General features: G+C 41.5%; 2 protein-coding genes across 9 annotated transcripts; one reads left to right on the top strand and one right to left on the bottom strand.

The window, feature by feature from the left end:
- The first annotated feature begins 7368 nt into the window (after positions 1–7368).
- Positions 7369–135923, top strand: CFAP44 (cilia and flagella associated protein 44). Its single transcript, XM_061167209.1, has 34 exons — positions 7369–7465; positions 10008–10163; positions 10608–10767; positions 17230–17392; positions 19653–19755; positions 23117–23333; positions 25146–25260; positions 31218–31382; positions 33716–33871; positions 34583–34630; positions 35241–35340; positions 36017–36111; positions 41188–41397; positions 41996–42106; positions 59180–59341; positions 62854–63093; positions 79623–79768; positions 80369–80639; positions 83451–83506; positions 83675–83837; positions 85354–85484; positions 88702–88898; positions 91677–91851; positions 92000–92177; positions 94917–95417; positions 100869–101072; positions 102013–102208; positions 117208–117318; positions 119080–119210; positions 120288–120404; positions 121236–121437; positions 125189–125349; positions 127267–127401; positions 135622–135923. Exons 1-34 carry the CDS (start codon positions 7369–7371, stop codon positions 135793–135795), a joined length of 5547 nt encoding a protein of 1848 aa, XP_061023192.1. The 3' UTR covers positions 135796–135923.
- A 3708-nt stretch (positions 135924–139631) lies between these two features.
- BOC (BOC cell adhesion associated, oncogene regulated) lies at positions 139632–222837 on the bottom strand. Of its 8 annotated transcripts, none has more exons than XM_061167212.1 (20): positions 222431–222836; positions 218202–218293; positions 177434–177611; positions 176502–176780; positions 158815–158961; positions 156924–157067; positions 155376–155669; positions 154755–155027; positions 152659–152966; positions 148288–148450; positions 147769–147879; positions 147175–147381; positions 146632–146813; positions 146101–146206; positions 145697–145819; positions 143370–143591; positions 142403–142638; positions 142156–142232; positions 141475–141668; positions 139633–140402 (listed from the first exon to the last, which is right to left on the bottom strand). In XM_061167212.1, exons 3-20 carry the CDS (start codon positions 177528–177530, stop codon positions 140215–140217), a joined length of 3351 nt encoding a protein of 1116 aa, XP_061023195.1. In that variant the 5' UTR covers positions 177531–177611; positions 218202–218293; positions 222431–222836; the 3' UTR covers positions 139633–140214. The 8 variants fall into 8 exon arrangements, with proteins under 8 accessions (XP_061023199.1, XP_061023195.1, XP_061023198.1 ...); XM_061167215.1 differs by having other exon boundaries at positions 148288–148447; positions 177434–177614; XM_061167210.1 differs by having other exon boundaries at positions 177434–177614.
- Between the last annotated feature and the right edge of the window lie 11002 nt (positions 222838–233839).

Here is a 233839-nt window from a genome sequence, read left to right on the forward strand (position 1 = left end):
TCGGACTGAGCAACTGAACTGAACTGAACTGACCTCAGCCCTATTGATCAGAAACTGATGTCTTTTTAAAAAAGCCTTTCATGTGGCTTGGTTCATGGTAAAACTTGGGAACCATGGATCTATAGCATTGCAGACCAGTGAACTCTGCTGTATTTGACTGTGACGTACTACTTGTATTTACTTTTAACAGTCCAAACTCAGATTACTTGTGTTTCTTGGGTTTAGATGCAAGTTTTTTGCTAACATGTCTTCTCCAATATGCCCCAGAAAGCCAGTGATCACTTGCTATATTTTAATAAAATTTGCAGTTCTCCAGATTACAGCTTGGGTGGAAAACTGTATGTGGATAGCTAAATCCACAGTTATGATATAATCATTCCTACACTATATAGCAAAACCATTTGGATTAGCAAAATTTAATAATAGTTTACTGTTTGCTAAGCACAGGCACTGTTTTAGCCACATGATTTCATGACACCGTAAGAACTGGACATGACTAAGTGACTGAACAACACCACCACTATTAATATTATCCTTATTTTGTAGATGAGGAAATCTGGCTCAAGGAGGTAAGCCCTCTGTCAAGGTCACATAACTTGGCAGTGGTGGCACTCGATGGGAACCCAGGCAGTCTTTCTTCAAAACCTATGCTGTGCTGCCCTCTTACTGTATGTATGGTATGGAAGCACCATAATGATAAGAGCTGTTCTTTATTGATCTATTCCTGTGACTGGTACTGTGCTAAGCTGCAGTAACCCCTTACCACATTTAACTCTCACAGTTAACCTATAAACTGAGTATATTTAAATACCATCCCACTCTTCTTTATAGATGAGGAAATTGAGCTCTAGAGGTTGGAATAAGCTACCCAATGTTAGAATGCTTATAAGAAGTAAAGCCAGGACTTGAAGCTCTTTTTTAAAACAATTATTGGACTTCTATTAACTTAAATAATATAACATGGTAGCTAAGGGTGCAAGTGTTGGCATCAGAAAACTTGTGTTCATGTGCTAACTTTGTTACTTTGGCTATGTCCTTTGGTCAAGTTAATTTCTCCCATAGAGGTATTACCTTTCTTATAGGGTTGTGAGGATTACGTGAGATAAATGGATGTAAATATGCTAAGAACAGGACCTGATTCACAAGCATTCCATAATGACTGCCAGTTTGGGGATGTTAAATGCACTAGTTCCTCTGTATTTCTCGATTTTTAAAGACATTCTATAGTACATTTATGTTTTTCTCAATATTTGGATCCAGTGTTTTAAATTTAAAGATATTTTAAGGCAGAAATAAAACATGTTGAGCATATTACTTGAAAACAACTAACATGCTGTTTAAAAATAAGTTTGTTATTTAGTCGCTAAGTTGTGTCCGACTCTTTGCGACCCCATGAACTGTAGCCTGCCAGGCTTCTCTGTCCGTGGGATTTCCCAGGCAAGAATACTAGAGTCGGTTGTCATTTCCTTCTCCAGGTGGTCTTCTTGACCCAGGGATCGAACCTAGGTCTCCTGCCTTAGCAGGCAGATTCTTTACCACTAGCACCATTGGGAAGCCCAATATTACCAATAAATGCATAATACACAGTTTTTGGAAAATCATTGTGTAACATGAAAGAAACCAATAGAATATTATATAGCTATTTTTCTTATTAACTTGAGAAATAATTTATATACAATAAAATACATCCATACATATGTTTAAAGACAACAATTCATTGGCTTTGGCAGTTGTATATGCACACAGAACTATCAGCACCATTAAGACCATTTCCTTCATCTCCAGAAGAGCCTTGTCTCTCTGCAGTGCATCTCTCCCTTTGTTCCAGCTTTAGGCAACCACTGATCTGCTTTTGATCATCATAGATCTGTTTGCATTTTATATAAATGAAATCACACACACTGTAACATTGCGTACCTGGTTTCTTTCACTCATCCTAATTGAGATTCATCCATGTTGTGTGTATCCGTTTCTTCCTTTTTACTTCTGAGTAGCATTCCTTTGTATATATATTTATCCATTCACCTGTCAGTAGCCATTTTGGTGGTTTCCAATTTTTTTGCTATTGTGAATATGGCTGCTATGAACATTCACATATAAGGCTTTGTATGAACAAATTTTTTATTCTCTTGGGAAAATACCTTAGACATGGAATGGCTTGGTAAATATTTAACTTAAACTACCAATTGGTGTGTCCAAAGTGGTTGTGTTACCTTTCATTTCAAAAGCAGCATTTGCTCCACATCCTTCCACATTTGTTACTGGCGATTTTTATAAACTTTTACCCATCCCAGTATGAAATGTGTGCATTGTGGTGTGCAACTCTCTAGAGCCTACTCTTATGCATCTTTCCATGTGTTTATTGACTGTTCATATATCTGATGTGAAGTATTTGAAGTCCTTTGCCATTTAAAATTTTAGGTTTTTTTCTTATTGAATTAGGAGGTTTTTTAAAAATTCTGGATGCGAAGTTCTTTGTCACATATTGCAAAATTGTAGCCATTTAAAAACAATGTTTTGTAACCAGTAACTTAGTTAGGTGCTTAAAAATAATGATGATCTCTGGTTGTGCCACGGAGCAGTTGGGAGAACAAACTGCTAAACTGAGAAATCTGTCAAGCCAAGTCTATATTTTGTGCACTTAGAGTCCTGCGACCAAAGAGCCCACAACATAAAATATTACTCCTAAAGACCAACAGAAATAACATAGTATAAAATAAATAAATAAAACAAAAATATCTCCATGACATATACCTTTGCTGATGATAGTCTGTGATCAGGGAAACTTTGAGCCATTTTGTATTATTGGGCATATCTTTCAAAGTGTTCAAGTTACTAATAAAGCATTCTTGAATAATAATCATGAGCTAGACATACATATTAATCTGGGATGATAAACTGGTTGGATGCTGGACTTTCTGTTTGGCTTTGATTCTGAATCCTGGGCCACAAAATGGGCGGGGCCGGAGGGCGAATGAGATTGAGCTGACCCAGAAAGTCACCTCGGGCAGCGCATGCGCCGGCAGTCCCCTCCCGTTTGGAAGGTGTATTGGCGTTGCTATGGTAACCGCTGTAAACGGAGAACTGGGACTGATGCTGTGACTGCGAAAGCCGAGCGCCCGCGGAGCACCTTCGGTAAGCCTGGCAGTTCCCACAACTTCCCCCTCAAATCTGTTAGTCAGGGAGCAGTGAGCTCTATTTGGACTTCTCTTAAACTGAGCTAGTGTTTTCCGGACTTCATTGAAACATATTCCTTATCCTGTCTATGGATCAGTTCGTTAAACATTTGAAGTGACAGCATTCTTAGGAATGGGGTTCCACACCGCAGATACAAAGTGGACACGGTTCCTGCCTGCAACGAGCTCGTAATCTAGCTAGGGAGGAAGACAGACAACTGGAGTCTGAGTTAGACCGGGCTGAGCCAAAAGCAGGGGAGGTGGGGTGGTTGGTGGGAAAGTGCCTGGGTTCTCAGTCAGCAAGACACCCCATCCCACACTAAGCGGTGTGACACTTGGCAGGTTGACCTTCTACACTTTAGTTTCCTCATGTAGGCAGGGAAGGTGGTGGGTGGTGGTGCTTACTTCATGGGTTTCCTGTTACAATTAAATAGGATAATACAGGTCAAGTATGTAGCACATGCAAGACACAGTAGGGTATAGTAGCATACAAGTAGGCAGCATGTCCAGGCAACCATTGAGTTGTCCCAGTTGGCTACTGACTAGAACTTTTGGGAAGGAGGAGGGGCTGAGGAGGATTCAGGAAGGGGGAAGGAGATGAATTGCAGACTTTACAGTGAAGACCTTTGTGCCACACCAAGGGATCCGAGTTCTTATTCTGTGGCAATGAGGAACCACGAAGTTTTAAACAAGAAGAGTGGCACACAAAAAGCTGAGTTTTAGAAATATAAGAGGCAGTGCAGAAATGGACCAGAGAAGGGAGAGAATGAGGCTGTGGTAGTGGTAGAGGTGAGACAGGATGGGGACCAGAACTAGGATGGTGATGGTAGGACTAGAAGGCAGAGAATGGATACAAAAGGCATAACTGGACACTGGGCAACAGGACTTGGAAGTCAATTGCATGAGCTGGGTGAGAGGAAAGGATTCAAAGAGTACCTGCTCTGCTTTCTCATCTGTAAAATGTACCTAACTCATGGAGTTTTGAGAAATACATGAAACAGTAAACAGTATGTGTAAAATCCTCAGACCTGTGCTTGACACATGGTAAACGTTAAAAAACAAAACAAAAACAAAACCACGAGCTACTGTTCTCTCCACAGTTGTATTTCACACTGTAAAGTAAAAACTGAGTGTCTGTTTTTATGCAGGAACCTATGACTCTCAACGTGAGCGGCTCTGGCACACTGAGCTTGTGAGAGTGGGGACTGACTCTGGAATCTCTAGGCAATGAATCTGAGTAATGTCACCTTGGGGAGCTCTCTGTCTGGCTTCCAGCCAACCTCCTTCTAGCAACACATACTCTGCATCACTGTGTACTGTAATTTTCTTTTTTCTTTATACTTCTTCAGGGTTGACCCAAAACGTCACAGTCTACCTAGTGAGTTGATTAACAGGGTTAGCCATAGGCTGGAACAGTGAGCGTGAGTCTAATGAAAATAGATGTAAGATAGTTTTACAAATAGACTCCCAAACCTAGCTGGTTTAGTTGTATAAGATAGGACATGGTTAGGAACACACAAATAAGGTTTAGTGATTCTAGTTGGCCACAAATGGATTATGAAGAGTCAGTATATAATGAGCCTGCTCACCCCACCCTGGCAATACAACGTAATATTAGGCTACCTTGAAAAAACACAATGTGCCTAACCAGTAAAGTGATGGTTCATATCTTCTGGAAAGTGTCCAGGTCCTTCAAAGTACTTATAAAATTGGGAGAGGTATATGATGCACTGGGAATTAATTTCTTGATCTGTCCAGATGCTGAAAAAAGTTGAAAGCATGTTAGTGAGGAATAGTTGAAAGAATTGAGATGCTTTAGCTGGGAAAAGAGGATCTGGGGAGGAAAAGCAAACCAGCTACAATTATTTGAATGGCTATAGTAAACAGAAAAACTTGTCCTATGTGTTCCCAAAAGAATAAGGGCCAAATAGATCCAAACTGCAGAAAGGAGGATTTCGTATAATATAAAATGAGCTTACTAAGAAATAGAAAGTACTCATTAACAGAATGTGCTCACTCTCTTGATATGTTTAAATTGAAGCTGATGTCTCTTGGTGTGTTCTTTCATTTGTTCCTTTATTCAGGAAGTGATACATTCATCCCTATTTTATATAGTGAGTGTGAGGCACTGTTCTTTGAAAACTTTAGTGTATTAACTCATTGAGCTCTGAGAACAACCTTGTGAAGTAGGTATTGCACTTTATAGATGAGAAGGCACAGAGAAGTTAAATGCTTATTCAACACCCCGAAACTAGTAACAGGAAGAGCCTAGACTGCTTTTCTAGTGGTGCTGGGTTTGAGCTGTAGATGTGTGACTTATATTGGGTGAGAGGTTGGACCAGATTAAACCTCTTTGAACTGTCAAGATTGTATGATCGTATTTATTGAGCCCTCGCTGTATTATTAAAGAGAATGTATAGTAATTATAGTAAAACCCCCATTTTCCAGTACCTAACAAAGAGTTTGCTCTAAACCGCTGATCTTTACCTCTGGTTCCTATTCTCTGGCTGCCCAAAAGAATTACACAGGGAGTGAGACCGTAAGAATAGTATGTTGTGAAACATTTTCCAAGTGATTCTAAAGTGCAGCCAGAGTTGAGAACTGTGGGTATAAAAGATCTCATTTAATATTTACAATGATTCTGCCAGAAAACCTTATCATCCCCATTTTACATATAAAAAGACTAACAGGTTAAGGGATGTTAGGAGCTTGGCCCTTGGCCAAGCTAATCTTTCTTTCTTGATCAAAGAAGAGACCAAACAAGTCTCTCTGGCATCAAAGCCTCACCAGGTTACAACTTCCCAATTCCTTCATTCTAAAAGAATTAAAATGAACAAAAAATCAAGAGAGGGTGTCATTGTTATGTCAGTGCAAGAAAACAGATGGATTAAAGTCTATGTTCAGAAGATGAAGATAGGTGATAATCATCGTACCCTCTCATGCACTGATCATATAGTGTAGATCATAGCTGCTTTGGGATGTATCTTTGTTTGGAGATCAGAATGGTATAATAATGCAGTAGTTCAGTTAATTTTCATACTAGTCTTATAAGAATTTTTCTCTACATTCCAATTTTACAACTGAGGAATTGATGTAAAGTTTTATTAGCTAGTTATGCGGCAAAACTGGGATTCAAACCTGAATCTAACCACAGATCTGATCCAAATAGAACTTCTACTCTACCTATCAGCCATACCATAGAAGAATGCTGAGGAAACAGGCAATGTTTAGTGCAGGGAAAGGAAGACTTAGAAGAAAGATGTAGTAGGTGTTCTCATCTACAAGAGCTGAAACAGAGAGAGAGGACAGAGAAAACTTCTCATGTCATTCCTCTCCTTAAAGACCTTCAGTGGCATTCAATTGCCGTAGAAATAAGTTCTAAACTCCTTAGCAAAACTTAGAGACAGTTATATAATCTGCGACCTGCCTCCTCTTCAGTGTCCATTTTACTCTCCTGATCTAGCCAGTAGCCTACTTTCAGCCCTTCACAGACGCAAGCATCTCTCTGAAGCTCCCTCACTTCCCACTTCATGCCTGGCCAACCTCTTCTAATCTCCCATCTCAGATGCCTCTTTGCTAACTCCAGACATGGTTTCATCTTCTTGCTATATGTGCCCACAGCACCCTAATTTTTGTAAAACTCATTACATTTTAATTGCTTGTTTAATACCTGTCTTTCTAAACAAGCTCCACTAAGTTAAGGGCTGTATCTTTCTAGTTCAGTACTGTAATTCAGTGTAATAAGACTTGATACAGAGAATATGTCAGCAAGTATTTAAATATTGAAGTTGATTAGCAACACCAGGGGAATTTGATGTTGGGAAGAGGAAGCAGAGGGGATGAACCCAAAGCAGGATGGCAGAGGGTTAATTTTAATGGTGGAGCATTTAGGGAATGATGATGGGCTTGGGTGGTGTTTCACTGTGGACCTCTGGAAAACCAGAGGGCACCATGGTAACAAGTTTGCTTGGAGGAAAGAAGTATCTGACTTTATTTTGCCACTCTGCAGAGGTCTCTCATGGTAGTTGTGGCCTCCCGCTGGTAAAATCATTTCTGATACTGTGTAAACATATGATTGTCAACATATATGGTGTTTGGTGCTTGTGGAATTTGATGAGGGGAAAAAAAAATTCTGATTTCTATTTTATAGCTCTCTCCCTTTCTCTGTGTCAATTTTATGCTTACAGAGAAAATGAAGGAACCAGATGATCAGGATACTGATGGGGGGAAATCAGATAGATCAAAGAGTGACAGAAGGCAGTCTCATTCCTCTAGATCTGCATCAAGAAGTAAGTAAAGATTATAGTATACACTAGGGTCTTTATTATTAAATTTAGATAAAATAATTTTTAAAGAATGCATATCTAAGTTTATATGACAGAAAAGTTTACTTGTTTAATTCCCTTACTAAACTCTTAAGTTGTTTAGGGGGCAGATTCTGTGTTTTAATCATTTTATCTCTCGCTTCTAAAGAACAGAGAAGGTACTGTCATCTCTATATTGATAATGACCCATCTTTGCATCTGGTCTGGCTCCTTCCTGTTGGGTCTACAAGGTCTTTAATGGGCCCCTCTGATACAGTGTAGTGGAAAGAGAATTAGACTTCAGTTTTGAGTCCTGGGTCTACTGTTTAGAGATGCTTGATCTTAGATAAATTATTTCAGCTTTCTGCGCCTCAATTTTCCTACCCACAAAATGACCATTGTAAGCTGTCTGAGAATTAAATTGGATACCATACGTGGAAGAATATCATCACATGTAGATAGAAGGGAAAGTGAAGAATTTTGTAATAGGATTTTTAAAAGACTGCTGGTTCTTTCTGACTGGGCATCATGGTGTGAGGTAGTTTAGTGGAATCTTGACTTTTTTTAGTTTCTAGTCCTAAGTCTAGCTTCAGAAATACAATTTTTACTGTTCACCTAGAGGAGATCAGGTCCTGGGGAAATCAATTTACTTATAAATTGTACATTAAGTTCTTTCAGTTTATCTGAGGCATTATCTGGCTAATCCATGATTTCTCCATATTATGTTTTATTTTAGGTGTTTATCTCCTCTTGCTTGGACTTTTGTAACAAGGATCTCTACTCAAGTCATCCTGTCCATACCTCCACTAGAGTTATCTTCCCCAAATATCACTCTCTTCAACAAACTTCAGTTTGCATCTCTTTTGTTTTTCCATTTACACTTTTCTCTGCTTCCTGCATTTATGACAGAGGATTGTCTACTTTATAGTTTCCAGTCCTTTGCAACATTTTCCTGGATGGGTGGATTTAATGATAATGACCCTTTGTCCAGCACTGCTTGTTAGTTTTTTCTTTCCAAGCTCCACTTTTCCTATCAGAGCCCTTCAACTAGGCTCAGAATATTCACTTTTAGAAAAATGATTTACTCCCCTTCACCTGTATTCACTCCCAATTCCATTATCCTAGCTGGCAGCCTTAATTCATTTCATGGCAGCTTGGGTATCAAGCTTTTAATATTGTAATCTAGAGACGGGAAATAATATTTGATTGTGATAGTCACATGAAAGAGCTAAGATATCTGTTCAGTGGTATTATTGGAGAATAATTACCCAAGGGTCCCTCTTGGGGCAATTCAAGAAATGGGGCCACATTTAGGTGTCCAGGATTATTTTCTTTCCATCCAAATGCATGAATCCTATAGAACCCTATCCTGTTGTCTTGTTAATTGGCTTGGCCCAACTTTCTTACCCCATTCATATTAGTCTTGGGCCTTGTTTCTCATCTTTTACCTTCATCTCAGCTAGATCTTAGCTCAGACAGTAAAGAATCTGCCTACGGGTTTGATCCCTGGGTTGGGAAGATCCCCTGGAGAAGGGAATGGCTACCCACTCCAGTATTCTTGCCTGGAGAATCTCATAGACAGAGGAGCCTGGCGAGCTACAGTCCATGGCGTCGCAAAGAGTCAGACACGACTGAGGACTAACACTTTCACTTTCACAGCTATATCTGCTAGGTGGTTCCACTTATTTCTAGCACACTTAACATTTCTGTCTTGTTATTCTGAAACTTTACCTGGCCCTTTCACCTGCTTGACATGGTATATTTGAATCACACTCATGTTTGGACTTGATCTGAACGTTAGCTTAGACCTGTTAGTAGGTCTGTTTTACTCCCATTCCAATTCTCTTTCTCTTCTACCTTGTTCTAAAGAGACTAGTCTGACTTATTCCTGGGGTATCATTCAGAGATAAATAGTCATACCCAGAGAAGTTTATTCTTGTCTGTGCTTAGTCGCTCAGTCAGCTTTATTTATCTTTGACATAACATAAAAGTGAAGTGAAAGTTGCTCAGTCATGTCTGACTCTTTGCAATCCCATGGACCATATAGAATTCTCCAGGCCAGAATAGTGGACTGGGTAGCCTTTCCCTACTCCAGGGAATCTTCCCAACCCAGGGATCGAACCCAGGTCTCCCACATTGGAGGCAGATTCTTTACCAGCTGAGCCACTAGGGAAACCCTTAAAAGGTCCTATATAAATAATAGGTTGGTCAAATCAAATTAAATTGAAAAAATGATAGCAGCATACCAGCCAATCTTTTTTTCTTTACCTTTTACTTTCTTTTAAGTCTGTTTTGGTAGGAAATAGACTAGCAATGAAGTGAAAATAGAGATTAACTCACAGGAAAAGCTTGAAACAATTTTTGTAAAGCTACAAGAGTGACCAAATAAAATGATTTTTGTAGTAATTTTTGAGTTTAAAATTCATTCAATTTAGAGTACAAATGAATTGGACATATTAGCTTCTTTGAAAATAAGAAAATATTTAATTCAAATTTAGAAATTATTAAAACAATTTATTTTTAACAGCTTCTATGAAAGAGGATCACAAGTCTATTGACGATACCACAGGTGAAGCATTTACTGAAGGGGAAGAATCATATATAGAGGATGATGAATCTTATGTGGAACATTTGGAAGGAAGTTCAAGTTCATTTCAAGATGATTATACAGAAAGCTTTGGAGGTAATTATTATTAGTTTTCTATCAGTGATTGTCCCTGTTTTAATTTAACAGTTGTAAATCCATAAAAAATGTTTGCAAGGTATGTGGGAGTGATAAAAGAAAGAACATAAAGCATATTCTAATAGGGTGGGTTAGCAGCCCTGGAGCTGTATATTTCATTTCTGAGAATCACATACTCATACTGGATTTTTCTGGGCAGTGGGATGGTATAAGGAGAGATCAACCCTACGTTAGTGAGAATAACTCTTCCTTGGAACTGATCATGTACTGTCTTTTGAGACTGCTGTAACCAGGTGCTCACTTGTGGTGCATCCAGTGTTCAGGCCAGAAGTAGTAGTAACTGCTAGAGTATTATGGGCTAGATACATTCTTCTCATCTTCATGAAATATGATATTAGGATTGATCAGACACTCTTCTTAGTTAAAATATTTTTAACTTTTTAGAATCTCGGTATATGGAAACTCCTGCCCCAGATGCAGAGGAGGCAGAGGAGGAAGTTAAGAAGAAAATATCAGAAAGCTTCTTCTACGATTATATGGAGCTTGTCTCAATGCCGTTTGTGACTCCAGATTCAAACATACCACTGGATCTTCTTACACTTGTGTATCCACTCCAGTCATGTATAATTTTGAAATTTCAGCTCTTTAGGTCAGGGGTTGGCAAACTATAGCCATGGTCTTAATTTAGACTAAGCTTTTGTTAGAAGCCAAATAACCATAAAAAGAAATAGTGCTTTTCTGGCTGTCATTTCAGGAGATCTGATGTGAAGGAAACCAGGAGGACTTTTATCCCCATTATCTCTACCAGCTTGGCACCCTTTCTCAGTGCCTGTCAAGTGAAAATCATTGATCTCCCTTCTTAAAACACTAACATGGCCTTTCTCAGGCCTTAGTGCTTTCACATTATTTATCAGATAAGTTACAGAGAAGATAACCCTGAGGAGGAAGCAGGGAACAAAAGTACAGGTTTTAATAGGAGAATAAGAGTCTACAGAGAAATGTCAAATAGGATAATTAACAAAGGGATTTGGGGTTTGCTATCACTTTGTGATGTAGGTTTGTAAGGCACTGGTTTGAAGACAATTTCCATTAAGGCTTTTGTTTAGCAGTTTAGTATGCTTACCTTCCAAAGGGCAGTGGTTGTGACCATATGGCCTAAACACTGAGGTTTAGGCCCTTTATAAAAGGGGTGCTTACAGAGGTAGGGCAGTGTACTTCCTGACTCAGTTTTTAAAAATTGAACAGATTGTTATTTTAGCTTCTAACTCTGTTTCTCTAATCCTAGGTATAACTAAAACTAATTCACCATGAAACTTATAACCTGGAGTTTTCTCTCTTGAGGGCCTTTTTAAAAAAAATCTGTAGCCCTTGGACAAGTTACCAATGAAAGATCTGTGGCCTTCTAGCCTATTTTTTCAAATGAGGTGGTTTATTAGTCATCTAGAAGCTTCTCCTGACATGCACATGCTCAAATAGCTTCCTGGACCTACTGGCGTTATTTCCATGAGGACAGGGCCTTGGGCATATGTACTCTGAAAAACTTCTCAGGTAATTTTCACTGTGCTGCCTTCTCCTGACTGTCAACACTAGGGACTTGCTGCTTCAGAATACAAGGATCTCTGTTTTAGAGAGAGATGCCGAGTTTATAAATCAGGGAGTCAGAGAGATCTTGACTTTTGACTCAGTGCATGAATCCTTTCTACTCATGCTGGATGAGTGAATGTATGAGCTTTGGGCTTGTCTTGATCACTTTCAAAACCAGCAGATCCCATTTTTTAATAGCTTCCATTATTAGAGAGCTCTTCCAGATCTTGAATCAAAATCTGCCTTTATGGATGTCCTGCATTAGACTTTGTCCTACTCTCTTGAGATGGAACAAATAATCTCTATTTCTTGTGAGAAGCTCCAAGAAGTCAGCTGTCATGTGTTCCCCAGATACTTTTAAAATTCTTTATATATATCAGACTCAACATTTGTGTCTTCTAAATATGTAATTTATAAAATATCACCTAAGCCACAGCATAATTTGTAAAAGACACTAAACAGAACTTAAGATAGTATTTAAACATCATTTTAAAGTGGAGGTCCTAGATGGCTATGGACGGACAGTGAAGTCCTTAGGCCTTTGGTAAGAAATTAAGAAAAGATGCCAGAAGAAAGGATGAAGTAAAACACAAGGGAGTTGGAGATGTATCAGAACACATTTTTACATTTTCAGAGCTCTGCTTATGGACTGCCTTGTCTTCTGGGTTTAAAAGGGGGAGTTCAGACTCTAGTTATGCATTCATTTATTTATTCATTTAGCCTAATAGGTTCAAGACTCTGGTGGGCATTCCAGGAAACAGATAAATGAGAAGCAATCTCTGCCCTCAAGCAGGTTGTGATTGATTTAGAAAGAGTGTCTGGGAAGATACAGTCTTACCCATTCTGCATTTGAAAGGGCTCTCAATCAATGCAGCTGCAAGGCAGAAAGAGTTTCCCCCTTGAAATCAAAGATGATAATATTAGATTAATGAGCATGTCTCTTGATTCTCTACTATCATCCAAATTAGTGAAGGGATTGTACCTCATTTCTCCTTTCATAGTTACAGATGTACCTCCAGCCCTCTAGAGTGTTACACTGGTATCTGGGAAAGGGGAAAAGAGAGGAAGAAGAAGGAAAGGTGACAGCAGTGACTAAGGAGAGGGAAAAGGAGGGTAGGCAGAACTTCCTGCCCCATACCAGGCTCTGTCAAGGCTGTATATTGTCACTCTGCTTATTTAACTTACATGCAGAGTGAGTGCAAGCGTGCTAAGTTGCTTCAGTCATGTCTGACTCTTTGTGACCCTATGGACTGTGGCCTGCCAGGCTCCTCTGTCCATGGGATTCTCCAGGCAAGAATACTGGAGTGGATTGCTGTGCCCTCCTCCAGGGGATCTTCCTGACCCAGGGATCAAACCAGCATCTCTTGTGTCTCCTGCATTGGCAAGTGGGTTCTTTACCACTAGCACTACCTGGAAAGCCCTATATGCAGAGTGAAAGTGAAAGTCACTGAGCCATGTCTGACTCTCTGCAACCCCATGGACTATACAGTCTATGGAATTCTCCAGGCCAGAATACTGGAGTGGGTAGCCTTTCCCTACTCCAGGGGATCTTCCCAACCCAGGGATCAAACCCAGGTCTCCCACACTGCAGGTGGATTCTTTACCAGCTGAGCCACAGGGGAAGCCCATGTGCAGAGTACATCATGCGAAATGCCGGCTGGATGAAGCACAAGCTGGAATCAAGATTGCTGGGAGAAATGTCAACATCCACAGATATACAGATGATACCATTCTAATGGCAGAAAGTGAAGAGGAACTAAAAAGCGTCTTGATGAGGGTGAAAAGAGAAGAGTGAAAAAGATGGCTTAAAGCTCAACATTCAGAAAACTAAATCATGGCATCCAGACCCATCACTTCATGGAAAATAGATGGGGGAAAACTGGATACAGTCACAGACTTTATTTTCTTGGGCTCCAAAATCACCACAGAAGGTGACTGCAGCTGTGAAATTAAAAGACACTTACTCCTTGGAAGAAAAGCTATGACAAACCTAGATAGCATGTTAAAAAGCAGAAACTTTTGTAACTTATCTGACAAAAGTCTGTATAGTCAGAGCTATGGTTTTTCCAGTAGTCATGTATGGATGTGAGAGTTGGACTATAAAGAAAGCTGAGTGCTGAAGAACTGATGCTTTTGAACTGTGGTGCTGGAGAAGGGTCTTGAGAATCCGTTAGGCTGCAAGGAGATGAAACTAGTCAATCTTGAAGGAAGTTAGTACTGAATATTCATTAGAAGGACTGATGCTGAAGTTGAAGCTCCAATACTTTGGCCACCTTATGTGAAGAATCGACTCACTTGAAAAGACCCTGATGCGGGAAGCCAAGCGGCTCCTGCCCAAGGGGGTCAGCGGGGAGCAGCAGGAGCCTCTGTCCTTCCTGCTGGACATGGTGCATCACCACAAAGCGGGCGCCGGCCCTCAGAAGCCGCGGCCGGGCAGCAAGGCCGCCGGCGAGCCCACCCGGAAGCCCGCGGAGCCCCCCCGGGCCCCAGAGGGCCTGGCCCGGCCCCGACCGCAGCCTGAGCCCAAGGCCAGAGTGCTGGACCTTCCGCCCCTGGTGGACCCCCGGAGGGAGGAGAGGAAGGCCAACAGCAGCAACAGGAAGCCGAGCCACGTCCGCGAGGAGAAGCCGGGCCCGGGCCCCGCGGAGCCCCCTGCGCCCGGCGAGGCCCTGCAGAGTGGCAAGCCGGCGCCCGCGGAGTCCCCGCAGCCCAAGGGCCGGAGCAGGAAGAGCAAGAAGAAGAAAGGGGAGCGCGCCAGCAGCTCCATCGATGATGTTTTTCTGCCTAAAGATATCGACCTAGACAGTGTGGATATGGATGAGACTGAGAGGGAAGTGGAATATTTCAAAAGGTTCTGTTTGGATTCTGCCAGGCAGACCCGACAGAGACTGTCCATCAACTGGTCCAATTTCAGCTTGAAAAAAGCCACCTTTGCTGCCCACTGAACGAGGATGCTGGAGGGGGCCGCGCGGTGGCCGGCCCGGCCCCTCCGACGAGAACCTGCTGCTCGGCCACGCTGTGAGCTCGCGTGCGTGTTGTCTGTGCGTGAGCCGGCCGGATGAGCCGCCCCTGCGCCGCCGGCCCTCTGCGTCTCGCCCCGTCCTGCCACCTGCCCCTGGGGGTCTCCGCTCAGCTCCGCCCGCGTCCGCCCGAGGGCCTGGGCGGGCGGGCCCGCCGTCCTCCACAGTCCACTGTCCAGAGTGTACACGTCGCGCGTCCGTGTCTGACCCCCGACTTGTAGCCAGCTTGTGTAAGACCCCCGCAGAACGAGACCGTTCCGAGCAAACACCCACCAGTACTCACACCATGAAGTCTGTAGAGTGTACAACTGTATTAACACGGAGCCTGCCTGGCTACTTTTTTAACATATTGTTAAGTAATATTAAAATCATGTCTTTCTTTTTGAAAAAAAAAAAAAGAAAAGACCCTGATGCTGGGAAAGATTGATGGCAGGAGGAGAAGGGGATGCCAGAGGATGAGATGGTTGGATGGCATCACTGACTCAATGGACATGAGTTTGAGCAATCTCTGGGAGTTGGTGAAGGACTGGGAAGTTGGGAAGCCTGTCATGCTGCAGTCCATGGGGTCAAAAAGAGTAGGACACGACTGAGTGACTGAACAATAACAAAAACCAGACTCTCTAAACATAAGGGGCTATAGATTCTATTCTTTATTTGTGAGGCAGTCCCAGGTATTCTCCATAAGGCAAGAATAGCTTCATCTAGATCTTAGGTCACATATTCATTTGCATTTCTACATAAGATTCAATTTTAGGCATTTGTGTCTTTAAATTTATAAAATTCTTTTTTCTTGTACAAATGCCCCTGAAATATTTTCTCTTTCTTTTTCAATTTAACTATTAGGCAATGAGATAGGTATAGTTACTTGTTGTTAGTTATAATTTATACTTCATAATTCAAATTACATTAGTTAAAATTTGATCATTTTTTAACATCCTACAGATCCTCTTGTTAAAATATGTAATTTTTTTTTCTGGAAGTATTTACTAACAAATAAGAGGAATCCTCTAAAATCAGATTAAAAAGAAAACCCTGGGCTCAAAAAATAGCTACTTGTCCTGTGAACCTTCAACTTTTGTGTTCAGCAATGAATTCTTGGAAAATAAGAATCTATCTACTTAAGTTACACTATGTAATATATTTCTTTGCAAACTATAATTTTTTAATAGATTGATCTCATTTAATTATTATAGTCATATTTTGGATTATATTAATTTGAGCTTGAGTATAGTAACAATGTACATTTGAAAATAGTTTACAGCTCAATTTTTTAAACCTATTTTGAATTAACGAAGTTACACTCTATAGCATAAATGCACACACATCCATCTATATACATGTGTATACTAGTGATCCCAGAAAGGAAATGTTAGCCTATTTATTTTATGTACTTATGTACTATATGTTATTTAGTCAATTTTCATTATTTTTCATATGATTAAATTTAAGTTATAGTCATGTGAATTTATTAGAGTAGTCACTATCACTGATGTGTCAGAATTTCACTAACATGTCAGAATTTTAAACATCTTGTCTTTTAGCATCAAGGAAGAGGCCTATGGCTTCCTGGTGGCTCAGTGGTAGAGAATCTGCCTGGCAATGTAGGAGAGGGGGATTTGACCCCTGGGTGAGGAAGATCCCCTGGAGGAGGGCATGGCCACCCACTCTGGTAGTCTTGTCTGGGAAATCCCATGGACAGAGAAGCCTGGCGGGCTAGAGTCAGTAGGGTCAAAAAAGAGTTGGACATGACGTAGTGACTAAACAACAACAGCAAGAGGCTATGTGATCCTTTTACCGTATTGAGACAACAAATTGAACAGGCTTTGGGAGTACAAAGATAACAGACAGACCTCCTTTCATATTATAATGTTGATTTAGTTTTAGCAGGAGAGAGGAAAGTGAAATTATTTAGGAAGCTCCTTTGCTCCTTGGTGGTGGTTTAGTCACTAAGTCTGTCTGACTGTTGTGACACCGTGGACTGTAGCCTGCCAGGCTCCTCTGTCCATAGGATTCTCTAGGCAAGAGTACTGGAGTGGGTTGCCATTTCCTTCGCCAGGGGATCTTCCTGATCCAGGAACTGAACCTGGGTCTCCTGCATTGCAGGCAGATTCTTTTTTTTTTTTTTTTTTTGCAGGCAGATTCTTTAATGACTGAGCTATGAGGGAAACCTATAGTACTGAAATTGAAAGTTCAACTTTATTTTTTATTGAAAACAAAATTAAATAAAATTAATGTGCTTTCAGGGTTTTCCTAGGAAAATTAAATTATTAGCTTGGAGTATGAGAATTTTCATGTAATTTAAAAATAAGGTTACATTAGTAATACATTAAAAAACTCTGTTTTGGCATAAAATTTAGCTACTAAGGGTATGGGTTTAAAAAATATATTCATTTCATTGCTTACCCACCCCCCCACCCATGGTTACTTTGTTTCACTTCTTTTCCTTAGCCACTTACCCACAGACATTCCTTTGGTTATGACTGCAGAAAGCGGGCCAACTTACAACTTCTGGAAAGCAATACCGTGATGTACATAGCTGGGAACCAGCTGATTTTTCTGAATTTGAAAACCAAAGAACAGACCTACTTGCGAAGTAGCAGTGGAATAGGAATTGGTGTCATTGGGGTATGTCTTTGGTAATTTAGGAAAAAAATCCAACTGTGTGTTCATTTGAAGTCTTATGGGATTGCATGAGGTACAAAGCAATCTTTATTCTAAGGCATTTTCAATTCGTGATTACAACCACTACATTCACTGACATTAGCTCCATGCAATATTATACTATTTGTGTTAATATTAATAATATTGTCATCTCATTTTGCAGATAAGGAAATGCGGCTAATAGAGGTTGAGTGACTTTCCTAGAGTCATGCAGGTTTTTTCCATTAAATGCTATGTTGCCATTCTGCAAAATTACTAAGATGAATAACATGAGTGGTAATTCATGTAATAATTAGAGCTAAATGCCAGATAAAATGCAAGTATGGAGTTGAACATTAGGAGATGAAATATTAATTGTCTATTCAGTAATTTCAAGTAGTCGACAAAAAATGTGTGATTTCAAGTCTGTCTCTTCCTTCCTCCCAGGTGTCTGTCTCCATTAGTCATTTTCTCTCTTGTATCTTCACCCTCTACTTCCTTGGGCATCCTCAGCATGAAAGCATACTATTAAATCAACTTGTTCTTATTTTAAAAGGCCCCTCTCTGGGACTTCACTGGGGGTCCACTGGTTACCCTCATTGTGGAATTAAGATCCTGAAAGCCTCAAGCCCTGATTTAAGAAAAAAAAAACAAACCTGTTCTAACCATGCATTCTCTTTACCTGCTGACTTTTAAAAATATATAATTAAAAAAATGTACTTTAGGCTCTGCTGGGTCTTTGTTGCTGCATGGGCTTTTCTGTAGTTGCAGAGAGCAGGGGCTACTCTCTAGTTGTGTTGTGTGGGCTTCTCATTGTGATGGCTTCTGCTGTTGCAGGGCACAGACTCTAAGGCACCTGGGCTTCAGTAGTTGTGGCTCCCTGGCTCTAGAGCACAGGCTCAAGAGTTGTGACACATGGATTTAGTTGCTCTGTGGCATGTGGGATCTTCCTGGATCAGAGGTTGAACTTGTTTCTTCCACATGGGCAGGCAGATTCTTTACCACTGAGCCACCAGAGAAGCCCTACCCCCTGATTTTTGATCTTTCCCTCAAAGCTGAACTTCTGCTGTCTTCTTCCTATCACCTCACTAAGATGGCCAATGATCCTATTAGTGGCCACATCAAAAGAATACCTTTCTAACTATCTTAACCTGACCTCTGAATAGCAATGGCTTTTCACTTGGTTGTTTCTCTACTCTGTGCTCCTTAAAATAGGCGTCCCAGATCTGTTCTTACCGGTAACAGGCAGCCTGAGGGGTCCTCTCAGCGTCACTGGTGTCAGGAGAAGGGCATCTGTTGATATTAATCTGTGAGAGACCTCACAGGGAAAGGGAAAGGAGGAGAAATGGACAGGATATGGGGCTTATACAAGCTGCAGTTCCCTATGAGATGCTCAAGAGGGTTTCTAGAGGGATCGTGATCCGAACATCTAATCCTTCCCTTGTGCTTCCTACTGGTTGTGAGCAGACCAGACAGAGCTAGTGCAGAGCCTGCTGTGCAGAAATGGATGTAAACTTACTGAAATTGTGAAAGATACAATATTTCTAAGTCAGATGCAAAGGAAATACAGTAAATATTCCCTGGATAAACTATTTGTGTCAATGAACAAAAATAACAGGAATGAACATACGATTCCATCCAATGTATATGGCTATCATTTGAAATATTGAGATATTTGTTGCTGGTTAGGTGAAATTTAAAAAATTGTGACACAGCTTACTCTGAGACATGAATTTTCTATTCAAGAAGGTAGGTTGATTTATATGCAAGGTAAACAGTCTGACTTAGTTGGTTTCAAACAGCAGTCCCCAGATTCAGCAGCACCAGCATCACCTGGGAAACTGATAGAAATGTAAATACACAATCTCAGATCTAAGCCCCAATTTACTGACTTAGACACTCCAGTGTTAAAGCTTGAAGTCTACGCTTTAATAAGCCCTTCTTGTGATTCTGATGCCTGCTAAAGATTGAGACCCACCGTTCTAGCTCTTCAGATGGCCATTTAAAAAATTGTAGTTAAACATGACTCTATTAATGAAAGTAAAACTTAAGTGTGTACCCTTCTAGTTCTCAGTTTAAATTATATCCACTATCAAGTATTTCGTAGATGTCCAGCTTTGAGTTTTCTGTTGGAGTGGATCCTAATAAACGAATTATAAAGTAACAGGTTCTAAATACTTATTAATGTAACTATTTATATGAATATCTCCCTTTTAATACTTTAGTGACCTTTTGTTTTTTATAGGTTCACCCTGATAAAACTTATTTCACAGTAGCAGAAAAAGGAGTTTTCCCAAAGATAATCATTTATGAATATCCTTCAATGAGGCCCTATAGAATCCTTCAAGGTGAGTCTTAGAATCTTTAAAATACCGCATGTTTAAGGTGAACAGAATTCTCAAGATGACCTCACATTACTGTAGCAGTCAGGGTCTGCCAGAGAAACAGAACCGGTCGGAGAGAGAAGAGAGATTATTAGAAGGAATTGGCTTATATAATTGGGGGCTGGCAGATCTGAAGTTTGTAGGGCACGCTCACAGTATGGAAATTCTTGGGCAGGAATTGATTCTATGTCTTCAGGCAGAATTTCTTCTTCCTGGGAAGAAGAACTGGGAAACCCCAGTTCTGCTTCTAGGTGCTTTCAGCGGATGGGATGAGGCCCACTCAGGTTACTAAGGATGATCCCCTTTTTGGTTCTTTCTTAGGATTTTCATCTCTTTGCAAACATTACTCTTAATGTTGGCTACTTTATCCATTAGAGCCCTTAGCATGTTAATTGTAGTTGTTTTAAATTCCAATCTGATAATTCCAGGATCTATGCCATGTGTGGTTGTGATGAATGCTTTATCTCTTCAAGTTGTCTTTTTTTTTTTTTTTTGCTTTTTGGTATGCCTTGACATTATTTCTGAATAGCGAGACATGATGTATTGGATAAAAAGAACTGTGGTAAACAGGTGTTTGGTAACCTGGTGGTAGGTTGCAGGGGAAGGAAAGAATTCTTTAGTACTATGATTAGGTCTCATTTTTTTTGGTGAGCCTATGCCTCTGAACTATGAACTTCACAAACATTTCTCAGCATTTTCTCCCAGCTTAGGTGGGAGAGGATGGCTAGAGTGGGCTGGGTTGGATATTTCCTTCTGCAGGGCAGTTCAGTTCAGTTCAGTTGCTCAGTCGTGTCTGACTCTTTGCGACCCCATGAATTGCAGAACGCCAGGCCTCCCTGTCCATCACCAACTCCTGGAGTTTACTCAAACTCATGCCCATTGAGTGGGTGATGCCATCCAGCCATCTCATCCTCTGTCGTCCCCTTCTCCTCCTGCCCCCAATCACCCCCAGCATCAGGATCTTTTCCAATGAATCAACTCTTCGCATGAGGTGGCCAAAGTATTGGAGTTTCAGCTTCAGCATCAGGCTTCCAATGAACACCCAGGACTGATCTCTTTTAGGATGGACTGATTGGATCTCCTTGTAGTCCAAGGGACTCTCAAGAGTCTTCTCAAGCACCACAGTTCAAAAGCATCCATTCTTTGGCGCTCAGCTTTCTTCACAGTCCAACTCTCACATGCATACATGACCACTGGAAAAACCATAGGCTTGACTAGATGGACCTTTGTTGGCAAAGTAATGTCTCTGCTTTTTAATATGCTATCCAGGTTGGTCATAACTTTCCTTCCAAGGAGTTAGTGTCTTTTAATTTCATGGCTGCAGTCACCATCTGCAGTGATTTTGGAGCCCCCAAAATAAAGTCTGACATTGTTTCCACTGTCTCCCCATCTATTTCCCACGAGGTGATGGGACCAGATGCCAAGATTTTAGTTTTCTGAATGTTAAGCTTTAAGCCAACTTTTTCACTCTCCTCTTTCACTTTCATCAAGAGGCTTTTTAGTTCCTCTTCACTCTCTGCCATAAGGGTGGTGTAATCTGCATATCTGAGGTTATTGATATTTCTCCTGGCAATCTTGATTCCAGCTTGTGCTTCTTCCAGCCCAGCGTTTCTCATGATGTACTCTGCATATAAGTTAAATAAGCAGGGTAACAATATACAGCCTTGTCATACTCCTTTTCCTATTTGGAACCAGTCTGTTGTTCCATGTCCAGTTCTAACTGTTGCTTCCTGACCTGCATACAGAAGCAGAAGATATTAAGAAGAGGTGGCAAGAATACACAGAAGAACTGTACAAAAAAGATCTTCACAACCCAGATAATCACAATGGTGTGATCACTCACCTACAGCCAGACATCCTGGAATGTGAAGTCAGGTGGGCCTTGGAAAGCATCACTACAAACAAAGCTAGTGGATGTGATGGAATTCCAGTTGAGCTATTTTAAATCCTGAAAGCTGATGCTGTGAAAGTGCTGCACTCAATATGCCAACAAATTTTGAAAACTCAGCAGTGGCCACAGGACTGGAAAAGGTCAGTTTTCATTCCAATCCCTAAGAAAGGGAACCCCAAAGAATGCTCAAACTACTGCGCAATTGCACTCATCTTACATGCTAGTAAAGTAATGCTCAAAATTCTCCAAGCCAGGCTTCAGCAATACGTGAACTTCCAGATGTTCAAGCTGGTTTTACAAAAGGCAGAGGAACCAAAGATCAAATTGCCAACATCTGCTGGATCATCAAAAAAGCAAGAGAGTTCCAGAAAAATATCTATTTCTGCTTTATTGACTACGAGAAAGCCTTCGACTGTGTGGATCACAGTAAACTGTGGAAAATTCTGAAAGAGATGGGAATACCAGACCACCTGACCTGCCTCTTGAGAAACCTGTATGCAGGGCAGTTAGGCTGCTGATAAACCCCAGCTATTCAGGCTCTGGTTAATTAGTTAATGAGTTTCCCCTGAGGGCAGAACTTATTAAGATCAGAGGACTCTGGGGTATTTCAAAATGGCTCCTTTCTCCCTCCCTCTGCTGGAAGCCCAGAGATTTTTTCTGGATATTTTTAGTTTAGAAATCTAGTCAAGCTCCTGGAGATAAATCTCACAATACTGTTGGGGCCACCTTGTGACTGGTTCCCCTGGAGTTTTTAATTCTCAGACCTGTCCACACTGAGCCTCCTGCAATCAGAGTTCAGGTTTTATTGTCCGGAGTGGTTCCTCAAGCTGTTTTGGCTGTTTCTGCTTGGAAGTCTCTGCTGTGGTGACTTGAGTATCTCTGTATTTTCCTGTCAGTCTCTCCGTTCTGAGAGGCAAGGCTTTGCCCCGGTTTCTTCCCTCTCTTACAGATTCAAGAAGAGCTGTTGATTTTTTCATCTTTTCAGCTTTTTACTTGTTGTTAGGATGGAATGGTAACTTCTTAGCTCCTCACATGCATAAGCAGAAACTGAGAGTCATCATTTTTATTTTGTGAAAAATTCAGTGGCAGATTTTAAATTGACTTCTCTCTGCTGTCTAACATGTTTTTGTTAGACATGTTGTCTAACATGCCTTTCCTGCTTCATAAAATAGAATATATTCTCAATGTATTTTTCTCAGGCAAAATGTGGTTAAGACTTCTTCACCCTTACCCCTTCCCTCCATATCATATAATACATTCTCCAGCCAGAAGTGATGAATGGTTTTGAAATTGTTTCTTTAGGGGATTCTTGACATTCTTCCACCAATGCACATCACTATGGGTGTTCTTCTTGCCTTTTTATTTTTGAAATAGTTTTGAAAATGAAATGCTGTCTCTGTTATTAGACTCCCATTCATCTCCTCATCCTTTCAGATGGAACTGATCTGGCCTATGCATACGTGGACTTTAACTTCGATGGTACCCTGCTGGCTTCTGTTGGTGGCAGCCCTGATCACACCCTGACCATCTGGAACTGGAAAGAAGAGAAGCCTCTACTGAGGACAAAAGCTTTCTCCCAGGAAGTTTTTAAGGTTACTTTCAATCCTGAAGATGACGAGCAGCTCACTACCTCAGGATCAGGCCACATCAAGTAGGTCGCACACATGATACAGATGCTAGTCTTTTATTGTTAGGATCTTTTCTAAGAGGTTTGATCATCTGGAAATGACGTTTGCTGATGTTAACATTAGGATACTTTTTAAATGCGTTATATTGAAAACTAACTATAGTGCAACTTTTCTAGTTGGTTATGGAGATTTTATTACTGAAAACAGCATAGATAAAAGAAGGGCTTTGAATTTAGCCTTCTGCCTTCTTATAGGCTTCACTTCCTGAGAGAGTTTGTGTAATATCTTACTAACATTGATTGGCGTGCTATGTCCAAGTCCATACTGTGCTTTCAGATCTACTATTCAGTGTGTTGAAGTGATTCTGTATGATGGACAAGTCATTTTGATGTTTCTGAACTCAGTCTTCACTTGTGAATTGAGAGTTATAACAGAGAGTTATATTCTTGACACCTGACTCTTAATACTAAATGGTAGCAGAGCCTATTCTTGACCTCTGATATCTGGGTATTTTCACTGTATCACACACTGTTCTTTGTTCAGGATGGAATGATTTTGTCTTTTATTTAACAACCTTCTGGCACTACTCTCAAGTTGCCCATAACTTGCTTCCAGTATCTCTTTATGAGAAATAATCTATCCTAAATTCTTTTTATTCCAACTTAAAACTGGTCTTTTTAAAATATAGAATAATTGAACAGATTTTTGAATCTTGAGAAGTCTCAGCTAGCTCTCTGCTAACTATAGGTTGAAAAATCTTAATTTTCCCATTGCTTACTAAAGTGTATATTTTCTGTGTACTATATCTTTGGAGAAAGGCTTTAAAGGATTTCATGTGTGATGTGGTATAAAAAGAAATGCAGAGGAAATGGAAACATATGATCAAGGACCTACCATAGCCTCCGAGAAGGATGTTGATTGTTTAGGCTCTTGGCTTCATATTATTAACTTGTTAATACTGTCCATTATCTATTTTACATCCAGTTAGTAGGTCAGATTCTTTTTTCAACATAATTTTCTTCATTCTGACTATTCATTTGTTTAGGTTATAAACAAGAAGATATTAGTAACTTAATATTTATTGATTTTATGTGCTAGACACTCTTCCAAGAGTTTTTTTTCAACAATTTCTTAAGGTTGGTGCAAGTAATATTCTCATTTTACACATAAGAGAATGAAGATACATATGTGATCAAGAAAATTACACAAAGTTACACAGCAAGTAAATTAGAAATTTTGGAAAATATTTACATCCTCTAAAGCAGTACTATGTAGTAGAACTTTCTTCCAGGGTGGGAGTGTCCTGTGCTGGTCAGTCTAGAGACACTGGCCATGTGCAGCTACTGAATTCTTGAAACTGGTTGGTCTGAATAAAACACTAATTTTTAAATTTTATTTTATATTAATTACTTTAAATCTAAATAAAAATAGTCAAACATATGGCTATTGCATAGGACAACACAACTCTAAAATGTAAGATTGACTCCAGTATCCTTGCCTGGGAAATCCCATGGACGGAGGAGCCTGGTGGGCCAGGAGGAGCCTGGTGGGCCACAGTCCACAGAGTTGCAAAGAGTCGGACATGACTGAGCGACTTTAAAAAAAAAAAAATGTAAGATTGACAAAGGCAGGAAATTTTTTCTTTTTGGACTACTTTGCTTGATGCCGAATTCATGTTGCCTAGAGCTTTGCCTGACAGGTAGTTGATGCTTAAAACAAATTAACTGAATGAATAGATAAATGAACTAATATGTGACTTTTAAATATGTAAATGATTGACATTAAAGTTAAAGTAAGATTTCTTTTAGGTACATTCAATCTCTCATTGTTTGCAGGTTCTGGGCAATGGCTCTAACATTCACTGGCCTCAAACTTCAGGGTTCACTGGGTCGATTTGGCAAAACAGCCACAACTGATATAGAAGGTTACATGGAGCTCCCGGATGGGAAGGTGAGTACAGTTGCTATTCTACAATAATGAAATTAATGAAATGAAGTGATGTACATGTATGAAAGTATGCTATACAGTCTAAAAAGCATTGCCAATATTGTCAATAACAGATACTATAATTGTAAATATAATGAGCCTTTAATTTTGCCTTTTCAGATTATCAGTTTTAATTCTGTGAAACTAGTCCACATGTACATATAATTTTTATTTACTAAATATTATTTGTACATAGAAAGTATGCAGGCATTTTCATATATTAATGTAGTGACATACTTGTCATTTTTAATTTTAATTATGTCATGGAGTTGCAATGTCTATAGTGTTTCTCTCCCTCCTGTCTTCTTCACCATTATGCTTCAAGAGGATTTACTGGGTCAAAGGTTATATACAGTCTTGCAGCTTTTGTTTTTATCACCAGATTATTGCAGAGTGTTAGACATGACTGAGTGACTATCACTTATTCACTCACTCACTATTATTCAGGAAGATTGAGACACTTTATAGTGATATCTGCAACATTGCAGTTGTTTTTTTAAAAAAGCTTTTAATTTTGTATTGGGGTATAGTCAGTTAACAATGTGAGTTTCAGGTGAACAGCGAAGGAACTCAGCCATACATATAAATGTATCCACTCTCCCCCAAACTACCCTTCTATCTAGGCTGCCATGTAACATTGAGCAGAATTCCATGTGCTATACAGAATTCCAACAAAGTAGGCTGTTGTTGGTTATCCATTTTAAAAATGGCAGTGCAACATTGCAATTTTAATCTTTTAGTTTAGTCTTTTCTTCTTATAAAACTTATAGACATTTTGCCTGTAGGATAAATTTTCCATTAATATTGTATTTGGCTTCTTAGCAGGTTGAGTTGTGGGCTTCCCAGGTGGTTCTAGTGGTAAAGTACCCACCTGCCAATGCAGGAGACATAAGAGATGTGGGTTATATTAGTATTTGTGATAATCTCAAGTATAAGAAAGTGCCAATATACAAATACTACTCTGAGAAACCAAATGGCCTAGTCATTGCCTAGTGGAAAATTATCAATTTGAAATAATGATGTATGGGAGGAAATAAAAAGCCTTGGATGCTGGCTAAATCATTAATTATATGTCTAAACCTATAAGATGATGATAAATCATTCCAGCTTCAAATTCTACTAAGAATTAGGCTAAGATCAGTTCAGTTCAGTCGCTCAGTCGTGTCTGACTCTTTGTGACCCCATGAATCGCAGCACGCCAGGCCTCCCTTTCCATCACCAACTCCCAGAGTTTACTCAAACTCACGTCCATCGAGTGGGTGATGCTATCCAGCCATCTCATCCTCTGTCGTCCCCTTCTCCTGCTCCCAACCACTCCCACCATAAGGGTCTTTTCCAACGAGTCAACTCTTTGCATGAGGTGGCCAAAGTATTGAAGTTTCAGCTTCAGCATCAGTCCTTCCAATGAACACCCAGGACTGATCTCCTTTAGGATGGACCGGTTGGATCTCCTTGCAGTCCAAGAGACTCTCAAGAGTCTTCTCCAACACCACAGTTCAAAAGCATCAATTCTTCAGTGCTCAGCTTTCTTCACAGTCCAACTCTCACATCCATACATGACCACTGGAAAAACCATAGCCTTGACTAGACGGACCTTTGTTGGCAAAGTAATGTCTCTGCTTTTTAATATGCTTTCTAGGTCGGTCATAATGTTCCTTCCAAGGAGTAAGCATCTGTTAATTTCATGGCTGCAATCACCATCTGCAGTGATTTTGGAGCCCCCCAAAAATAAAGTCTGATACTGCTTTCACTGTTTCCCCATCTATTTGCCATGAAGTGATGGGACCAGATGCCATGATATTAGTTTTCTGAATGTTAAGCTTTAAGCCAACTTTTTCACTCTCCTCTTTCACTTTCCTCAAGAGGCTTTTTAGTTCCTCTTCACTTTCTGCCATAAGGATGGTGTCATCTGCATATCTGAGGTTATTGATATTTCTCCCGGCAATCTTGATTCCAGCTTGTGCTTCTTCCAGCCCAGCGTTTCTTATGATGTACTCTGCATATAAGTTAAATAAGCAGGGTGACAATATACAGCCTTGACGTACTCCTTTTCCTATTAGGAACCAGTCTGTTGTTCCATGTCCAGTTCTAACTGTTGCTTCCTGACCTGCATATAGGTTTCTCAAGAGGTGGGTCAGGTGGTCTGGTATTCCCATCTCTTTCAGAATTTTCCACAGTTTATTGTGATCCACACAGTCAAAGGGTTTGGCATAGTCAATAAAGCAGAAATAGATGTTTTTCTAGAACTCTTTTGCTTTTTCGGTGATCCAGTGGATGTTGGCAATTTGGTCTCTGGTTTCTCTGCCTTTTGTAAAACCAGCTTGAACATCTGGAAGTTCACAGTTAACGTATTGCTGAGGGCTGACAGAATGTGGTCCACTGGAGAAGGGAATGGCAAACCACTTCAATATTCTTGCCTTGAGAACCCCATGAACAGTATGAAAAGGCAAAATGATAGGATACTGAAAGAGGAACTCCCCAGGTCGGTAGGTGCCCAATATGCTACTGGAGATCAGTGGAGAAATAACTCCAGAAAGAATGAAGGGATGGAGACAAAGCAAAAACCATACCCAGTTGTGGATGTGACTGGTGATAGAAGCAAGGTCCAATGCTGTAAAGAGCAATATTGCATAGGAACCTGGAACGTTAGGTCCATGAATCAAGCAAAATTGGAAGTGGTCAAACAGGAGATGGCAAGAGTGAATGTCGACATTCTAGGAATCAGCGAACTAAAATGGACTGGAATGGGTGAATTTAACTCAGATGACCATTATATCTACTACTGTGGGCAGGAATCCCTTAGAAGAAATGGAGAAGCCATCATGGTCAACAAGAGAGCCCAAAATGCAGTACTTGGATGCAATCTCAAAAATGACAGAATGATCTCTGTTCATTTCCAAGGCAAACCATTCAATATCACGGTAATCCAAGCCTATGCCCCAATCAGTAACGCTGAAGAAGCTGAAGTTGAATGGTTCTATGAAGACCTACAAGACCTTTTAGAACTAACACCCAAAAAAGATGTCCTTTTCATTCTAGGGGACTAGAATGCAAAAGTGGGAAGTCAAGACACACTTGGAGTAACAGGCAAATGTGGCCTTGGAGTATGGAATGAAGCAGGGCAAAGGCTGATAGAGTTTTGCCAAGAGAACACACTGGTCACAGCAAACACCCTCTTCCAACAACACAAGAGACGACTCTACACATGGACATCACCAGATGGTCAACACCAAAATCAGATTGATTATTTTCTTTGCAGCCAAAGATGGAGCAGCTCTATACAGTCAGCAAAAACAAGACCGGGAGCTGACTGTGGCTCAGATCATGAACTGCTTATTGCCAAATGCAGACTTAAATTGAAGAAAGTAGGGAAAACCACCAGACCATTCAGGTATGACCTAAATCCCTTATGACTATATAGTGGAAGTGAGAAATAGATTTAAGGGACTAGATCTGATAGACAGAGAGCCTGATGAACTATGGACGGAGGGAGGTTTGTGACATTGTGTTGGAGACAGGGATCAAGACCATCCCCAAGGAAAAGAAATGCAAAAAGGCATAATGGTTGTCTGAGGAGGCCTTACAAATAGCTGTGAAAAGAAGAGAAGCAAAAAGCAAAGGAGAAAGGGAAAGATGTTTCCATTTGAATGCAGAGTTCCAAAGAACAGCAAGGAGAGATAAGAAAGCCTTCCTCAGGGATCAGTGCAAAGAAATAGAGGAAAACAACAGAATGGGAAAGACTAGAGATCTCTTCAAGAAAATTAGAGATACCAAGGGAACATTTCATGCAAAGATGGGTTCGATAAAGGACAGATATGGTATGGACCTAACAGAAGCAGAAGATATTAAGAAGAGGTGGCAAGAATACACAGAAGAACTGTACAAAAAAGATCTTCATGACCCAGGTAATCACGATGGTGTGATCACTCACCTAGAGCCAGACATCCTGGAATGTGAAGTCAGGTGGGCCTTAGAAAGCATTACTATGAACAAAGCTAGTGGATGTGATGGAATTCCAGTTGAGCTATTTCAAATCCTGAAAGATGATGCTGTGAAAGTGCTGCACTCAATATGTCAGCAAATTTGGAAAACTCAGCAGTGGCCACAGGACTGGAAAAGGTCAGTTTTCATTCCAGTCCAAAGAAAGGCAATCCCAAAGAATGCTCAAACTACCACACAATTGCCCTCATCTCACATGCTAGGCTAAGATAAAGATCATTAAAAACTTGGGTTGAGATATATTTTAAAAAGGCTCAGTAGAGTTTGTGTAGATGTAGGGGAGAAAAGAAGTCATTTAAATGAGAGCCACAAAAGGAAATATTTAGAGTTAAGAGTAAATATTACATATTTATAGGATTAATTTGGAGCACTCATCTTGGGAAGGAGTGGGAAATTAGATTGAGAAGTATGGTGGGCTCCCAAGGTACAAGGACTTGAATAGTCAGGCAGAACTATTAAGCATTGGAAGAGTAGAGATACAAATGGAAAAAATTATTTATTAAGCTTGGTCACAAAATGCCAAGCAAGTTAGGAAAATGGAGTCATGGAGATGAGCTCAGAAGGAAGATACTGCTTTTATCCAAGAAGAGATGATGAGAATCTGGACTCTTCTCAGGACAAATGGAAAAGGAAAGCTTTTCCTTTTGTGACATTTCATGAAATGTGACATTTCAGAAAGGAATGAGTGATAGCCTTTATTGACTTTGGATGGCTTTAGTTACTGGACAGAAAAAAAAGCAAGTCTAAAGAAAGACAAGTGGGCTGAGGCTCAACAGACATAGAATAGATAATAGGCAGGCTGGAGAAATACAAATAAGACTGAGTAAGGTCATAAGTGACTCGGGGAGAAGGCTGCAGAGTCCTCGAGCAGGCAGGTAAGAATTGGATCAGAGTTCCCCAAAGGACATTTCATGCAGTATTCTTTTGCACAGAAGCTCTCTGAAAATAACACTTTCCTGGTCAAATTCCTTTGTACCTAAAAATTTCTTATGATGATTCCCAGTGAACACTTCTGTATTAAAGCTTCCAAGGGGTTCTAGAGAAAAGAAACTTGTTTGACTTTGTTTATCCTAGCATATGTTTACTGAGGGCAGCGTTAGTTGAGGGCCTGGTTTAGAACCTTGATTCCTGGGTAATTTGGGGCAAGGTAATTAATATGCTTCAGGCTTTTTTTTTTTTTCTATCTTGTAAGATGGGGGATAATAATAGGACTTCCATTGGCCCTATGGTTTCTTTGTGTCAATGAGAAAAACTGTGCCCAACCTGTACAACTGCACATGGTATCCTCGATAAATGTACCTAGTTAATATGGTTTTTAGGATTAAAGAATAATATGTGTTAAGTGCTCAAGTAGTGCTTGTCATGGAGTCAATATTCAATTAGTATTACTTACTATGTAATACTAGTTCGATATCTTAAGAGTTGGTGTTTGGTGCTATATATTTTGGGATGTGCTGGATTAAATGCATTAAGTGAGGTGGTTTCAGGTGATTGTCCTTGTTTGAAATTGAATATTGTTCTGCTATAATTTGCAGTAATGGCCTCACAATTTATCAAATATCTTATAACATTTGATTACTATCACTCTCATCTATCAAGAACTTTAAACATATCTCTAAATTTTGACCCAGTAGTTCCACTCCTGGGTTATGTCCTTAAGAGATGTACAAAGAAATCTGCAGAGGTGTTTGAAAATTTAACCACCAACATACTGCCTGACATCATTATGTAAAACTACATATTGTGATAAGTGGTTGTTTCTGGGCTAGTGAATTTTCATTGCTGTATTTTCTTATTTTAAAAGTGAAAAATTTATTTTCACAGCCAGGAAAAATCTTTAAACATTTCTCACCAGCTATTTGAGGCAAATATACATGTTTATCTGTCTCATGTACATTCTTTCCTTTCCTCACACCTGCCAGGTGCTCTCAGGGTCAGAATGGGGCAACATGCTGCTTTGGGAAGGAGGCCACATCAAAGTGGAGTTGAGTCGAGCTGCAGGCAAGCCTTGTCACCAGGGTCCCATTAACCAGATAATGCTGGACGAGGGTGAAGTCATCACCATTGGGTCAGATGGATGTGTTAGGGTAAGTTTTCTTTAAACTTGAACAGTAGCACCTGCATCAAAGTCTTGTAGGTGATCCTATGGGTTTTATCAGATTTTTATTTCTCACAAAGGTCACTTGAAGAAGATCAGTGGTCATTTACTCCCAGGGCCAACTCATTTTAAGTAATGCTTCTTTTGTGGTAGATTTATAGTCACTAATTCATGTCTGACTCTTTGTCACCCCCTTGGACTGTAGCATGCCAGGCTCCTCTGTCCTCCACTATTGCCTGGAGTTTGCTCAAACTCATGTCCATTGAGAAGGTGATGCTGTCTAACTATCTCATCCTCTGCCACCCTCTTCTCCCTTGGCCTTCAGTCTTTTCCCAGTATCAGGGTCTTTTCTAATGAGTCGGCTCTTCGCATCAGGTTAAGTAGTAGAGCTTCAGCATCAGTCCTTCCAGTGAATATTCAGGGTTGATTTTCTTTAGGACTGACTGGTTTGATCTCCTTGCAGTCCAAGGGACTCTAAAGAGTCTTCTCCAGGACCATAGTTCGAAAGCATCAATTCTTCGGTGCTCAGCCTTCTTTATGTCTTTGTAAATTCTAGTCAACATTCGTTAATATCTTGCCACTGAAATTTTCTGAGGGGATCTTTTGTTATTTTGATTCTGTTGTTGAAATAATAGCTTCAGAAAATGAATTAGCACCATATTAACAGTGGACTCCAATGTCCTTCCAAAATGCCTATTATAAATTGGTCATTTTCTAGGGACAACAAGGCCAAACATTTATTTATTTATTTATTTTTACTGATTTTACCAATTAGAAATACACAGGTGAGCTGATGGGGTTTTCTAATGGATGCTCCCCTCCCGTTACCCCCATACTAATGAACTTGCTTGTCCTCACCTGTGTACACCATCCTGCCCACAGGACTAATCTGGGACACTGCTTCTGCATCTTGGTCTATCTAGCTGTTGTCACACCTCTTCTCCCATCCCCCATGTGTAGTTACCCTGCTGTTGCTGGCCAACCTGCAGTCTTCTGGTTTACTTTGCGGTCCCCTCAGTATGTGTTTCTTCTGGGGCCTTTCATAAGAAAATATTCTTAAGGTAGTATTCTTGGGACATTCATTAGGAAGTGGTATTATCAGAAGTAAGACCATTTCCCCCCCACCCCCGCCCAACCATCTGGTTACTCTGACACTGAGCTTACTTATGGCTCAGACAATATATTAGAGCCATGTCTTCCAGTTTGTCCTCTTACCATTGGCTCTTTGAACCCTGTTAAGTTTAATTTTGTTCTGTTATATTAATTTCTCTGAGAATCTTTTATGTCCTTTATTATGTTACACAATACATTCACTATCCTTCCAAAACATATGTCACCCCCAAATACATCAAGATACCAAGGGGTGGAAAACTTCAAGAGAAGTTGGATACTTCATAGAGAATTCCTTCACGGCCATCACTAATGTCTAAGCTTGCTTCCCCTTTGCAAAGCCCACCCTCATCTCTTCAGTGTTTTATATTGTAAATCTCTACCTCTAGCCCTTTAGGAAAAACCCGCTCCAACTCCCAGGAGTTAGTCTGACCCTAGGACCTGGGACTCTCCTCCACGAGAGTACTCAATGGGACAACACCAGTCCTTCCCAAGTCTGAGTTGCTGAGTCTAGGATGATGTAGCAGGATGTGTCTGCAGAACCATCCAGCCTGGGCTTTGGCATCTCCCAGAGGAAGTCCCTCCGAGTTTCTCTACCACATTAAAAACTGCTCCCTCCTTCCCCAGTGCTCTTCTGGTCTCCTATCTTAAGAACAACAGTCATTACCTGAATAGTACAGTCTAAATCCAAGATAAGGAAGAGAAACATTATCTCATGAAGACATTACCTACATCTTTTTTTTTTCCCCTGCTTAATGAAGATTGTGCTTGAATCATTCAGCAAGAAGGTCTGTGTCTCCTTTCTAGGGTCCCATGGGTCTAATATAATACAAGGCTTGTCATAATGTTTCAGTGAATGACTGAACCATTTATTCCTTACAGTCACTTTATATGCAGAAATACCTGATACAAACTTTGAAATAAAGTTTACTTTGGGCAAACTAGAATTCTTATTCAGGACGGACTTTTTCTCACTAATCTCCATAAATAAAAGGAAATTATGATAATTCATTATTTCTCAGAGTAAAATCTCAGAGGTTAGGTTTTGTCTGGTGTTTTAATTATATCTACTCATCATTAATTTTCATGAAATAAGAAATGACTTGAAAAAATTGGGGTCTTTCCTGGCATAGAAAATATATATCCATTCTGACTTAGAAAATATATATTCAGAAACTGCTGATTCATTAAGGTATTTTCTTATTTTTTAAGATATGGGATTTTGAGACTATAGACACTGCTAATGTTATAGATGAGACTGGATTACTAGAGATAGAGCCCATTAATGAACTTCAAGTAGATAAGAACGTCAGACTCTTCTCTATGATAAAAATGAATGAAGTTGGAAATAACTTTTGGTTGGCTCAGGTAAGATACACCGTTTTCTCTTTGCTCTTTAAAGTTATCTGGATATAAAACTAACATAGTATTAAGCTTTACTGTTACTGTAAGTCCACAGAACTATCAAGACTGCTATTGATAGTATAATGAAGAGTTCCCTGAATTCTGATATTTAGAAGTGAAGTGAAGTAAAAGTCACTCAGTTGTGTCCAATTCTTTGCAACCCCATGGCCTATACAGTCTGTGGAATCCTCCAGGCCAGAATACTGGAGTGGATAGCCTTTCCCTTCTCCAGGGACTCTTCCCAGCCAAGGTATTGAACCCAGGTCTCCCACATTGCAGGTGGATTCTTTACCAGCTGAGCCACAAGCGAAGCCCAACAATACTGGAGTGGTAGCCTATCCCTTCTCCAGTGGATCTTCCCAAGCCAGGAATCGAACTAGGGTCTCCTGCACTGCAGTTGGATTCTTTACCAACTGAGCTATCAGGGAAGCCTAATATTTAATTGACCTATATTTTATACATAGAAAGCCAATTAGCATTTTTACTATGTTAAACTGACTACAAGGTTTATGAGATTGCTTTATTATGTGGTTGCTATTACTAAATTTCAATCACACTTTAAAATATATGTAAGTGTTGGTATTGTTGGTCCCTTAAATCATAAAAAGAAAATCCTTTAATGTGATAAAATTTTAAAATGATGAACAATATATTATTGAGTATTTAATTTTTTAGGATTCCAATGGAGCCATATGGAAGCTTGACCTTAGCTTTTCAAACATTGTAAGTTGCCTGTTTTTCTCATTTGTTTCAAACTCTCATAGTAAAATGTTCATTATTCTTTTTTAAAAGATACTTTATCTTTCTCCATATTTGATCATTGTTCCCATCAAAAACTTGCTCAACATATCCAAAGAATTTATGTTGTGTCTGTCTTTCTCTCGTTATGATTTTACATACAAAATTTTATATGAAAAAGATTCTAACTCATAAAAAAATTTACAAGAAAAGTGGCAAGAAATGGCCTAACATTTTATAGTGCTTTATAGTTTTCATAAACATTTAACATTTTAATGTATATTATCTCAAATAATCCTCTCAACTGCTGAATTTTGTCGGGAGGCAGTTGCCATCATCTCATTTTACTGATGTAGAAATAGAAATTGGCATTTGAAGTTACTTGCATCAAATCACACAGCTATCAAGTGCAAAGCCAGTATTCTCTTTCTCCTAATTCTGAACTTCAGCATTCTTGCTATCTTATAATGCCTTTTCTTATATCTATTCAGATGAAGTCATACATGATACAAAATTCTATTTGTATTTCTTTAAACTTGGCTTTAATTCTATGTTAACCTGTCTTTGAGCTCTAATAGAATCTCTCTGTCATCAGACCCAAGATCCAGAATGCCTGTTCTCCTTCCATTCTGGAGCCATTGAAGCTTTGGCTGTCTCTCCTGTCACTTATCTCATGGCCACTACCGGCTTGGACTGTAAGTAAGAACTCATATCTGGCCTTTTGTGTTTTATTTTCAGTACATTTTAAAATGTGTTTGATTAAGGCATATGAGAATTTTCCCAGAAGGGAAGCCTCCTGATAATAATGAGGTAAGTTTTTGCAGAGGGGAAGGGCCTAAAATATAGTAGCCTTGGTTATTGTGAGACATAAAAGATATATCAATAAATTACTCATGAAAATACCATTCATCTTGGTATTCTCTACAGTAGTGCTTTTCCTTTTCTTTCCATGTCCTTTTTTTCTTCTTGACTTTCAGTAAATCTGTGTGGACTGTGAAAGGTAAAGCTGACTCACTAGTCAATCAGCAGTTGTTTTCTTTAGTACAGTTGTCTCTCAGTATCTGTGGTGGTGGTGGGGTTGGTTCCAGGACTCCACTGATACCAAAATCCGTAGATGTTCAAGTCCCTTTTATAAAATGGCATAGCATGTATTCATGTTTATAAATTACCTGATTGAGGGTATACATGTAAAATTTTAACTAATGTAAAGAAAGACTATGTCAGTTGATTTTCTATGACATTTCTTGTTATAGTGCTTAGATATAAAGTGAACCATGGTTATTAAAGCTGTTAACATATATATATATATATATATATATATATATATATACTATATATATAACTTGTTTCTTTAAAACTGTCTTTCTATAGGCTCTATTAGATTCTATGACTTTGCTGGCAAAACTCCTTTGCTTCAGATGAAATTCAAGCAAGGAGGTACTGCCCTTGCTTGGGTACCACGGCTGGTAAGCTTATTATAATGAATTTTACTAAAAATCTATTTGTAAATATGATATATCAGTGCTATTTCTTAGAAATATAGATATTTTCTGACTCTGGATTTTAGAGAAGAATAAAAATTCGAACTTAGTTTGTCCATTCAGAATATGATAGAAATCATATCTTGACTTTGCTATTGTGTTTTTAATGAAAAGTCTATTCTTATGCCACCTATAGTTTAGAAATAATTTTGTGTTAAAAAGTAATCACCTGATAGAACTTTGTGTATCTGTCTTCTGTTTGACTCTGGTTCATTCTATGTACTTCTAGAATGTCTACAATGTGCTGGGCCTATTTCTAGATTCTGGGAATATAGCAGTGAACAAAAAGACAAAAATACTTGCCAGCATGAACCTTTACCCTGATAGGAGAATGTTATACCCCCATGGGAGATGGTGGGAAAGACAGACAGTAAACAAAATAAGTAAATTTATGTGATATGTTAAATAATGGGAAAAAAATTAGAGCTTTGTTCTAGTTGTCTGTTGCTGTGTAGTAAACCACTCCAAATGTAGTGGCATAAAAAACAATCATTTTTTTTGCTCATATACTCCGGTTTGGGAATTCAGACAGGTGACAGCAGGGATGGTTTATCCCTTCTTCACAGTATCATGGCTTCAGTTGGGGAGACTTGAATGGTTGGGGCCTGGAGTCATCTAAAGGCTTCTTTGTCCCAAATATGGCACCTGGGTTGAAGGCTGGGTTAAGCTGTGATGCTAATAGGAGTGCTTACCTGGAGCCCATGTCAGACAGAGAGGTCATTATCACAGCATGGTGGCCTCAGGGCAGTCGAACTTCTTCATGGCAGCTCAGGGCTCCAAGATCTTATGTTCCAACAAAGAAGGCAGACGCTGCTGTCATTTCATAACCTGGCCTTAGAAGTCACATATTATCACTTGTACTATACTCAGTTAGGGGGTGAAACAGCCACAAGCACCACACAGATTCACAGAGAGGAAGTTCAACTATTTTTCTATAGGAGGTATGTCCAAGAATTTGCAGCCATGTTTTTATAAAACGTCATGGGAATATTTGGGGAATGGTTTATCCTTAATCCTTTGAGTTGAAATCAAAGAGAAAATGTTCCATGTCCAAAGCAGACGTAGAGATGGCTGGAATGGAGGGGACTTTAATGATGGGATCAAGATCAGGAGAACTTAGGCCAGGAAATAGAAGCAGAAAGATGATGAGGCTAGATTAAGTAGAAACCATGGAGTATTTAGATGACCAAACCTGGATCATTCTTTATCTAATCTATTTACACTCTTATCTGAAGTCTTTAAAATACAGTTTATCAAATTGAATCATTTTTTTCAGAGTTTTGCGGAATGTTCATAGAGCATTTAATTTTTAGCCTTAAATCCAAGTAATGATCTTATAGATATTATGCTAGAATTTCCCCTTCTCCATACCCTCTTACCTTTCTGGAAAGCTGCATATCATTCTTCACAATTTAGCTCAGGTCAAATATCATTGCCTCTGCCCAGCCCTCTACGAACCCATCTTGAAGGGTACTTATTTCCTTCATGATCTAGTACTGTGTTTAAGGACTGTGTATATACCTCTTTTGTAGCACTTAATCACAGTGTACTAAGATGACTTGCTTCATTGTCTGTCTTTCTCACCAGACTGTGTTCTTCATGGCAATACCATATCTTATTCTTCTTTGTGTTAATACTTCCAGTACCTCTACACTTACTGGTACATATAGGCACTTAGTAAATTTGAATAAGCCACATTCAATTGGAATTGAATGTAGTTCTTATTCCCAAGACTTTCATAATTGCCTGGCCGTAAGTGATGATCACTCCATTCTAAAGAATACCAGGGCTCTTGCCCTCTTCCTAAATGCCTTCCAAGATGGCAGATTTAGTACATACAGACATTGCTAGATTTATATCTCCAGCCAAGATTTTTCTTCTAAGCTGCAGACTATTTGTCATCTTCATTTTGAGATCTCCAGGAGACCTCAAACTCAACATGTCCAAGATTAAGTTCATAATCTTCTGCTGGTCCCCACTCCCCCTCCCCCCACTTCAAAACAATAAATGCAACAACAGCCCCACACACTCACATACCTGGCTCCCTTCCAGGATCTCCTGTCTCAGTAAATATATGTCATTCTTGACACGTCCCTCTGCCTCATTCCCCATATCTAGTCACCACCAAATAGGACCATTATACCCATCTCTAAAATGTGTTCAGGTCTCTCAGCTCCACTATACCACCTCAGACCACATGACATTAATCAGTCTCCAGGAGTAAAACAGCCATCATTTTAAAAGTCTCCCTACACAAAAATAAACTCAAAATGGATTAAAGATCTAAATGTAAGACCAGAAACTATAAAACTCCTAGAGGAAAACATAGGCAAACACTCTCTGACATAAATCACAGCAGGATCCTCTATGACCCACCTCCCAGAGTAATGGAAATAAAAGCAAAAATAAACAAATGGAACCTAATTAAACTTAAAAGCTTTTGCACAACGAAGGAAACTATAAGCAGGGTGAAAAGACAGCCTTCAGAATGGGAGAAAATAATAGCAAACGAAGCAACTGACAAAGAATTAATCTCAAAAATATACAAGCAGCTCAATACCAGAATAATAAATGATCCAATCAAAAAGTGGGCCAAAGAACTAAACAGACATTTCTCCAAAGAAGACATACAGATGGATAACAAACACATGAAAAGATGCTCAACATCACTCATTATCAGAGAAATGCAAATCAAAACCACAGTGAAGTTCTATCTCACACCAGTCAGAATGGCTGCTATCAAAAAGTCTACAAACAATAAAAGCTAGAGAGGGTGTGGAGAAAAGAGAACCCTCTCACACTATTGATGGGAATACAAACTAGTACAGCCACCATGGAGAACAGTGTGGAGATTCCTTAAAAAACTGGAAATAAAACTGCCATACGACCCAGCAATCCCACTGCTGAGCATACACACTGAGGAAACCAGAATTGAAAGAGACACGTGTACGCCAATGTTCATTGCAGCACTATTTACAATAGCTAGGACATGGAAGCAACCTAGATGTCCATCGGCAGACAAATGGATAAGAAAGCTGTGGTACATATACACAATGGAATATTACTTAACTATTAAAAAGAGCACATTTGAATCAGTTCTAATGAAGTGAATGAAACTGGAGCCTATTATACAGAGTGAAGTAAGTCAGAAAGAAAAACACCAAATACAATGTATTAATGCATATATATGGAATTTAGAAAGATGGTAACGACAAACCCTATATGCAAGACAGCAAGAGACACAGATATAAAGAACAGACTTTTGGACTCTGTGGGAGAAGGCGAGGGTGGGATGGTTTGAGAAAATAGCACTGAAACATGTATATTACCATATGTGAAATAGATGACCAGTCCAAGTTCGATGCATGAAACAGGGCACTCAAAGCTGGTACACTGGGACAACCCTGACGGATGGGATAGGGAGGGAGGAGGGATGGGGAGGGAGCTAGGAGGGGGGTTCAGGATGGGGAATACATGTACACCCCTGACTGATTCATGTCAATGTATGGCAAAAATTGCCACAATATTGTAATTAGCTTCCAATTAAAATAAAATTAATTTAAAAAATAGTCTTCTTAAAGTCTCCTGTGCATCCTGTCTTGGCCACCTCAGATCCATTCTCTACATTGTACCTAGGATGATTTTCCTGAAATAGTAGATCTGATCACGTCACCTCCCCACTCTACATCCCCAAACTAAAAACTATTTGACTCCTTACCTCTCTGGGATGAAAACTATCTTTAATGTGGCATATAAGCCATTTTGTGACCTAATACTTGCTTGTGGAAGCACTGTTCCCTCACTCAGTCTGTTTTAGTCAAACTAACTTTTTCCTGGTGCATTATTTCCTGCCACATGACCTTTGCACAAGCTGTATGCTCTCCCAGAGGTATCTTTATGCTTAATTAACTCCTGAGCATCCCTCTGTTCTTAGCTTCACCATATCTTCCTTAAGGAAGCTCTCAGTCTAGGTTAGCTTTCTTTGCTATACATTCTCAGAGAATGTTTCTTTCCTTTAACACTTATTTAAGTTTATAATTCCACATTCCTTTGTCTGGTTGATTAATGAAGCTCCAATACTTTGGCCACCTGATGTGAAGAGCTGACTCATTGGGAAAGACCCTGATGCTGGGGAAAATTGAAGACAAAAGGAGAAGGGGATGGCAGAGGATGAAATGGTTAGATGGAATCACCAACTCAATGGACATGAATTTGAGCAAACTTCAGGAGATAATGGAGGACAGAGGAGCCTAGTGTGCTACAATCCATGGAGTCACAAAGAGTAGGACATGACTTAGTGACTGAACAACAACAACATGTCCTCCCACTCAACCATTAATTTGTGAAAATGGGTTGAGACTGTCTATGCTTACTCTTGGGTTGCTGCTGACGGGTCTTTGGTGCATAGTAGATAGATTGTCCTTGTTTACCTGTCTCATGGTCAGCAGTGATAATGGACTGTCCTAGAAGAGATGGAGTTTACCATAAAGTAGTATAAGGAATTATCAATGGACCCTTATTTTAGTTCATTATTTAGTTAAATTACTGAAGTCTAAATAAAATACAGAAAATTTTCCAGGAAAGAGTACTGAAGTGGGTTTCCATTTCCTTCTCCAGGGGATCTTCCTGATCCAGGGATCGAACCCTGGTCTCCTGCATTGCAGGCAGATTCTTTACCAAATGAGCTACTAGGGAAGCCATATTATTTAGTTAAATTACTTAAGTCTAAATAAAATACAGAAATATCTGTAATTCGCTCAGTCATGTCTGATTCTTTGTGATCCCATGGACTATTCTCTGTTCATGGCATTCTTCAGGCAAGAATACTGGAATGGTTGTCATTTCCTTCTCCAGGGGATCTTCCTGACCCAGGGATTGAACCCAGGTCTCCTTCATTGCAGGCAGATTCTTTACCATCTGAGCCACCAGGGAAGCCCATAATGCAGTGCAGCTCTCTTAATTAACTAATTTTGGAAACCTTGCATTTCTTTTTTGTCCAAGATAAGCTATGGTGGAGCACAGATCACTGCAGGATTTGAAGATGGCGTTGTTCGAATTCTTGAACTTTATGATCCAAAAGGGCTCACGGTTTTTGTGGGACGGAAGAAAGTTTCAGATGCAGATATTCGTTTGAAACAGGTTTTCAAACCTCATACTGCTGCTGTCACTGCTTTAGCTTATGATCGTGATGGAGAAGTTCTAGCCACAGGGGTAAGGAGTAAATTTCCTTTTGTTTCCTATTGAATTTTTGTGGTTAACCTTGCCTTATTAGTCTTCCTACTTAATGATGCCTTCTTTCCTTGTATTTCTTTCCAAGAACATATATCTATTTCTTGTTTTCACATTCTTTCAGTATAGTCTGTGCCTGATTATAAAATATTAAAAATATTCTTACAAATTGAGTTGTAATGCTTATTTTAAATGAATAGAAATTCTCAACTGGGAATAATGCAGCATGTTTTATGTATAGTCAGTGTTTTAAATGAAGAGAATAACCATGTAAATTCGTTATGCATAAACAGGTGAGCATATGCATTGTGGATTTTTTTGTGAATTAATCTTATACACAGGTATGGTGATCATTTTTTTTTTTAGAAACACAAGAAAACATTTGACAGGTCTGTCAAACATTGTCACAGGGAAAATGAAGCAAATATTTGAAATAAGAATGTTCCCAGAATAATTTGGGATATATGATCATTGTAGGTATAAGTATACAGTGGGTGTAATATAGCTGTTAAATATTTCTTTGTACTCTCTGGAATAGATTTAATAATAATATATATTTGGATATCTCTCTTTTAATTAGAGTAAAGATAAAACTGTCTTCTTTTTCGAAGTGGAAAGAGACTATAAGCCTATTGGTTATATTACTACTCCTGGACCTATTTGCCAGTTAACATGGTCTTCAAGCTCTCATGTAAGTAGTTATTTGTCTTCATGTTTAAATCTCAATTACTACATAGTGAAGTGATCTGTTAGAAAATAGTGGGTGGAATTACTGGCTCCGCTCTTGGGTCCTACAGCGAGGGGCCAAGGAAGCTGTTCAGCTTGACTAGTGGAACATCACTCAGGAGCTCCAAGCCACCACCCTCCATACTCCCACTACCTCCTCTCTCTTCCATAATGTAATCAGTCTATTATATCAGACTTTGCTTCAACACCTGCCTTGCCTCTTGAGAAACCTGTATGCAGGTCAGGAAGCAACAGTTAGAACTGGGCATGGAACAACAGACTGGTTCCAAATAGGAAAAGGAGTATGACAAGGCTGTATATTGTCACCCTGCTTATTTAACTTATATGCAGAGTACATCATGAGAAACGCTGGGCTGGAAGAAGCACAAGCTGGAATCAAGATTGCCGGGAGAAATATGGATAACCTCAGATATGCAGATGACACCACCCTTATGGCAGAAAGTGAAGAGGAACTAAAAAGCCTCTGGAGGAAAGTGAAAGAGGAGAGTGAAAAAGTTGGCTTTAAGCTTAAAGCTTAACATTCAGAAAACTAAGATCATGGCATCTGGTCCCATCACCTCATGGGAAATAGATGGGGAAACAGTGGAAACAGTGTCATACTTCATTTTTTTGGGCTCCAAAATCACAGCAGATGGTGATTGCAGCCATGAAATTAAAACATACTTACTCCTTGGAAGGAAAGTTATGACCAACCTAGAAAGCATATTAAAAAGCAGAGACATTACTTTGTCAACAAAGGTCCATCTGGTCAAGGCTATGGTTTTTCCAGGGGTCATGTATGGATGTGAGAGTTGGACTGTGAAGAAAGCTGAGCACTGAAGAATTGATGCTTTTGAACTGTGGTGTTGGAGAATACTCTTGAGAGTCTCTTGGACTGCAAGGAGATCCAACCAGTCCATCCTAAAGGAGATCAGTCCTGGGTGTTCACTGGAAGGACTGATGCTGAAACTGAAACTCCAATACTTTGGCCACCTCATGCGAAGAGTTGACTCCTTGGAAAAGACCCTGATGCTGGGAGGGATTTGGGGCAGGAGGAGAAGGGGACGACAGAGGATGAGATGGCTGGATGGCATCACTGACTCGATGGGCATGAGTTTGAGTAAACTTTGGGAGCTGGTGATGGAAAGGGAGGCCTGGCGTGCTGCGATTCATGGGGTCGCAAAGAGTCAGACACGACTGAGTGACTGAACTGAACTTGCTTCAACAACAGAGACTTTATCATAAAACACAACACGTCAGAATGTGTTGACTTGGGTCTGGCAGCCCTTCTGACATTAAGTTCATTTCTAAGGTCTGATTGTATTTGTCCTCATCTTTATCTCTTTCCTGCTCCTCTGTCTGAATTTCACCTCCATATTCTTTTCTAACTTCCATTGCCTGTTTCCTAATGACAATGGTGATTCAGCATTGATTACTAACCTTACTAAATGCCTCAAATTTCCCGAATTTTGAGCATAGTACAATTCAATCACCTGAATATTGATTGTCTAAGCCAGGTACTGTACTAGGGTCCTAGCAAAATAATAATACTGATGAACTACATAGATGTACTATCAGAATTTTGGGGATAGCATCTGTAATCTATTTTAAGAAGTTATATTGTTCTGTGATAGAATTATTTAAGGTTTCACAAGGGAATGGGTGACTAAAATATCAGTATCGGTGGTATAGATAGTATGTACTATGAATATGGGGCTTTTCTGGTGGCTCAACAGTAAAGAATCTGCCTTCAATGCAGGAGCCCCAGGGAGACACAGATTCAATTCCTGGGTCAGAAAGATCCCCTGGAGAAGGGCATGGCAACCCACTCCAGTAATCTTGCTTGGAGAATCCCATGGATAGAGGAGCCTGGCAGGCTACAGACCATGGGTTTGCAGAGTCAGACATGACTGGAGCGACTTAACAGGCACGTACGCACTATGAATATAGAGCAGGGGACTATCAAGAGAGGGAGAAGTTAACATGTTATGTTATATTATTCTACCTTTATCTTAAGGAATTGGCAGAATGTGAGTCAGAGGGGAGGTGAGTGCAAGTGGTATAGGTGAAGGGAATGAGAGCTGCAGAAGATGCTCTTTGTTAAAGCATGAGCAGTTATATCACAACGTATTTGTGCATCCTTCAATCATTTCTCTCGATATTAAAGTTACAAAAAAAAAAAAAAGCAGGGCAACATTTTTCAGGAGTTAGGAATGATGGGTGGGAAAGGGGTGGGTTTGACTCTATAAAGGCACAGCTTGAAGGAGATCTTTTTGGTGGTGGAGTAGTTTGTATTTTGCTTGCTGTGGATGATTACTTGAATCTGCACATGTGATAAAATGACATGGAACTATACACACATTCTATATTAATGTTGATTTCCTGCTTTTGATATTGGTGCATAAGAGGTAACCAGTGGGAGAAACTGGGTAAAGGGTACATGATACCTCTTTGTACTATCTTAGTAACTTCCTATGAATTAATATTTCAAAATAAGAAATGTTTAAAGAAGTAAGCAGAAAAGACCCCTCTCTCCCTCCACCAGGATGAGATGGTTGGATGGCATCACTGACTCAATGGACATGAGTTTGGGTAAACTCCAGGAGTTGGTGATGGACAAGTAGGCCTGGCGCGCTGTGGTTCATGGGGTCACAAAGAGTTGGACATGACTGAGCAACTGAACTGAACTGAACTGAACTCCCTCCACCAAAACAGATAAAAAGACATTTCAGGCAGTGGTACCAGTTAGCACCTGGTACCAAACATTGTTTGGGAGTTACTAACGTAAAAGTAAAATACTCTCATTTCACAATATATACATGTATCAAATCATCATGTTGTACATCTTAAACTTATACAATGTTATGTCAATTATATTACAGTGAAAGTGAAAGAAAAAATAAATTACCATTTGTAACTGCACACTTCAGTTGTCCAAATAGCAGTTAGCCCTGCCAGCTCAATGGTCAGTCCTGTAACCTTCCTGAATGTATTAAGCTTCTGTCCATTATTTTCTTTTCCAGTAAGAGTACATCACTCAAATAACTATTCTTCCTACAGTTGTCACTACTGTGATCACTTAGGCAGTAGTTACAAGGGAGAAGTTATAAGGGAGCCAGATGAGAGGCAGGTAGATCAATTAGGCAACTGTGTTCCAGAGAAGATGACACCAAGGTGTGGATAAAAGCTAGGTAGAACTGACAGAACTTGATGATCTTTTGAATTTCTGGGGATAATTTTGAGGTTTATAAATGAAATTCATTGGAGTTTCTCTAAATGTTATTTTTTTCCTCTCTTCTGCATTTTCTGAGAGCACCATTTTTCCTGTTTCCTAAACCAGGAAATCTTTGAGCCATCTCTTCCTGACCTCTGACCACCCTGCTTCACCAAGCCCTGCCGTTGGTGAAGATGCATCTTAAACATCTGTTAAATCTGTCTCTTCTGTGTCCTTTTTGCTCCTCTCTGTTTCAGCCATTAAGCTTTGAACTTGATCTTCTCTGCCTAAAATGACCTCCCTCTTATCATCCTGACACACATCAACTCACTATTTTTTAACACACATAATTTACTAATGGGGGCTTTTCTGGTGGCTCAGATGGTAAAGAATCTACCTGAAATGCAGGAGGACTGGATTTGATCCCTGGGTCATCAAGATCCCTTGGAGAAGGGAATGGCTACCCACCCCAGTATTCTTGCCTGGAGAATTCCATGAACAGAGGAACCTGATGGGATACAGTCCATGGGGTCTCAAAGAGTCAAACATGACTAAGTGACTAAGGCTAACTAGTTTACTAATATTCTAATAAAGATTTTTATATGTACATACGTAACAGTGATAATACCCCCGTTTTGTAATGTCCTTACCAACTTTGGAATTGAGGTATTACTGGCCTTATTTTTGAAAAAAAGTCTTTTCTATTCTCTTGACCTAAATTGTTTGTAGGAGGAATTTTAATAATTTCTTCAATAGATATAGAACTATAAACTGCTAAAAGAAGATAACTACCATCCCACAATTTTATACCCAGTTTTGCTGCTGCTAAGTCGCTTCAGTCGTGTCTGACTCTGTGTGACCCTATAGACGGCAGCCCACCAGGCTCCGCCGTCCCTGGGATTCTCCAGGCAAGAACTCTGGAGTGGGTTGCCATTTCCTTCTCCAAGGCATGAAAGTGAAAAGTGTAAGTGAAGTTGCTCAGTCGAGTCCGACTCTTCGCGACCCCATGGACTGCAGCCTACCAGGCTCCTCCGTCCATGGGATTTTCCAGGCAAGAGTACTGGAGTGGGTTGCCATTGCCTTCTCCAATACCCAGTGTTAGTATCATTCAAAAATAAAACTAAGTAAACAATAATGTGACTTTTTGGATGAAATGAGCAACTCCTGTTCCCATGCAGCTTTGAAAGTGAAGTCGCTCAGTCCTGTCCGACTCTTTTTGACCCGATGGACTGTAGCCTACCAGGCTTCTCTGTCCATGGGATTTTCCAGGCAAGAATACTGGGGTGGGTTGCCATTTCCTTCTCCAGGGGATCTTCCTGACCAAGGGATTGAACCCAGGTCTCCCGCATTGTAGGCAGACGCTTTACCCTGTGAGCCACCGGGGAAGTCCCTAGGGTTATGTAAATGTTCTAAAGGCAAATGCCCAGCAGAATGTCAGGCTCACATTTCTGCATTTCCTTTTTCTCTGGTATCCTGTGCCCTCAAGTTCTAACTTTCTCGTTGGTTGCTTTAAATTTCAACTTGTGTCTGTTTATGTCTGTTGTTTTTTTTCAGTCATTTAATCGTGCCCGACTCTTTGTGACCCCATGGACTGCAACATACCAGGTCTCCCTGTATCCTTCACCATCTCCCAGATCTTGCTTTAGCTCATGTCCATTGAGTCAGTGATGCCATCCAACCATCTCGTTCTCTGCCATCCTCTTTTCCTCCTGTCTTCAATCTTTTCTAACATCAGGGTCTTTTCCAATGAGTCAGCTCTTCTCATCAGGTGGCCAAAGTATTGGAGCTTCAGCTTCAGTCCTTCCAATGAATACTCAGGGTTGATTTCCTTTAGGATTGACTGATTTTATCTCTGTGCAGTAAGGAACTCTCAAGTCTTCTCCAGCACCACAGTTTGAAAGCATCTATTCTTTATGTCTGAGAGAATGCCTAAAGCTCTAGAACACTGCATTCTGTTTGGCTTCTAGGTCCCATTCTGTAAGTTGGCCAATGCCCTGAGAAGAAAAAGTGCAAAGAATATTCACCTCACCTCAACTAGCTTCCCTTTTCCTGCAATCTTGGCTTCAGAGCTATAGTGATACTGATTTCTCTGTGATGTCTTTAGCTGGTTTAGCAAACTTTTCTTGTTATTGAATTGTTAGCTAATATATAGCTAATATAGGGATTTTCATCTGTTTATAAATAAGGTTTGGCTAATATTTTCTTTCTTTGTAGTTCTTCAGTTTTGTTATTAAAATTTTTTAATCTCCTAAGATGAATTATAAAATATCCATCTTTTTCTATTCTCTTGAAGACTTTAAATTAGAACTTTAAATTTTTGGCAGGCTTGGTAATGTAGTCATCAGAGCATAGCGTCTAAGGTGATTTTTTAAAAATTAATTCAATGACTTTAATAATTGTGTGTGTGTGTATGTTCAGTCATGTCCGACTCTTTGTGACCCCATAGACTGAACCCGCCAGGCTCCTCTGTTCATGATATTTCCCAGGCAAGAATACTGGAGTGGGTTGACATTTCCTACTCCAGGGGATCTTCTCGGCCCAGGGATCAAAGCTGTGTGTCTTGTGTCTCCTGTATTGGCAGTCGAATTCTTTACCTCTGCGCCACCTGGGAAATCATAGTTCTTTAAAAATTTTTAAGGTCTGCTGCTGCTGCTGCTGCTAAGTCGCTTCAGTCATGTCTGATTCTGTGTGACCCCATAGACGGCAGCCTACGAGGCTCCTCTGTCCCTGGGATTCTCCAGGCAAAAACACTGGAGTGGGTTGCCATTTCCTTCTCCACTGCATGAAAGTGAAAAGTGAAAGTTAAGTCGCTTAGTCATGTCCTACTCTTCATGACCCCATGGACTGCAGCCTACCAGGCTCCTCCGTCCATGGAATTTTCCAGGCAAGAGTACTGGAGTGGGTTGCCATTGCCTTCTCCATTTTAAAGTATAATTGACATAAATTAGTTTTAAATAAACAACATGATTTGATACTCATATAATTTGCCACATACTGATTGCCACAATAAGTATAGTTAACATCTGTCACTGTACATGAGAACTTTTGAGATCTATTCTTTTTTTTTTTTTTAATTAGTTGGAGGCTAATTACTTTACAATATTGTAGTGGTTTTTGTCATACATTGACATGAGTCAGCCATGGATTTACATGTATTCCCCATCCCGATCCCCCCTCCCACCTCCCTCTCTACCCAATCCCTCTGGGTCTTCCCAGTGCACCAGGCCGGAGCACTTATCTCATGCATCCAACCTGGGCTGGTGATCTCTTTCACCCTAGATCTATTCTTGAGCAACATTCAAGTAAGCAAAGTATTATTGACTATAGTCATCATGCTGTACATTACATTCCCATGACTTAATTTATAATTGGAAATTTATACCTTTTGAACCCTTTGCTTTACCCATCCCCAAACTACTTTAGCAATCACCAGTGTGTTTTCTGCATCTATGTTTTTTTTCCCTTAAGATTCCACATACAAGTGAGATCATAGTATATTTATCTTTTTTTCTACTTATTTAACTTAATGCCTTCAAAGTCTATCCATATTGTTGCAGATTACAAGATTTCATTCTTTTATGACTGAATAATATTCCATTGTGTTATATAATCATAATGGAATATTTTCTTTTCTTTCTCCATTCATCCTTCAGTGTACCCTTAGACTGTTTTTACATCTTAGCTATTGTAAAGAATGTTGCGATAAACATGAGGCTGCACATATTTTTTCAAGTTAATGTTTTCATTATCTCAGATAAATACCTGGAAGTGAAGTTGCTGGATTGTATGTAGTTTCTTTTAATTTTTTGAGGAATCTCCACATTGTTTTCAATAGTGGCTGTACTGATTTATGTTACTACCAATAAGCATTCCCTTTTCTCCACCTTAGCCAGCATTTCTTGTCATTTTGATAATAGCTATTTTGGCAGAGGAGCCTGGTAGGCTATAGTTCACGGGATCACAAAGAATTGGACATGACTGAAGCGACTTATTCTGAGAGGTGTGAGGTGATATCTTGTGGTTTTGAGTTGTAATTTCCTGATGATTAGTGATGTTGAGCATCTTCTTATGTACTTGTCTGTCTCTGTCTTCTTTGGAAAAATATCTGTTCAGATCTTCTGCCCATTTTTTAATTAGATTGTTTGTTTGTACTGCTGCTCAGAGTGCATGCCTGGGAATTAGGGGCAAGCCCTTCAGTTACAAATGGGGTTAGCAGGCCTCCAGCCTCATTGCAGAGTGATGGATCAGGTTTCATGGGGGAAATGGTTTGACAGGACACCTGTCCTTGCATGTTGGCTGGTGTGTTTGAGAAATCCACTAGAGGAATGCTTTTGCAGCTTTAACCCTCTTACTTTCTCTCAGACCCCTCTTTTGCATCCTCTCTGTATGTATTCTTCCAGCTATTTTATAACTTGTCCACACTAAGCAAATGCCACTAGGTCCACTCTTGTTCCTCAGCTCTCAGCAGGTCAAAAACCCTGGTCTTTGGGGGCATCTCTGAGTTTACAGACCTTCTTTATTAGTCCCAGGACTTTGCTTTCTGAGAAAGTCCATAACACCTTAAGCTCCATACAGAACCCTGCCCAGTTCCCTGCTCTCAATTTCTTAATGGAACATGTATCTTCTGATAAATCACTTCCATAGGAGCTCTGGATTCACAGATGACAGGGATCTGTTCAGACACAATCATGTAACATGCTCTGAGCTTCTTCACACTCACAGGGTATATCATAATTTACCATATGTATGTAGATTTATTTTGGGGTTCTCTATTCTGTTCCATTGATCTTTATGACTGTTTTTATGACAATACTATATTTTGATTACTATAGCTTTACAGAATAGTTTGAAATCAGGTAGTTATGATGCCTCCAGCTTTTTCTTTCTCAAGATTGCTTTGGCTATTATGGTTCCAATCAGATGTGTTCTTGATTTAGTTTTGGTAAGCTCATTTCCCCCACTAGGGAACTTGTTTCTTGTTGTCTGTAATTTTCATAATATTCTTAATGTCACAAGATCTATAGAGATGTTTCCTTTTTATTTTTTTATATTGGTTATTTTTTCCTCTCCCTCTTGCTTAATCTTCCTAGAAGTTTGTCAGTATTTTCAAGGAACTTTTCACTATATTGACTTTATTTGTTTTTTGTTTCATTAAGTTATGTTCTTTTATTATGATCCTATACCTACTGTGGGCTTCCCTGGTAGCTCAGCTGATAAAGAATCTGCCCGCAATGTAGGAGACCCTGGTTTGATTCCTGGGCTGGGAAGATCTGCTGGAGACGGGATAGGCTACCCACTCCAGTATTCTTGGGCTTCCCTGGTGGCTCAGCTGGTGAAGAATCTGCCTGCAATGCAGGAGACATGGGTTTGATCCCCAAGTTGGGAAGATCCCCTGGAGAAAGGAATAGCTACCCACTCCAGTATTCTGGCCTGGAGAATTCCATGGACTATTCTATGGGGTTGGCAAGAGTCAGACACAGCTGAGCAACTTTCACTTTCATACCTACTGTATTAAGAGTTTATTTTCTAATTTCATGAGATGGATACTTACATTAGTTATTAATCTTAATATTCATCTTTATGTGCACCCTCACTTTGCAAGGATGATATCTGAGCTGTGAAATCCCCCTCCTCTTCGGTGTTCTCTCCTAGGGGCATGAGTCCTGACCTGATTGCTTCTCCTCCCTACCCAACTCCTTGTGGATCTCTTTTGTAGCTTTGGTTGCAGAAGACCTTTCTATTAGTTTCTAGTTTATTTTCAGTGAGAATTGATCCATATATAGGGATTTTTTTTGGTGTGTTTATAGCATGCGTTGAGCCCAGTGTTGTCCTACTCTGCATGTTGTTCTCTTTTAGAAATACTAATTTCTTAGGCAGTCAGTTCAGTGGCTCAGTCATGTCCAACTCTGAGACCCCATGGACTGTGGCATGCCAGGTTTCCCTGTCCATCACCAACTCCCAGAGCTTGCTCTTAATTTCTAAACACATGGAATTTTTACTTTTAAATTATTGATGAAGTGAATGAAGTGTTAGTCACTCAGTCGTGTCTGACTCTTTACAACCCCATGGACTGTAACTTACCAGGCTCCTTTGTCCATAGAATTCTCCAAGCAAGAATGCTGGAGTAGGTAGCCACTCCCTTCTCCAGGGGATCTTTCTCCAGGGATCGAACGTGGGTCTCCTGCATTGCAGGCAGATTCTTTGCCATCTGAGTTTAATTGCATTTTACTTTAGCTCTATTATTTTAATCTTTTGAATTGAGGCAAATTTTATAAATAGTCTTAATGTACTTGTAAATATTCTTCCTGTGCTTTATAAATATTCTTCATGTGATACTGTATGTAGCCTGTTCTCAAAGTTCTATGCAGTTTTTGCTTATGTCTATTAGCTCAGATTTTTAATTATATAGCTAAATTATCTATATCACTTTGATTTTTCTATTCGCTTGTTACTGAGAGACTTTTAAAAATCTTTATATTTTTCCCTTGTGGTTCTGTCCTTTGCTTTATATATTTTGAAGTCATGATATTAGTGAAAGTGAAAGTGTTAGTTGCTCAGTCCTGTCTGACTCTTTACAACTCCATGGATTGTAGCCTGCCAGGCTGCTCTGTCCATGGGATACTCCAGGCAAGAATACTGGACTGGGTTGTCATTCCTTTCTCCAGGGGATCTTCCCAACCCAGGGATTGAACCTGGGTCTTTGGTGTTGCAGGCAGATTCTTCACCATCTGAGCCAACAGGGAAGCCTATTAGGTATATAGAAATTTAACTCATCGATTTTCTAATAAATTAAACCTTTTATTATGAAGTAAATTTTTCATCTCTATTATTTGTTTTATGTGTGTCTTTTGTGAACAGCTGGATTTTAAAAATATCCAATCTGATCATCTTTGTCTTTTAGCTGAAGCACTTAATTAATTTATAAGCAATATAATTATATAATAGAAATTATATAATTTACTAAATTATATTACTTATAAATATATATAGTATAATTATTATATATTTTATATTATGATATTACATATTGATTATTATATTACAGATTATATTATTAATTATTGTATTATATATTATATTATTAAATTTATACATTATATAAATATTACATATGTATAATTATACAATTATATATCATATATATAATAGAAATATTATATATAATATTTAAATATATAGTATATATATATTATATATTATATTATATATTATAATAATATATAATATTATGTTATTTATATATTATATTTATTAAATATTTATATAGATATATTTATATATCATATAATATATGTAATATTTATATAATATTATATAATATATATGTGTTATCTACTATATATAAGATATATAATATAACATATAACACATATATATTATATATAAATTTTATATTATATATATTATATATATAATAATATATAAATATATAATAAGTGAAATATTATAGATAATATTATATTATGTTATAATTATATATTATGCATATTATATATTGTATATATTATAAATTATATTAATTTATATATAATTATACATATTATAAATAATATTTTATACATATTTATAATATTATAGTATAGTATACAATATATTATATATTTATAATGTAATGTATAATATATATTATATAATATATATAATATCTATACTTATATATAATTACATACATAATTATAATTATATATGTAATTATAACTCTAATTGTATGTAAATTATATAATTTTTTAATATAACTATATTACTTACCAATAAATATAATTATAATCATTATATATTATTATGTATATTATTATTTAATATATTATATATATTATACATGGTATATATTATTATTTTAATCATTATATAGAATATGTATTATTATATTGTATATATAATATTACAATATATATAATTTCATATATATAATATATAATAAATATATAATAACATGTAATAAATATAAAATACTATATATAATAATTATTATATTATATATATTATATGTATATATGTTATTGCACATATTATTATATATCATATATTATTATTATATATTATAAATTTTATTATAATATTTAATTTTATATATAATTATAATTCTATATAAATATATAGAATTTATATACTCTATATAATATAGAACATATAGAATATATAATATATATAGAATATTCTATATATAAAAATATATATAGAATATAATTTATATATAATATAAATATATAAAGTATATATACTATATATAATTAAATAATTATAATTATATATATTTATATAAATTTATATATTTACAATATACATTAAATATATAAAAATTATATATTATATATAATTATAATTATATGTAAATTATATTATTTCTATAAATTATCTAAATTTATAATTTGGATCAAATCTACCATCTTATTTTGTGCTTTATAACCCTTATTTTCTTGGTTTTTCTTTCCTTATTTGTCTTATTTTGGATTGTTTTTCCTTAAATAATCATTCTATTTTTCCTTTTACTTGTTTGGAAGTAATACATTTATATCTATTCTTTTAATGTATACTTTACACTTTAACATATGTCCCTAACTTATGAAAGTTTATTGTTGATTCTTTACCCAAGACAATGCAAACACCTTAGAAATCTTCTCTCTACCTTCCTTCTGGAATGGTATTCTATTGCTGTGTATTTTAAAAATAATCTTTTAAGATATATACATATATATGTATAAATTTTTTACAATTGATGTATTGTTGATTTTACAACATGAGTTTCTAGTGTACAGCACAGTGATTCAGTTATTTTTTTTCAGTTTCTTTTCCATTATAATTTACTGCAAGATAATACATTTTGTGGTGCCATAACAGTAGGACCTTGTTGTTTATCTATTTTATACACAGTAGTTTGTATCTGGTAATCCTAAACTCCTGATTTATTTCTCTCTTCCCCCTTTGGTAACCATAAGTTTGTTTTCTATGTCTGTGAGTCTGTTTCTGATTTGTAAATTAGTTCATTTGTATATATTTTTTTAGATTCTGCACATAAGCAGTATCATATGATATTTGTTTGACTTACTTCACTTATTATGATGATCTCTAGATCCATCTATGTTGCTGCAAGTGGCATTATTTCATTCTTTTTAATGGCTGAGTAATATTCCATTGTATATATATCACATCTTCTTTAGCCATCCCTCTGTTGATGGACATTTAGGTTGCTTCCATGTCTTGGCTATTGTAAATAGTGCTGCTATGACTATTAGGGTGCATGTATCTTTTTGAATTGGAATTTTCTCCAGATATATGCACAGGTGTGGAATTACTGGATCATACAGTAACTCTGTTTTTAATTTTTTAAGGAATACCTATATTATTCTCCATAGTGGCTGCACCAATCCACATCCCCAGCAATAGTGTATGAGGATTTGATTTTTAAGACTTGTATTTTTTAAATCTCACAAGATATATTCAGTTAACCGTTGCTAAGAATTACCCACGTATTGACCACTTTCTTTGCTATTTATTCCTTCTTGCATTTGGGAAATTTTCCTCTTATTTGCAGGTTTGCTGTTTGCAGGCTCTCTAACTTTTTCTGGAAGTTTTTCTTACAGTATTAAAGGGTATTTTTGTTGGCATTGAATCCTAGATAGCAGTAATTTTCTTTCAGCTCACTCAAGATGCCATTCCACTGCTTTCTAACTTCAGTTACTTCTACTACCTGTTGGTGTGATTGTCACTCTTTTGAAAGTAATTTGTCCTTTTTTGGCAGTATTTTGGATTTTCTGATTTTAGTGTTCTGCAATTTTGTTTTGATGTATATAGGTGCTTGAATCCATGGGTTTGTAACTTGTATCAATTCTGGGGGAAAAATTGAATCAATTTGTCTTGAAATAATTGCTTTTGTTTTTTTCCCTTTCAGATGTGATCAAGTATGTTAGAATTTCTCAATCTTATTCTCTAAATGTCTTGCCCTATCTTCTGTATCTTCTAACTTAAAAAAAACTAAGTTGTATTTCATAGATTTCTTCTCATCTGTTTTCTACTGACTAGTTATCTCTTCAGTTATTAGTGTTAAAGTCACCCTTCACCATACTAATTTCAACTTTTGTATTTTTAGCTCTTGAAGTTTTGATTATTTCTTTGTATCTGTTTTGTTAGTTTTAATAGATAAAACTGTTTCCTGCAGATATTTTAAGATTTTCTCTTGTAACTTTAAACATGGTAGGCATAATTATTTTTTGGGCTATGTCTGATCATTTCAACATCTGAAATCTTAATGGATTTTTAAAATTTTGTTGACTCTCTCTCCTGATGTTTTATTTCTAATATGTCTGGTTATTTTATTTTAATGAATATGGATTTACCATATCTTCACTGAAAGGATAAATGAATACCCTTTTCCTTTCTTGAAAAAATTCTATTCTGAGGAGAAAAGTGTGAAAGGATACACATCAACTTCTCAGCATTCATTATACCTGTTCGGGGTGAGGGAGAGAAGTGTAGTGGTTAACTTTGATTTCATTTGTGGCAATATATATATTACTATTCTGATTTGACTCATGAAACACAGCTGCTCTGAGGCTCACCTTCTCTCTTTTTATAGTGCTGTTATCTTCTGACCACCTGGTCACGTCTTCCCCTTTTAAAAATTTTAAGACTGTGGTTATCTTTCTCTTCATCCAAAGTATAAACAGTTATCCTGAATGATATTAACACCATGTGCCTAGTTGATCAAGTTGCTTCAGTCTCTTGACCTTTTCATTTCACATGACCCTTACAGTTTATCCACACACTCAGAGCCACCCACTGGGCACTATGACCACCTGTTGATTAATTTACTAGAGCTTTCATAACAAAATAGCCACAGTCTGTGTGGCTTAAAGAGCAGAAATTGATTTTCTCACAGTTGTTTAGGCTAGAAGTTTAAGATCAAGGTGCTAACAGTTTAGATTTCTTCTGAGGCCTCTCTCCTTGGCTTGCACATGGCCACCCTCTCATTGTGTCCTCACATGGTTGTCCCCCTGTATCCTAATCTCCCCTTCTTATAAGGACACTGGTCCTACTAGATTGGGGCCCTCTCTATAGACCCTGTCTCCAAATACAGTCACATTCTGTATATGAATTTGTGGGGACACAATTTCAACTACAAAATCTTATAAAAACTCAGCTTTAAAAGTCAACAGTTCAGATAAGATGGTTGGATGGCATCACCGGTACAGTGGACATGAGTTTGAGCAAGCTCTGGAAGATGGTGAAGAACAGGGAAACCCGGCATTCTGCAGTCCATGGCGTTGCAAAGAGTCAGACACAACTGAGTGACTGAACAGTGAACAATTCAGATAGCTCACATTCTGACCTCAGCCTCTCTCTTGTTCAACCTGTTCACTTGGCTACTTCTGCTCCACTTGTTCTCTGACGGCACCTCTTATTCCTTCACCATTTGTTTTCTCTCACCTATTAGTCCATTCTTATCTTAAAGTGAAGTCACTCAGTTGTGTCCGACTCTTTGCGACCCCATGGACTGTAGCTCACCAGGTTCCTCCATCCATGGGATTTTCCAGACAAGAGTACTGGAGTGGGTTGCCATTTCCTTCTCCAGAGGATCATCCCTACCCAGGGATCAAACCTGGGTCTCCCGCATTACAGGCAGATGCTTTACCGTCTGAGCCATCAGGGAAGTCTTTAGTTAAGACTCTTAAGTTCCTCCTATATCTGGCTTAAATGTCATGATTCTTTCTATCAATAAGGTTCAGTAACACTCTTCCAATGCCTTGAGCTCCTTTCTCTTTTTTTCATACATTTCTGGCAAAAACCCATCCCTGACTGTACCCAGTTGATCTATATTTGCCTACAGTGATTACCAAGGGCAGTTAGAGATAGTCATGCAATAGGAAAGATTAGCTTCTTCATGATTTACTGACTCAAATGGCCTCAACACAATTCATAGTAGGGCTTAGCGATTCTATGATGTTGTTCTTATCAACTCTCTTTCACCCACAATGATCATTTAAAAACCCCTCCTCTCCTCAAAGCTTCAAGTCTCCCACTTGCTCACTCACTCTCATTCTCAGCATCACTTATTTCACAGAACAAGTAGGCCACCTATGCCAGGAACTCCTTCACCTTCCCACTACCAAATGTAAAATCCTATTACTTCTGCAGGTACCTGTTCCTCTTCCCTTTTTATTTTTCTTACAGTAGAGGTGCTATGTGCCTTCCTGCTTGAGGTCAATTCCCCCTTGTGACCTTGGGAATCTACTCTCACTGTTTTCAACATTTCACACTGTTTTCTCTTTTCTGTCATATAAATTTAACCCCACCTGTTTAATGAATTATTTCCATTAATATTGAAATATATTCAAGCCCTCTTACTTATTCAGAAAAAATTCCTTGTCCTCATGTTCTCTTCTAGTCACTGCCCCATCCTTCTCCTTCCATTTTTCTCCTGGGGGTTGGTTATTCCCATGAACTGCATTTCCTTACATCCTAATTCGTCCTTCACATGCTCTTACAAGTTTGTTGTCTCATAATCCCACCTGGTTAACACTTTGCAGAGATACCAGTCGTATCCATTTAACAATTTTAGTTCTTATCTTTCTTGCCCTCTTAGCCTCAGTTGACCTTGTTGACCCTCATTTCCTCTTTGAAATACCATTTCCCTTCGACTTTTTGGGACATTATTCTCTCCTGGTTTCTTCTCCAATGTCATGTCACTCCTTCTCAGCCTTCTTCATTCAGGCATTGAGTGTTGCTTCTCCTAGGCTCTGTCCCAATCTCTCCTCTCACTTCTGTTCTCTTGACCTTAGTGATACCACCAAGGCCACAACTTTCTTAAAAGCCCATATGTGCCACAGGATATTTGCACATGGTGTATTCTTTACATAGCATATTCCCTCAAGCCCTCCCCCAAGTTATTATGGAAATAATCTTCTACTCATCCTTCACATCGACACTTAGGTACCACCTTCTTAGGAAACCTTTTACAACCTCCTTGTGGTACCTCTGCAACACTGGTTGCAGTTATAATTTACATTTATTTATATGATTTGTTAAATGACAAGCTTTCCCATTGGAGGTAAGCTCCATAATGGCAGAGACAATTCCTATTTTTCTTATTATAATTTTACCTCTAGCACTTTACAAAATTCTGAGTACATAGTAGGTACATAATAGAGAAGTATAGAATAAAATAACTGAATGAATAAACATTTTGAATAATGCATCTATGGAGTATCAAGATGGGAATTTCCCACAGTGGTTAAATACATGATTTTGAAACTCAGGAGAGAGGTCTGGACTAGAGTGATGAATTTGGAGTCTAATTGCTTGTGAGTGGTAATGAAGCCATGATGGCTACAAGATTTCTCAGGGAATGTTTATGGAGAGAAAGGGAAAAAGGGGAGAGAACAAGAATCTAGGGGCATTCACATTAAATGAATTCAAGCAGAGGATGATTCATCAAAGGAGGCAGAGGTTGTATATGCTGTCTACATACTGCAGATTTTCCTTGGAAGTACTAATTTTAATATTCTGCCCTTTCAGCTGACATATTTCACAACTTAATTTTTGGCTCAGAAAAGAGGGCATCTATAAAGGAAACAAATATAAATCTAATTTTAACACTTGGTTTATTAATTAATAATAATATAACTGTATTTATGTGTATAGTGATTGGTAAGATTGACTTAGTTCCTTACTGTGGTTATTGCTGGTAATAAGTATCTTTTTAAAATGGCTAGTATACATAGCAATTATAGGCTTTATAATTTTAAAATTATAGTTTAAAATATTTTCAAACTATGCTTCTAAAACCTTGCCTAAATGTAAATGATATGTTTAATCATTTTTTTTTAGCCTGAAAGTACTTTACTGATTATTTGTGAGGATGGCTATGTTCTTGAAGCTCCATTTCCAGCTATAAAGGAGGAAGAAGAGGACCATGATGTAGTTTCCTATGAAATCAAAGACATGTGTTTAAAATATTTCCATTTCACAAGTGTCAAATCTAAGATTCTGGTATGAAATATCCTTGAAGCATTGTCTTCTAATTATTTTCTTTCTTATGATATAAAACAGCTCATGTTAAGTGCTAGGAAAATATGAAGAAGAAGGTACAAACTTTTACTTTAAGGAGCTTATCTGGTAGAAAGCAGCTAACTGTATTAGAAGGAGGTAATGAATAGATATTAAAATCACAGTGCAAAGAAAAGAATTTTAGGGGCATGCAGAGGAAAGAATATATGGTTGTGATGGAAGGATGAGAGGAGGTCAAGGATGACTTCATTGAGCAGACATTTAGTATTTAAAGAAAGGGAAGGATTTTGAGAGGTTAAAAATGGGAAAGCAATAAAAACTTGGAGAACATCCTGAGGGAAGGCAGAATTGCAAGGGTTTTGTTGTTTCAAGAGATGAAGACTGGGCCATGAAACAGAGGGACGCAGTTTGTAGAGGAGTTTGATAGGAGTCTGTGATCACCACAAAGGACCCCCTAAATTCTAGCCAAGATGATTTATTCCTTAGGCCACTGGAATAAATTGTGACAGGTTTTTTATTGTATTTTTTAATTTAATTTTTAATTGGAGGATAATTACAATATTGTGATGGTTTCTCCTATATGTCAGCTATAGGTATGCATATGTCCCCTCCCTCTTGGACATCCCTCCCACCTCTCTCCCCATCCCACCTCTCTAGGTTGTCACAGAGCATGGGCACTGGCTGTCTATTTTACATAGATATAAAGGACAGACCAAGGGATACCAAGGGAACATTTCATGCAAAGATTGGCCCGATAAAGGACAGAAATGGTATGGAACTGACAGAGGCAGAAGATATTAAGAAGAGGTGGCAAGAATACACAGAAGAACTGTACAAAAAAGATCTTCATGACTCAGTTAATCACAATGGTGTGATAATTCACCTAGAGTCAAACATCCCGGAATGTGAAGTCAAGTGGGCCTTAGGAAGCATCACTACAAACAAAGCTGGTGGAGGTGATGGAATTCCAGTTGAGCTATTTCAAATCCTAGAAGATGATGCTGTCAAAGTGCTGCACTCAATATGTCAGCAAATTTGGAAAACTCAGCAATGGCCACGGGACTGGAAAAGGTCAGTTTTCATCCCAATCCCAAAGAAAGGCAATGTCAAAGAATATTCAAATGACCGCACAATTGCACTCATCTCACATGCTAGTAAAGTAATGCTCAAAATTCTACAAGCCAGGCTTTAACAATACATGAACCATGAATTTCCAGATGTTCAAACTGATTTTAGAAAAGGCAGAGGAACCAGATCAAATTGCCAACATCTGCTGGATCATCAAAAAAGCAAGAGAGTTCCAGAAAAACATCTATTTCTGCTTTATTGACAATGCCAAAGCCTTTGACTGTGGATCACAATAAATTGTGGAAAATTCTGAAAGAGATGGGAATACCAGACCACCTGACCTGCCTCTTGAGAAACCTGTCTGCAGGTCAGGAAGCAACAGTTAGAACTGGACATGGAACAATAGACTGGTTCCAAATAGGAAAAGGAGTACGTCAAGGCTGTATACTGTCACCCTGCTTATTTAACTTATATGCAGAGTATATTACGAGAAACGCTGGGCTGGAAGAGGCACAAGCTGGAATCAAGATTGCCGGGAGAAATATCAATAACCTCAGATATGCAGATGACAACACCCTTATGGCAGAAAATGAAGAAGAACTAAAGAGCCTCTTGATGAAAGTGAAAGAAGAGAGTGAAAAAGTTGGCTTAAAGCTCAACATTCAGGAAATGAAGATCATGGCATCCAGTCCCATCACTTCATGGCAAATAGATGGGGAAACAGTGGCTGACTTTGTTTTTCTGGGCTCCAAAATCACTGCAGATGGTGATTGCAGCCATGAAATTAACAGATGCTTACTCCTTGGAAGGAAAGTTGTGACCAACCTAGATAGCATATTAAAAAGCAGAGACATTACTTTGCCAACAAAAGTCCGTCTAGTCAAGGCTATGGTTTTTCCAGTGGTCATGTATGGATGTGAGAGTTGGACTATAAAGAAAGCTGAGTGCCGAAGAATTGATGCTTTTGAACTGTGGTGTTGGAGAAGACTCTTGAGAGTCCCTTGGACTGCAAGGATCCAAGAACCAGTCCATCCTAAAGGAGATCAGTCCTGGGTGTTCATTAGAAGGTCATTGAAGCTGAAACTCCAATACTTTGGCCACCTGATGTGAAGAGCTGACTCATTTGAAGAGACCCTGATGCTAGGAAAAATTGAGGGCAGGAGAAGAAGGGGACAACAGAGGATGAGATGGTTGGATGGCATCACCGACTCAATGGGCATGAGTTTAGGTAGGCTCCAGGAGTTGGTGTTGGACAGGGAGGCCTGGCATGCTACAGCTCATGGGGTTGCAAGACAGACACAACTGAGTGACTGAACTGAACTGAATTGAAAGGACAGACTTTTGGACACAGTGGGGAAAGGAGAGGGTGGGATGATTCGAGAGAGTAGCATTGAAACATATATATTGTCAGTTTTTGAGGAGGGGATTGATATGATGGGTCATATAAATTTGGAAGTTAATTCTACAGGGTAAACAATAAAAAGGTGAAAGATGGGCGGTCAGGATGCTAGTGTTAGGGGGCTTTTGCAATAGTTAGTTGATAGAGGCTAAGGATATAAATCACTTTACCACCAAAGATAAATCACCTTCTTTCATGGACTATTTCAATCCACAGAATTCATGGATTGACAATGATAGGCTCTGAGAAAAATTTTACTTAGCTTCTCTCTTAGGAAAAAAAAAGCAAAATAATTTCTATAAAACCGGGATCAAATTCATGTTGATGTATGACAGAAATCAAACCAATATTATAAACCAATTATCAATCAATCAAAAATAAATACTAAAAAGAAAACAAAAAACCAAGATCAGTGGGAGTTATGCAGAAAGTCATTCCAATGATTTGAAAATTTTAATGATAAAGATATATTCCCAAATTGATAATAATTAAAAATAAATTTTATCTTTAAATTATGAAAGTATGTAACACATTTGCAGGAGACTTGGAAAATACAAAACAAAGTTACATATAGTTCTACCATGTATTACAATTATTTTTTTAAATAAGAGTTTTAGTTGGAGTGTCAACATCAAACTCTCAAAAATTAATAGAATGAATATATAGAGAAGTAGAAGGATACAGTAGACCCGGAAAGCACTGTGAACTGATTCAACATAATTAAGATTTATACAATTTTCACAGAGTAGTAGGATACAAATTCTGTTCAAGTTCCCATAGACTATAAACTAGCAGACTCTGGAACATATCCAGGGACACAAAACAAGGTACAAAAATTTCATGGTCTAAAGGTATTGAAATCATACAAAGTCTGTTCTCTTACCAAATTGATAATAATTTTTAAATGACATTTGTTGTATTAGAGCTATGAATTTTCCTAGGGCTCTATCTTCTATTTTCTTTTATTATAGTGTGGATGAATGAATTACAGTTTTTTTCTTAAATCCCATCATATCTTTTGCTAAAGAGATTAATAGAAATTGAAAGGAGAAAGAAACAAAAGGAGCTGAAGGAGAAGGAAAAGCAAGAAAGAAGGAAAAGGCTAGAAACAGAGATGGGCGAAGATGTGGATAAGGAACTCCAGGGAGAAGAGGAGGAGGAGGAGGAGGAAGAAGAAGAGCCCTTACCTGAAATCTTTGTTCCTTCAACGGCCTGTCACATCCTCTGTGGATTTTACTCTGAGCCAGGAAAGTTCTGGATTTCTTTGGTGAGTAATAATGTAATAAATTTTTATCTCAGTCCTAATCCAATATATGTGTTATTTTCTATCACATTCTTAATTGCTAAGACTCTGTGCTAAGACTTCAGTTATTATCTACTATTGAAGGCTTGGATTTTGACAAATGAATGTGTTAGTTTTTATATCATCTTAAAATCTTTTATATGTCTGTCTACTATATCTTTTATCTATGACAATCACACATGTCTCAGAAGGTCAAAGGGAAGAAGAATCAAAGATAGAAGGGCAAAGGGCTAAGAGGTTTTCCAAGTGAGTCTGTCATTTTAAAATTTTGAGAATGATAGCAGCACAATCCACTGGACTTGCTTACCTTTCATTACCTACAACTATGCTATGTAGCCACATGGAAATCTGGGTAAATGGCTGTTTTTATTAATAGATGATCACAGTGCCACTGTCAAAGAAATTGGTACTTGGCTAATAAGGAAGCACAGAAAAATGGGAGACAGGTACCTGGGAATGTTACCATAGTGTGACAATTACATCTCCTAAATACATATTTTCTACTCTAATAAAATATTTTATTGATCTATTGCAAAGCAAGATTTCCTTCACTATATAATAAATTTGTCATAAATTCACATAGAAATATATGTGAAAGGGGGTGGTCCTAAGATGGTGGAGGAATAGGACGGGGAGATCACTTTCTCCCCCACAAATTCATCAAAAGAACCTTTGAACACTGAGCAAGTTCCACAAAACAACTTCTGAATGCTGGCAGAGGACATCAGGCACCCAGAAGGGCAGCCCATTGTCTTCAAAAGGAGGTAGGACAAAATATAAAAGATAAAAAGAGAGACAAAAGATGGGATGGAGATCCATCCCAGGAAGGGAGTCTTAAAAAAGAGAGAAGATTCCAAACACCAGGAAACGCTCTCACCGGTGGGTCTGTGGCAAGCCTTGGAATCTCAGAGGGCAACATAACCAGTAGTAAGAATAAATAAATAATTAAAACCCACAGATTATGTGCCTAATGGCAATTCCCAGCGGAGAAGCAGCACAGACGCTCACATCCACCACTAGCAAGCAGGGGCTGGACAGGGAGGCACGGGCTGCATTGCTTGGGGTAAGGACCGGGCCTGAATGGCCCGAGGGCAATCTGAGGGAACTAACTTAAGGTAGCAACCCAGACTGTGGGATGGCTATCCCGTGAAAAGCCCTAACCTAAGAAACTGCCAGGCCTGCTCACAGAACAAAGGACTGAGTAGAGTTAGCCAGCTGTGGACCAGCCCATCCCCTGCCGGAGACAGGCAGGCGAGGGCAGTTAGAGCTGGAAGGGGGCAATCGAGGCCCCAGAGAGGCATCCTCTACCAAACTGCAAGCAGGCTTTGTTGCTGACCAAGACTTTTTGGGATTTTGGGCAGTTGACATCTGCCGGGAGGGTCGCAGCCAGAGATCAGCTCCCCAGAAGAGACACATGGCACACCTGAGAAGGCACACCCATTGTACACCCAGAAAACCGAGCTGCTGGGATGGGGAGGCGATAAGATGCACCGCCCACCTGGGGGTGACTGTGCTTGCCAAGCACCTGGTCACCTGAGCTGCTCAGATCTGGGAAGGGCACAAAACGCAAGTCCAACCAAGTTTGTGCCTTTGTTGAGTACCTGAGAACCTGAACCTGAGTGGCTTAGAACTGGAAAGTGCACGCAATCCAGGGCCGCCTCAGACAATTCCCAGCAGAGCAACCTAGAGCCTGAGAAGTGTAGACCATGAAAGCACACACGCCGTGAGCAGGGGCAAACCCAGTGCAGCTGAAACACTGAGAGCACTCCCCACACACGCCAGTGATATTTGTTTGCAGTGCTCCTCCCTCTCCACAGCAGACTGAACAAGTGAGCCTAAAAAAGTGACTACCACTGTCCCCTTGTGTCAGGGTGGAAATTAGACACTGAAGAGACCAGCAAACAGAAGAAGCTAAAATAAACAGAACTGCTTTGGAAGTGACAGGTGCAATAGAGTAAAACCCTGTAGTTAGCTCCGACTACATAGGAAGGGCCTATAGATCTTGAGAAGTATAAGCTGGATCAAGGAACTATCTGAAAATGAACTGATCCCACACTGTCCACAACAGCTCCAGAGAAAGTCCTAGATATATTTTTATTATCACTTTTTAAATTAAAATTTTTTAAAAAAATTTTAAGTCCTCTGTTACTCCTTTAATTTTCATTTTTATAACCTATTGCTGCTGCTGCTGTTAAGTCGCTTCAGTCGTGTCCGACTCTTGTGTGACCCCAGAGATGGCAGCCCACCAGGCTCTGCCGTCCCTGGGATTCTCCAGGCAAGAATACTGGAGTGGGTTGCCATTTCCTTCTCCAATGCATGAAAGTGAAAAATGAAAGTGAAGTCGCTCAGTTATGTCCGACTCTTCGCAACCCCATGGATTGCAGCCTACCAGGCTCCTCCGTCCATGGGATTTTCCAGGCAAGAATACTGGAGTGGGGTGCCATTGCCTTCTCCTTATAACCTTCTATTACCTTGCAAAAAAAAAAAGAACCCATTTCTAAAGAAAACTTATATATATATATATATATATATATATATATATATATATATATATAAAATTTTTGTGAGTGTTTTGTTTTTTTAATATTGTATTTTTGAGAATCTAACCTCTACTCTAGATTTTTAGTCTTTGCTTTTTGGTATTTGTTACCAATTTAGTACCTTTAAGAACCCAATCTTCAGTACCTATTTTTACTTGGGAGCGAGATTCCTGGTTGATTTCTCTCTCCCCCTTTTGACTCTCCTTTTTCTCCACAAGGTCGCTTCTATCTCCTCCCTCCCCCTTCTCTTCTCTACCCAACTCTGTGAATCTCTTTGTGTGTTCTGGATTGTGGAGAACACTTAGGGAACTGATTACAGGCTGGATCTGTCTCTCTCCTTTTGATTCCCCTTCTTCTCCTCCTGGTCACCTCTATCTCCCTCCTCCCTCTTCTCTGTGTAACTATGTACCTCTCCAGGTGTCCCTCACTGTGGAGAAACTTTTCATCATTAACCTAGATGTTTTATCATCAGTGCTGTATAGATGGAGAAGTCTTGAGGCTACTCTAAGAATAAGACTGAAAACCAGAGGCAGGAGGCTTAAGTCCAAAACCTGAGAACACCAGAGAACTCCTGACTCCAGGGAACATTAATCAATAAGAGCTCATCAAAAGCCTCCATACCTACACTGAAACCAAACACCACCCAAGGGCCAATAAGTTCCAGAGCAGGATATACCATGCAAATTCTCCAACAACACAGGAACATAGCCCTGAGATTCAAAATACAGGCTGCCCAAAGTCACACCAAACCCACTGATATCTCAAAACTCACTACTGGACACTTCATTGCACTCCAGAGAGAAGAAATCCAGTTCCACCCCCAAGAACACCGACACAAGCTTCCCTAACCTGGAAACCTTGACAAGCCACCTGTCCAACCCCACCCACAGTGAGGAAGCTCCACAATAAAGAGGAACCACAAACTGCCAGAATACAGAAAGGCCACCCCAAACACAGCATTATAAACAAGATGAAAAGGCAGATAAATACCCAGCAGGTAAAGGAACAGGATAAATGCCCAGCAAACCAAACCAAAGAGGAAGAGATAGGGAATCTACCTGATAAAGAATTTAGAATAATGATAGTGAAAATGATCCAAAATCTTGAAAACAAAATGGAGTTACAGATAAATAGCCTGGAGACAAGGATTGAGAAGATGCAAGAAATGTTTAACAAGGACCTAGAAGAAATAAAAAAGAGTCAATATATAATGAATAATGCAATAAATGAGATAAAAGGCACTCAGGAGGGAACCAATAGTAGAATAATGGAGGCAAAAGATAGGATAAGTGAGGTAGAAGAGAGAATGGTAGAAATAAACGAAGCAGAGAGGAAAAAAGAATTAAAAGAAATGAGGACAACCTCAGAGACCTCTGGGACAACGTTAAACATCCCAACATTCGAATCATAGAGTCCCAGAAGAGGAAAACAAAAAGAAAGACCATGAGAAAATACTTGATGAGATAATAGTTGAAAACTTCCTTAAAATGGGGAAGGAAAAGTCACACAAGTCCAAGAAACCCAGAGAGTCCCAAACAGTATAAACCCAAGGCAAAACACCCCAAGACACATACTAATCAAATTAACAAAGATCAAACACAAAGAACAAATATTAAAAGCAGCAAGGGAGAAACAACAAATAACACACAAGGGGATTCCCATAAGGATAACAGCTGATCTTTCAATAGAAACTCTTCAGGCCAGAAGGGAATGGCAGGACATACTTAAAGTGATGAAAGAGAAAAACCTACAGCCCAGATTACTGTACCCAGCAAGGATCTCATTCAAATATGAAGGAGAAATCAAAAGCTTTACAGACAAGCAATAGCTGAGAGAATTCAGCACCACCAAATCAGCTCTCCAACAAATGCTAAAGGATCTTCTCTAGACAGGAAACACAGAAAGGGTGTATAAACTCAAACCCAAAACAACAAAGTAAATGGCAATGGGATCATACTTATCAATAATTACCTTAAGTGTAAATGGGTTGAATGCCCCAACCAAAAGACAAAGACTGGATGAATGGATACAAAAACAAGACCCCTATATATGTTGTCTACAAGAGACCCACCTCAAAACAAGGGGCACATACAGAATGAAAATGAAGGGCTGAAAACAGATATTCCTCACAAATAGAGACCAAAAGAAAGCAGGAGTAACAATACTCATATCAGATAAAATAGACTTTAAAATAAAGTCTGTGAACAGAGACAAAGAAGGATGCTACATAACGATCAAAGGATCAATCCAACAAGAAGATATAACAATTATAAATATATATGCACACAACATAGGAGCACCACAATATGTAAGGCAAATGCTAACAAGTATGGAAGGGAAAATTAACAATAGCACAATAAAGGGGGAGACTTTAATACCCAACTCACATCTACGGATAGATCAACTAAACAGAAAATTAACAAGGAAACACAAACTTTAAATGATACAATAGACCAGTTAGACCTAATTGATATCTATAGGACATTTCGCCCCAAAGCAATGGATTTCACCTTTTTTTTTTTTTTTTGGATTTCACCTTTTTCTCAAGTGCACATGGAACCTTCTCCAGGATAGATCACATCCTGGGCCATAAATCTAGTCTTGGTAAATTCAAAAAAATTGAAATCATTCCAAGCATCTTTTCTGACCACAATGCAGTAAGATTAGACATCAATTACAGGAGAAAAACTATTAAAAATTCAAACATATGGAGGCTGAACAACATGCTGCTGAATAACCAACAAATCACAGAAGAAATAAAAAAAAGAAATTAAAATATGCATAGAAATGAATGAAAATGAAAACAAAACAACCCGAAACCTATGGGACACTGTAAAAGAGTGCTACGGGGAAGGTTCACAGCAATACAGGCTTACCTCAAGAAACAAGAAAAAATTCAAATAAATAACCTAACTTTACACCTAAAGCAACTAGAAAAGGAAGAAATGAAGAAGCCCAGGGTTAGTAGAAGGAAGGAAATCTTAAAAATTAGGGCAGAAATAAATGCAAAAGAAACAAAATAGACCATAGCAAAAATCGACAAAGCCAAAAGCTGGTTCTTTGAGAAGATAAATAAAGTTGACAAACCATTAGCCAGACTCATCAAGAAACAAAGGGAGAAGAATCAAAACAACAAAATTAGAAATGAAAATGGAGAGATCACAACAGACAACACAGAAATACAAAGGGTCATAAGAGACTACTATTAGTAACTATATGCCATTAAAATGGACAATTTGGAAGAAATGGATAAATTCTTAGAAAAGTACAACTTTCCAAAACTGAACCATGAAGAAGTAGAAAATCTTAAAAGACCCACCACAAGCACAGAAACTGATACTGTAATCAGAAATCTTCCAGCAAACAAAAGCCCAGGACCGGATGGCTTCACAGATGAATTCTACCAAACATTTAGAGAAAAGCTAACACCTATCCTACTCAAACTCTTCCAGAATTGCAGAGGAAGGTAAACTTCCAAACTCATTCTACGAGGTCACCATCACCCTAATACCAAAATCAGACAAAGATGCCACACACACACAAAAAGAAAACTACAGGCCAATATCACTGATGAACATAGATGCAAAAATTCTTAACAAAATTCTAGCAAACAGAATCCAACAACATATTTAAAAGATCATACATCATGAACAACTGGGCTTTATCCCAGGGATGCAAGAATTCTTCAATATCTACAAATCAATCAATGTAATACACCACATTAACAAATTGAAAGATAAAAACCATATGATTATCTCAATAGATGCAGAGAAAGCCTTTAACAAAATTCAACATCCATTTGTGATAACCCTCCAGAAAGCAGGCATAGAAGGAACATACCTCAACATAATAAAAGCTATATATGACAAAGCCACAGCAAACATTATCCTCAATGGTGAAAAATTGAAAGCATTTTCCCTAAAGTCAGAAACAAGACAAGGGCGCCCACTCTCACCACTACTATTCAACATAGTTTTTGAAGTTTTGTCCATAGCAATCAGAGCAGAAAAAGAAATCAAAGGAATCCAGATTGGAAAAGAAGAAGTGAAACTCTCACTGTTTGCAGATAACATGATCCTCTACATAGAAAACCCTAAAGACTCCACCAGAAAATTACTAGAGCTAATCAATGAATATATTAAAGTTGCAGGATATAAAATTAACACACAGAAATCCCTTGCATTCCTATACACTAACAATGAGAAAACAGAGAAATTAAGGAAACAATTCCATTCACCATCGCAACGAAAAGAATAATGTACTTAGGAATACACCTCCCTAAAGAAACAAAAGACCAAATATAGAAAGATATAAAACACTGATGAAAGAAATCAAAGAGGACACAAATACATGGAGAAATATACCATGTTCATGGATTGGAAGAATCAATATAAAGAAAATGAGTATACTACCCAAAGCAATCTATAGATTCAATGCACTCCTTATTAAGCTACCAACGGTATTTTTCGCGGAACTAGAACAAATAATTTTACAATTTGTATGGAAATACAAAAAACCTCGAATAGCCAAAGCAATCTTCAAAAAGAGGAATGGAACTGGAGGAATCAACCTGTCTGACTTCAGGCTGTACTAAAAAGCCACAGTCATCAAGACAGTATGGTACTGGCATAAAGACAGAAATATAGATCAATGGAACAAAACAGAAAGCCCGGAGATAAATCCACTCACCTATGGATACCTTATCTTCGACAAACGAGGCAAGAATATACAATGGAGAAAAGACAGTCTCTTTAACAAGTGGTGCTGGGAAAACTGGTCAACCACTTGTAAAAGAATGAAACTAGAACACTTTCTAACACCATACACAAAAATAAACTCAACATGGATTAAAGATCTAAACGTAAGACCAGAAAATATAAAACTCCTAGAGGAAAACATAGGCAAAACACTCTGACATAAATGACAGCAGGATCCTCTATGACCCACCTCCCAGAGTATTTGAAATAAAGGCAAAAACAAGCAAACAAACAAACAAACAAACAAAACAAAAACAAATGGGACCTAGTTAAACTTAAAAGCTTTTGCACAATGATGGAAACTATAAGCAAGGTGAAAAGACAGCCTTCAGAATGGGAGAAAATAATAGCAAATGACAAAGAATTAATCTCAAAAATATACAAGCAACTCTTGCAGCTCAATTCCAGAAAAATAAATGACCCAATCAAAAAAATGGGCCAAAGATCTAAATAGACATTTCTCCAAAGAAGACATACAGATGGCTAACAAACACATGAAAAGATGCTCCACATCACTCATTATCAGAGAAATGCAAATCAAAACCACAATGAGGTACCATTACACGCCAGTCAGGATGGCTGCTATCCAAAAGTCTACAAGCAATAAATGCTGGAGAGGGTGTGGAGAAAAGGGAACCCTCTTACACTGTTGGTGGGAATGCAAACTAGTACAGCCACTATGGAGAACAGTGTGGAGATTCCTTAGAAAACTGGAAATAGAACTGCCATATGACCCAGCAATCCCACTTCTGGGCATACACACTGAGGAAATCAGATTTGAAAGAGACACGTATAACCCCACGTTCATCGCAGCACTGTTTATAATAGCCAGGACATGGAAATAACCTAGATGCCCATCAGCAGATGAATGGATAAGGAAGCTGTGGTACATATACACCATGGAATATTACTCAGCCATTAAAAAGAATACATTTGATTCAGTTCTATTGAGGTGGATGAAACTGGAGCCTATTATACAGAGTGAAGTAAGCAAGAAAGAAAAACACCAATACAGTATACCAACACATATATATGGAATTTAGAAAGATGGTAACGATAACCCTATATGCGAGATAGTGAAAGAGGCACAGATGTATAGAACAGTCTTTTGGACTCTGTGGGAGAGGGGGAGGGTGGGATGATTTGGGAGAACGGCATTGAAACATGTGTATTATCATATGTGAAACAAATCGCCAGTCCAGGTTCAATGCATGAGACAGGGTGCTCAGGGCTGGTGCACTGGGATGACTCAGAGGGATGGGATGGGGAGGGAGGTGGGAGGGAGGCTCAGGATGGGGAACACATGTAAATCCATGGCTGATTCATGTCAATGTATGGCAAAACCACTACAATATTGTAAAGTAATTAGCCTCCAATTAAAATAAATAAATTTATATTAAAAAAAAGAAATATATGTGAAAGATTACCACTAGTTCGTGAGTGGTCTCAAATCCTTGGCCAGGCCAGAGGACTGCCTAGCTAAGGCCTGTTGTTGTTAGGAGTGATGAGAGTTCATGCGACTCCTCACCAACATTTCTTAGAAATATATCTTTGATAGCAATTTCTAAGGAGGCAAGCAGCAATAAGGATGGAAAATAGGGATGAAGGCACCTTAGGATTCCATGTATTAGCACCTTGACCCTTTGTCTTCTGTGCTTTATAAAATAATTATTGATGGATTATGTTGTGTGGGGTTCAAGGGGTAAAGATAAATAGGACATGGTCCTGCCCTCGGGAAACTTCCTCATATCATGAGGGAGAGAGGTACACAAATAACTGTAGTAGAATAGAGTTCTAGTGTCTTGAAACATGCAAAAGTTACTAATTATCTAACAAACATATTTAATGCTTATTAGCTTTAGGGTTGCCAGATATTACATGGGACATGCTTGTACTAAAGATAAACTTGCTGATTATCTGAAATTCAAATTTAGCCATGCACCCTGGATTTAAAGTTTTTTTACCTAGTTTTACTGAGATATAGTTAACATGCAGCACTGTATAATTTAAGGTACATAGCATAGTGATTTGATTTGCATGTATCATAAAATGATTGCCATGATAAGTTCATTTAATATTCATTCTGTTTTTTATTTGAAAAATCTGGAAACTTGATTATTCCATACCAGGCACCATTCTAAGTGACCACCTTATAAAATAAGTGCTCTTAATAATTTGCATTTTACATTAAAAAAAAAAAATCCATGGCAGGGAGAGGTTAGGTAACTTATTTGCAGTCATATAATTAGAGGTGGAACAGGATCTGGACTCAGGCAGTTGGGTCCAAGCTCTTAACCATTAAACTACACCAGCAAACAAGGTTAAGGTATAGTTCAGAGACAGTGATACTAACCCTGTTTGATTCATTTGCCAGCTCTGTGCCTGTACCACACAGATGCTGTAGAAAACCAGCCTTGTTTTGAAACCACGACCATAGTTCTCATATCTCAGAGTGCTCACACTGTAGGCTGGTTCCACTTTCTCACTTTCCAAATGATCACTAATTCTTCTCCCATCAGTCATTTTCACTTTCCCTCAATTTCTAGTCATAACCTAACCTCACATTTTCTTTTCTTTTTGTTTCTGTTTTGTTGTTTTTGTTTGTGCTGTGTGGCTTTCGGGATCTTAGATCCCCTGTCAGGAATTTAACACAGGCCATCGTGGTGAAAGCACTGAGTCCTAACCACTGGACTGCCAGGTTATTCCCATCTCACATTTCCCTGAGGAAATAAAAACAATCAGATGGAATTTCCTTATCTTGTCTTAGATCTCATGTTCTGTGGGGATCCATACAAGTTTGTCTGCTACTGTTAACAATTGGTGAATCGTCTGTTACATCTTTCCAAGGACACTATTCCAAATGGCCTCTTGATCCCATCCCTTCTCACATTCTCAAAGGTTTACTTTGAGAAATTTACTTCTGAAATAAATGAGCTGGTCTCCTGTATCTTCATCCTCTCTCTGTTTACTCACTTCTTATCATCAGCACATAAACATGCTCCTAGTACTTATCAACTTTAAATTTTTTCTTTAACATCCTTTCTTCTCATCCATTGCTCCTTTATAGGAAAACTTCTTGAAAGAGTTGTGTGTAACCATTGGCTTCATTTCTTCATCTCCTATTTGGTCTTTAACTCATTCCAGTTGGGTTTTTATCTTCACTATTTCACATCATCAAAGATTTCCATACTGTAAAGCTCAGTGGCCACTTCTCTGTCCATTTGGCCTCTCAGAAGCATGTGATAGAGTTGACCTTCCATCTTTCTTAAAGCATTTTTTGGGGGGCCTGGCTTCCATGACACCACTTTCTGCTGGCCAGGTCACTCCTTTTTAGCTTCTCTTGCTGGCTTCTTATTTGTTGAACTAGCTTTTTACTTTGAAGAACTTGAAGATGTTCGAGTTCTTGGGCAGCCTCCTTCTTGCTAGATGCTTTCATCTAGTCCCATGGCTTTAAATATCAATTATATGTCAGCAAATCTCATGTTTATCTCTAGTCTTGACCTCTCCTCTCATATTCAGCCTTGAACATCCAACTTGACATCTCTACTTGTCACCTCAAAATGAATATGTCCAAAATAGAACTTTAAAAATCACACTTGCTCTATGCAAACTTGCTCCATCTCCATCTCAGTAAATGGAACAACCATCCACCCAGTTTCTAAGCCAAAACTCAGAGCTGTTGATGATTCTTCTTTTTCCTTTACATTTGATATTCTTATTTCAAAGTATATCTTTTGTAAGCAGCACAAAGTTAGGCTTTTTCTTTTTAATCCTGTAGTAAAATCTTTATTTTAATAGAATGCTGTGTCCATTTACATTTAATGTCGTGACTAATATATTTTAGATTAAATCTACTGTCCTGTTATTTCTATTTATCACACCAATTCCAGTTATATGTTCCCCTTTTTACCTTCTATCAGATGATTAGGTAGTCCCCCCTCAATTTTCCTCCTCTATTAAATTATTTTATATATATATAAATTATATTATATATTATATAAATATAATATATATTATGTATTATATGTGATTCTAAAGATCATAATATATACCCTTATTTTAATATGCATGCTCAGTTGCTTCAGTCCTGTCTGACTCTTTGTGGTCCTATGTACCATAGCCATGAAATCAAAAGACGCTTGCTCCTTGGAAGAAAAGCTATGACAAACCTAGACAGCATATTAAAAAGCAGAGACATTACTTTGCTGACAAAGGTCCATCTAGTCAAAGCTATGGTTTTTCCAGTAGTCATGTATGAATATGAGAGTTGGACTAGAAAGAAAGCTGAGCACTGAAGAATTGGTGCTTTTTGAACTGTAGTGTTAGAGAAGACTCTTGAGAGGCCCATAGGCTGCAAGGAGATGAAACTAGTCTATCCTGAAGGAAATCAGTCCTGAATATTCATTGGAAGGACTGATGCTGAAGCTGAAACTCTAATACTTTGGCCACCTGATGCAAAGAACTGACTCATTGGAAAAGACTCTAATGCTGGGAATGATTGAAGGTGGGAGGAGAAGGGGATGACAGAGGATGAGATGGTTGGATGGCATCACCGACTCGATGGACATGAGTTTGAGCAAGCTCCGGGAGTTGGTGATGGACAAGGAAGCCTGACATGCTACAGTCCATGGGTTGCAAAGAGTCAGACACGACTGAGCGACTGAATTGAACTGTACCATGGCCCTCCAGGTTCCTTTGGTCATGGAGTTCTCCAGGCAAGAATACCAGAGTGGGTTGCTATTCCCTTCTCCAGGGCACCTTCCCAAACCAGGGATTGAACCTGTGTCTCTTATGTCTCCTGCATTGGCAGGTGGGTTCTTTGCCACTAGCACCACCTTTGAAACCCATAATTTCACATAAATTTATTCTTTTACTAGCTCTAGAGAAAAAAGATCTTTGGGCATTTAATGCTGTGTATCCTCCCCCACACCTCATTTTAAAATTATTTATATACACACACATATATATATGTATATATGAGTTTGGGTTTTGTTTTTGCCTTATTGTGCCTATTTTGCCTTTAAGTTTTTTTATTTCTTCTGTATATTTTATTTTCAAAACTATATTTTTATCATCTTTTGTCTTCCATTCTACCATTTATATCTTTTTATTATTATTTCTTTGTAACCTTATGCATCTTTTTTTCTGATTGCTTTGAAGATTTTGTGTTAAAATGTGTAAATTCTTTATTTTTTTTTATTGATGTAAAGTTGATTTACAATATTGTGCCAATCTCTGGCTATACAGCAAAATGACTTGGTTATATACATATAGATATTCCTTTTTTTAAAAAATTATTTGCTATTATGGTTTATCACAGGATATTGAATATAGCTCCTTGTGCTATGAAGTAGGACCATGTTTGTTTATCCATCTATATATAATAGTTTACATTTACTAATCCTACACTCTCAGCCCTTCCCTCCCCCATCCTTTTGGCAACCACAAATATGTTCTCTATCTCTGTGAGTCTGTTTCTGTTTTGTAGATAGGTTCACTTGTGTCATATTTTAGATTCTGCATATTAGTGATATAGCATGGTATTTGTTTTTCTCTTTTTGACTTAATGTCACTTAGTATCATAAGCCCTAGTTGCATCCGTGTTGCTGCAGATGGCATTATTTCATTTTTTTTATGGCTGAGTAGCATTCTGTTGTACATATGTACTCCATCATCTTTATACATCCATCTGTCAATGGACATTTAGGTTGTTTCCATGTTTTGGCTATTGAATAGTGCTGCTATGAGCATAAGGTTGCATGTATCTTTTTGAATGATGGTTTTGTCTGGATATATGCCCAAGAGTGGGATTGTTGAATCATACAGCAGTTCTATTTTTAGTTTTCATTGTAGTTTTGATTTGCATTTCTCAGATGGTGATTGCAGCCATGAAATTAAAAGATGCTTACTCTTTGGAAGGAAAGTTGTGACCAACCTAGATAGCATATTAAAAAGCAGAGACATTACTTTGCCAACAAAAGTCCGTCTGGTCAAGGCTATGGTTTTTCCAGTGGTCATGCATGGATGTGAGAGTTGGACTGTGAGGAAAGCTGAGCGCCAAAAAATTGATGCTTTTGAACTATGGTGTTGGAGAGGACTCTTGAGAGTCCCTTGGAGTGCAAGGAGATCCAACCAGTCCATCCTAAAGGAGTTCAGTCCTGGGTGTTCATTGGAAGGACTGATGCTGAAGCTGAAACTCTAGTACTTTGGCCACCTCATGCGAAGAGTTGACTCATTGGAAAAGACCCTGATGCTGGGAGGGATTGGGGGCAGGAGAAGGGGACGACAGAGGATTAGATGGCTGGATGGCATCACTGACTCGATGGGCATGAGTTTGAGTAAACTCCGGGAGTTGGTGATGGACAGAGAGACCTGACGTGCTGCAATTCATGGGGTCACAAAGAGTCGGACATGACTGAACGACTGAACTGAACTGAACTGAACTGAATTAGTGATATTAAGCATCTTTTCATATGCCTGCTGGCCATCTATATATATGTCTTCTTTGCAGAAATGTCTATTAAAGTCTTCTGCCCATTTTTTGATTGGGTTGTTTGTTTTCCTGTGTGAAGTTGTATGAGCTATTTGTATATTTTGGAGAGTAAGCACCTGTCTGTCACATTGTTTGCAAATATTTTCTCCTATTCCATAGGCTGACTTTTTTTTTTTTTTTATTAGTTGGAGGCTAATTACTTTACAACATTTAAGTGGGTTTTGTCATACATTGATATGAATCAGCCATAGAGTTACACGTATTCCCCATCCCGACCCCCCCTCCCACCTCCCTCTCCACCCGATTCCTCTGGGTCTTCCCAGTGCACCAGGCCCGAGCACTTGTCTCATGCATCTCACCTGGGCTGGTGATCTGTTTAACCATAGATAACATACATGCTGTTCTTTCGAAACATCCCACCCTCACCTTCTCCCACAGAGTTCAAAAGTCTGTTCTGTACATCTGTGTCTCTTTTTCTGTTTTGCATATAGGGTTATCATTACCATCTTTCTAAATTCCACATATATGTGTTAGTATGCTGTAATGTTCTTTATCCTTCTGGCTTACTTCACTCTGTATAATGGGCTCCAGTTTCATCCATCTCATTAGAACTGATTCAAATGAATTCTTTTTAACAGCTGAGTAATATTCCATGGTGTATATGTACCACAGCTTCCTTATCCATTCGTCTGCTGATGGGCATCTAGGTTGCTTCCATGTCCTGGCTATTATAAACAGTGCTGCGATGAACATTGGGGTGCACGTGTCTCTTTCAGATCTGGTTTCCTCGGTGTGTATGCCCAGAAGTGGGATTGCTGGGTCATATGGCAGTTCTATTTCCAGTTTTTTAAGAAATCTCCACACTGTTTTCCATAGTGGCTGTACTAGTTTGCATTCCCACCAACAGTGTAAGAGGGTTCCCTTTTCTCCATACCCTCTCCAGCATTTATTGCTTGTAGACTTTTGGATAGCAGCCATCCTGACTGGCGTGTAATGGTACCTCATTGTGGTTTTGATTTGCATTTCTCTGATAATGAGTGATGTGGAGCATCTTTTCATGTGTTTGTTAGCCATCTGTATGTCTTCTTTGGAGAAATGTCTGTTTAGTTCTTTGGCCCATTTTTTGATTGGGTCATTTATTTTTCTGGAATTGAGCTTCAGGAGTTCATAGGCTGACTTGTTGTTGTTTTTTATATGGTTTCCTTTGCTGTGCAAAAGCTTGTGAGTTTGATTAGGTTCCATTTGTTTTCATTATTATTATTATTATTTTTACTTCTATTGTATTGGGAGACTGACCTAAGAAAACATTGGTATCATTTATGTCAACGAATGTTTTGCCTATGCTCTCTTCTAGGAGTTTTATGAAATTCATGTTAAAAGGTATAAATTCTTCATATATCTTGCTTGTGGGTAATTGGCATTTCTTGTACTTTAATGCATTTTATTCAGTTTTAGAAAAGTCTCAGACATTTATAAACCACAATACTGTTTCTAGTCCATATTATTGGTCTTGTGGAATTCCAATTTTGTATAAATTAATCCTTATCATTATGCCTCATACAGATCTTACACTCCTTTTTAAAAAAAATTTACATCTTTATCTTCTCTCTCCTGCCTTAGTCTATTTTTTCTGATTCTGTTTCAGTTTCATAACTCTAGCTTTGGCTGTGTCTAATTGTTTTTAAACCAATCTATTGAATTCTAATTTCTGTCATTTTATTTTTCAGTTCTAGAATTTTCATTTTTCCCACTATCTACTTTTTTATAGATCCTAGTTGACTTCTAAAATTTTCTGCCTTCAAAAGTCCTTAAATATATTAATCATAGTTGTTTTGGAGTCCATTTTGGAAACACCTCTATCAATATTTCTTATAATTTTATTTCTTGGATCTGTTTTTATCTCTTGATTTTCAGTCAAGACTTTGTTAATACACTTAGTTGCTTTTTTTCTTTCTCTTTAATTGAATGCTAGACTTTGTGAAAAAACTGTAGCGTCAACTTGAGTCTCTGTATATTGCTATTATTGCCTGGAAATTTATTTTCAGTTCTGGAAAGCAACTAGAAACCCTAGGTCAGTTTCATCCAATCAGTGACTGAGATGACTTGAAATTAGGTTTTCTTTCTGTGAGGACCGGTCTGTTTCTAGTTTATTCATACATGTGGGATTGCAATGGAAAGCCCAGTGGAAGGTGTGTTTACAATGGCTCCTTCTTCTTGGAGGACCCTGGGAATTCTTTGCCTTTTTCTAAGCCCATGAAACTACAGATTGCTCAGCTTCTTAATTTCTCAGCTGCCTTTTTCAAGATTAGCAATTGCCTTAGGGAGAAAAAAAAAAAAATGTCCTAGACTGGAAATCTCTGAAAACCATGATCTACAAAACTCTATTATTAAATACTACTTATACTGAATAATCCTTGAAATAAAATGGAATTCAGTATGTAGATAGAAGTGATATCTCTCTTGTGTTTTAAGTGGGAACAAATCATTGTAAGATATTTTATTTTTATAATTGTATGGCTGAATATAAATGAATAATAGACATGCTTCATAAAACTTATCTATAATCATAGAAATTATATAAAATACATGTTTTAAAGACATCTCTTGTATGTGTTAAAATTTGAAATTATCAAAAACTCCTCATGTGTTCATATGTGTCTTATGTTCAGGTACTATCTTCTATGTTGTTTCACTCTTTTTTAGGGTGGCTATGATTCTGGTTTTCTATATCACTGTGAATTCCCTCCAGATGACAAAAGCAGTGATAACACAGTAAGGAAAGATGAACCTTTTGATTTCCGTCTTCTTGAGGATACAGAGGATAATCCCATCACAACTATCACTTTCAGGTGACCAGAATTTCAGCATTCTTAAAAAAAAAAAAAAAAAACTGCATCCCATTATTGTCTGTTTTTTCCATCATGAGTATTACCATTTCTAAAGATCTGTCCAAATGGAGGAATACTCAATTTTTTAATTTTTAGTTAAATCAAATGACTAAAGTAGAGTCAAAGCTAATCCTGAAACTACTTCAACCCTTCTATCAAACATTCTGTCAGAACTTATTACACAACTGAATTGTATCAATTTTCTTTTTGTTACTTAGGAGGATGCTACTGCATGGTCAGATAACAAAAGTTCCATGTTACAATGGTTCTGGAGAAATCACAAATTGAATAATTGAGAATTAAGCATATATGCTGATCATTCTTTTAAAGACTAAATATAATAGCTCCAGATTTCAAATTGTCTTTTTGTCCTTCTACCCTTTTGTATTAGTTTACTAGAGCTGCCATAGTTTTTTAGGGCTTCAGCATCTGAATTTTGTGGGGACACAATTTACTCCATAACATCTTTGTTGTTAAAACTTTAGCTGTTTGTCGATTAATTTAAAATTAAACATTTTCAGATTAATATGAAGAACAATGTACTTTCCTTGTGTTTCATAGTATTAACCAAGAAATGATGTTTTGTGGAATGCAAAATGGAGCGATTCGAGTATATATCCTAAGTAAGAATGATCCTTCATTGACCAGCATGGAGGACTATTGGCACTTCAATATGCATGACAATAATTATGGACGTGTTAATGCCATCTCTACTAGCTTTGATGACCGCTTCTTGGTGACTGCTGGAGCAGATAGTAATATCTTTGTTTTCAACATTTTTTCTGAGTTTGAGTTAAAGAAAGTTGTGAAAGCCAGAGTGCCATCTCCCAGGGTATGTAACTGACTAATAACAGTAACAACAACTTTGCTTTAATGTTTTGGTGTTAAAATGTTCACATTCACTTAAAGATGAATTTGGATATAAATACCTTACAGTCTAATCTTCCTACCAGTATTATAATTTGGCCTTTCTGGTGTCTCTGTGATCAAATACTAAAGATACTGAATTCACCTTATTACTTTAGTCATTTGATTTATTATTTAAAGGTATAGAAGTCCCTCAAGTAAAAAGACTGTTAATTCTTCTGTCTCCATCACTTTGCAAAGTTTTGTTTTCAGGATGCACAGTTTTTTTTTCAGATATATTTTGCTTTCTATTTATTCATTCACTTATTGAAGAGGCACATGTGGGATGTATACCATAATTTGTACTTTTGAAAGGGATTGTAAAAGTATTATCGTCTTTACTATTAGAATGTGACAGTGTTATCAAAGACTCAGTCAAATTATTGTATTCTTAAAAAGAATACATTACTGACTTTGTAAAGAAGATTAAAGGTTTGGATCCCCAAATTATATCCCTTTACCCTATCACAAGACCTAAATTTTCTGTTATCAAAGTGATTCCTTTGGCTAAAATCACTAATAACTGTTACAATTGCTTGTAAAGAATGAATTGTATTCGACCAAAGGTAAAACTCCTGTGAACACATCAGCTTCCTATTTAACAGGTAACCCATTTCAAAAGAACATGCAGAGAAGGTAAGGGAAGATTTGAGCAGGTAAATTTTCATTTCTATTAACTGCAGCAAAATTTGGAAAATGAACTGTTGTCTAAAGAGATCCAGCTCAGAAAGAGAAAGTTTCCAGAAGACAAAATAGATGAGCAAGAAGAAAATCTTTATCCTTCTACTTAGTACCAACTCTCTATTGAAACCCATACTGAATAGAAAAAATCCATTGCACATTTTTATAATGATCTCCTTTTATTTGTGACTGCAATTAGTGTTTAAGTCGCTGAAGCAGCCTCTAAGAAGGCAAAATCAGACAGAATAGAATGTGCAAAGTACAAAAATTAAGCTCTGCACCAGTCTGAGGTTCTTAACATATTTTAGAATAACTGAGGGGCTCTTAAAAGCATTGACGCCTGAGCCCCACCCAAGAGCAATTAGGTCAGAATCTCAGAAAGTGAGTCCCAGGCATTAGTACAGATCTTCTTCAACCTATGATGCAATAGGGTTGTGTCCTGATAAGCCCATCATAAATTGAAAATATCTTAGGTTGAAAATGCATTTAATACATCTAAGCTACTTAATATCACAGCTTAGCCTAGCCTAACTTAAATGTGCTTAGAACACTTACATTGGTGTACAGTTGGGCAAAATCATCTACTGCAAAGCCTATTTTATAATAAAGTGTTGACTATATCATATAATTTGTTGAATACTGTACTGAAGTGAACATAATGGTTTTGTGGGTACAGCCAGTGGTGAGGGTACCAGTTCTTTACCCTTGTGGTTGTGTGGCTGCAGCAGCTGCCAGCATTTTGAGGGAGGATGTACTGCATGTCCTTTGCCAGGAAAAGGTCAAAATTCCAAACTTGAAGTATGCTTTCTACCAAATGCATATTGCTTTTGCACCATCATAAAGTCAAATAGTCATTAAGTTGACCATCGTAAGTCAGAGACCATCTGTATTTTTAAAAACTTGTCCCTTCCCCAGCCCCAACGGTTTTAGAGTGCAGTCAGAATTGAGAAAAATCGGTGTTTTGGAACTCTTTGGAAGCACATCTGTTTAACTTATTTGCTGTAAACAGCAGATGTCAGGAGATGGTTGGCTGTTATTAGTATCAAGTCTTGCAAATTGCAACTGATACGGGAGAAGCAAGGGGCTTAGCTCTGAGAAATAAAAAAACAAAGTTCAGTCAAGTTCTGTCCTAAGTGATTAATGGTAACTAAAATGTATTAGCTATCCCTTGTCTCTGACATTAGTCATGACTTATAACTTCACTTTATGAAAGTCATGGATCTTGTCTTATATAAATGTAATTTATATTTTATGTGTATCAAGACTAGCACTTAAAAAACCAACTTGATCAAAAGAGAATCATTATTTCTTTACAACAAATGACAGCAAAACAAAGACCTATGTGGTATGGAAGAGAATAGAAAATAAGTTCAATTTTACTTAAGAACTGGTTAGCTAGAAAACTAGGACTTTTTGTTTCATTCACTGGGTTGTAAATCCTCTTCAGCACCCTAAGACATTTTTAAGCACAGAACTTCTATTAAACAAAGTACTTTTAAGTGATTTACTTCATGGTACTTCTTAATTTAAGCTTCCTTTCTAAAGGAGAGTCATATTTCTGATTTCATATCCTTCTCAAGGAGAGGGATTATATTATTCTGTGTATTTCCCACTGAATGTTTTTGATAAGGTCAAGTGAAACACCTAAAATTTTTAAAATATATGTATTTGAAATTTTTCATTGCATATGCATGAGGTATTTTGAAGGAAATATATGAAAGGAATGCTTTTAAAAAAGTATTTGAAAATAAATGACCTTGAGGATTTCTTTTGCTGTATTTTTGTTAGTAACACATGAATATCAATAATTCCTATTTGGAAGTGGAATGTGATGATATTAACATTTTGCATACATGGGATTGGGTTTCTTTTTCTATTTACACCTTTAACTGAAGTAAAAACAAATATAAATTTTTTCCCTAGTTTATTTTTTTGTGAAAGTACTTTCCGGGCCTCCAATTGTTAGAAGAGAAAAACCCTCGATTTACTACTTACTGAGTCTTTTAAGGGAAATATACAATTTAAAGGGGCTAACCTTTCATTCCTTCTCCTACAGTTTGGAATGGAAACGGAGCCAATTCCAGAAGATATTGAAGATCCTAAAGCCTACAGGTATGGGGATTTTTGATCAATACCTACTAGGTCTGGGCTTTTGCAAAACACATCAACATTTTAACAAAGTTGGCCATGCTGAATGAGTTTCCAAATTATTAGATACTAGTTTTCTTTCTGCTATTTCTATATTAAAGATATGTTATCTTTTTAAATTTCTATTTTCAGTATTGAGAATGCCAGAAGAAAAAGAGAACATGACAAGTTAATGAAAGAAGTAGAAGAAATCAAGGCTGGAAAGAGAGAACAGATCAAAGCTTTAAGAAATCAATTGCAGAAACTACTACAGATGAATGAAGAATTACCCAAACATATGCAGTTTAAACGGACAGTAAGCCTCAAATAAATTTGATTTTAATTTTAACATATACTGTTTCTGAATCGAGACTGCTATTTGACCAACAAGTAGGAACACTTAAAGCCATCTTTAAATTTCCCTTGCCTGGATGGTCAGTGTTTTGGCAGCAGCTAAACTACTATAGAACTTGTCACACAAGTTGGTTTGGATGTAGATGAGTCTCTTTGTACAAAGTTTACTTTTGGATTTAGCTAATTCACGTGCTTTTGGTAATAAGATAAATATAAATTTGAATCTGGTTATCAAACCTTATCATACCTAACCAAGTTATCTGTTGGATAGGCACGTACTATATAATTTGATTCTCTCTGATTTCTTTTGTATAATTCACCAGCTCTGTTGAAAAGATAAAAGTTGGTTCATCCACAAAGTTACTAAAAAATAACAGTATATTTGTAGCTATGGGGACAGTCGCCAAATTAAGCTGATTTTTTATTAAATTTTTCTCTTGTGCTTTATTGACAACCCCTTCTGAGCCACCAGGGAAGCCCAAAAAAGCTTCTCGGTGTGACCCAAATGGGACAACCACTTCTACCTGTTAGTAATTATTTTTCCCCATTTTTGTTATCTTAAATGCAATTACTATCAAGAGCCTAATCAAATAAAAGCTCAGAATTTATTTTCTTGACTATACCCATGGATTACCCAGTCCTATAATTCTAGAAGCACTTAGCCAATTTCATTAAAAAAAAAAAATTTGGTGAAATCACATTGATAAACTCATATTGGTGAAAAGACCAACTTAATGGTTAAAAGATGTTTGTTATTATATTAATAAAAGGGTTGACACTTGCAGAATATGGGTGACTTAATCCAAAATAAAGAACAACTGGGGCAAGTTCTGTGGCTGATCATTTTACATACATCATTACTAGAAGCACCAACACATCTGGAAAAAATAATTACTTGCAATTTAGTGTGAATGAGGGCCCTGTTATTTTTCCAGTAGTGAAGTAAAGAAACATGAGGTCCCTAAGTATCCTCATGGGGAAAATGGCCCCTTTGGTGAAGAATATTCAAGCCAGACTTGGTTTTATCAGCAAGTCCCCAAAGACATTACAGCCTTTCCTAGGTGGGGTCACAAGGGAGGGGAGGTTCAGCTGATGAACATGTGCCATGAACTTCTACCCTGTGCACAGCTAGTTGTGTAATAGTAGTTGCTTTGGGGTAGAGAGAGTTCTTTTTTTTTTTTAAACTTGGTACACTCTGCAAATGTTCTGTTGACATTCATTGCTTTTTATTATGGGACAAATCTTTCAATATGTAACTCTGTTTCATCATTGTTAATTATTTCTAAGAACTTTTCTCCACATTTTGTGACAGTAAAATCAGTCTGTGGTGTCTAGAATGAGAGAGTGATATTTAGGAGAGAGTTATGATGTTGGAATGGAGGACAAACCTTAAATATCTATATTTATGTATGAAATAGGATTGCTAAAGTCCATTGATAAAAGTACCCATTTTGGTGAACAAGTCTACTTATCTGCAGGATTTTGATCTAGATTCCAAAATTCGTGCTGAGATTGGAAAGAAAACAGCTAACAAAATTCAACGAGTGGAAAAGGAATTGGCTTGGGAAAAGGAGAAACACCAGCTTGGCCTAAAGAAGCTACAGAATAGGTAGGACCCATATTTCCTGCAAGTCAAGATGTTTATGAACAGATATTTGAATAAAGTAGTTTCCAGTGGTTTTATGGAAGTGGTCAGATAGTCAGTCTCCTACAGTACCTACTAATTCCTAAAACTCAAGTAATCCTCTCGTCACTGCTGCTGTCTCCCTGAGTTCATTCCTTTCTCATTTAAATCTGCAAAATTTTTACAAACCAAATTATGTCATATGTATTTGTTTTCAGTTTGTGACAAATTATTTATCTTATATTTAATTAACACAGTATGTATGTGTGCATGCTCAGTCGAGTCCAACTCTTTGCAACCCCATGGACTATAGTCCGCTGGCCCAGGCAAGTATACTGGAAGGGGTTGCCATTCCCTTCTGCAGGGGATCTTCCCAACCTAGGGATCAAACTCACGTCTCCTACACTGAAGACAGATTCTTTACCACTAAATCACCCCAGAAGCATCAAAAACAAAGTAGAGGCAAAGGACTTGTAGTGAAAGATGACGACTTCCTATCTGATTCCTCTCATGCATTAATGTGACTTCCCAGAGACTGCTTTTACTTTCTGCCTTTTTTTAGATATAATTTACATACATAAATCTCAATACATTTTTGTAGATATATAAACACAAATATCCACTACCTAGATTAAGAACATTTGTAGCACCCCAGAAAGTTCCCTTGTGTCCTCCTCCCACTATTTACTCTCCAAAGATGAATGTTTATCACCATAGATTAGTCGTGTCTGTGAACTTTCATATATATGGAAAGCTTCAGTATGAACTCTCTTGTATCTGGCTTTTTTTATGCAGTATCATGCCTAAAATTATCCATGTTGATGCAGGTAGCAGTTTTCATTACTTTGTGGTATTCTATTCAATGGTTATACCACAGTTTATTCATCCATTTAACTACTGATGGATATTTGAGTTGTTTCTATTTTTGGCTACAGTGAATAATGCTGCTATGAACATTCTTGCGTATATGCCTTTTGGTTGACATAAGCACTTTTTTTCCCCCTAGACTTATTTATTTGTGGCTGTGCTGGATCTTTGTTACTGTGTGCAGGCTTTCTCCAGCTGCAGTGAGCAGGCTTCCCTGGTGGTAAAGAATCTGCCTGCCAATGCAGGGGACACAGGTTCAATTGCTGATCTGGGAAGATCCCACATGCTGGAGACAACTAAGCCCTGTGCCACTGTTACTGAATCAGCACTCTGGAGCCTGTGACCCACAACTACTGTACTTACATGCCACAGCTACTGAAGCCTCCATGCCTAGACCCATGCTCAGCACTTATTTCAGTTTGCTTGCTGATATAACATTCCAAACCTTCTGTCTTTATATGGAATTCTCTCTGTCTCTTTAGATAAATTCCCTCTGTGCTCATCCAAGTTCCCTCTTTTTATAAGGATACCAGTCATGTTGGATGAGGATCCACCCTAATGATCTCATTTTAACTTGATTACCTCTGTCAAGACTTTATTCAGATAAGGTCGTATTATCTGAGCCACCTGGGATGGCTAGGACTTCAACATATTCTTTTTAGGTGACACAATTCAACCTGTAACACTCATGCTTGCCATCACTGGGCAGTGTCAGATCTTTACATTTCAGTTATTCTGTAGTAGTGTGTCAATGTGATTTAAATTGACATTTCCTGGATGAGTGACAATTTTCACTCCCTTTTCCTATACTTATTGGTTATTTGTATATCCTCTTTCATTAGATGTTTGTTCAAGTCTTTTGCTCATTTAAAACTTGGGTTGTGGTAGTCATATTCTAGATGAGACTTTTGTCATATATGTGACACATGTATATAGTGACATATCCGTGCATGCATGTAAAATATCTTGCTCTACTCTGTAGCTTGTCTTTTCATCTTCATTATAGTGTCTTTTTGAACAGAAGTTTTTAATTTTGACAAAGTTCTGTTTACTGGTGTTTTTCTTTTCAGTTTATCAACAGTTTCACTAACTTAAAAAATAAATTTATTTGGCTGTGCCATGTCTTACTTGCAGCATGTAGGATCTAGTTCTCTGGCCAGAGTTCAAACCTGAGCCCCCTGCATTGGGAGTGTGGAGTCTTAGCCACTGGGCTACCAGAAAAGTCCCTATATTTTCCCTAACTTTTTATGGTTAGTGCTTTTACGGTAGTTAAAGATTCTTAGCCTATTTCCAGTTCATGAAATAATCCTCCATTTTCTTCTAGAAGCTCTACTATTTTGCTGTTTTCTGTCTTGGATAATTTTTGTGGGTGCTGTAAGAGAGATCAAGTGTCTTTTGTCTCTATAGTGATATCTGGTTGACCTACTTTCATTTGCTGATAGGTACATTCTTTCCTCACTAGATTGTAGTGATGCTTGTTTCAAAAGTCAGGTAACCATTATGTTGAATGTATAAATCAACTTAGATGCAACAGACATCGAAAGGAATGATTACATAAATAAATTAAATTAAATCCTAAAGTTAAAAGATGAGGAAATGTGAACTGCTGCCAAAAAATAGCAACAATGAAATTGATGAAGAACTTTTTAAAGATAAATCTCTGTAGGCTCTAAGAGGAAGGTGAACCAGAAAGTAGTATGAACTCCTGAGCTTAATGTTTTTATAGAGAAAATAGGGTAATATATGATATACATTTATCATCTCCCCATCTATTATCTATATGAAATATGGAGAAACTGTGTGAAATATGAAGAAAAGTGGAGAAATATGGAGAAAAATTGGAGAAGGAAATGGCAACCCACTCCAGTATTCTTGCCTGGAGAATCCCATGGATGGGGGAACCTGGTAGGCTACAGTCCACGGGGTCACAAAGAGTCAGACACGACTGAGCGACTTCACTTCACTTTATATGAAATATGTATTATTTTGTATATATACTATATGAGATAATAGGAAAATGAATTGCACTTCCTCAGAGTTTAATATGATCCACTTACCATAAACTGCAGCCTATTTGAAAATTTTGACTCTTCTACATACTGGCAAAACCATGGTATGCTGTTAATAATGAGATGTTTAGTATTTTCATTAGAAAATTCTACTTTAAGTGCTATTCAACTTCCACTACATCCTTGTTGGTATATACATGGTTGAATTTTGGACTCAACATGATATAATGGTATTGCTTATCAGCATAGTACATTGTGATCTTATTTTATTGTGTAATAATTGTGTAGCATGATTGAAATGGTGACAAGTCCTTATTTTCCCCCAGATTTCGTGATTCATTGGAAAGTGATACTATTGTAGTTCATGCCATTCAGAGTGATCACAAGATATCCTCCTATAGACTCATGAAGCCCTCTAAATACTCCAAAACCAAACGGGCAAGTCAATCGGAGAGAAGACCAAGCAAATTTGAGAGGTTTGAAAAAGAAGGAACTGGAAGAAAGGATAGTCAGAGAGATACAGGTAACCTAAATGACAAGAAGGCTTTTGAGTCCATATTTATCAAAATTTCAAAATTGAATTCTCTTTTTGTGAGCAGAACCTTTGATTCCCGGTCATGTGCCTAAGGGTGGATAAGAGCACCAAGTACTACTGATTTCTTGCTTCCCTTGTCCAACTGTTCTTAAATCTGGGATGTTCTTAAATCTAGGATGCTAGTTTTCCTAGGAACTGTTTGTTCCCAGACTCGTGGGCCCCACCCCAGAGTGTAGGGCTAGAACACAACTCACACTCTTTTCCAAGGACATGTATTAAACAGAATGATGAGCTGAGAATACAGGTGTGAAAATAAATCTCTAATCCCTGCCTCCTGTGACTGCCCACAGGGTGACTGGGGTGAGAAGGAGCAAGACAGGAATTCTGGGAACAGATGTGGAGAGCCTGGTCAAGGGTAAAGGGCACTGCAGCCTGGCCAGATGTAGGCTAGAGCATATGATTCAGTACTGACATTATTACTGTTTCACTCTCTTCATTGAGAAACCTTTAATGGCTTCTTTCTGCTTCTAGGATAACTTCTGAAACCCTTATCACATATTGAATCCTTCTGCAACATATCTCTATTTTATCCCCAATAAAATACTGCTTGACTGGCACAATTAGCTTATCGTCCTGCTTGCTGCTTTCTAATTATGTCTGAAACATCCACATGCAGGTTCCTAATGAAGTGACCAATTCACTCCTCTCCTTTCTGAATTCTACCATTTTGGGGGGATCTAGATCAAATTATACTTTTAATTTTTATTGAAGTATAGTTGATTTACAGTGTTGTGTTAGTTTCAGGTATACAGCAAAGTGATTGTTTACACACACACACACACACACACACACACACACACACACATATTCATTAATCAGATTCTTTTCCTTTGTAGGTTATTACAAAGGTTATGGATAGTACCCTGTGCTATGCAGTGGGTTTTTGTTGGTTATCTATTTTATATATATGAAATATACTTTAATTATCAAATCTTTCTGTGACCACCCAGGACATGTTTAACTTATTTTTCCGCAGTACCATATAATTGAAATACGAAATAAAATGGTAACCATCCATATTATTTAACATTTTTCATGTATATCTAAAGTATATCTCTATGTAGCTTGGACAAAAATTGAATAATTCCTCTAGTAGGTACTTATAATTGATAAAACCAATAGTTTTATTTTAATTAATTATTACTGAAGTATAATTGACCTTCAAAACTGTGTTAGTTCCAGGTTACAGTATAGTGATTCCATATTTCTATACATCATAAAATGATTACCATGATAGGTCTAGTTATTATCTGTTACCATACAAAGTTATTACTACACTATTGACTGTTTCCTGTGGTGTCCATTTCATCCCCCTGGCTCATTTATTTTGTAAGTGGAAGTTTGTACCTCTTAATCTCCGTCACTTATTTCATCCTCTGACCCCTTCCTCTCTGGCAACCAGCTATTTGTTTTCTGTATTATGAGTCTATTTCTGTTTTGTTATGTTTATTCATTTGTTTTGATTTTTTAGGTTCCATATATGAGAGAAATCATACAGTATTTGTTTTTCTCGTCTTATTTCAGTCAGCATAACACTCTTTAGGTCATCCACTTTGTCACAAATGGAAATATTTTATTCTTTTTTTATGACTGAGTAATGTTCTGTTGTGTGTGTGTATACCTCATATTCTTTATCCATTCACCTATCAATGAACACTTAGTTTGCTTCTATATCTTGGCTGTTGTAAATAATACTACAATAAGCATAGGGGTGCATATATCTTTTTGTGTTAGTGGCACTTTTTCCCTTGGAAAAATACCCAAAAGTGGAATCCTGCATCATCATATGGTAGTTCTATTTTTAATTCTTGAGGAATCTCCTGCACCAACTTACATTCCTACCAACAGTACACAAGTATTCCTTTTTCTCTATCTCCTCACCAACACTTGTTATTTGTCATCTTTTTGATAATAGCCATTCTGACAGGTGTAAGGGGATATCTCATTGTGTTTTTTATTTGCATTTCCCTGATGACTGGGCTTCCCTGGTGGCTCAGGCAGTAAAGAATCTGCCTGCAATGCAGGAGACCCGGGTTCAATACCTGGATTGAGAAGATCCGCTGGAGGAGGAAATGGCAACCCACTCCAGTATTATTGCCTGGAAAATCCCATGGACAGAGAAGCCTGACAGGCTTCTATAGTCCTACCTACAGTCCGTGGGCTTGCAAAGAGTTGGACAAAACTGAATGACTAACACCCTCCCTGATGACTAATAATGTTGAGCATCTTTTCACATGTCTGTGATAAAGCCATTAATTTTAAGTTCTAGATTTGTGTGTTTCTGACCAGTTTTAAATTGGCTGCAGACCACTACAGTTGGTAGATATCACCTCAAATTACACATCAAATAGGACTCACTTGCTTTTCTCTTCCCTCATCATCATGTTACAGAACTCTTTCCCAGCTTCCCAAAATCTGCCAGTAGACTGTTATTCATGATCATGTTCTTTACTTGTTTAATATATGTCTTATGTCACCAGTTTTTTTAAAAATAAATTTCTAAGAAGTAAAAATTGTGATTTAGATCTCTTTATTTTGGTATTCTAAAGTACTTTTTTGGTGGGGTTTAATTCATAGTAATATATACCATAACTATGGATTCAATATATTCTTGGATTTTTAAAAATGTGACAGATTGAAAATAATATTTGAGTTTTGTCTTGATATTCCAAAAAGATTGAAAAAAATTGTTGGCTGTCTGTATAGGTGGAAGTATTAGTGTGCCAGAAGAATCAGTCATAGAGAAAGGGAAGAAATTTCGGCCTAAAACCCTAAGTGAAATTATGGTGGAAAATCAAATTGAGAAAACAAGGAAACTTATATTAAAAGCTGAAAGAGCCCAAATGAAGATTCAGCAACGAAAAAAAGAATGGGAGGAACTGTAAGTTTTTTTTTTAATCTGAAATTGCACCACAGACTCAGAATTATGCTTTTGCTTTATGATTGAATTTGATTCTATACCTAGAATAAAATAGAAAATTTAGAGGTTATTTTTATGTTTATGGCTGTGTTTTCGGTTTTTCTGATAGGTACAAGAGTAAACCTGATGATGACTATGAAGATCCCAAAGATGTTCAGGCAATCAAAGAGGCCCAGTTATTTATGGGAGACTTTAATTTGAAGACAGCCTCAGACTACAAGATACCTGAACACATGAGAATAAATGCTGCCAAGAAGGAGGAGGAACTGGGATACCTAGACTCTATGGTACTTACCCATAGTTTTCATGACAATGAGACATTCCTTGTTGTTGTTTTTTTAAATTCTGCTAAGACCATCCATTTTGTTATCTGATCCATAAAGATATATAATCATAGAAGTTTAGAATTGGAAAAGGCCTTCATCATTTTCCTAGAGTAATGCCCATTTTTACATATGAGGAAATTGAGTCCCAAAGATAAGAGATTTATCCATGATTATTAACATTGCAGAACCAGTGTTCAAATTAGTTCTTTGGTTCAATACCAGTTTCATGGGTGAAAGCCTTATATTTTATGGACTTCTAACCTCTGAAATTCAAACACATCCTTGGATATTGTTTTTGGCTGCTGTGGACTACCAGAAACTTAGGGAAAGAGGCTACTGTGTTTAGCCTTTGTTTGAAGGACTTCCAGACTTTTGTAGATGTAGACTTTTTTTAGACTCAATACTAAACAACTAATATATTCCATTTTGATTCTCTCTGAATTCTTTCAAACTGCTTCTGGTCATCCTGATCTCTCATACCTATTTTCGTACTAAAGTTTCCTCTCCCCATCATAGTAATTACTTACTTTGAATTGACAAGTGACTTTTCACATTCAGAGGCTCAAAAGGCATCTGAGCTAATATTTTGAGGAGACTTTTGTATATGGTCACTTAGTATGACTCTGCACATTGCCCATTTCGAGGCATCACATTGCAAAGAGTGCCAAGTCATACCACAGGTATAGTACATTTGAATATTTTATAATTTTCTGAAAAATGGAAGTAAAGTATCTTGAGGAAGGAGTGTCTTTCAGTTTCACCGAAGATGCTGTACTTGCCAGCATCAAAGATTCCAGTATGGCAATTCATAGCCACAGGTAAATCTTCATAGATTTTTCTGATCAGATGGACATTTTGAATGTTTTATTAGTGACTGGATTGTTTTTCTAGCTGTTTGTCTAAGGAAATTTCTGTTTCAACTACCATGTGTCATCCTTTCTCATAGAGAAATGTTTTTTCAATCACAATTTGCCAGTCAGCCAACCTGAAATTTCATGGTCCAGCTAGAGGTGATGGACAGGTGTGATGTCTTGAGCTGAACTACACTATATTGAAATCTATTTTATTAAAGTAATAGCATTAAATAATGTAGAACACACTAGTCCACAGGTCAGAAGGTCAGAGTACTGTTCCACTTAATCTCTGCCACTTAATAGTTATATAAACTTGGCTAGTCATGTAAATCTCCCAAAGCCTCAGTTTTATTGTCTATTAAAAACAAATAGTATTTCTACCAATTAACAACAATAAGGCAAGACATGTCTAGTCTTCTTTAGAGAGTTAATAAGCAGTCATTCTGTTTTTAAAAAATTAATTTATTTTTTATTGAAGGATGATTGCTTTATGAGCAGTCATTCTTATCATGGTTAAATTCAAAGTCATTGAAAAGTATCAAGCATTTTATTTATTAAAAAAATTAAAAAAATTTTTTTTGTGGCACTGGACATATGCCATGCCATGCCATTCCATGCCATAGACATGGCATTTTGGATCTTAATTCTCCAACCAGGAATCTAACCCACACCCCCTGCCTTGGAAGCATAGAGTCTTAACCACTGGACCACCAAGGAAGTCCCTTCTCAAACATGTTAGAAATAGTATATTATACATCCCCCTCCCTGTGGCTAGTATTTAGTGTGTGAGATACTTGGAAAACTTGAAAAAGAAGCTTGGTATGTAAATAGGGCTCCTCAAAGACATAGGCCTTACAGGCATCAGGCTGGTTTGGGTTTGTTCTTCTCGGCTTAATTTTCAGTCCTCCAGGTACTTCAGATGTGGCCCCAACTCACCCAAGGGCTGGATTTTGACTTTAAATCTTTATGCTTTAAAGGTTTATTCTTAACTATGTAAAACATGTCCTCTATTTTGTTGCAGTAGCTTGTAAACACACTGTAAGTTTTATAAGACTACTCAAAGAAGTGCCTTTTGATCTTTAATTTTCATTAATCTGTATATTTATGCAAAGTTACTCTTAATAGCTCTTGGGCCATCTAATTGCCTAACTGCACACAGGAGTAGGGTTGCATGTGATTATAGGCTCTGGTAAACACATTTAAGAAAGAGACTGGGGAGAGGACTGGCAGTGAGGAAGCACCTGTGGCACCAGGGAGAAGCAGGGGTGTAGCTTGGCTTAGATAAATGAAGAAGGAATCAAGGAAGAATCCAGGAATCTCTTGGTGTGATGTGATACTGAAATTCAGAATCATGACCTTGCCTGCACAAGGAGTTACAGATATTACGTGACCAAAATACAGAGTTAAAACAGGTTAAACTGTAGTTTGATAGTAGTTGGATACCCCTGAGTCTAAGCCCATGGGATTTGAGTTTCCATCAGAGAAGGATGGTTACTTGTGTGTTCCTAACCAAAGGATGACCTTCCCCCTCCTGGGATCTGGCTGAGTACAGGGCTCACGAAGGACTTCTGTGAGTAGTGGGAGGATGACAGGGGAACTCAGCCAGATAAGCCAGTTGGGGGACACCAGAGGTCATATCTAGACTGTCTCCCTCTTATGGAGAGATGAAATAGGGAAAAGCCTAACCATCAGAGAAAATAACTTGGTAGTGAACAGGAATGATCAGAAAGATTTTTTTTCTTGAATTCTGCTAGGCATACCAGTCAAGGGACAAAATCGAGTCATATTTCAGACTGCCCTTGGTGGTTGGGTTGTCATTTCACTTCCCTCCTATTCCTTTTCTCAGGCCTACTCAAAGAAAATGCACATGAACAAGAGCATCATCTCTCTTCGAGACCTTAAGGTGGCTGTCATCGAGGAAATACAGTGTCTGGTGCAAGAACTGAAGAACATTCAGTCGACTCTTCCCATATCCAAGCACCTGCCCATTCCCCAGGTCCCTCAGATATACCCGGAAGAAGTTCCAGAAAAGAGATTTCAGTATGATGATGAAACTCTCCTAGCTTTTAAGCAACAGCAGGTGAAAAGACAGGATGAAAAGGCCCACCAGGTGGAACAGACAGCATTTGCAGGCTCAGCTGGAGGCTTCCTCAGACTCTCTTCTGGAAAGGAGGGAGATTTAACAACACGTGATTCATTGTCTAAAGCATCAAAAGCATCAGCATTCAGTTTGGACCTTCCAAAGTTCACAGAATTTGAAACAGCAGATCCAACTGACGTGGAGCTGGAGATTATGAAGAGGGAGGAGATCAAACACGTGTACATGCAACAGTATTTGATCAACCGGGTAAGAAATGTGATGGCTTATTTAAAGCTGAAAGACAGAAGAGCTAGATCTAGATTCTTACTTATTTTTAACTTCTCTACATTAACCTCCCCCTAAACTCTGACCAGTCCACAACTCACTGATAGCTTGGCTTCCCTCCCCATCCCTGGACTTCTGAAAATCATTCTGCTCTGCACAGAACTTTGGAACTTATCAATTTTTTTCTTTTTGAAAAGCTATGAATCAAGGGCAAATCCATGTTAATTGGTATCTAACTAAAGTCATGCTAAAGAAGTGATGGAGCAGCTTTCGGATGATGGATGGAACATGATTTAAAACCTTCCAGTGAAAGTGAGGCACCATCTGCTTTTCACCCCTGCTCTTTCTCTAATGTATGATTTGCCCTGTTAGTGCGAGTGTTCACGGTTAACAGCTAGCCTCAGAATCATGGAATAGCAAATATTTTTATTTCTAGGAAAATCAGGACCAGGTTGGGGCCAGTTGTTTGCAGGAGGTGCTCTGAATAGCGGAGGAAAAAGTCCTTTCTTGGATGGGAAGCTCCCTCCTGCCAGTCGTACGGAGTCCCCTTGCTCAGTGTATCTTTTTGGCCACACTCTGAAGGCACCCCCTGTTACCCTGCCCCCAACCTTATTCATCACCATTATGTCTACTTCTTCCAGTCCTGTTTTCTCAGTCTTCCTGTTTCTCCCCACTCACTTCCCTCCTTCTGAGTTTCATGTGTGCTTTTTTCTTTGCTATTTCCTTCTGTCTGCAATGACTTCCTTTCAAAGTTGCCATCATTTAGAAAGGTGATAACGATAACCCTATATGCAGAACAGAAAAAGAGACACAGAAATACAGAACAGACTTTTGAACTTTGTGGGAGAATGTGAGGGTGGGATATTTCAAAAGAACAGCATGTATACTATCTATGGTGAAACAGATCACCAGCCCAGGTGGGATGCACGAGACAAGTGCTCGGGCCTGGTGCACTGGGAAGACCCAGAGGAATCGGGTGGAGAGGGAGGTGGGAGGGGGGATCGGGATTGGGAATACATGTAAATCCATGGCTGATTCATATCAATGTATGACAAAACCCACTGGAAAAAAAAAAAAAGATAAAGTAAAAAAAACAAAAACAAAAACAAAAAAAACAAAGTTGCCATCATTTAAAACTCAGCTCACTTCCAGACTCTCTCCATAATCTTCTGCCCTCATTACATACTCTTGTTTCTTCTAAACTCCATTTGCACTTAAATCAGCACCTCATGCTTTATACTAATTTTTCCTGCTGTTTTGTATTGTTAGTGTTGTCTTATAGCTTAGATTATACACTTTTTAATTGAGGTATAGTTGATGTTATATGTTAAAGATGTATAATAAAATGATTCACAGTTTTTAAAGTTATACTCCATTTGTAGTTACTATAAAATTTGGTGCACAATAATCATTGTAGCTTATTTTACACCTGATAGTTTATACCTATTAATGTCGTACCCTTATATTGCCCCTCTCTTCTTTCCTCTCCCGACTTGTAACCACTACGTTGTTGTCTATATTTGTTTCCTTTTTGTTATATTCACTAGTTTGCTTTATTTTTTTTTATATTCCACATATTACTGCTAACATATAATATTTATCCTTCTCTGACTGACTCATTTCACTAATCATAATATTCCCCAGGTCCATCCATGTCATTGCAAATGGCAAAATTTCATTCTTTTATATGGCTGAGTAGTATTCCATTTCACATATGTATGTATTGCATTTTCTTTTTCTATTCATCTGTTTATGGACACTTTGGGTTGCCTCCTAAGTGTTGCTGCCTTAGGTTGCATTTTGAGAGACCTCCCTCTCCACATTCTCAACAATATTTGTTATTTGTATATGTGTGTGTGTGTGTTTGATGATAGCCATTCTATGAGGTGTGAGGTGATTATCTCACTGTGGTTTTGATTTGCAGTTTCCTAATGATTAGCAATATTGAGCATTTTTTCATGTGCCTATTGGCCACCTGCATTTCTTCTTTGGAAAAATGTCTATTCAGGTCTTCTGCCTATTTTTAAATCATTTTTTTGATGTTGAGTTGTATGAGTTGTTTATACAAGTTGGATATTAACCCCTTATCAGTCATATCATTTGCCAATATTTTCTCCCATGCAGTGGGTTGTATTTTCATCTTTTTTTTTGGTGATTTCCTTTGATATCTGAAAGCTTTTAAGCTTAATTAGATTTGTCTATTTTTGTTTTTGTTTGCTTTAACAGACAGAGCCAAAAAAAAATTGCTATGATTTATGTCAGAGAGTGTTCTACTTATGTTTTCCTCCAAGAATATTATGGTTTCCAGCCTTATGTTTAGGTCTTTAATCCATTTTGAGTTTATTTTTGTGTATGGTGTTATAGAATGTTCTAATTTTACTCTTTTATATATAACTGTCCCATTTTCCCAGCATCATTTATTGAAGGGACTATCTTTTCTTCATTGTATGTTCTTGTCTCCTTTGTCACTGATTAACTGACCATATGTGCCTGAGTTTATTTCTGGGCTCTCTGTTCCCTTTCATTGATTGATGTGTCTGTTTTTGTGCCAGTGTAATACTGTTTGATCATTACAACTTTGTAGTATGATCTTGAAGTCAGGGAGTATAATTCCTCCAGCTCTGTTTTTCTTTCTCAAGATTGTTTTGGGGTCTTTTGTATTTCCATACAAATTAAAAAAAAATTGTTCTGTTTCTGTGAAAAATGCCATTGGTATTTTGATAGGGATTGCATTGAATCTATAGGTTGCTTTGGATAGGATAGTAATTTTAACAATACTGATTCTTTCCATCCATAGTATATATCCATCCATAGCATAGTATATTTTTCCATCTGTTTCTGTGGTCTTCAGTTTCTTCCATCAGTTTCTTAGAATTTTCTGAGTATAGGTCTTTTACCTCCCTAGGTAGATTTATTTCTAGGTATTTTGTTCGTTTTGAGGTAATGGTAAATGAGATTGCTTCCTTAATTTCTCTTTCTGATAATTAATTTTTAGCATATAGAAATGCAATAGATTTCTATATAGTAACTTTGTATCCTGCAACTTTACTAAATTCATCGATGAGCTCCAGGAGTTGTCTGGTGGTGTCTTTAGGATTTTCTATGTATATGTCATCTGCAAACAGAAATAGTTTTGCTTCTTCTTTTTCAATTTGGATTCCTTTTATTTCTTGTATGATTGCTGTGACTAGCATTTCCAATATTATGTGGAATAAAAGAGGCAATATTGGGCATCCTTGTCTTGTTCCTGATCTTAGAGGAAATGCTTTCAGTTTTTCACGTTTGAGTATGATATTAGCTATGGATTTGTCATATTATGACTTTTATTATGTTGAACTATGTTCTCTCTCTGCCCCCTTTCTAAAAAGTTTTTATCATAAATAGATGTTAAATTTTGTCAAAAGTTTTTCTGCAGTGAGATAATCATGTGGCTTTTATTTTTCAATTTGTTAATGTGGTGCAACACACTGATTTGTGTCTATTGAATTATCCTTGCATCCTTGGAATAAATCTCATTGATCATAATGTATGATTATTTAAGGTACTATTGGGATCAGTTTGCTAATATTTTGTTAAGGACTTTTGCATCTACGTTCATCAGTGATATTGGGCTGTAATGCTCTTTTTTTGCATGATATATTTGTCTGGTTTTAGTATCAGGGTAATACTGGCCTTATAGAATGAGTTTGGAAGTGTTCCTTCCTTTGCAATTTTTTGGGGTAGTTTTAGGATGGCTGTTAACTCTTCTCTAAATGTTCGGTAGAATTCACCTGTGAAGCTATCCAGTCTGATTCAACTTCATTACTGTTCTGTTCATTGGTCTGTTCATTTCTGGGGTGTCAGTTGTACTCCTTTTTCATTTCTGATTTTATTGACTTAGGCCACCTCCCGTTTTTTCTTGTTGAGTTTGAATTAAGGTTTGTCAATTTTATCTTTTCAAAGACCAGCCTTTTTATCAATCAGTTTTATTGATTTTTTTTTCTTTAGTCTCCATTTCATTAGATCATACAGTTCTTGAGGGAAGGGCCACATATACTTCTGATTCCCCTGAAGTGTCTAGGACAATTTCAGACATATAGTAGATTTTCTGTAAAAAGTTTTGATTGATTTAATTTTAACTAGTTATTAATTTAACAAATATTTATTGGCCATTCTATGTGCAGAAACAGTGTAAGCTAGGTAGTAGGGATGCAACATTTCTCAAGCCAGACATGTACTCTATCTTCATAAAGCTTACAGATGTGAAGTGTAGTGAGAATAAAACAAGCATAACCCTTACAACTTGGACACCTATGTGGTATAGTTGCAGAATGGTGTTGCACTAAAGACAATATAGTCCTGTCTCCAAAGAAGCTTAAAAATAATTCAGATTTATTAAGCAAGCATTAAAAGGGGAACCCACTTAGTCTACAGTCAAACATTAAAAGTTAAATTTTTCTTTTCCTTGATTTGTTTTTGTTTCTGTTTTTCAGCTCTCTGAAATTCTCTAGCAGTTTCACTGCCCCAGACCCACAGATGTCTTCCTCTTTCTCAGCCTTAGGTTGAACCCTCACTCATTATAGGTGTTAGATAGTCAAGGCTTTGCATCATGTACAGCCTAATGAAAAACATGGAATGGTGTGTATTCTTCCTGTTGTACTAGTTTCTTTAAGAGAATCTGCCCTTGGGGCTGTCTTTTGCTTTCTTCATCTCCTTTGGGATGGGACAAGGGAGAAGCTATGTCAAAATCAAAGTAAAACAGGATTTAAGATCATTTGAAATGGCAGTGGAATAAACTCTAGACTAGGACCTGAGTTACATGAGTTCTTATCTATAACAAATTAGTTTTGGTCTCAAGGAAATCATTTTTAGTCTCAATTTCTTCATCTATAAATAAACTAAGTAAAGAAGATTGAATAAATTTCTTATGGTTCCACAATTATATTTATCTATTTAAAAATTTGCTGTTCCATAGGTTTGAAATTTTTCAAAATAAGGTGAGGAAAGTAAAAATTTTTTAGTGCTTACTGTGTGAAGGACAGTGTAGAGATACTGTGGGGATGGAATGGAGACAAATATAAACAATATCCATGAAGAGCTCATAGTCTCCAATTTAAACAAAGATTTAATCAAGATTTATTATAAAACTGATTTAAAGTAGGAAGGACATTCTTGATCAATGGGTTAATCAATTATGAAGAAATAGCTGAAAGGACTGCAACTTCCTCAAGAATTCCTACCACTTAATAAATTTAATTTATATTCTGAACTGATATATGTGACTACATACATACACATGTGCCTACTCACCCACCTTTATAATTTTCCATCCAAAATAAGGGCATAATAAACAAAATGCTTTTACCCAAACAAATCAATATTGTTGGATAGTTTTAAAGATGCACTTATCTGTTTTAAGCTTCTAACATACCCTCAAATCTTTTTCCACCTCAGATCAAAGAACTGATTGTCACTTTTGATGCAGAACTCCGTCTCCTGAGACATCAGAAACTGAAGTTAGATATTCAGATGAAATTATCTGACCTGCACCATGTCACATTATTTCAAGAAATGCTTCTCCTGAAGAACTTTGAAAAACAGGAGAACATACTTCAAGAGCGTGTTAATTCATTAGACAAAGAGGAACAGGACATGCAAGTATGAATGGTCAAAAGATTGCTAACTGGCTACAGCCTTAGTTATGGAGGGGACTCAATTCTTCTTTTCTCCTTAATTTCCCCCCTTGTTCTAGTCTACATCTTTTTCTTGTCTTCTCTTCATCCTCCTTTTTCCTGTTATTCCTGTTTGCTCTCTATTTTTGATAACCTTGCTCAGGGAACAGTGAATCATAATTTTAATGAATTTGATCTGATATCTTATAAAGTAGGAGAATAAAATTTTCAAAAGTGACCCTTATGTTTTGTTTACATATGTATTTAAAATTATTTTTGTTGTTAGTAGCTATCATGTGAAGTTGAGTTTTGATTATATATTATCATTATGAATGAACATACTTGGAAAAGGAGTTGGTAAATTTCTTAAATATGATAGCTACTTTCAGAGTAATACATAATTGACTAGCACAGGAAATTTTCTTTATTATATATATTAATATGTAAATTTAAGGAGATTAATTATACCACCTATCTTTGTCATAAACAAAGAAGGAGTCTATTAGATAATGTATACACAATAGTGATGTCAGTTTGTAGATGTATCAGCTTCACTAAGAACAAATTTGTCTTTTTGTTTTAGGTATCTTGTGTTGATATGAAAGAGAGTCTTTTTTGAGAGTACATACAGAAAAATATTAGCTGACATTCACATATAAGTAAAAATTTTAAATTAATTTAGTTTTTTGAGGAAGTTAAACATCAAAAAATCTATCTTATCTGATTCTGACCTTAATTGATTTTTACAAAAGAATTATAAGTTTTAAACAAATGAATGACTCTGCAAACATCAGAAATGTAAACTTATATTAAGATTTTAAAATGTTTGTAGACTGTAACCTTACACTGTAATGTACATTATTCTCTGAACCCAGTTTATCAGGAAATATTTTATTTATCATTTGTTGATATTCTTTTTCATTTAGTGGAAAATAAATGAAACTCTTAAAGAGATGGAAGAGAAAAAGAATGAAGTAGCCAAGCTACAGGACCAAGAAAAAGCCCTCTATGCTGGTTTCCAAACAGCGCTTGGAGAAAACAATAAATTTGCTAATTTCCTTATGAAGGTACTAAAGAAGAGGATTAAGCGGGTGAAGAAAAAAGAGGTCGAAGGAGATGTCGGTTTGTATTTCTTTCTTATATATGACTCTATTTTTTCTCATTAGCATGAAATAGAGAAATAACTAAGGGATATATTACACACATTTTTTTTTTTTTCACTACAACATAGACAGTGTAGAGGCACTGTGGGGTTACAGAGGAGAGGATATAAACTTTTAGGTCTCTAACCATCAAAAGTGTGTGTGCATATGGTATGAGATAGCATAGCATAGTTTCATTTAACAAGCACTTCTTTTCATGTTTACTTGACACCTGTGTATCTTTCATAAAATTTCTCGTCATGTCTTTTGCCCACATTTGAATACAGTGCTTGCTTTTATACTGTTGAGTTTTGAGAACTCTACATATTATATGCACTAGTCCTTTGTCAAATAATGTGGTTTGCAAATATTTTCTCCTAGTCTGTAGCTTGGTTTTTCATTCTCTGAATAGGATCATTTGCAGGGCAATAGTTTTGAATTTTTTCAGTGTTCAATTTGTCATTTTTTCCTCTCTTGGATTTTGTTTTGTTGTCAAGTCTAAGAATTCTTTGCCTAGCCCTGGGTCTCAAAGATTTTCTTTTATTTTTTTTCTAAAGATTTTATAGTTTTACATTGAAATCCATGATCCACTTGGAGTTAAGTTTTCTATAAGGTAGGAGACTTAAGTCAAGGTTTTTGTTTTCTCCTAGGAATGTCCAATTTTTCTAGTACCATTTGTTGAAAAGGCTGTCTATCTTCCGTTGGATTGCCTTTATCTTTGTCAAAAATCATTTGAGCCTATTTGTGTGGACCTATTTCTGTTTTTTTTTTTTTCTTTTTAATTCTGTTCTGTTGATCTATGTGTCTATCTCTTCCTCAGTCCTATGGTCTTGAGTATGGTAGGTATTGAGTTCTAAAATCAGGTAGACTAATTCCTCCCACTATTATTCTTTTTAAAAATTGCATTAGCTATTCTGGTTCAGAGGAGAAACATTTAAGGCTGAGAGTGAAACAGCTGATCTGTGGCAGCCTAAATGGAATGAGACTCAGACAGACCTTGCCACAGCCATACATACCCTGGACAGGAATGCTGGTCCCCTGGAAGGCACAGGGGCTGGGAGCTGGAGTTTGGGGAGTGTGGAGCAATCCCAGGATGAGGGCTGCTGTTGACTGTGGAGAGATGGATCCAGGGGGGTGAGGGAGGAGATTGTGATGAGAAATGCCTGTGAAGGAAAGCTGGGCAGCCACCTAAGCAAGGCGATACTGCTTAGTCATGTGTAGGGGGTGGAGCCATCACTATAGCCTCTTTCTCCACACAGGCCAACATCAGCAGTTGAACAATAGAGAGGCTGGCCCATCAAATGCCTGAGGCACTGAACTACAGAATAGGACCCTACCTAGGGTGCCCCTTTAAGTGCCTGATGTGCCAATCTACAGAGTTGGACCCCAGCCAGGGGGGCCCCTCTATGTGCCTGATGCTCCAAACAACAGAGAAGGACCCCAGGCAAGGGAGCCCTCTAAGCTCCTGAATGGGCAGAGCTAAGGAGAAAGACTGGCCAAAGAGACCTTCTGATCACTAGCTACAAGAGGCTCAAAAAAAGGCTCTGATAGGACCATAACTCCTGTGGCAGAGGCAGTCCATGTCCCTGCACACTTGGCGCCACCAGGGTCCCCACAAGCCAAGCAGCTGCACCACCTTCACGCTCAACTCTCACTGGGGCAGAGCTGCCACAGGCAAAAAAAATGTCCTGCATCTATGCGTACAAAGTTGCTTCGGTAGTGTCCGACTCTTTGCAACCCTGTAGACTGTGGCCTGCCAGGCCCCTCTGTCAGGAAGGGGGATTCTCCAGGCAAGAATACTGGAGTGTATTGACCAATACTGGTTGCCATACCCTACTAGAGCACTATATTTCCTGCTGCCCTGGCTGTCAACTCCCTTGAGTACCTGGTGCTACCAGAACCCCTGCAACCCAAGCAGCTGCACCACCTCCACACCTGGTCTTACGGAGGCAAACCTAAGTCCTCTAGGCCAGCCTCAGGAGCAAACCCCAGTGGATGAGCCACATGCAGAAGTGGAGATAAAACCACAGTTGAAACCAAGGGGCAGTGTGGCTAAGGAAGAAGGCCCAAAATCTATCTTTCCACCAGCTGTACAAGCTGCAGGTTAAATCCACATGATAAACTAGGCAGACTCTGTGTTGATGGACTATATAAAAGGTCATTGAGAGCTCCCACAAAAGAAAATGCACAAGTTCTGATAGCTGTGGACATTGGAAGCAAGAACACATAGGAGTAGGGCCAGATTAGAATCTGAGCTGCTCCCACAGCAGGTCCAGAAATCAGCATAGTGTTGGAGGGCATCCTAGGGAGGTGAAGTGGACTGTGACTCCCAGCAAGGGAAAGGACTCTAGTAGCAGTGATTCAAGAAAAACATTTATTACTCTTATGTTTTGACTTTCTCTGTAGATTCTTTTAGATTTTTTTTTCCTTTATTTTCTCCCCCCGTTGTAGTTGTTGATTTTATTGGCACTATGAACTCTAATTAAACTTTTGAGCTTGTTTTTTTCCTCAGTCACATTTTTTATTGCTGTTATAAACCTCTGCCTCTATGTTGGGCTTTTGCAGTTATGTGGAGTTTTCATTTTTTTCTCTTTTTTTCATTTTAATTTTTTAAGCCTATTATAGTTTTTTCTACATTTATTTCTTTGTTTGCCTTTCCTATTGTTCTTTTCTCCTTGCAGTTAATCTTTAATGTATATAAATCTTCTTCATCTACCTCTATTTAACTTTGCATATCTATTCTTTCTTTTCTTTTCTTTCTTTCCTTTCCTCTCAACATTTTGTCAGTTTTATTTTCATTGCTTTATTCCCCAATTGGCAGCTTGCTTTAGTTTTGTTTTCCAGTTTTTGCTTTCGTTAGTTTTGTCTTGGTAGATATAATTTTTGGTTTCCTTTGTTCGCCAGGTCAATCTACTGTACTTTATTTTTGTTGGACTGTTCTGATTTTGCTTATGGGTGTATATGTATGTGTGTATATTCACTCACACTTTTTATTGTTGCTATAAACCTCTGCCCCTACATTGGGCTTTTGCAGTACTGTGGAGTTTTCCATTTTTTTTCCCATTGTCTGTCTTCTTCCATTTTCTTTCTTTTCTCATAATTTAATTTTTAATTTTTTAAAAAACTTATTATATTTTTTCTACATTTATTCCTTTGTTTGTCTTTCCTACTGTTCTTTTCCTCTTGCAGTTTAATCTTTAATGTATACAAATCTTTGTCTACCTCTATTTAACTTTGCATATCTATTCTTTTTTTTTGTTTCTTTCCTTTCCTCTCAACGTATTTGTTAGTTTTGTTTTCAATGCTTTATTCCCCACTTGGCACCTTGCTTTAGTTTTGTTTTCCAGTTTGTGCTTTAGTTAGCTTTGTTCTTAACTGGTAAATATAAATTTTGATTTACTTTGTTTGCCGGACTAATCTACTGCACTTTATTTTTGTTGGACTGTTTTCACTTTGCTCATGGGTGTATATGTATATGTGTATATTCCATTATTTTAATTATTATCTGTCTGATTTTGTAATTGCCATTTGTCTGGGGTTCATCTTTGGTTTCTCATTTTTGGATATTTGTTTTAATCTCACTTAATGCCATAACAAACCACTTGTGGAAACTTTGTTCCTGACCAAAGATCAAGCCCTGAGCCTTTGGAGTGGGAGCACTGACTCCAAACACCTAGACCACCAGAGAACTAACCCTAAGGAGTATCAAATAGTGAGAACTCACAAAGGAAACCACTTGAATACAAGACCTGCCATCACCCAATCACCAGTAGCACCCTGTGTAGGACACCTCATCTAAACAACAACAACAACAACAATAAAATACAAACCAAATAATCAGTAGACAGGATTACTACCTCACTCAGCCTTGACCATCAGAGGAAAAACAAACAACCAAACAAAAAATCAGCACAAACTCACCCTATATGAAGCTCATGCAAACCACTGGACCAACCTTAGAGGGCAGAAACCAAAAGGAAGAAAGAATTCAACCTTGAAACCTGGCAAGAGGAGACCTCAAACACAATAAGTTAAAAAAAATAACAAAAAGTCATATAAATACTACACAAATGAAGGAAAAAGATAGAAACACTGAAGTCCAAATAAATGAAGAGGAAATAGGCCAACTACCTGAAAAAGAATTCAGAATAATGATAGTAAAGATGATCAAAACCTTGAAAACAAAATGGAGAAAATGCAAGAATCAATTAACAAAGACCTAAAAGAATTAAAGAATAAATATACAGAGACAAAGGACACAATTACTGAAATTAAAAATACTCTAGAAGGAATCAATAGCAGAATATCTGAAGCAAAAGAACGAATCAGTGAGCTGGGAGATAAAATGGTGGAAATAACTTCTGAAGAGCAGAATAAAGCAAAAAGAATGAACTGAGGATAGTCTCAGAGACCTCTGGGACAATATCAAATGCACCAACATTTTGAAGTATAGGGGTCCCAGAAGAAGAAGAAAAAAAGAAAGGGTATGAAATTTTTGAAAAGACTATAATTGAAAATTTCCCCAACATGGAAAAGGAAATAGTCAAGTCCAAGAGGCACAAAGAGTCCCATATAGGATAAACCCAAGGAGAAACACGCCAAGATACATACTAGTCAAACTAACAGTGACTAAACACAAAGAAAGAATATTAAAAGCATCAAGGCAGAAGCAACAATTAACATACAAGGGAAACCCCATACACTTAACAGCTGATCTTTAAGCAGAAGCTCTGCAGGCCAAAAGGGAATGGCAAGATATAAAGTACTGAAAGGGAAAAAACTGCAACCAAGATTACTGTACTCGACAAGGATCTCATTCAAAATTGATAGAGAAATAAAAAGCTTTTCAGACAAGCAAAAGTTAAGAGAATTCAGTACCACCAAACCAGCTTTACAACAAATGTTAAAGGGACTTATATAGTCAAGAAATACAAGAGAAGAAAATAGATCTACAAAATCAACTCCAAACATTTAAGAAAATGGCAATAGGAACATGTATATCAATAATTACTTAAGATGTAAATGGATTAAATGCTCCAGCCAAAAGACACAGACTGGCTGAATGGATACAAAAACAAGACCCATATAAATGCTGTCTAAAATAAAAACCCACTTCAGAGCTCAAGACACATAGAGACTGAAAGTGAGAGGATGGAAAAATATATTCCATGCAAATGGAAAGCAAAAGAAAGCTGGAGTAGCAATCCTCATATCGACAAAATAGACCTTAAAGATTACAAGAGATAAGAAAGGACACTCCATAATGATCAAGGATCAATTCAAGAGGAAGACATAAAAATTGTAAATATCTATGCACCCAACATAGGTGCACCTCAATACTAACAGACATAAAAGGAGAAATTGACAGTAACACAATAAGAGTAGGAGACTTCAACACCCCACTCACACCAATGGACAGATCATCAAAATAGAAAATTAATAAGGAAACACAAGTCTTAAATGATACATTAACTGAAATGGATCTCATTGATATCTTCAGGACATTCCATCCAAATGCAGAAGAATAGACCTTCTTCTCAAGTGCACATGGAACATTCTCCAGGACAGATCACATCTTGGGTAAAAAATCAAACCTCAGTGAAATTTAAGAAAATTGAAATCATATCAAGCATCTTCTCTGATCACAATGCTATGAGACTAGATTTGAATTACAAGAAAAAAACTGTAAGAAACACAAACACATGGATGTTAAACAACACATGTCTAAATAACCAATAGGTTACTGAAGAAATCAAAAGGGAAATGAAAAAAATTCTAGAAACAAATGACAATGATAAAATGACAGCTCAAAATCTATGGGAAGCAGCAAAAGCAGTTCTAAGAGGGAAGTTTATAGCAATACAATCCTACCTCAAGAAACAAGAAAAAAATCAAATAGACAACCTAACTTTACACCTAAAACAACTGGAAGGAAATAGAAGGACAACAACAACAAACCAAAAATTAGTAGAAGGAAAGAAATCATAAAGATCCAAGCAGAAATAAATGAAAAACAAATAAAAGAAACAATTGTAAAGATTAATAAAACTAAAAGCTGGTTCTTTGAGAAGATCAACAAAATGGACAAGCCTTTACTCAGACTCATCAAGAAAAAAAGAGAAGAATCAAGTCAATAAAATTAGAAATGAAAAAGGAGAGGTTACAACAGACAATGCAGAAATATAAAGGATTATGAGAGACTATTATGAACAACTGTATGGCAATAAAATGGGTAACCTGGAAGAAATGGACAGATTCTTAGAAAACGTCAGTCTTCTAAGACTGAACCAGGAAGAAATAGAAATTATGAACAACCCAATTGCAAGCACTAAAATTGAAGCTGTGATCAAAAATCTCCCCCAAAACAAAAGCCCGGGATCAGATAACCTCACAGGGAAATTCTATCAAACATTTATAGATGAGCTAATGCCTATCCTTCTAAAACTCTTTCAAAAAATTGCAGAGGAAGGAACACTTCCAAACTCATTCTATGAGGCCACCATCACCCTGATACCAAAACCAGACAAAGACAAGACAAAAAAAGAAAACCACAGGCCAATATCACTGATGAACATAGATGAAAACATCCTCAACAAAATTTTAGCAAAGAGAATTCAGCAGCACATCAGGAAGCTCATACACCATGATCAAGTTGGGTTTATTCCAGTAATGCAAGGACTCTTCAATATATGAAAATCAATATGATACCCCATATTAACAAATTGAAAGATGGAACCCATATGGTAACCTCAACAGATGCAGAGAAAACCTTTGACAAAATTCAGCACCCATTTGTGATTAAAACTCTTCAAAAAATGGTCATAGAAGGAACCAGTGTTCTTTACCTCAACATGATAAAGGCCATATATGATAAGCCTACAGCAAACATTATTCTCAATGGTGAAAAACTGAAACCGTTCCCCCTGAGGTCAGGAACAAGACAAGGGTGTCCACTCTCACCACTATTATTCAACATAATTCTGGAAACTCTAGCTATAGCAGTCAGAGAAGAAAAAGAAATAAAAGGAACCCAGGTTGGAAAAGAAGTAAAGTGCACACTGGTTGCAGATGACATAATACTATACATAGAAAACCCTAAAGATAGTATCAGAAAATTACTATAGCCAATCAGTGAATTTAGCAAAGTTGCAGGGTACAAAATCAATACACAGAAATCACTTGCATTTCTATATACTAACAATGAAAAACCTGAAAGAGAAATTAAGGAATCAATCCCATTCATCATTGCAACAAAAAGAATTAAATATCTAGGAATAAACTTACCTAAGGAGACAAAAGAACTGTACACAGAAAATTATAAGACACCAATGAAAGAAATCAAAGATGACACAAACAGATGGAGAGATATTCCATGTTCCTGGGTATGAAGAATCAATATTTTGAAATGACTATATTACCAAATGCAATCTACAAATTCAATGTGATCCCTATCAAATTACCAATGGCATTTTTCACAGAACTGGGACAAAAAATTTCACAATTCATACAGAAAAACAAAAGACCCTGAACAGCCAAAGCAGTCTTGAGAAAGAAGAATGGAGCTGGAGTAATCAACCTCCCTGTCTTCAGATTATACTACAAAGCTACAGTCATCAAGACAGTATGGTACTGGCAGAAAAACAGAAATATAGACAGTGGAACAAGATAGAAAGCCCAGAAATAAATGCTTGCACACCTTATTTTTGACAAAGGAGAAAAGAATATACAATGGGGCAAAGACAGCCTCTTCAATAAATGGTGCTGGGAAAACTGGACAGCTACATGTAAAACAATGAAATTAGAACACTTCCTAACACCATGTACAAAGATAAACTCAAAATGGATTAAAGACCTAAATGTAAGACTAGAAACTATAAAACTCTTAGAGGAAAGCATAGGCAGAACACTCGATGACATAAATCAAATCTATGACCCACATTCTAGAGTAATGGAAATAAAAACAAAAGTAAACAAGTGGGGCCTGATTAAACTTAAAAGCTTTTGCACAGCAAAGGAAACTATAATCAGGGTGAAAAGACAACCCTCAGAATGGGAGAAAATAATAGTAAATGAAACAACTGACAAAGAATTAATTTCCAAAATATACAAGCAGCTCATATAACTCAATGCCAGAAAAGCAAACAACCCAATCAAAAAGTGGGGAGAATACCTAAACAGACATTTCTCCAAAGAAGACATACAGATCACTAATAAACACATGAAAAGATGCTCAACATTGCTCATTATTAGGGAAATGCAAATCAAAACTACAATGAGATATCACCTCACATCAGTCAGAATGGCCATCATCAAAAAGTCTACAAATGGTAAATGCTGGAGAGGGTGTGGAGAAAAGGGACCACTCTTGAGCTGTTGGGAATGTAAATTGATACAGCCACTATGGAAGACAGTATGGAGATTCCTTAAAAACTAGGAATAAAACCACCATATGACCCAGCAATCCCACTCCTAGTCATATACTCTAAGGAAACCAAAACTGAAAAAGGCACATGTATCCCACTGCTCATTGCAACACTATTTACAATAGCTAGAACATGGAAGCAACCTAGATGTCCATCGACAGATGAATGGATAAAGAAGTCATGGTACATATACTTAATGGAATATTACTCAGCCATTAAAACGAACACATTTGAGTCCCTTCTGATGAGGTGGATGAACCTAGAACCTATTATACAGAGTGAAGTGAGTCAGAAAGAGAAAGATACATATTCTAATACACATATACGGAATCTAGAAAAACGGTACTGAAGAATTTATTTACAGGGCAACAGTGGAGAAACAGACTTATGGACATGGGGAGAGGGGAGGAGAGGGTGAGATGTATGGAAAGAGTAACATGGAAACTTACATTACCATATGTAAAATAGATAGCCAACGGGAATTTGCTGTATGACTCAGGAAACTCAAACAGGGGCTCTGTGTCAATCTAGAGGGGCGAGATGGGGAGGGAGATGGGAGGGAGTTTCAAAGGGGAGGGGATATATGTATACCTATTGCTGATTCATGTGGAGGTTTGACAGAAAACAGCAAAATCTATAAAGCAATTATCCTTCAATAAAATATAAATTTAAAAAATTTTATGTCTATATTCATGAGGATCACTGTACTGTCTTTATACTATATTTGATTTTGAGTATCAGGAGAATACTAGCTTCAAAATATGAATTGGGAAGTCTTCTCCCCTTTTTTGGTGAAGGAAATGGCAACCCACTCCAGCATTCTTAACTGGAGAATTCCATGGACAGAGGAGCCTGGCAGGCTATAGTCCATTGGGTCACAAAGGGTTGGGCATGACTTAGTGACTAAACAACTCCCTTTTCTGATTTTTCTGGAAGATACTGTATAGAATTTATGGCAATTCTTTAAATGTTTGGTAGAGTTCTCCAGTGAAACTATTTGGGCCAAGAGATTTCTTCAAGGTAGTTTTAAAATTAGAATTTCAAAGTTCTTAATAGTTACCGAACTATTCACATTATCTCCTTTATATTGGGTGGGTTGTGGTAATTTGTATTTCTTGTGGAATTGGTCTGTTTCATTTAAGTTGCCAAATTTATGTGCATAGAGATGCTCATTGTATTTCCTTGCTATCCTTTTAATACCTGCAGGGTCTTTAGTAATAGAATGCAATAGTCTGTTGCATTCTCGATATTGGTACCTTGTTTCTTATATTCCTTTTTTTTTTTTTTCAGTTTTACTAGAGGTTTGTCAATTCAACTGATTTTTTGAGAACAAGTCAGCTCTTTGTATAAGTGATTTTCTCTGTTTTCTGCTGTCAATTTTATTGCTTTCTGTTCTTATCTTTACTATTACATTCCTTCTGCTTGCTTTGGGTTTATTTTGTACTCCTGTTTTTTAGGTTTTCAGGTGTGAGCTTAAATCACTGACTTGAGAATTTATTCTCTTTTCTAATTTAGTACTATAAATTTCTCTCTCAGCACTGCTTTAGTTGTATTCTACAAAACTTGAAGTTCATTTTCATTTACATTCTGGACAGTGTAGTTTTAAAATTTACATTGTTACTTTTGGATTCCATGGATTATATAAAAGTGTGTTGTTTAGGTCCAAGTGTTTTGAGATTTTCCTTTTATCTTTCTGTTATTGATTTCTAGTTGATTCGATTGTGGTCAGAGAACACATTTTGTGTGATTTCAATTCTTTTTTAGTTGTTGAGATTTGTTTTATGGTCTGACATATCTATCTTGGTGTATGTTATGTGAGCATTTGCAAAGAATGTATTATATGTTGTACTGTTTTGTACGACATGTTCTATTACTGTCAGTTAGATTCTGTTGATTGATGGTTGATTTTCTGTATGGTTGTTGCATCAGATGTTGAGTTGGGGTGTGGAGGTCTCCAAATTCATTCATGGATTTATCTATTTCTCCTCTCATTTTTATCAGTTTTTACTTCCCATATTTCTGTTGTTTTAGGCACTTACTGTTAAGATTTCTATGTTTTCTTGGTAGATTGGCATATTTATCATTATTTAATATCTTTCTCTGTGTTAGGTAATTTTCCTTGCTCTGAAGTCCATTTTATCCTATATTATTATAGTCATTCCTGCTTTGCTTTTATTAATAGTTGTATGATATATTTTTTCCCTCCTTTTAATTTCGGCTTGACTATATAGTTGCATTAGAAGTGAATTTCTGGTACCATATGGCTGAATAATGTTTTTCATCCACTCTGTCTTTTAATTGGTGTATTGAATCACTTATATTTGATCTATTAGGGTTTAAGTCCACTATTTTATTTTTTATCTGTTTTGTCTTTTTTCTTTTTCCTATCTTCCTGTGGGTCAGTCAAACATTTTTTAGGATTCCATTTTAATTTTCTCTAGCACTTTTTACAGTAGTCATGTATAGACATGAGAGTTGGACTTATAAAGAAAGCTGAGTGCCAAAGAATTGATGCTTTTGAACTGTGGTGTTGGAGAAGATTCTTGAGAGTCCCTTGGACAGCAAGGAGATCCAACCAGTCCATCCTAAAGGAAATCAGTCCTGAATATTCATTGGAACGACTGATGTTGAAGCTGAAACTCCAATACTTTGGCCACTTGATGCGAGGAACTGACTCTTTTGCAAAGACCCTGATGCTGGGAAATATTGAAGGTGGGAGGAGAAGGGGACGACAGAGGATGAGATGGTTGGATGGCATCACCGACTCAATGGACATGAGCTTGAGTAAACTCCGGGGGTTGGTGATGGACAGGGAGGCCTGTTGTGCTGCAGTCCATGGGGTCACAAAGAGTCAGACACAACTGAGCGACTGAACTGAACTGAGCACTTTTGAATGTATCTCTTTGTATAACTTTTTTAGTGGTTGCTGTCTATATTATATATATATAAATATATATATAAAATTTATCCCAGTCCACCAGTGTCATCATTTTACCAATTTAAGTATAGAATCCTTACCTACCTTTATATCCCAATTTCTTCCTCATTTATCATTTGATTGTCTTAAATATTTCCTCTGCATACATCTGGAACCATATCAGACAATGTTATAATTTTTGCTTCAATTATCAAACACAATTTAAACACTTGGAGGAAAGCCTAACCATATAGGCTTTATCCATATTTTTATTCAATATTTCCTTTTTTAAAAGGAAAAAATTCCCTCTGTTTAAAGAATTTCCTTTATCCATTTTTTAGGGAGGGTATACTGGTGGCAATTTAAAATTTTTTTCCCATAATCTAAGTATGTCTTGATTTCCCCTCTTTTTCTGAAAGACATTTTCATTGGATGTAGTATTCTAGATTGATATTTCTTTTAAGATTTGAAAAATACTGTGCCACTTCCTTCTGGTCACCATGGTTTCTGGTGAGAAACCCTCTGATATTCAAATTGCTATCCTCTGTAGGTGAAGTATCACTTTTCTTTCTTTGCCTTCAGTATTCTTTAGTTTTCAGAAGTTTGACTGTTATGTGATTTAGTGTTGATTTTGGAATTCTCCTCTTTGGAATACATTCAAGTTCTTTAATCTGTAGGTTTATGTACTTTGCCCAATTTGGGAAGTTTTCAGTCATTATTTCTTCAAGTCTGTTTAAAGACCTCCTCTTTCCTGACTCCTTCATGGCACTCTGATGGCATAACTGTTAAACTTTTCATTATGATCCCATTGGCCCCTGAGGCTCTGGTGTTTGGGTTTTGTTCATTTCAGTTTGTTTTCCTTTTATGGTTCAGATTGACTAATTCCTATTTTTCTACCTTCAAGTTCATGGATTTATTTTTCTTCCCTTCTATTCTACTGTTGACCCCATCCCTTAGTTTTTGTCAATGTATTTTTCACTTCTAAAATTTCCATTTACTTTTTCCTTATATAAATAAATAAAAAGCCTGAGACTTTATATCTTTGAGGCATTCTGTTTTTTCATTGCTTCAAGTGTGTTCATAATTGCTCACTGAAGCATTTTTATCCTTCTTGTTTAAAATACTTTGTCAGATAATTCTGTTTCTGTCATCTTGGTGTTAACATTTATTGATTGTCTTTTCATTCAGTTAGAGATCTTTCTGGTTCTTGGTATGACTTTCAGCTAAAACCTAGAAACTTTCATATTATGTATTAGACTCTGTATCTTATTTAAATCTTCTGGTTTACTTGGCTTTCTCTAACACTGTTCTGTCAGAGGAAGGAATGGGTGCCTCCTCCTTATTGCCACGTGGAGGTACTCACATTTTATTGTCACCGAAGGGAAGGGAGATCTCCTTGTTACTTCCGTGTGCAGATGGGAGGTCTAGCTCCTCACAGAGTCTCTACTGACAACATGGTGGGGAAGGCCTTGGCACCTCTGGGCAATGGTAGAAGTCCTGACTCCCCACCAGGTCTCTTCTGACACCACCTCTGCAGGAAGGATGAAGAGAACCTTATTACTGCCATCTGAGAATGCAGGTCCAGACTGTGATTGCCACAGACATCTTGGTGGTTGGTGGGTAAGGGGACTGGTTACCCTCAGAAAGAATAAATATCTTGACTCCTTACTTGACCTTTTCTGACACCATCCTACCTAGAATGGTGGGATCCTCATTACAGCTTGGCAAGGGTATATTCTGTGAGCACTTGCAAATAATGTACATTGTACTGTTTTGTGTGAATTGTTTTGGCTTGTCTAGGCTCCATTAGGCCTTTGCCAACATGGGTGTGAGTGGGATCACAGTATTTTTTTTTCCATTTATTTTTATTGGTTGGAGGCTAATTACAATATTGTAGTGGTTTTTGCCATACATTGACATGAATCAGCCATGGATTTACATGTACTCCCCATCCCGATCCCCGCTCCCACCACCCTCTCCCCCCCAATCCTTCTTGGTCTTCCCAGTGCACCAGCCCTGAGCACTTGTCTCATGCATCCAACCTGGGCTGGTGGATCACAGTATTTTTGTGTGGTCTTTCTTCAAGTTTTCTGTGTAGCTAATCTGCCTCTTTCCTGGTCATTTGGCTAGAGAGAGCAAGTTCTGGTTGGGCCTTTCTGTGTCTCTACCTGTTGGTGTTTCAGGTTAGACTGACTTAGTCTTCTTCACCTCAGAGATATATGTGGCAAAAAGAAAATCCAAGGAAATCACCACAGTGTTGTCCCTCAGGATTCGAAGTGCATAGTAGATCTGCCTCCTCCTTTCCACTTCTCAGAGTTATCTTGTGTGCATTTTATATTTAATGTCCAGGGGTTTTAGCTGTATTTAGTGGGAAGAATAGGGGAAGTAGATCTACTTCATCTTCCTGAATGCAGACGTCTGTGTAAGAATTTTAAAGCCTATTTATAAACATTGTTGATTTATTTCATAAGGTGGTACAAATCACTAATAGTAATTTTAAGAGACATCTTAATTTAAGAAGTTTTCTAGTGAGTATGAGGTCCACTTCTTAACTTTATATATTTTGATGTTCCATAAAATAGAAACCGTTAATTGTTCATACATGGACTCAACGCGTTTTAAAAGAAAATGGAGTAGAGTTGAGTGGAAGAGGCATACAATCCTTATCTAAAATTCTTGGAAACAGATATATTTTAGTATTCAAAAAATTTATATTTTATAAAACATGTTAAACATGATATGATATTGTTAAAGAAATAATCATTCATGACACTTGTTAAAGAACAATAAGGCAGACTTTATTCAGGGGACCACTATCATGGGATTTTATAGTAAGAGAGAGATCAGCTCAACTCTGAATACAAGGCAAATGGAGACTTATAGCCAAGGAGTAAGATTGGGGTTAGTTGATGGAAAATTATTGAGAGGTAAGGTAATTCTTTGCTAAACTGACATAACAGGATTTTTGTTGAAGGCAAGCCAGAGTGATACGATATTAAGGCTAAGGAAAAAGGAATTTAACCAGATATTAAGGGTAGTGAATTTTACTAAATTGACTCAACAGGACTCTTGCTAAAACTCGACTAAATGGGCCAAGGACAGAGCATGGGTCAAGGACCAGACAGAGGACTCAGAGGAGCCTGACTCAAGTTTGGTTAAAGGAGAGTCTTTGTCAACTAACAATCCCAATACGGTTTGGGACAGAATCTCGAAATCAAACACTTAATATGAATACTTCCACAGTAAGACATGAATATTCACAAAAGTAGGTTAAGTTAAGATTATAACTAGTGTTACTTAGTTCAGAGAGTTATGAAAATCCTCTCTTTTCAGGGCACTATGCTGTATAACCAAGGGTGCATTAGGCAGGTCATGGCACAAGCAGCTTGGCAGCTTGGTCTCACCCCTCTCTGACTCGATGCACTGAAATTAATTGCATAACCTTCTGCAGGCATTTGAGTTTTCAGTCCCTGTGTCCTTAACTATCTTAAATTCTTCTAAAAATATTGAGTAATTTCCTTATTTACCCCTTGTTTTCCTAGTAACTAACTCATTGAAAATGATTTATTTTTAAAATCTGGGATTTATCTTAACACAGGAACTTCTCTGCATATTAACAGAGTTTTTCTCTCTCCTTAGATGAAGAGGAGGAAAGTGAAGAATCAAGTGAAGAAGAATCCAGCTTGGAGAGTGATGAGGATGAGTCTGGATCTGAAGATGAGGTTTTTGATGATTCTATCTGCCCAACAAGTAAGTTGGATAAAACTGTGCATTCTTTGTGATGTTTGACTATGGATGATAATACCAAAAAGATCCTCTTTTTTGGTTTCTCAATTGTCTCGTAATATTTAAGGAAAGGATATATATAGCCTATTATATCATGTATAATAAACATGAAGTATAGTCTAATGAATACTTTCGGGCACTCTCTAGACAATTTACTTCCTATTTCTTGAGGCTGCTATTTATGAGTACCAAATTAAATAATCTGCAGACAATCTATAGTTGATTCAGTCATAAATTGTGCAGAAAGTTTCATTTTACCAAGAAACAGAAAATTTATGTATGTGTATGTACATGTGTGTATGTAAAAATACACATGTGTATTTTTATAAAACTCTCCCTTTTTGCCAAACCATTAAATTTTCTTATTTCAAACCTGTTTTTTAAGGGAAATTTTTATGTCTCCTGGAGATTCTTGGCAATTTATATTCACTGTTTTCACTGGTGAAACCAGTCTGAAATATTCTTACAGTCTTAAGATTCTTATGTGAGTGAAAGTCACTCAGTCAGGTCCAACTCTTTGCACTCCCATGGACTATACAGTCCATGGAGTTCTACAGGCCTGAATACTGGAGTAGGTAGCCTTTCCCTTCTCCAGGGGATCTTCTCAACCCTGGGATCAAACCCAGGTCTCCTGCATTGCAGGTGGATTCTTTATCAGCTGAGCCACAAAGGAAGACCAAGAATACTGGAGTAGGTAGCCTATCCCTTCTCTGGGGATCTTCCCGACCAAGGAATTGAACTGGGATCTCCTGCATTGCAGGCAAATTCTTTACCAACTAAGCTATCAGGGAAGCCTTAAGATTCCTATAGTCCAGACCAATATTTTTACAGTCTCAACAGAGGAATGATTCATAGGAAAAAACTATTTCTTCTTGATCTGAAATTATTTTCCTAGATATTTCAATAAATTATAAATCAAATTTTAATTTCAAATAAAGTTGAAATCATGTTTTGATTTTGAAAATAATTCTAAAATCATATTTGTGAGTGAAAGAGAGCTAGAAAATATTGTAATACAGGATTAAGCTGCTTGAACAAAATCTCGTGGCTAGGTTAGTGGTAGCACTAGGGCTGGAACTAAGATTACTAGATTCCATTGTAGTGATCTATTATGTTTCCACATTCTTTATCCATGACTCCATGGATAAATGTGGCTGTTAGTGTGGTAGGGTGAAAAATAGTATAGAGATACTGTACTTGAATCCTGTTCTATCACATTTCAGCTATGGGACGTCTCTGAGACTTAATGATCGTCACCTGTAAAATGGGAACAATAGTTTTGACCTTGCAGGGCCTGTGGGGCTTGAATGAGCTAAGGTATATAAAGCACCCAGCACAAAGCCTGGCTCAGAGCATTGTTCAGAACATCAGTACTAACATCATAGCCACTATCATGATTATTTTTTTTAAAATATTAGCTATGCTGGGTCTCAGTTGCAGCACTGGGGTCTTTGATCTTTGTTTTGGCACGCAGGATCTAGTTCCCTGACCAGGGATTGAACCCAAGCCCCATGAATTGGGAGCTCAGAGTCTTAGCCACTGAACTGGAAGGGAAGTCTCTATCATGATTATTAATACCATTAATAATTTCTACCTGGAGTCCTAAGTGTAGTGAAACTTTACTGGAGTAGATGGACATTAATAATTCTGAAGCCCCAAAGTCCACACTTATAATTATATTCTATAACGAATGGAGCTGCTTTTTTGTTTTGTCTGTCTTTTCAGATTGTGATATGGGTCTCTTTGAACTGGCCCTTCAACTTCGGGAGAAAAGGCTGGACATTGAAGAGGCTTTAGTTGAAGAAAAAAAAATGATCGATAACCTCAAAAAGGAACATGATACATTGTCCAAAAAAGTATGTTTTTCTGCCTTTTTCAGGTCTGTTTATCATCTCCCAACATGCTACACCTCCTTCTAGCCATAATACTGCCATTTCATAGCAATGGCATGAGTTAGGACTTATTGTTAGAAGAGAGACATTTCCCATGTTGCATCCTTTTACAGATGTCTTTGAGGGCCATCGCCTCTTTGATGATTGGAACTTTTTCTAAATCATTGGCCTGCAAACTTTTTTGATTACATACTTCTGGAAGTAAAAAAAAAAAATTGTGGAACATATATTCCCACAATAAATGTATATTTATTTAGAAATTATACCCATAAACTATTGTATTAATTATATTTAATGTATTATGAAACATTTGCAAAAACAGAAAATAAAAAGAATAAGATAAAAATAAATAGATATGGAAACTCCATTTTCTTTCTGGACCCCAGTAGATCACTTTGACATTCTGAGGGGTATGCATTCCTTTGGGAGGCCACTAAGCTGAACTTCTGGTACTGTTATATTGATTTTTTCTCCCATATCTACTCAGTTTCCCTCTTAGGTACTCTTTCCTAGAGCAGCATCACTTGTCTCATGTTCAGAAATGTTTTTGGTAGGCTGCTTCTCCTCTTGCAGAAAGGAAATGATTTGGAAAACTTTCAAGTATTTTAGGAGATGAGGCATGTACTTTAGAAATACTGTAGTTGGTAATTTCATTACCATAAAGGGCTTTCTTCGCTAATTTATTGAGATCCTTATGACCAAATGAGATTTGAACCATCCTTACAGAGACACTACTGGCTGAGAGATGATTTTCCAGCAGAAAATAAAAGGGAGATGGGAACACGTCCTCTGCATTTTCATTCACAAAATCTCTACAACTCTGGGGTCATAGGGACAATTAAAAAAGTGGTGTAGCTCATGACTTAGCAGAAAGAGAATAATACACACTTCTGGGTGGCAGTCTGGGATTATCTGTTTAATCCAGCCCAACAAGGCAGATCCAGCTCATATTTTTTCTTCCTCCCCAAATGGCTTCATTTATCACCTTGGTTATATATTCACCAAATCTTGTCAACATCTCGCACTTGGGGCTTTCTACAGGTAAAAATTGTGGCAACTAATCTGAATGCAGCAGAGGAGGCCCTGGAGGCTTATCAACGTGAGAAGCAGCAGCGGCTGAATGAACTGCTGGTTGTGATCCCGTTGAAGCTCCACCAGGTGATAGGACTGGAGGTTGCCCCACCCTCTTTAAGCAGAAGAGCCATCACCCTCAGACTTTTCCAGAGAAAGATTCATGGGACACTGGTGGGGAGAAGGGCAGTCCTTGTCTGAGACATCTACCTGCAGAATGACACCCCAACATTTCTTACCCCTTCTGAGATTATGATAAAAACATAATATCAAAACACGTATATTTCCTGATGGTTGTTATGACTTTGAAAGTTGAATCACTTCAAGTCTGAAGCAATGGGGAGCCTATGACTTAAAGGAATGGCTTGGAGGTTGAAATCTTCTTGTCTCTTGGACACATGGCACTTTTCACACCTTCTTTAAATAGATGTGGACTAATGGTGCGAGAATTATCTTTCCTTATTCTTTACTTGTTAATGAGGGAGGTTAAGATAAAAGGAATATACTTCCCCCCTTTTTTTTGTTCATCTCTATATCCCACTTGAATTACAACTTACATTAAAATGCAGAGATCATATCAGCAAAGGCCCCTTGTAATGCATTTTGTCAGGTAAAGACCCAAACTGGATTAACTGTCTGTAGCAGTTTGCCAAATATTCCAGCCCTGAAATGTCTGTTCCATCCTTAGGCAGTAGATATCCAGCGTGGTCATTTTGGAAAGATTTGCTGTCCCAGAGGGATGTAATGTGATTTCTTTTTGAAAGCAGCTTCCTGCTTTTACTTCCTCAGTGGTGAGAGTTAGGAGACCAAAGGTCATGACCTAACAAGGGACAGAAAAAGAAGCACACCCCTTTCTATGACTTTATATTTACTTTGGTTTTTTTCTATTTTGATACCAGTTTTGTCATGCTTTTGTAGATAGAGTATGTGCTATTTGGAGAACTACCGAGTGATCTTTCTGGAACTTTAGTCTTTTCCAACCGCTCCTTGGGACGACTGCAAGAACGAATTGTCCAGCTCCATGAGGAAAATTCCAAGCAGAAAAGACTTAACAAAGAATGCCGGGAGAGGCGTAAGCAGCTCATCCGAGAAAAGAGAGAGATGGCCAAAACGATACAGAGTGAGTAGTAAGCCCATGGCTTACCTAGTAATATTTATTGATTACAGAGGGGACTGTCAAGTGGTCATCTCCAGCTCTGAAAACAGTAGGTCATCACAGATCCAAACCGCTGAGCAGAAATAACACCTTCCCCTCTTTCTACTTACTCTCTCTCCTGATGCTATCAAAAAGTTACTCTACTATTTTAAAAATTATAAATCTTTTGTCACGGAAACAATTTCTCACAATTTTTAAAGTTTTTATGTTTAATAAAATGTAGAAAAATATAAAAAATACCCACTACCAAGCTTAAGAAATAAAGCACTGAAGATATAATTGATGGCCTTTCTCTTTCTAGTATCATTCTGCTCTCTCCTTCCCCAGGATCAACCATGAGGCAGGTACATACGCATATAGAGGTATTCACACACACTATATGAAGTGTCTTTGCATGTTTTTGCTATAATTTGCAACTCACTTTATTAACCCATTTTTTTAGAGTAATCTGTAATGCTACAGATAATTAACCATTTTAACTGCTACTACAGTATACCATTGGACTATAAGAGTTTTTCTTTGGCCTCCTGTTGATGGACATTTAGGGCATTGTAATTTTTCATGATTACAGACAGCGTTTCAGTGAACCTTCTTGTACATGTCTCCCTGTGCATGTGTGGGAGGTGAGTTCCCAGATTTGGGACTGTGGGTGAGATGGGGGTGTGTGTGCATTTTCTGCTCGCCTGGGTATTGTCAAGTTGTCCTCCAAAATGGTTGCACTGTTTTCTGTTCCTACTGTTTCCCTCACCACCCGAGAGGGTGAGAATTGCCTAGGTTCCATAGTCTCATCAACACTTAGTAATGTTAGACTTTCATGTTTCTGTCAACCTGGTATATGTTAAAATTGTATTTCACTGTGCTTTTTGTTTCCCTAGTTCCTTGAGGTTGAATGTCTTCACATACACTTTTTTTGCCATTTATTTGTATTCTCATATGAAACTTGCCTGCTATACACCTTGCCCAGTTTTTTACTTCTGTTTTTTATTTTTCTTATTGATTGTAGGGAGTTTATTCTTTTTTTTTTAATTCTTTTTTTTCTATATTCTGTCTTTATCTACTACATGTATTTTGAATCTTTTCTAGTATGTATCGTGCCTTTTTATTTGGTGTATCTTTTTGGGATAAAAAATCTTAATATAATTAATTTATCAATCTGTTTATAGTTTGCGCATTGTGTATATATGTATGTCTTAAATCCTTTCCTATTTTGAGATCATATTTTTCTATTGTTTCTTCTGTTAGTAATGTTCCTTACTTTTATGTTCTTGGTTCACCTGGAATTGAGGTAAATAGTGTAAGATGTATGGAGTAAAGACATGGAACATAGATGTAAGTGATAAAGTATTCCAACTTTAATAACAAAAAAATTAGGAGTGGTAGAATAGCATGCCCCAGAACTGTACACTTTTTTTTTTGGCCACATCATGTGGCATGTGGAATCTTAGTTCCCCGACCAGGGTTCAAACCATGCATTGGGAGCATGGAATCATGTAACTACTGACAGCAAGGGAAGCCCCCGAAGTGTACACTTTTAAAAGATTAAAATGGTACATTTTATTATGTGAATTTTGCCACAATTAAATATTTTTTAAAGGAAAATTTGGAAAGTAAAAAAGGAAAAATATGGTTGTCAGTCAGTCCCAGTTGCTTGAATTTGTAGAAGTCAGTCTTCAGTGAGGTGGTGGTTCTGCTCTCATGGGTGGCTGGATTATAAAATTTTAAAATACGTGTTAGGACTCTATGTTTGAATAACACTTATTTGAGACACAGAGTTTTCTCAGGTGTAAACCTTGAGGCCCCAGTGTTTCTCTCGTACTTCACATTCCTTTGACTTCTGTAGCCTGTGAATGTTGTTTATATTTGGAAATACTATTTGTCAAACCAAGGGAACAAACTAGTATGAAAATGAAGAAAGAAACTTGTTTTCATTTGGGTAACCTCTCAGTTTGGGAAAATGTGTGAAGATGAAATGAAGTATTCATATTTTTGGAATGTTAGTTGAAATTAAAAAAAAAAAGAGTTCTGTGTAGTAGAAGTTTTATTCAGTGGTTTTCAGTTCTTCTCCCATCCCTGGTTTGTTTTCTGAAAGCAAGTTGTGGGTCTGGTTAAAGACTGATCTTCTAATTCTGAAGGTGAAACTAGGAGTGGGTTCATTTCCTATAACTCAGAGAACAAAGGCTTAACAGTGATGAGAAACACCATAGTCACTAGTCACTCACTGGTGCCTTCCTCCATCCCAGACCCAATGGGGAAGAAGAGGAGAGTTTAGAACATGAGGTGGGAAGGTAAGTTCTCTCCTTTTCAAGAAGAGCACAGCTTGCAGCTATGGGAAGGGGGAGTGGGGAATGGGGGATGTTCCAGAAGGCTTTATGTCCCCAGGGAATACTAGCTGTGGGAAGGGCAAAGACCAGAGTCCATGGCCTAGTCCATGAGGCTGCCTTGGGAGAGGGCACCCTGATATATGGGCTAGCTGGGGGCAGTCAAGGTTCTTACTGAGGGGGCCAAGCAGGCAGCCACAGGCTAGATACACTAGAGCAAATAATTTAATCATTATTTCATTTGCATCACTAATTATCATGGCCACCACATGATGCAAGTACATGGGGGTGCCACTCACATGGAATAGAAATGAGTAACCCTTCCTGGATTGTGCAAAATGGCGGTCATGCCAATTATGCCTTTATCATTCAGTCATGGTAACGATTATACCTGAATACACATTCCTGCCCAGTAACTGAGTTGCATCAACTTGTTATGTTAGGGCCTTCAGACTTCACTTAGGGGATTCTGGTCATAGAGAATTTTGTTGCAAGGTTATACTTTCTTAAAATCCCACAAATGGAATTTTCTCCAGGTTTTCCAGTGTTCCCATGTTGAGGAAAGACAATAAAAAGTAAAATGTTGCATGTTAGATGAAAAGAACTAAGAAAAAAAAATTAAAAGGAGTGGGAAACAGTGCTGATACCTGTAGGAGGCCAAGGAGGAGTTCTCTGTAAATATGATATACTTGCTAAGACATGGTTCTCCCTAGTGGTTAGAGAACAAGTCACACTTGGTTACACCTTCAGAAATGAGTGTACTGGAAATGAGTCTACCACCAGTCTCACAGCTTGTTTTCAGAAAATGGGCTGTGTGGGACCAGGCACGTGGCTATATTGGGAAGAGAATTCCAGGCAGGGTAATTCCAGAGGATTCCTTATGAGAATACCCAAGTGAGCCTGGAATGTTTGAGAAGTGAGAAGGTGTCTGGAGTAAATGAGAGAGGTGTGAGAGCTAACAGGGGCAGGGCAGGTAGGACCCTGTGAGCCACTGCCAGGATTTGAGTGTTTTTACTTGGAGAAGGAAATTTCTATTCAGTACCTATTTTAGTCTTAGCACAAGATGTTACAGAGATCAGTAGTAAAAAATTAAAACCCAAAGGCTTTATAACCCGTTGGGGCCCATGAACAGCCTGAACAGGAGCAGACCAGAGTGTGTAAGTCACCTGGGAAAGGTGAGTCTGTTTCACATGGGAATTTGAAGTTGATGAAAAGCCAGTACAGCAACGTGCATTCTAAGTGAGGAGAGCAGTAGGTGCAGTGTCACAGAGGAAAACCCAATTGGTAACGTAAAGCCTCTTACCATCCTCTTGCAAAAGCTGTTCCTTAGAATGGTATTGTTCATTTAATAACAGTGGGAGCTTCTGAACAGCCTGACAGTGGTTGTCTTCTTTTAGAAATGGAAGAAACAGTCAGTCAACTAATGATTAGCAAGTTTGGCCGCGTGATCAATCTAGAAGCCCTTCAGACACTTTCTGTGAATACAACGCTTGAAGAACTAAAGATCAAAAAGCTTCGAAAGGAGCTATCGAATGTAAAGGAAATGAAAATGTGGGAGGTAAGGATGAGAGGGCAGGTGACCCTCTGGGCAGAGGTGAGAACTCCTGGTGAGCAGTCATGGGGTCCCTGCAGAGCATCTCTACATCTGTGCAGCTAGAGCATCTCACAGGCTCCTGTGAGCCCCACTGAGTTCCCCCATGGTCTTAAGTCTGTCTCGGCTTCCTTATCATTCACTTAATTGGAGGTACTGGTCTATCTTGGGATGAAGCACCAGCACTGGAGTCTGGGGTCCAGGATTCATGTAAATATGAGGGCAGCATGGTATGAAGGATGAGAGATTCCACTCTGAGGTCCGCATTAATGTATAAATGCTCTAAGTGTTATAGACATGAACTGCTATACTCTGTGCCTGTTAAGTCACTTCAGTTGTGTCCATCTGTTTGTGACCCTATGGACTGTAGCCCACCAGGCTTCTCTGTCCATGGGATTCTCCAGGCAAGAATACTGGAGTGGGTTGCCAAGCCGTCCTACAGGGGATCTTCCCAACCCAGGAATCAAACTCTGTCTCTTATGTCTCCTGCATTGGCATGTAGGTTCTTTACCACTAGTAGCACCTGGTAATGCTCCGAGTATCCTACTTATATAATTCTATATAGCTTTTGCATGTTGTTTACATTCTGGAAATTAGAAAAGCATCTCTAAGTAATAGATTTTATAACAGGGTATATACTATTTAGCTGGTAGGGTCTTAAATGTTAAATGCCTACACTGTTCCTGGAGCCATGAGATGAGGCAGTATTCCAGTTACATCCTGATTCAAAGAGAGGGACTTTTTACAAAGAGTTTATAAGCTCACCAATCACATGGCTTCTCTAGTTTTCTGACTTAACAGCAGATAGAGAAGGAAGAGAGGTTCCCAGTGGTATCTTTTCTTTTCTTATCTAAGATTTGTCACTGTACTGTGGAGAAACAAATTACTCCAGTGCTGGTGTCAGTGGGACTGGTTCCAATCAGGGTAGTGCTGGAGATAATATGTGCAATCTAAAATAATTTGTTGGAGTAATAGGGTATCAAAGGAAAGCCAATGGCAGATGTATGGCCATTGAAGCTGGTCACCTTGAGGACTCTGGGCCAACACTGGGGGACAAGTGATACAGGAAAGTTTCTGGTTAAACAATCATTCTCCCTTTTAATTAATGAACACCAGCACTCATTCAGCATACTAATATCCTTCTTCAGAAGTGGAGTGATATGTATCTCCATCTTATTTTTGCCCACTTTCATCCTACTTATTCTTTTTTTCTGTAATCACACCTGATGCACCTGCTTCTATTATTGGCTTACTATATTTCCCCATGTGCATAGGGCTTCCCTAGTGGCTCAGATGGTAAAGAATCTGCCTGCAATGTGAGAGGACCTGGGTTCGATTCCTGAGTTGGGAAAATTTCCCTGGAGAAGGGAATGGCTATTCTTGCCTGGAGAAATCCCATGGACAGAGGAGCCTGGTAGGCTATAGTTCATGGGGTCACAACAAGTTGGACATGACTGAGCAACTAAGCAGCAGCAGTCACTGTACGTGACAGGCAGTGAGTACAATAAGCATGGTCTTTAAATTCTACAAGGGCAAAGTCTAGTTTGTCAAGAAAAACTTCTGGGCTTCCCTGGTGGCTCAGATAGTAAAGAATCTGCCTGCAATGCCGTAGACCCAGGTTTGATCCCTGGGTAAGACAGATCCCCTGGATAAGGGAATGACAGCCCACTCCAGTATTCTTGTCTGGAGATTTCCATGGACGGAGGAGCCTGGTGGGCTACGGTTCATTGTGTTGCAAAGACATGGACACCACTGAGTTACTAACACTTTCATTTTCATGTGCATATCACTCCGTTTGCTTGAGGGTTTTGATCAAATCTGGACATTTGTTTTTGTTTCCTCTCTCATTCACTGAATCCATTTTACACCTTCCTGCCCTGGTAGGAAAAGATTGCTCAAGTTCGATGGGAATTGATGATGAAGACAAAAGAGCACACCAAAAAACTTCATCAGATGAATGATTTGTGTATTGAAAAGAAGCAGCTTGATTCGAGACTGAATACTCTACAGAACCAGCAGGTATGTTCCTTTTCTTTAGACCCTTTGTCAGAATTTGGGATGTTCTGTAAAGGGAGCTATTCATAAGAATACTAAGTGCTGGCTTTTAAACGAACCTTGATCTTGAATGGGTTTTGGCCCACCTGGGTCTCTGAGGACACTGAGTTGATGCTGTTTACATTACAATGAGGGACTAGCTTCACTGTCTGCCTATTGGGTGCTATGAATTCAAACAGAAAGTGCTGATTAAGGGATTTGCCTTGACCCTAGAGAGGTAAGGTTATTTAAGTGTAAATAACGATATCAACATGCTCCCTGAATTTGGTGTCAAACATCCATTTTCAATATCAGGTATTTCCTTTGACCTAAAGTCTAAATCACGTTACTTATTAACACACTTGTTACTTTTTATGGCTTTCAACTTGCTCTGATAGGTTTTTTGAGGCTAACATAGTAATACTTAACACATAGTATGTTGTGGGTAATACTTATTTAATAATAAAGTTTCTATTTAAGCCTTGCCTTCTAGGAACCAAACACAGGTATGGCATATTCTAAACTGTATGCTATAATATTTTAATAGTTTCTGTAAAAATACTGTTTTCTCTTGGTTTTTACTTTTTAAGCTCCCAGGAAATGTTCTAAACCAGGGGTTTTCAAAGTGTTTCCGTGAAGAATGGCATGTGCATCCCCTGGGGAGCTTGTTAGGAATGCAGATTCTGGTTCTCCAGTCAGACATACAGAATCAGAAGCTCTTGGGAGTGGGCCTAGAATCTAGAACAAGCCTTTCAGGGGACTCTGCTGCATGCTAGAGTTGAAGAATCACTGGTCTGAGCAAAAGTCCAAAAGAAAGAATGAATAAAAGGCTTTGGGAGGTTTACAACTAGAATTAGAGAAGAACACTAGAATCTGAATGTCAAAGACCCTTTATCCACTAGACAGTTTTTGAGCTGAGAGTCAAGGGCAGTGTTCAGGAAGGATGATGCCAAGACAGAACCTTCAGAGTTGGCCATGAATACACATCTGTTGGCTTGATGTGTTTTTTTTTCCCCCAATTATTTTTATTAGTTGGAGGCTAATTACTTTACAATATTGTAGTGGTTTTTGCCATACATTGACATGCATCAGCCATGGATTTACATGTGTTCCCCATCCTGAACCCCCCTCCCACCTCCCTCCCCATCCCATCCCTCTGGGTCTTCCCAGTGCAACAGCCCTGAGCACTTGTCTCATGCATCCAACCTGGACTGGTGATTTGTTTCACACTTGATAATATACATGTTTCAATGCTATTCTCTCAGATCATCCCACCCTCGCCTTCTCCCATAGAGTCCAAAAATCTGTTCTACACATCTGTGTCTCTTTTTCTGTCTTGCATATAGGGTTATTGTTACCATCTTTCTAAATTCCATATATATGCGTTAGTATACTGTATTGGTATTTATCTTTCTGGCTTACTTCACTCTGTATAATGGGCTCCAGTTTTATCCATCTCATTAGAACTGATTCAAATGTATTCTTTTTAATGGCTGAGTAACATTCCATTGTATATATGTACCACAGCTTTCTTATCCATTCGTCTGCTGATGGGCATCTAGGTTGCTTCCATGTCCTGGCTATTATAAACAGTGCTGCGATGAACATTGGGGTACACTTGTCTCTCAGATCTGGTTTCCTCGGTGTGTATGCCCAGGAGCGGGATTGCTGTGTCATATGGCAGTTCTATTTCCAGTTTTTAAAGGAATCTCCACACTGTTCTCCATAGTGGCTGTACTAGTTTGCATTCCCACCAACAGTGTAAGAGGGTTCCCTTTTCTCCACACCCTCTCCAGCATTTATTGCTTATAGACTTTTGGATAGCAGCCATTCTGACTGGCGTGTAATGGTACCTCACTGAGGTTTTGATTTGCATTTCTCTGATAATGAGTGAGTTTGGAAGTTTACCTTCTTCTGCAATTTTCTGGAAGAGTTTGAGTAAGATAGATGTTAGGTCTTCTGTAAATTTTTGGTAAAATTCAGCTGTGAAGCCATCTGATCCTGGGCTTTTGTTTGCTGGAAGATTTCTGATTACAGTTTCGATTTCCATGCTTGTGATGGGTCTGTTAAGATCTTCTATTTCTTCCTGGTTCAGTTTTGGAAAGTTATACTTTTCCAAGAACCTGTCCATTTCTTCCAAGTTGTCCATTTTATTGGCATAGAGCTGCTGGTAGTAGTCTCTTATGATCCTTTGTATTTCAGTGTTGTCTGTTGTGATCTCTCCATTTTTGTTTCTAATTTTGTTGATTTGGTTCTTCTCCCTTTGTTTCTTAATGAGTGTTGCTAATGGTTTGTCAATTTTGTTTATTTTTTCAAAAAACCAGCTTTTAGCTTTCTTGATTTTTGCTATGGTCTCTTTTGTTTCTTTTGCATTTATTTCTGCCCTAATTTTTAAGATTTCTTTCCTTCTACTAACCCTGGGGTTTTTAATTTCTTCCTTCTCTACTTGCTTTAGGTGTAGAGTTAGGTTATTTATTTGACTTTTTTCTTGTTGTTTGAGGTAAGCCTGTATTGCTATGAACCTTCACCTTAGCACTGCTTTTACAGTGTCCCATAGGTTTTGGGTTGTTGTGTTTTCATTTTCATTTGTTTCTATGCATATTTTGATTTCTTTTTTGATTTTTTCTATGATTTGTTGGTTATTCAGAAGCGTGTTGTTTAGCCTCCATATGTTTGAATTTTTAATGGTTTTTTTTCTGTAATTGAGATCTAATCTTAATGCATTGTGGTCAGAAAAGATGACTGGAATGATTTCAGCTTTTTTGAATTTACCAAGGCTAGATTTATGGCCCAGGATGTGATCTATTCTGGAGAAGGTTCCATGTGCACTTGAGAAAAAGGTGAAATTGATTGTTTTGGGGTGAAATGTCCTATAGATATCAATTAAATCTAGCTGGTCCATTGTGTCATTTAAAGTTTGTGTTTCCTTGTTAATTTTCTGTTTAGTTGATCTATCCATAGGTGTGAGTTGGGTATTAAAGTCTCCCACTATTATTGTGTTATTGTTGATTTCCCCTTTCATACTCGTTAGCATTTGCGTTACATATTGCGGTGCTCCTATGTTGGGTGCATATATATTTATAACTGTTATATCTTCTTCTTGGATTGATCCTTTGATCTTTATGTAGTGTCTTTCTTTGACTCTTTTCACAGCCTTTATTTTAAAGTCTATTTTATCTGATATGAGTATTGCCACTCCTGCTTTCTTCTGGTCTCCGTTTGTGTGAAATATTTTTTTCCAGCCCTTCATTTTCATTCTGTATGTGTCCCTTGTTTTGAGGTGGGTCTCTTGTAGACAGCATATATAGGGGTCTTGTTTTTGTATCCATTCAGCCAGTCTTTGTCTTTTGGTTGGGGCATTCAACCCACTTACATTTAAGGTAATTATTGATAGGTATGGTCCCGTTACCATTTACTTTGTTGTTTTGGGTTCGTGTTTATACAACTTTTCTGTGTTTCCTGTCTAGAGAAGATCCTTTAGCATTTGTTGAAGAGCTGGTTTGGTGGTGCTGAATTCTCTCAGCTTTTGCTTGTCTGTAAAGCTTTGGAATTCTTCATATCTGAATGAGATCCTTGCTGGGTACAGTAATCTGGGTTGTAGGTTATTCTCTTTCATTACTTTAAGTATGTCCTGCCATTCCCTTCTGGCCTGATTGATGGATCAGCTGTTATCCTTATGGGAACCCCTTTGTGTGTTATTTGTTGTTTCTCCCTTGCTGCTTTTAATATTTGTTCTTTGTGTTTGATCTTTGTTAATTTGATTAATATGTGTCTTGGGGTGTTTCGCCTTGGGTTTATCCTGTTTGGGACTCTCTGTGTTTCTTGGACCTGTGTGACTGTTTCCTTCCCCATTTTAGGGAAGTTTTCAGCTATTATCTCCTCGAGTATTTTCTCATGGCCTTTCTTTTTGTCTTCTTCTTCTGGGACTCCTATGATTCGAATGTTGGGGCGTTTCACAGTGTCCCAGAGGTCCCTGAGGTTGTCCTCATTTCTTTTGATTCTTTTTTCTTTTTTCCTCTCTGCTTCATTTATTTCCACCATTTTATCTTCTACCTCACTTATCCTGTCTTCTGCCTCCATTATTCTACTGTTGGTTCCCTCCAGAGTGTTTTTGATCTCAGTTATTGCATTATTCATTTTTAATTGACTCTTTTTTATTTCTTCCAGGTCCTTGTTAAACATTTCTTGCATCATCTCAATCCTTGTCTCCAGGCTATTTATCTGTAACTCCATTTTGTTTTCAAGATTTTGGATCATTTTTATTATCATTATTCTAAATTCTTTTTCAGATAGATTCCCTATCTCCTCCTCGTTTGTTTGGCTTGGTGGGCATTTTTCATGTTCCTTTACCTGCTGGGTATTTCTCTGCCTTTTCATCATGTTTATATTGCTGTGTCTGGAGTGGGCTTTCTGTATTCTGGTGGTCTGTGGTTCCTTTTTATTGTGGAGGTTTCTCCCAGTGGGTGGGGTTGGATGATTGGCTTGTCAAGGTTTCTTGGTTAGGGAAGCTTGTGTCGGTGTTCTTGTGGGTGGAACTGGATTTCTTCTCTCTGGAGTGCAATGAAGTGTCCAGTAGTGAGTTTTGAAATGGGTCTATGTGTTTGGTGTGACTTTGGGCAGCCTGTATGTTGATGTTCAGGGCTATGTTCCTGCGTTGCTGGAGAATTTGCGTGGTATGTCTTGCTCTGTAACTTATTGGCTCTTGGGTGGTGGTTGGTTTCAGTGTAGGTATGGAGGCTTTTGAATAATCTCTTATTGATTAATGTTCCCTGTAGTCAGGAGTTTTCTGGTGTTCTCAGGTTTTGGGCTTAAGTCTCCTGCTTCTGGATTTCAGTCTTATTCTTCCAGTAGCCTTAAGACTTCTCCAACTATACAGCACTGATAATAAAACTTCTAGGTTAATGGTGAAAAGATTCTCCCCCATGAGGGACACCCAGAGAGGTTCACAGAGTTACATGAAAAAGAGGAGAGGGAGGAGGGAGATAGAGATGAGCAGGAGGAGAAAAAGGGGGACTCAAGAGGAGAGAGACATATCTACGCAGTACTCTGTTCCCTAAGTGTTCTCCGTAGCCCAGAACACCCACAGAGATTGAACTGAGAAGAGAAGGGGGAGGGAGGAAATAGAGGTCATCTGGGGGAGAAAAAGGAGAGTCAAAAGGGGGAGAGAGTAATCATCACACTCCTGAGTAAAAATGGGTACTTAATATTGGATTCTTGAAAGTCCAAAATTGATATCAAATACTGAAAAACAAAGTTTAAAAATCTAGAGTAGAGGTTAGACTCTTAAAAATACAATATTAAAAACAAAAACACAAAAAATTTAAGAAATGTATATAAAGTTTGCTTTAAAAGTAGGGTTTTTTTTTTTTTTTGCAAATTAAAATTATGGAGTAATAGAGGGCTTTAAAGTAAAATAAAATAAAGTTTTTTTAATTAAAAAAATAGTAAAAATATATGAGAATGAAAATTAAGGAGTAATAGAGGACTTTAAAAGAAAATAAAAGAAAATGAAAATTAAGGAGTAATAGGGAATTTTAAAAGAAAGTAAACGAGAAAAAATTAAGAAAAAGAAAAAAAATTAAAAATATATCTAGGAATTTCTCTGGAGCTGTTGCGGGCAGTGTGGGTTCAGTTCAGTTTCAGATAGCTCCGTGTTCCAGCTTACGCTTCTCGATATCTACAGGCCCCTTCCAGTGTAGTCGGTGTTTTCTACAGGGATTTTAATCTGTTGCACCTGTCACTTCCTAAGCGGTTCCCTTTGTTTATTTGGCTTCTGTTTGCTGGTCTCTTCAGTGTCTAATTTCTGCCCTGACACAAGCAGGCAGAGGTGGTCTCTTGTTTAGGTTCGCTTGTTCAGTCGTGCTGTGGGGAGGGAGGGGCACTGCAGGCAAATATCACTGACCTGTGTGGGGAGCACTTGCAGTGTCTGGCCACACTGGGTTTGCCCCTGCTCACGGCACGTGTGCTTTCCCCGTCTACACTGCTCAGGCTCCAGGCTGCTCTACAGGGAGCGGGCCCTGAGTTGCGTGCGGTTCCAGTTTTGGGGTACTCCACAAAAGCCCAGACTTGGTTGGGCCTGCGTTTTGTGCCTCCCCTGGCCCGAGCAGCTCAGGCAGCCAGGAGCTTGACGGGCGCACTCTCCCCGGGTGCAGTGCGCCTTATCCCCTCCGTGGTCCCAGCCTTAGTTTCCGCACCTGCCGGTTGGGTGTGCCTTGTCTGTTCTGGGGAGGTGGTCTCTAGCTGCGACCCTCCCAGCGGATGTCAACCATCCAGAATCTCAGGAAGTCTTTGGTTAGAAACTGGAAGCCTGTTTGCAGTTTGGTAGGGAATGCCGTCTCTGGAGCCAAGCTTGCCCCTTTCCCCTCCCCTCTGCCTCCTGCCTCCGGCGGGGGATGGGCCGGTCCACAGCCGGCTAGCTCTTTTCTGGAATTGCTCAGTCCTTCCTTTGTTCTGCGAATGGGCTGGCAGTGTGTTCGGTTAGGGCTTTTCCCCGGTTAATTTTCTCTCTCTGCTATCCCACAGTTTAAGTTGCTATCTCACATTAGCTCCCTCTGATTGCCCTCAGGGCATTCAGGCCCGGTCCTTACTCTAAGCAATGCTGCCCACTCCTCTCCGTTCAACCCCCACTTGCTGGTGGCGGATGCGAGCGTCTGGGGGTACTTTTCTGCTGGGAGTTGCTTTTAGGTATGTAATCTGTGGGTTTTATTTATTTTTCCTCCCAGTTAGGTTGCCCTCCGAGATTCGAAAACTTCCCCTGGACCCACCAGTGAGAGGGTTTCCTGGTGTTTGGAAACTTCCTCTATTACAACTCCCTTCCCGGGACGGGTCTCTGTCCCTAACTCTTTTCTCTTTTTATCTTTTATATTTTGTCCTACTTCCTTTTGAAGACAATGGGCTGCTTTTCTGGGCACCTGATGTCCTCTGCTAGCGATCAGAAGTTGTTTTGTGGAGTTTGCTCAGCGTTTAAATGTTCTTTCAATGAATTTGTAGGGGAGAAAGTGGTCTCCCCGTACTATTCCTCTGCCATCTTAGCTCCTCTCCCCAGCTTGATGTGCTTTGAACATCCAGATACCTTGGCAAGGAAAGAGTTTGGACCCAGGTGATCAGGGAAAGAAAATTATTACCTGGGTCTCTTTACATAGTATCTCTTCATAGCTTTACAGGTATGGTCTCATTCCATTGGCGAGGTCACTGAATCTTCAAAATATTGATTTTCAAAGCTCAGAGTGGTCAACTAACCTGCTAATTAATGTGTGGAGAAGTTTGTTTTTTAACTGAGGTCTGCTTCCCAAGCTGACCCCACTGCTATTATTCTTACAACACTCTAGGCATGGAGTGGGGTGTAGATGGCAAGGCCAAAGACATTTTAAAGTAAGAGTAGCCAAAATTTGTTTGGATATGGTAAGGAGAATGAGGGAAAAGCTATGGTGACTTCAGAGTGACCATCTAGACTGACTAGGCATGGTGGGGAGAGAGGCACGCATTTAGCTATAAGTAACAAAAGAGAGTAGCTCAAACAAATAGGGGTGTTTTCTTCACTTAAGAAGTCTGCAGGAGACAAACTAGGGGTTTTGGTTTATTGGGCCATGATGTCATGGCCGGTATCTCTGTGATTCTCTCAGTGACCGGTAGAAATTCCCTTCAGAGTCACAGAGGCTGCCTCGGCTCTCTCATTGATGCCCAAATGCCAGCCTCTTGTCCCTTTCATTAAGAAAGCAAGCAAATGTTTTCTGCTACATCTACTGAGCCACTCCCAGCTGGAAGAGGAACTGGGTAAGGTTAGTATTTAGCTTTCATAGCCTCTGCAGTGAAGGTGGGCAAGGGGGAAGATACTAGGTGTTATGTCTCTTCCTTTAATGTGCATTTAAAAGATTTAGTGAGAATCTACTTATGATATGAGCTATATAGGAAAAGGAGATATCTTACCTTAGAATTCCAGTGATGATCCCTGTAGGGTATGAGTGACTGATAGCCAGCTTAATCAGTTACCCTCTAAAGGGGATTTTTGCATGTAAGAGTTGCTTATAAGCACAAAGGGACACATTTCCAATGGTGGGATTTCAGAGGAAGAACTAAAGGGTTCTTAAAGAGCGGTGGCTATTTTAGATTGACTGCAAGGCAGGCACACCTAATAGAGCAATGAAGACAGAGAAGTTGCCATATTCCAAATGATGCTTAAAGCAGGGAGGTGTTTTCTCTCAACAGGGCAATGCCTTCCAGGGTCCTCGGAAAGCAGATACTGAGGCAAGAGAAAGGGTCACTGAACTGATCCAAGTCCAAGCTGAAAGGATTCAGGCCTTAAAGGAAGAGATTGCTCTTTTGCGTAAGAAAGGTGGTCTCCTCCTGCCCCCGATTCATCGCCCACAAGAGAATGAATGAAGTCCCCGGGGCTTTAACTTTGCTTTCTCCTCATGTCCATCCATGATTTGACACACAATTCAACAGAAGTTCTGTTTCCTCATTGTCTGCAGAAGTCTAAAACCAGAGCCAGTCATGTAGTTTTAATGATTTCCTCCCAATTGGTTATCTCAGAACTGACTGTAATGCTCAACAGCTACTTATATTGAACTGAATCATTTTAAATATGCCTGGAACCAAATGGATCGAATATAAAGTCTCAGGAGGCAGAGTCTCAAACCATCAGAAAGAATCAGTAATATATCCTGTTTTGTAAAATTTGGTTTTTGGTTATCTGAATGTTTAGCCATTGGCAAGAAAATCTATCATTCAGCAAACCATGAGAAAACCTCCTTTTCTTGATGGTTAAATCCTTGGAAAATAAACTTTGTTATCAGGTATTCTCTGAGAGGACACAAGAGAAAAAAACCATTTTGCCAACAAACAATATCTGGGAAAAAGAAATGCAACTTAGAATTCTGACATTGTTAACTTCATAAGTCAGTTATTTGAGGGCTCAGGATTCAGGAATATAAAGAACAGAGCAGTTGGCCTTCGGCTGGCATAAAGCAAGAAATAATCAGCTTCCTGAATCACCCAGAGTTTTAGCAAACTCTTCAGCTCTGGGTGGAGCAGAGAAGTGTATTTTGCAGAATGGTTAAGAAGGAGGCTCTTCTCTGAAGGTGTCTGCAACTCTACCAGCATTTCCTATAGTTTCTCACATCCTGTGCCATTTTCCTTCTGGTTCTACTTGCGTCATTTGCTGGCTTTAATACAGATAAGGAAGTAATGAAATAGATTCCGTCACTGAGAGATCTCTAAAAATAACTTTTGATTGTATGTAACATTTTGAGAGTATCCATTTGGTTTGGGGGTAAGTGGTCATTGGAATTCATCTAAGGATGATTTCACCAACACTTGGGTTCCTGTTAGTAATAGGTCTAGTAACAGGTCCACTTTAATGACAGCCTCTCTGGAGGCTGTCCCAGAATATGAATTGGTTATTGAAAAGGAAAGGTAAAGAAGGCAATACTGCACCAATGTAGAAAGTGACTCAGCAAAGTCAAGTCTTCCTAACCTGTGGCTAGCCTGCTGATCTGCCTGCCAAAATTATAAACAAGACTTGGGTTCTTTGTTGGAATACATATATGTTAGAGGTGGCCACCTGGCCTGCAGTGTCTGAGATCCTTTCATCTTCCTATTTAAGAAGTCCAGATAGCTTACCATTTGTGCCTATCAGCACAGAGCTCTGATGCAGTAGCCTCTCTACTGGACAGCACCCTTTACCACCTTCTCTGTTCTTCGCCCTTAACTATGTGTGCCCTTCAAGTATTTAAGAAAAGTATGCTAGTCTTAGCTCTGAGTGTTTTAACTTTTATGTAGGAATAAATAAGTAAAACATCTCACCCAATTTCTAAGGGTCAGGAATCTGGGAGCCACTTAGCTGGGCATTTCCAACCTGCATCTCCCACGAAGTTGCAGTCAAACTGTGCATTGGGGGATGTGTCCATCTGAAGCTTGGCTGGAACTGGAAGGGATACCACCAGACCTACTCACTCAACTGGCTGGCCGGCCACCACCCTGAGCAGCTGCCTGGATACAGTGAGTGGTCCTGGAGGGGACACTGTCCCTTGTTGTGGTGAGAGCTAGGGTTAAGTTCCACTATTTTCCTGGGCCTTATTATCAGAGATTTAGATAAGCTCTGAGGATTCCTGTCATTCTAAAATCCTAATTCAGAATGAATGAATTCAGTCTATAGAAGAGCCATGTCAAGGATTCATGTGTCTATCAATTTAGGAGTAAAACCAGTCAAGATTACTACTTTTTGTCCAATTGAACCAAACAAAAATCACCAAAGTTTACTAAGCTTTCATACAGTATGTTTGGAATTTGACAATACAGTTAATTCATTCTTACTTTGAATTAGTCAAGAAATAGAGGTAGCTTTAGTTTAATTTCATTGATCCCAGGCTTAGTCTTGCATCTATAACTAAGTATGAGCATCTGAGTCTTTGGGAGGTTTACTATCAAACAGGAGAGCACCAGGGTGCAGCCTTGACTAGGGATAGATGGAAAGCTGTCCTAGTTTCCTAAGCAAACTGTTTTCCGCCTCTTGCTGTGCCCTTAGAGAAGGCAGCCACCTTTGAGAGAGGCCAAAAATCAGTCTAAGTTATTTGTGGGTCAGTTGTTATCATTAAATATCAATACTGAAAGAAAATGTAGAGTCCAGCCCTTCTGTCAGAACTTCATAGGAAAATGAGTTACTCATTTTGCCAAGACAGTCTATTCTGTTGGGTAGCTTAGATCTCCTAGCCAAGAGCTGAACTCTGCACCCTCACTAGCTCCCACACACCTAAGTCTTACTCTTCTTTTTGATTGTTGACTGAATCAGACTTTTAAAAGACACTACAGTAATTAACCTGAATCTAAAGAAATGCAGAATGCAATGAAACTGAATATATAAGTTGTTTTTTCTAGGTTAAAATGTAAAGGCCTGGTACCCTAATCTTTTCCTGCAATTGGCTAAATATGCACATTTATCTTGTTTAACCTGCCTTAGAAGTGCCTTTTCTTTCCCAGGACTTTTCTGGGGTGGGGGTGGGGGGCGGTGTGGTAAAAGCATTCAGTGTTGTTATTTAAAACTACTTTCTGCACAGCACTGGAACATACCACTTCCATCCATAGCATTCACCAAAACTTACTTTGACAACCATTGAGATCAGTAAGCATAAAAAACCAAAACAAAATAATTTAAAAAAGCCAGTGGGCTAGGTGAGTTACAGCCCAGATCTGAGAGGTGAGGCCTGTCCCCCTCCTCCTCTAGGCCTTCCATGCCAGATTTTATCTGAAGTCACAATCCTGCCTGAAGTCTGAATCTTCCCTGCTTCTTCAATCTTGTCTGAAGTCTTCTCTTCCCTGCTCTTTTTCTCCTTTCCTATAATTTCTATATTCCTTATAGTCCTTCATTTCATTTCTTAAAATATTTTAAAAATACTGCTTTTCTAAAAACCATGTTCCAATTTAGCTGCTGGATAGAGAAGGGCTGCAAGAACCTCTTCTTGTCAGCAGAGGGTGCGCTTGTCCAGAACCATCAAAGTCACTCCTGGGGCTTTCCTAGGATTTTGTTTATCCAATTCATGACTAGAGTGTGAAGCTAGGGTCTACCATTGATGACTCTTAATGGGATTAAGTGTCTCAACTGGCATTTCATCTGTAACTCAATTCTACTGAAATCTAGAAGATACATTTCCCTCCTAAAAACAGTTAAAAGTGTGTTAGGGCTCTCAGCAAAAAGCTTTGGCCTCCATTTTACCACTTGTACATAGAAAGGTTGATCCTGCGGTTGGAGGGCAGTGAGTAAATGTTCCTTTTAAACAACTAGTGAGTCAAGTCCTCCGGCTACGTTGGTGTGTCTTTGGGAAAAAGGGAAGTGAATTTTACCAGGCACCGTATATTCAGGCGTAGCACAGCACTTCACTAAATGGTATTTTAGAGAAAATACTTAGTCAACACACACCTGCAGAGAAAAGATGAGTCTCATTCCTTTGAGCTGCCCAAAGCTTTACCTCAAGTCCAGTCAGAGAACAGTGAATTGGCTTCTCCTCGTCCAGTGTACCCTATCTCCCTTTTGGACAAACAGTTACCACACACCTGCATTGATGAAAACACAGCTGACATTCGACATTTAAAAGGACAAAATCAGAAATGTTTGCTGCCTTTTCCAGATCTCTCCTTGACGGATCTGAAAACGTTGCCAAGTGGACGTTGCTTCAAATACTCAGACTGAATCCTAACATCTGAAGAGAATGCTGACTCATACATGACTAAGCTGAAGGTTATAGGGAAGACTAAACATTTATTTAGACATTACAGTGTTTATTTTTACAGAGATATGTTGTCACAGATTATTGCTTATGGAAGGTTTGCTAATGCTCACAGTACTATACACATCTCAGTCTATCTCACGGGCATCTCGGGAAAATGTTGCCAGCAGCACCAGATCCAGCCGCTGTCACGGGTGGCTCCAGCTCTGATGCCATGACGCTGGCTTTGCTTCTCTCACGGTCACTGTGGATGGTGTGCCTAGGAGTCCTCCTTCCACAGGCTTTTCTGTGGGTCTGCTGCAGCCCTCCCCGGGCAGTGGCACAGGGTCCAAGGGAAATGTTGCCTCCTCAGACTGTGTTGCTCTTCGCCTGTTGATGCCTGTTACGCTGTGACTTGTTTTCCATCTCAGACCTCAATGGGGAGGACTTGCTGTGTCTCTCCAGAATTATGAAAACATATACATTTATTTACAAGTGCATAAATATATAAATACGGCTATTATAGAAAAATAAATACCAATCTCCTCTCTTTAAAAAAAAAAATAATATATAGTCTTCGTGGGATATCAGCTTCTGCCTAAATTGTAGGAGGTGGTGTTTCAAAAGACACATGCACTGGTGGGCTGGGGGAGAGCTGCACCCCGAGTTCCTGCCCCGCATAGGCCCCTGAGGGGTGCTGGGGACACCAGTCTCCTCTCCCCACAGGGCAGGAGTCGGGACTGTCCACCTCTTCAACCGGCACGAGGCCCAGGCAGCATGGGGGTCCTGAGGGGGGAGAGAAGTAGGAAACGTTAGGGTCCAGACTGACCAGGAATAGTGCTCACTCTCTGGAACAGGAGCTGGCTACACTGGCCTTAGAGGAGACACAGAGACCCACAGCTATCGATACACAAGAACAGCTGCACTCCCTCTAAGGACAGTCACAGACCTGGCATGGTCCACTTCTTACCCACCGTCCCACCTGCACTTTTCAGTGGTGGAAGCGGGAGACCCTCCTGCATTTACCTTGTAACTGGGGGTGGAAATGAGGTGGGCTGAGCCCAGGAACTGTGCAAGACAATCCTACTCTTTCCAGGTGTGGGCTGCCGGTCCAGCCTCCCCATGCTTTCTGGCCATGACTGTCCCACTCACAACTCACCCCCCAGACGGAGGGAGGTCAGTGTGGATGCTAATGGGGTCTGCGTCTCGGAGGTGCTTATATTGGAATTTATCTCCCAGAGCCAGAGTCTAGGATCTGCATGTGACCTAGCATCCACTCCATGAAGGCTAAGAAACATCAGCTCATTCTCTGAACCAGCCTGTGCCCAACCAGGTATCAAAAAGATGGGCACAAAGAAAGCCAGTGGCTGGGCTTAGAGGCACTGTGCATTGAGTCCTCTGGAGGGAAAGTCTGGTGGAAGCACAGAGTTCTATGATGTGAGAACTTGGCTTCTTAATGATGGGTGCAACCTCATTCCTTAATAAAGACATAGGACCCAGCAAAGCAAGGTGTTGCAGAGTGATGAGAAAGTGCCCCTTGGTTTGAAGAGAGGAGCAGCAGGAATTTGCAAATTGCCTTGAAATGCTGAGACCAAAAAGGTTTCTTTCTCTGAAATGGAGAAGTACCCTTTCTCCGTCTCTGAGCACACAGCTTGAACCTGACACCCTCCTGCAGATCTGCTGGGCCTTCAGCAGGGAAGAAGGTGGCCAGCTCCCCTTCACACCCCCATCCTGGATATACAAGCTGTGGATGGTCTTTACCAAGCATTACTCTCAAGCATCACTGTTCTCTCCCTGCCTCCATGTCACTCCCGAGGCATGGATGTCTATCTTATTCTGCTCTGCCCTTGGCACTGACCTGGGTGTAAAACAGGGTCCCACATGGCTTCCAGCCCAGGACTCTGGGGTACACTCCTCATGCCTGGCTGGCCCGTGGCTTCAGGCTGCTCCTGGAGGTGGGGGCAATTGCGGTGCGGCGGGAGCAGCTGGTGAGCTGAGTCATCAGGCAGTGTATACAGGAAAGCGCCCTCATCTGGGTTAGACCTGGGTGCTCTGCATGCACATAAGCAGATGGGGGGAGGGGTGAGGGAGGGGAAGAGTGGGCCTGGATCCCACATCCCTGGCTGCTTCCCTGTCTGTGGGCACCAGAGCTAGGCAGAGCTCAGACAGGGCAGGGGCTGCTCCCCTCTGGACATCAAGAGTGCCACATCATCACTTGCATGGGCTAGTCTAGTCAATATCCATTTGATTCCATGTGTGTCCCAAGTATGTGAGAGGATGTGGAGTCAGATGCCTGTGGATATAGCCAGCTGTGTGGTGCTGCTCTGGACTGACAAGCAAGGGGAGAATTTCTGAGCAGAAAAGGCATCATAATTACAAAAACAACAACTCCCCCTCAGGCTCAGAGTCCAGTGGAGCAGGCTGTCACAAGAGGATCCCTGAGGGGCGCAACAGGGCTCCCCTCTCAGTGACTGATGCCAGGTCTGGGAAGCCAGGGAGAAAGCGAGCTCTGGGGCTCAGGAGTGGGAGGCCAGGGTACCTGGGAATCTGTGGACTATGGGGGTCGTATCCACTGCCAAGAAAGGTCTGCCTCAGCATGCTGTTCACATCCTCCTGCTGCTCAAAGGGTGATGAGAAGGTCACATCAGAGTCCAGGTAACTTTCCCGTTCTTTGTTCAGCAGCCCAGGATTGAGCCTGGGAGGGAAGAAGTCCCAGGAGGCGGCCCGACCACCCTTCTGTGGCACCCCATACCTGTGTGCCCACGCTGCTCCCAGAGCCACGTTACCTGCTGAAGCTCCCCTGGACAGTGCTGCTGTGGCTTCATGCCTGCGTAGCCCACAGCAGCTACAGGGCAGGCCCTGTTCACGTATACCCCGTTGGCACAGGCCCGGCCATTGGTGCCACTGAGGTAGGACTGCCCACTGGCTCGGTGGCCTGGGAGCCCTCCCAGTGGTACCATAGTGTATTGGCAAGAGGAGGACAGAAGGGCACTTCGAGGAAATCCCAGGTCTGTTGTATGCTCTGGAAGAACACAAGACAGAGCTATGTTTAGGTCAAGGAGGCCTGGGAAGCTGGTAAAAAAAGTCCCATACGAATCTCAGAAAACTCCTGAGGACTTAAGGTCAAATGAGGTAGGCAGGGAATTGACTCTGCCCCAGGTGAGAGAATATTCTCTCGGAAAAGTCTTCCTGTCACCCACTTCCTCACAGCTAGACTTTTTTTTTTTTTTTGCAGTAGGAGAGGAGATATAGGACCAAGGTCTGGGAGAACAAAGTGGTAAGTGAACAGAAGGAGTGCAATATTTAAATGAAGCAAGGTGACCAGATGTGTTGCCATGTGAAGCAGAACTCAGTGGATAACTCAGATTAACCGAGGATTAGGGGGACAGCTCAAGGCAGCCGCAGACCTGAGGAGGCAGGAAGAGGCAGGGTCAACGTGTGGTCAATCGGCAGCTTCAGATAGTAAAAGGAGACAGACCTAGGTAAGTGCTGAGCTCCAGGGATGCAGTGAGGACATACAAACTCCCATTCTATCCTCTCTACCTTCCAAGACCTGTGAGCATCCTCTGACTCTCTCCCATCCCTCTGGAGGACCCACCAGGAACCTGAGCTCCCATCAGTGTGAAGCAGGGTGCCGGGGATCCAGCCCCCTGGGATCCAGGCAGAGGCCTCCTTGGGGGCTGGAAGGCCCCTCCTCCTCTCTCCCTGCCCCGGGCTCCTTCCCGTTGGTGCTGAGGAGGGTCACTCACTCACTTTGCTTAGACCAGGCCCTCCACAAGCAGAAGGGGATGAAGGCAACGATGATGAGGACGATAGAGCCCAGGACGACCCCAACAATCAGGTAGGGCAGGTCGCTGGAGCGGGCCACCATGGCCCCCGTGCCCACTGGCCGCTCTATGGTTTCAGGGGGTGGTGGCTGAGGTGGGGCCAGAGTTGGGGGTGGAAGTCGACCAGGCTGACCTGAAGACTTCCGAGCTGTAATGGGGACAAAACTCACATCAGCCTCTATTTCTTTGACATTTCTTTCACAAATAGGACAATACCCTGATTCCACGGGTGTGAGAAATGGGGTCAAACTCATAAGGCAGTGCCTCTGGCAGAGGAGTGTGGTGTCCAAGCTCAGCATGAAACAGACATCTAATGTGAAACTGGGTGTGGCTGAAGAAACTTGATCCTTATATTTCAAAATACATCCTGAAATGTTTATGGATCAAGAGCTAGGGTCAGGCTGGGTCTTTGGGGCAGAACTGGTATAGGGACTTTCTAAACAAATAGCTGGGGATCTTTAGGAAGAGCATATTAAAAAATGCATGAAACCAAAAAGAACTGAAAATGGAAGAACTTCCATGTGAAGCTGCTATTCCCAGGCACACTGGAGATGCAAAGTCCTGGGTCTGAGCTGGGACATGGGGTTTGGGCTCCCTAGGACCGACAGTGCTTGGGAAACACCAATCCAAAGTCCATGAGGTGGCACCTCCTTATCCTTCTGCTCTCATCAGGGTGTGTCTGACGTCAACTCCTTTTCCCAGCTGTCTTTCCCCTGAGTTTCTAATACAACAGTCCTCTGGGGTTTCCCACAACCTCTCTGAATGCTGCTGCTGCTTATATTTCTCTCTCCTTGCCCTTTTCTTCCTGTCTTTGCTTCAGACACCAAGAAGTCCTCCTGGTCCCTCTCAGTCTACACTCTCTCTTCTTCACTCTATTCTGTTCCCACGATTTCAGCCTATATCCTGATGACTGCCAAATACCCTCACGCAGGGCCCTGCCTAGGCAGGAGACCGGCTCCCTCACAGGACACCTGCATTCTAGTGTCTCAGAAGAGCCAGACTCAGTGTGTCTCCAAGTGGTTCACCTTGCTCCTTCCGCCCAGGATGGGGTTCTCTGCTGGTCTTCCCATCTCGATAAATGGCACCACCACCTGAGTGCCACCTCAGCTCAAAACCTCAAGTTTACCCTGAACTCCTTTTGCTCTCTCTAAGCCTCAATGCACCACGTCCCTGGTCCTCCCTATGCATCCTCAGGAAAGAAACTCACACCCACTCTCCTTCTCTTCACCTTTGCTTCCCAACCCCAGTTCTCGCCCCTCAGTTCTGCACAGTCACCTTCCTGACAAATCCAACGATGACCCTTCTCCACCTCACAGCCCATGGGGTCCTTGATGATCCCACTGCCTCCCAATGTCCCTGGCCTCTTCTCTGAGCGCTGACACCTCTTGCTTCCAGTGCCACACACTCCTACCAGGTGGAGGTACGTGCAGGCTTGTCCTGTTAACAGGTGGCTCCCTCCACCTGGCTGAAGGCTCAGTTCTTCCAGAAGACCCTTGCAAAGCCCATGTAAGGGCTCTGTTCTCTGCCCTGGGCACTTTGTGTCACCTGACAGGGGACTGCTGGCTGTGTGTGCACCCCTCACTTCTCTGCATGAGACAGACAAGGGCAGGAAGGGCACACAGGAGAGAGAGAGCGAGCTGACGTCACAGGAAAACGGACTGTTTCCTTGTCTCTATCATCCAGATCTATCTTCTCCAGATTGTTTTCTTGCAATCTACCTTTCAGTGTTTGCAAAATGGAAATATCTATCCACTGACCAAGTGCAAAAATTGTTATGTTATGACTATGTTTAACATGTTTCAGTGCAGGGAGAGAGTCTGGCCTTGTAGTTAGATGAACTTGGCCCACAGCGTGCTCCACCACTAACTAGCTGTGTGACCTTGGTCAAGGAATAACATGTCCTAATGCCCCGTTTCTCTCATGGGGTTGTAGTTTAAGTAAACCAACTAGTGCAAGTACCAAATGTTATCATAGGAATAAAGTGTTTATAGAAAGCTCTCAAGACTGGGTTCTAGTCCATGAGATCACGTATGACTTAAATCCCAAGTTCCATGAAACCGTCATGATGGCATCCCCATTTGTACTTGATAAGAGGCACAGGCCAATGAACAGATGGGTTAAAGTGGCAAAGTTGGGGGATACTTGGAAGATAAGGAGTCATTCTGGAGAAGAGAAACCCAGCACATACAGCAGTGGCTTTGCCCAGCCTGCTGGGAAGAGCGAGAGGAGAGTGGTGAACCCGAAGAGACTCACCTTTGGTTTCACAGATCATCACGTTGCTGAACTCGCTCTCCCCTCCTTCGTTGAAGCATTGCATCTTAATGTCATAGGAGGTCTCTGGCTGTAGGTGGCTGATGGAATGCCAGTATCGATCCCCTGGGGGAGAGACGGAGAGAGTCAGACGTGGTGATCATGAATGTGTTTGCTCGGTCCCCACTGGAGGTGATGTTCTGGATGCTGACCCACGGTATCCTGTTGTCCCATCACCCTGGGAAGGAAGCATGTGGGCCTATGAAACCAATGACCTCAAGTACATCATGAAAGAGCCAACACTACGGGGCATGCTAGCCCAGGTTTTCTCCTTTCACCAGCTTCTGACTCCCCTGACAATAGGGGAAACTACCTCACACAGGAAAAACCTCACAAGGGTTTCTCACCTTCCACCATATCCTTCTTGTAGTCACTGTCGTTGTCACTGTCTGTGGGTCGGTAATAGATATAAAAGCCGTGGATTGGGGTGTTGTTGTTACTTGCTGGGATATACTGCAGGGAATAAAAAAGAAACAAGTTGACAATGAGCAGAGAAATCATCATGTGAGCAGAACCACTGGTGGATGGAAATATTACCCAGCCTAGAGTTTAAAATTCACTGGGGACCCAGACAGACATTTCTTATGATCTCCAGGCTCTCTGGACAATGACATAGAGATTACTCATTATTTTACATAGCCTAGGAGTCCCCAGCTTTTAGAGAAACAAACTACCATTTCTTCAGAGTCCCCTCTGAAACTTCCTAGGTATTGTAAGGGTGAGCCTCTCTGGCCAATTCCCAGGAACAGCTAAGGGGAGGTAGCTTAGGATGAGCCAAGGGAGAAAGGTGATTCCTTCCTGCCCGCACTGCTGTCCACTTCTGTCCAGCATGGACCTTGGTTTCGTCACTCCGCTGGCAGCTGCACCAGACCACTCACCATCCACTTGAGCATGATGGTGGTCTCATTGACGGCATCAGTGAAGGTGATGTAAGGGCCTGCCACAGGCCTCTCGTACACTCGGCTGCTGTAGCCTGACACCACGTAGGGCCGGGAGGGGGTGCTGGGCTCGCTCTCCCCCAGCATGTTCAGAGCCCGGACTCGGAACTTGTAGGAGGTGCCTGGGGAGAGAGACCCCCTGAACCAGGGGCCGGGAGACACCACCTGCCTCCCACTCAGCCCATGCAGGCTGAGGACCTAGAGGGGTCTTCTGGGCAGTCTTTCCCCAAAAGCAAGCCCTAAAGGACTTCAGGACTCCCACCCTCATCAGGAAAGAGCCAGGAGGTGGTTTGGGACTATTTATGGAGAGAGGGAGGCAGAAGTAGCGGCTTGTGGGGCTGAGGTAACATGACCAAGAATGGCCACGAGAGCCTGGTGGTGGGTGGGGGACAAGCAGAGAGAAGACCCTCCAAAGCTTCCCTTCTCCTCCAGGGAGCTGGCGGCCACCAGGGGAACAGGAAGGGCAGTTGGCCAGGGCCCTACCTTTCTCTAGGCCTGTGATCTCCACTGAGAGCCGGGAGGGAGGGATGGCGCTGGTGGCTAGAATCCAGTCCCCCACTTTCTTCAGCTTCTTGTACTCCACAAGGAAGGACTGGATGGGGAAGCCACCGTTCCCACGGGGAATCCAGGTCACATACACTGAAGTCTCAGAGGCCATGGAGATAGTGGGCCTGTCTGGAGCTTCTGGGGCTGGAGGAGACCATCCATGTGGCAGGAAGGAAGCGGGAGGGAGGAAGTGATCAGAAGGTGGTGGTAATGTGACTAGACTTGGCCTGTTCCTGATGGGAGCCCACCCCACCCCATAGCCCTCCACCCTGGTGGGAAGGGAGCCAGCACCACTCCACAGCCCTGCCCCCCTGCTGGCTGTATCAGATCCCAGGGCTCCCTGTCTAGGGAGGAGCTCTTGAAAAAGTTCCAATCCATTATCTCTTCCTGTGGTCAACCGGGAAGAGGCCAGGAGTAGGCCATAAGGATTCTCAGGCACCATTCACTGCAGCAGTGAGCCTTCTGAGGCAGTAGGCCTGGGTCCCATTCTGATGCTCGCCGACCCCACCCTCGGGGCTGCTGGGGACTTACGGGACAGGCGGCCATGGTCCGGCTGGCTGCTGCTCTGGGGGCCAGCTCCAGGGTCATCTCTCTGGATCTGCTGCTCCTTGCTGGCCACAATTTCAGGTTTGGGCCGTCGTCCTGGGTAGAAATGGGTTGAGATCAGCACAAGAGAGAATGTGCGTTAGGTCTCTCCTTCCATAGTCTTTTCTGCCTGAAGTTCTACCAGGGTGTCTGACAAGGCCATGCAAATAACAGAGGGCATTAGAAGTGTGGTCTGATTTTCAGCTCCATCTGATGGGCATGGAATTGCATGTGGCCCCCAAGTGCAAAGGGGGCAAAGGAATGCCAGAGGCAGCTGGTGCCTCTCCTAACAGGAAGTGGAACCGCAGCCTTGGTAGGGCACACAGACCACAGGGAGGCAGAAGCCAGAAGGAAGATAAAGTTCAAGGTAAACAGCTGGAGCAAAGTGAACAGGGCTTCCACCTGACCTTGTAGGACTGCTCAGGCTCACGGAGACCCTAAGCCAGGGGAACACTGGACCCTTACCAGTTCGGAAGGTGACCATGGCCGTCTGGCCTTCACCTGCACAGTTGTAGGCCGCCATCTCCACCTCATACAAGCTCCCAGGGTCTAGTCTGGTGAGGGTCAGGCGGTGTTGGCTGGCCGGAATGCCAGAGATGGTCCAGTCATCAGAGGAGTTGGTGACCTGCTAGAGAAGGTGGCTGGTATAAGGACCAGCCTCTTGCATGGAACTACAAGCGGCTGTGGTTTACAAGGAAAGCAGAGTTGAGCCCAAGAGGGCAGAAGAAAGGAACAGAGATGGGCCAGGTTGGCAGGGAGATTGGCCCTACAGAAGGTGGACTGGTCCTGCTAGCCCAGGACATCGCCCTTGCTGGGCCAGGAAAGCCAGGCTTCCGGATCCCTCATCTAACGATCTCATGAAAGAAAACTCAGTGGGGAGGGGCAAAATGCCTGACTGACACTACTTAAGAGTTTCTCCAAAGGCCTCTCCCCCTTTCTAAAAACATCCCTATTTAACTTCTTTCTCCTTGATCTGTTGAAACCAAACAGTATCCTCATATTCTAATGAGATGACAATGAGAATAATAAAAATAGCACAAGTGGAAACGGCCACATTTGCTGAGTGCTTGGATGTGCTGGGGCTTCCCTGGTGCCTCAGATGGTAAAGAATCTGCCTGCAATGTGGGAAACCTGTGTTCAGTCCTTGGATTGGAACGATCCCCTGGAGAAGGTAATGGCAACCCACTCTGGTATTATTTTTTTTTTTTTGAAAGCTTTTTATTTATTTTTTTTTTTTTTAATTTTTATTATTATTATTATTTTTTTCCAGTGGGTTTTGTCATACATTGATATGAATCAGCCATGGATTTACACGTATTCCCCATCCCGATCCCCCCTCCCACCTCCCTCTCCACCCGATTCCTCTGGGTCTTCCCAGTGCACCAGGCCGGAGCACTTGTCTCGTGCATCCCACCTGGGCTGGTGATCTGTTTCACCATAGATAGTATACATGCTGAAGAATCCCCATGGACAGAGGAGCCTGATGGGCTATGATCAGGTTGCAAAGAGTCAGAAATGACTGAGTGACTAACACTAACTTCTATGTGCTACAACATATAGTTACATGCACCATAAAGCATGTTATATGCACCATAAAGCATTTCCATGACAGCAGTCCAAGAGATGGGTGTTAATACTGTTCCCATCTCACAAGTAGGGAGGCTAAGGCTTAGAGGGACAAGTGACTTGCCTAAGACCATATCACTAGTGAGTACAGAAATCCTGGCTTGACTCCAGAAAATAAGCTCATAAATGTCACCTACCCTAGAAAGTCAGTCTGGGGGCTAGAAAGTCCTGAGTTCAAATCCGAGCTGTGTCTCTTACCACACACAGATTACCAGCTGGGTGAAACCCTGAGCAACTTCCCTAATCTTCCCAAAATGAAGCAAGTTAAATCTCTCAGCCTATTCTGAAGATTAAACCTGATGACTCACTGAAGCTGGCACACAGTAGGTTCTCAACAAGTACTTGCCCTCCCCTTCCTCCCTCAAGTGATGATTTCAACCCTCTTTTTTTCTACTCCTGCCTAGATCAGAACTTAAAAACCATGGATGAACCGTAACTATCACAGATTACTCTTTAATAGCGTCAATTTCCTAGCTCTGTAAAGAAAAAATCAAGGAGCTCCAGACTTCCGGACAGGCATTGCAGAGAGGCTGTTTCCCCCTCCCCCACCCCACCTTTGAGGACACAGCCTTCCCGCCAACTGTGCACATCTCCAAGAGCCTGCTGGGGACTGAAGCTCTATTCTGCTGAAGGAATTAAACAGCTGGTAGGAAAAGCTCTTATCCCCAAGCAGAATATTCCAAAGTAGAACAAAACCTACTATTCAAAGGCCAGGGATGGTCTGGGCTCATTCATGTCAGGCTTCCAGGATTTGTTCCAAGGGGAGAAGTTTTTACAAACTGAGAATCCCCAGTGGTGCTGGAAAGCCAAACACAGTAGCCCAGGGTCTGCAGATGCACCAGGAAATGAAAACTGGCTTCATGCATGTGAAAAAGTGAAAATGAGATGAATGACTCCCAGGCTCCAGCAAGAGAGGGGGGCTGAAAAAACACAACCCTAAGGCTGATTTTTGCTTTCAAAGGCCTTTCCTGTGTGATGATCTTTATGACAAGTTAGTCCCTCAAGAATGAAACTGCTTTCAAAACATAACTGTGCCTTGGCAATGTCCACCTAACAGTTCCAAGTGCCCCACAGGCCAGATCCCCACAGGAGCCAGGCCCAGTAGGGCCCTGTCCTCTCACTTCCCCTGCGCCCCTTCTCCCTCGGCCTCCCAGTGCTGGCCTCACTTCACTGGGCTCAGAAATGAAAATAAGAAATGGAATGGCAATTAGTCACTGTCATGCACACTGAGAGGGTGAATGCAGCCTCAGCCTGGTGTTTCCGGATCACCTCGTGTGGCCTCTGCCAGCCTGCCTCTTGGGGAGGCAGTTTTATGGCCACCTATTGGCCCGAAAAATATTATTGTTGCTCTCATGCTGGTTCTTGTCTCCTGGGGACCATGAGCATTTGGCCTGCCCTGATCTTTGTCTCAAACTCTGCTATAGAGGTGTCCAGTTACATGGGGAAATAAGGATTAGGACCATAATCTGGGCTCAACAATACTGCTTTCTGTTAAAAACTCATCCACCCCCTCTGCTAGCTGCCTATGAGGAGGCCAGCAGGCCAAAGGTTAATGAGAAACTGCTCCCTCTCACCCCCACCTAGGAGGCGGCTTGGCCACAGGTGCCTCTGTGGATGGGTCCTGACCAGAGGTCTCCAAGAGAGCATGGAACGGGTGAGAAGAGAGCGACGGGGCTGCCAGGGCCCAGAGCAGGGGCCCAGATTCTGCAGAGCCTGCACTGTTCCCTGGGCAAAGCTGGCTTCCTTTGGTTTTGGAGAGGGAGGAAAGTTGATAAATGTTTTCAGTTTTCAAGAAGATATATGTTACAGTCATATATCTTCCATGTTTTCTACCAAGTGCAACTAGCACTTTTATAAACAAATAAACGCATAATAAAATCTAGCATTTATGATACATTAGAAAGTGAAAGTGAAGTCACTCAGTTGTCTCGGACTCTTTGCGACCCCATGGACTGTAGCCTACCAGGCTCCTCAGTCCATGGACTTTTCCAGGCAAGAGTACTGGAGTGGGTTGCCATCTCCTTCTCCAGGGGATCTTCCCAATGCAGGGATCGAACCCTGGTCTCCCGCACTGCAGGCAGACGCTTTACCGTCTGAGCCACCAGGGAAGTATTGCTTATCAAAAAAGATTTTTAAAAACCATTTAGGAACAATAGTTTTCTACTGTCTAACGGCCTTGGGCCTCCCTGGTCGTTCAGATGGTAAAGAATCCACCTGCAATGCAGGAGACCCGGGTTTGATCCCTGGGTCAGGAAGATCCCTTGGAGAAGAAAATGGCAACCTGCTCCAGTATTCTTGCAGGGGAAATCCTACAGACAGAGGAGCCTGGTGGGCTATAGTCCATGGGGTTGCAAAGAGTCAGACATGACTGAGGGACTAATACTTTCACACTTTTCAATGGCCTTAGGAAGAAAACAGCATGACCTGAGATAAACAGAAATGTTTCCCAGCATATTTTCTTAAAGGAAATGTCCTTCTTCCCTGGGAGCCGCAGGTGAGAGTGTAAGCCCTGAACGAGGGTGGCAGCCTGGGGGCCCCGTCCTGTCTCAGAGGGCACAGTGTTTAAGAGGACAGGTGGGCCCAGTTCTGTCTCTGATCCCATCAGACCCAGAGATTCCCTCTCTGACAGCCCCCAAAACATCCACCTGGACAGATTTCCTTCTGTCAATGAGAAATAGCTGAGGTCTGAACAACACGATTTGTTTTTTAGCTCAAATGCCGGTTTGCCAAACCTGAGTTTTGAGGAGTCCTAAGAACTGAGGCAGCATTTTGTAGCCCTCAGAGAAAACACTTGTTCACAAATATTTTTTTTCCTGGCTCTAAAGCTAGCTTGCCACACCAGAGTTCCTGCAGGTATGTACCCAGCAGAGCTTACTTAGATTAAACAATAAAACATCAACAACAAATGGCAGAGGAGAGGAGGGGGGGTGGTTAACAGGAAGTCTATGAACTCCCCTTGGGACTGGAAGCTGGTTGGCGGGCCTGAGACCTAGAGGCACACCCATGGCTTTTTCCTGAGCCTCTTAGGGCCCCAACACCCAACTCAGCCAGCTTCCCGAGAGGTGGTAGAAAAGTACGCTGGAGGGCACAGAAGGTTGTGATCAGCCTTGGAGACCACCTGCAGGCTTTAGGAGTTCAATGGGAGATGGACAGGGTGCAGATACCCCAGCCAGCCTCACAGTGAGGTGGCCACAACACCAGATGTCATACCTTGCGGTGTTTCACTACGTAGTAGAGGACTGGTGCCCGGCTGCTGCCCTCATGCCGAGGCCGCCACACCAGTTCGTATGAGTCAGTCTTGGACGTGCGGGGCGAGCTGAGGATGATGGGAGCCTCGGCAGGGGCCACTGGGCCCTGACCCCCGGGACACTGTGGGGAGGCTGGCTGCGCTGATGCTGGGGGCCTCAATAGCCCTGGGTGGCCCTTGGGCATCTGGTCAGGGCCGCCAGGTCTGGAGGGTGGCACTGGAGGTGTGACAGTGGCCGACTGAGCATCCCACCACGGTCTCAGGGTGGTGCCTGGAGGACGAGCAGGAGGGAGAAGGTAGGGACAAGCAGTTAGTCCCCTGGCCGCTTCCTCAGCCATCCCCCCACAGAGAAAACAGGGAGATAAGTCAGAGGGAGAGCTGCTAGGGCAAGAAGAGCCCTGGGCTGGGGACCTGAGGTGACATCAGTCCCCTCAATACTCTGCCAGGCTCTGTGGGGATGGAGGGCTGTGACCCTGCCCTGCCAGGGTGGAAAGGCAGCCTGAGGGCCCCTCCCAGGCTTCCTGCCACCAGCCTGTTTTCCTGCATTCAAGTGTGTCTTAAGTGAACTATCTCAATTTGCTCTCAAGGTGCTGGGAGCCCTCTTTCTCATATCTGTGACAGTGTGTGTGTGTGTGTGTGTGTGTGTGTGTGTGTGTGTGTGTGTGTGTGTGTGTGTGTGTGTGTGTGTGTGTGTGTGTGTGTGTGTGTGTGTGTGTGTGTGTGTGTGTGTGTGTGTGTGTGGTGTTATGCAGACATGGCCCCCTCTCACTGTGGGATCTGTACCATGGCACAGTGTGGTCCTCTTCCTGCTCCACTGTGGGGACCTGGAGATGTGAGCTGTGAATGTAAATGTGTCTGAGACTCTCAGAAGTAGGAGGGGCCTCACTCCCTTCAGGAAGGATCCATGGACTCTGCCAACACTAGTTTCTGTGGAGCCCTATACCAAGATCACAGGTGTGAAGCCCTGTACCAAGTTCACAAGATAAAAATCTCTGGAACTGACCAAGCTCCATAGCAACTGTTGCCATGGGTCTCTGGATCTAAACCTGCCAGTTCCCTGACCCCATATTAGGTAAAATACCCACCCTATTATCCATCCTATAGCATCCTAACCAATCACTTAATGCCACCATTGCAGTAGGAATTTTCTCTGTCTTGAGGCTATAAAAGTTGACTACTAGCCTGTGAAAGGGTTCGGCTCTCCCTTGAGCCGGCCCACTGTTCTAACAGCGTCTCCCACTCTAGTAAACTTTAGTCTCCTCTATTTCTGCCTCAAGTCCAGAAATTCTTTTCCACCCTGCACACAGACCACGACAGTTTTTATTACCTGACCTCCTGCACCACAGGAGGTTGGCTCCTGACTCAGCGTTATTCCTGGTTGTATTTTTCTCCAGTTGATTCTTTGATAAGTTTTATTTCCTTCCTAGGAACGTTCTTGAGGGCAGAGTGTTTATTACATTCTCTGCATCCCCCACATTGCCTAGACCAGTGCTGAGCAAACAGCAGTTCAATCTGTGTAGACCAAAACATACTAGCCTGTTACTTATATGGAGACACTTGGTCTTTGCCGAGCAATTATTAAAATTATGATCTACGCACATGTCAACTGAAATGAATCAAGCTAAGAAACACAGACATGCTTTGCTTTGTGTTAGACCAGTGGTTGTCAAACTGGGTTCTATGGAACTCTAGGAACTCAAGAGATTCTGAAAACTAAAAGTTTTTAATACAGTATTTACATAGGTTATTTGCACTACTGAAAATCTGCAATTCTGACTTATTAGTAAGTTAATGTAAATTTGAACTTAACTGTGTTAGTTGCTCAGTCGTGCATGACTCTGTGACAACAACTGAGCAGCTAACATTATTAGTTGTAAGTTCAAATTTATATTAACTTACTAACAAGTCAGAAGTGCAGATTTTCAATAGTACAAATGAACCATTTATATATTATATTTAAGGCCACTTTTATTTATTGTATACATAGGGGTTTTAAGTTGGGTTTCTTTAAGTTCTGTAAATGTTCAGCTGGAGTCCCAGTCCCTTGGACTGCACTCACCTGGCCTGGCGGTCTTCAGCTGGACCACAGCGTGGGCGCTCCCAACCTCATTCTCGGCCATGCACTGGTAGACACCTTCGTCCTCGGGCCCCATGCTGACCACCCGCAGGGCCCGACGAGATAGTCGGAGGCGCTGGCTGGAGGTGAGGGGCACAGCGTTCCTCAGCCACAGCACGGAGGGCGGGGGGTTCCCACGCACCTCACAGGTGAGCTTGGCGCTCTGGCCCCAAGGGATGACCAGCTGGGACAGCTCCATGGTGACCTCGGGGGGTTCTGCCAAGAAACCAGAGCAGAGATAAGGAAGGCAGAGTCCTTCAACCCGGCCCAGACAGGCTGGGGAGGGGACTGCTATGGGGAAAACCTTGCTCCTTCCCCATGACACTCGTAGAGGAGAGGAAAGGCCCCACAACTCCTCCATCAGAGTCACAACTGGAAAGGACTGCCAGCCCCTACATCCTGGTCCCTGGGAGCCAAGGCCTCTCAGTTCTTCCCCACTCACTCACTCGGCATGTGATCTCTCAAAAGGCATGTGACCCTATCTAAACCTTGCTTATGAGCTTCTAGAGAGGCTATGCTGATAAGAGATGGCCAAGGAGAAGAAGGTCTGCAGAAGGCACTTACCAAACACCTGGACATTGTAGAGGATGACCGCGGCCCCGGGCTCCCCAACCCCATTGTCGGCCATGCAGCGGTAGGTCCCAGAGTCGTCCTCGCTGGTGGTGTCGATGAGGAGGTTGCTCAACAGGAAACGTGTCTTGTTGTAGCTGGCAACACTGGAGCCATCCTTGGCCCAGGTAACCCGCGGGGGTGGGATCCCGCTGGCCACACACTCCAGGATGAGACTCTGGCCTTTGGTGACAACAATGGTCTGGGCCTCTGGTGGGTAGATGATGCGGGCAGCCTCGGCAGTGGAGCCTGGAGGGGCGAAGAGAGAAAGGACCATGTATGGGACCAGGATGGGGTGCAGAGGATCCCCTCCACCCTGTTTTGGGTAGCCCAACCCCAGGAGGCAGCCTGGAAGGTTGGAATTGGAATCAAACAGCCTGGTGGTGAGCATCCTGCTGGGCTGAGTGGGATAGATCTTTAAATCTATGGTTTGTGTGTGTGCTAAGTTGCTTTAGTTGTGTCCGACTCTTTGCAACCCTATGGACTATAGCCCGCCAGGCTCCTCATTCCATGGGATTCTCCAGGCAAGAATACTGGAGTGGTTTATCACGCTCTCCTCCAGGGGATCTTCCTGACCCAGGGATGAAACCTGCATCTCTTATGTCTCCTACACTGGCAGACAGGTTCTTTACCACTAGTGCCACCTGGGAAACACTTTCTGGTTTAAAGAAATGCATTTCTCATATCCAAAAGCCGATCAAGTATTTCATCAGTTGCTCAGCTGAGGAAGCAGAGGGCTTTTTTTAATGTGAGGTAGAAATTGCCCAGAACTGATGGAGAGGAGAGCTGCTCTCCTACACGGGACCTTTCTCAGAACCCCACAAGAAGCATACTAAGTGTGATATTTCTTTACACACCAACCAAGGGCAGCTCCAGCGTTTGTTAAGATCTGAAACTTACACAGCTGGGAGTCCCTCTTGAAGAAAAATACAGTATTACAGATACAAAATTAGGTGAGCAAGGACCCACTTAAGTTTTGCTTCATTAGTTTCATGGTAAATCTGCAACTGGTGCCAATTCTAAACTCTAATTCCACATAAGATGTCACTCTACTGAATACCACGGGAACATGGAAAAACGCCTGCCGCACGGGACTCGCTCAGCCAAGGCAGCCGTTGTTCTCACAGAAATGGAGAGTGACGTGGGCCTCCAGGAATTGTCCCCAGAGAGAGATGCTGGGCGCTTCTGCAGTGCAAACAGAGGAGTGCAAGGCACGCCTGGTGGCCTCACACAGGCACAAATGCTCCTGTCGTTTGTCCTGCCCCAAAACACACATCCCAGCCCGTCCCCCTCCTCTGGAAGTACCACAGCGGAGGAAAGCTCTCAACAGGCAGGAGTCAGATGACGTCCCTCACAGGGCGCTGACACAACCAGTGAGCTCGGCCACCCCCGGCTCCTAACCAAGCCCGAGGGCCACAAGCAGAGAGAGGCTGGCCGCTGAATCCCGAGTCCAGGATGTCCCACCAGCGGCCCCCGCCCCCATCAGTGAGACCCGCCCCTTACGGCGCACGCGCAGCCTGTCGCTGGAGCCTGAGGTCTTCACTTCCTGCGTCACCGGGTTGTAGGCGGCGCACTTGTACATTCCCTCGTCCTCCTGGCTGGCGTTCACGATCTGGAGGTTCCCCGACGGCATGATCAGGTAGTTATCTGAGGAGAGGACAAGGCAGGGGGCAAGGGGTGAGTGTGGGCCCGGAACAGTGCACCCAGCAGCTCCCACAAAGGTTCAGGGCAGGTAGGGCAGAAGCCAGGAGCTGACCCGAGTCCCAACAAGTCCAAACTGACAACGCTGCTCTCCCCATGAAACCTCACACCAAGTGGTACAGAAGTGCCAGGAGTGACACTACACAACCAGCTAACAAACTGGCTAGCTGACACCCCACCACCACCCTGAGTTTGTACACAGGCCTGTGGAGGAACAATTCTTATTTTCAAGGGTTCCCAAGAAGCACGGAAAGGAAGCAGGATTTGGGATCTGCCATATACTAACTGTGTCATCTTGGGCAGGTTAACCTCTCAAATACTGTTTCTTCACTTGTAAGATGGCATGATGTATGTTGCCTCAGACACTTTTGTTAGGACCAAGAGGCCATGCTGCATACATGGGATATGAGCTGATTATTCCTCCAAGGCACCAGGAAGGAGGGAATTGCCTTCAGAATTTCCCATCAGTCTTTGTCATGGTCACAACTCTGAGCCATCTCACTGCTGAACTTCTACAGCCAAGGAGGAATATTCTAATCCCCAACCCTAGCCCTCTCCATGAATACCTTGGAAGCCCTTCCCTCTGCATCACTGGCCTGTTAGGCTCTGTCTGCTTTCGCATCAAGGTGTCACAGGGGTGGGGTCCCAGGGCTGAGTTCAGCCTCTGTCCGCAGGGGACAGATTCATAGTATCTGCACACCTGGCAACTAGGATAGTGTTTGGCTTCCTGACAGGCAAAGCACTGGTCATCAGCTCTGAGCTTTCTGGTGGCCTGCCCTTGGTCATCTGCAATCTGGCTCGTTGAATCTGGTGCCTGCCTGTCACTGGACCGCCCCAGGTGTGAACTGCTTAAGCAAATGCCGAATAGGAAGGAAAAAGACCTTGATTCTTGTGGGATGGGCAGGCCTCCTCTAGGGGCCACTGCCACAGACAGTAGACATTCATACTCTAATTTCTGGTTATTTCTGAGTGGCAGGATTAGACTTCTGATCTTTTAAAAAATGCTTTTTTGTGTTTTCTATAGTAAACATCTACTCCTTACATAACCAGAAAATTAACAAAAATATTTAAAAATCTCTAGGACATTTTAAAAGGTATACATTTGAGGTGAAGGGTCCAGCCATAGGGTCTCCTTGGCCTTAAGTGCAGGTCATCTGTGGGAGGAAGTGCCCTGTGGGCACTCTGCAGATGAACACTCGGTCTCCCCTGGACCAGCTGTCATGCCCACCATGGCCTGAGCAGGAAGCTGTGATGGCTGCAACACCAGGAAGACAGGGAGAGGGAAAACCTCAGATTCCACTAGAGAAACTGCTCTACTGTGCAGGGAAGAGCCCCGCCTCCCACCAGGGAGCCCACAGCTCTAGGAACATCTGGTTCATCAGGCAGTCTTCTGGTGAGCGCCTGGTGGCAGGAAGATGGCACGGGGAGGGTCCAGAACTCCGAGCTGAGAGCTCTGATCCAGTGGCAACAGCTCAGCAACATCTGGCAGGGCCTCAAAGGATGAGGAGATTCCTTGTGATAGGTTCAGGGGACCTCCACTCTGAGGCCCTTCAGTATCCCGCAGAGCTGCACCTTAGGGTAGTAGATGGCTGAGGGGAGGGTGCTGTGGGGCATTGACAGGGTTTGGGAGGCGCTGTAGAGGCACCAACTTCCCTTCTGGCCCCGACCTCCGGGCTCCTGCTTGTTTACTCACCCCGGGAGGCCTCCAGCCACTCCTGTTTGACACTGTACCGGACCTGGGCTTTTGGATGGCTCTCGGGAAGGTGGCAGGCGATGACTGCTGTGTTCCCCTCATCGACTTCAATCACGTGCTGCACATCTAACTTGAAGTCCTGGAGATCTGTGGAGAGAAGAGAAGGGGCTGGTTGGGCCTAGATAGAAGAGAGAGGTGAACAGTGCGCTGTTTCAGGCTGGGCTTGTGCCTCAGTGTCTTTAGTCACAGTCGACAGCAGCAAGAACCTCACACATTGAGGAGTCCTCTGGGGGTGCTCTGAGTCCTTCCTCCAGCCTTTTGTGGCCTAGAGTTTACAGGAGGGAATGTGTGGCTTGCATGGGAGTACAACTGGGTGTATATAAGCTGCCGGTGGGTAAGTGTAGAGAATTCCATCAAGTGGTGCCTGTGACACAGACCAGCCTCTTCTCTTACATTGACCTAAGGCAGCAAGGGGCCTAGGCCCATTGGCCACACTGAACCTGGCTAGAAATGGATCATGGTCAAGGCACAAATGTCCTGGCACAGCTCACAGAGACCGAAAGGAACAATGACAGAGAATGCTTATGTCTTTTTTCCAGTTCAGTCAAGAATAGCCTTCTAATCAGACATCCACATCAAAAAGTGAAAGGCCTGATATTCTGCTTAATGGCCAACCATAGTTACAACCAGAAGGCTGATTTCTGCTATGTACAAGCTATGTGGTCCTCCCCCAGTATCCTTGGGGATTGGTTCCAGGTGCCCCAGTGGCTACTAAAATGGAGATACTCAAGTCCCTTATATAAAATTGTGTTGTACAGTGCTTATAGTCAGCCTACGTAACCTTGGGTTTCCCATCCACAGAAACTAAGAGCCTACAGTATGTCATGTCACGGCTAATTCTGTCTCTGGGCTGGGGATGGAGACTGTGGATACCCAAAGGGTTTTCTAAGGCAAAGAGGAATGTCCCCAGTGGGGTTTAATGGCAGTGGAATGCAGGGGAACCGAGGTCCTGACACCAGGCTGCAGTCTCTTCTAACTTGCCTTGGTGGCAGGAAGATGGGATTTAAACTGGATTGGATGGAGATCCATCTGGAACAAAAGCAGGATGCTTCCCAAACAATCCAACAGCCCACACAACAAAACTCTCTCTGTTTGAAGCCAAATCACTGATGTCCCTGAACAAAATGGGCTATTTGTGCAACAAAACCACATGCCAAATTCGGTTTTCAGGACTGTAGCTGAATTTAAGAGAGGAAATAAAACTAGTAGAGAATAAGATAAGAGAGATGAAAATATTTACCCAGACACTCTCCCCACAAAGGTGCTTAGAAAGCCCTGGAGGCACCCTGAGTGCTGACCACACCACATTCTACTCAGCTCTTGAGAACTGATACCATCACACTGTAACTGCAGTTACCTCCACCTGCCTGTGTGGTTCGTTCCCAGACAAGGCAACAGCAGTAGTTGGGAGTCAGGTTTCTCACAGAAACATGAGGTAATTACCAAAAACAAACTACTGTCACCAAGGAGAGCCCTGTGATCATGGCGCTCAGTGAGGTCAGAAGGTTTCCTACTTAACGCAACTTTCTAGAAGCTCTTAGTGAAGTCAAGCCAGAGCCCCAGGAAAGCCCTTTTATTTCTATGAAAGGATCATTGCCCCTTTGATTCCAATATTGAACTGTGAACTTTTTAGGGTCACGGACCACGGACCACGTCTTGTTATCTTGTCCTCTGGCCTAAGTAGATGCTCAGTGAATGCTAGATGACCAAATGAATGATTATCTTGGAGCTGGGCCCCTCCAGTCAGGTACAAGATGCCCATCCATGTTATTTTGTGAACTCAGATTTTGTAGTTGAGCTGGGTTGACATTAGGAGCTCAAGGGCTTAGCGCAAGAAATTTTCCGTCAACTGTTTATCCAAGTGTGGCCAATCTTTATCTAAGTGTGGATATTTTGAAAATAGAATGTTTCTTGAGTTGTTTACTTCCAGGGTCACAGGAAAGAGGTAAAACAGGTCTAATAAATGTGAAATAAGAAATACATGTTGTTAGGATAAATGGCAGCATAGAAGACCTTGAGCTCACCTCCTCCCATGAAAATACCAAAATCACACCTAACTGCTGAACAACCATCAATAAAAAAAGTCTGGAACCTACCAAAAAAGATATTCTACATCCAAACACAAAGAAACCACTACAAGATGGTAGGAGGGGTACACTTGAGATATAATTGAATCCCATATTCCCAAGGTGGGCAACCCACAAACTGGAGAATTATTTTGCCAAAGAAATTCTCCTATAGGAGTGAGAGTGGAGTACTGAGGTCATGGCAGGCTCCCCAGCTTGGGAGGTCTGGTATAACGAGCAGGAGCCCCCAGAGCATTTGGCCTTGAAGGCCAGTGGGGCTTGATAGCAGAAGTGCCACAGGACTTGGGGAAATTGAGATCCATTCTTGGAGGATGCATACAAGGTCTTATGCACACCAGGACCCAGGACAAAAGTAGTGACTTCACAGGAGCCTGGCCCAAATCTACCTGCTGGTCTTAGAGGGTCTTCCAGGGAGGCAGGAGATGGCTCTGGCTCTCACTTAGGACATAAAAGCTGGTGGCGAACATATCCAGGAGTACTCACCTGAAGGCTGACATCTTGTTGGGATATTAAAACTGGGACCTGACCCCACCCAATACTTGTAGGCTCCAGTGCTGGGACACCTCACACCAAACAACCAACAGGGTAAGAACACATGGTCCCACCCATCAGCAGGCAGGTGGCCTAAAGACTTCCTGAGAGGCTTCCCTGGTGGTCCAATGGTTAAGAATCCACCTTGCAATGCAAGGGACGCGGGTTGGATCCCTGGTTGGGGAATTAAGATACCACATGCCTCAGAGCAACTACTGCACCTGCACGCACAGTTTGTGCACTGCGTGGTCCCATATGACTCAATGAAGATCCTAGGCACTGCAACTAAGACGTGATGCAGCCAAATAAATAAATGTTTTGAAAATAAAGATTTCCTGAGCACACAGCACCTTTAAATATGGTCCTGACCCCCAGAGGGCCAAGACCCAATTCCACCCACCAGTAGACAGGCGCCAGACCCTCCCACTAGAAAGCCTGCAGAAGCCTCTAGCCCAGAGTCACACACTGGGAGGGCAGACACCAGAAAGCAAGAAAAATACAATCACACATCCTGTGGAACTGAGTTTGCAAACACAGGTCAGAACCTCCCCTGGGACCTGCTGGTCCCTGGCCATAGGGTGACAAGAGGGGAGTGTAAGGCTGAGATACATGGGAATCCCTTACAGAGGGCCACTTCTCCAAGGTTGAGAGACATAACTAACCTTCCACATACATACAAACATAGGAATCCCCTACAGAACAAATGAGTGATGTGGAGACAGGCAATCTACCAAGAAAGAGTTCAGAGCAATGACTCTAAAGATGATCCAAGAACTTGAGAAAAGAATGGATGAGAAGTTACAGGATGCTTTTTAACAAAGAATTAGAAAGTAAAAAGCACAACCAGAGTTGAAGAATACAATAACTGAAATGAAAATAACACGAGAAGAAATATATGCTATTCACCAAGTGGTATGGTAAAAATGATGACAGAATGCATGGTTCATCTCTATAGTCCCATTTCACTTTCCAGGCAGAACATAAGTGGTTCCTGTGGGTCAAGGTGAGATCTCTCATGGATTCCTTCCTTTGGGTGGGTGTGGAGCCTTCTGGGTTTTTAAGGAATCATCTCATCATTATTTAATTTTGTGTTGGTGATGGTGGTTTAGTATCTTAAGTCGTGTCTGACTCTTGCAACCCCATGGACTGTAGCCTGCCAGGCTCCTCTGTCTATGGGATTCTTCATGGACAGAATATAGGAGTGGGTTGCCATTTCCTTCTCCAGGGGATCTTCCCAACCCAGGAATCAAACCTGGGTCCCCTGCATTGCAGGCAGATTCTTTACCAACTGAGCTACGAGGGAAGCTGAGGGAAGCTGCGTTGGTGATATCCGGCCCTGACTAAATTGCAAATTCCTAATGGGCAAACTTTCAATTTTGCACTCTATGCCCCAGCCCCAAGCCCCACTGCACAGTCTTCAGGAGGTACCACGTTCACTGAGTCCTTGTTGAATGAAATTTGAAAGACAGTGCTCAAGGCCAGCTTTGTCGGCATGCAACCTGTGCAGCTGTGCCAGGCCCCTCACTTGGAAGAGGCCAACGCTTGGTTTAATGCTCTGCTATCACTGCCTTGAAATTTTAAATAACATTTGACCAAGGGACCTCATATTTTCACATTGCACTGAGCTCCCCAAAACCCATAGCCCAGTCCTGGCTGAACCTCTCATCCAAGAGAGTGGATGCATTTTCTCTCAGTGAGGAGGATGGTAGACTGTGGGAAAGGGTGAACAGCCTGTGCTCTGGGATTTCTAGCTGGATGTTACTACCTGCTTTTCATAAGCAAAGTACCTCAGCAATGCAAAAGCCTTAATCCTCCTCAGCACAGCATACCTGCCAAGTCAGGAGACTCCCCACAGAGAGAGCAGTGAGCATGTGAGCTCAGGGGCATCTGGAAAATTCCTCAGTCACTGAGAAGCATGTGTCTTGCATGGTCTAATAAATCTAAAACTACTCCACCAAGAGTTTTTGAGTTTTTGTTTCACCCTCTTCCTTTACTTCATTCCAAGAAAATCTGCCTCAAGCAAGAATATACTTAAGCCTAACAGAGCATTTTGCAAGAAAGATATGAGTAACTGAAAGGAGTCTGGCATCAGAATGCCATTTCCAGCTTAGCCCCAGGCTCCTGCCCCCTGTAACTGAGAACTTATCTGTGCACAGAGCACACTCTCCTCCATGTACACACCTCACTGACTCAAGACTGGAAAATGCTACACACCCATAGGCCCCTCTGGGGGCCTTCTGTGCATCCCCAGGATTTACTGCTGGGTTGGAGACAGTGGGCTGTGCAGTGAGGGAGGCACAAAGCTGGGCGTTGGTCAGCCGGGCAGCCAGACAGCCCTCCTGTTCTGATGCCAACATGTGCACAACAGCCCAGGCAGGCAGGACCCAGGACACCCCTCCCCACAAGGGCCGACTGGCAGGCAAGCCTACTGGCTTCAAAACAAGTAAGCAGCAGTTGGGTCCTGGGCCCTGTCCTCCCCCCACGCCACACCCTGAGCTTAAGCTTTAGTTGTTGCTTCACTGGATAAATGCTCCCAATTTGGCTGGTGGAGCAAAAGTTGAGTGTCACTGAGGGATCAAAGGCAGAGTAATGAAGTGATGAGCGATCTGAAACTCAGAGTACCCCCTTTTCTAGTATTTATTGGGCAGGAAGGAGGCCAGGGAGGGGCAGAGGCTTCATGATCAATAACAGCCTAATCAGCCACCAGATGAGAGGCAGATGCAGAGAGATCTAGGTGGCTGCATATGAAGGAAACCAGCCTGTTCGCAGGCCCCTTTGTCTGCAAAGCTCAGAGCACTTCCCTGGGAATAAGGGGCAGGCCCTTCAGTTACAAATGGGGTTAGCAGGCCTCCAGCCTCACTGCAGAGTGATGGATCAGGTTTCATGGGGGAAATGGTTTGACAGGACACCTGCCCTTGCCTGTTGGTTGGTCTGTTTGAGAAATCCACTAGAGGAATGTTTTTGCAGCTTTAATCCTCTTACCTTCCCTCAGACCCCTCTTTTGCATCCTCTCTGTGTATTCTTCTAGCTATTTTATTAACTTGTCTGCACTAATCAAATGCTGCGAGGCCCACTCTTGTTCCTTAGCTCTCAACAGGTCAGAAGTCCTGGTCTTTGGGGCCATCTCTTGAGTTTACAGACCTTCTTTATTAGTCCCAGAACTTTTTGCTTTCTGAGACAGTCCTGAAATCTTAGGCTCCATACAGAACCCTGCCCAGCTCCCTGCCTTCTAAGCACTCAATTTCTTAACAGAACATGTATCTTCTGATAAATCACTTCCGTCGGAGCTTTGGATACACAGGTGACAGGGATCTGTTCAGATACAATCATGTAACGTGCTCTGAGTTTTCACATTCCCAGGGTACATCAGGCTCCTACCTTCTTGCCCGTGGGGAAAAAAAAGAAGGAAAATAACAACTTTTAGAGGCATGTGAGTGTGGCTATCACCGTGAGGATCATTCGTGAAACTACAAATTGACAAGTTTTATCTTGAGCCCCCTTTGACTTACTTTCTCTTTCTCTCCACCTTCTAGCCTTGATTTTTCCTTTATGAATAAAAGGTTCAGTAGATCTATGAATTATATCACAATATTTAGTGCTTGTTTTCACATTCTCATAATACACAATTGTTAGATTTTCATTATAGGCTCATCCTTCAATTCTTACATACTTTCCATGCCCCACCACATGGTGCCTTGTGCCTCCACAAAACGCCCCCAAGTAAACATTAAACCTAACCTTTACTTTCAAGGAGTTTCCTCATTTGATCCTCTTCTCCCTGAGTCCTCCCTTCAAAGTGCAAGTCATTCAGTCGTGTCTGACTCTTTGTGACCCCGTGGACTACGCAGTCCATGGAATTCTCCAGGCCAGAATACTAGAATACTGGAGTGGGTAGCCGTTCCCTTCTCCAGCTGATCTACCTGACCCAGGAATTGAACCGGGGTCTCCTACATTGCAGGCGGATTCTTTACCGACTGAGCTTCCAGGGAAGCATCCTCCCTTAGGGTGCAAATTAAAAGTGCAGTTCTGCTCAAGAAAGAAGTCAGGTAAGACAGTGCCTTCAGATAGACGCTGCCTAGAGTTACCAAAATCTCCATCTCCATCAGCTCAGCTGAACGATTACAAACATTCTGGCTTTTAATCCATCCAGGCATTTTTTGTGTCTGGTCAGTCTTGCCCTTCTCTCCTGCCTGTTCTCAGGGCTCACAGGACAAGCCTGCATTCATCTGTTGAGGCTTGGATGTGATCCACTGATTGTGGGGGCACCACACTGGGCTCACTTGGCAGTGCTGCCAGTGAGGGCGGCTGGGCAGCCTCATGGCCATCAGCAAGTTTGGGCTGACTGATTGTTCCATCTCCCAGCTCTCCTGCCTCCAGGGCTCAACTTGTCCCTGTACTGGCTTCCTGTGTCTACAGCCAGTGTTACAAAGTGTAGAAAGATTTCACCTAATGGAGTACCCCAGTGACACACTGACCCTGTGGCCTGGCCCTGTACTTTTTGAAAGGTAGCAGAGGTACAAGGTGAGTAAAATTAAGAATGCATTGCTCACTGCTCTATGGATGGACTTGGAGGTGGTGTCTGAGCAGGAGAAGGGTCCCACCTGCCTCTCCGGGTGGGCTCTTTGCCCTGAACTACTTCATGGATGGGAAGAGAATCACAGCATAACTCCTGGTCTCCAAGTCACCTGAGGAGCCATGGCTTGGCATGACCCCTAGATCAAACCTTTGAAAGAAAATTCTCTACAAGTGGAAAGCCATGGTGATGGACTGCAGAAGTGGAGTGGAGGCTGGAGCCTGACGGTACTGCCTTTAGAGATAGAACTGCCTGCTCTTGATGAGTGAATAGGGTTGATTGCGGGATGGGCAGGCCTCTGAGGCATGCATTCTGGAGCCTATCGCCAGTCCATAGCCTTGGCACACAGACCACTGAAGTCAGACTCAATGGGAGCCCACAAAGCTGAGCAAAATCAGCATATTCTGTAGTTGGCATCTGGCACAATACCATCCCTCCAGACATCACTATTCATTTACTCAACCAGGCTCAAGTTGTAGAAGATACCAAGAAGATAAAGACATAGTTCCTAACCATAGGGGGACTTTAATCGAAAAGACAGTTAAAGCAACACATAGGCTGGCTATCACAATTCGCAAGAGTAGTGTCCCTAAGTGTAGTCCCTGCCACCTTCACCAGTGTGCCAGCCTAGATTAGGTTACCTTGATCTCCAGGCAATTTAGAAGGAGGGCTGGTGAAGTGAGCACTTCTCCTTTTGCAGGCTGGAAGAGTGGACAAATACATTTGCTCTCTTGAAGATTTTTTTTTCTGCCTGTTCAATTGCATAAACAATTCTGGCTCCAAAACTCTCTCCTGACAGCCATGGAAATGTGACATGAAATTTCACAAACACACTTTCTGATGAAAGTAAGGCATGCTCTCTTTTACTTAAATAAAAACAGTTCCAATGAGGGTTAAAAAAAAAAAAAACACCTTTGCAGATGCCAAGCACATTAGTTGTTAAATCGTGTGTTTCTTTCTTTTCTTTTGAATTAAGGTGTGTGCACCCAGATTTGAGTAGCAGGAAAAAGCTCTGGGTGGAGAAGAGATGAAAGAGCCACAGGGAAGAGGGCAGAAGATCAAAGTCAAGAGTGGAGGTGGGCATGACCGGAGACAGGGCATAAAAAGAGGAGTGTGAGAGGAAGGAGAAGGAAAATAGAAAACCTAGTTTGCAGTGTCATTAAATGATTTGCAGTAAACTGGCCTAATGCTTCAGGAATTTCTTGGCTTGAACCAATTAAAAAAAAAAAGACAGAACGAGAAATGCTATTAATCCTTAAAAATAAGTCAAGGATGGGAGCCGTTTCTCCACTGAGTCTGGCAGACAGATGAACAGAGACGACGTCTGTAGACCATCCCGTTTATCTGACTCCAGAACTGCTGTGAGGTAGGGCTGGCTAGCAGAACTAGGGAGTTTCTTTTGGATTACATGAAGGAATAAAATGGTTTGAAAAAATACACTGGGGAGAGAGAGAAGAAGGAAAAAAAGATTTACTTGCCAGCAACCCACATCACACACATTTCTCTGATCAACCAAATATAAACTAGAAACTTAGCAATGGGAAAATTAATGTGAACCCCGGTGGTCTGGACTCATCAGAGCCAGAACTGGTTCCTGGCACAGTGTTTGGCAGGCTGGCGGCCTGTACAGGAAGAAAGTTGAGAGAAGACCGAGGCCAAGGTGTTCAGGGGAACAATGAACGTGAGTCCTTCAGTTTGTCCCTGAAAAAACAGAATTCCAGATGGAAGAGGTAGGGGCAGTGTCTTAAGGCCAGTGGAGTCCACAGTGGTTCCTGCTGCCCCAACCCTGCACACACACTTGGGAACTGTGTAGTCCTAAAAGCAGTGGTGACTACCCGTGCCGTCTGCCCACCCTCTCTGACAGGGTCCTATGAGGTGCCTGGTAGGACTGCAGCCACAGTCACTGGCGTCTGCCTTCAAAGGTTGCAGAATTTCCTCCAACATCTTAATCTCTTTTATGCTTTATGCTTCTGACATCCATCATTTTTTCTAAACCCTTCCCGAATCTATTTGTATCATCAGCTTGTTTACATCCCAAGTGTTGCTTCATCCTTTCTTATTTGCTTCCTCAAAACTTCTACTATACCACAGTCTGGCGAAGAAATCTTTGTCTGCCTTCTGCATGCTCTTTTTGATCTTCTAGACTTCAACACATCTTATCTGGGAGCCTGCCTCTCCCTAGACATTCACTGAAGGCCAAGTGTGTACCGGACCCTGTGTACCGCAGTGTGGTGATCACAGAGGCGAAGGGCAAAGAGACAGTGGCTGGAGAGGCCTAGAGAAGTGAACACAGGATGGCAGGAAGCTCGGAAGAGGGGACCCTATTCCAGACCTGGGGAGTCAAGGGGGGGTCAAGAAAAGATTCCTAGAGGAGAAGATAGTTGAAGGTTGATCACTGAGAAGGAATTTCTTAACCCAAAGTAAAGTTGCTCAGTCATGTCTGACTCTTTGTGACCCCATGGACTGTAGCCTACCAGGCTCCTCCATTCATGGGATTTTCCAGGCAAGAATACTGGAGTGGGTTGCCATTTCCTTCTCCAGGAGATCTTCCCGACCCAGGGATTGAATCCGTGTCTCCTGCATTATAAGCAGACGCTTTACTGTAAAGAATCCTCCTGCAATGTGGGAGACCTGGGTTGGGAAGATCCCCTGGAGAAGAGAAAGGCTACCCACTCCAGTATTCTGGCCTGGAGAATTCCATGGACCATATAGTCCATGGGGTTGCAAAGAGTCAGACACAACTGAGTGACTTGTACTTATTAACCCAAGGGAAGTGGGAATTTTCTGGGAAAGGGAATGGAAAGGAAGTTGTTACAGGCAGACCCAGGGAAAGTGAGAGACAAGCCAAAGAAATGGCAGATTGCTGGGTCTAGAGGAGGAGGCAGGGCTGAGAAGTGTGCTAAAGTGTCACGCTGTAGCCTAAGTCTTACTCTATGATTCCTTCAAATGTTTTTAAGTAGAAAAGGAGCACCATCACTAAAAATTAAGCACAACTGTCCCTACAGAAAAACAACATGCTGTTTCTACCTAAGTTTTTCCCCCTTTTGCTTACAGTTTTTTCCTGTTAAGTGACAGTCCTTTATTTAAACATTTTTTCTCATCTGCAAGACAGACTCGCTGTTCTATAGTTCCTGGGACTATTACTAGATTCCAAAAAATGGTTGAAAGTCTACAAACAAGATCAGAGTGGAAATCCCTAAACTCTTACACACCTACACACAAAAAAGGGGAGCAAAGGAACTCATTTTCTCTCTTGATTCATTTTCGTTTTAAAGGAACCATCATACATCATGTTCTTTAAAGAGTTCCAGGGATTTCAAGCAAACTAATCAACGCTTCCCTCATCTTCCTGTGCAAAAGGCTTCTCCAAGTCTGTTCTGGCTCATTGAATCTATAGTTGTACCTGCTTAACTCACTGTGTGGTCCTTCCCTTTTCTCTTAGCTTAGAAAATGGACCTAGGATTTTATTAAAGCCTGCAGCTGAGTGTGCCAAGGATAAGTTGAGGAGAGGAATTGGGAATTCTAAGCATGTCCTTGGTAGAAGATGCACCATGGAATTTTTGAGTCTTTTTTTTTTTGTGTGTGTGGTAAATATTGACTGTTGCTAAATAGAGAACTAGAACCCTGGCTGTGTGGGGCAGAAAGTTGCTGCCATGATGCCCTGAGCTTATACCACACATTTGCCTGAGCGCTTGTCCCAGACCTATGGGACTAGTATTGCCCATGCCCTTTGAAGTTGAATACCAGAGGAGATTCCTGTGAGGTTGTGAATTTCTGCCTGTACTAGTAGAAAGCAGAAAAGAGTTACTGTGACTTTGGTCTAAAGCTGTAAGGTATTCCTGAATAGGTCCTCTCCTATTTAGGTACTCAAGTTGCTCAGTACCTTTGGCATTTAAGCTATCTTTCAGTGGGTCACAAAGAGTTGGACATGACTGAAGCGACTTAGCAGTCAGTATCTTTCATTCTTGTCCAACTGGCAAAGTAAAGCACACAGCATGTATGGGCATAAAACAGCTGCATTTCAAGCTTGAGTTAGTTCTCCTTTTCTAACTACACCCCCATGTGGAGCTGTCTAGAGCTCCCCCAGCAAGGGAGGCAGACTCACGCTCAGTCTGGTGGGTAGCTTCAGACCCAGCTTTCAGCTGCAGACCCCTTCCTCTCCTAGGGAAATACAGCCACCAGGTGACTGTCTCTTGTTACCCCACCCTGATTTCAGAATCTGACTGCACTCACTGTGAAGTATCTGCACCGTCCCAGAAATAGCACTGGGCCTAGGTCTAAGTGCACAATGTAGAGAGCCGAACTTAGTTGTTGAAGGCCTGAGAAAGGTGAGAGGACTCAAAACACTGGAGATAAAGATTGTCCTACACACATTCTTCAAGGCTCAACCTTGAGCCTTCCTCAATTCCCTAAAATGGAAATGAATCACTGTTCCCCTGAATTCCCATTAAAATCTGTTTATGTCTCTCAGGCAACTCATGGCTCTGACTGACTTGTTTTATGGCTAACAGGAACTGCAGTCCATCTTCTCCATCAGACTGAGAGATCCTCAATAGCCCAGAGTAGTTCTTACTGTGCTGCTGTAAATTCTAAACACTCCCCAGTTCTCAGGACACCAACCTTTAAAACATAAAGCTATTGAACTCAGGGCTAGAGAATGGTTGGTTTCCTGGTTCCCTAGTGGACTGCATGAATCTCCAGCCTGCTGGCTCGCCTGATGATTTTGGACTTTCCAGCCTCCATAATCATGTGAGCCAATCCTTTGAAATAAACCTTTTTCTTTCTTTTTTTCTTTCTCTATTTCTCTCTCTCCCCATACATGTGAGTGTGCGTATAATTATATATATGTTCTCCATAAAATTACACATATGCTTAGTCACTCAGTCGTGTCTGACTCTTTGTGACCTCATGGACTGTAGCCTGCCAGGTTCCTCTGTCCATCTCCAGGCCAGAATACTGGAGTGGGTTGCCATTCCCTTCTTCAGCAGATCTTCCCAACCTGGGGATGGAACCCAGGTCTCCTACATTGCAGGCAGATTCTTTACCATCTGAGCCACCAGGGAAGCCTTAAAATTACATGTGTGTGTATATATGTGTGTGTGTATAGTGATTGATTCTGCTTCTCTGGAGAACCCTGACTAAAAACAAGGATAAAGGAAGCTAGAAATGTTTTAAGACAATGTTGACAGCTGGCCTTAGTGGCCTGTTCTAATTCAGGGTCACAGCATGGAAGACCTTAAGGAAGTGTTTGATGGGAATCAGAGTTTAGGGAGCTGAGAAAGAAGAGACGCGGCTTCTGTTGGTGGAACTTGACCACACAGAGGGCCAGCATTGGCCCAGCTTGCCAACGCTGTCTGGTTGCAACAACACCCATCAGTGAACCAACAAAAGCATAAATGGACACCTCTTTGGGCTACAGTGACAACATACATGCAGTGACACTATGGGCTGCTCTCAAAGTGGCAGGGAGGTGGGAATCCAGGTTGGAGAACATGTGTAGAGAGGGAGCTACGAAAGTCACAGGAAATGGGTTTGTCCTCTGCCCCTGCTAAGCCAGTCCTCTCTCTTGGCTCTGGCTAAGATGGAAGTTTTGGCCCCTGGACTGTGTCATCCTATGGGATGCTCCCAGAACTGAGCTAGGCAGCACAGAGAACGGGCCCCAAAGCCTCCAAAGAGGATGCTCCACAAATATGTGTTGACCACATGGGTGAGTGAATAAAGCCTCCTTCAAAATAGTACTATCATATATTCTCTCATTTGATTCTCTAAAAAACAAAACCATAAGACCGACGATGTAATCAGTACTGAGTTCATTTCACAGTTGTGACAATCTGAGAGATCAAGGGATTTGTCCAAAGCTACATGAACTCTTCAGTGGTAGAGTTAAGACTTAAAAGATCCTGGGTTTAAGTTTCATGTTTTTTTCCATTACACCAGTTTGGCTTTTCATTTCACTCCTGGGTTAAATTATGTTACAAAGGGCCCCTGTCTCCTTCTGACCTTTCCTCAAAGGCACAGAGTCATGGAGACAGCTGCTGAAGGGAAACTCCTACCTCTTCTGTCCACTGCCTTGCCTCTGATCTCTGATACCAGAGAAAGATCACTCTCTGACTGGCCCTAGGGCTTAAAGACCTTAAGAAGGGGTTATGGATCCACTCACAACTAAACCAGCACCAGCTTAAGACTTCACATTAGCCAGTGTGAAGTCATAGAGCCAATTATGTATTTTCCCAGAAAGAGAACATCCACTCAGTTACTGCCTATTTCCAAGTACCTGAGTAGGACCTGGGGATGATAGGATAGCTGGAAGAATTAATTTAAAAGATAGGGATAAAGAAAAAAAGAAATTAGGAGTTTATCTGAATGGTAGATAACTGCGGTAAGGGACAGAAAACAGCTTTCCCGTGGCATGAGGCTCTGAACTGGTCATGATTACTTGCTCTGCTGTATGGAGAATGATGTTAAGGCCGTCTTGGGGGCCAGAACAAGGAATGAGGTATCCGTGGGTGACGTCTGCTTTTGGTTCAGGTGCATAGAGTGGGAACCTCAGAGCTATGTGAAATGGTGGGCCTCTGGGTGTCAAGCTTGTGAAAAGACAGGCAAGAAGAAGAAAGGAGATCAAAGCAAAAACATTTCAAAAGAATTAGACAAGACGGTCTGAAGTGACACATTAGCAACAAGAGAGATTCACCACAAGGAAAGCTTAAGTGAAACAGGAAAAAAGACTTCTCCACAGAGGAGAGCAGGAAGGACAGCAGGTCTCCACATGGGCAGGACCACTTAGAGCAGAGGGTGGGAGCACACCACTGAGGCTTCATGTGGCTCCATTTTACCTCACGCCACCAGGCAGGGGTGGAGTTCAAGTGCACCCCCTGGCATCAGCGTGAAAGTGGTCTAGACCAGGAAAGCTCTGCTGGCAGCCTCCTCCACATCCCTGGATCCTCAAGCCAGCTTCCAGCCCCCATCACAGGAAGCCCCCAGTGATCTCTAGGAGTTCACTAAGACACAGGAGGCAGCGTCCTTCCAGGGAGGTCAAACAGCACGTGCTCTGTCTGAGGACAAATGTTTGAATGCACACAGGAGAGATCAGAGGAGAGGAGGAGAAGGAAGCCTGAAACACCAAGTGCGGGTGTGCATGCGTGCGTGTGTGCCCGCCAGCACGCCGCTGCCCGCCTCGCCTCTGAATGCAGACCGTGCCTCCTGTAATCCCTTCTCCGGCTCAGCCTCCCTTGCACACCAGCCAACTGGCAAAACACAGCCCCTATTCTGCTCAGGAATGTGCTTTCGGAAACTTAATCTAGCTGCTGAGTCTGGGCCAAATCCCCCATGGCATTAACCCAAAGACAGCACCCCTTTCTCCCACGTTCCCGCCACCCCGTCCCTGCCTCCTCCAAGTCTGGGAGGCTGTAGTTCCAGTTCACCAACTCCCTGTGTCCCAGGACACAGACCCTGCAGGCCTACTCTCCATTTCCAGCACTTCTCCATCCATCTTCTGGTCAGGCCCAAACATTTCCCTTCTGATTCATGTCTAAGTGACATGCCAATAGCTCTTGGCTTTCAAACAAGACTCGCCTCGGCTTCTGCACAAGCCCCCTCTTCTCTCACTGTGCCTCCTTGGGTTGCAACCAAACCCTTCCCTTTGTCCTCACTGCCAACTGCAGATCCCTTCAAGCACCAGAGAAAGAGGGGCCAGGAATTTTTTAAAAATAAAGGCTATAAATTGTCTCTCCTCACACAGATTCATCTTGAAGTAGAAGGAGTGCTCCAAAATAAATCATCTACTCTCCAGCTCTCCCTTCCTCCAGACGGCGAAAGGTGCAGCCTAGCTCCTGAGTGGGCCAAGTCATAGAGTCTCCTGGATCTTCACAAACAAGGGCTGACTACCTCAGGGTAGCAAACCTCCTGGAGGAGCAGTGGCCCCCTTCAAACGCACAAACATTGCTAAAAAGCTCCTCTTATTTGTAAAGATGAACAACTGGCAAGGACCTGCTTGCTCAGCACTAGGAGAAGGGTGCAGTACATTAGAGTGGAATCACTCTGGGATGTTCCAGGGCCATGCACAACTGTGCCTCTGCTCTGGTAGGCGACAGAAGACAGATGAACTAGGAGCCTGCTGAGGTGGTTACACAGAATGTACATGCGAAAAACACATGAAAGTGTTCACTTGAGATTAGTGCACTTTGTGTACTTTACTGGATGCACCCTATACTCAACAAGAAATGTAAATATGGTCATACGGCCAATGGAAAATGCTTGTCCTACAATGTCAAAGGGGAGAGACTAAAGATAGTAACTATCTTCAGTGCTGTAAAAATATGGGTACAGATGAAGGCTAGAAGGGTACGCTTTAAAATGACGATGGCGGCTTTGCGAGGATGGTGAGGAGACATTTTCTTTCTCTAAACTTTCTATGTGTCCATTTTAATTATCATTAAAAGATATGCAAGAGAAGTATGATGGTAAGAAGCGTAGCTCTGACCTCAGCCCCTCTTCTATGACAAGATGATCCCTCCCCACCTTCTCACCCTTGTGAAAGCACCCTCCCCTAGCCCACCAGCACAGCTGGGGGCCCAGGGCCTGCCTCCTTCACTGAACCCTGACTGTAATCCGAACTCTTAGCCTGCTCTCTAGAGGTCTGGCACTTAGGGTCAGTCAGTACTGCTGCAGCCACAAAGGAAAAGTAGTTCCCACTGTGTGGGGGGCTCTAAGATGCAGACCCCCCTCAGCCTTGCCCCCAGGAGGGTAGCTGGGGACCCTCTGCCTTCCTCCCTCCCTCCTCTGAGCAGAGGGCAGGGCTGCTAGACTGCTTCCCAAGAAAACAGGCACACTGTGGCAGCCTCTGTTCTAGTCTCTGTTCTCCCACGGACTAAAGGCCAGAGGCATCTGGAAACCAGAGGCAATGACAGGTCTTTTTTCCCCCTGCTTTTCTACTTTCCCAGCTCTCACCACTCTCCTCCAGGACTCACGCCTCACACTTCAGGGAGCCCAGCTGACTTTCAGGAGCATTTTATAAGTTTCCTGCCTCTAGTATGACCCATAACATAGGGACCCCCAACCTCCCAGAACTACAACATCAACAAGGGAGATGATGATGGTGATATGGAGGCAGGGTGTCTGGGACAAGGGGCACTGCTGAGTCATGAGGGGACATAGACCTCAAAGAGTAAGTCCAAACACCATTAAACTCTCAACAAGGTTCCCTGTTTTCAACAAGGTAACCCTGTTAGGGTTAGGGTTAGGGTTAAGGGTTAGGGTTAGGGTTCCCTACACTTCAGCCAGCAGAGAAAGTGAAAGTGTTAGTCTTTCAGTTGTTTCTGACTCTTTGTGACCCCATGGATTGTAGTCCCCCAGGCTCCTCTGTCCATGGGATTCTCCAGGCAATAATACTGGCAATAATACTGCCATTTCCTTCTCCAGAGGATCTTCCTGACCCATGGATCAAACCAGGGTCTCCTGCATTTCAGGCAGACTCTTTACCAACTGGGCCAGCAGGGAAGGGGAAGTAATTCTTAATACTGTTGGCTCTTGAACAGCATGGGTTTGAACTCCATGGGTCCACTTGGCCATGGGTCTCTTCCCATAATAAATACTACAGTGTCACATGACCAGAGGTTGGTTGGACCTCAGATGCAGCGGACCCCTTATGAGTCATATGTAGAGTTTCAACTGACCAGAGGGTCAGCAACCCTTACCCTGCATTGTTCAAGGGCTAAATGTTTCCTGGCCATAGACTCAGCATATAAGAACAGGTGTTGGGGCTGCTCTGTAGCCTTTGGGAGTTTATTTAATCAGCCAACTCATTTCCCATGGCAAATCAGGTAATGTGTGCACTGAGCTTGGGCACAACAGTATATCCAAGTGGTAATTTAAATGGAAAGGTAGTAGGAAGACTTCTGGCATCCTTTTTGGACCAACAGTCTCATTCTCTTCCTCTTTCCCTCTTTATCACACAGTTGCCTTTTCATTGTGTTCTACTGTTTCTATTCCAGGCATTTGGAATAGGCCTGCCCCTCAGAGACGCAGGAGGCCAAGAGGAAATGGGCAGTATCTGTTCAGACCATACATAGCCCTGTACATGCTCTGACTGCAACTGCTGTGAGGACAGAGTGGGCGGGGGTGGGGGGATGGGCAGCAAAGAGCTGGCACCACCCCATCTAAGATCACAGAGTGACCAAGTAGAAAGGCATGGCATGGCCCAGCTCTGGGGCCCACAGAAACAGGTCAGCCATGTCAAGGGATAGACACTCACTCCTGGTATGGCCCCCACCCAGAGGGCACAAAGGTCCCCCAGACACTGGAGATTACTGGGTAGCCACTGCTCTCTGATGAGAAAGGTCAGCTGGTAAGGCCCCTTTTATGATAAGGCTAACAGGGGGATGTTGATTGGGATGGGGAAGAGAGAAAGAATAGGAGGTGGGCAGAGGAGCAGAACTCACTGGCTAGTGTCACGGTGGCTGGCACGCTGGCCACGGCCCCTGCAGGCATCCGGGCCACACACTGGTAACGGCCCACGGTGTGGTTGTTGAGGGCAGTGATGACGAGGGTCCCGTGGGTGATGAGGATGCCCAGGGTGTCATCTGAGCCATTCAGCTCCTTCCCGTTCAGGCGCCAGGTGGTGTTCACCCAGGGGGGCTCCACCACGCAGCCCAGGATCACGGTTCCTCCGAGCTTCTGGACAGTAGAAGAAGGCTGGACAGTGACCTGAGGAACCTCATCTGGAGGAAGAACAGGGATGCAGCAATGAATTGACACCCCCCAAGAAACCGACAGCACGATGTGCTCAGAAGCACAGCACCCAGGCAGCCTTTCAGAGCTGAGCCATCCAGAGAGGGATGGATCCTTCTCTGAAGAAACTCTGCTGACCTTAGGTCCTGTCCCCAAGCTGGCCTGCTTCCCAGAAGCTACACTGGAGTGGCAGTATGGTGGGACGACAAGAGCTCAAGCTGTAAACTTGAATAAGACCTGCATCTGGATCCCAGTGCCACTGCTTCTGAGCCTTTTGGAGTCTCAGTTTCTTATCTGTAAAATGGGACTAATAATATTGGTCTCACAGCATTGCTGGGAAGCTTACACACAATGCATATAAACTGCCTGCTGTAACCCCATATAATAAGTGCTCAATAAAGGCAGTTCAGTTATTACTGTCATTCTTCCCTAGCATATGTTTGAAATGATTAAAACAGCAAAGTAACAACCAATATGATGTAATTGAGCTCATTTCTCATCTCATATTATTGAGCAGGTCAGTGGGAAGAAATCCAGGAGGAAGAAGGCCTTTTTAGAGGGTCCTTGTCAAATGATTCTCTCTGACACTAGGGGCAAAGTGGCCCTCCCAGGGGGCCTCAGAGGAATCAAGGAAAACACTCACTCAGGTCCGCGAAGCAGCCTGCCGCAGCAAAGAGGAGGCAGGCGAGTGTGACCTTGGGCTGCTTTTCTCTCTGCGTCGTCATCTTTCCACGAGGCATGCTGTGTCACAAAGGGTCCAAAGCCAATGTCTCCGAAGCCACCAGAGTCACTCAAAGGGTACCACAATCCCCTGCCACGCTCTGCTGTGAGAAAGAGAGAAAGGGCTGTGGTGAGAATGCCTGGGACACCCCCATAGTGGTGACATCCAAAGTGTGGACCTGGCTGGACTTCTGGAAGACCAAGGAACACAACATGCCATTTCTTATCTAAAATAAGCTGCTTCTAAGTTGCCCCTCTGAGTTGGAAGGTGATGTCATGGTAAGAATGCCAGAGCCTTGCCTAGGGCATTCATAGCCACGAGGACAGGACAGCCTACCAGATGGAGACACTGAGACCTGAAGCCATGTCCCAGGCTCAGGACAGTGAATGTTTAGCAACGATCCTGGAAAGGAGGCAGATATTTTCACCATGTTCCTGCAGGAACCCAGGTGTCCATGGCCACGTGGCACACCATGCCACTAATACGGACCGCTGTGCATAGCACTGTCACAGGTATAATGGATGAATCCTGCATCCCTCATTTAGATGATGTTACTAACACCCCCAGGTGGTGCAGTGGTAAAGAATCCACCTGCTGATGCAGGAGACATGGGTTTGATCCCTGATCTCGGAAGATCCCCTGGAGGAGGAAATGACAACCCACTCCAATATTCTTGCCTAGAAAATCCCATGGACAGAGGAAACTGGTGGCTAGAGTCCGTGGGACTGCAAAGAGTCAGACATGACTGAGCGACTGATACAACTACTAGGACTAACAAGTAACATCCCTAAAGTCTCCAAGGCTCATGAAAGATCTATTTCAACTCACACCAGCTCTTCACCAACATCTCTGTCAACATTCTTTGATTCCTGGAACCAACCAACCCTCCTCAGCTTGTCTGCACCCTCAGACACAAACACAGACCAAAAAAAAAAAAAAATCACATATCAGCCAAGGCCCCTGTTCTCTCTGCCCCTGGTGCTGAAATTCTAGTATTTTCCATCTCTACAAAGTTTGTACTCCTGACACTGTGTTGCACCTCCACCCAGAACATGTCTCTGGGGTCCAGACTACTCTGCTCCTCCAGCCACTGGATGACAGATCTCAGCTATCAGCCACTCTCTTCTTGCCTGCTGAGAATTTTAATTCCTCCTCTTCCACAATATTATTTTTCATGCCTCATTTAGGCTACAGTGTTTAAAGGATTCATCAAAATCACAGAGAAGCAAATGTATGCACACTTCTGTCACAGCCTAAACCACAATCTTGCTTCTGTGCTTTTCACTGCTCTATAAAGAACATGAGACCAATGTGGAAGGTGTGCCAACATTCTATCAGGCAGGGAGACTTCAGAGTTTCGGGTCCCCGAAGGCAGCATCACAATGACCTAGGCAGTGGATGCATCTTCCTGAATTGTGCACATGTGGCAGTTTTCATAATTATTTCTAGGAGGGTGACTTAGATTCAAAGTGCTAACTCTTTTGGACCAGTTATCTAATCAGCAACTCTTTCCAAAACTTATAGTCAACAGTGAAAACTCAAGAGGGGGTTAGGCTGCCGAAATGAGAGCTGTGTTAGCTCTGCAGTCTCTGGAGTTCTGGCTACCTGCATGGGCTGGTGTCAGAGCCCATCTTGGGCCTCTCAACCCCCATCACTCCTCACACAGGGGCTGAAGGGTGGGCTTGAGGCTCTTGCTCTGTGCTAGGAAGTACTTAAGATCTGCCTGAACCTTCCCCTTCTCCACGTTCCTCTGGTTCTTCAGCTTTTCACCTGGCTGCTGAGTGAACGGGGCTATATAGCTCTGCCCAACAAGCACCCCTCCAAACCAGATCTTGAACCCAGCTCTACACTGGGGTTTGCAATGTTTTCTAGGAAAGAGTCCTTTCCCCTTGAGTTTCAATCCTTCCCTTTGCCTCGTATCCTTGACAGCAGAGGACCACCCCCAAGTCTCCTCCACTGTTCTGGAAAAGGACAGGAACATTTTCTAAAAGAGGTTTGAAAGAAAAATATTAAACTTTTCCTGACAAGTATTTTTCTTCTAGGTGTAGAGAGAGTTTCTGCTCTTTTCCAGACAATCCACTAGATCCATGCCATTAGAACAGTGAAATGAAGGAAAGTTGCTAAGGATGAGAGCATGACTGGGGAAGGCATGCCTGTAACCACTACAGGTACCTAGCTAAGCTCTTTTCATGAGGTATTCTTTTAATCTTCAGAATCACTCTATAAGATGGGGACCATTATACCCATTTTATAGGTAAGGAAATTTAGTTCCAGAGGGTAAGTAACTAGCCCAAGGTTGTATAACTGTAGGCCTGGAATGAAACCAGGTTGGGCTCATTCCAAAGTTCTGTGCTTTTAACCACAATAGTAGCCTTTTCATGTTTTTTCCTACCAGCTCTCTGCACCCAATGGGTGCTCAATGACCTGAGCCTGAACAGGATGAGGTAGAGCGATGAGGAATTTTAACAGTGTAAGATTTTAATTTTCAGATTTCTGAATCCCTGTTTGTTCAAGGAAAAGTTCATTAATACAGTCACACACAAAAACCAAAAAACAAGCCTTTGGTGTCCAGATACTAGTTTTAATCATCTAGATACTAGTTTTAATTCTCTACTTTCCCGCAATGAAATAACATATTTATCTAGAATATGGCATGAGTGACCAGTTACAGGATTTTAGGGAACTTGCTTGCTCATGACCTGCTCTTTCCATACCCCAAGAAAGAAAGGAGGAAGGGAAGGAAGGAGGCGGCAGGGAGACAGAATGAAGACAAAGTAATAAAGGGCAGGAAGAAGACAAGCCAACAGAGGAGGAGAGAACGGCTGTTTCTTATCCTAGTGCATGGTGGCCATGGAGGTGTTTGGGTTGTAAAGTCGACAGAGGTTTTACTGAGGAAATTCAGCCTAGACCCCCTCCTGCTTAACGAGGACCAGCCAAACAATTCCTGTTACTTCTGTACCCCGCATGATTTATAAGGTTCAAAATGGAAACAGACTTCACTACTGGTGCCAGCCACACCATCCTGCTTTTAAAAGCAACGAGGAAAGAATGTATCTGGGGAGCGAGGAGAGTGAGGAAGCAGGTGTCCAAAGAGGGAGAAAGGAGTTAACTCATGAATCCCCATGACAGGGTTGTAAGCAGGTACCCCTCAATGAGCCCAAAGAGGACACGTGGGGTCTCCTTCATGTCAAAGAGAAACTGATAACAGTATGGAGGTGGAGGGATCCCCGCAGCCTATGCATCTTATTTAGCAGCTGGGGAAACTGAGCTACTTCCTGGACCAAGTGATCTAGAGGGCTTGGTCTAGAAAAATAGTTGCAAAAATATGGATTTCTGAGAACTTTTTTTTTTAATGATAAAAAAGGCAAGTGAGGCTTAACTGGAGTACCTAATTGCAGTGTAACTTTGTCCCACTGTGAAATGAACAAGGTACAATTTCAAAGTTGGGTGAAGGCAACAGTAAAGCCTGTTATTTTTCTTGGCAATACAAAGTCTGTGTAGATCCTTCTTATTTTCTCTGCATATTCTCAGGAAAAGAGAGCAAGGAAAAAAAAAAATCAGAAGCAGAGCGAAGGGAAAACGAATTCTTGACATGACTTCCTCACTGAGGCCTAGGTACTTTCTATTTTTAAGGGTTATCTGAACACGAAAAATAAAAGAAAATGCATCTGAGAAGCTGAACTGCTGACATACATGTTCCCACTGAAATAATCTCCAAGCAGACGTTTCTGAAACTTTCCAAAAACAACAACAGCAGAATACACGTCTAAGGTTGAGACCAAGCACGAGAAATTACAGCCTTGGAGTATTTATTTTGTGAGAGAAAATTACAAACAACCGAGAGTCGATCATCAGCTGGAGAAGGCCAGCTCCACCTTCTCCCAAGAGGGCCGGCGGAAGCAAAAGAGAGGCAGGGGCACCCAAGGCCACATGTCATCCCTGGTCAGCCACGCACTGTAGCTCTCGCAGAGAGAAGCCTCCACCATCTAAAATGCCAAACACCCCCTATGGCTGTCCCATGACCAGTAAAAGGAGGAGTTGCACAGGAGAGCAGTAGACAATACAGAGCTTCCTTCTTTGGAAGGCAGCTGTGCTCACCACTCTACCGCCAATGCTGCACGAGAGCCTTTCTTAGAAACACGCTTTCAGGGGCAAGAATGGGATCTGACAATGTTCTGATTCCGTTGGCTGATGGGGGCTGGCTAGATGAAAAAAGGATTATTCTTGACCTGAAGTTACCTTTTTTTCCCGTATGTTTGCAACTCTGGGGAGTTAAGACAGGCCTTTCCCAAGGCAGAGAGAAGTTTTGCCCTGAGAAGGTGATGCTGAGTGCCTGGAGGGTGTGGGCTAGCAGCCCTCGGTCTCAAGAAGGAGGGTGATCCTAGTGCACAGAGGAGTGACACTGGGGAAACCTTGGGCAAACAAGTGAACTGAATTCTCAGACAGCTGGATACATGACTGTAGGCAGATCCATGAAGAGCATTTAAGAAAGGGTTTAAAAAATTTTTTTTCTAACATAAAAAGCTTTTACTCACAGATGTAACTAAAGGGAAATATTTTAAATTAGGAGGGACCTGAGGAAATGATAGGATTTCCTGGGTGGTGCTAGTGGTAAAGAACCTGCCAGCCAATGCAGGAGACATAAGTGGTTTGATCCCTGGGTAGGGAAGATCCCCTGGAGGAGGGCATGGCAACCCACTCAAGTATTCTTGCCTGGAGAAGCCCATGGACAGAGGAGCCTGGTGGGCTACAGTCCTTAGGGTTGCAAAGAGTCAGACATGACTGAAGCAACTTAGCACACACGCATGCATGAGGAAAAGATAATACCTCAGGAGAACGCCTAACAGGTATCTGGTGTTCTAAATGAGGAAAGCCAGGTGCAGAGAAGCTGATGGACAGTCTCCAACTAAGAATAGGGATCCAGGACTGCAAGTCAGGTCTCCCGACACCTAGTCCAGTGCTCTTACTATACTGACACTGCCTCCCAAAGACTTTCTGGGTCACATTAACCAGATGCTTTAAACTGTTTTTAGAACCAAATTTACAATGTTTTTGAATTTACTTCCTTATGCATAAAAATGTTACCTGGATCATTATCTACAACAGTAACTTTCTGTGTGGTCATTTTCATTCTTTTACCGTTTAGATTCTAATCTAGAACAATCTCTCATTGTTCTTCACAAGAATGCCTTCGATAGAATTTTCTGCAATGATGAAAATGTTCTATATTTGTACTGTCCAAACTGCTAGGTAGTCACTGGTACTTGTGGCAATTATGTGTGGCTAGTGTTTGCTGTGCTAAGTCACTTTAGTCATATCTGACTCTTTGCGACCCCACGGAATGTAGTCTGCCAGGCTCCTCTGTCCATGGGATTCTCCAGGCAAGAATATTGGAGTGGGTTGCTGTGCCCTCCTCCAGGGGATCTTTCCCACCCAGGGATCAAAACTTATCTCTTAAATCTCCTGCATTGGCAGGTGGGTTCTTTACCTGCTAATGGAAGACTAAAGAAATGAAGTTTTAATTTTACATTAACCAATAGGGCTAGTGGTTAACACATTAGGCAATACAATTCAAAACTAGTATATGGAACATCTACCCAGACCACTCTGAGATCACATAGGGGAGAACAACAGTGGTTAGATGGTCCTAAGTATGAGTCATGCTCTGGCCAGCCTCTGATATATTTCTAGCTTATTCCTTATCCAAAGATTGTGCATGTGTTTTCTATTAAAAATTATGTGTACTGCGATATTATTATAACTACTGGGAAGAAAAAAATATCACTGTGACCTATCCTATCGAAGACCATCTCTGTGGACATGAATTTGAGCCAACTCTGGGAGTCAGTGGAGACCAGAGGAGGAGTCTGGCAGGCCACAGTCCACGAGGTCACTGTCACTCATGACTTAGCGACAGAACAACAACAAATGCAAGGTACTATACTAGAAGATGGATTCTGTCCTGATAAGCTTAAAATAAAGCTTGGAACAGGAGTTAATCAGTGCAAATATCCATTAACTCCTCATTTTGCAGCCTGCTCTGCAGTTGGCTTAGGGCCACATGACCATGAGACAAGTGCCATCCATTGATGTGTAAGTGAGCATGTTCTGTGTTACTTCCAGGCCAAGACAGTTAAGAGTTAAAGAACAGGGGTTGCTTCTCCCTCCTTCCATTGCCAATGGACCACATCCCATGTTTCAGAAAGCATAGCTACAAGATGGAAGAAGACAGCACAGTCTATGACAGGAGAATAAATCATTGTTGCATAGAACAACTGAAGTTTTGAGATTACTCTCATCTAACAATTTCAGTATTATTTACTCCAAAACCTTAATGGGTCGGTCACCAATTTAGTCATAAATGGGAAGTGGTAAATGAAATCAGAGGGAGGAAAGCATTTTCAATTTTAGGCCTTTAGGAAAAGTTTTTCTGGATATGTGGGTTTGAAACTGGGCTTTCTGAGATATGCATATGTAAAGAGCTGGAGGGCACTGCGGAGGGTGACACTAACCTGGTGGGAAAGGTCTGTTTGGAGGCTGGTGCATCAAGTAGACATTTCTCTTCAACAGTGATCTCCTAACCTTTCTGATTTTGCTCCCTCATGAGAAAAATATTCTGGGCAAATATCCCTAATACACATATATTTATTTACAAATAAAACACACACACTGCCAAGCTAAAATTTAAGAGTAGGTAAAAGTGAAACCATATTTTAATGACATGTTAATCACGACTGTCTTATAATATCATTAAGCTAGTACCTTAAGGAAGAAAGCCTACTTAGGATTAGATTCATCATTAATGATACGGATGTAATCTCTTTCAAAGGGACTGCTTGAATATTAATTTGTTGAGTTCTCATCAGATGTGATTCCACTGTTACTGTTTTTACCTCCTAATGTGACTTCAAAAGGGTCAGCTCTGCTGTTTTCATCCTGTTTGCAAGTGCCTGGATTATCAGCATACTCTTCAACCTAGTTTCTTTGCAGCAATCTCTTCAAGTGGCTTGAAGAGATTGTGAGGGTTAATTTAGTTAAAACTAAATAATATAATCTGCAAATCCACTTAACAGAGAATAGGAGAGCTGGGGAGTGAATGATTAATGGACTGAGGTCCCTGTTGTCAGCCTTCTCACTGCCCAATGTATAGACTAAAAACATGATTGTCAATCCAGATACTAAATATCAGAAAAATGGAATGTCTTTTCTATTCCTTCTGTGGACAGAAATAAACCTTTAAAAGAATCTCTACTATTTTCTTCCAGTGCCCTAATAGAATATCTTGTATTTCCCCTTTGGAGTTTGCACCCCACTTTGGGGACCATTCTAGAGGAATGAAAAGGGGCAAGGAAGAAATTGAGATTGGGTCATGGCGCAGAAGACTAGAAAGAAGAGATGGAAATTAACATCATAGGCAGAAGGCAACTATGATGGTTCTGAGAAGGGGAGTATATAATCAGAGGCATTTTGAGGAGATTAGCTAATCCCAATTCACACAAACCCAAAATTTTAAAACAAGATGCTAACCAACATGGACAGAGTTTCTTTCTTCTCTGGGAGATAGATTCCTTTACCATCCAGGCAAGGGGAAAGGAAGAGTCTGGACACAGTATCTGGGAGGAATCCCCCTCAGAGAGAAGCTACTTCTGCCTTCAAGCAAAGAGAAGGTCTGGTCTCTCGATTTGCCCACTGGACAATTTAATCCTCTCCCACCTCCACTGTATGACGAAAAAGTTACTAAGGGATCTCATTTCTTTGCCACATGTATCTTTTCCTGAAATGGCCTCATTTCCTCAAAGAGTTTTTTTTTTTTAATCTACCTTTAAAGAGAGAAAGATGGGGAAAAAACTCTACAAAACCTTATTGCCAAAGTGGAAAAAGAGAGAAAAGGAAAATCACTTCCTTTCTTCCACACTCACTTCTCACTCCCCCACCCCTATTCCCTATAAATTCAATTTGACAACCCTGCTAATTGGATAAACGCAGCTCCTACACTCCTGGAAGGCCATTCCCTTTTCTTTTTTTTTTTTTATTTTGGAGGGCTCAAAACAGGGTGATTGTGCTGTTCTTTAACACGAATTCCATCTGCTTTATTTCTCTCTCTCCATTCAGGGCTCCTCTTGAATATTTATGAGGCCTTTCCTCCTCTCCTATCCCTTCCACTCCACCTCTACAGTCTTCCACAATGCTGACCCCCACCCCCCCAACCCCCTCCACCCTCCCCCCCCCCCACCTCCAGCCTCCTCTCCCTTCTCTCAGACCAGGACAAAAACCTTCCAAATGGCCCCCCCACTCCTTGCTTTATATAAACACAGGCAGTGTCAAGTGTGAGGAGTAGGGGGAGGTGTGGAGGGGGTTCAACTGCCAGTCAAGCCCCCCAGCCTTCAATGAGGCCCAGGGGCCTCCCCTAATCTGCTGCATGCTTGCCATATGGGGGCTGTGTTGCCCGGGGAAACACTAACAGGCAGAACGGAGCTTAATAGAGTCCATATTCATTGTAATGCAGTGAGATAACTCAAGGCACCACTGCCTCTTCGGTCCAGTTTCATTCTTTCTTTCTGTTTTTTCTCCCTTTTTCCTTCTTTCTTTCTTTCTTTCTTCTTTTTAAAAGGACTGGGTCCCCAGAGAGCTCTAATCTAGAGAGATTTGAGCTGGTAGAAAGGCAGGAGGGAGGAAGTGAGGTGATTCTGAGATGGATCCTGGGGTTGGCAGCAAGAGGTAAGGAGTGGGAGCTCCCCAGAGAGCAGAGCAGCATCTGTGCAGGGTCTGGGGCACATGGTGTCACAGGTGTGCGCAGTCCGTGCACGTGTGGAGAGACAGTGTGGTGGGTGGGCATGGTCCACCGGGCCCTCGGACCACAGAATCCTTCCTGTTTACTCAGCTTTCTATGCCTAGGTACCCACCCCTACCTACCTGTCCCCCAGCACCCAGCCCAGTCAATTTAAGGGCATTCAAATCAGTAACACCTACCTCCTCCCCGAGCTGTCAAGCCTGCAGTCAATTCCTAGCTCTCCACAGTTGCCTTGAAAAAGTCACAGATTTTGCAATGGGATGAAACCACTTTACAAATAAATTGCAGTGGGGGTTTGTAAAGGAGGACACACCAGCCTGCCAAGCTGAGGTCCACTTTCTCCCCTGGCTGGTCTGGTGCTGGCTGTGGTCTGCCACAGCCAAACTAAAGGTGTATGGGGCCTCCAAGTCAATGGAGTGGGTTGTCTAGCAGATGAAGCCTTGTCGTGAATATATCAGTCAGAAGTGAGACTTGGGGCTCCCTGAGACCAGAGGTGATCTTTCCTCAGGGCTGAGAAGGGAAGGAGGGGAGAGATGGTAAGGAGAGAACAGAGTATGTTTCAACTTCTCAGAAAAAATGAAATTGGTGCCCAAGCTCTGATAGAATTCCTAAAGAATAAAGAATCAGTTTTATAAGTTGTGAAACATAGGCTTTTGTTCTGTGACTGTGAAAAATCACAAATTTAGAATCAAGATAGAAAATAAAACCAAAGAAAGGCTATAAAAACTTTTACAATCTCTCCTACAGTTGAAATTTTAATCCCATGGTCTGGCACACAGGAAGAGCTCAGCGAATGGTGGTTGAAGGAATGAACCATGTACATGCTCCTAGAGTTGTACTAGCCCCAACCAAGAACTTGAAACTCCTAACCCAACTGACAACTACAAGCAGGGTCTGGGTGGGTAACAATGGCTTTAAAAAAAAAAAAGCAAAATGCTGCTGCACCTTGGCTAGGATTGCCCCTGCCAGAATGATGCTAGCACCTACTATATGGGCCTTTTGTCATCTGCCTTGCTCAAAGTCAAGCAGGCTAGGTCAGATAAAACTGTTCAAACCAAGGCAGATGTCAGTGCTTGCTGTGGTTTGTTTTTGTCCTCCAAGCTTGCTCTATTCTACTCCCCACTGAAATGCCATAAAAAAAAATCTGTGGTTTCTTAAGCTCAACCCTCAGGGCAGGTTGCGGTGTGTGTGGGGGGGGGGGGGGCGGGGGGGGGGCGGGGAGGTGAAATTGGGCAAGACTGTAGGAGAGTATATAAAAGTTCTCATCATTTTTCTTTGCTTGTATCTTGATTCCAAGGCCCTATATCCCAGCAACCCTTCAGGAAATGGTACAGTAGATATTTCCAGAGCCAGGTACACTTTCAATTCCTAGTTCTAAAACCTAAATGGCATTTGGTCTTCTGAAATGCTACCCAGAAGTCAGTCTCAGCATCGTATCCATCTAATCCATTAATTAGGGACCCATAAAGGTCTGAAGACCGCGAACCAGAGTAGGTAAAGACACACACAACTGCACAGGGCTGACCAGGACCCTGGGCACTTGCGCTCCCTGCAGAGGAACCTTCCCCTCCAACTTCTGTTCCTATTGGAACAGAAGACTCCTGAACAGAGTCCTATTCCTGGTTTTTCTGACTCCACACATTGCATGTGTTACAGACGAGTGTATCGGAACACCTGGGGGTCACCACAAAGGCGCAAGTGGGAACGGCTGGGGTTCCGGTACAGATCAGTGCTGGAATGCTTGGGGAGCTCAGCAGAGCAGCCACGCTCTTCCCAGCCCTCCCAGCAGTGAACACTTTGGTCAGTAATCTCACCACAACGTGTGTGATGTGGAGAGACCAGAATGGCAGCTCTTCAGGAAAGCAGGGACAGCTTCCTCTGGTCTAGACCAATACTTTTCATTTCATTGCTCAGAGGATCCCCAATAAAGACCTGCTTCTTCTCCAAACACAGACTCAAACCCATCTACTCTTTCCCAGTCTTACCTAAAACAATGTAACGATTCACCATCCACTTAGCTTCCCAACCTGGGACTCATCCTTGTCTCCAAGCTCCCCCAACCACTCCCGGATTCCCTACCCCAGTATCTGATTGGTCCTGTGGACTCAAACTCTGGTCGGAGCAACCAGAGAAGCACCATGTAAGCCACATACAATGTTTAAAATTTTCTAGTGGCCACACTGAAAAATCAAGTAGAAATCATTTTATAATATCTTTTTTAACACAATATATCCATAATATTATCAACACACAATCAATATAAAGTTATTAATAGTGTTTATATTTTGTCCTATACCAAGTCTCCTAAATCTAGTGTATCTATTTACTACACAGACGAGCACAAACTAGCCACCACTCAGGCACTCAGTAGGCACATGTGTTAGTGGCTACTGTGTATCAGACAGTGCATGTTGAGGGCCCTCAAACTGGCTCCCTGATTTTCCTCTGCCCAACTAACAAGATTCCACATTGTCACCTACCTTCTTTCTAGAACATCAAGCTCAACCAAACAGATGTCATCTTTACAACTTGTCAAGATGACAAGTGAACAACTACCATTCACCAAGCAATGCCTCCTATAGGCCACAATCCATAATTTGCCTGATTTGATATAATTCTCACAATGGCCCTGTATAGTAGGTGTACAACCAACTTATTATAAATGAGGAAATTAAAGTTCAGAGTGATTTAATATTTTGTCCAAGATCACAGAGATGGCAAACCAGAGAGTTAAGATTTGAATGAGGTCTGGCTGACTCTTAAAAACTCTTTTCACTCTACCATACTGATTTAAATAAGTTAAGGTGGAATAACCGGTAGACTACTGTGCAGCCATTAAAAGTGATAATTAGATCAGGTAGCAATATGAAAAATGTTTAGAAGATATTAAGGAAAAAACAGATCTCATTTTGTTAAAAGCATTCAAGCACTTGGGTGAGGGGCCTGGAAGGGAATATGAAACAAATAAAAGCAGTTGATTTGAAAATGTGAAGGGAATTAGGACTGATTTTTTTTCTCCTTTTGAGTTCAGTTAAAAACAAACAAGCAAATGAACTAATAAGACTCACATCTTTGATAGCTTCCAAAACTTGAAATATGACTAAATAAGGTTCAAACTCCTTCACACAACTTTGCAGGCTCTTTATAACTGGGCTACAATCAACCTTCCCCTTGTCTTCCTTCCACAAGTCCTAAACCCTGGGCAAGCTGCTTTTTCACACTTTTCTTCTCCCAGAACCATTTTCTTCCCTTCATTATCCTTCAAAACTGACTTCCACATCATTGTATAATGCCTCCAGTGACTATTTCTCATCCCAGCTTCCACAGCAGTTTGCACACCTACTGCAACATTTCCATGATGATATGTGGATTTGTCTGTCTGTGATGTGTCTCTTTTCCCAGACTATAAACTTCCTGAAGGCAAGGATGTGTCCAATTTATCTCAGTAACCCAGGACCTAGAAAAGCCTGGGCACACTAGAGGCTCAGTCAATGTCTGCTGAACTAAAGGGTTTATTCAGATTAGAAATTTGGGATTGAGAAAAAACATTAATCTGACCCATGAACCTATAGAAGGAATGCACAGAGACACGTTTATCAGTGGTGGAACCAAGGGGTTTTTCTACAGGGAAATGACTTTAATGGTGGCCTTTATTTTTCAAACCCAAATGACCCTTGAATGAGTAGGCAGTCCTTGTGGAAGGCCAAGTGCCCCAGCACATGCTCTTGAGGTTTCACTCAAGAGCCTTCCTTGTTTTGGGAGAAGGGATAAGAAGGAGAACAAACATCCAAATAAGCCTCAAACTTCAGGCTTCCTGCAGTCCCTGAACTGCAAGGAATCTCATCTAGGACGATACTGTGATTGGGTTTCATCTAGCCAGTGTCAACATGGCCTGAGCTTGAGGCCAGGGTGGAAGGAGGCAAGCAGAGAGGGATGGGAGAAGGAGAAAGAAAGCTGTTAAGTGAGAAAGAGGACAAGTTCAGACCTGAACAGAAAGCATGGGGAGGGTAGGCAAAATGAGAGCAGAGATGTGGATAAGGACACTGAATATGCTGAGCATGTACTCTGTGCCCAGCCCAGTGCTAGGGTGCACACACATGATCACTTTCACAGTCTAGCGAGTGCTACTGTTCCCTTTAGAGATGGGGAGAGAGGTTGTTAAAACCCCTCTTGATGCTTTACCACAAAAGGACATTAGGGCTCATCTGAAATTTGTATCATAGACAGAGCTTCTCTACTAAGTGACAACACTGAAACTCTGTAGGATCAGGTACTGAAAAACCTTGGGTTTGGCTAGGAGCTCTGCCACTTGCACCCTTGATAGGGGTGCCTTTGGGTAAATTGCTTAGTATTTTCTCCCGAAAGCCACACACTGCAGGCCTAATTTCACACAGCGGCATTGCCACCTGGTGGGCTTTGAGACTAATGTCCTTTAAGACTTAAGGACATGTTGCATTTGAACTCCAGGCACATGTGTTATGTTCTCTTTGCTCACTGTTCCTCGTAAGTTGTACACAATGAAGCAACGGCGTGATGTTGCTGCCCTACAACACATGCATCAGAAGATCAAGAAATATTGTTGGAAAAAAGCAGTAATGCTTACATTCTATAGTGCTTCACAGAACCTCACAACAGCCTGATGAGATAGGAGATCCTCAGACGGTACTATAATTCCCATTTGTGGCAAGACAATTCTAGCCTCTCCATCTCCACCCAACACTAGTCAACATTTATATCATTTAAGCTAATAACCTCTCCTGCCATCCCCCTCGTTTATGCCCTCTCTCTGCACTTTCTTGATTATGATAATGATGATAATGATGATAATTTCTCTGTGGTGTCTCTACTTGTTTGCAGAGAAAAGGGAAAGATCCCTGTCAGACAGCAGGTCATTTGGGACAAGAAGTTATGGAGAAGTGTTTATAGAAAGGAAAACACACCCTCAACCCCTGTGGGACCCTCGCCTCACTCCCAGCCCCAGAATGGAGTCCACCTCCAACCTCACCGGTTGGCGCATAAAGCCACAACAACCCACATGCTCTTTTTGCACCTCAGTTCAGTCAGTTCAGTCACTCAGTCTTGTCCAACTCTTTGTGACCCCATGAATTGCAGCACGCCAGGCCTCCCTGTCCATCACCAGCTCCCGAAGTTTACTCAAACTCATGCCCATCAAGTCGGTGATGCCATCCAGCCATCTCATCCTCTGTCATCCCCTTCTCCTCCTGCCCCCAATCCCTCCCAGCATCAGGGTCTTTTCCAACGAGTCAACTCTTTGCATGAGGCGGCCAGAGTACTGGAGTTTCAGCTTCAGCATCAGTCCTTCCAATGAACACCCAGGACTGAACTCCTTTAGGATGGACTGGTTGGATCTCTGTGCAGTCCAAGGGACTCTCAAGAGTCTTCTCCAACACCACAGTCCAAAGGAACAATTCTTTGGCGCTCAGCTTTCTTTATAGTCCAACTCTCACATCCATACATGACCACTGGGAAAACCATAGCCTTGACCAGATGGACCTTTGTTGGCAAAGTAATGTCTCTGCTTTTTAATATGCTATCTAGGTTGGTCATACCTTTCCTTCCAAGGAGTAAGTGTCTTTCAGTTTCATGGCTGCAGTCACCATCTGCACTGATTTGGAAGCCCAAAAAAATGAAGTCTGACACTGTTTCTACTGTCTCCCCATCTGCTTCCCATGAGGTGATGGGACCAGATGCCATCATCTTAGTTTTCTGAATGTTAAGCTTTAAGCCAACTTTTTCACTCTCCTCTTTCACTTTCATCAAGAGGCTTTTTAGTTCCTCTTCACTCTCTGCCATAAGGGTGGTGTCATCTGTGTATCTGAGGTTATTGATATTTCTTTCAGCAATCTTGATTCCAGCTTGTGCTTCTTCCAGCCCAGCGTTTCTCATGATGTACTCTGCATATAAGTTAAATAAGCAGGGTGACAATATACAACCTTGACGTACTCCTTTTCCTATTTGGAAACAGTCTGTTGTTCCATGCCCACTTCTGTTGCTTTCTGACCTGCATACAGGTTTCTCAAGAGGCAGGTCAGGTGGTCTTGTATTCCCATCTCTTTCAGAATTTTCCACAGTTTATTGTGATCCACACAGTTGAAGGCTTTGGCATAGTCAATAAAACAGAAATAGATGTTTTTCTGGAACTCTCTTGCTTTTTCGATGATCCAGCGGATGTTGGCAATTTGATCTCTGGTTCCTCTGCCTTTCCTAAAACCAGCTTGAACATCTGGAAGTTCACAGTTCACGTATTGCTGAAGCCTGGCTTGGAGAATTTTGAGCATTACTTTACTAGCGTGTGAGATGAGTGCAATTGTGCGGTAGTTTGAGCATTCTTTCGGATTGCCTTTCTTAGGGATTGGAATGAAAACGGACCTTTTCCTTTTTGCACCTACTTGTTTCTAATCACAGCCTATGGCCCAGGCTATAGCCACACAAGTAAACAAAGTAAAACGGTTAACAGTGACTGGACAGGAAACAGGAGCATCCACCTCCAGGGCTTTTGATGTACATGGCTGGTGTGAGATCCAATGTAAAAGGAGTTAATTAGAGCTCCAGTAGACTGCACCAACAGTACATAAACCAGTCCCAGACCTGAACGGCACTTAAGGCATATCGTAACAGCTTAAGTCCTATCTCTTAGAACAAAGGACTTTGGACAAGTGAGCCATGTGTGAACATAAACCTTGTTATCATAAGCTGGCTGAAGAGAAGGCCAGAATACGGATTCCGCTGAAAAGTGCCCACTGAGACAATGGAGCCCTGGGAAGAATAGGATGTATTATCCCAGGAAATACACCCAAGAGCAAGTTGGCAACACACACAGAGCCACAGAAAGGGCATTTTTCAAAACGATCCAGAAAATAACAGGATTTGGCTTCAAAGAAGAGTAAGACAGACAAGGCTGCTCTGCTTAGCGTTCATGTTGAGTGGAGCAGATAAAACAGCTGGCAACACCAAAGTCACTCCTGACGAGAGGTACAAGTCAGGGTGGGCTTAGGGCAGAATTCAGGTCAGTTCAGCAAAACCACACTAAGCACCCACTAGGTGCCATGCACTGTATGGGAGTGGAGGGGATGGAGAGAAAACCAGGCAGTTTTCCATCCTTAAAGAACTTGGAACCTAGTCAACGTTCACTTTGACAACATCTTTCTATTTTACTCAATGCAGTAGGGCCTCAAGAAAAGATCAAAGACAGACTGGGTTTTATAAACTGCAGGCAAAGAACCAGAACTACTAGCAAAGGTATCAGTCACAACAAAAAAATGTGGCACACACTTGAGCACATGCACACACACATGTGTACACTCAGGCCCAGCACAGCACAAGTTAGTCCTCCAACTTAGTCCCTTTCACAAGTCCTAAAAGAATCCCCCTTCCCATCATCCATGCTCATTCCTAGCATAATCCTGGGAGATTCGTCAAAATACATCCCTTAAGGTAGGTAAGAGGCTTAGAGCTAATGGAAGCCTATGAGGACTTCTGAAGCCTCAGCTTTGTCACCGACACTTCTCAAACTGTGTTGTATCTTATTTATATGCAAGTCTCTCTCCTGGACACATAATCTATTATGTGAATGAATGCTTGCTAAGCTGTAAAGACTTACCTCCAAGAACTCTTCTGACTCCATTTGGTCCTTGGAGTTTGAATCTGAACCCCGAGGGCTGCTTCTGCTGCAAAGCAGAGCTTGAGCTGGGAAGGAGATGCATGGGTGTCTGAGATTGCCCTCCTCAAGGATCCCATGCATACATGCATGCATGGTCAGTTGTGTCCAACTCTGAGACCCCATGGATTGTAGCCCTGCTAGGCTCCCCTGCTCATGGAATTTGGCAGGCAAGAATACTGGAGCGCATGTGCCATTTCCTTCTCCAGGAATCTTCCTAACCTAGGGATGGAACCTGCAATCTGCTGCATCTCCTGCATTGGCAGACAGACAGGGTTTTCCCTGTTATAGCATTCAAACATCAGGTGGGTGGAGGTGGGCTTGCCAAGGAGGAGGGGGGAAGAGTGTGAGAAGCAGGCACCCAAGGCAACTGGCTTCCCTTCACTAGGCACGTCCCCAGTATCCACTCTATGTCAAGCAGCAGTTGGGCCAGCAGCTCTTGTCACACTGCACTTATCGGTGGAAGTGCCATCATGTTAATTGCTTACTGGCTACTGGACCAAAGGCTTTGGGGATCAGGAAGGCCGGTGATGTTATTACAGGGGCATCTTCAGTGTCTAACACTAGGTATTCAGCAAACACCTAATGAGTGAATGAATAACAACTGGAGACACAAAAGTGAAAGGGTATGGGAGAGAGGAGAGAAAAGTGTAGTCACATAGTCAAGAGGGAACTTTTTCTTAGGACTTTGAGGAGTGTTGAAAATACTGATTTATTCTGTTAGGCAGCATAATTACCACCAATTCCAATTAAGCGGCCACCTGCAATTGATTTCCATACCCCTTCCTATGATTAAGCAACCAAGGCCCCACACCCATACCTTCCTCAAGACTCACAACTGGTCTCAGGTTCTGTGACCCAGAGCGATGAGACTCAGGCTGCCACTTCTTGACCTGTGTGCTTCTGGGGCTGATTCAAGCCAAGTGCTGGGCAAGACCAGCCCCAACTCCAACACATGGACACACACTCACATATCAACTCCTAACACACAGACACACATGCCCCCCCTTAACAAGCTTGTGCATGCTCGCAGGAAATCTGAAGCATTCAACTGAAAAGCTGAGCCACGGGGCAAAATGGCTGAACTGCTAAGTCAGGGCCCTGACAGGATTAGAAGCTGCCTCTTTTCAGTTGGCCTCTGACCCAAATGCACTGTGAAACTGGCAGTGTCTCTCCTAGACTCTCCTGCAAGCAGGAAAGCCTGACTCCAACATTCAGGAGGAGGCATTTTGACACGGGACAATAAAATCTCTCACACAAGAATGCTGAAGCAAAAACATCACATTAGCAAATTATCTAGAGTAACAATTGGTACGAAGCAGCTTTTAATAAATGACAGCAACTTATTCAATCTGAGTAACTTCCTTTAGGGTTACTTGAGGAAGGACTTCCATTAGTCTGATCCCTGTTGCAGATGCGCCCCTGGTATTTCAAAAAAAAGAGGTTTAACAACAGGTAAAATACCTCAGGGGCCAGACCCTGCCACCCAGGCTTCGCAGGCACCCTGCTCTGGGCATGTACACTCAGTGCCTCTAGGACAGGCAACACACACACACACACGTGTGTGTGCATGTGCGCTAACACAACAAACTCCAGCTCTCCAGCTGGTAAGTATGCTTCAGCATCATGACAGTTTACTTTTTTCCTATCTGACCTCATACAAACAGACTTTCTTCACCTCACTGACCCCCAAATATACACATTCATTCCCTCACCCACCCCCAATCTTCCTCACTTAGAAAGCTCTTTTAAACCACCTAAAACTTAAAATAAATACCAATCTGGAAACCTGAAGCATGCTCCAGTCCAACCATCTGTCTTTGTCTTCTGCTGGAAGCATGGGACCCCAACTCCCGTCAGCTCTCCCCAACTTGTGAAGCCCAGTGGTCTGGGAGCACCGCTGACACATGCAGAAAAAACAAACACGTGGCATCACGCCAGCTGGGTCAGGCCCCACTATTTATAGCCTAGTGAAGTTGGGGGGGGGGGGCGGGGATGGGCGACCTGTCGAAGGGTCGGGCGGAAGGGGTGGGGATAATTTGAGCTGCTCCTCCCAGGCTCCACAGCTGTGGAGGATCTCTGCTGACGCTCCACAGGCCCAGGTGCACACCATCCTATGTGACTAATACCAGGGTTGTGCTGGAGCCTCCCAGGGCAGAATCTACACATTACTAGAGCCTCAGCATCTATCACATGCTTGGCACTTAGTAGGAGCACAAGTTTTGTTAATTAAATGAATGAATGAGCTTTTTACTTCCGCCCTACCCCATGAGGCTGCAGTTGGAGGAGCAGGAGTAGCTGGAGGGAAGGTTGGTAAGGAATGCCTAAAACAGCGCTTCTAAAAACCTATCATTGGTTAAAATGTGCTAGCAAAAAGAATTCAGGGAAACTCTGTTAAGAAAATCAAATTAGGTTTCTTTAGTGCAGGCCTTGTCAGAGCCTTTAATATGCTATTACACATTGTGAATCATCAAGAGGGGGACTTAGGCTGAACTCACTTAACCACAGGCCTGGACTGACTTGACCACATTACTCTTTTTTCTCAGAATACCATTAGTGAGGAGAATTTCATCAAATACACTTTGGGAAATGTTGGCCTAAGAGATTCCTGGAGAATATCCCCAAAGCAATTTGTAAAACAGCATCCCATGCTTGTAATTTTTAAAATCACATGTGAATACGTAGTGTACAGCTATTTGGGTTGTCACAGGATAAGGTCAGGAGACACTTAAATGTTAACATCAGTTGTTTCTGAGGAGTAGGAGATTTGCACTTTTTATGTTAAACACTTCAGAAACATTCAAAGTGGGTACCTAGTTATCACTTTTGTAATTAAAAAGATATATTAAAAAAAAAAACTGTCCCCAAATATTATCACATCATCACTGAAAATTTATCCTCCTCTAGGCCTGGGACCTTATTTTCTAACAATTCTTTGGGCTATAAAATGTTGCTTTTTGCTCCATGATCACAACTATAGAGTTTCCTGCATCCATTTCTAAAGTCAATTCCTCTGGCTTGTAAAGAACCTCTCCCCTAACTCCAGGATTCTGTTGCTTCCACACAAGATGGACAAGTATTTTGGAAAAAACGAAAACACATTTAATATTCTTTTAACAACCTCACAAACCTGAAATTTACTTTGTTTAGTAAGTTACGTAAAATATCCGTCAAGCACTTAGTCTGCTGAAATTACAATGCTGGGCATATTCATATTTAAAGACTGCCTTTCTTTTTTCCTGCTAAATCACTAATTTCCTAATTTAACTGATTTGTAATTAAAAGTCATCCTGATTTAGTGAAGGTAACACACCAGGTTCTGTCGCAATATGAGGTTATAGCAAATATTCAGAATCGGGAGAAATATTCAATCTTAGCATAAAAGAGTATATGACAATTTGTTGAGTTACTATGTGTGAGACAATGTGCACATTGTCTAACCTCTACCTCTGTGAAGTGGACGTATTAGTCACTCAGTTATGTCTGACTCTTGGCGACCACATGGACTGTAGTCTGCCAGGCTCCTCTGTCCATGGAATTCTCCAGGCAAGAATACTAGAGTGGGTTGCCATTTCCTTCTCCAGGGGATCTTCACAACCCAGGGATCGAACCTGTATCCTGCATTGGCAGGCAGATTCTTCACTGTCTGAGCCACCAGGGGGATCTACCTCTGTGAAGGAGGTAGTATTGTCATCCCCATTCTACAGATGCAGCAACTGAGGCTTAGAGAACTTACACAGCTTGCTCAAGGAAAGGAATCAAAGCCAAGGTTATCTACTTCCTCTGCCTGCGGGTCTTGGAGTCCTTGATAGACTCAAGCAGGCAAACCAAAAAAGGAAATTGAGGAAGGCAGAAAAAACTAACAAACCCAAAATCAGTCTGGGTTGGAGTCATGCACTAGCCACCATGTTTCAGGAGGGATTGGTTCAACAGGTCCCACAATGCACTCTGCAGCCAGTTTCTGAAGATGCACTGTCCCCCACCCCATCTGAGTCAGTCCTGAGGTCTGAGCACCTCAATCCCGTCCAAAAGTTGGCAGCAGCCCATTGAGTCTGGATCCAAGTAATATGCACCAGCATGTAGTGAGACAATAAAATTCTTCCATTTCTTAATCTGGCCTCTCTCATCTTCCTTCTGTTCTTACACAATAACCATAAGACTGGAGGTTCCCAAAGCTGGCTGCGTAGAACAATCATACAGTGACACTAAAACACATCAATGCCTAAGCGGCACCTCAGGCAAATTCAGTAAGAACCTGTGGAGGTGGGGCCCAGGTGTCAGCATTTTCAGACCTCTCTCCTGGAAACAGTAATGTGCAGCCAGGGTTGGGAACCATTGGGAGTCTCTGCCATGGATGTGCCGGTCATTGGGACAATGAAGGGCTTCCAGAAATGCCCTGGCTGCACTGGACACCATGGCTGAAATTATGGAATCGTGAGCTTTGTATAAAGATGTTCCCTGCTGTATTATTTTTAGAGAAATTTTTGCCATTTTTAAAGCTAAAAATTTTTTTTTATTCTACAAATGGAATATCTTAATACACTTTAATGAATAAAACATTTTCTCACTGTTTCTGTCATATTTCTCCAGATATTTTTCTGGACTTTAAGATTCCTAGTTTTCTCCTCTTCCCACAGAAATCAAAACCCAAAAGGAGATCACCATTGCAAAGAGCACCTACTTTGGGGGCCAAGACAACTTCCATGGTAGCAGATACTCCAACAGGTCCCTGGGCCATAGTCACCTCTGCAGGGGCCACCCCCACTTTGGGGGGCAGGGAAGTTAGCAGGAGACTAGCAGTTTTCCAAGCGTATGCACATATTAGCATTTGCACATGAAAACCTGAAATGCCATTCCTTTAACAAACTCAGAACAGTCTTAGGGGCTCACAGACCACCAGGAAGTGGAACAGGTGTGGGCCATCTAGGGGTCCCACACCCACTTGACACCAGATCGCACCAGAGGGCTTTGGCTCCCCAGGAACTGGCTTTCTGACATCCCAAAGGGCTAACAACTTAGCCTTCCGCAAGGAATGGATTTTCAGTTTGGCCCCTGCCGGGAAGGAGACAGCTCCCCACCCCAACCTTAGAGATGTGGATCCCACCCCGCCCCTTCCCATCTGCGGTCCTCCCACTACAGGAATGAAGCTGCTGCTGCCCGGCATATACCCAGACTGGTTTCATCTCCTTCCAAATCCATTTTGTGTCTTAACTTCTGCCAAGAATAAAAATTAAAACACTCACATACACATCATGCGTGTTTGGGAGGGGAGGACAGAGCTGAAAGTTTAAACTGAAAAAGACTAGGCAGGGAAGGGGAGGGGTAGGTCACTGATGAAACTCAGGGCTTGAGACCTCCCTGGGGTCTGTGTGGGTCCTGGAACACCCTGCCTGAGGCCCCTGTTGGTAAACACCCAGGGTCAGGCCTGAGGGGGTTGCAGCATCACCCCTCTAGTGGCTCTAACACCCATTTCACACCACCCCACCCCTGCCCAGGGGGCCACAGAGCAGCTGACCTGCGCAGCACTCCAAGGCCAGAAGCAGACTCTGATCCTCACACTTGGACGGGCCGGCTTCTTGCTAACTCCCAAACGAATAAAACAGTGCTTCTGGGCCCTGGTGGTGCAGGCAGCTTGCAGACTGCTTGTGGACACCCAGAAAAACGGGGCTGCAACTGGAGTCGCCATGCTTAGACTCCTATCCCCCGACACTCTGGCCTGCAGACGCCTGAACCTAGGGTCCAGGCAGAGCTCCAATCCAGCTCTCTCCTTTCTCTCTTGCTGCTGACTTCTTCCTTCTGGGCAAAACCAGGAGCCCCTGCACTATAGAACAGTCACACCTCACCCTTTACCCATTGAGGATCCCCTAAGGTTCAGATAACAGCCCCGGACTCAACTTGGTGGTTCAGATTGTAAACAATCTGCCTGCAATTCAGGAAACCCAGGTTCAATCCCTGGGTGGGGAAGATCCCCTGGAGAAGGGAATGGAACACACTCCAGTATTCTTGCCTGGACAATCCAGGCAGAGGAGCCTGGCGGGCTACAGTCCATGGGGGTCACAAAGAGTCGGACACTACTGACTGACTAACACTTTCACTCACTTGACTCAACTCTAAACCCCATCAACTGCCCTCTTTCCTCCTCAAATGGTGAACTAAGTACTCACATCACTTACAACTGTCCAGATGGAACCCATCCTGACTCATACAATCCCTTGCCTGACACAAGGCAACATGTACTGACTGCTTGTCAGTCAACATGTATTGAGTGCTCATTCAATATTAAGCTCTGTGGATCCAAAGGTAAAGTTCAAGCTTTCTCTCAGAGCTCACCATCTAGTAAAGGAGTCACACAAACATCTCAGAGTAGCATGGAGCAACTGAGACTCAAACCTGAGTGCCCTGGACTGGTGTTCTTTCCTTTACACACCCTTATTAGGAGGGCATGGGGAGACTGGCTCACACACTGCTTTTGGAAAGGGGACCCTTGTGGCATTCATTTTTGCCCTATCTGCACACAGGGCAGAATAATGAAAACAAAGATTTAAAAAAAAAAAAACAAACTCTTCTGTTTGTCTTGAAAATTGTTGAATCTGGATGATGGGTACATGGGGTTCACGATTCTCTTCTTTCTGCTCTTGTGTATTGAGTTTTCAAATAATACTAAAACTTGCTTTTTCAATAGGATGACTAGAACAAGACAGTCCCAAACCTTCTCAGTTCTTCACCAACTTCCAGGACACCCTTCCCCCACCATCCCCCATATCACCTCAATTAAGCCAAACAGCACTGTCAGGCAGGTTTCCATGAGCATCCAGGTTCTAGTAATGGAGGGCAGTATACCCCTCTTCAATCTTCAAAGGCTGCCCAGTGTTGGGCCAAAGAGGCAATCCCACCCCTTTCTTGGGAAAGAATTATAAACCAGCAGCTTATCTCAAAAGCCAAAGTAGTAAAAATCATGATGGCAATAACGGTGACATCTAGCACCCCCTGAGTCAAGAGCTCTTCCAATGAGAGAAGGTAGATAATGCAGTTCAATGAACTCTTGCTTGGACTTGGGAAATATTCAGAGTATGGGTTTTAAGCATCTTAAGAGCCCCAGGCATGGTGCTCAATAATCTGTTGGCTGATCAATTGAAAGGCCACTCTTCAATGGTTAAGAACTTGTCTTTGGGGCCATGTGGAAGATGCCTGGGGGCACAAATAGCACTGCTCTCAGCAAGGTTTACTGCTGGGTCTTTGGAGAAGCAGCTCAGTGCAAAACCTGTGACTGAAGGGAGGCCGGATGAAGCGGGCATCATGAGTTTCAAACGGTGGGAGACAGGTCAGAACCCCTGCCCAGGGAAGGGTCTCACACCTCATCTTGACTAAGTTTCAAAGAAACAAAGCCTCACTCTCACTTCCCTATCTGGACCATGGGTGTCAGCGCCAGTACTTTGAATAGCCTCCTTGTGTGGGGAAAATGAGTTTTGCCTACCTATCATGGTGGGTCAGGCTGGTTCTCTTACCTCCTAACTTTGAAAGCTGTATAACTCAGCAGTTCAGGAGTCACCCTATTCCGCGGCCATGGAGACTTTGTCGAGAGAGGAGAGGAGGGTAGTGGTAAGTAAAATTGGGACCCTGCCCTAGTTCCCACTGGCTTTTTTCTGGAGAGAAACTACTAGAGAGGACTCAGACCACCCTGGAGACTTCCTTCCACCAGCACTCACTGGAGCCGCACGTGGTGAGGCCCACGCCACACCTTCTGGCATAACCTACTCTAACAGGGACCATGTCATGGGGAGGTCCTGGCATGGCCCCCACAGTACAGAATGCCATTCCTTGTACTAAAGGGTGTGTTTTAAATATCACAAGATATTTATAAACTCGGTGTTCTTGAGATTTTTTTTTCACCAAAAAATTAGGGGGAAAAAAATCCCCCCCCAAATGCTTTCTCAGATCATGGATTTATCTTTCGGTTTAGCAGACAAGGCCCCTACCTGGCTGCACCCACAGAAGCTGGTCTGGGATACCCCATCAGGACTCTCGCTGTACCTCCCGGTGGGGACAGCATGTGAGGGGGTGACTCAGGAGTGAAGGCTGGATTTGGTAGGAAACACAGATCTCACCCTCACATGTTTACCAGTTTTCTGTCCTCAGCCTCCACAGGCAAACAAGGGCCAAGGCCTCCCATGTGTCAATGGTCAATAATCAGTTATAGCCTTCCAGACACTGGAGGGAGACCCAGGAAGACAAGAGGGGGCAGGGCACACCACCCTGATTCCAAAATGAACAACAAAAGCAAGAACAGTTTGTAGAGAATTCATCTCTGAAGAGTCTGAGGAGCACTAAATACTCCACTACACTAGTGTTCACCCTCTTGGTAACAAACCTAGACAGGTACTATTAGTCTCCACTTTTACAGGGTACAAGTAGGAAGAACATTAAATGGCAGGCTGCAGATGGGAGGGTGGGCTCAGCAAAGAGCAAACCAGAAGAGGAGGTGGGAAGAATTGAGGTCACAGGCGTGGAGTTTCTACAGTCTGAGAGCTGGATTTCCAACGAGGCCGTGTCTTCTTTTTCCTGTGTACTGAATTCTGAGGCACCTGCCTGGTGTCCTTTGGAGTGAGAAGGTCCCAGCTGGCCATGGCTCTGTGTTTACTCCACACAGGGAGCAATGAAAGCTGGGGTCTAAGTTTCAGTCCCTGCTCCCCAGGGTTGGATCCCTCTCCATTTACCACTGCCTGGTTAGTAGTTTTCAGCCTGGTTCAACCAGATGGCCCAGGTGACCCCATTCATATGCACTGTCCTTTCCTCTGTGGTCCCAAGGTGGAGCAGGGTTGGAAGAGCCCCTTCCTCTGCTCCTGTTATAAAATCCATCATTACCCCCATCCCCAGAGAGCCTTGCTACTGAGTGACTGGTAAGGACACTGAAAACTGGGGTTTCTGCCACCACGCTCCCAAGAAATCCTAGTTTGCTTTTGAGGGTGACTGCAGAACGAAGCACCTCTTGGCAGGGAAAATGCTTTTGCTCTGTTTGTGCCTGATCATTCTTCCTCCTGAATGACCACAAACCAGCCCCAGTGCTGGATCCCCCTCAGGACTCGGCAGACACACTGGGGCTGGGGCAGCGCCCACAGAGGCTGAGGGAGCTGTGGGGCCGCCGGATGTGGTGTGAAGGAGTGCGGCCTGCCCTGCTTGCCCCGGAGGGTCACTTCCCCGCTGCTCGTCCGAAGCTCCAGAGCAAGTAAAACAAACTCCTGAGAAGGAAGGCAGATAGCCTGATGTAGGCTCCTCCTGTCTCTCTACTTAAGAGTGGGAAGGAAGGTCTGCTCAGCTGATATTTCCAGATGTGGAACCAAAACACAGGCAGCAACTGACAGTTTACCAGCCTGGGCTGAACTCCGGTAGCACCAGGGCCAGGCATGTTCCGTGGGCAACGACAGAGCAGCAGCACTGCAGACCCCTGGGTTCTGGGCAGGTGGTCTCAGCACCAGCTGTGGGCCCGCCCTCTTCAGCACCTTGTACCCCAGATGGATGGGGTGGGGGCAGCATGCTCAGAGAAGGCCATGCTTAAAACTGACTGGAGGAGATGGCTAAGTGAAAGAAGCCAATCTGGACTATATGTACTTGTGATTACAACTACATGACATTCTGAAAATGAGCTATGAAGACTGTAAAAACAGCAGTGGTTAACAGCGATTGGGAGAGAAAAGGAAGGAAGGCTAAAGAGGTGGAGTACAGGGGATTTTTAGGCAGTAAAAACTATTATTCTGTCTGACAGTGTAATAATGGTGGACATTATGCATTTGTCAAAACCATACATTGTATAACAAAAAATGAGTCTCAATGTAAACTATGGACTTTAATAATGATGTGTCAACACTGACTCATCAATTGTAGCAAATGCATTACACCAACGTAAGATGTTAGCAATAGGGGCAATTGGTGGGGGTTGAGGGTATGTGGCAACTCCCTGTAATTTTCACTTAATTTTTTATTATTAACCTAAACTGCTTTTTTTTTAAGGCTATTAATTTCTTTTTAAGTTAAAAAAATCTGGAGGGGAAGCTCTGGACCATTCTCAGCTCCCTGAGATGCTGTAGATATTGAGTCTGGGGATCTCGGTAGTGTAATTTCTCAAGCACATTTATTGTCAGCATGAGACCTCTTGCGATACTGGTCCCTATTTTCACTCTTCCTTAGTTTCTAAATCTAGAACCAAGTGTCAGAAATGACTAAGATGAAGTCAGATCTACCCCCTCATGGGCAGACATCCAAACCTGCTCTTCCTTGTACCTGCAGGCTGTCAACTCTGCCACTGCAGAGACCATGTCTGCTTCCTGTGTGCCTAGCACCGGGCCTGACTCCCACCAGGCCCCCATGTGTGGGGAACTGAACTACTCTCAAATTCATCCAGTGCTCCTCACATCACAGATGCAACAGGCTAGGGTTAGGGTATGTGGAGGGCGTGATGGTGTGTGGAGTATTCTCTGAATACAACAATGGAGAGTGTTGAGCAGAGAAGTGACCTCGCCTGGCTCCTCTTTTGCAAGTTGACACTGACTTTTCTATGAAGGATAGACTATGGGCAGGGAGGTCAGGGGTGAGTGAGGCAGGGAGAACACTTAGGAAGATATCCCAACAGACCAGGTAAGCAAATGTTGATGGAAGACAAGGATGGTGTGAAGTTGCAGGATTCTAAATACATCTTAGAAGTAAAGCCAAGATCATCTGCCAACTTAAAGTGGAGTATGAGAGAAAGAACTGAGTCAAAGATGACTCTCAAATTTGGGGCCTAACCAGTAGAATGGAATGTGCTGAATCAGGGAAGAGGCAGAGGAGAGGCTGGGTGGAAGCTGTTTCCTCGGTGACCAGGACTGAGGACTGGTACCAATGGGTACACCTGGGCTGGGGCCTTGCCCCATTGTGGGCTCCTCACTTTCACCATCTTCTCATTCCCTCATCACTATATAGCCTTGAGCCAGTGGGGTTCCATCAGTGCATCTTCTACCTACTCATCTTCCCAGCTGCCCAATCCAGCAAGAACACTTCTTCCAATCTGTTCTCCTTTCCTTTCCTATTAACAGCCACCTTCTACTGAATGTTCACAATGCATTTTGTGTGCTTTATATGCAGTATCTTGCTGCCTTTTTGCAACAACTTTAAGAACTTAGGTTTTCAGAGTTTAGGTGACTAGCCTAGGGTTATACATCTAGCAACTGGCAAAGTCATGTACAAACCTGAGCCTGTCTGGTCCCAAAGCCCATCCTTAAACAGGATGCCACTCAATCTCCAACCTGGAAGTGGCCCCAGAGGCACTGCTGCCTCCTGCAAATATCATCTTTCTTTTGCACCTTTGTCTAATAAGATTCACTCCAAACCTCTGTTCTCTCAGGTGGGGTCCCCCTGATACTCCTCAGATTCCTCTGTTCCTTCCTCTCGCAGGATCTTCTTGACATGAGATCTTTTATTCTCTCAACTTCTGCTAAATCCTGAGATCTTCACTGTCTTTTCCCACAAGACAGGGAAAAGCAGCTTGTCTGGCAATAGGACTTAACTGCCTTCAGTTCAGGCCCCCCACTCTTAGAAAACAAATACACTTATATGTGGAATCTTAAAAAAAAAAAAAAAAAAAAAAAAGGTACAAATGAACTTATTTACAAAACAGAAGTAGAGTCACAGACACAGAAAACACATTTATGGTTACCAGGGGATAAGGGGGAAAGGGGTAAATTGGGAGACCAGGATTGACACATGTACACTACTACATACAAAGTGGGCTTCCCTGGCGGCTCAGATGGTAAAGAGTCTGCCTGCAATATAGAAGTTCCAGGATCTATCTCTAGGTCAGAAAGATTCCCTGGAGAAGGGAATGACTACCCACTGCAATATTCTTGCCTGGAAAATCCCATGGACATGGGAGCATGGTGGGCTACAGTCCATAGACTCGCAAAGAGTTGGACGCAACTGAGCGACTAAGCATATATATAAAATAGATACTAATAAGAACCTACTGTATGTATAGCACAGGGAACTCTACTCAATACTTTGTAATGGCCAACATGGGAAAAGAATATAAAAGAGTGGATACATGTATAATTAATTCACTTTGCTATATATCTGAAACTAATACGATACTGCAAATCAACTATGAAAATTGTATTGAAAGTGTTAGTTGCTCAGTCGTGTCCGATTCTTTGTGAACCCAGGGGCTTTGTAATTCCATGATCACCAGATCAGTCCATGGAATTCTCCAGGCAAGAATACTGGAGTCGGGGAGGAGCCAAGATGGCGGAGGAATAGGACGGGGAGACCACTTTCTCTCCTACAAATTCATCAAAAGAATAATTGAACGCAGAGCAAACTTCACAAAACAATTTCTGATCGCGAGCTGAGATCATCAGGTGCCCAGAAAAGCAGCCCATTGTCTTCGAAAGGAGGTAGGACAAAATATAAAAGATAAAAAGAGAGACAAAAGAGCTAAGGACGGAGATCTGTCCCGGGAAGGGAGTCTTAATAGAGGAAGTTTCCAAACACCAGGAAACCCTCGCACTGGCGGGCCTGGGTGAAGTGTTTGAATCTCGGAGGGCAACCTGACTGGGTGGGGAACAATAAATAAAACCCACAGATTATGTGCCTAAAAGCAACTCCCAGCAGAAAAGTACCCCAGACGCCTGCATCCGCCACCAGCAAGTGGGGGCAGAACAGAGAGGAGCGGGTGGCATTGCTTAGGGTAAGGACTGGGCCTGAGTGCCCTGAGGACAATCGGAGGGAGCTTTTGTGAGTTACCAACCTAAACTGTGGGACAGCAAAAGACAGAAAATTAACCAGCCCGAACACACTGCCGGCCGTTCGCAGAACAAAGGGACCGAGCAAGTCCAGAGAGGAGCTCGCAGGCTGCGGACCAGCCCAGCCCCGCTGGAGGCAGAAGGCAGGGGGTAGGGGAAAGGGGCAGGCTCGGCCCCAAGGACCGCATCCCCTATTGCACTGCAAACAGGCCTCCAGTTTCTAATCAAAGACCTCCTGAGATTCTGGATGGTCGACATCCAACGGGAGGGTCGCGGTGAGACACAGGGCGCAGGCACCTGACCGGCGCGGGTGGGGACTGGGGCTGGGGACGCGGAGGGCAGAAGGCGCATGCACCCGACTGGCACGGGCAGAAACTGAGACTGGGACCGCGGAGGGGAGAAGGCGTGCCACACCTGGGGAGAGTGCGCCCGTCAAGCTCCTGGCTGCCTGAGCCGCTCGGACGGGGAAGGCACAAAAAGCAGGCGCAGCTTTTTGTTCCGCGTTTTTGTGGAACACCAGAGGGCTGGAACCACGCACAGCACAGGGCATGCTCCATATAGAGCAGCCGGGAGCCTGAGCAGCATAGACGGGGAAAGCAGCGCCAGCCCCTCCCCACAGTGAGACGGAACTAGCAACCTGAACAAGAGACCACCTCCGCCCGCCTGTGTCAGGGCGGAAATTAGCCACTGAAGAGACTGGCAAACAGAAGCCAAATAAACAAAGGGAACCGCTTCAGAAAGGACCGGGGCAACAGATTAAAATCCCTGTAGATAACACCGACTACACCTGAAGGGGCCTGCAGATATCGAGAAGTGTAAGCTGGAACGAGGAGCTATCTGAAACTGAACCGAACCCACACTGACTGCAACAGCTCCAGAGAAATTCCTAGATATATTTTTACTTTTTTTTTAAGTAAGAAAAAAAAATTTTTTTTTCTTTTTTCTCTTTTATTTTCTTTTAAAATTCCCTATTACTCCCCCCATTACTCCTTAACTCTCATTTTCATAGATTTTTACGATTTTTTAAATTAGGAAAAAAATTGTTTTTTCTTGTTTCTTTTTTCCTTTTTCTCTTCTATTTTCTATTTTTCTTTTTCTCTTATTTCCTTTTAAAGTCCTCTATTACTCCTCTACTACTTCTTAATTTTCATTTTCATTACACTATAACCTTACAAAAAAAAAGAGAAGCCCTATTTTTAAACCAAACTTCATATATATTTCTAAAATTTTTTTTGTGTGTTTTGGTTTTTGTTTTTAATATTGTATTTTTAAGAGTCTAACCTCTACTCTAGATTTTTAATCTTTGTTTTTCAGTATATGATATAAATTGTGGACATTTAAGAATCCAATATTCAGTTCCCAATTTTATTCAGGAGTGTGTTGATTACTCTCTCCCAATCTTGACTCTCCGTTTCCTACCTCAGAACACCTCTATTGCCTCCTTTCCCCTTCTCTTCCCAATCCAATTCTGTGAAACTTTGTGGGTGTCTGGGCTATGGAGGACACTCTGGGAACAGAAAACTGTGTAGATCTGTCTCTCTCCTCGAGTCCCCCTTTTTCTCCTGCTCATTCCTATCTCCCTCCTGCCTCTCCTCTTTTTCATATAACTCTGTGAACCTCTCTGGGTGTCCCTCAGCGGGGAGAATCTTTTCTCCATTAACCTAGAAGTTTTACTATCAGTGCTGTATAGTTGGAGAAGTCTTGAGACTACTGGAAGAATAAAACTGAAATCCAGAGGCAGGAGACTTAAGCCCAAAACCTGAGAAAACCAAAACACTCCTGACTACATGGAACTTTAAGTAATAAGAGACCATCCAAAAGCCTCCATACCTACACTGAAACCAACCACCACCCAAGAGCCAATAAGTTTTAGAGCAAGACATACCATGCAAATTCTCCAGCAACGTAGGAACATAGCCCTGAACATCAACATACAGGCTGCCCAAGGTCACACCTAACACAAAGACCCATCTCAAAACTCATTACTGGGCACTCCATTGCACTCCAGAGAGAAGAAATCTAGTTCCACGCACCAGAACACTGACGCAAGCTTCCCTAACCAGGAAACCTTGAAAAGCCAATCGTCCAACCCCACCCACTGGGTAAAACGTCCACAATAAAAAGGAACCACAGACCTCCAGAATACAGAAAGCCCACTCCAGACACAGCAATCTAAATAAGATGAAAAGGCTGAGAAATACCCAACAGGTAAAGGAACATGAAAAATGTCCACCAAGTCAAACAAAAGAGGAGGAGATAGGGAATCTACCTGAAAAAGAATTTAGAATAATGATAATAAAAATGATCCAAAATCTTGAAAACAAAATGGAGCTACAGATAAATAGCCTGGAGACAAAGATTGAGAAGATGCAAGAAATGTTTAATAAAGACCTAGAAGAAATAAAAAAGAGTCAATTAAAAATGAATAATGCAATAAATGAGATCAAAAACACTCTGGAGGGAACCAAGAGTAGAATAACAGAGACAGAAGATAGGATAAGTGAGGTAGAAGATAAAATGGTGGAAATAAATGAAGCAGAGAGGAAAAAAGAAAAAAGAATCAAAAGAAATGAGGAGAACCTCAGGGACCTCTGGGACAATGTGAAACGCCCCAATATTCGAATCATAGGAGTCCCAGAAGAAGAAGACAAAAAGGAAGGCCATGAGAAAATACTCGAGGAGATAATAGCTGAAAACTTCCCTAAAATGGGGAAGGAAATAGCCACCCAAGTCCAAGAAACCCAGAGAGTCCCAAACAGGATAAACCCAAGGCAAAACACCCCAAGACACATATTAATCAAATTAACAAAGATCAATCACAAAGAACAAATATTAAAAGCAGCAAGGGAGAAACAACAAATAACACACAAAGGGATTCCCATAAGGATAACAGCTGATCTATCAATAGAAACCCTCCAGGCCAGGAATGGCAGGACATACTTAGAGTAATGAAAGAGAATAACCTACAACCTAGATTACTGTACCCAGCACGGATCTCATTCAGATATGAAGGAGAATTCAAAAGCTTTACAGATAAGCAAAAGCTGAGAGAATTCAGCACCACCAAACCAGCTCTTCAACAAATGCTAAAGGATCTTCTCTAGACAGGAAATGAAGAAAGGTGGTATAAACGTGAACCCAAAACAACAAAGTAAATGGCAATGGGACCACACCTATCAGTAATTACCTTAAATGTAAATGAGTTGAATGCCCCAACCAAAGACAAAGACTGGCTGAATGGATACAAAAACAAGACCCCTATATATGCTGTCTACAAGAGACCCACCTCAAAACAAGAGACACATACAGACTAAAAGTGAAGGGCTGGAAAAAAATATTTCACGCAAACGGAGACCAAAAGAAAGCAGGAGTCGCAATACTCATATCAGATAAAATAGACTTTCAAATAAAGGATGTGAAAAGAGACAAAGAAGGACACTACATAATGATCAAAGGATCAATCCAAGAAGAAGATATAACAATTATAAATATATATGCACCGAACATAGGGTCACCACAATATGTACGGCAAACGCTAACGAGTATGAAAGAGGAAATTAATAGTAACACAATAATAGTGGGAGACTTTAATACCCCACTCACACCTATGGATAGATCAACTAAACAGAAAATTAACGAGGAAATACAAACCTTAAATGACACAATGGACCAGCTAGACCTAATTGATATCTATAGGACTTTTCACCCCAAAACAATCAACTTCACCTTTTTCTCAAGTGCACACAGAACATTCTCCAGAATAGATCACATCCTGGGCCATAAATCTGGTCTTGGAAAATTCAAAAAAATTGAAATCATTCCAGTCATCTTTTCTGACCACAGTGCAGTAAGATTAGATCTCAATTACAGGAAAAAAATTGTTAAAAATTCAAACATATGGAGGCTAAATAACACGCTTCTGAATAACCAACAAATCATAGAAGAAATCAAAAAAGAAATCAAAATATGCATAGAAATGAATGAAAATGAAAACACAACAACCCAAAACCTATGGGACACTGTAAAAGCAGTGCTAAGGGGACAGTTCATAGCATTACAGGCTTAGCTCAAAAAACAAGGAAAAAGCCAAATAAATAACCTAACTCTACACCTAAAGCAACTAGAGAAGGAAGAAATGAAGAACCCCAGGGTTAGTAGAAGGAAAGAAATCTTTAAAATTAGGGCAGAAATAAATGCAAAAGAAACAAAAGAGACCATAGCAAAAATCAACAAAGCTAAAAGCTGGTTTTTTGAAAAAATAAACAAAATTGACAAATCATTAGCAAGACTCATTAAGAAACAGAGAAGAACCAAATTAACAAAATTAGAAACGAAAATGGAGAGATCACAACAGACAACACTGAAATACAAAGGATCATAAGAGACTACTACCAGCAGCTCTATGCCAATACAATGGACAACTTGGAAGAAATGAACAAATTCTTAGGAAAGTATAACTTTCCAAAACTGAACCAGGAAGAAATAGAAGATCTTAACAGACCCATCACAAGCAAGGAAATCGAAGCTGTAATCAGAAATCTTCCAGCAAACAAAAGCCCAGGACCAGATGGCTTCACAGCTGAATTCTACCAAAAATTTAGAGAAGAGCTAACACCTATCTTACTCAGACTCTTCCAGAAAATTGCAGAAGAAGGTAAGCTTCCAAACTCATTCTATGAGGCCACCATCACCCTAATTCCAAAACCAGACAAAGATGCCACAAAAAAAGAAAACTACAGGCCAATATCACTGATGAACATAGATGCAAAAATCCTTAACAAAATTCTAGCAAGCAGAATCCAACAACATATTAAAAAAAATCATACACCATGACCAAGTGGGCTTTATCCCAGGAATGCAAGGATTCTTTAATATCCGCAAATCAATCAGTGTAATATACCACATTAACAAATTGAAAGATAAAAACCATATGATTACCTCAATAGATGCAGAGAAAGCCTTTGACAAAATTCAACACCCATTTATGATTAAAACTCTCCAGAAAGCAGGAAGAGAAGGAACATACCTCAACATAATAAAAGCTATATATGACAAACCCACAGCAAGCATTACCCTCAATGATGAAAAACTGAAAGCATTTCCCCTGAAATCAGGAACAAGACAAGGGTGCCCACTCTCACCACTACTATTCAACATAGTGTTGGAAGTTTTGGCCACAGCAATCAGAGCAGAAAAAGAAGTAAAAGGAATCCAGATAGGAAAAGAAGACGTGAAACTCTCGCTGTTTGCAGATGACATGATCCTCTACATAGAAAACCCTAAAGACTCTACCAGAAAATTTCTAGAGCTAATCAATGAATATAGTAAAGTTGCAGGATATAAAATTAACACACAGAAATCCCTTGCATTCCTATACACTAACAAGGAGAAAACAGAAAGAGAAATTAAGGAAACAATACCATTCACCATTCCAACAAAAAGAATAAAATACTTAGGAGTATATCTACCTAAAGAAACAAAAGACCTATACATAGAAAACTATAAGGCACTGATGAAAGAACTCAAACAGGACACAAACAGATGCAGATACATACCGTGTTCATGGATTGGAAGAATCAATATTGTCAACATGGCTATTCTACCCAAAGCAATCTATAGATTCAATGCAATCCCTATCAAGCTACCAACAGTATTTTTCACAGAACTAGAACAAATAATTTCACAATTTGTATGGAAATACAAAAAACCTCGAATAGCCAAAGTAATCTTGAGAAAGAAGAATGGAACTGGAGGAATCAACCTGCTTGACTTCAGACTCTACTACAAAGCCACAGTCATCAACACAGTATGGTACTGGCACAAAGACAGAAATATAGATCAATGGAACAGAATAGAAAGCCCAGAGATAAATCCACGAACCTATGGACACCTTATCTTTGACAAAGGAGGCAAGGATATACAATGGAAAAAAGACAACCTCTGTAACAAGTGGTGCTGGGAAAACTGGTCAACCACTTGTAAAAGAATGAAACTAGAACACTTTCTAACACCATACACAAAAATAAACTCAAAATGGATTAAAGATCTAAATGTAAGACCAGAAACTATAAAACTCCTAGAGGAGAACATAGGCAAAACACTCTCTGACATAAATCACAGCAGGATCCTCTATGACCCACCTCCCAGAATATTGGAAATAAAAGCAAAAATAAACAAATGGGACCTAATGAAACTTAAAAGCTTTTGCACAACAAAGGAAACTATAAGCAAGGTGAAAAGACAGCCCTCAGGTTGGGAGAATATAATAGCAAACAAAGCAACAAAGGATTAATCTCAAAAATATACAAGCAACTCCTGCAGCTCAACTCCAGAGAAATAAATGACCCAATCAAAAAATGGGCCAAAGAACTAAACAGACATTTCTCCAAAGAAGACATACAGATGGATAACAAACACATGAAAAGATGCTCAACATCACTCATTATCAGAGAAATGCAAATCAAAACCACAATGAGGTACCATTACACCCCAGTCAGGATGGCTGCTATCCAAAAGTCTACAAGCAATAAATGCTGGAGAGGGTGTGGAGAAAAGGGAACCTTCTTACACTGTTGGTGGGAATGCAAACTCATACAGCCACTATGGAGAACAGTGTGGAGATTTCTTTAAAAACTGGAAATAGAACTGCCATATGACCCAGCAATCCCACTTCTGGGCATACACACCGAGGAAACCAGATCTGAAAGAGACATGTGCACCTCAGTGTTCATCACAGCACTGTTTATAATAGTCAGGACATGGAAGCAACCTAGATGCCCATCAGCAGACGAATGGATAAGGAAGCTGTGGTACATATACACCATGGAATATTACTCAGCTGTTAAAAAGAATTCATTTGAATCAGTTCTAATGAGATGGATGAATCTGGAGCCCATTATACAGAGTGAAGTAAGCCAGAAAGATAAAGAACATTACAGCATACTAACACATATATATGGAATTTAGAAAGATGGTAATGATAACCGTATATGCAAAACAGAAAAAGACACACAGATGTACAGAACAGACTTTTGGACTCTGTGGGAGAAGGCGAGGGTGGGATGTTTTGAGAGAAGAGCATGAATATTATCTATAGTGAAACAGATCACCAGCCCAGGTGGGATGCATGAGACAAGTGCTTGTGCCTGGTGCACTGGGAAGACCCAGAGGAATCGGGTGGAGAGGGAGGTGGGAGGGGGGATCGGGATGGGGAATACATGTAACTCCATGGCTGATTCATGTCAATGTATGACAAAACCCACTGCAATGTTGTGAAGTAATTAGCCTCCAACTAATAAAAAAAAAAAAAAGAATTCTGGAGTCGGTTGCCATTCCCTTCTCCAGGGGATGTTCCTGATCCAGGGATCAAACTCAGGTCTTCTGCATTGCAGGCAGATTCTTTACCATACAAGCCACCAGGGAAGTCCACTATGCTAAATCAACTATACTCCAATAAAAAATAAAAGAAAACAAAACAAAATAAACATAGCCACAGAAGCAGACCCAGTCCTTGGCCCAGACTCTGACCTCTGCCTGTGCCCTCAAGTATCTTATCTCCTAACTCATCTTGGGTGAGCACAGATTCCAGAGGCTTTTGAGGTAAGTAGAACCTTCTGTATCAAAAGTGTTCCTTTGTGCATTTCTCTGCATCCTTATAGTGCCTTGAGAAGGCAGTTTGTGAGGATGAGGTAATAAAGGCTCAGAGTTCCCATGATTTCCTCTTGGTTATCCAACTAGTTGGTCACATAATTATATCTTAAACCCAGGTGTCCTGAGTCCCATCCCTGCACCTCCCCATACACACACACACACACACACACACACACACACACATAAAGCTAGAACATCCTGGCTTCAGGTTTTCCACATTTATTAAAGAAAAACAAGGAACCGAGGGCAACTGCAGGCTCATCACAGGCAAATCTCCTGGCTCTCTGAAGCCAGTAGGGAGAGTTGGTTTCGCTCTGCAGGTAACAGCCTGTAGAATTCTTTCTGCTGACTGCTCTGTGAGTATTTGCCTGGCAGGTACCATCTCCTGTCAGTTACCTGTCTGTCAAAGTTGCTACTTCCTTCCCCAGGGTATTTTTCTGCACAAGCTGCCACTTCTGACCAGGAAAAGTATCTGCTGGGCAAAACGCCTTCTCCCCCTCACCCCTCTGAGGCCCAGAGGATCTACTTGATCAGACTTGCAGAGATCCGAGGAGCCTGTGGATTCAGTTGGCACCTGCAGTGGAAGCAGAGACTCAGACAGCCAGTTCAGATGATGTCCCAGAGGGAGAAAAAGCCGGGAAACACATTCCAAGAAGAGACCCAAGATAGCAGCAGCTTTCAGCACTGCCCGAGGAGCTGGACATCAGCTGGGTCTCAGGACCCGGCTTCCCTCATGCCTTGACTGCTGCAAAGCCAGTCAGGACCTTCCAGTTGTGGCCCCAGTTTTCAATTCATGTCTCTTAAGGCAAGTCTCACAAGGGCCGCCACCTGCCCCTTGCACTTTGTTAGCTGCAAAAGAATTAGTTTTCCCTAGCTAAGGGAGCTCTGCTTAGAGAGAGTGATTGTCTGGATACTTTTTTTTTCCTTCTCAAAGCCTGAGTTTTGGAGTTAGCAGCCTGGCCGTGCAATCTTGGCTCTGCCACTTACCAGCTGTGAGACTGCAACAGGTCCCTACAATCATTTAGGCTTCAGTTCCCTTATCTGCCAACTGGATCATGCTGCCCATCTTCACAGGACTGCTGGGGTGTTGCAGGACAGTGCTCATGGGCACCTTGGTTTGCAGCAGGTCTCACTAAATGACAGGTGTTGTTCTCTGCATCATTGGAAGGAGGATGGAGGCAAGCAAGGCTGACTCTTTGGCTCTGGGATCTGCCGGTCTCAGCCTGCCCTTGGGGTCCATAGATGATTCCCTGAATGGGGAATGATTCTTCCCTCTTGCCCTGAAGGAAGGGCACCTGCTGCTCACGTATGCTCACCCTCTTAAGGGAGCATCTCTACATGTGTGCAATGCTTTGTTTGTAAAATCAGGGGAACAAAGATGAACTCCATCACAATACTGCCTTCAGCAACCTGTTCGGTTCTTTTCACCCACGCTCAAGACCTTTGTGGTGTCTCAGTGACAGGGAATTGGCTGCCAATCGTCTTGTTCCCCTTTGCGTAGAAGAGCTGAGCTCCCCACCCCACTCTCTCCCATTGTTGAAGACCACTCAGTGAAACGTGCTGGCAAGCTGCCACTGTCCAGGCAGGCAAAAGTCGGGCCTGATTACCCAGCCTGCGTCTCTGGAACAGAAGCCTACAGAACACAAGGCACCTGACTGTGGGGCTTTCACCTGGCACTGACGCGGTCTTCACGACGGTGAGACCACCAACACTGTCCAGGAAGGGCTGCAGGTGACTGCTTGGCAGGCCTGTGCAACGGAAGAGCCATTAGACTCTAACTCTTGGCTCTAACACAGTGGATTTTTATGTAATTTGTTCACTACAAAACATCCATTCATAATGACAGAAGTAAACAATCATGAATTTCCATCACTTTATGTGGTCTCACTTGCAAAAGCAGGTACTATGTTGACTGACTACATGACGAAATCCTTCTCACATGAGCACAGGTGTGTAAAAAAAGGATGCGCTACTGTCACACCTCTGTGGGATGATAGTCATCAGACTGAAAAGTAGGGGAGATGCTTTGTGAAGTAATTAAGAGCAACCTCTGCTTTCACAGAAAAGTAATAAACTCAGAACCCCCCAATTTGCCTCTCCAATTAACTGTGACCCACACCTAATAAACCTGCTGGGATTGTAATGTTGGGTAAGTTCAGACTAGTAAAGCCACTTGGCTGGGACTATTCTGGAAAAATATTGGCAGGCCAGGAAGGGTGAGGGAGTGCTCCCTTTAAGAGTCCAATTTCAGCCTGGCCTGGGCAAGGGAACCTCTAAGGTCAGCTGGTTCCACACACCCTCCTCCTCTTACCTGGAGCTCCCATCCTGTCTAAGCCACCTCTTAGCAGTCAAGGAGGGTCCTGGGCAAATGGAGAGCCCAGCAACTTTTATGTGTCCCTAAAATAAACATCTCCTCACTTCCCACTCTGGGAATGACTTCGAAACTAAGCAAACCTACCCCAGACAGTAGAACAAAGGGCAAACAAAACTGAAAAGTGAAAAGATGAATTCAAACACATGTTTCTGGCATTCACAGCTAAAATTTGATGGCATGAGAAAGAAAAGACAATCACATGTTTCTCCTTTGCTCCCTGAAAGCTACTAAGTCACTGCTTTTAGAACCTCGTTGAAGACTCACATTTCTGACATTCTGTATTCAATGTAGAGATCCCAGTTTTTAACTTTACTAAAAAAAAAAAAAAACCTCCGAACTTGAAATATCCTGTCTTAAGAATCTTCAGCCTATTATCCTCTGAGGAAAAGTACATTTGCAGGAAGGATGTTTCAGTCCTGCCAGCCCCACCTCGACCTCTAGGGCAGCCTGAGATACTAGCTCTCCCCACTCAGAAGCCTTGCTTCATGACCCAGCCCAAGAACTTTCACACTGGACTTTGCATTGCTGTGCCCTGCGTGTCCCTTCCCTGCAGTCATGGAATTCTGGAAGGTGCAGGCTCTGATATTAGTCTGGGCACTCAATAAAAAAACTTGTTGAAAGGATGAAGGCTCCAACCGACACACAAGTCATCACCCTCATCTTGTCCACTGCGGTCCAAACTCAGTTTGGAGGAGAATAAGCATTCTTTGCCATATTTTCTGCTGCTCAGCTCCTTTTAGATAATTTTTTAAAAAATTCAACTCATATTATGTACTTTCCTGTTACTAACCAGGAGAAGTAGTTGAGATTTTTCTCAACATTTTCTCTGGCAAGCAAGGTAAGTTGATTGTGAATCACTGGCTCTCATCTTTCTCCTGTGATTTCAAAACTCTTACTGCCCAATAACTCTGTCCCAAACATCAAAGACCGTCTTTGAAGATAAGGCCAAATTCTCCATTAGGAAAAGACAAACTATTTCCTAACTTTATTTCAGAAGATGGAAGATGGAATGACATGGAATCCCTCTAGGTTTTGTGAGATAAACACTGCCTGGTACATCAGACCAGAAGGCATTTGCTGTAATACCATCGGTAGACACATGAACACAGGTCTTTCCTCACCCACACCCAAGCAGGACTTTTCCACAGTAGTCTTAGACTCCAAATCCATAGTAAATGGTTTACATCCAACAGGTTGAACAGAATTTGGCTCAGGAAAGGGGAGTCCACATGGTCACCCGAGGGAAAAGAAGCTCTGACTATAAGAGTATCTGAGCTGAACCAACCTGTTTTGTCCAGATTCCACTCAAAACTGGACCCTTCCAATACTGAAGGATGAGAAACATTCTATCCTCACGTGGCAACACAAACTATAAAAATATGACTGATCCAAGCAGCCAGACATATTAGACTATGGGCAGAAAACCTCACCTGCTTCTTCTATTTCATTGCTGATAGCCTCAGACGGTGTGAATGTTGATAAGACTTTATGGGTCATGAGTTCCAGGAAGTTTGTTCTGGGCCTGAGGAAAAAGAAACTGTCTCAAACAAAATAAACAAACACTTTGAAAGTATTTGCTTTTTATAAGGTACATTGCTATAAACCAGACTAATTCCTTATTAATACATTTTACAAATAAGAACACGGAGAAAAGCCTGTTTTTTTTCTAAATCATAGGCTTCCTTACATCTCCAGGTACCTGGCCCTTTGCTAGAAATGGAATAAACAATGGATGAAGAATAAGGATTACATTGAAAACAGTCATTGATCTTACAAAACCATTACTGTTTTCATCAATATTTACCAAATATCTGTTAAGAACACATTATGAGCAGCCCTCATACAAAGTAAGGTGGGCTAACAGGGAAGGGGTTGGGGGTGGTAGGGCAGCAGGTAAGGAATGAACCCCACACACACCAAAATCAAGGGTCATTTACTAGATGGTCAAGCTGGAGTAGAAGGGTCCTATCAAGGTAATCATCATGAGACAGAGCCACATGTGACAGGGCTAAGAAATTTAGATTGTAAACTTAGAGTGATGACTTGTTTATGGGACCGATGAAGGATGGGTGGTGGTGGGTGGTGGCAGGGGATGGGCATGGAGGGGCATTAGGTAGACAGTGGGGAGTCCAGTCATGTGTCAGCACAACTGTCCAGGGCATGAAGAAGCATGGTGGTAGCAGGAATGGAAAAGACGGTGGGCCGGTAGAACAATAAAGGGAAGGGCAGGAGAGACCAGGCAAGTTTAGGGAGGAGCTGACAGTAGTAATGGAGACAGGAATCGAGCGGTTCGGTGGATGGGGTCAGTGTGAATGGAGTCCACAGCAGAGCCAGGGCTCCCATCCAAGTTTCCTAATCCTTAGGGCAGTGCCACTTGAGATGGATCCTTTAAGCCTTACTTCCTGATTCCACCTCCCCTTCTCTACCCATTTCCAACCCTGAGGGCTCCAAGGAGGCTAGAGCCCTATTTAGGAAGGCTTTTTGTAAACATGGATTTCTAGATTAAAAACAAACTCCATCTTCCATCGTACCCTCCAGCCCCAAATATTTGATTCAGCCTCATAAATGAAAATATTACATGTAAAGGCTCCATGTGGGAGCACTCTCAGGATTTAGCTTGTTCCCAGCAATAGCAAAGGGGATAGACAGGCTGGCTATACCTGTTCTCTATGAGCCTTTGGTCAAAAGTATACAGACACTTCAGGCCTGTCTGACTAGAGAGTCTACACTTTTATTGCAGCTATGTGAAAAGTCTGTATGCACATGGATAAGCAGAAACAGTTGTGTTATTGTATAGGAATATGACTAATTTTAAAACACATTTTATTATTAGTAGATGTTTGTACAATAAATAAAAATTGGGGCGGGGGGGGGGTGTACTTTGGAGAACCGTCCTTTGACTAAGAAAGCCTATTCAGGGACAAACAAGCTCCCAGTCTGGGTGGGGTCTGATATACTAGAAACGTCTGCTAAATGGTTTGCTGAATCGAAGCATGGAGATGACAAGAAGTTCCATATGTTAAAGTAAATACATTTTAAAAAATTGTACCAAATCACTTTCTTTTCTCTCCCTCCCCAATTCCCATTCCTCCGCCCACCTTATTTTCCTAGATAGCAAGGAGGCTTGGAATTTGGAGGAAAGAAAGCAAACTCCCAATGTACAATATCTTCTGGTGCCAGGTTAATACTTTCTTATTCAGAGGCCAGAAAGTACTGGAAGCAATTGTCTGGTACACTTGGGTCCTCTTCAGCTTCTCCCCGCTTGTTTAAAAGACACGGAAGGAAAAACTCTTATTTCTTAACCATACTGGGGACTTTGTCAAAAACTGAACTCAGATCCCCAGGGTCCCATGGAATACTATGACCACCAGGTTCACTTCTCACCATGCCAGCTTACACACTGGGGATCCCTGGCAAAGTCCACTGAATTATTTCATGAGTAAAATCTCTTACTCCTTCTTACTCCTTACTTCTATGGAAACCACAGGTAAGCTGCTGAAGAGAACTAGGAGCCCAAACATTTGAAAGAGCATTTCAAAGAAAGGAAAATTTCTGGACCCATTTGGAGGAGGGGAAAGAATATAAATTACCCTCTTAACACAAGTTGACCAACCAATCAACAGCTAAGCAGGGGGGCTCTGTTCCTCTCCTTCCTATCCCAACTGTGGTCAAGGAACCAACTATCCTGGCTACTATCAACATCCTCTCCCCAGTAAAGCCAACGCTATGGCTTGGGCAATTTCTCCTGAGAAAATGTGTCTTGCAAGGTTACTCTTCTGAGATCTCTTGACAGAGGATAAACAGGACAGTGTCTCAACCCTCAGATTTTATAGGTGTAGATGGCCTCCAGCTTCTTAAAGAGCCAAGCTCTGGGCAATAAATGTGGGCAGGAAATGTCAGCAAAGCAGCAACTCTTACTTCTTTCATTTTCCATTCACTCACTCCAAACACTCATGCTCCAGGAAAACTGTAACTCCAGTGCTGTTCTCTCACCTCCCCGCCCCCCCCCCCCCCCGCCTCTGTCCCAGGGACCCCAAGGTGCTTCAAGGTTACCATGGGAACCTTCTGGGTTTCAATTATGAAACCATTAAAAAGTACCAATTATAAGACCTCAGAAACGTTCCTGAGAAACCTGTTACACACCTCAAAATGGTCAAACTCTTGCCTCAGATTCACTTTAAGTAAAGTTCAGAAAACAGGTCACACAGATGTTTGGGAGCCTGAGCCCCCACCTTAGTCCAAGGAGACTGTTTCATGCTGCCCTTGAGAAAATGAAGACTGATTTATTGGCTATATCCAAAGAGATGACAAACCATGACAGGGCTGGGCTGCCTGCAGGCCCAATTGGGGAATAAATTAGAAATGTGTGTGCATTCAAGAATTTTGAAAATTTCATTCATTCACCACCCAATGTTCGCCAAGTTCTGGGTAACAAAGATCTAGGTGATGAATGTGAGCTGGGTACAGGGCACCTGGAGGTGGCACAAGGGCCTGAAACCAAAACATACTTTTCACTCAGTTCATTCAAAGAGGTAACTCCGGGTCAAAAACTTATTCGAATCCATCCGAGCTTGCTGAGAAGGGATAGGGGAAGGCAGAATACCCCACCACACCCAGAAAGTGCCTGTTTAGGATTGCTGGTGTGTGGTTTGGGTATTCTTAGCTCTACTGCCACATCTCTGGAGGCACACAACCTTCCAAGGAACCCTGCCACTGTAACCCCATCCCCAAAACAAAACTAGGCAAACAAATCCCCAGGGCTCCTTAATCTCCTCCAGTTCTCTCCCCACCCCCCAACCCCCAATTCTCTTACCATCTGGAAGAGCAAACTAACACTGGCATCCTGAAAGTTAAGCAGAGCCTTCAAAAATCCAGCAAAAAATTCTTCTTGGGTTTCCTGCCCTTCCCCACAGCCCCTTCTCATTTGTTCCAAGGGATCATTTCCCCACCTCTCACAGTTACACAAACCCCCGCAAGAGCACAACCCCAGGAGGACGTTGTGCACGAAAACACACACACACACACATACACACACACACATTTGACCGCACGCTGCTCCAAGCCCACAGACACCTCTGGACACCCCCACTTCAGCCTCGCCCCTTCCACCTTTCCAGCGGGGGATGTTTTCCTGGCGCTGTTTTGCTTCCAGTCCGTTCAGACTATCTAAAAAAAAATTTTTTTTTTAAAACGCGAAGACGGTAAACTCTGACCCCACTAAGAGGCCAAAGGGGTGTGCGATAGTTTTGTGTATTTGCAGACTTCATGGGGGCTTCTCCCCACGGCCCTGCTGCGCTCTGAGCCTGGACCTGGTGTCAACCTTCGGGGGAAGTTTGGGAGGCTGTCCGGGCCCTTCTTCCACAAGAGAAGCTTCCGGGAATGATCCGCCAGACCGCGCCTGCATGGAACGAGACGCAGCGCTCCCGGGCCCGGAGACTGCAGCCCGGCATCCCGCCGCCAGCCTGGGCCGCAGCCCCCCGCCATAGCCCGCGGGCAGAGCGCTGGGACCGCTCCCGCCGCCGGCGCGTCCCCATCAGCCACCCGCCGGCGCTTCCTCGGCACCGCTCGGCCTGCCGCAGCCAACCTGCCCCCTCCGCTCCCCAAACCAACAAACACAACTTTTTATGAAAAGAAAACAAACTTCAGCGACGTGACTCACCTCTGGTGCAGCCGGCTCCTAGGAAGGGCGAGCCGGGGCCCGGGGGCCAGCGCCGTGGGCGCGGAGAGAGCCACACAACCCGGGGCCGCCGGACACACAACCCGCACAGTGACACCCAGGGACACACAAAACAGGAGGGCGGCCGCAGCGGGAGCAACAAAGGAGACCCGGACGGAGAAGTTGCCGGCCGGAGAGGGGGGGCGCGTGCGGGCGCGTGTGGCTGCGGCGGGCGTGAGTGTGTGTGTGTGCGCGCGTGTATGAGTGTACGCTCGCGACGGCTGACACGGGCGGGCCGGGGCTCAGGGTCCCCGCGGCAGGGAGCTGCGGCAGCGGCGGTGGCAGCAGGAGGACAAGGCAGGGAACGCCGCGCCCTGCGCACCCCTTCCCTCCATATGGAAGAAGCTTTTTTGGATGACTGAACTCGCAAACAATTCCTTCTTTTGCTTCTCCTGCCTAGGAGCCTCCCATTACCGCGCGAGGGGGAGGGGGAGCAGAGGAGGCGGGGAGGAGGGGAGGAGCAAAGTGGAGCCAAGAAAGTCTTGGAAAGGAAGCTGGAAGAAAAAAAAGTCTCCCCAAACTCAGTTCTTCTCCTAATACCCATTTTCTTTCTGTTGCGCCTGAATCCCGTACTTTCCCCAACTTCTTGTTCTTTCCCACGCCAAAAGCAAAGTCGTCTTTCTCCCACACCCAGGGCTCCCCTGAACCCCCACTTTCTCTTTAGCTTCACCTCAGACCCTAGCTCGCCTACACTATCCTCTCCTCTCGCCTATCTCTTCTCCCCACATCTTTCTCTGATACGCATCCCCGCCCTTCTTAATGGTCTCCATTCTGCAAACAAACGATTGCATAAATCATTAAAAGTAGACTTTGTTATTAAATGCTCCCCTACCCTCTACCCCCAAATAGGGCAGCAGCTGTTGAGAAAATTATAAGGAAACCGAAGCCCCATTGCTACCTCCCCTGACCTACGCTGTGGGTCGGGAGAGAGTTTGCAGCGCCCTGGCCTGACCTCCATTCATCATCCCAGGGTGGAAGCTTGAGGAAAAGGATGAGAGAGCTGAGGCCAGGGAGGGGTAGCGGCTGCAGAGGAGTTAGTTACCTCCATGAAATTAAAAGACGCTTACTCCTTGGAAGCAAAGTTATGACCAACCTAAATAGCATATTGAAAAGCAGAGACATTACTTTGTCAACAAAGGTCCAGCTGGTCAGGGCTATGGTTTTTCCAGTGGTCATGTATGGATGTGAGAGTTGGACTGTGAAGAAAGCTGAGCCCCGAAAAATTGATGCTTTTGAACTGTGGTGTTGGAGAAGACTCTTGAGAGTCCCTTGGACTGCAAGGAGATCCAACCAGTCCATCCTAAAGGAGATCAGTCCTGGGTGTTCATTGGAAGGACTGATGCTGAAGCTGAAACTCCAGTACTTTGGCCACCTCATGCGAAGAGTTGACTCGTTGGAAAAGACCCTGATGCTGGGAGGGATTGGGGGCAGGAGGAGAAGGGGACAACAGAGGATGAGATGGCTGGATGGCATTACCGACTTGATGGGCATGAGTTTGAGTAAACTCTGAGAGTTTATGATGGACAGGGAGGCCTGGCGTGCTGCGATTCATGGGGTCTCAAAGAGTCGGACACGACTGAGCGACTGAACTGAACTGAATTGTGTGCATGTGTTAAGCCCTCCCTTTAATGTTGGGCGGATAACACTGAGAGTATCAGTTCTCAAACTTGAGCTACATCAGAACCCCCTGTAGGCTTATTAAAACCTTGCTGCAGTATTAAAACCTTCTGATGTGGCAGGGTCTGGGGTGGGCCCAAGAATTTGCACTGCTATTAAGTTCTCAGGTGCTGATGCTGTGGGCCCCGGGCCACATTTTTAAAACTACTTTTGTAGGATATTGAGAAGTCAAACATGCTTTGAGTTGGGGCAAATGGGGTCTTCTTATTCTGTAAGGGATGGAACAGAGATAGTCAGAAGGGTCATCCAGTTCATATCCTTACACTGCAGTTGAGAAACTGAGACCCAGAGGGGTTAAGGCAGGCAGTTGTTCAAAGTGAACCTGGAGTTTGTGCCAAAGTGGGAAGAAAGCTGTTCTGAAAGGTGGTCAGGCAGGCCTAGAGTGGGGTGAATGAAAGTGCTGCAGCCTGTGTGGCAGGAGTACTGCCCCCCCATGCAGGGGCCACTGTGTGACTCTGAGAAAGTCACCTAACCTTTCTGACCTTGGTTTTGTACTCTAGTTTCTCATCCCCCAAAATTCACTTTACATTGAATATATGATTTTAATTGAACCTGAATCAAAAGATGTTTAAAAGGGTAACAGAAATATCTTTTAATCAATACATTGTACTATCTTTTTGCTCATGCTTTTGGAAAATTCAGGCATGAGCCAGTTTCTTTATTGATATATGTTCAGCCCCATGTGCCTGGCTTATTGGGTCTGTCCCCAGGGGAAAGTAGATAAGGGGGATGATCCATTTTCAACAAGGTGAAAAAGACTATGAACTCCTCCTTTGAACTACGTACCTGTATTTTTTCCTCTCCTTTCTTCTCCAACTCCCCACCCTCCCCACTTAATCTTCACCATTCTCCCTCTAATATTCTCCAAGACATATTTTTCTCTCCACTCAATAACCATACTAGCTTCTACCTTATTATCCTCTTCTAGGGTTCAGGATTACAAGGCTTGGGGGCCATCCTGGGCCATTCTCCAAGGATATGGGCCAGCCAGCCTTCCACTGCAGTGAAAACACTCTGTCTCCCCAGAGCCTCAAGCAGAGTACTGAGTTGTCTGCTTTTCAAAGATGACTCCAAGTACCACTCCTACTGACAATGTGAGACACCAATGCATGGAACTCTTACACTGATTCTTCCATATTTCTTCATATACTATTCAAAATGTCTCTTACCCTTTCCCATTGTCTTCTTCTGAAGACTTTCTCCTAGGACTCTTGATTCCCTCCATTCTGGCCTTTGGGTGTCCCCTGAACTCTGAGTCAACCATTAAGAGCACAACAGAAAATAAAGAAGCTTGAAGTCCTTACCAAAAGTATTTAACCAAGAGAAAGACCCATGGCCTGTACTTCTCTCCATCCCAGACAGCTCATGCAGCTGCTCCTCTTTCCCCTGGAGTTCAGACAGAATGCAAATCACAACTGAGCAGGCTTAATTCTGCAGGAGCACTGAGCACACTGTTGGCACCTCACATGTGTTTATTATTTTTATGGCTCTTTGTATTAACATAATTGTGTTTATTATTATTATTCCTGTAAGAAACTCTATCTCTCCCTTTGCCTGGAGCAAGTTCCTTGCCTAAATCTCCCCTCCCCACTCTATCAGTTTCCTTATCCCTGCCCTCCCTACTCCACTGTAACCCTGTTCCCAACCCCGACCCCCAGCCATCTCAAAACGGAGTGTGGGCTTGCGATCAGTTGCTCTCTGTTACTCTTGATTTTGTTCATGGTGATTTCCATCTGGCATTTTACTCCTTGGGGGATACCTGGGCCTTAATCAAGAAGGAAACATTTAGTAAGGAAGTGATTGTCACATTTATTATGTTGGGGGTGGGCAGGCAGAGGCTGTAGGTCACCATATAAGGTCACTATATAAATCACCATATCACTAAGTGTGCAGAGTGAGCTGGAAGGAATCACAGTGAGTGACATTAAGAGAGGATGCTCCCTCCTTAGTGTATTGCAGGTTCTCCATCTGTATCATGAACAGAAAGAGTGCCTTGGTGGTGAAGGATATCTGGGAAGGATTGTGCTGAGAAAATTACTAACATGTAGGCAAAGAGAAGGATTTGATAATTTATCCTCTGTTTTAATATAAGTCTGCTTTCCTGATTATAAAATGTGTTCACTGAAGAAAATTTAGAAAATACAGAAAAGCACAAAGAAGGGGGAAAGTACCTTAATTCCACTACCCACAGGTAACACTGTTAACAGGGTGTTTTTTCTACTCATTCTTCTCTTGTTTTTGTCTTTCATCATACAAATCCATACTTCACTTTCACTGAGTACATGATTCTAACTGATTATAACTGGAAGATGTTTAAAAGGGCAGTATAAATGGATATACAGTATAACAGAATATTTCATGCAAGGATGGGCACAATAAAGGACAGAAACAGTAAGGATGTAAGAGAAGCAGAAGCAATTAAGAAAAGGTGGCAAGCATACACAGAAGAACTATACAAAAAAAAGTCTTAATGACCAGGATAACCACAATGGTGTGGTCACTCACCTAGAGGCAGACATTCTGGAGTGTGAAGTCAAGTGGGCCTTAGGAAGCATTGCTATGAACAAAAAGCTAGTGGAGGTGATGTAATTCCAGCTGAGCTATTTAAAATCCTAAAATATGATGGCAGTTAAAGTGCTGCACTCAATATGCCAGCAAATTTGGAAAATTCAGCAGTGGTCACAGGACTGGAAAAGGTCAGTTTTCATTCCAATCCCAAAGAATGTTCAAAGTACCGAACAACTGCACTCATTTCACATGTTAGCAAGGTAATGCTCAAAATCCTTCAAGTGAGGCTTCGGTAGTACGTGAACCAAGAACTTCGAGATATACAAGCTGGGTTTAGAAAAGGCAGAGGAACCAGAGATTAAATTGTCAACATTTATTGGATCATAGAGAAAGCAAAGGAATTCCAGAAAAACATCTACTTCTGCTTCATTGACTATGCTAAAGCCTCTGACTTCGTGAATCACAATAAGCTGTGGAAGTCTTAAAGAGATGGGAATACCAGACCTCCTTACCTGTCTCCTGAGAAGCCTGTATGTGGATCAAGAAGCAACAGTTAGAACCTTATACGGAACAACTGACTGGTTCAAAATTGGGAAAGGAGTACAACAAGGTTGTATATTGTCACCCTGTTTATTTAACTTCTATGCCAAGTACATCATGCGAAATACCAGGCTGAATGAACCACAAGCTGGAATCAAGATTGCCAGGAGAAATATCAATAACCTCAGACATGCAGATGTTACCATTCTAATGGGAGAAAGTAAAAAGGAACTAAAGAGCCTCTTGATGAGGGTGAAAGAAGAGAGTGAAAAAGCTGGCTTAAAATTCAACTTTCAAAAACAAAGATCACGGCATCTGGTGCCATCACTTCATGGCAAACAGAAGGGGAAAAATTGGAAGCAGTGACAGATTTTATTTTCTTGGGCTCCAAAATCACTGCAGACAGTGACTGCAGCCATGAAATTTAAAGACACTTGTTCCTAGGAAGAAGAGCTATGACAAACCTAGACAGCATATTAAAAAAGCAAAGACATCACTTTGCTGACAAAGGTCCATATAGTCAAATCTATTGTTTTTCCAGTAGTCATGTACGAATGTGAGAGTTGAACCATAAAGAAAACTGAGCACCAAAGAATTGATGCTTTTGAATTGTGGTGCTAGAGAAGACTCCCGAGAGTCCCTTGGACAGCAAGGAGATCAAACCAATCAATCCTAAAAGAAATCAACCCTGAATATTCATTGGAAGGACTGATGCTAAAGCTCTAATATTTTGGCCACCTGATACGAAGAGTCAATTCATTGGAAAAGACCCTGATGCTGGGAAAGATTGAAGGCAGAAGGAGAAGAGGATGGCAGAGGATGAAATGGTTAGATAGCATCACTGACTCAATGGACATAAATTTGAGCAAACTCTGGGAGACAGTGAAGGACAGGGAAGCCTGGTGTGCTGCAATCCATAGGCTTGCAAAGAGTTGGACATGACCGAATGACTAAACAACAACAATAAATTTTTACCTTTATTTAATACTTTGTATTTTATTCTTATGCCTTGGTAATTTGGGGGTCAGTTTCTTCACTGGTACATTTGGTACTTTAATATTTTGTAAAACCATGTTCACTGTATATACAAGTTGTGATCCTACTTTTCAGATTTAACATTCAAATGTGATTATTTTTCCCATGTCATTAAATCATCTACGATGTTCAACTTAAACATCTGTGTGCCATTCAAAGAGAGGTTACTTATTCAACCATCCTCCTAACGTCATATTTTTAGGTTATTTCTATTTTTATTATGATCATGCACCACAGCTGACTAACCATCTTATCATAAATCTTCATTTATAATTCTGATTATCTAAAGGTGAATTTCTATGAGTAGAAATTTTGGATCAACAGATAGAACATTTTAAAGGCTCTTGGTTGGTATTGCAAAACTGTCCTCTCATGACTCCAATATATAGTTTCATCTCTCAGATTTCCACAACAATGAGATCATCAAATACAAGGCTCCAAGTGGAGAGTTGATTGAATTATCCAGTTTGGATGACTGTACAGACTAGATAAAGAAAACAGTTGCCAAATATTCAGTACAGTGGAGACAGTGCTCAAGTGGGAAAAGTAAAACAATAATTTCTTACTATGTGAGCTCAATTATATTTATGATCTTACTTAACCTTCCCAACAACTCTCAGAGAAATAAGCTAACATTTACAGAGCACTTATGTCTCACAGCCTCTCTTCTGGATTCTGTGTGTACATATGATCCTGAATCCCCACAGCAACCCTTTCCTGCAGGTTTCATTATCTCTGTTTTAAAGATATGGAAGAAACTAAAATAACTTGCCTAAGATCCCTACCAACTGTGTACTAGTACTAATTCCAAAACTTGGGATTTTTCAAGCACAACATATGGTTTCCCTGCAACTGTTTCATGAATTAATTACAGACTTCTTAGTGGAGTAAGAAAGGTGTATCAGGAAGATGATTGAATTTTGTCAAGTAATTAAGGAATCTTTGGTGTGGGCTACCAAATGACTGTTTGGTTTTTTTTTTAAAGGACATCCAAATGCATTCAAAGAGCTAAGGTGACTTACTAACTGCAATTAATAGAAGAGTCCAAGGATTGTATACCTTAAGAGAATGTAGTTCTGATGCATGAGTTAACACATCTAGATTAAAGGCTAGATATTAAAATTCACAATACTAACAGTAATTAGAAAATTGGCTTTTGTATACATTCCTATTCCCAAAGCTAATGTTTGAATAAAGATTTTTTATCTTGATCACAGGTACTAGAAATAAAATATTTGTGCATCTAACTGCCTAGTTTCAAATTCTAGCTGTTGAATATATGAAGTTTTATTTATTCAGGCAATTTCTCAACAAAACATTCTCAGAATATGTGTAAAACTTAATTCTTTAATTTATAATGGGAAAATTAGGGAATTCCCTGGGTCCAGTGGTTAGGACTCTGTGCTTCCACTGCAGAGGAACTAAGATCCCACAAGCCACGTGGCACAGCCAAAAGGGAAAAAAATGCAAATTAACCCTTATTTGCTCTTTAGTTTTTTTTTTTTTTTCATTTGCTCTTTAGTAGGTCCTTAATAGTTATCTGAGTTGGCCTACCTCTCCATGCTGGTTATCACAAGGGCTGCCAGAGGAGGAATGTGCCCAGTTGCTCCAATATACTTGATGACTGAATGAAGAATGATGAATAAAAGTAAAAGACTGACCGCTGCAACAATTAGTAAACAACTCAAGACAGCATATAATTAAACCCTAAATTGCATGGTTGAGGCAGAATTACAGGTGAGCCTGGTATAATGCCATTTATTCCCTGTTCAAGTTGAGCTGGCTAGGACTGACTTGTCTCATCCAACACTGCCAATTCAGGTGTTCCTACTGGCCATGTGTTCTTTAAGGAATCATTTTTCAGATGTCCTTGAGGCTGCCTACAGACCAGGGTACTGTAAGGGGAGGATGACATAAAAAAGCAAGATTGTGGGATCAATCTGGATTTGGATCCAGTCTTCAGCTGGATACTCTGTCTGAGCCTGGATACTCTAAATCCCTGGATACTCTAAATTTTCATCTGTGAAAATTCAAAATAACATATATGAAGTCTCTCTCTTAGTATATGATTCTTAGTGGGTCATCTGGTACAAGAATACCAGTTGTTTACAGCTAGCACTTCTTCTGACTGGTCAGTTCTAATGCCTTGACCATTGTTTTACATATTTATTTAATGTACTCCTTGGTGGGTTCTCTATAAGTGGTGGTTATATTGATAAAAGTTCGAGTCAGAGGTAAACCTAGGGCAGAGAAATGGAGTAATCCAGGGCCATTTCCATGACCCATGCTGCATGCTTGATTTCGCACACTCCTTAAATCTCAAACAAATGGAATCTGTCTATTGACACATAGTTTTAGCAGACTACATTTTTCCAAGATGTAAGATCCTCTGATAGAAGCACAGGCCCCAGTTAGTCCCATGTGAAACCCTTCTGTTAGTCAACTCCCTCTGTCCCTTCTTCCCCCAACCCCTTCACATGTTAGGCTGAGAAATTTGGATTCTGGAGCTGCCCAAACTCCAGCTGTTTGATATTGTGAGGCTGATGGCAGTAGAGGGCAGGGGGCAACAGACTCCAGATGAAAGCAAAAATTCAAAGAGAACAAGACCTCAGAGATTTGATATCAAACTCAGTGGGTAACAGCCTCCGTTAAATTTGTTCAGTCAGCCATTTAAGAGGGAAGGAGTTTCTCACACATCCTGGAAGGGTATTTAGTGACGAGATGCTTCTAAAGAAGGGAATCAATATTTCAGGGACTGAGCAGAGCGGAATTGAATGTCAAAGCTGCCAGAGCAAGCTTAGAGACAGGTAGTGTGATGGCTTGTTTTGCTCCCAATGTATTATTTTCTTGCTCTTTCATGAGTTACTAGGAGTTTTGATCACAGCAACAGAAAACCCAGCTGTGCCCCACCTTAACTCCACCCTACCCTGCTTCTTTGGGTTTTGGGGAGTAGCCCTAGGGCAGAGGCCATGACAAAGAAAGGGGAGTTGAGAGAAAGACAGAGCTATTGGGCTGGTGGTGCTCTCCAACTCAGATTCAGAACCCAGTTTCATCTTTTTGCCCTCCATTTGTTGGATTCATCAACTGGAAAAGGGAATCATTTGAGGCTTGGTGGGCCATTTGAGAAGCACGTTGCCTATGAACCTCTGCCTGTGATAAGAAAGGACTAGGAAAATGAATTACACAACCCACTGCTTTCCTCATTCCTTAAAAAAAAAAAAAAATCCAGAAATCTTTTCCTTGTTTATCCAGGAGAGGTGAAGATGGAATCAGTCATGTCATTACCTTATTTAAAGTTTATTAGCATCTCCCAGCTCCCTTGGTACAAGGGGACAAGTGCTCCCTGCTCTCGTCCAGCCCACCTCTCCAGCCTGGCTCCCCAGTGGCCCATCTACCTGTATTTTGCGCTCCAACATCTCCTTGCCCTTCCTCAGAGTACCACACTTTCTCATGCTTCCCAGTCTGCCCAATTTCTGTCTTTTTTGCCTTAAACCTTTTCTTTTCTTTTATACTCGCCCTCTTACTCTTTAAGATTTTCCTCTAACATCAGTTCAGCTCAGTCGCTCAGTTGTGTCTGACTCTTTGTGACCCCATGGACTGCAGCACGCCAGGCCTCCCTGTCCATCACCAACTCCCAGAGTTTACTCAAACTCATGTCCATTGTGTCGGTGATGCCATCCAACCATCTCATCCTCTGTTGTTCTCTTCTCCTCCTGCCTTCAATCTTTCCCAGCATCAGGGTCTTTTCAAATGAGTCAGTTCTTTGCAACAGGTGGCCAAAGTATTGGAGTTTCAGCTTCAGCATCAGTTCTTCCAATGAATATTCAGGACTGATTTCCAACATCACTTCCTCTAGAAAACTTGCCTGAACCTCCCCTCTCCGATTCCACTTGTCCTGCATGAATCCCTCTTCTTACCTTTATTACAGCATCTATCATGAGCACTTCTCCTCTTGACTGGAATATCTTCAAGCACAAAGGCAATCCCTGTTTCATCTTTGTACCCCCAGAGCTTAGCCTGATACTTGGCACAAAGTGAATGCCCAATATAGAAATACTTGAATGAAGAATTAATAAAATTAAGTATCTCTGTCATAGAAGTTGAAGCCTAATGGATCTATATAATCTAGAATGTTGAAAGGATTCTAATAACTGGTACTTCACCTGAGGGGAAATCATAGCTATAAAACCAAAAATCAGGCTCTTAACTAAAGCACATAAAGACTGATTTGTCTTAAATATAAAATTGGATGGCTATTGCATAGTATTTTGCATTTAGATGTTAATGGTACATTTTAAATGATAGCACATGACTGACTTTTAGTTGCATGTTTCTTTCTTTTTCTTTTGAGATAGAGAGTCATGTGGGTTGTAAGAAATGCCAGAGAGATTTCCCCTAGCTACAACATAATATCTAGCCTAAATGGAGTACAATATCTTAATCAAAGATATTTTAACAATACCTTAACATTTGATTCTGATATATCAATCATTTACTTTATTCAGATTTTACCAGTTTTACTTGCACTCATTTGTGAGTAGTTGTTTGTTTTAAAAATGATTTGTAGGTTATTATGTGTATGCATCCCAGCCCCTAAAAGTCTGGCCACAATCAGTAAGACTCAGGATCTTGCCCAGCTGGTCCCAAAAAGAAAGGGCTTGCATCTTTTCCAGAAAGTCTGTGGCAACAGGATTCGTTCCTGACTCAGTCTCTGTTTACACCCTCTTTAACCCTTCTTTGAATGTCATGTTCTTCCTCTGACAGGTCAAGCAAGAACCCAGTTTCTGGAGGATGCTTGATGAGTTGGAACAATTCCACCACCCACATTTTCTGCCATTGGTCAACACACCCAAGGGTAGGCTGTATTATTTGCAGAATTCAGTGGAAAATAAAAATGCAGGGAGGGTCCCAGTCAAGAATCAGGGTGTCAATTTCCCTTTCCCATACCCAGAGCCGAAAGGGAACCCCCAACGAGTCACAACCTCTATACAAGATACACTAGGGGATGGACTAGAGGCCCAAGTCCAGTTGTCTGTTGAGAGTGCTATAGATCTACCAACCTAGGGTAGGGACAGCCACTGCCTTGCCCTTCTCTGAGATGCAGTCTGGTACATGCTGTACTCCCACCCTCCCCATACCTGTGCCCTGGCCCCTACCAGGGGCAGAGGGCAACTGAGGAGCAGGTATGTGGTGGGGAAGGCTGGGGGAAGCTAGGGTACTAGGGTTCAAAGGACTGCACACCTGAGAACCTATCCCAGGAAGGCAGAGGGAGGCAGGACCCATGTGAGCTAAGACCCCAAGCCTCCCTTGTAAGCTCCATTGTCCAGTCTAACTTCATTTACAAAATACAAATTCAAAGACAGACTTTCAAGATGATGGCCACAGAGATTAAAACCAAGCAGGAGGCCCTTTTCAGTACCAGATTCTATGTAATCACACTGGCCACATTCCCATGAAGCTGCCTGAACACACCAAACTCAAACCTTCCTGAAACTGTAACTTTCTACTCTCCCTTGAGACTGGAATCATCTCCTTTATTCTACAGTGTGGTCTAAGAATAATGGCATGGAGCAGTGAAACTTTCTTATATTT

This window comes from Dama dama, chromosome 19, assembly GCF_033118175.1.
Source record: "Dama dama isolate Ldn47 chromosome 19, ASM3311817v1, whole genome shotgun sequence".
In the NCBI taxonomy this organism is placed as follows: Eukaryota; Metazoa; Chordata; class Mammalia; order Artiodactyla; family Cervidae; genus Dama; species Dama dama.

Bases quoted from the DNA above. Each gene is read 5' to 3' on its own strand.
- CFAP44 (XM_061167209.1), top strand. From the start codon at position 7,369: ATGAAGGAACCAGATGATCAGGATACTGATGGGGGGAAATCAGATAGA. The intron at 121,438-125,188 runs GTGAGTAGTAAG...GTCTTCTTTTAG, and splicing joins GATGGCCAAAACGATACAGA to AAATGGAAGAAACAGTCAGT. The intron at 125,350-127,266 runs GTAAGGATGAGA...CTGCCCTGGTAG, and splicing joins AGGAAATGAAAATGTGGGAG to GAAAAGATTGCTCAAGTTCG.
- BOC (XM_061167214.1), bottom strand. From the start codon at position 177,530: ATGCCTCGTGGAAAGATGACGACGCAGAGAGAAAAGCAGCCCAAGGTC. The intron at 176,781-177,433 runs GTGAGTGTTTTC...TTCTTCCTCCAG, and splicing joins AGGCTGCTTCGCGGACCTGA to ATGAGGTTCCTCAGGTCACT. The intron at 147,382-147,768 runs GTAAGTCCCCAG...GGTCTCCTCCAG, and splicing joins GGACCATGGCCGCCTGTCCC to CCCCAGAAGCTCCAGACAGG.